Source organism: Stomoxys calcitrans, chromosome 5, assembly GCF_963082655.1.
Source record: "Stomoxys calcitrans chromosome 5, idStoCalc2.1, whole genome shotgun sequence".
Classification (NCBI taxonomy): domain Eukaryota; kingdom Metazoa; phylum Arthropoda; class Insecta; order Diptera; family Muscidae; genus Stomoxys; species Stomoxys calcitrans.
This window is the reverse complement of record NC_081556.1, coordinates 86,705,908-86,994,265: the sequence shown is the minus strand read 5'-3', so window position 1 is coordinate 86,994,265 and position 288,358 is coordinate 86,705,908. Positions and strand designations below refer to the sequence as shown.

The 288,358-nt window shown below is 40.1% G+C and overlaps 2 protein-coding genes across 9 annotated transcripts; both read right to left on the bottom strand.

Annotated features, from left to right (window-relative positions):
• Nucleotides 1-24,568: 24,568 nt before the first annotated feature.
• Nucleotides 24,569-25,657, bottom strand: LOC106085264 (glutathione S-transferase 1). Of its 2 annotated transcripts, none has more exons than XM_013249423.2 (3): nt 25,624-25,657; nt 25,318-25,444; nt 24,569-25,205 (listed from the first exon to the last, which is right to left on the bottom strand). In XM_013249423.2, exons 2-3 carry the CDS (start codon nt 25,413-25,415, stop codon nt 24,620-24,622), a joined length of 684 nt encoding a protein of 227 aa, XP_013104877.1. In that variant the 5' UTR covers nt 25,416-25,444; nt 25,624-25,657; the 3' UTR covers nt 24,569-24,619. The 2 variants fall into 2 exon arrangements, with proteins under 2 accessions (XP_013104877.1, XP_013104878.1); XM_013249424.2 differs by lacking the exon at nt 25,624-25,657 and adding an exon at nt 25,510-25,594.
• Nucleotides 25,658-89,545: 63,888 nt separating this feature from the next.
• LOC106085266 (protein FAM13A) lies at nt 89,546-276,087 on the bottom strand. Of its 7 annotated transcripts, XM_013249431.2 has the most exons (7): nt 275,724-275,998; nt 255,295-255,334; nt 232,154-232,463; nt 229,709-230,305; nt 228,208-229,189; nt 119,093-121,087; nt 89,546-91,027 (listed from the first exon to the last, which is right to left on the bottom strand). In XM_013249431.2, the coding sequence occupies exons 6-7, from the start codon at nt 121,079-121,081 to the stop codon at nt 90,344-90,346; spliced, it is 2,673 nt and encodes an 890-aa protein (XP_013104885.2). In that variant the 5' UTR covers nt 121,082-121,087; nt 228,208-229,189; nt 229,709-230,305; nt 232,154-232,463; nt 255,295-255,334; nt 275,724-275,998; the 3' UTR covers nt 89,546-90,343. The 7 variants fall into 7 exon arrangements, 6 of the variants coding, with proteins under 6 accessions (XP_013104885.2, XP_013104884.2, XP_013104886.2 ...); XM_013249430.2 differs by lacking the exons at nt 229,709-230,305; nt 232,154-232,463; nt 255,295-255,334; nt 275,724-275,998 and adding an exon at nt 229,585-229,627; XR_009398532.1 differs by lacking the exons at nt 89,546-91,027; nt 119,093-121,087; nt 228,208-229,189 and having other exon boundaries at nt 229,717-231,030; nt 231,995-232,463; nt 275,724-276,087.
• Nucleotides 276,088-288,358: the final 12,271 nt, after the last annotated feature.

Below are 288,358 nucleotides of genomic sequence, written 5' to 3'. Positions count from 1 at the left end.
ACGCTTTCAAGTACTCTGGGAAGACCAAGCCAGCTTTTCCGCAATGAAGACTCCAGATAGTGTTCTGCGGAGGGAGATAACGTCGCAACAGATACGAAGGAAGCGCGCACGGCCCCTGAATCTTTATGGAGGACTGTGACCTCCAAAAGGATGACAAAGCCATCACGGAAGGCGAAGACGGTCGCTGAAAAAGGTAAGAAGCCACCCTCTTACATATGGAGTTATCAATATCGGACAGTGCATCCGTTATGATTCCACCAGATCATCGGTCTCAAGTGGAGGATCTGGTTAACGAGCAGATTTTCGTGGGATGGGGCAGCAAATTAGCGACGGAACGCATGATGGAAGTCTTAAACAAGCGAAACCAAGAGTTGGCCGTGGAGAAATGGGAGGTCTTCCACAGGGACGAAAAGGAGGAAGGAATTCTCCTGGTGGTGGGCATTGATCAAGTCTGCGCTTTGCGTCAGCAGAATGTATTGGTGCCGTCAAGAAGCTCGTCGGTAGTATCCACACTCCCTGGGGCGCATAGCTTGACCTGATGAGAAAGATGGACATCCCCCAAGCTCACAAAGGCAACGGTCTTCATCAAGGGATGGGGCAGCAAATTAGCGACAAAACGTATGATGGAAGTCTTAAACAAGGAAAACCAAGAGTTGGCCGTGGAGAAATGGGAGGTCTTTCATAGGGACGAAAAGGAGGAAGGAACTCTCCTTGTAGTTGGCATTGGTCCGAGGGTGTCTTTTTCAAGATTGGGAAGACTAGGATAAGAAAAAAACTTTATATTGAGACATCACGCGGTGCAGTGGCAGCTGACTGACAGAGGGCTGGCGACAAGATCATCGTCAACTGTCCCAATAATGGCAAGACAAGGACGATTGTAGATCGTAATATTAAAACACCAGGCAGTGAAGGGGCGAGAGACTAAACACAGCCTAACGAACAGGGGCCCAACGTTGGAACCATCACCGACTTTCTCAAGATTCCGAAGACAAGGATAGGCAATGATCCTAATATTGAAACATTAGGAAGTCCAGTAATAGGAACCTCAATGCAACGAACAGAGAGCCGATGACCATCACCATCACCTACTCCCAAGAAGCCTATTTACTTAAGCTATGGAAGACTAGTATGGGCAAAGATCATAAAATCGAAATATCAGCCAGAGCAGCGACGGATATCTCAATGCAGCCACACGGACGGGGAGCCGACGGTGGAACCATCACTTACTCCCAAGAAGCCTATTTAGTTAAGAAGACTTGGAAGAGTAGAATAGCCAAAGAACCTAATATTATAACATCACGCAGTGCATTGCCGGGAGACTCAATGCAGTTTAACGAACAGGGAGTTGACGATGAGACCATCACCCACTCCCAAGAACCTCATCTAATGGAGGACCAATGATTGAGGTCATCCAGATAAACCTCCACCGAAGCGAAGCAGCTACTAACGCTCTGATGAAGAAAATCAGCAGGGGCAAGATTCATATTGCCTTAATTCAGGAGCCTTGGACGACCCCAAACATAGCTTCTGGACTGAACCATATCAACTACCAATTATTCTATGTTAACACTGGTACTCGGCCGACGACCTGCGTTATGTGTCATAAAAAATTTAAATTATATATTTTCCCCAGAGTTTTCATCGTCGGATGCTACAGTAATGAGACAGGGAGACGGTGGAGCATACCTGGCATCACTTTATCTGCCTCGACTCCCCGATACCGCCATCGTCGTCGGAGCTGCAACAGCTGGTGAGGAAGATAAAACAGACAGGAAACGAGGTACTTATAGGGTGCGATGCGAACTCTAACCTCATTTCGTGGGGTAGTACCAACATTAATAAGATGGGCCAAGCACTGGCAGAAATCTTGAATACTAACGACCAAAGAACAGTTAATATTATTGGGTTGCCCAAAAAGTAATTGCGGATTTTTCATATAGTCGGCGTTGACAAATTTTTTCACACCTTGTAACTCTGTAATTGCATTCTTTCTTCTGTCAGTTATCAGCTGTTACTTTTAGCTTGCTTTAGAAAAAAAGTATAAAAAAGGTATATTTGATTAAAGTTTATTCTAAGATTTATTAAAAATGCATTTACTTTCTTTTAAAAAATCCGCAATTACTTTTTGGGCAACCCAATAGTAGCTCCGCAACCTTTGTTACTTCTACAATATAAGGCTGAGCTAAGAAAATATAAGGGTGAGCTTAGAAAGGATCACAGCAAATCCGGGGTAGAATTCTGCAGCTCCGTGGAGGATACATCTGAGGCCTCTAGGCTAAGGAAGATTCTGTCCTCGAGACCTATTACGGTGGGGTAAATCCAGAAGTCTGTGAATGTATGGACAATGTCTAGTGAGGAAACACTAGATCTGCCCGTTGATACATATTTCCCGGGAAATTCTCCAACGGAAAACGTGGCGCCAGAAGAGGTTGTCACTGATATGCATTCGTCGAAGGCCATTAGAGAAATTGTGTCTGAGCCGAAAATTCTTTGGGCGATAAGAAGTTTCGACTCCTTTAAGTCGCCAGGCCTTGATGATGTATCACCGGCTGAATTACAAGCTGTGTCTGATAGACTGGTTCCCTGGCTTAGGGAGATATACTCTGCTTGTATCAGAATGTCATATATACCTGTGGGATGGAGGAACACGAAGGTCATTTTCATTCCGAGAGCAGGAAAACCCTACCACACGAAGGCGAAAGATTTTCGTCCTATTAGCCTGTCATCCTTTATGCTGAAGACTCTTGAGAGGTTGACAGAAACATATCTTAGGGCAAAGATCCCTGGAAATCGCCTGTCGTAGCAGCAGCATGCATATAGTAAAGGCAAATCCACTGAAACAGCCCTTCACGACCTAGTTGACTACATAGGGGGTCTCTCGCTGTCAAGAAATATGCAATGCTAGGTAGCATTTCTTGACATTGAAGGTGCTTTCTATAATGTAAAACCGACGTCAATCATGAAGGAGTTGGAGTTTCTAGACATCAACTCTTCCGTAAGAAAGTTTATTAATTAAGAAGCCCGGGCGGGCTTGGTATCTGTGGTTCTAAAAAGATGGGTCAGCAGAGGAACACCTCAAGGAGGTGTACTATCTCCTCTACTTTGGCATATAGCCATTAACAAAATATTATTGTCTCCGAAGGAAAAAAGCGTAAAAGTGGTCGTGTATGCTGATGAAGTGGCAATTGCGGTTAGGGCAAAGTTTCCCAGCACTCTAAGAGATATATTTCAGGAAGTTCTACGAGGAACAGTAAAGTGGGCTACCGAAAGTGGTCTGGGTATAAATCCGTGCAAGACAGGAGTGGTTCTTTTCAGCAGGAGATACAAGTTGCCTACAGTGGAACCTGTCTCCTTGGGTTGAGAGAATATCATTTGCAGAAAGCTCATAATACCTGGATATTTTGCTGGACAGGAAACTGAACTTCAGCATTTTGGAAAGGGCAAGAAAGGCCACTCTTGCCTTACACCTGAAATAGAGCCATTGGCAATAGTTGGGGATTTAGATCGCGTGTCATGCATTGAGTATATGCTGCAGTTGTCAGACCTGTTATGCTATATGGTGTTGTGGTCTGGTGGACGGCGCCCCAAAAATCCACCTACTGCTCAATACTTAACCGGATCCAAAGGATCCGAGATAACGGAGGACATATTGAGGCTTTTGATGAAAAAGCATTTTCTACAGGATGCGACAGGACTCACGGATACAATGGAATCTTCGGAACAATGAGGTTAGTCGAAGGCTTATCATTACAAAAATTATGACTAAGAAAACCTTGAGAAGCTTCAAACCATTTAAGTCATCCGAACCTGATGGAATATTTCCGGTGCTACTACTGAAGAAAGCGGACTCTCTGGCGCCTTATCTGGCCACTATTTTCACATCGTGCCTGGGACTTGCTTATACTCCGAAAGGCCGGCAGGAGTGGTATTCATAGCCATGCCTTGCAAGGCATGCTATGCAACACCAAAGGCCTATAGACCAGTAAGCCTTATGTCTTTTCTACTCAAAATCACGGAATGTATTGTCTATACCACCATAAAGACTAGGATACCCAGCGAACTGTTGAAGTACAAACAGCATGCCTATGTCATGGGAAAGTCGGTGGAGACTGTCTTGCACGAGTTTGTGCATAGAACGAAGAATCCTTCGATGCCAAAATGTACACATTGGCGGTTTGCATTGACATCGAGGGGGGTTTTAACAATGTGCGGAACGACAACTGATCCAATCCTAAGACCAGTATCAGGGAACCGGGTCTTTAGAGACTTGATAAATCATATGGGTAGAGACTAAGGAACAGATGGATAAATTGTGGGTACCATGACGCAAATATAAGGTATAAAGTGGAACAGGGCACGCCACAGGGGGGCAGTTTATCGCCACTCCTATGGGTGACCACCATAAATGATCTATTACGGATGCTGACCGAGGAGGGATTTGAACCCGTCTGCTACGCGGACGATGTTATAATACTTCTAATGGGTAAGCATCCGAACGAGCTACGCAGAAGGGCCGAAAGGGTCTTGCATATGGCATATGACTGGGCTGGACCCAGAGGTCTCAATGTTAACCCAGATAACTACTATGGAGAAAAAGTGCAACATAAGGACCATACAACAGGATCAAAGAACATGTTGCCTTGGCATAAGCGGAGCGATGAAGACCACTCCCATTGGGGTACTGGAGACTTTTCCAGATATCCGACCCAAAGGCATACAGATTAATTGTGAAGCATAGCACTGCGGCTATGAGACTTAAGGCGATGGGTGAATGCATTGAGGATGGGAGCAGCTCATACCGTCGCAGTATAATCGAGGATACGATAGGAATCCTGGAAGGAAGGGAAGAGTTTTCCGATCGGATACCTGAGACGATCGGAGGCCACCGTAGCGCAGAGGTTAACATGCCCGCCTATGACGCTGAATGCCTGGGGTCGAATCATGGCGGGAACATCAGAAACAATTTTCAGCGCTGGTTATCCCCTCCTAATGCTGGTGACATTTGTAAGGTACTTTGCCATGTAAAAACTTCTCTCCAAAGTAGTGTCGCTCTGCGGCACGCCGTTCGGATTCGGCTATAAAAAGGAGATTAAAATTGAATCGGACTGCACTCATTGATATGTGAGAAGTTTGCCCCTGTTCCTTAGTGGAATGTTCATGGGCAAAATTTGCAATTTGCATAACTGAGACGAGTGCGAGGCACTGATGCCACCTTCACAGTTTCAGACTGACGGAACTCTAGAATTGCCCTCTGGAAGATCATGTTAAATGGATGGATCGAAGCTAGAAGACATAGTGGGCCTGGGTGAGTACATTGAGAACTGAGATCTGTTTAAAACTGCCTGACCATAATACGGTCCTGCAGGCGGAGATCCGAGCGATTGCGGAATGCGTTAGGAGGTGTGGTTCTAACGCGAGGACATCGAGTGTGAAAACCTTTATGGACTGTTAAATGGCCATAAGGGCAATAACAACCACATGGCAGCCGGTTGTTCGTACCGGTTTGACCCGATGGATTGCTTCATCGGCAAGGGCTGCCGCCTCAGTGTACAACACTGCTACAACAACAACAACAACAACCAGGACGGTAAGGTCGCGAACAGTCTTGCTGTGTAAGAAGGAGATTAACGCTATCTCTGAGGATGGCACTATACTCATCGTTAGGGTGCCGGGCCATAACGGAGTAAGGGGAATGGAAGGGCAGGCGATTTGGGAGTGAAGGCCAGAGGACTGCCGTCAATAAACTTGGTTAACCCGAAGCCCTTCAGGTCGGCGCTGTCCGAGTTAAGGGCGTGGGTGACGAACGCTCATGTAACACTGTGGAACACTAAAACAGTCGGTAGGTTGGGGAAAATCCTATGATTCGGATCGAGAGAGGACGAGGCTATTACTGAATGGAAGTAAGGAGAAGATCAGTATAGCTTTTGGTATCATAACGGGACACATAGGACTACGAACTCACTTATGGAAAATCGGTGCGGCAAGTGTTAGCATGTGTAGGGCATGTGAGGAAGTTGAAGAGACGTTGGAGTATTTCCGATGTCATTGGCCGACTTTTGCGGCCGACAGTCACCGCTACTGAGGTGGGGACACAATACCAGACATGGACCAACTTAGGGGCGTGGCATGGAAAACAATTTAAGATTTTGTAAGTATCACGGAATTAGGTTTTTCTTTTTCGAGGTTAGTTTTTAGTGCGCACAACAAGCCGATTGCTGGCTTAGGTGTATGTCTATAGTGGCATGGGGCAGATTAATATCTGCACCCTCTTTTCAACCTAACCTAACATAGCGCTCACTTATACAGAATGGGTGCGGCAAGTGATGGCATGTGAAGGCAATGTTTGGAAGATAATGAGACGTTGGAGCATTTCCTGTGTCAGTGTTTGGCTTTCGCGGCTAACAGACAACGGCACTTAGGTCGAGACTTAAAACCAGACATGAACCGACTTAGAGGCGTTGTAGAGAGAAAAGTTAAGGATTTTGTTAACAGCACGGAATTCCTGACTTAGTTTCGTTTTCAAGGTTACTTTTTAGTATTTAGAGTGCACATCAAGCCGATTACTCGCTTAGATGTATGTCTAAAGTGGCATAGGCGGATTAATATCCGTACTCTCTTTTCAACCGAACCTAACCTAACGAAGGTCCATACTCCCCCTAAGTAGAGTGTAGCTCGGTTTTACATCAATGGAATTGAAGCCTTTCAGATGAAAGTATTGTTTTATATATCGGTGACCAATTTTTCCCTGATTTACAAATTCGCTGAGATCGTTTGCTTTCGAGTGCTCTAATAAAAACCCAGCCACATGGCGGCTTGATGTTGAAAACAGATGTTTAAGAGGGTTTCCACATTTCACGAAAGTATTTATTTTCACACAACTACCGCCACCTACATGTCACGTTGGCTACTTTTGGGATAGCTATCGAAACATTACACATTCTTATTTCGGTACACCCTAATTCCTATCATACATACAAAAGCTTAAATATATATAAGCAGACACTGAAATGATGGATGAAATTTTGTTTTTTTTCCAAAAAAAAAAACATGAGCCAAATGTATGGCCACCAAAATTTCTCATGAAATACTCCAAATGTGAGTATGAATATCAGTGTTTGAACTGCATGTGAATCCTGGTTTTCATAGGTTACTGGGCATGTTTTCTAGACTTGCTAAAAGGGATTAAAACTTGAATAAAGTTGGAAAGACCTACAAAAAAATAAAATTTGAATATAATTTAAAGTAAAAACAGGGGTTGACGTGGATCATTTTTGATTCAGGTCCCGAAGACTCTTAAACAAGTCACAGTTTCAACGAAACCAGGCAATAAATCAGCTCTTTATGGGATTAAGACCCAATATTAGAAAATTGGTCTATATGGCAGCTATTTCTAAATACAGTCTGATCTGTATCAAATTCTGCTCAGATGATGTAAAGCTTAATATAAGTCAAATTGCAAATGCAAAATTTCCCCATGAACATTCCACTAAGGAACAGGGGCAAACTTCTCATATATTAATTTATACACGAATAAGTAGAAAAGGACAAAGACAAAAGACAGGGGGAGTGGAGAAACCCGAGCGGGAGGTGAAGAACCGCCCTTCGCTACGCAAGCACGGACCTACCAACGCAGGAGCCTGTGTCACCTCCCCCCCTTCGGAACCATCCTGTTACCTCAACAAACCTCAGGGAGGTATGTTCGCAAGTTCACCCAGATCACAGAAGAAACGGCTCCCCTGATAGGAGAGCCTACGTCTCTGCAGACCCGGACAAGAATAAAGCAAGTGTTCAATAGTCTACTCATAATTCTCACCGAGGCAATTCCTTCAGAAGTCATTGCGCGGCATCTCCATGCGCTCCGCAATGTGGCCTATGGCACAGTGTCTGGTTATGACTCCTGTCAAAGTACTCATTCACTCCTTATCGAACGCCAGCAATTCCCTTGTCTTCCTCCGGTTGATAACCGGCCATAGCGCCTTCGCAGTCCTGCAACCATCCACCGTGTCCCACCTCACCATCGACGCCGCCCTGGCCATCCCCTATACTGTGTTCCGATGACTGGTCCACACGGCGCAGACGAACCCCTACTGGCGCACTCGTCCGCCCGCTGATTGCCTGGAATCCCCTCATGCCCAGGAACCCATGTCTGCGTCACATCGCGGGCCCGGAGTCTATCCAGGGATTCCAAACAGTCCGGCAAGCATTGCGACCTCACCATCCTCGACCCCAAGGCCTTGAGCGCTGCCATACTGTCCACATAAATTCTGAGTTACGAGAGCGGTAGGCCCCTTGCTAGAATTTCTCTTGCGGCTACTGCAATGGCACAGACTACTGCTTGAAAGACCGTACACTCGTCCGGCAGTCTCAGAGGCATACTGATATTGAGTGCATCAGAGTAGAACCCCCTATCCAGTCCCTGACTTCATCTTGGAGCCATCTGTGTAGATTGAGGTCTCATTCTCCTCAAGTACACCATCCGCCCTCCATTCGTTCCTCTCAAGAAAACGAATCGCGAATGCCCTCACTCCAGTTGGCACTGGTGCCAGGTAGTCGGAGACCCTCCTCAGTCTTCCCTCCGTATCCATAACACCCAGAATCGAACTGTGGCCGCAACCATCCTCCTTCAGCATGTCGAGCTCTCTCAGCCGAAGCGCGACCCTGGCGGCGCAGTTCCAAATATGGGCTCCAATGAGCTGCATATCCAGCATCGCCACCAGGCCTGCCTACGGCACGGATCTCAGCGCCGCTGTGATCCCAAAGCAGGCCAGTCTCTGGACCCTCTCGAACTCCTTCGCACGTGTCCTCTTCCCTACGGCGTCCCACCATACCAGTGCTCCATAGGCCATTACTGGTCTCATGATGGCCATGTATATCCGGATCTCAGCGCCTCTGTGATCCCGACGTTGGCTAGTCTGTGGTCCCTCTCGAACTCCTTCTCACGCACCCTCTTCCCTATGGCGTCCCTCCATAACAGTGCTCCATAGGCCAGTACTGGTCTCACGATGGCCGTATATATCCGGATCTCAGTGCCGCTGTGATCCCAACGCAGGCCAGTCTCTGGACCTTCTCGAACTCCTTCGCACGTGTCCTCTTCCCTACTGCGTCCCACCATACCAGTGCTCCATAGGCCTGTACTGGTCTCACGATGGCCGTATACATCCAAAAAATCATCTTGGGAGTCACCCCCCACTTCCTACTGAACATCCTTCTGCAGGAGTAAAAAGCGCATAGTGCCTTACGGCTCTTACCTCGGTGTTCCTCTTCCAGGACAGTTTCGAATCGAGGAGTATGCCTAGGTACTTCGTCTCCTTCAACAGCCGCAGAGTGAACCCGTCCAAGGACGGGAGTCTGAACTCCGATATCTTATAGCTACGCGTAAAGAGCACCAGCTCCGTCTTCCCTGGTTTGGTCCTTAACCCATTTCTGTTAGCCCATCGCGACATCCTCCTCAGTGACCCTTCCATTATATCGCAGATTGTTGGCAGAAACTTGCCTCGGACCAGCGGCATGGCGTCGTCCGCATAAGCGATAATCCTCGTGCCGTCCCCACCGAGATCCATCAGGAATTCATTAATCATGAGGTTCCACATTATCGGTGAGAATACTCTTCCTTGGGGCGTTGCTCTGATCACTCGCTTTCTGACCACACAATCTCCAAAGAAGGCGATCACAATGGTACACGCAAACCGGGAAGGCCAAAAGCCCGATGGAAAGATCAAGTGGTGGGATACACCTCGAATCTTGGTGTCAGAGATTATAGAAGGAGCGCAGAATATCGGGGCCCTATGCTATTCGACTAATGCGACAAATGTTCCGTCATAGCCAATTAAAGTAAAGTAGCTTGGAGGCCACCGTAGCGCAGAGGTTAGCATGTCCGCCTATGACGCTGAACGCCTGGGTTCGAATCCTGGCGAGACCATCTAAAAAAATATTTAAGCGGTGGTTTTCCCCTCCTAATGCTGGCAACATTTGTGAGGTACTATGCCAGGTAAAACTTCTCTCCAAAGAGGTGTCGCACTGCGGCACGCCGTTCGGACTCGGCTATAAAAAGGGAGGCCCCTTATCATTGAGCTTAAACTTGAATCGGATTGCACTCATTGATATGTGCGAAGTTTGTCACTGTTCCCTAGTGGAATGTTCATGGGCAAAATTTGCAATTTGCAGCTTGATAACAACAGACGGACGGACGGACAGACACCCGGTCATCATTAAATCGTCTTAGAATTTTACTACTATCTGACTAGGGTCGGAATTGAATATTTCGATGTAAAGGGTGATTTTTTTGAGGTTAGGATTTTCATGCATTAGTATTTGACAGATCACGTGGGATTTCAGACATGGTTTCAAAGAGAAAGATGCTCAGTATGCTTTGACATTTCATCATGAATAGACTTACTAACGAGCAACGCTTGCAAATCATTGAATTTTATTACCAAAATCAGTGTTCGGTTCGAAATGTGTTCAAATTTTGTTCAGCGATGAGGCTCATTTCTGGTTGAATGGCTACGTAAATAAGCAAATTTGCCGCATTTGGAGTGAAGAGCAACCAGAAGCCGTTCAAGAACTGCCCATGCATCCCGAAAAATGCACTGTTTGGTGTGGTTTGTACGCTGGTGGAATCATTGGACCGTATTTTTTCAAAGATGCTGTTGGACGCAACGTTACGGTGAATGAACACATTTCGAACCGAACACTGATTTTGGTAATAAAATTCAATGATTTGCAAGCGTTGCTCGTTAGTAAGTCTATTCATGATGAAATGTCAAAGCATACTGAGCATCTTTCTCTTTGACACCATGTCTGAAATCCCACGTGATCTGTCAAATACTAATGCATGAAAATCCTAACCTCAAAAAAATCACCCTTTATTACAAATGAAATGCCTAAATGAATATGCTCCCTCTTTTATGGTGGTGGGGGTAAAAAAAAACTTTTCATCTTTTTTCGCTTCTGTAAATGAAAACATTTGCAAAAACCACATACACTCTAAGGGTAAACACGAAATGCAACACCATCGACCCATATGCACATATTTGGTAAAAGAATACTCTGTATATATGGCGTAGAGCAACAACATCACAAAAAAAAACACAGCAACCGTATTCGCAAATACAAACTCCAGCCACCCAGACGTATGTATCCACATGCAACAGCCGCCCAGAGAGACATAACACAATGGAAGCCAACATAACGATGATGAATATTAATCATACAACATGGTAGCCAGAAACGCTGCTGCGTTTCGGTCCGATAGTTAGTGGCATAGGATAACTTTTGTTAGTGGCATAGGATAACTTTTTGTGGGAAGGTAAGGTGCGACCAGGTGCGTGGGAAATATGAATGCATATCTGTTCATAACGACGATGAGTGATAGGCTTTAATTAAACTAATCTGACAGCAAAAGCCCCGACCGATACGGGATAACTATGAGCACCACACAGGCTGGAACTTTGAGCTCCGACTTGTGTGGTGTCCATTGTTATCACGGGAAGCTTAGCTGAAAGCTACTGGGCGCGTCCAGAGGTTGCGGATGGTGGAAAGCTCCGTTTTTATGCGGAGTAGCTGCGAATGCGGTCGCGGGCAGTCGCCGATTTTCTAGAGGAGAGTCTCAGTGAGGAGTCAGGTGTCACTGGCTCTTAATTAAATACTGAGTGCCAATGATACTCGAGATGACAAGGCGAGTTATTGGCGCCTTCAAATAACCAATGGCCAACATCAGCGTCTGTTCCCAAGTTGAGGGCGGCTAGAGGCGATCGTCGGATTTTGGAGCAAGCGGCTCGCCACAACGAGGGAAACATGTGCAATCCCACAAAACCCATGCGGTTGGGTCGCTGGGCCAGTAACCCGCCCCCGGAAAACTATGAGAACTGCTATGAGAAACAAAGGGATAGTAAAATCGTACCCCCCCCCCCAACGTTGAAGACCCACGCAAACGAAAAAAGGACCATGATATACGGATCTGCACCTGGAATGTCCGCACTCTTTATAGAGAAGGTGCAGTATACGCGCTGGCGGATGTCTTAGAGAAGTACAAGACAGATATAACCGCCTTACAGGAAGTGCGATGGATGGGAATGCATCACTACAACACCAAACGGTGACAAACTATACTCTTGCTGCCATAACACGAGGCATGAATTTGGCTGTGGATTTGTGGTTAGTCGGAGACTGAAACACCTTGTCTCCAGCTTTACTCCGGTGGATGAGAGGCTAGCCACAATCCGCATAAAAGCCAAATTCTTCAACATCAACCCTATTTGTGCCCATGCCCCGACGGAAGACAAAGACAAGCAGACCAAGGACATTCCTAGAGAGAGAATATGACCGCTGCCCCGCTCATAATATTAAAATCGTTCTGGGAGATTTAATTGCGAAGATAGAGAAGGAAGACATTTTTGGTCCAACAGTCGGAAATTTAGCCTCCACGAGATAACGTCCAGTAATGGGTTAAGGCTGATAGATTTCGCCACGACAAAAAACATGGTAAAGGGTGATTTTTTTGAGGTTAGGATTTTCATGCATTAGTATTTGACAGATCACGTGGGATTTCAGACATGGTGTCAAAGAGAAAGATGCTCAGTATGCTTTGACATTTCATCATGAATAGACTTACTAACGAGCAACGCTTGCAAATCATTGAATTTTATTACCAAAATCAGTGTTCGGTTCGAAATGTGTTCAAATTTTGACAAATTTTGTTCAGCGATGAGGCTCATTTCTGGTTGAATGGCTACGTAAATAAGCAAAATTGCCGCATTTGGAGTGAAGAGCAACCAGAAGCCGTTCAAGAACTGCCCATGCATCCCGAAAAATGCACTGTTTGGTGTGGTTTGTACGCTGGTGGAATCATTGGACCGTATTTTTTTCAAAGATGCTGTTGGACGCAACGTTACGGTGAATGAACACATTTCGAACCGAACACTGATTTTGGTAATAAAATTCAATGATTTGCAAGCGTTGCTCGTTAGTAAGTCTATTCATGATGAAATGTCAAAGCATACTGAGCATCTTTCTCTTTGACACCATGTCTGAAATCCCACGTGATCTGTCAAATACCAATGCATGAAAATCCTAACCTCAAAAAAATCACCCTTTAGTTAACAGCACCAGATTTAAACATAAAAAAAATTCACCAAGCTTCATGGCTGTCACCCGATCAAAACACGAGAAACCAAATTGATCACGTTGTGATAGATGGAAGGCATTCATCCAGCGTGTTAGATATACGATCGATCCGTAGAGCGAATATAGATTCGGATCATTACCTTGTTGCAGTAAAGGTTCGCACCCGTTTGAATACAGCGAGGAAAGTACGATCTGACACTGCACGGAAGCACGGACATTGAAAAGCTGCAAACACAACAAATGGAAGCGGCATACTTCACTCGACTGACCCAATTGCTTGATGAAAGCACTCCTTGTTCCGATGATATAATGGCGCAGTGGTAAACTATTGCCCACTTCATGGAAAATGCCGCGAAATCCGTACTTGGGTATCGGAAGCCTCCTCCAAGAAACCCATGGTACGACCGACCAAGAGTGTCGAGATGCTACTGAAGCCAAGAATGCGACATATAGAGCAATCCTGCAATCAGTAGCAACGCACCAGATGAAGGAGAAGTATCGGGAGAAAGGAGAGAGAAGAAACGTCTATTCCGTAGAAAGAAAAAGGAAATGGAAAGACGTGAGTGTGAGCGAATTGAGATGTACAGGAGTCAGAAAGAAGACCGGAATTTCTACCAAAGAATTAAACATCAAACCAATGGCTTTGGTGCAGTCACATCCTCCTGCAGAGACAAAGAAGGAAATCTGGTAACTGACACAGACATTGGAGAGAACATTTTGACCCAACTGCTAGTGTCCGATGTTGGCGGCGAAGAGGATACCGCAGAACCAATCCCTGATGATGGTATAGAATGTTTACCTCCTAGTCAGAATGAGGTCCAAGTAGCAGTGACCCGACTAAAGAACAACAAGGCAGCAGGAGCCGACGGGTTACCCGCTGAACAATTTAAGACCGGAGGCGACACACTAATAAGGCGTATGCATCAGCTTATCTGGCTAGAAGAACGCATACCCAATGATTGGAACCTTAGCATACTATGTCCCGTTCACAAGAAAGGAGACAAGACTGAATGTGCCAACTACTGAGGAATAAGTCGCCCTCCCCATCGCATACAAGATACTCTCGAGCGAACTGTGTGAAAGATTAAAACCTAAAGTCAATGAGATAATTGGGCCTTATCAATGCGGCTTTAGACCAGGTAAATCCACCCTAGACCAGATATTCAAAGAAGGACAAGGATGGTAACACCTACCATCCCTTTGTTGACTACAAAGCCGCCTTCGATACTCCATTGCGTTTAAATGTATTTCAAGCCATGTCTGGGTTTGGTATCCCTGCAAAATTAAAAAGACTCTGCAGTATGACACTTGCTGATACGCGTTCCTTAGTAAGAATAAGAAAGAATCTCTCCGAACCATTTAATACCAAACGAGGTTTCAGACAAGAAGACAGCCTACCGTGTGATCTCTTTAATATCCTGCTGAAGAAGATTATACGAGATGCAGATGTGAGTAGATATGACACACTAATCACAAGAGAACACATGCTACTCGCCTATGCTGAGGACATCGATATCATAGGTCGGTCACCGGAAGTAGTAACTGCCGCCTTTGAAAGAATCGAAAGAGAGTCAGTGAAAATGGGTCTGGCAGTAAATGGAGATAAGACGAAATGGATGGTTTCAACTTCCAAAAATCCTTGCACAAACGAGCAGATAAAGAAAATGGAGAAAGTTGGGAACCACAACTTTGAGACACTCAGTAACTTTATTTACCTCGGCACCACCGTAGCCGAAATGAATGACACCAGTTTTGAGATAAAGCGAAGAATAATACTGGCAAACTGATGCTACTTTGGACTAAGTAAGCAGTTTAGATACAAGGCCACCTCTCGACAGACGAAGACTACACTGTACAAGACACTGATACTACCCGTGTTGTTATATGACTCTGAAGCATGAGTACTTGTGAAAGCAGATGAGGCAGTACTTGGAGTATTTGAGAGAAAGATTCTTCGTAAAATATATGGACCAGATACTTGGAGTATTTGAGAGAAAGATTCTTCGTAAAATATATGGACCAGATATATTTTACGAAGAATCTTTCTCTCAAATACTCCAAGCACTGCCTCATCTGCTTTCACACGGCACGGGTAGTATCAGTGTCTTGTATAGTGTAATCTTCGTCTGCCGAGAGGTGGCCTTGTTTTTAAACTGCTTACTTAGTCCAAAGTAGTATCTGTTTGCCTGTATTATTCTAAGCTTAATCTCAAAACTGGTGTCATTCGTTTCGGTTACGGCGTTAATGGAGAATATAGGCGACGTATGAACCACGAGCTGTGTGAGATGTATGACGACGATAGCATAGTTACACGCATCAAAATACAACGGCTGCGTTGGCTAGGTCATGTTGTCAGAATGGATGAAGAAGATCCAACAAAGAAGTCTTTTGAAGGCAAACACGGTGGTACACGCAAACCGGGAAGACCAAAAGCCCGATGGAATTATCAAGTTCAGTATCAAGTGGGAGACACCTCGAAACTTAGTATCAGAGATTTTAGAATGAGCGCAGAAGATCGAGGCGCTATTCTACGTTCGGCTAGTGGAACAAATATTCTGTCATAGCCATTTAAAGTAAAGTAAGACAGCAAAAGCAGGAGCAAGCCATTTCGGTTAGTATATACAAAACACTCTTAGCTGAGTATGTGCAGAATACTGAGTTGAGCAAATTTCTAGTATTGATCAATATCTTTCAATATCAATATTTTTTTAACTTCCATCTTCTTTGCAGAATTCATGAAACGCTTAGTTCTTCTGTGGTTTCACCTAAGTAATAGATACCACCGAAGGTGGAAATAAAGGTGATAGTGGTCCACCATCACCTTTATTGTCATCTTCATCATCTATGCCATTTTCATGATCTATGCCATGTTAGGTAAAACTGTGTAGCAAAATCACAAAATGGTTTAGAGATTAAAGGGGCCTTTATATATAACCTTAACCCAAGACAAGTGGATCACATTTTTTTCGATATATTAGAGTTGGTAGGAATATCAGAGTTTATAAGAATTTTTGATTGTATCTTAATGCTAACCATAATTTGTAACCATCTACGGCTCTGCTTTCAACGCTTCTGGCTTCTAAAGTTCTGATACCAATAAACATGGCCTACTCCAATACCGAATCTCTAACCTCTTATTACCCCTATTTCCACGCCAATGGTCATAGCAGAAGCTCCTTATTTACTGTTTATCTGGCTGTCTTGGATGGCAATTACACTTTCTAAGTTTTTGTATGAGTGTTTAGGTTTGTACGCATATGTTTGCGTTATTTAAGCTTAATTTGCGGATGCAAATTAATTATGAACTTGTTTATGAAGATGGAAAAGGAGCTTAGTCTGTATGCCATAGTCTGATCTAGAGTTGTATATTTTAATTGAATTTTTCCAATGATTTATTAGCTATGTTGGCAATTTTAATATTTTATTCTACCCTCCACCAAAAGATGAGGGTATACTAATTTCGTCATTCTATTTGAAACTCCTCGAAATATTCGTCTACGACCCCATAATGTGTATATATTCTTGATCGTCATGACATTTTAAGTCGAACTACCCATGTCCGTCCGTCCGTCCGTTCGTCTGTCGGTCGAAAGTACGCTAACTTTCGAAAGATTAAAGCTAGCCGCTTGAAATTTTGCACAAATTCTTCTTATTAGTGTAGATCGCTTGGGATTGTAAATGGGCTATATCGGTCCACGTTTTGATATAGCTGCCATATAAACCTATCTGGGATTTTGACTTCTTGAGCCGCTAGATGGCACAATTCTCATCTAATTTGGCTGAAATTTTGCATGAGGTGTTTTATTGTGACTTCCAACAACTGTGCTGAGTATGATTCAAATCGGTCCATAACCTGATATAGATGTCATATAAGCCGATCTGGGATTTTGACTTCTTGAGCCGCTAGATGGCACAATTCTCATCTGATTTGGCTGAAATTTTGCATGAGGTGTTTTATTATGACTTCCAATAATTGTGCTGAGTATGGCTCAAATCGGTCCATAACCTGATATAGTTGTCATATAACCTAATATATCTGTCATATAAACCTGATATATCTGTTATATAAACCGATCTGGGATCTTGACTTCTTGAGCGTCTAGAGTGCGCAATTATTATCCGATATAGCACAAATTTTGCATGAGGTGTTTTGTTATAACTTTCAACAACTGTGCTGAGTATGGTTCAAATCGGTCCATAACCTGATATATCTGTCATATAAACCGATCTGGGGTCTTGACTTCTTGAGCGTCTAGAGTGCGCAGTTTCCATCCGAATTCGCTGAAATTTTGCATGACGTGTTTTGTTATGACTTCCAACAACTGTTTTAAAAATAGATAAAATCGGTCCATAACCTGATATAGCTGTCGTTTAAACCGATCTGGGGTCTTGACTTCTTGAACCACTAGAGGGCGCAATTATTATCCGATTTAGCACAAATTTTGCATGAGGTGTTTTGTTATAACTTTCAACAACTGTGCTAAGAATAGTTCAAATCGGTCCATAACCTGATGTAGCTGCCATATAAACCGATCGGGGGTCTTGACTTCTTGAGCCTCTACAGGGAGCATTTCCTATCCGATTTGGCTGAAATATTGCATGACGTGTTTTGTTATGACATCCACCAACTGCATTAAGAATAGTTCGAGTCGGTCCATAACCTGATATTGCTGCCATATAAACCGATCTGGGGTCTTGACTTCTTGAGCCTCTAAAGGGCGCAAGTATTATCCGATTTGGCTGAAATGTTTTTCAAAGGCTTGTCTCATGACCTTTAACATACGTGCCGAATATGGCATGAATCGGTTTTTAGCCTAATACAGCTCCCCTATAAACCGATCTCCCTATTTTACTTCTTCAGCCCCTAAAGAGCGCAATTCTTACTAGATTTGGCTGAAATTTTACACATTGACTTTTACTATAATCTCTTATATTCACTTCAATTATGATCCGAAATGAACCATAACTTGATATTGTTCCATAACATATCCTTTGTTTGCCTAAAAAGAGATACCGTGGCAAGAGCTCGACATATGCGATCCATGGTGGTGGGTATATAAGATTCGGCCAGGCCGAACTTAGCACGCTTTTACTTGTTTTAATTTACAGATGGATTGTGAATTGAAGGCTAGAAGATAAAGTGAAGATGGTAAGAATATGATATGATTGTATTATACTTGGGGAAGAAATGTTTACGTCGCATAGTTCCTCGCAAATGTCGCCAGCATTAGGAGGGGAAATTTGTTTCTGATGTTCTGCATCAGATCCCCTACAAACGCTCGTGGCAACACTTTTTACAACTTGAAAATATTCAGGGTATACTTTTAGGCGATGTGGTAAAAGAGACTAAAAATAATTTATACATACACATATTATTTCCCTCCAAACATTTGGGAGTTAATTTCTCACTCCCTCTCTGAAGTGACACTTTGTAGGTACTTTTTCAAAATAGTTTGTAGAGATTTCATGATTTAAAACAACAAAATACATTACAATCGCCATTCTAAGTGAATGTATGTTTACTTAGCCTTCTGTAATCAAGTAAGGAGTGTAGCACAGAGGGAGAGCATACGCCTCGCAATCGGGAGATTGGCTGTTCAAATCCCAGTGGGGTTGAACAATTTCAAAAAAAATATTGATCTACAAGAAAAGATATAGATCTAGAAAGAAATAAAAATAAAAATGCGAATAAAAATTATCTTCGCCCTAACAGCCGAAAAAAAACTTAGAAAAAAGAGAATTTACTCTTTTATTTTTATTTTATGACGTACTTAATCGAAATTTTAACTTTTTGTAGTCCTTTTTAGTCTCTTGTTGGGATATACCGCCAAGTGGTACGTTTTCTCCCGTACCGAGACACTAATTAGAGTAAAAAGTGGTATGGCCTGAGATAGTTTTCCACTTTCTTGTGTACAGATTTAGTGACGCGTACGATAGAAAATGTTTGCAGGGTTTTACTTACATGTACAAATGCAGTTGAACCTCGATTATCAGCGCCACTATTAACCGGTTACATCTGTTAATCGGCACACTGTGCTATTGGTTTACCTATATTATCCGTGCTTCAATAATTGTTTCACCATTAACCGTGATTACCTCCTGCACTACACACATGATTTTTTATGTAAAATCGTGGAATTTCCCTTTCCTTTTGAATTAAAGTTGAGTAAATGGTTCCAACGACAAAAGAGAAAAAATGCAGGAAAATTGGAACTCAATAAAAGCGTTGACACAAAAAAAAAAAAAAAAAAAATCGACCAAAATTATTAAAAATACCTACCAAATTTCCGTCCTTGGCTAGCGCCTCATCTGAACCATATTACAGTTGGAAATAAATCGGATAGGAATTGCGCCCTCTAGAGGGTCAAGAAGTCTATTCGGGAGATCGGTTTATATGGCGGCTATATCAGGTTATGGACTGATTTAGACTATACTTGGCACAGTTGTTGGATTCATACCAGAAGGTATTATATTGCAGCTATATCAGAACATAAATCGATTTGGCCCATTTACAATCCCAACTGACTTACACTAATAAGAAATATTTGTGCAAAATTTCAAGCGCCTAGCTTTACTCCTTCGAAAGTTAGCGAGCTTTAGACAGAGAGACGGACGGACATGGCAAGATCGACTTGAAATGTCATGACGATCAAGAATATATAGACGCATATTTCGAGGTGTTACAAACGGAATGACGAAATTAGTATACCCCCCATCCTATGGTGAAGGGTATAAAAATACAGCTTTTGTGGGCTTTAGACCCTTAATCGGCAGATCGGTCTATACGGCAGCTATATCCAAATATGGTCCGATTCAAATTTCCGCTTATCTAAATATAGTCCGATCTGCACCATATTTGAGCCAGTTGTAGGGAGGCTAAACATCACTCACTTTTTCAAATTTCAGCGCAATCGGACTTATCTAAATATAGTCCGATCTGCACCATATTTGAGCCAGTTGTAGCGAGGCTAAACATCACTCACTTTTTCAAATTTCAGCGCAATCGGTACATACATAAATCTTTTATGGGCTTTGGACCATTTATCGGCAGATCTGTCCTAATGGCAGCTATATCCTAGTATGGTTCGATCTGAACAATAACTCACTGTTTAAAATTTCTGCGAAATCGGATTAAAAAATTTTGCTTTTATGGGCTTCAGACCCTTAATCGGCAGAACGGTCTATTTATTAACTGAAGTCCGACCTCAACCCTATTTGAGTCGGTTGTTGGGATACTAAAAACAACTCACTTTTTGCTAATTTCAGCGTTTTTATGGGCTTTAGACCCTTTATCGGCAAATCTGTCTATATGGCAGTTTCATCCAAATATAGTCCGATTTGGCCCGTTCAAGAACTTAACCTGGGTGCATTAAAAGACGCATATGCACCAAATTTCGGCTCAATATCTCAATTTTTGAAGGCTATAGAGTGATTACAACAGACGGACAGACAGACACAAGGACATTGTTAAATCGCCTTTGAATTTTACGACGATCCGAATTATATATACTTTGTAAGATCGGAAATGGATATTTCGATGTGTTGCAAACGAAATGACTAAATAAATATACCCCCTATCCTATAATGGAGGGTATAAAAAACAAGGTTTTGAATAGCCTTCTATGAGATTTCAAATCATGAGTTTACTTTTGGCACTAGTCGTATGCTACTTGCTCAAGCCGTTCTGCCGGTTTGTTTATGGGAACCACATGCAAGTCAGTCGCTGTGCCTCTTCAGCTCTCTAAAATGATATACTCACAAAAACTGGTTGAGGTAAGTGCATGCAGCTCCCATAATGTTAAATAATTCCAAATGAATGCAAGACTGCTTGTAATATTGTAAAAAAGAGACTTATCATAAAAAGAGGATTCACTACCATTTACTTAATGATAAACAAAAAATACAAGTAAAAACGTGCTAAGTTTGGTCGGGCCGAATCTTGGATACCCACCACCATTAATTCCGCTAAAAATTAGCTTTCATTTGAACTATTTAACAACAATCAAATCGAGAATTGGCATGGCTGAATTATTTTAAAGGTTGTCCTATTTGCACAACAACATAAAAACCATATGGTGAAATCGCCATCTTACCATCAAGTAGATCTACATTTTACCAACACAAACAAAGAAATTTGTGTACATGTGAAGAAAGTGTGCGAACGTGAGAAGAGAATATGCGAGAAAGAAGATAACAGATAACAAAGAGAATGCAAACAAAAATCTGACATTTTAATACCGTCAAATTTGACAGCTGTTCGCGTGAGACCACATTTTAAATCCAACTTGGGGAATTGGTTGCGGTTGCTGTGGTCTCAAGTATTCATATTGGGGAATCGATTTCTTAGGGGCCTATATCAGTATATAGACGGATTCGGATCATACTTGGCACGGACGCTGAAAGTTATAGCACTCGGGTGAAAATTGAGACTTTAAAATGGCGGGCTTACCAGTTTATTGACCAATTCGGATCATACCCTGAAATGTGCCAAGTTCAATCCAAATCGGATGAAAATTGAGGTCTCTAGGGTCTCGAAAGTCAAAACTGGAGATCGGTTTATGTGATGGCTATATCCAAATCTGAACCGATATGGCTTATTTGCAATCCCCAATGACTAAAGATGGGTTGCTACCGGGTAAATACCCAACGCTTGGGTATTTATTGGGTAAATACCTAATAAATACCTTTTTTGGGTATTTATTTTGGTATTAATAATTTTGCAGATATCTTGGATATAAAAACATTTTTTCAAAAATTTTCGTATTCTTTGTATATAAATCTGATCGGCCGCTATATAGACCGATCTCCAGACATAAAGTCTTGAGGCAATAAATTGGTAATTTTTCATCCGATTTCGATGAAATTTGGAACAGTGAGTTCTGGTAGACCCCTATTTATTTCTGTGAAGTGCGGTTCAGATCCCGACATAGGGTATTGAGGCCATAAAAGATCCATTTATTACCCGAATTCAATGAAATTTGGCACAGTGTGTTCTGGTGGACCCCTAACCATTCCTGAAACATGTGGTACAGATCGGACCATATTAGGATATAGCTGCCATATAGACCGATGTCCCCATATAGAGTATTAAGCTCATAAAAGGAGCATTTTTCATCCGATTTGGATGAAATTTGAAATAGTGAGTTTTGATAGACCTCTACACCTGTTTGTTGAATATCGTTCAGATTGAAACATATTTGGATATAGCTGCCATATAGACCGATGTCCCGATATAGAGTATTGGGCTCGTAAAAGGAGCATTTTTCATCCGATTTGGATGAAATTTGAAACAGTGCGACTTGATAGACCTCTACACTTGTTTGTTGAATATCGCCCAGATCGGTTCATATTTGGTTATAGCTGCCATATAGACCGATTTCCCAATATAGATTATAGTATAGAATATTGTGTAAAGTATCTGGTCCACATTCCTTATATTGCCCAATCTGGACGATATTCAATAAAATGGCAATTATAGATCAGATGAAAAATGCTCGTTTTATGGGCTCAGTACTCCATTTCGGAAGATCGGTCTATATGTCAGCTATATCCAAATCTGGTCCGATCTGGACGATATTCAACAAAAAGGTTTAGGGAGGGTTTACCGGAACTCGCATTGCAGTAGTGTTTTCTGGGAAAGGGGTAAACCTCCAGAAATTTGGTCCCGAAAGTGAGTATCAATTCTAGCTCTACCCCCCAATATCTTTCATTTAAGCTCCACACTGACATGGTCGGTAAATATGCCCGATTTAGGGCAGCTTAGGGGATTGGGGTGGTCCATCTAATCGCATTTATTTGAACCCCATATTGCCATTAGCCTCAAAATTGGATATCAAATTCGTTTTCTAATCTCATTTAAACTCCTTATTGCAAAAGTCAGCAAATATGTTCGGTTTAGGTCATGGGCCCTTAAATCTATCAATATCGAGATCCACTCCCTTTAAGACCCAAATTGTCTCGGAGAACAAATATGTCCTATTTGTGGGTTGTTATGGTGGTGGGACGTCATCAGTTGGTTCCTAATGTTGATATCAGACACGTGGTCTACTCCCAAATACCTTTAATTTGAGCCCCATTTTTCCATAGTCGGCAAACATGACCGGCTTGGGGGGTGTTTTGGAACATGGGGCACCCACTCAGTGACTTTGGCTTTGAAAATATATATCAGATTCGTATTTTACTCTAAAATACTTCTTATTACAGCTAATTATTGGAATGGTCAGCAAATACGTCTTATATGGGTGTTGTTATGGGGGTGGGGTGGCTCCATACACATTTTTTTCGATATTAATATCAGATTCGTGTTTTACTCCCAAAGACCTTTCATTTGAGCCCCATATTGCTATTGTAGTAAATTTGTACCCTTTGTGGGATCTTTTTGGTGAGAGGTGGCCCCCCAAACACTTGGTCCCATATTTGGATATCAGTTTCGTGTTCTACATTCAAATACCTTTTATTTAAGCCCCATATTCCCATGGTCAGTAAATAAGTCCTGTTTGGGGGGTGTTTTGGGATAGGGGTGGACATCCAGAAACGTGGTCCCAGTGATCCCAGATTCGTATTCTACTCGCAAATACCTTTCATTTGAGTCCCATATTGCCATGGTCGGTAAATATGTCGGATTTAGGGGTGTTTTGGGGCTTGGGGTGGTCCCCCTAGCACTTAGTCAGACAATTAAGTAGCAGATACGTTTTCTACTCTTAAATACCTTTCATTTGAGTCCCATATTGTCATGATTGTTCTATATATATATTTGGAAGGTTTTGGGGTGGGGCTGCCCCCCTAGGTACCCGATCCGAAATTTGGATACCAAATTTTTATTTTTAGGTTACTTTAAGAAAACACACAAAATTTCGTGTAAATCGAACCACACATCACCGAGATCTAGCGTTTCTGAAAATTAGGGTAAGGGGGAGGGTCCGCTCCCCCTTCAGATATCAAAAAATTTTGTATCTTATTTTCACCACAGGATAATTATGCACCATCTGTGAAAACTTCAACGAGGAGAATAGATATACCGACTGATAGGTATACCTATCGATTTAGTTTCACTTTCTAATTCTACTTAGCTTTGCCAGTCTGTCTGTTTTTCCGTCCGTCTGTCTGTCCATGTTAATGTTAAGTGCAAAGTACAGACGCAATTTTTATACTATCTTCTTAAAATTTGCCACAGACATATTTTTTGGGCCTAGAGACGAAGTCCTCTACATTGGAAGAAATAGGATATTCGATTTTTCGTAGATCGATATTTCAAGGTGTTACAAAACGGAATGACAGCATTAGTATACCTCCCATGCCATGGTAGTGGCTTCGAAAACGACATCTATAGATACCGTTATCAAATATTTAAATCTCTTGTTTTTTTTTGCAGAATTGAAGCCCCTTGCTATTTTAAGCTCTTTTGAAACGAACCGGAACTTGAATTAAAAAAAAACTACTTCGCTTCCATATGTTCGTATATACATGAATTTTATTGAGTTATTTTTCACAAAATTTATGAACTTTCCTTGGCAGTCTTGTTTTCCACCATTTTATCTTTCACAAAATTGACCAAAGTATCAACACCTTCCTGATTGTTCTTCTGGTAGTAGGGCAATTCGGATAAACGTTGCACCCAGGCTTTGACATTGGGAAATTTATCCTCTTCAATGGGAGCAAACCGCATGGCCGTGGAGACCGAAGACACACAGCACAAATCGGCAATGGTCAGATGATCACCGCATAGATACTTGTGGACAGTCAAAGCCTTTTCCAGACCATCGTAGGCTTTTTGCATATAGGACACCTTTTCCGGTGTAATTTCATGTTCTCCAAAGTAGATGATGGGTTCAACCATGATGCGTACTCGTGGGAAGAGATGACCACACTCGAAGAAGAGCCTAGCGTCGACCTGCATACGCTTAAGCTTATCCTTGGGGTACAGAGACTCATCGACCGAATATTTATCAGCCAAATATGAGCAGATGACGTGAGAGTCGGTGACAACAACACCATCATCATCCAACACCGGTATGGTGTGCAAGGGATTCAATTTCAAAAATTCAGGTGTCAAGTGATCTCCATCTTTTAAATTCATTAACCTGCAAAGAGGGAAGGAGGGCGAAATGCCATTTAAACGGTAGCCACGATTCATTTGCTTAGCCAATCCTTATCAACTATGGAAATTAATGCTTTCCCCCGCCGCATTCCTACCTCAGATCCAGATCAACACCCAAAGCGGCAGCAGTTAATAAGACAGCCCGGCATGGTGGGCTACGCGGTGTGTAGTACAAAACTGGTTTCTTTGACATATTGCTGTGATGTTGTTGTCGTAGCCAAACTGCAAAAGCAAAAACAAACAAAATTTTATACACTTTTCCACCAAAAAGCAAAAAAAAAACGCACTACATCTGTTATAGAAGAAAAAAACTAATTATTGCAATTTGTTTTTGTTTGATAAAGATGGAGTACGAAAATAAAATGCCGACAGCTTGATAAAAGTTTTAAGCGCGTACCCACCTTTTCGTTCAAAGAGCCAACTCGTTCTGATCGTATCGAAAGAGAATGACAAACGAAAAGGCGATCTCAAGTGAGAGCAGTATTGCCGGCAGTGTTGCCAGTATTCGGGATTCGGCATGTGGAATTGGGGCCTTGGTGAGGATTCGTAGCTAAAAAGGGGAATTTTTTAGTGAAGGAAATCGTCATATGTGTAACTTGTGAAAGTTAAATTCCTTCACGAATTTTTAAGCAAGTTAATGATATACGCGAAGTGCCACCAATTCAAACGCCAAATTTTTTTGGTTTAAAAACATATTTTTATACCCTCCACCATGGGATGGGGGTATACTAATTTCGTCATTCTGTTTGTAACACCTCGAAATATGCCCCTAAAGTATGCAGTGGGAGGCCACCATCCGTCCGTCCTTCCGTCCGTCCTTCCGTCCGTCCTTCCGTCCGTCCTTCCGTCCGTCCTTCCGTCCGTCCTTCCGTCCGTCCTTCCGTCCGTCCTTCCGTCCGTCCTTCCGTCCGTCCTTCCGTCCGTCCTTCCGTCCTTCCGTCCGTCCTTCCGTCCGTCCTTCCGTCCTTCCGTCCGTCCTTCCGTCCTTCCGTCCGTCCTTCCGTCCGTCCTTCCGTCCGTCCTTCCGTCCGTCCTTCCGTCCGTCCTTCCGTCCGTCCTTCCGTCCGACCTTCCGTCCGTCCTTCCGTCCGTCCTTCCGTCCGTCCTTCCGTCCGTCCTTCCGTCCGTCCTTCCGTCCGTCCTTCCGTCCGTCCTTCCGTCCGTCCTTCCGTCCGTCCTTCCGTCCGTCCTTCCGTCCGTCCTTCCGTCCGTCCTTCCGTCCGTCCTTCCGTCCGTCCTTCCGTCCGTCCTTCCGTCCGTCCTTCCGTCCGTCCTTCCGTCCGTCCTTCCGTCCTTCCGTCCGTCCTTCCGTCCGTCCTTCCGTCCGTCCTTCCGTCCGTCCTTCCGTCCGTCCTTCCGTCCGTCCTTCCGTCCGTCCTTCCGTCCGTCCTTCCGTCCGTCCTTCCGTCCTTCCGTCCGTCCTTCCGTCCGTCCTTCCGTCCGTCCTTCCGTCCGTCCTTCCGTCCGTCCTTCCGTCCGTCCTTCCGTCCGTCCTTCCGTCCGTCCTTCCGTCCGTCCTTCCGTCCTTCCGTCCGTCCTTCCGTCCGTCCTTCCGTCCGTCCTTCCGTCCGTCCTTCCGTCCGTCCTTCCGTCCGTCCTTCCGTCCGTCCTTCCGTCCGTCCTTCCGTCCGTCCTTCCGTCCGTCCTTCCGTCCGTCCTTCCGTCCGTCCTTCCGTCCGTCCTTCCGTCCGTCCTTCCGTCCGTCCTTCCGTCCGTCCTTCCGTCCGTCCTTCCGTCCGTCCTTCCGTCCGTCCTTCCGTCCGTCCTTCCGTCCGTCCTTCCGTCCGTCCTTCCGTCCGTCCTTCCGTCCGTCCTTCCGTCCGTCCTTCCGTCCGTCCTTCCGTCCGTCCTTCCGTCCGTCCTTCCGTCCGTCCTTCCGTCCGTCCTTCCGTCCGTCCTTCCGTCCGTCCTTCCGTCCGTCCTTCCGTCCGTCCTTCCGTCCGTCCTTTCGTCCGTCCTTCCGTCCGTCCTTCCGTCCGTCCTTCCGTCCGTCCTTCCGTCCGTCCTTCCGTCCGTCCTTCCGTCCGTCCTTCCGTCCGTCCTTCCGTCCGTCCTTCCGTCCGTCCTTCCGTCCGTCCTTCCGTCCTTCCGTCCGTCCTTTCGTCCGTCCTTCCGTCCGTCCTTCCGTCCGTCCTTCCGTCCGTCCTTCCGTCCGTCCTTCCGTCCGTCCTTCCGTCCGTCCTTCCGTCCGTCCTTCCGTCCGTCCTTCCGTCCGTCCTTCCGTCCGTCCTTCCGTCCGTCCTTCCGTCCGTCCTTCCGTCCGTCCTTCCGTCCGTCCTTCCGTCCGTCCTTCCGTCCGTCCTTCCGTCCGTCCTTCCGTCCGTCCTTCCGTCCGTCCTTCCGTCCGTCCTTCCGTCCGTCCTTCCGTCCTTCCGTCCGTCCTTCCGTCCGTCCTTCCGTCCTTCCGTCCGTCCTTCCGTCCTTCCGTCCGTCCTTCCGTCCGTCCTTCCGTCCGTCCTTCCGTCCGTCCTTCCGTCCGTCCTTCCGTCCGTCCTTCCGTCCGTCCTTCCGTCCGTCCTTCCGTCCGTCCTTCCGTCCGTCCTTCCGTCCGTCCTTCCGTCCGTCCTTCCGTCCGTCCTTCCGTCCGTCCTTCCGTCCGTCCTTCCGTCCTTCCGTCCGTCCTTCCGTCCTTCCGTCCGTCCTTCCGTCCGTCCTTCCGTCCGTCCTTCCGTCCGTCCTTCCGTCCGTCCTTCCGTCCGTCCTTCCGTCCGTCCTTCCGTCCGTCCTTCCGTCCGTCCTTCCGTCCGTCCTTCCGTCCGTCCTTCCGTCCGTCCTTCCGTCCGTCCTTCCGTTCGTCCTTCCGTCCGTCCTTCCGTCCGTCCGTCCGTCTGCACGCTAAGTTTCGAAGGAGTAAAGCTAGGTGCTCGAAATTTGGCACAAATACTTTTTATTTGTGTAGGTCGGTTAGGATTGTAAATGGGCCAAATGGGTCCATGTTATGAGATAGCTGCCATATAAATCGATCTTGGGTTTTGACTTCATCAGCCTCTAGAGGGCGCAATATCGTCCGATTCGACTGAAATTTTGTAAGTGATGTTTTGTTCAAATCGGTTCACAACCTGATATAGCTGCCATATAAACCTATATTGGGTATTGACTTCTTTAGCCTCTAGAGGGAGCAATTTTTATCCGATTTGGCTGCAATTCTACACGTGGTGTTTTGGTACCACTTCCAACAACTGTGCTAAATATGGTATCAAATCGTTTCATAACCTGGTATATCTGCTATATAAACCGATCTTGGATCTTGACTTCTTGAGCCGCTAGAGGGCGCAATTCTCATCCGATTTGGCTGAAATTTTGCATGAGGTGTTTTGTTATGACTTCCAACAACTGACGGACACAATGACTGAGACGTCGGTTCTAGCCAAAGACAGCAAAGTAGTAGACCTCTTCAAGTCTAGATTAGGCCACGTAGGTTTGGAATACACACCATCTATCATTCGCTGTCCTTCGGGCCTGGTCCTGAAAACTTAGCTTACATGTTGGTGAAGGGTATAAATATTATATATATTCCTTCGAATTTTTTATATCTATCTCTACTCTTAAATTACCACGCACTACCTAATTTAAAGCTATCAAGTGTTGGCAACCTTGGTAGTAAATTAAGCATATATGTAGGCATATTCTTTTTCGATAATTTTTGTTCGCCCTAAAAGTATACTAAGCTCTTTTGAAAAGATTCGGTGTTGCCACATAGAAGATTTGTTTTTCTGATCCGGAAAAATGTTTAAACCTTTGACGCCCATTCATAGAATAAGGGAGACTATAAACATGTAGAAATTGTTACTTGTAACTTCCAGCCTTGGGGAAAATATTGGAGAAGTGGTCCCTCAGCTAAACAGAAGAAAGGCGGATTGGGATAAATTTCGGCACACATTCTGCACGACTATCCCTTCTGGACCAGAAAAGGAAGTGGAAACTGCAGAGGGTATAGGCATATTAGTCAAGCAGATCACGAAGGCCCTGAATGGCTCGCTTGTGTTAGCATGTCCTAGTGTCAAGCCAAGGTGCAAACGGCGACTGAAGTGGTGGACCCCAGAACTGGTTTGTCTAAGGAAAGAGTACAAAAATTCTTCAAGAGAGCGAAAGTCACCATACGATTGGGATGTCTATAAGGCTGGGCTAAGAAAATTCAAGGGCGAGATGATGAATGCTCAGAACCAATCCTTCTTGGAATTCTGCAGCTTCGTGGAGGATACATCTGAGTCCTCTAGGCTAAGGAAGATCCCATTCTCGTGACCTATTACGGTGGGATATGATGGGATGGACAATGTCTAATGAATAAACACCAGAACTACCAGTTGATACACACATTTCCAGGGAAATCCTCCAACGAACAACGGGGCACCAGAAGAGATTGTCACTGGTATGCATTCGTCGGAGGTTATTGGGGAAATTGTGTCTGAATCGAAATCCTTTGAGCGATAAGAAGTTTCGACTCCTTTAAGTCGCCAGGCTGCGTCCGACAGACTGGCTCCTTGGCTTAGGGAGATATACTCTTCTTGTATCGGCATGTCATATAAACCTGTGGGATGGAAGGACACAAAGGTCATTTTCAATCCAAAAGCAGGAAAATCGCACCATATGAAAGCGAAATATTTTCGCCTCATAAGTCTGTCATCCTTCATGCTGAAGACACTTGAGAGGTTGAAAGAAACATATCTTAGAGCAAAGATCCTTAGAGATAGCCTCTCTCGGCAGCAGCATGCATATAGTAAGGGATAGTTCACTGAAACAGCCCTTCACGATCTAGTCATAGCCATAGAGGGTTCTCTCGCCGTCAAGGACTATACAATGGTAGCATTTTTTGACACTGAAGGTGCCTTCAAAAATGTAAAACCGACTTCAATCATGAAGCAGCTGGAGTTTCTAGGCATCAGTACTACCGTACGGAAGTTTATTAATAACTAACTTACTAAAAGATGCATTACGGCAGGCTTGGAATCTGTAGATCTAAAAAGTTGTGTCAGCAGAGGAATACCTCAAGAAGGTGTACTGTCTTCTCTACTTTGGATCAAATCCATTAAAAATATATTATTGTCTCTGGAAGAAAAAGGTGATCACATTTCCTGATGACGTGGCAATTGCGATTAGGGGAAAGTTTCCCAGCACTCTTAGAGATATACTTCAGGAAGCTATACGTGCCACAGCAAAGAGGGCTACCGAAAATGGCCTAGGCGTAAATCCCTGCAATACAGAAGTAGTTCTTTTAATCAGGTGATACAAGTTGCCTACACTGGCACCTGTCTCCTGGGGAGGAGAGCATGTTCCATTTACTGAAAGCGCGAAATACCTGGGTGTTTTGCTGGACAGGAAATTGAACATTCCAACATTTTTAAAAGGGCAAGAAAGGTAACTCTTGCCCTATACACCTACAAGAGAGCCATTGGGTTTATACAGCAGTTGCCAGACCTATAATGCTGTATGGTATTGAAGTCTGGTGGACGGCGCTTTAAAGTCCACCTACTGTTCAATACTAAACCGGATCCAAAGGATGGCTTGCTTGAGCATTACAGTCGCACTGAGGACGACACCATCCGATGCTCTGAATTTAATGCTACATCTAATGCTTGTGGACATTGTGGCTAGAAAAATTGCTGCGAACACTGCTGTGAGGCTACGGGAGCTTTCTCTTTGGTCATGTGGCGACTACGGACACTATGTTTTCCTTGATACAATGTTCGGTCTTCTAGGCAGTGTGGAACTGATTGGATCTATCATATTACCAGGGATAATAGAAGTTACAAAGACTTCTAAATGGATGGTTCCAAACTAGACGACCAGGTGGGCTTTTGGGGTGCACTCTGAAAAACAAGATGTGGTTATATCGAGAATTTTACACGACCACTGCAGTATGTATCAAGCGGAGATCCTTGCAATTAAAGAAGTGGTGGGATGGCTAAGATATAATGCCATAACGACAACTGGCATAAATGTCATCTCAGGCAGCCAGCAGCCAATAAATCCCTGGAGAACATTCTGAACACAGATCTCTCAACGAGATAGCTGAACAGTTCAAAATTCCCCTGGCACCTAGAGCCAGGCCATAGAGATATCTCAGGGAATTGTACGAGACTAGGAACTACCCTACACATTCTAGGGGAACTGAAATCTGTGGGTATGCCTTTAGCGACATGTTAGCAAAATCTTCAGCATCAGACCCGAAGGGCAACGAATGATACATGGTCAAATAGACAGATGGGGGCTGTGAGCATTCCAAAATTATATGGCCTAATCAAGACTTGAATAGGTCTACCGCTCTGCTGTCACTAGCTAGAACAGGAAGGAAGAAGTTGTGGGCTTAGGCCGGTACAGGATTGGGCATTCTTTTGTTTTGCGATGCGGTTTGGCGCCAAGCTATATGCGTACTGACTGAATACTTCCTTCAAAGAGTCCGTCTTTTTTTGGCTTTCCCGGGACCTTCTAAATATAGAAATAGCTCTTAATTGGAAGGGGCACCAAGACTGGAACTTTCATGGAATTCCTTGGAAATCATATTGGATTCTGGCTTCTTCTAACTATGGAAAATGATGTCTGCTCTCGAATTGGGGATTGGGGATTGCAAATGGGTCCTTTCGGTTTAGATTTAGATATAGCTGCCATATAAATCTATCTCCCGATTTGATGTCTAGAGCCCCTGGAAGTCGTTATTTTTGTCCGATTTGGGTAAAATTTTGCCTGACCGTTATGACTTTCAGCAACTGTGCTAAGTACGGTCCAAATCGGTCTATAACCTGATATAGCTCCTAATGTTTATTCGATTTGGCTAAAATGCTGCATATAGTGTTCTGTTATGACTACCAACAACTGTGCCAAGTATGGTCCATATAAGTCTATAACCTGGTATAGCTCCCATATAAACCGATATCCCGATTTGCTTTCTCCAAAACATGCATTCTAAACGCACCAACCGCTTCCTCAGGTTCATGAATAAAAAGAAGTCATTCGGTGTCATCAGTCATCAAATCGTTGATTTGAGTGCTCAAAAAGTGTTTCGTATTTTTGGAGCATTTCTTTGGACAGCAGCCTTTTTCGGGACGATTGACAAGTTGTATGGAATTCAACGCAAACGAATTTTTTTGACGGTCAAATATTCATGCAATATTGAATGTATGCTGGTCCCACTAATGCCTACGGTTGTCCCAATTTCACGATAGGTCCACATGACAATCTCGCAATATCAGTTGTCGCACAGTATCAATGGTTTTTGGAACAACAACTGATTTTGTACGACCTTCATGAAATTCGTCTTGGAGTGAACTACGACCTCGGTTGAATTCACCATACCATCGATAAACACTTATCCTTGATGGACCTTCATCGCAAAAATTGAATTAAGTTCATCGATGCACTGTTGTTGAGTTAAACCACGTCGAAAGTTGTAAAAAATAATCGCACGAAAATGTTGACGATTTAATTCCATTTTTTAGGTGAGATGAAGTTCCTTTAAGTTACTGTAAACAGCACAAATAGCGCTCGTATGTCAAAACGTTCTGAATACGTATAGTCTCAAAAATGTCAAGCTTTACGATATAGCTGTCAGTTGGCAGATTGCAACACAAGGGTTGTCCAATTCCGAAATATAAAAGGCAAGCCTCGTATGCCCCCATCCTATGGTGGAGTGTATGAAAACCGGAAATTATCCAGTTGAAATAAATTTACTATTAATCTCATCTCTAATTGAAATGCTTTCATTTGTAAACTTCTTTGTATGTTTTGATCAATTATATTGCATTTTCTTTTAAACTCTGGTATAGTTGCATTCTTTCCTCAACCCATTTTTCCTACGCAGTCTGCACAAAGTTCATAAAAATCCATCGATGGTAAACTTTATTATTCGGATTACATCATTAATCCTTTGTGATGGCAGGTTGGTCGAGTACATCCTAAAAGTCATTATTATGCGGAATTTTGTACTTGAGGTTTTTGTCATTCAAGTTGGAGCAAGAGTCTTGATGGGTCATAGAAAGGACGGTATCATTTTCAAGGTGAGGTTTTTTTTTGGTTGGCTCTTTGTTTGCATTACTTGCAAACCCAAAAGCCATAACCAGCATTACTCTCTCAGGTCACCTTCTACTTCTTCTTTATTCAGATGATGTATCCCTAGTGACTACGTGCAGACGACTAGCACTTATAGGGGGCGATATTATCCTGCTCGTAGATGCCGCAAACACACGTACACATCCCTGCGGCAAATATCACCAAAAACCCCTAAAGGATGAAGTGGCAACATTTTTGTTTACATTGCCCAAAACCATTTGCAAGGGGACAGACACCAAAGTGTGGGAACGAAAGCAGCGGGTGAATTTTTAGCAACATTAGATTGTGCTACAAGCAGGAAGCCCAATGACGACCATAATACCAAGTGTTTGAGTTGTGGTGACATGTTTTGCATTTCTAATGAGAGCAACAAAAGTTCCGCAATTGTGTCCCCCCTATGCTGGAGATGCAAACTGGAAAAATGTACAACTATGCATAGCTCTTCAACAATTGTAGCCAAAAACGTTTTGTTAAATGAAAAATTTTAAACCTATTCAAATAAATGTGGAACAAGCTTAGAATTCTTAAGCGAAAATTCAGGGGTTCTGCCAAAGCGTGCATCGATTGTCACAAAATCCAAACTTTGACGCAACTCCACAAAGCAGGGTTCACCATAGGAATGTAATTCAAATTATTGCTTCAATTACGAAGAGAGATTTAATGTGCCGAGACTAGAGAAACGACTATCATTTTTAATTTACTGATGCCATTGAATGTTTTTATTCAATGATTTGGCCATCACCAAATGATTCGAATAATGTCGTTTTTAATTGTTAATGAAGTTTGTTATTCTTTTAGACCCTGGTTAAGTTTAGGTGGTAGAGCTTTGGCTAATGTTTAGCCATTGAGTAGAGCAGACATGTTGTTAGTTCCGGAAGAATTATTTGGTGGTTAATTTGAGGGACAAATTTTAAGTCATTCAAAAATAGCTACGATATTTTTGTCCTGTAGGCAGTTGATGATCTGCGTCTGCTTCCAGTGGAGTGGCAAATCTAGAGCCTGGGAGTAGGCTTAGCAAGGACTCCAAATAATCAACAGCAGCAGTGGTGGTATCAGGCCGTAGCATGTTGCATGCTACTGAGACCTCAATTGGAGGAGTGCCTGCGCCAGGCTGCATTAGACGACAAACGACTGGACTGCGGAGACTTTTGACGAAGACATTTGGTTCGAGTTTTAAGGACTAGGCTGAACCCTTTTTATACCCACCACCATAGGATGGGGGTATACTAATCTAGTCATTCCGTTTGTAGCACCTCGAAATTTTGATCTAGGACCCCATAAAGTATATATATTCTTGATAGTCTCGAAATTCTGATTCGAACTAGCCATGTCCGTCCATCCGTCCGTCTGTCGAAATCAGGATAGCGGTCGAACGCGTTGAGCTATCCGCTTGAAATTTGGCACAAATGCTTTACATTGATGTAGGTCGTTGGGGATTGCACATGGGCCATATCGGTTCAGATTTGAATATAGCTCCCATTTAAATCAATCTCCCGCTTTGACTTCTTGAGCCGGAAACGGAATTTAACAGTAGAGTACGATGCTCATAGTTTTTCTGGGCTAAGTGCGTGGGTAAGGGGCTTAAATCTGATATGTTTTATGACCAAGTGTTTTAGGGGCTACTCATCTCATAAACTCCCCCTGAACCACACATATATAACGACTATAGCAAAATGTACCTCAAATGTGGTTTTTGGGAGAAGAGTATGAGTCTGATATCCACTTTCGGGGCTAAGGGTTTCGCTACTCCAATCCACCACCGAAATCAAGAGAGAGAGGTAGATCTAACATCAAAACTTTAATGGGCGGACCCTCCCCTTGCCCTATTTTCAAAAACGCCAGTACTCGAAGTTGGGTGGGGCGACTTAAGCGAAATTTAGTTTGTTTATAATAAGCCAGCGTAGCTCAAAGGTTAGCATGTGCGCCTATGACTCTGAACGTCTGGGTTCGAATCCTAGCGAGACCATCAAAAAAAAAATTTCGACGGTGGTTTTCCCCTCCTAATGCTGGCAACATTTGTGAGGTACTATGCCATGTAAAACTTCTCTCCAAAGGGGTGTCGCACTGCGGCACGCCGTTCGGACTTGGCTATAAAAAGGAGGTCCCCTGTCATTGAGCTTAAACTTGAACCGAACTGCATTCATTGATATATGAGAAGTTTGCCTCTGTTCCTTAGTGGAATGTTCATGGACAAAATTTGTATTTTTAATGAATCAAAAAACAGAAATTTGGTATTCTTATTTAGGGTGGGATATCTAGGGGGACCGCCCCACCTCCAAAGCCCGCCAAATGGAAATTTAAATCAATAATGATAATATTGGGTTCAAATGAAAGGTATTTGAGACTAGAGCACGAATCAGATACATACCGGACATATTAACGGACCAAAGCACATAAGGAACACCAATACGATACCCACATTAGGGCGAAATATCTGAAAGGCCGTACTAGCACCCCCAAACAGGACTTTTTTCTTGACCGTGGCAGCATAGGGCTCAGATTAAATAAGAGAGAGAGAAAGAAGGCGCATCGGAGGGGGCCTTGTCCAGCTAGTAAAACTACAAAAGCAAGTTCTGGCTATAAAAGCTATAAAAGCAGGCTCTGGCCTTAAGCGAAGGAATGTCGGTCTAAATATTACACTTTGTGGATTGCAGATATAACAATTTTGAATTGATAAAAAATTAATTTCAAAAATACATATCTTCTTAAGATTGTTGTTGTGTAGGTTGCTCATTTTTATACCCACCATCGAAGGATGGGGGTATATTCATTTTGTCATTCCGTTTGCAACACATCAAAATAACCATTTCCGACCGTATAAAGTATATATATTCTTGATCAGCGTAAAAATCTAAGACGATCTAGCCATGTCCGTCCGTCTGTCTGTTGAAATCACGCTACAGTCTTTAAAAATAGAGATATTCAGCTGAAAATTTCCACAGATTCTTTTTTTGTCCATAAGCAGGTTAAAATTAGTACAGATTTGGATATAGCTACCATATAGACCGATCCGCTGATTTAGGGTCTTAGGCCCATAAAAGCCACATTTATTATCCGATTTTAGTGAAATTTGGGACAGTGAGTTGTGTTAGACCCTTTGACATCTTCTTTTAATTTGGCCTAGATCGGTCCAGATTTGGATATAGCTGCCGATCGGTCTATGTGATCCGCTGATTTAAGGTCTTAGGGCCATAAAAGCCACATTTATTATCCGATTTTGCTGAAATTTGGGACAGTGAATTGTGTTGGGCCCATAAAAGGCGCATTTATTGTCGGATTTCGCCAAAATTTGGGACAGTGAGTTAAGTTAAGTCCCTCGACATACTTATGCAATATGGCACAGATCGGTAAAGATTTCGATATAGCTTCCATATTGACCGATCTCTCGATTTAAGGTTTTGGGCCCATAAAAGGCGCATTTATTGTCCGATTTCGCCGAAATTTGGGACAGTGAGTTGTGTTAGGCCCTTCGACATTCTTCTTTAATTTGGCTCAGGTCGGGCCAGAGTTGGATATAGCTGCCATATAGACCGATCTCTCGGTTTAAGGTTTTGGGGCCATAAAAGGCGTCTTTATTGTCCGATTTCGCCGAAATTTGGGACAGGGAGTTGTGTAAGGCCCTTCGACATCCTTCGTCAATTTGGCCCTGATCGGTCCTGATTTGGATATAGTTGCCATATAGACCAATCTTTCGATTTGAGGTTTTGGGCCCATAAAAGGCGCATTTATTATCCGATTTTGCTGAAATTTGGGACAGTGAGTTGTGTTAGGCCATTCGACATCCTTCGTCAGTTTGGCTCAGATCGGTCCAGATTTGGATATAGCTGCCATGGAGACCGATATATCGATTTGAGGTTTTGGGCCCATAAAAGGCTCATTTATTGTCGGATTTCGCCGAAATTTGGGACAGTGAGTTGAGTTAAGTCCCTCGATATACTTCTGCAATATGGCACAGATCGGTCCAAATTTGGATATAGCTGCCATATAGACCGATCTTTCGATTTGAGGTTTTGGGCCCATAAAAGGCGCATTTATTGTCCGATGTCGCCGAAATTTGGGACAGTGAGTTGTGTTAGGCCCTTCGACATTCTTCTTCAATTTGGCTCAGGTCGGGCCAGAGTTGGATATGGCTGCCATATAGACCGATCTTTCGTTTTAAGGTTTTGGGGCTATAAAAGGCGTCTTTATTGTCCGATTTCGCCGAAATTTGGGAAAGGGAGTTGTGTAAGGCCCTTCGACATCCTTCGTCAATTTGGCCCTGATCGGTCCTGATTTGGATATAGTTGCCATATAGACCGATCTCTCGGTTTAAGATTTTGGGCCCATAAAAGGCGCATTTATTATCCGATTTTGCTAAAATTTGGGACAGTGAGTTGTGTTAGGCCCTTCGACATCCTTCGTCAATTTGGCTCAGATCGGTCCAGATTTGGATATAGCTGCCATGGAGACCGATATATCGATTTTAAGTCTTGGCCCCATAAAAGGCGCATTTATAATCTGTTTTCACTGAAATTTGACACAGTGACTTATGTAAGGAACATATTTCGATATAGCTGCTATTGGGCATAAGGTATGCATTTTTGACGAAAGGTGGTTTACATGTATACCCGAGGTGGTGGGTATCCAAACGCCTTTTTACTTGTTAAAAATGTTCTTTCTTTAATTTAAATCATTCAATTCAATCATTATTGGATACATTGTTTTTTTTTAATATTTCATGTCATAAAGGAATAGGTTTCGCATCTTGCAGAGAATATATTTCATTGACCAACATTCTGTTGATACTTGATACCACTCCAAACCCATTCAATGTCAAAGTAGGTCATAATTTGTTTATGCGCGAATATATGAGTGCAAATATATCGATAAAACAGAAATGTAAACAGTGTTGATATCAACTGCAGTTTATGTTCAAAATGATAATCGGATATTTGCATTTTGCTGTCATATCCTTTTCCAGGAAATGCATTCAATTCAATTTCACCAGGGCAAGGGTAACGAAAGTAGTGAACAGTTAGAGAAGGGAAGGCAGACGAAGGTCGTGGTATTTGCCAACTTTTCAGTTTCTGTGTAGAAGGACTCGAGTGCATAAGAACTCTGAATAAAATACCAACACAAACACAAACTCAAACACAAGCAAAAAATGTAAGTAAACCAAAAACACTTAAATCGTTAAGTGATGCACAAACAGAAATGTCAGTCAACACAAATATCATTTTAATTGCCAATCATCAACAGTGCCACCACAGACATTAGCATCCTGGTCGTATATATTACCATTAAATGTAACAGAAATCAAGCCGGTAGGCAAGCATTTGAATTTAAGTGTGGTTTCGAAATGATTTCTCCAAATATATGCAATTTCAATATGCCCGAAGTATTGTATAATAATTTATTTTTAATTGATCCCAAAGAGCTGAAATTGATTATCTTACTACAACAAAAGGGCCAATTTCAGATGCTGACCGCAAACATAAACGCAAAGAATTGTTGCATTTATCAACTATCCATTGGTTAACAATTTTCTCAATTTACCACAAAGCTCAATTTTGTTGAAAATCAAAAACTTTTGTAGTTTAATTAGGCAAGAATTTTTAAGGAAAAACTAGTAAGGAAGAACAAAAGTCGGGCGGTGCCGACTGTATAATACCCTACACCTACCCTATAAGTACAATGTGGGACCTACATCCAATTCTGAACCAATTTTGATGGACCTCGGCGAGCAAATATGTTCAAACTGTAAAAACTACGGTTGACAAATGACAACATTATGGCAAATTACCCAAAATCTGACGAACATATATATGGGAGCTATATCTAAATCTGAACCGATTTCGAGCAAACTTCTCAGATAATGCGGTAGTCGTCGAGGAAAGCGTTGTGCAAAATTTTGGCAAGATTGATGCAACAATGCGCCTGCAGTGGCTCTACAAGTGAAAATCTGGCGATATACATATATAACAGCTATATCTAAATCTGGGCCGATTTTTATGAAATTCACCAGCAATATTGAGAGTCATAGGAAAATCCTTCCTGCAAAATTTCGACAAAATCGGTTAACAAATGAGCACTTTTTTGCAAAATTTCTCAAAATCGGACGAACATATATATGAGAGCTATACCGTAATCTGAACCGATTTCGAGCAAACTCCTGAGATACTGTGGCAGTCGTCGAGGAAAGCGTTTTACAAAATTTTGGCAAGATGGGTCAATAAATTCGTTTGCTTTGGCTCTAGAAGTTAAAATCGGGCGATATATATATGGGAGCTATATCTAAATCTGAACCGATTTTGACCAAACTCTATGTATATTGTGGTAGTCGACGAGAAAAGCGTTGTGCAATATTTTGGCAAGATTGGTCAATAAATGTGCATGCAGTGGCTCTGGGAATGAAAATCGGGCGATATATACATATGAGAGCTATATCTAAATTTGAACCGATTTCCATGAAATTCGCAAGTTTCCAAGGAACGGCCCCGCCGAACACATTTTTATACCCACCACCGACGGATGGGGGTATATATTTATTTTGTCATTCCGTTTGCAACACATCGAAATATCCATTTCCGACCCTATAAAGTTTATATATTCTTGATCAGCATAAAAATCTAAGACGATCTAGACATGTCCGTCCGTCTGTCTGTTGAAATCACGCTACAGTCTTCAAAAATAGAGATATTGAGCTGAAACTTTGCACAGACTCTTTTTTTTGTCCATAAGCAGGTTAAGTTCGAAGATGGGCTATATCGGACTATATCTTGATATAGCCCCCATATAGACCGATCCGCCGATTTAGGGTCTTAGGCCAATAAAAGCCACATTTATTATCTGATTTTGCTGAAATTTGGGACAGTGAGTTGTGTTAGGCCCTTCGACATCCTCCAACAATTTGGTTCAGATCGGTCCAGATTTGGATATAGCTGCCATATAGACCGATCCTCCGATTTAGGGTCTTAGGCCCATAAAAGCCACATTTATTATCCGATTTTGCTGAAATTCGGGACAGTGAGTTGTGTTAGGCCCTTCGACATCCTCCGTCAATTTGGCTTAGATCGGTTCAGATTTGGATATAGTTGCCATGTAGATCGATCCTCCGATTTAGGGTCATAGGACCATAAAAGCTACATTTATTACCCGGTTTTGCTGAAATTTGGGACAGTAAGTTGTGTTAGGCCTTTCGACATCCTTCGTTAATTTGGCCCAGATCGGTTCAGATTTGGATATAGCTGCCATATAGACCGATCCTCCGATTTAGGGTCATAGGCACATAAAAGCCACATTTATTATCCCATTTTGCTGAAATTTGGGACAGTGAGTTGTGTTAGGCCCTTCGACATCCTCCGTCAATATGGCTCAGATCGGTTCAGATTTGGATATAGCTGCCATATAGACCGATTCTCCAATTCAGGGTTTTAGGCCCATAAAAGCCACATTTATTATCCGATTTTGCGAAAATTTGGGACAGTGAGTTGTATTAGGCCCTTCTACATCTTTCGTCAATTTGGCTCAGATCGGTCCAGATTTGGATATAGCTGCCATATAGACCGATCTCTCGGTTTTAGGTTTTGGGCCTATAAAAAGCGCATTTATTGTCCGATGTTGCCGAAATTTAGGACAAAGAGTTAAGTTAAGCCCCTCCACATATTTCTGCAATTTGGTCTAAATCGATTAAGATTTGCACATAGCTGCCATAAAAACCGATCTCTCGATTTAAAGCCTTGGCCCCACAAAAGGCGCATTTTTAATCCGATTGCACTGAAATTTGACACACTGACTTATGTTAGGCTTTTCGACATACGTGTCGTATATAGTTCAGATCGGTTAATTTTAAGATATAGCTACGAAAAAGACCAATATTTTGTTATATACAATTGAACAATAACTATTACATTTTAGTATCTGGTCCAAATTGGAACATATATTGGTAAAGCTGCTATGGGGCATAAGGTATGAATTTTGCACCGGACTTTGAGGAAAGGTGGTTCACATTTATATCCGAGGTGGTGGGTATCCAAAGTTCGGCCCGGCCAAACTTAACGCCTTTTTACTTGTAACTTTTTCTAAGCTCATGCTGTTCTTAACCCTTTTGGGTCTCTTTAACTTAATAATTTCAAATTTCCCGTTTAAATCGTAAACGTCGTAATTGCAAAGGATGGCGATGACATTGCATGCACTACTCATACTCAACATCTAGGGAAAAAGTCTTCCGTTTGGAGGATTTGCGCAATTGCATTTTCATATGAATTCTTAATGAAGCAACAGCAGCAATAAGGATAAGCAGATAAAATACATGAAAATGCTTTTAGAGTTGACATGGGGATATCACTACTGTAGACTATAAGGACAATAAGGATGGATGACACAGATGGTAAATGAGTGCGAAGGCTGAAAATATGCAACAAAATGTAGAAAAATGAGGTTGAACTGTAAAAAATTTACAACATAAGTTGTCTATAATCCAGACGCAACAAATCATAGTAAAAAATTGAAAAATACGAAGTTCTTTGCTTAGGCAAGTCCTTCAAGAAATAACAACAAAAAGTGGAACTCCTATTTGTTACTGCAAGAAAGGAAACAATAGAACATCTGCTAATGTTCTATTGTTTCCTCTTCTTCCACGTTCTTACAGCTTCTGCAGGAATCGTTACTTGCAACCTTTGGTCTATCAGTATATTTTCTAATTAGACAGTGTCCTGTCATGACGAACACGATGAATGAGATTCCTGTTCTAGCCAACGTCAGCAAACGAGCAGTCCTCTGCATGTTTAGATTAGGCTACATAATCCTGGAGTATCACAGATTCGATCAATGCAGGCTGACATATTATCGATAATCTCAACATTCGATATGTCTTATAATAAATATCGATAGTGTTGATACTATCGTTAATTTCATATCACCTATATTTAAAACAAAAATGAGAAGTAAAAGTCAGGAGATCGATTTATAGAGAAGTAAACCAGATTTAATAAAGTCAGTTGGAAGTTGGAAACGGATGAAAATGGCGCCCTCTATAGGCGCAATCTATGTTAAAGGTTACATTCAGCGTCGAATCGCTTATTATACCCACCACCGTTGGATAGGGGGTATACTCATTTAGTCATTCCGTTTGCAACACATCGAAATATCAATTTCCGACCCTACAAAGTAGATATATTTTGGATCGTCGTAGAATTCTAAAACGATTTAACAATGCCCGTGTGTCCGTCCGTCTGTTCATCCGTCTGTTATGATCACTCTACAGCCTTCAAAAATTGAGATATTGTGCTGAAATTTGGCACAGATACGTCTTTTTGATGCACGCCGTTTAAGTTCTTGAACGGGCCAAATCAGACCATATTTGGATATAGCTGCTATATAGACCGATCTGGCGATAAAGGGTCTAATGCCCATAAAAGCTTTACTTTTTAATCGATTTCTCTGAAATTTGAAATAGTGAATAGCTTTAGGCCTCCCAACATAGGGCCCAAATATGGTTGATGTCGGACTATATTTAAATATAGCTGTCATATAGACCGATCTGCCGATAAAGGGTCCGGAGCGCATAAAAGCTTTATTTATTACCCGATTTCGTTGAAATTTGAAACAATGTGTAGTTTTAGGCCACCCAACATCGGACCCAAAATATGGTCCAGAATGGGCTATATTTAGATATAGCTGTCATATAGACCGATCTGACGATAATGCCCATAAATGTTTTATTTTTTAACCGATTTCGCTGAAATTTGAAACAGTGAATAACTTTAGGTCTCCCAACATAGTACCCAAATATGGTTGATGTCGGACTATATTTAGATATAGCTGCCATATAGACCGATCTGCCGATAAAGGGTCTAATGCCCATAAAAGCTTTACTTTTCAACCGATTTCGCTGAAATTTGAAACAGTGTGTAGCTTCAGGCCTCCCAGCATAATACCCAAACATGGTTCAGATCGGACTATATTAAGATATAGCTGCCATATAGACGGATCTGCCGATAAAGGGTCTGGAGCCCATAAAAGCTTTATTTATTACCCGATTTCGCTGAAATTTGAAACAAAGAGTAGTTTTAGGCCACCCAACATCGGGCCCCAATATGGTTGAGATCGGAATATATTTAGATATAGCTGCCATATAGACGGATCTGCCGATAAAGGGTCTGAAGCCCATAAAAGCTTTACTGATTAACCAATTTCGCTGATATTTTAAATAGTGTGTAGCCTTGGGCCTCCCAACATAATATTCAAATATGATTTATATCGGACTATATTTAGATATAGCTGCCATATAGACCGATCTGCCGATAAAGGGTGTAATGTCCATAAAAGCTTTATTTTTTAACGAATTTCGCTGAAATTTGAAACAGTGAATAGCATTAAGCCTCCCAACATAGGACCCAAATATGGTCCAGATCGGACTGTATTTAGATATAGCTGTCATATATACCGATCGGCCGATAAAGGGTCTGTAGCCCATGAAAGCTTTATTTTTTAACCGATTTCGCTGAAATTTGAAACAGTGAATAGCATTAGGCCTCTCAATATAGAACCCAAATATGGTCCAGATCGGACTATATTTAGATATAGCTGCCATATAGACCGATCTCCCGATAAAGGGTCTGGAGCCCATAAAAGCTTTATTTATTACTCGATATCGCTGAAATTTGAAACAGTTTATAGCTTTAGGCCTCCCAACAACGGACCCAAACATGGTTGAGATCGGACTATATTTAGATATAGCTGCCATATAGACGGATCTGCCGATAAAGGGTCTGAAGCCCATAAAAGCTTTACTTTTTAACCGATTTCGCTGAAATTTTAAACAGTGAGTAGCTTTGGGCCTCCCAACTTAATATCCAAATATGATCCATATCGGACTATATTTAGATATAGCTGCCATATAGACCGATCTGCCGATAAAGGGTCTAATGCCCATAAAAGCTTTACTTTTTTACCGATTTCGCTGAAATTTGAAACAGTTTATAGCTTTAGGCCTTCCAACATAGGACCCAAATATGGCTGAGGTTGGACTATATTTAGATATAGCTGCTATATAGACCGATCGGCCGATAAAGGGTCTGTAGCCCATTAGAGCTTTATTTTTTACCCGATTTCGCTGAAATTTGAAGCAGTGAGTTGATTTAAGCCTTCCAGCATAATAACCAAATATGGTTCAGATCGGACTATACTTAGATATAGCTATCATATAGACCGATATGCCGATTAAGGGTCTGAAGCTCATAAAAGCTGCATTTATTATCCGATTTTGTTGAAATTTGAAGTGAAAATTCCAACAGTGACTTATATTTATTAGACCACTCAATGTCCGTGCCGAATTTGGGTGCATAAGATGTGCAATTTTCACCGGATTGTGCGAAAGGGTGTTTTCATATATGCTCGAGGTGGTGGGTATCCATAGTTCGGCCCGGCCGTACTTAATGCCTTTTTACTTGTTTTTGTTAAATTTTGCAAAAAATTTAACTTTGCCTATAAAACATCGTTGCCATGATAATTTTTTAATTAAAATTTTTGTTTTCGTTCTTCTATGAATAAGAAACAAACTAAAACCACTTGCGTGATCAATACTTGAACTGCCACAAGTGCCCAATTGACATTGAAACACTCAACTATATGTATAGAACTTTACGCACATAGTTAGGATACTTAATTGCAAAGTGAAGAACTCTCAATTGCAACATTCAAACTACGTATCCATTTCATTTTTTCCTTTTTGAAAGGAGTCGTGGCATTGCGGGAAAGCAAAATGTCCCACATGAATAATAGCAGACATCATTTCACATTCTCCTCTTCCTACTACTTATGAACTCCACTTATTAAAGTTTATTATACCCTCCTTCATAGGATGGGGGGTATAATAATTTCGTCATTCCGTTTGTAATACCTCGAAATATGCGTCTTAGAACCCATAAAGTATATATACTCTCGATCGTCATGATAGTTTACGTCAATCTAGCCATGTCCGTCCGTCTGTCCTTCCGTCCGTCTGTCGGAAGCTCACTAACTTTCGAAGGAGTAAAGCTAGATGCTTGAAATTTTGCACAAATACTTCTTATTAGTGTCGGTCGGTTGGGATTGTAAATGGGCCAAATCGGTCCATGTTTTGATATAGCTGCCATATAAACCGATCTTGGGTCTTGACTTCTTGAGTATCTAGAGGGCGCAATGTTTATCCGATTTGGCTGAAATTTTGCACGTGGTGTTTTGGTATCACTTCCAACAACTGTACTGAGTATTGCTCAAATCGGTTTATAACCTGATATAGCTACTATATAAACCGATCTTGGGTCTTGACTTCTTGAGCCACTAGAGGGCGCAATTCTCATTCGATTTCGCTGAAATTTTGGGTGAAGTTGTTTGTTATGACTTTCAACAACTGTGAATGGTTCAAATCGGTTCATAACTTGATATAGCTGCCATATAAACCGATCGTGGCTCCTGACTTCTTAAGCCACTAGAGGGCGCAATTTTTATCCGATTTGGCTGAAATTTTATTATGGCTTCTATCAACTGCGATAAAAATGGTTCAAATCGGTACATAACCTGATATAGCTGCCATATAGACCGATCTGCCGTTTTAGGGTCTTACGCCCATCAATGCCGCATTTATTAACCGATTTCGCTGAAATTTGAAATAGTGAGTTGATTAAAGCCTCCCGTTATCCGACTCAAATATGGTTCACACCGGTCCCTTTTCAGATGTAGCTGCCATATAGACCGTTCAGCCGATTAAGGGTTTTAAGCCCATAAAAGGTGCATTGATTACCCGATTTCGCTGGAATTGAACACAGAGTCTTGTAAATAGCCTCCCGCCATCTGAGCAGCATATGGTCCAGATCAGATTATATTTAGATATAGAAATCATATAAACAGATCTTCCAATTAAGGGTATTAAAGCCATAAAAAGTGGATTGTTGCCCGAATGAAATTTGATCCATACCTGCCTCCATTTGCATATTATTATGAATATGGTAGTGGAGTTGTTATAAAAGAGTATGGTTAATTTATCCATGGTAGTGGGTACCCAAAGTTCGGCACGGCCAAACTTAGCACGATTTTACCTTTTTTTTGTTTAATTTTCTGAAAAGTGGCTAAAAACTAAGGGTCTGCAGCCATTCTCTGAGCAAAGTGTTAGCTTAACTTCGGTTTGTTATGGAAAAGTGCCTTAATGGGAAAATTTAAGTAGCGTCACCATAAAAAATTGCAACACTTAAATTATCAACAAGCCGCTGCAAAGAAATGGAAAATTGTCGAGAAAGCACATACGCCAAAGGGGAAGGAAAAGTTTTGCACGCCTCATCGTCCGACATCCTTTTAGTTGAACGTTGATGTTTTGCACTAAAGCATGGCCATAAAATTCCGCTGTTAAGTTTTGCGTTTTTTGTTTGGTTTCATTTTTGCTTAAAGTTTAGTAATTTTTAAGAAAAATAAAAAGTTTTCTTTTAATGTCCGAGGAAACAATGATGATAGCCATTTTATGGAAAGTGTGACAACAAGTGAGTGTGACAAAATACCACAGAAGACTATGACTAAGGAAAGTGAAGCTTTTGTGCAGAAAAAAATTATACGGCAAATGGCTATGCAAGCATTTTCTGTGTTGATAATGAGACAAAACGGTATTGTTATAAATTAAATATCTAGGAAAATAAAATAATAAAACAAGTATCATGATGCATTATGTTCGGCGGATCCGAACTTGGAGACCCACCACCTTCAGTATATTTCAGATATATACATAAAAAACGTTTCGTTAAATTCCGGTGGAATGTTTTTTGTGTATTTTTGTGCCCCATGATAGCTCAATAATAAAAATATGACCTTTTCTGAACCAAACTCGCCACAATTAACTGCTTCAAATTCCAGTGAAATTGGGTAATAGAAAGGGTTCATGGGAGATCGATATATATGACAACTATATCCAAATATATACAGTGGCTCAGATAAGTCTAGATACCTTTTCTCAAATGGCAGCTTCGTAACGAGACACTTATGTAATGAGGATATGATATAACATAAAAAATGTGAACTAATTATAACACTGGTGAACATGGTCAAAAATTTTAACAATATTCGATTTTTGACGGAAAAGCTTTTAAAAATATCTTTTTGTTAAACTCTATTTTTGAGTGGAGTACGTAGACTTTTCGGTGTCTCTGTATATATGAGAGTCCACCGTAGTGCAGAGGTTAGCATGTCTGCTTATGACGCTGAAAGTCTGCGCTCGAATCTTGGCGAGAACATCACTATGCCATGTAAAAACTTCTCCCCAAAGAGGCGTTGCTATAAAAAGGAGGCCCCTTATCTTTGAGCTTAAACTTGAATCGGACAGCACTCATTGATATGGGAGAAGTTTGCCCCTGTTTCTTAATGGAATGTTCATGGTCAAATTTGCATTTGCATATCCAAATATAATGCAATCTGCGCGATATTCGGAAAGAATTTGTAGGGTTTTAACACAGCTCACTGTACTAAATATCAGTAAAATCGGTTAATAAAGTACCAGTTATGGGAGAAACACCTTCAACACCTTCGGGAGATAGATCCCTATGGGGGATATATTCAAAGAGATCTGATCTAAACCATATTGGCAAAACACAGCACACTATGTCGAATTTCAGAGCAATCGGAAAATAAATGCGATTTTTATGGGCCTAAAGCCTTAAAACTGGAGGTTGTTTATATGAGGATTTTATTTAGATATATTGTAGTTCGACGCGCGACTTTTATGGGTCTAAGAGCTAAAGTCGGAAAATCGGTTTATATGAGGGCTTTATTTAATGATAATCCAACTGTCAACCAATTAAAAAAAAACAAGTAAGAAGGCGTTAAGTTCGGCCGGGCCGAACTTTGGATACCCACCGCCTCGGGTATATATGTGAACCACATTTCGTCAAACTCTAGTGAAAAATGCATACCTAATGCCCCATAGCAGCTCTATAGATATCATCCGATTTAGACCAAATGCTTATAAGTACAAGTCATTGTTCAACCGAGAGATCGGTCTATATAGCAGCTACATCCAAATCTGGACCGATCTGAGCCACATTGAAGACAAATATCGAAGGGCCCAACACAAGTCATTGTCCCAAATTTCGGCGACATCGGACAATAAATGCGCTTTTTATGGCCCCATTACCTTAAATCGAGAGATCGGTCTATATGGCAACTATATCCAAATCTGAACCGATCAGGGCCAAATAGAAGAAAGATGTCGAAGGGCCTAAGGCAAACCACTGTCCCAAATTTCAGCAAAATCGGATAATAAATGTGGCTTTTATGGGCCTAAGAACATAAATCGGAGGATCGGTCTATATGGCAGCTATATCCAAATTTGAAGCGATCTGGGCCAAATTGACGAAGTATGTCGAAGGGCTCAACGCAACTCACTGTCCCAAATTTCAGCAAAAATCGGATAATAAATGTGGCTTTTATGGGCCTAAGGCCATAAATCGGAGGATCGGTCTATATGGCAGCTATATCCAAATTTGGACCGATCTGGACCAAATTGACGAAGGATGTCGAAGGGCTCAACACAACTCACTGTCCCAAATTTCAACAAAATCGGATGATAAATGTGGCTTTTATGGGCCTAAGACCCTAAATCGGAGGATCGGTCTATATGGCAGCTATATCCAAATTTGAACCGATCTAGGCCAAATTGACGAAGGATGTCGAAGGGCTCAACGCAACTCACTGTCCCAAATTTCAGCAAAATCGGATAATAAATGTGGCTTTTATGGGCCTAAGACCTTAAATCGGCGGATCGGTCTATATGGGAGCTATATCAAGATATAGTCCGATATAGCCCATCTTCGAACTTAACCTGATTATGGACAAAAAAAGAATCTGTGCAAAATTTTAGCTCAATATCTCAATTTTTAAAGACTGTAGCGTGATTTCAACAGACAGACGGACAGACGGACGGACATGTCTAGATCGTCTTAGATTTTTACGCTGATCAAGAATATATATACTTTATAGGGTCGGAAATGGATATTTCGATGTGTTGCAAACGGAATGACAAAATGAATATACCCCCATCCTTCGGTGGTGGGTATAAAAACACAGATCTCAGGATCATCCTAATTGTCCTAAAGACTCACAAAGACCTAGGGAGGGCATCAAAATTGGACCCAAGATTCCAGGATGGCCTCCCTGATGACCACTTATCCCTAATCACCCTGAATCATTTTGGTAAGTTTCTATTTGAAAGATTTTTATACCCTCCACCATAGGATGGGGGGTATACTAATTTCGTCATTCTGTTTGTAACTACTCGAAATATTCGTCTGAGACCCCAAAAAGTATATATATTCTTGATCGTCATGACATTTTATGTCGATCTAGCCATGTCCGTCTGTCTGTCCGTCCGTCTGTCTGTCTGTCGAAAGCACGCTTACTTCCGAAGGAGTAAAGCTAGCCGCTTGAAATTTTGCACAAATACTTCTTATTAGTGTAGGTCAGTTGGTATTGTAAATGGGCCATATCGGTCCATGTTTTGATATAGCTGCCATATAAACCGATCTTGGGTCTTGACTTCTTAAGTCTCTAGAGGTCGCAATTCTTATCCGATTGGAATGAAATTTTGCACGACGTGTTTTGTTATGATATCCAACAACTGTGCCAAATATGGTCCAAATCGGTCCATAACCTGATATAGCTGTCATATAAACCGATCTTGGGTCTTGACTTCTTGAGCCTCTAGATTGCGCAATTCTTATCCGATTGGATTGAAATTTTGAACGACGTGTTTTCTTATGATATCCAAAAACCATGCCAAGTACCGATTTGAAATCGGTCCATAACCTGATGTAGCTGCCATATAAACCGATCTTGGGTCTTGACTTCTTGAGCCTCTAGAATGCGCAATTCTTATCCGATTGGAATGAAATTTTGCACGACGTGTTTTGCTATGACTTCCAACAACTCTGCTAAATTAGGTTCAAATCGGTCCATAATCTGATATAGCTGCCATATAATCCGATCTGGGATCTTGGCTTCTTGAGCCTCTAGAGGTCGCAATTATTATCCGATTTGCCTGATTTGTACGACGGATCCTGTCATGACCATCAACATACGTGTTTATTACGGTCTGAATCGGTCTATTGCCTGATACAGCTCCCATATAAATCGATCTCTCTATTTACTTCTTGAGCTTCCAAAGGGCTCAATTCTTGTTCGAATTGGCTGACATTTTACACAGGTCTCCAATATCTTGATACCGCTCTAATAGCAGAGCAAATCTTTTCTGTTATCCTTTTTTTTTTACCTAAGAAAAGATGACGGGAAAAGAAAACGACAAGTGCGATCCATGGTGGAGGGTATATAAGTTTCGGCCCGGCCGAACTTAGCACGTTTTTACTTGTTTGTTGTTTGTGTGTGTGTTATGGTTCTGAACTATAATACGCACAAACAACCAAAACTCGTTGACAGATAGTGCACTTCGCGAGAAAAAATTTTACTCAGCAGTTTACGGTACACTACCTGTTAATTAAGTTATGGCATAGACCATAGACTTGACGTAGCTCCACAGGAAATAGTCTAACGGCGTCAAATCGCACGACCGAGTCGGCCAATCGTCAAGATCATTTCGTGAGAAAACACGTTCTCTAAACTTGGTTTCCAACAAATTGATTGTGACATTCGCTGTGTGGATTGTGGTGCAATCCTGTTGGAACCACATGTCCTCCAAGTCCATATTATCCAATTGTGACCAAAAATTTTCTGTTATCATTGAACCGTAGTGATTTCCACTTACTGAAAAGAGCCGGTCTTGATCATCACCGAAGAAGTTCGGCCCAGTGACAAACAACTCAAACAACTCATGTGCTTAATTTCAGTGAAATCGGGTAATAAATGCAGCTTGTATGGGCCTTAAACCTTAAATCGGGAGACCGGCTTAAATGACAGCTATATCCAAATATAGTCCGATTTAGAATATATTCGGTTCGAGTATCGAAGGGTATAATGTGTTAAATTTTAGCAGAATAGGGTTATAAACGTGGCTTTTATGGGTCTAGGACACTAAATCGGGAGATAGGTCTGGAGGCTATATTTAGATATAGTCCTAAATCCCCTTTCTCGAACCACCGGAATCTTGGAATAATGAGGTTGATCGCAGGCTTATCTTCACAGAATTTATGTTAAAGGAAGCCTTAAGGAGCTTTAAACCATTTAAGACTATCTGGCGCCCCACCTGGCCAATATTTTCACAGCGTGCCATGAACCTAAAGCATTGGCATAGGCAGAACGATGAGGACCACTTTGCACAGATTCTTTTTTTGTTCATAAGCAGGTTAAGTTCGAAGATGGGCTATATCGGACTATATCTTCATATAGCCCCCATAAGGTCCGATCCGCCGATTTAGGGTCTTAGGCCCATAAAAGCCACATTTATTATCGGATTTTGCTGAAATTTGGGACAGCGAGTTGTTTTAGGCCCTTCGACATCCTTCGTCAATTTGACCCAGATCGGTCCAGATTTGGATATAGCTGCCATATAGACCGATCCTCCGAATTAGGGCCTTAGGCCAATAAAAGCCACATTTGTTATCCGATTTTGCTGAAATTTGGGACAGTGAGTTGTGCTAGGCCCCTCGAAATCTTTTTTCAATTTGGTCCAGATAGGTCGAGATTTGGATACAGCTGCCATATAGACCGATCTCTCGATTTAAGGCTTTGGGTCCATAAAAGGCGCATTTATTGTTCGATGTCGCCGAAATTTGGGACAGTGAGTTGTGTTAGGCCCTTCGACATCCATCTTTAATTTAACCCAGATCGGTCCAGATTTGAATATAGCTGCCACATAGACCGATCTCTTGATTTTAGGCTTTGGGTTCATAAAAGGCGCATTTATTGTCCGATGTTGCCGAATTTCGGGACAGTGAGTTATCTTAGGCCCTTAGACATACTTCTGCAATATGGCCCAGATCGGTCCAGATTTGGATACAGCTGCCATATAGACCGATCTCTCGATTTAAGGCTTTGGGTCCATACAAGGCGCATTTATTGTCCGATTTCGCCCAAATTTGGGACAGTGTGTTGTGTTAGGCCTTCGACTTTTTTTTGCAACTTGGCTAAAATCGGTCCAGATTTGGACATAGCTACCATATGGACCGATATCTCGATCTCTCAATTCAAAACCTTGATCCCATAAAAAGCGCATTTATAATCCGATTTCACTGAAATTTGACACAGTGACTTATGTTAGGCTTTTCGACATCCGTGTCGTTTATGGTTCAGATCGGTTTATTTTTTGATATAGCTACTAAAAAGATCATTGTTTTTTTTTTACACAATAGAACAACGACTTGTACTTATTGGTCCAAATCGGAACATGTTTCGATATAGCTGCTATGGGGCATAAGGTATGCATTTTTCACTGGTTTTTGACGAAAGGTGGTTTACATATATACCCGAGGTGGTGGGTATCCAAAGTTCGGCCTGCCGAATTTAACGCCTTTTTACTTGTTTTTACCAAATATGTTAGAATAATATTTTTTCCATACGAAAGCCTTTTCAAATCCCTTAGTTCATTATAGGTAGATTAAAAAATTTTTTTTACATCTCAAAAAAAAAATCTCAGTTTTTAATAGAAAAAAACGTAAAATTGTAGCGTTCGTCACACAGGACTCACCAATATGACAACATCAGGGCGATCCCAGTTTTGTTAACATTTTTAACAGAGATTTAGGGTAAGTTACACTAATTTCATATTAACCAACAACTACAAAAATTTGCTTAGCTCATATCGAAAATAGCTATTTCTCAATTTCATTGACAACATGGAATTTGCATTAACAACCTCAATTGCTATGTTCGTAGTCGTGACAACAAGTTGAACAAGTTTGTCGACACATCATTTGCCATTTACCTTTGACTTCCAGCATCAGGTTCGACACTCTCCTGGGACATAACACATTTTGCACATTTGACCCAAAGATATCACTTGACAAGACATTGCATTAATTCTCATCAGAAGTGAATTTGATATTCGGATCATCAACTCCATGGTGCAAGTGTTGATACTTAAGTGGGAGGAATGTCATGAACTCATTGCTCATATCTATGGCAAACATTCATTTGGAAAATGTCATAATGAAAGTGTATGCACTTTGTGTTTAAGTGACACTGCAAATGTGCTCCGTCACATGTTCGGCAGCATATGCCACCAGCCATATACACAAACCGACATATTAATGGGCCAAAATCTAACAGGGTGTATATGGCCAGGAGTGGCTAAATACATTAACAGTTAAGTTTGTGCACTAAATGCTTTTAAGGACTACTGCCTTATTCGGAGAACGATATTAAGTTTAAGGGATTATCTTTTCAAAGCATGTCTCAAGGAATATACAGGATATGCTTCTTAACGTTTTATAGAATACAATACCCCAAATTTAAAACGACTATCATTTCACGGGATGTAATTCCGAAATCATTTCAAAATTCGAAAATTAAGTCTTTCAGTTTTTACAGACATGAAAAAAAAAATCTGATCAATAGGTTCCTTCTCAAGGCTTCAAAATATCTGCAATTATCATGGACAGACAAACGATCGTTACAATAGTCCACAGAGTACCGGGACAATCTCCAATTCTTTTCACTAATAGCTGAAAGCCATTGTGCTGTGCTATTTATTGTACCCTTCAAATCAGTCAATAGGTAAATTTGTTTGGCATACAATTTAGGTTACATTTGGCTAGGTAAAAGAAGAAGTTACGGATTTTAAACCACCCCATGTAACTATGGAGGCCACCGTAGCGCAGAGGTTAGCATGTCCGCCTATGACGCTGAACGCCTGGGTTCGAATTCTGGCGAGACAATCAGAAAAAAATTTCAACGGTGGTTTTCCCCTCCTAATGCAACATTTGTGAGGTAATATGCCATGTAAAACTTCTCTCCAAAGAAGTGTCGCACTGCAGCACGCCGTTCGGACTGGGCTATAAAAAAGGAGGTCCCTTATCATTGAGCTTAAAAACTTAAATCGGACTGCACTCATTGATATGTGAGAAGTTTGCCCTTGTTCCTTAGTGGAATGTTCATGGACAAAATTTGCAATTTGCATGTAACTATGGACGTACTGTAACGTCGTGTTTCCTGCCTGAGCTGGGATACAGCTCGCGGGGGAGGGGTTCGTCACAAAAATGTATAATTTCAGAGATAGTGGAAGAGAAAGACGGTATGGGTTGCTCCGAGTTTCATCGGTTTATTAAAAAAACTTCAGTTTACACAGAGGCATGGACTTTCTAGGGGTCTACCATTGGTAATCAAAGCCTCCTGTACCGGGGAGACCTGGCTAAGTACTCCGATAATGAATCGGGATATAATCACGGGTAGCGACCTGGTAAGTACTCCTGTTTCAGTCTTGTAATTATCAGGGGCAAAGGCTTGTGGGGATTTCTGGCTACGGATTTAGAAATCTTCGGGGAGGTATGCCACGGGGAGACTTGGCAAAGTACTACTGCAACAGATCTGGTGCTCCTCAAAGGAATGGTGCCTGGGGAGACCTGGCAAAGTACTTTGGCTATAGAGCTGTTGATCCTCAGGAAGGAAACCGTCTGCGGAGACCTGGCAAACTACTCTGGTTAGCGATATACGATCCTTGGAGAGGGGGGCACACGTAGAGTCCTACGCAACTACTTCGGTTATTGAGGGTTCGTTTGCTGTCTCGATGCCGAGGCCTGATCAGAAAGTTGGTGGCCTGCGTAAGCGTACCGTGGGATGGCAAAATGGTGGGTTCACGAACGTTAATAGCCTGCATGACACACTGCTTGAATGGACGGGTCACGTTACGTAGAACGCGAGGACTGGTAGCCTGCGTTAGAAAAACGCGTCGCACAAGATGGTTGAGCCACGAACATGATTGGCCTGAGTAAGCATACTGCGGAATAGATTGGGCTGTGTAAAACACGAAAACTGGTGGCCTACGTGAACAGACCGCAGACTAGTGTGTTTCAAGATTGCGGAGTTACGACGTGAGGGCCCCGCATAGGCACACTATGGGATTGCACAGGCCAAGTAACGTACCGCGGGGCTTACACGTTTCACAAGATGGCGGAGTAACGAGCGTGAGTGGATTGGGTAAGCACATCGCGGTATAACATAGATCACGAAGTGTTGTATAAGAGGACTGTTGGCCTGCATAAGCACACTACGGGTTTGTACGAGTAACGACATGTTTTCACGAGGGTTGGTGGCCTACTTAAGAACAGCGCGTGATTATGCGCGTCGTACATGGAGCCAACTAACTTTACTGGTATTGGTGGCCTGCGTAGGTTAGGTTAGGTTGGAAAGAGGTTGCGGATATTAATCCGCCGCATGCCACTGAGGACATACACCTAAGCCAATAATTGGCTTGTTGTGCGCTCTGAATACTAAAAAGTAATCTCGAAAAAGAAAATCTTAGCCTGGAATTCAGTGCTCCTTACAAAATCCCTAATTGTTTTCCATACCACGTATCTATGTTCCCGAACCCAGCCCAGCTTTCTGGGGTGGGGGGACTAAAACCCTTTAAATTCTGGGGCGGTGGCTAATACATTTCTGGGGGTGCTTAGCCCACTCCCCAGATGCCTATCTACGCTTATGTAGTGTCCAGTGTCTGTTCGTCGCGTAAGCCGGGCAATGACATATGAAATGCTCCAACGTCTCATCATCTTCTACATGCCCTTACAGCACCTATTCTGCATAAATGAGTCCTATTTGTCCCGTTATGATACCTTAAGTTATTATACTGACATCCTTTTTATTTTCTTTCAGTTTCGTGTTCTCCCGATCCGCATCTGCTCATAGGGTTTTCGTCATCCCCTCGACCGTTACGCTGTCCCACAGTGTTAGATGCGCGTTCGTCGCCCACGGCCTTATCTCGGACTGAGTCGACCCGAAAGATTTCGGGTTAACCACGTTTATTGACGGAACTCCTCTTGCCTTCACTGCCAAATCGTCTGCTGATCCATTCCGTCTTACTCCGCTCTGGTTCGGCACTCAAAAGATGCTGATCTCCTTCTTACACCCCAAGACCGTTCATAACCTAACCGTCCTGGTTGTTATTGCGCTGATTGCCAATTTACTATCCGTAAAGATGTTCACACTCGATGTCCTCGTGTTAATATCACACCACCTCACCGCAGAACCGTACTATGGTCAGACAGCCGAAAACAGATCTCTGGGTTTCCAATGTAGATCCCCAGGATATTTAACGTCTTTCCAACCGCAAAATGCTATATGTATATATATGCGTTCGTCACCGACTCCTATAACTCGGACTGCGTCGCCCCGAAGATCTTCACCTTCATCAAATTTATCGAGGGCAGTCCTCTGGTCCTTACACCTAAGTCGTCCGTTTTCTAGTTCCCCCTTGCTCAGCTTTGGCCCAATACCCAGACGTTGCGCGTCGTTTCATCTTCAGAAAGGCCTAAATATGCTTCCTAGACTCGATGATGGTCCTTGACCTTACCGTGCTGGTTGTTATAGCCCTAAAGACCGATTTATTAGCCGTAAATATGTTCACGAACGAGACAAAGCAGTGCGAGCCAAACAAAGAAAACAAAAACACCACCACCCGAAGCAAAGCACATGCGTTGGCTGGTTAGATGGTTCTTTGTCTTGCTTATGGATATTTGATTGTTATTCTTATATGTAGGCTTGCAAAGAGTGCTTTTCAACAACAAACTTGTACTTTGGGTCGTTGAGATTCATAATAAATTGTTGCAGGAAAATTAACAACTTTCGTAGTTGTTTTTTCGACCAAAGTTGTTGTTTTTCAAAATTATTTTTATCTGTGTACCAAATTGGATTTCTGTCACTCAGGATTCGTTGTCAACATCTGCAGCATACAAGTTCAACTACCGTCAAGGTTCGTAGTAGACCATTTATGGTGATCACACAGAGGAGCCCTTCCTTGTCGTGCCTTGTGTCACCCTGTGTATATGGCATATCCGATCTTTATGGATATCGACTGGTGTCAATGTACACTGCTAGCGTTGCATCTTGATATCAAAGGACTTTTCTGTCGCAAGCCCAACCTCATGCAGAGAGGCCTACACCGAACGCATTTTCTTGAAGGATGACGCTTGTATCGGATAAATTTTTTTTTTTTTTTTTTTTTTTTTGTAATTTTTATTAATGCGATCTATCTAACATTGATATTTAACATTATTCTGGTGTTTTAAATTTCTTTTAGATGGTATTAACCCAGTGGTCAATCCATTTAACATATACATACATAAATTTCAGTTTGAGGAACAATATTTATACAAAGATTTTATTTATGCGATTAGATCTTGTGGTGCTTTTCGTTTTAGCCTTGTAAAAGTTTCCCGATTTGACATTAAGTTGGCCGCTAGGGGGTTTGGATGGTCGTCAATTCTTAATTTATATGACATTAATTGCGATGAAATCTCTTCCTTTACTGTTTTTATGTTTAGATCCTTATGTAGGCGTTCGTTGGTAACGTATGTTGTGGCATTTGTAATTATTCTTAGTACTTTAGATTGAAACTGTTGCAGTAATTTTATATTGGTATTTGAGGCGGTCCCCCATAATTGGATGCCATATGTCCAGATTGGTTTTAATATGCATTTGTATATGAGGATTTTGTTTTCCAAAGAGAGTTTCGAGCGGTATCCAATTAGGTATTTCATTTTTCTCAGTTGAATATCGAGAGCCTTTCTTTTAGTTTGGATGTGTTTCTTCCATTTAAGTTTTCTATCTAGATAAATTCCAAGATATAGGGCTTCATCTTTCTGTGGGATCTCAATTTGGTTCAATTGAACAGGGGGACATGTGGCATGTTTCAATGTATATGTAACTTGGGTAGATTTTGACTCATTGGCTTTTATACGCCATTCACGTAGCCATACCGATAACGTGTTTAAGTACTTTTGGAGGGCATTACTCGCTTTTTGTGCATCTTTACTGACAGCTAATACCGCTGTATCATCAGCGAAAGTCCCGATCACAGCATTCTGTGATCGTGGAAGGTCAGCTGTAAATAAGAGATATAGCAGTGGACCAAGTACACTACCTTGTGGTACACCGGCACGAATATTCTTGATGGTACTTGCTTCACCGGCTTCTTGAACATAAAAATGCCGATCGTTAATATACGATTTAATAAACAGATAAAAATTGATTGGTAACAGCTTTTTTATTTTGTAAAGTAAGCCCTCGTGCCATACCTTATCAAATGCTTGCGATATATCCAGGAATGCAGCTGTACAAAATTCTTTGGATTCAAACGCGTTGTGTATTGTTTCAACCAGACGATGGATTTGTTCTATTGTGCCGTGATTTTTCCTGAACCCAAATTGATGGTCAGGGATAAGTTCTTTTTGATTTACAATTGGCGTTAATCGCTTTAAAAATAGAATTTCAAGAACTTTGGAAAGTACAGACAGCAGACTAATTGGACGATAAGACTTTACTTGGTCTGTGGGTTTGCCAGGTTTTTGAATCATTGTTATTTGCGCAACCTTCCATTGCGGGGGTACAAAGCATCGAGTCAAGCATGCGTTGTATATGTAGGTCAATAAATTTAAAGCATTTGCAGGAAGTTCTTTTAAGATAGTTGGTGTAATCAAATCATAACCAGGTGCTTTATTTGCTTTAAGGGTGTTGATAACTTTAATAACTTCAGCCTTCGAAAATTTTTTAATGGGCAGATCAAGTTGGTGGGTTTCATCTAGGATTTTTTTAATATTTTCTGGTACAACTTCATTTGTATTTGGGGTAAATACATCAAATAAGTGGTTTGCAAATGTAGTTGCTTTTTCTAAGTTACTCTTTGTCCAAGAACTATCGGGTTTTCTTATTGGGTGATTTATTTTTGGGTATCTCTTGATAGATTTGGTCACTTTCCACAGGGAATAATCTGTAGACTTGTTTGGACCAAGACCCTGAATATTTTTTTCAAAATTTTCATTTTGTATATTCTGTAGAAGAAGTTTGAGTTCGGCTGTTGCTTTGTTTAGTTTCCTCTTATCATCAGGAGATCGCGTTCTTTGCCACGTTTTCTTCGCTTTCCGTTTAATGAAAAGTTTTTTCAAGACGTTTGTTGGAGTAGTGTGATTTATGGAGAAACTTTTCTGAGGTGTTGCATTCCATGACGCTAGTTGAATATTGCGGACTAGATGTTCCACTGCATCTACTAAATCTTCGTCTGTTTTAAGAGGAATGTTCTCACTTAGATTCGTACTTAAAAGATACCGAAAATAGTGCCAATTGGTTTTCTTATTGTGTAATGTACATTTTTGGTCCTGTATTATATATTTGCAATGCACGGTAAGGAGAACCGGTGAATGGTCGGAAGAGAGTTCACAGATCGATGTGCAATTTTGTGATCCTTCGGGGATACCCTTTGAGACACAAAAATCAATTAGATCTGGGGTTTTATTTACATCAGTGGGCCAATATGTTGGGGTACCAGAGGATTTAACGTTCAAGTTCAGTTCTTTGATGGCGTAAAACAGTTGTTTTCCCTTTGGAGATGTAAGTCGGGAGCCCCATAGAGGATGTTTAGCATTGTAGTCACCACAAGCTAAGAATTTGTTTCCAAGTGATCTGAAGAAACTAATGTATAAATCTTTTTTAATGTTATGTTTCGGTGGGCAGTAAATTGAGGAGATGGTTAATGGTCCAAGCCAGTCTTCTACTATAATGTTAGTTGCTTGTATCTCTTGCGCGCAATAATGTGTTCCTTGGTGATGTTTTATGGTTTTTCTTATTAGGATCCCCGATCCTCCTCTTGCTTTGCTGTCAGGGTGATTTACATGATAAAAATCATATTGTGGAATTAAAAGATGAGATTTTTGTGTAAAGTGTGTCTCACAAATTAGCATTACATCTATCTGTCTTGTTCTTAGGAATTCCTTTACTTCTAATATATGGTTTGACAAGCCATTTGCATTCCAGAAAACTATGTTGAGTTGACTCATATGGTAATCTGTGAAAGTTGAGCAGTAACATTCAAAATAAGGCTGGTCATTTGCTGCATTAGAGCATTGAGGCTGGTAAGCATTTCCTTAATGTTGGAGACATTAGGGTTACATATAGGTTGTTGTTGTAGTGTTGGCTGGCTTTGTGGGTGTTGGGAGTGAGATTGAAGAGTAGGGTTCTGGTTTATAATATTTTGGACGTTTGTGGAGTTGGTGACAGCATTGGAGTATGAAGCTGGAGCTGTTAGATTTGATTGTTCTGTGATTGCTTGGGAAGTTATGGCTTGTCTTTCTCTATTTGTTCTTTGAGTTGGAAAGTGTTTTTGAAAAAGTTGTTTATAAATGTTGCAACCTTTATAGTTTGCTGGGTGGTTTCCTTCACATAGGGCACATTTCACTTCGCTAGCCCAATTTTTACGTACACAAGACTTTGAGTCATGACTACCAGCACATTTGATACAAACAGATTTTTTTCTGCAATAAGTTTTAGTATGGCCATATTGTTGACAGTTTGCGCATTGTGGTATGGTTTTCTTTGGACGAGGTGCTTCAAATTTAACAATAGTATTCATAAGTCTTGTGACAGAAAAAATATTTTTATTGTTTGGTTTCGTGGATAACGTTATTTCGAATAATGGTAGTGGTTTTTTAGAATATCTATTCTTAATATTCCATACATTGGTGGCTTCGTGACCTTCTTTCAGAAGCTCATCCTTCAGTTCTTCCACATCTACAGTTGGATGAATATTTTTGAGAATCACTTTGAACCCTCTTTCATTTTTCGGTTTGTAGGTATGGAATTCTGTATCCTTTTTTTGAAGTTCTTCAACAATTACTTTATATGTTTCATGGGTCTTTGACATTATTTTTATCTGATCATTACGAAGAGACTTGATTTCGTATTGATTTGGTACGCATTGGGAAAGAAGCGACATCAATGGCTGAATATTTCCAACCTTATCCACAAAGATTGGTGGTGGTTTGGAATGTTCAAGTAAATTTGAATTAGCACCAGTTTGTAAATTTGAACTCATTGCCTGGCTATCCAGAATTGCAAATTGATTTTCAGAAGCTGGATTACTTTTTCCAAGCCAGTATTCGTTTACTGTAGCTTGCTTTTTGTTGGCATTAGATTGGTTTGGACTTTCTCTATGTCGTTTATTCTTTTGGACTGTTTGCCATTCACCTGTTGGATTTGGGGTTGTTACAATGCTTTCGGCAATATTTTGTTGGTGGTTCTCAAAACGGCCAACTTCATTTGCAAGTTCTTCTTCGTCTGTTTGAAACGACTCAGAACATTGGTTTTGATTAATTTGCCCTTTCAGGGTTTCGACATCTTTTTGAAGTTGAAAGCACAATCTTTCATATTTTTGGCTTCTCGCTGACAGCTCGGCGTTTGCCTTTTCTAATTGCTGGAGCTTGCTTACTCTCAGCGAACCAATACTGTTTCTTGGGGTTATGTCCTCGCTCATATTCATAGTTAACGGCTATCAGTGGGTATTTAGTGTCGATAATGCAGTATATGCGCTTTGTGTAAACACGCCATATACGCGCGACATTACCAACAGCTGATATCGTCAGACTACTTTTTTTATGCGACCAAGCTATGTAAAGGTAGTAGGCAACCCACAATCACTATTTGGCAGAAACGACCAGCTGGTGTTGTTAAATTTGTAAAAAGTGATTTAACAACACACAAACAAGCTGTCTCTGTCGTTTATTCCAGTCAAAAATTATTGTTTCGATGGAGTTTGTTGAAAAATTCAATTTAATTTAATCGATTTTAAAACTCACTCAGAGTCCGAGACGTTTTTCTTCCTATGGCAAGATGTTCCGGATGAAGATATCTCCTACCCAACACCCTACCAGCATCCAAAAAGCGCCTAGATTAGGAGGATTGGTTTGTATTTCTGCAGCAGACAAAAAACGCGACCGTATCATGGAATGACTCTTCTTGACAAGTCAAGGAAGCTGGACTTCGTGAGAGAAGTGGTGCTGAACCCTGGAGAGGGTACACCCATGCAAATCATGAGTTGCGAGTACATGAAAATGTGTATGCTATGAAAGCTGGACTTGATGAGAGAGAAAAGAATATTGCCTTTCTTATAACGGCGGTGGTCTTCATCATAGATTCTATTCAACAGAAAAGCAGGATTGTAGGACTTGTGTAAGGAACAGATTCTGCAATTTATCCGATACAAGCGTCATCCTTTATGAAAATGCGGTCGGTGTAGATCTCTCTCCAGGGTTCGGCACCTGTTCCAGTATCTGTTCATTACACATAAATTCCACTAAAGACAGCTTTTCTAGTGGAAGTCTCCCCTATTCATTGCGGATATCGATGGCTGCAAATATCAGCTTGTCTCTGTTCTGCCTCCTTGCTACTTTGGCCCGTTTATTAGCGGTCATCTTTTTCTTCTGAGGTGGCGGTGGAGTCCTTTTGGAAGTCACATACCTCCATAAAGACTCAGGGGATAACTATGAGCACCACACAGGCTGGACCTTTGAGCTCCGATCTGTGTGGTGTCCATTGTTATCACGAGAAGCTTAGCTGCGAGCTACCTGGCGCATCCACAAGCTGCTGATAGTGGAATGCTCTATATGGAGTAGATGCAATTGCAGTCTTGGACAATCAGCGGTATGTAGAGTCTTAGTGAGATGCCGGGTGGCACCGGCTTTTGCACAAAGCGAGTTATTGGCGCCTTTAAATAACCAATGGCCATCATGTTCCCTTGGCGTTCGATCCTTTTGACCGGAACGAGCTTGCTCACCTATTGCAACTAGACGAGTATCACCTCCCCCACATTTAGACATGTGGCTACAACAACAACAACAAAACTCAGGGGCCACGCCCACCTTCTTTAATCCAGTTCCAATTTTGTGTCCTTCCATAGGAAAGTGACTGGTGTCTTCATTGCGGAGAAACTGAATCTATCTACCCAGAGCACCTGAAAGTAGGGAGCTAATTTTCTTTCCCGACGGTTTCGCATTGTCCTGTCTTCCGAAGATATGATACTCTTTCCAGCTTTAACAGATGTGGTTGGAATATCACTCGTATCCCCTCGGAATATCCAGTATTTCTAAATCGCATCAGGAAGTGATTCTGAATCGATTGGTAAACTAAAGTAGCTCATTCCAATCAATAACACCCAAACTTGCTCAGATCTGGCGATGGATCGCTATCCACAATAATGTGTAGGTTTAGGTTTGGGTAAAAGTGGCAGTCTTTTACAGACTCCCTTCGACAATTTTAGTCCATTGTCATACCACAGTAACGACAGACCAAGGGCTCTCGTGGGAGTTGAACCCATGACCCCGCACTGGCAATCCGAGCACGCTACCAACTCGGCTACTAGTCGCCCCTACAATAATATGATTTAGTTTTGAAGGCAGCATCTCTTAATCGAGTGACTAATATAGGGAAGCCAGTATGAAACTGTAATTGTTATAATTGTACCCCTTTCTAATTTGTGTTTGCATAAAAGCATTTTCTGAAAATCCTGAGATAGCTAAGCGCAAAAGCTCCCGAAGCTACTCCCATGCACTGACATTGTGTATAAAAAGCTTTTACTTAAGCCTTTAAATAGCTAAACAAAATCTGATCAGATCTTCACATATTTTTGTGCTAACAGTCGCAAAGCCCTTAAGAGGATTATATTTGCTTTAAAAGAAAAGAAAAACAAAGTGTCTGTGGCTTTTCACCTTAACTAGCAAGTATGTATTAAACATTATACTGTTGTTATTAAAACTTGGTAGTTCGTTGAACAACAGCTTAAATGGCTTGATCTCTGCGAGAAAGTGGAGAAAAAAGACTTGTGTAAGCTGACGACGTGTCTATTACATTGAGGGGAAACATTCCTGGTATTATTAGAGACATCGGAGAGGAAGAATCTCTCCGAATAATAGTGAAGTGGGCGGCCGAATGTACTTTAAGGCTGCTATATATTCTTCATCGTTATACAGAAAAAATAAAAAACATGGTTCAATTAAGAAATTTGTACATTCAATTAAAAAATTCGCTGAAATCGGACCTATAAACGAATTTGTATTATTTATTAACGATTTTGAAATTTGGATTTATAATAAGCTCGAAAATCCAATTAAAGTAGTTATTGACTCAATAAACCAATTTATTTCAAAGTTGTCCCTTCTCTCAAATAACATGTTTATCAATATTATTAAAGAAAATAATTGATATTTTTGCCTTAAAAAAAGAATTTAAATTTTATTGGATTAAATTGCTGATAAAACATGGAATATATTGCCTTAGGTTAGGTAAGGTTAGGTAAAAAAGAGGATTAATCCGCCCCATGCCACTTTGAACATACAACTAAGTCAGTAATAGGCGTGTGCTCTTAAAACTAAAATGTAAACCATGAAAAAGAAAATTTTAAGTAAGGAATTCCATGCTACTTACAAAATCTTTAATTGTTTTTCATATCACTCCCCTAAGTTGTTTGATGTCTGGTATCGTATTCCCACCTATCGAGCCGCAAAAGCCGGGCAATGACATAGGAACTACTCCAACGTTTCATCATCTTCCCCACATGCCCGACACATGATATCACTTGCCGCACCGATTTTGTATAAGTGAGCTCGTAGTCCTATGTGTCCCGTTATGACACCAAAAGCTATACTGACCCCATTCTTACCTCCTTTCAATAAGCGCCTCGTCCTTTCACGATCCGGATCACCCCATTGGATTTTCGTCGTACTACCGACTATTTCGCTGTTCCGCAGTGTTACCGCACCGATTTTGCATAAGTGAGCTCGTAGTCCTATATGTCCCTTTATGACACCAAAAGCTGTACGGACCTCATTCTTACTTTCTTTCAATAAAAGCCTCGTCGGTTCACGATCCGGATCATCCTATAGGATTTTCGTCGTCCCACCGACTATTTCGCATTTGAAGCCCACGCCTTTGGACTGCGTCGACCCGAAAGGTTTCGGGTTAACCTAGTTTATCGATGGCAGATTGTGCCATCCTCAAAGAAGGCGTTAATCTCCTTCTTACACTGCAAGACTTTTCATGACTTTACCCTCCTGGTTGTTATTGCCCTTATAGCCATTTTACTGAACGTAAAGTTGTCCACGCTCGACGTACTCGCGTTAGTACCACACCACTTCATGCATTCCGTAATCGCCGCGATCTTCGTCTGCAGGACCGTATTATGGTCAGGCAGTCTTGAACAGATCTCAGTTCCTGGGTTCTCAATGGAGACCCCCAGGCCCATTTTGTCCCTTAAGGCTGGTACTATATTCGTTTTTCCCGAGTTTTTTTTTTGCCCATTACTTTTTCTAGATATTAGATTTTAAAGCATAAAAACTTGCTGATTTCATTCTGTAGGACATTCCCTCAATACTTATGGTAAAATTTTAATAAAATTGTTATTTCCCTAATATTTCAAAAAAAGTAATCGCGGAAAAAAGGGTTTTCTTCGGTGAAGAACGAATATAGTACCAGCCATTAGCTTTGATCCATCCGTGTAACATGATCTTCCAGACGGCAATACTAGGGTTTCGTCAGTTCGTGACGGCAACAGAGCCTTGCACTCTACCTCAAGTGTCGTCTCAGGTATCCCAACGGAACCACTTCCCTTCAATCCAGGTTTCTAAACGACGCCTCGATTATACCGCGATGGTATGAGCTGCTCCCACCCTCAATCCATTCTCCCATCGCCTTAAGTCTCATAGCCGCAGTGGCTGCCTCACACTTAATCGCTTAATCCCTCCGCCTATGCCAAGACAACATGTTCCCCGAACCTGTTGTATGTTCCTTATGTTGCACTTTTTCTCCATAGCAGTCCACCACACTACTGAGGCGTAAGTAAGTATTGGTCTAATCACGCTTCTGTAGAGCCAGTGGACTATCCTCGTATTCAGGCCCCATTTCGAACCTACGGTCCGTCTTAGTCATAGTCCCCAGCATCTGTGAGCCTTCTCAATACGCTCCTGAATTTGACACTTCCAATTAAGTTTTCTATTCAAGATCACTCCTAAGTATTTGACCTTGTCAGATATCAAAATCGTTTTATTAAGGAAACGTGGTGCATCAGGCATATTTCAGTCTTCTCTGGGTTAACATTGAGACCTCTGGGTCTAGGACCAGTCATATGCCATATGCAAGACCCTTTCGTCCCTTCTGAATAGCTCGATTGGATCCTTACCTCTTAGAAGTATTGTAACATTGTCTGCGCAGCATACGGGTTCAAATCGCATCTGTCAGCATGGTTGGTGGTATACTCCTATGGTGGTTACTCCTATAGGTAACCACCATTAATGGTGGTTACCTATAGGAGTGGCAATAAAATGCCCCCCTGTGGCATGCCTTGTGCTACTTTCTCCCTTATATTTATGCCATGGGACACACAGTTTATCCACCTGTTCCTTAGCATATGGTTTAATCAGTCTCTAAGGACCGGGTCCACCCGATACTGGTCTAAGGATTGGATCAATGTGTCGGTCCGCACAATGCATACCGCCAGGGTGTACATTCTTCTATTTTATGCACAACCTTGTGCAGGGCAATTTCCAACGTGCTTTTGACATAGGCATGCTGTTTGTATTTAAGCAGTTCGCTGGATGTCCTACTCTGTATCATGGTGTCCACAATACGTTTGAGAAGAAAGAAAGAAGATTTTGAGAAGAAAGAACATAAGGCTTATGGGTCTGTAGACATTTGGTGACGCATAACTTGTTTTGCCGGTCTTGGGTATAAACACCACCCTTGCCTCCTGCCAGACTTTCGGAGTATATGCAAGTCCTAGGCACGCTGTGAAAATATTGGCCAGATGAGGCTCCAGATAGTCCGCCTCTTTATGTTTGAAGCTCCTCAAGGATTCCTTCACCATAATTTCCGTAATTATAAACCTTCGGAGGCCACCGTAGCGCAGAAGTTTGCATGTCCGCCTATGACGCTGAACGCCAGGGTTCGAATCCTGGCGAGACCATCAGAAAAAAATTTTCAGCGGTGTTTTTCCCCTCCTAATGCTGGCAACATTTGTGAGGTACTATGCCATGTAAAACTCTTCTCTCTAAAGAGGTGTTGCACTGCGGCACGCCGTTCGGACTCGGCTATAAAAAGGAAGCCCCTTATCATTGAGCTTAAACTTGAATCGAACTGCACTCATTGATATGTGAGAAGTATGGCTCTGTTCCTTAGTGGAATGTTCATGGGCAAAATTTGCATTACTGTGTCAAAATACCTGATAGAGCCGATTGCAAGTGCAATAACCCTGGTAACAGTAGATGACTATGTGGGCTTTGTGGTACACTCTGTAAAACTAGGTCTGAGCATATTGTGAATATTATCGGATCACTGAAGTGTGTATCAAGCGGAGATCCTTGAAATAAAAGAATTGGCGATACGGCTCAAAGTTTGAAAATATTTTTTTTTTACTTTTTATAAAAATGCTATAATCCCATATGATGCATTGCCACTGTGTCAGAATATTTTTTAGCTTCTTACGTTGTAATACTTTGTATGATGTACAAGGTACATGATTTTAATACCGAAGGTTCCACACTAGATGACTATGGGGACATTGGGATACAGTCTGAAGAACTACAACTAGGCATATAGAGAAGGTTCACACTCTGTAGCGTGTATCAAGTGAATGTCCTTGCAATAGCAGAAATGGCGATATGGCTATGGCTACTCATTGTTTGAAAATAATTTTTTTTTTTCACAAAAAACCTCTAATTAATCATCCCATTAAACATCCTTGTTTTAAGTTTCAAACATAAAACAAATGCTAATGATTGCGGTTTAAATATTTTGTGCTATCATACATATGTATGTGGCTTGCTTTAACATTGCCACATAAGCAGAAAAAAAAACTGAAATGGAGCATAATTAAATTGTGGTGACAGTGCAATGTGAGTCCGGACCCCATGACCCCACCTCAAAGTGTAGTGTATGCGGTAGTAGTAGCTGGCGGGTATAAATTAAATTAAATTTTAGATTTCACTTTGCAACGAGCCACATGGAATGAATATCCAACACATGTTTCATGTACTCACGCAAGGGTATCACCGTGTGTATTCACAAGAGCCTTCGCATGTACCTCGTACATCATACAGCGGAGTGGCATGGAAAAAACATTTTCACAAAATGATACAACGTTGGGAGCTTAAATACACTCTGACATAGTGGTAATGCATCATTTGGGATACATGTCACACAGACACGCATATATGTGCACATAGATATGTACAGAGATGCTACTCCATATCCTTATTTACAAACATTTCATACAAATTGTATATTGCAACCTATACGAACAGTGGTGAACAACGACGTTTTTATAGCTACCACACTTAACTTTTGGAAGCCAATTTTTAATATTGGGTTGCCTAAAAAGTAATTGCGGATTTGTCATATAGTCGGCGTTGACAAATTTTTTCAACGGCTTGTGACTCTGTAACTGCATTCTTTCTTCTGTCAGTTATCAGCTGTTACTTTAAGCTTGTTTTAGAAAAAAAGTGCGCGAAATTTTGTTTACATTTGTTTGTTTGACGTCAATTTTAATATTGGAGCCCACAAAGGAGCATTTTCGTCATATTTTACTTTATTATTTCCGTAAAGGAAAAAACGCGGAGCAGGTTGCTAAAAAGTTACGAGATGTGCATGGTGATAAAGCCTTAAAAGGAAGACAGTGTCAAAATTGGTTTCGGAAATTCCGTTCTGGAGATTTTTCACTTAAAGATGAGCCACGTTCAGGTCGGCCAAATGCAGTTGATGATGACCAAATCAAAGCATTAATCGAATTGGATCGTCATATAACTGAGCGTGAGATAGGAGAGAAGTTAAATATACCAAAATCAACCGTTCATTATCACATAAAAAGTCTTGGACTGGTGAAAAAGCTTGATATTTGGGTACCACATGTATTGAAAGAAATTCATTTAACAAACCGAATCAACGCTTGTGATATGCACCTTAAACGCAATGAATTCGATCCGTTTTTAAAACGAATCATAACTGGAGATGAAAAATGGATTGTTTACAACAACGTTAGTCGAAAACGATAATGGTCCAAGCATGGTGAACCAGCTCAAACCACTTCAAAGACTGATATCCACCAAAAGAAGGTTATGCTGTCTGTTTGGTGGGATTGGAAGGGTGTGGTATATTTTGAGCTGCTTCCAAGGAACCAAACGATTAATTCGGATGTTTACAGTCAACAATTGGACAAATTGAATACAGCCATCAAGGAGAAGCGACCAGAATTGGTCAATCGTAAAGGTGTCATATTCCACCAGGACAACGCTAGACCGCACACATCTTTGGTCACTCGCCAAAAACTGAGTGAGCTTGGCTGGGAACTTTTGATGCATCCACCATATAGCCCTGACCTTGCACCATCAGACTACCATTTATTTCGATCTTTGCAGAACTCCTTAAATGGTAAAACTTTCGGCAATGATGAGGCTATAAAATCGCACTTGGTTCGGTTTTTTGCAGATAAAGGCCAGAAGTTTTATGAGCGTGGAATTTGTAATTTATTTATTTACACCCGCACAACAAGAATATAAAATTCTTATAATTAAAGTGCGGGTAATATCTCCAACAATTGTACATAGTAAAAACCTAAAACTAAGAATCTATAGCTATACAATACATCACAGATTTTGAATGAATAACTTACGGAAAAAACTAACAATTGTGGCTTTGTAGATTTGAATTTTAAAGAAAAAAAAAAAAACAAAAGTGAATTTATCAATTAAAGAGGAATTAGTAGACTTAGTTGATCCGAAAAAAAAGAATTTAAGGTAAGTATAGAAGAATAAAAATAAATATATAAATGAGTCTTAACATTCATCAACTTAATGCAGTAAAATGTTTCCAAAGTCTGGTTTTAAATGTTGCCGAGTTACTGAGTAATTGCAGATCGTTAGGAAGAGAATTCCAGAGACGTACAGCGAATATGAACATATGCCATTCAGAAACAAGCCTCCGATACATTTTGGGAATGATTTTTTTACCTCTAGTAGATCTGGCGAAATCAATAAATCCATACAGATATTGTGGGGCCTGTGTGTAGATCAGTTTACTAGTAGATCAGAATACTAAATTTGCCAGGAAGATGGCAAAAGGTTATCGAACAAAATGGCAATTATATATTTGATTAAAGTTCATTCCAAGTTTTATTAAAAATGCATTTACTTTCTTTTAAAAATCCGCAATTACTTTTTAGGCAACCCAATATATTGTAATAACCATATGCCACCCATAGAGTACGTCCTAAACATTATGCTTACTTTACTTTAATTGGCTATGACAGAATAACCTAACCTAGAATAGCGTTCCAAGCGCCTCGATCTTCTGCGCTCATTCTAAAATCTCTGACACCAAGTTTCGAGGTGTCTCCCACAACTTGATCTTTCCATCGGGCTTTTGGTCTTCCCGGTTTGCGTGTACCACCGTGTTTGCCTTCAAAAGACTTCTTTGCTGGAGCTTCTTCATCAATTCTGACAACATGACGTAGCCAACGCAGCCGTTGTACTTTGATGCGTGTAACTATGCTATCGTCGTCATACAGCTCGTGGTTCATACGTCGCCTATAGTCTCCGTTAACGCAAACTGGTCCATATATTTTACGAAGGATCTTTCTCTCAAATACTCCAAGCACTGCCTCATCTGCTTTCACAAGTACCCATGCTTCAGAACCATATAACAGCACGGGTAGTATCAGTGTCTTGTAAAGTGTAGTTTTCGTCTGTCGAGAGGTGGCCTTGTTTCTAAACTGCTTACATAGTCCAAAGTAGCATCTGTTTGCCAGTATTATTCTTCGCTTTATCTCAAAACTTGTGTCATCCGTTTCGGTTACGGCGGTGCAGAGGTAGATAAAGTTACTGACTATCTCAAAGTTGTGGTTCCCAACTTTTTCCATGTTCTTTATCTGCTCGGTTGTACAAGGCTTTTTGGGAGTGCAAACCATCCATTTCGTCTTATCTCCATTTACTGCCAGACCCATTTTCACTGACTCTCTTTCGATTCTTTCAAAGGCTGCAGTTACTACTTCCGGTGACCTGCCTATGATATCGATATCTTCGGCATAGGCGAGTAGCATGTGCTCTCTTGTGATTAGTGTGCCATATCTATTCACATCTGCATCTCGTATAATCTTCTCCAGCAGGATATTAAAGAGATCACACGATAGGCTGTCTCCTTGTCTGAAACCTCGTTTGGTAAAAAATGGTTCGGAGAGATTCTTTCCTATTCTTACTGGGGAACGCGTATCAGCAAGTGTCATCCTGCAGAGTCTTATTAATTTTGCAGGGATACCAAACTCAGACATGGCTTGAAATACCATTGAACGTAAAGGAGGATCGAAGGTGGCTTTTTAGTCAACAAAGAGATGGTAGGTGTTAATTTGTTCTTCTGTGAATATCTGGTCTAGGGTGGATTTACCTGGTCTAAAGCCGCATTGATAGGGCCCAATTATCTCATTGACTTTAGGTTTTAATCTTTCACACAGTTCGCTCGAGAGTATCTTGTATGCGATGGGGAGGGCGACTTATTCCTCTGTAGTTGGCACATTCCGTCTTGTCTCCTTTCTTGTGTACGGGACATAGTATGCTGAGGGTTCAATCATCGGCTATGCGTTCTTCTAGCCAGATTGCGCAGATAAGCTGATGCATATGCCTTATCACCGTGTCGTCTCCGGTCTTAAATAGTTCAGCGGGTAACCCGTCGGCGTCTGCTGACTTGTTGTTCTTTAGTCGGGTTACTGCTACTTGGACCTCATTCTGACTAGGAGGTAAGCATTCTATACCATCACCAGGGATTGGTTCTGCGGTATCCTCTACGCCGCCAACATCGGACACTAGCAGTTGGGTAAAATGTTCTTTCCATATCCTCAGCATGTTGTCTGTGTCAGTTACCAGATTTCGTTCTTTGTCTCTGCAGGAGGATGTGCCTGCACCAAAGCCATCGGTTTGGTGTTTAATTCTTTGGTAGAATTTCTGGACTTCATTCTGACTCCTGTACATCTCAATTCAGTTGCACTCACGTCTTTCCATTTCCTTTTTCTTTCTGCGGAATAGACGTTTCTCCTCTCTCCTTTTCTCCCGATACCTCTCCTTCATTTGGCGCGTTGCTACTGATTGCAGGGTTGCTCTATATGCCGCATTCTTGGCTTCAGTAGCGAAGCATCTCGACACTCTTGGTCGAACCATGGGTTTCTTGGAGGAGGCTTCCGGTACCCAAGTACACATTTCGCGGCATTTTCCATCGAATGGGCAATAGTTTGCCACTGCGCCATTATATCATCGGAACAAGGAGTGCTTTCATGAAGCAGTTGGGTCAGTCGAGTGGAGTATGCCGCTGCCATTTGTTGTGTTTGCAGCTTTTCAATGTCCAGCTTCCGTGCAGTGTCAGATCGTACTTTCCTCGCTATGTTCAAACGGGTGCGAACCTTTGCTGTAACAAGGTAATGATCCGAATCTATTGGGTTGCCCAAAAAGTAATTGCGGATTTTTTAAAAGAAAGTAAAAGCATTTTTAATAAAACTTAGAATGAACTTTAATCAAATATACTTTTTTTACACTTTTTTTCTAAAGCAAGCTAAAAGTAACAACTGATAACTGACGGAAGAAAGAATGCAATTACAGAGTCATAAGCTGTGAAAAAATTTGTCAACGCCGACTATATGAAAAATCCGCAATTACTTTTTGGGCAACCCAATATATTCGCTCCACGGATCGATCGTACATCTGATACGCTGGATGAATGCCTTGCATCTATCACAACATGATCAATTTGGTTTCTCGTGTTTTGCTCGGGTGACAGCCATGTGGCTTTGTGAATATTTTTATGTTGAAATCTGGTGCTACTAACTACCATGTTTTTTGCCGCGGCGAAATCTATCAGCCTCAACCCATTACTGGACGTTATCTCGTGGAGGCTAAACTCTCCGACTGTTGGACCAAAAATGTCTTCCTTCCCTATTTTCGCATGAAAATCTCCCAGAACGAATATCATGGGCGGGGCAGTGGTCATATTCTCTCTCTAGGCGCTTGTAAAAAATATCCTTGGTCTGCTCGTCTTTGTCTTCCGTCGGGGCATGGGCCCAAATAAGGCTGATGTTGAAGAATTTGGCTTTTATGCGGATTGTGGGTAGCCTCTCATCCACCGGAGTAAAGCTGGAGACAAGGTGTTTCAGTCTCCGACTAACCACAAATCCACAGCCAAATTCATGCCTCGTGTTATGGCAGCTTTAGTATAGTTCGTCACCGTTTGGTGTTGTAGTGACGCCATTCCCAGTCCATCGCACTTCCGGTAAGGCGGTTATATCTGCCTTGTACTTCTCTAATACATCCGCCAGCGCGTATACTGCACCTTCTCTATAAAGAGTGCGGACATTCCAGGTGCAGATCCGCAAATCCTTCTCGGTGCTGCAAGTGATAGCATGTGTAGGGCATGCGGGGAAGAAGATGAGACCTTGGAGCCTTTCCTTTGTCATTGCCCGGCTTTCGCGGCTAAAAGACATCTGCACTTAGATGGAGACACAATAGCAGACATGAACCAACTCAGGGGAGTGGTATTGAAAACAATTAAGGATTTTGTAAGTAGCACGGAATTCCTAACTTTTCTTTTTAGAGGTTACTTTATAGTTTTTAGAGCGCACAACAAGCCGATTACTGGCTTAGGTATCTCTTTTCAACCTAACCTAGCCCTAACCTAAAAATACGACATCGTCCACATAGTTTCGAAGTTTCGAATTATCTTCTTGGTTTGGTCGGCCGAATCTTATATATCCTGCAACATGGATAGCATTAGTCAAAGTTTTTGGACGATTTTTGCATAGGTACATTGTAGCAGATATTGGAACTCATCATTCAAAATTGTAGAGTAATCGAATAATAATTGCACCCTCTAGGGGAGCAATTGGTCCATTTACAGTCACAACCAATTTCGCCCAATTTCAATCCCATCCAGTCATTCCACAGACAGACGGACGGACAGTGCTTAAACTTACAAGTTAAGGCAATCCAGAATATTTATGCTTTATAGTATCTTAGACCAACATTTCGACACGGTTTAGTACATTTAGTATATCCCCATGTTAAGATGAAAGATACAATGAATAGTTATACTTGACCTCTCAGACCCAATCAAATCTAATGTGGGCCAAACCAGATTATTTGTGAGTAAATATGTCATGTGGACCATTTTCCCGTTTGAACATCTTTACCAAACCTGAATAGACAACCTGTATTAAACCACTGTTGTGGACATGGAATAAGTATTTCTATGTTATATGGGACATCAAAACTGCGAAAGCGATCATATGACAAGCTGTGTCTACCGTGTCTACTGGAACCGAATAATTAAAATGCAAAACAAAACCCTTAAACACTCAACATGAGAGTTTAGTGTGTCTGTGGATATTCCATTTTTTGCATATGTTCATGTAAAAAAACCTAAACGTGACAAGGATAACAGCCTGCAAACAAAATATAACGTACAACACTAGGATCGAGTGAGTGAGTAGGTTCGCATATGATTTGCCGGCAAGGGTGTAGGAGTGCGTATGTGCATACGTGTTAGTGGGGATGGGTGTTTTTACGGGTACAAGCATAGAATGCATAAATGTGCGTTCGGAATGACACTCAAGGTAAAATGAGCAACCAATAGCTGATTGTCAGTGTGTGAGTGAGAATACCAAACACATTAAGCACGAATCCCTAGATACGAGTACGACGACTATGTATGCATTTGTTGTCAGGTCACAAGTCATTGCTAAGGATGGTCCTTTAGCCAGTCACTGTGTTCCAGAAACCAAACAATGGCAACAAATTAGAATTGCATGAAGAATTCAACATTTACCCAGTGGGGCTATTTGGAAATATTGTTCCATTCATTTCTTGTTGCCTAGAGGTAAGTGATGCCGTATTAACCTTCATTAAGGTTATTGAGGCACTTATAGGGACATCTTCTTTTTCTTATTTATAGAAATCAATTTGTGTTTGTATGTTTGTCTGTTCCGTATAGACTCAAAAACGGCTGAACCGATTTACATGAAATTTTCACAGATGGTAGAGTTTGGGCCCCTGGTGAAAAAAAGGGCACTATATTTTTTGATATCCGAAGGGGGGCGGAACCTCCCTATAGGGACGATAGATTTCGGAAATGCGTGCATTGATTTAATCTAAATTTTGTACGTCACCTTATGGTACCCTAAAAACACGATATTGAAAAAAAAAATTGGGATCAAACAATCGGGGGGACGCCCGATCCCAAAACCCACCCGAACGGACATATGCACTAATTGGGACAATATGGGTATCAAATGAAAGGTATTCAAGAGAAGAGTACGAATTTGGTATACAAATTTCACTCTGGGGGTCCCTCACCCCCAAAAAAGCCCCAAGAGGCACTTTCACCGCTTTGGGCAATATGGGTATTTGAGAGTAGAGTACGAACTTGGAGGAGCCGGGGGTCCCCCACCCCTAAAAACACCACCCAACAGAAAACTTTAACCGCAATATGGGTATCAAATAAAAGGTATTTAAAAGTAGAATACAAATCTTATTTTTTGGTGTTTGAGGGCCGTCCTCACCATCCAAAACTCCCCAGCAGGACAAATTTACCGATTGGGAGAATATGTGTATCAAGTGAAAGCTATTTAAAGGTAGAGCCAATGCTGATATAAAAATTTATTCGTTGGTGTCCAACAAAAACCCCTCAACAGGACAAATTTGCCGATTGGCAAAATATGTGTTTCAAATGAAATCTATTGGGTTGCCCAAAAAGTAATTGCGGATTTTTCATATAGTCGGCGTTCACAAATTTATTAACAGCTTGTGACTCTGTAATTGCATTCTTTCTTCTGTCAGTTATCAACTGTTACTTTTAGCTTGCTTTAGAAAAAAAGTATATTTGATTAAAGTTCATTCTAAATGCATTTACTTTCTTTTAAAAAATCCGCAATTACTTTTTGGGCAACCCAATATTTAAAGGTAGAGTCCAATGCTGATATAGAAATGTATTCCTTGGTCAACAGAACATCTTTACCGACTGGGACAATATGGGTATCAAACGAAAGAGATTTGAAAGCTGCGTACACATCTGTTATAAGAATTTGGTCCAAGGTATCTAGGGGGCTTCCCCAATTCAAAAAAAAAAAAACCCAAAACAGGCATAAATATCCAACGTCACAAAATGGGTATCGAATGAAAGGTCTTTGGGACTTGACTACGAATCTGGCATGCAGAATTAGGACAGAGTCGGGGACCGGCCCACACACTAAATACCCTTCAATAGGACGTGTAGTTCGATCGGGATAATATGTCAATTAAAAGAAAGGTCAATGACAGTATATTTCGAATCGAATGTTGGTATAAGGATTCAAGTATCTGGATCACGTCCTACCATTCCACAGGACAGTAGATCGTGACAATAAAAGACTCAAATAAATTGTGGTTTGGTCTATAGCGTGGGGGGAGCGATCCTCTCCTCCCAATAAATGCTACGCCAAACTGTCATGTAGGATGACGGAGAATATATTGTAAATGAAAGGACGTGTCAGAGGGCAATCCCCCTCCCCCTATCCTACCCAAAAAATGGAATTAAGAATAATATATGAATAATATGAAATAATATATGAAGGCCGATCAAGATAGAATAGAACAGAAATAAAAGGTCTTTGGTAGTAGAGTACACTTTTTACCCTCAAATTGGGATGGACACAGGAGGACCTGTGGATCTTTAAGATGCCACGCCGCTCGCACTCGGCTATAAAAAGAGGCCCCTTATCATTGAGCTTAAAACTTGAATTCGACCGCACTAATTGATATGTGAGAAGTTTGCCCCTTTTCCTTAGTGGAATGTTCATGGGTAAAATTTGATGTTTGTTTATAAGTATGTGGGTGGCCGCCCCACCCTGCATACCCCGCAAACCGGACATATTTGTGGATTATGGCAAAAAGGGTCTCAAATCTGTATATATTTCATGGCCAAGTGTTTCAGGGACACCTCAGCTCATAAACTCCCCCTTAACCACACATATATACCGACTATATGTAGCTCCAGTATTTGATTTTCGGTAGTGGAGTATGAATCTGATATCCATTTTTGGGGTAAAGAGATTGGCTACTCCAATCCACCACCAAATCCAAGAGAATAAAGTAGATCTACCCTATTTCCAAAAACCACCAAAGCCACCAGCCAAATGGAATATAAACCAATAGTTACAATATGGGACTCAAATGAAAGGTATTTGAGACCAGAGAACGAATCTGATATAAGGGAATCCGCCTCACTCTCAAACACTCCCCCATACCGGACTTACTTCCCGACCTTGGCAATAAGTAAAAGGTATTCGGGAGAAGAGCACCAGTATAATATCCACATTGGCGCAAAATAGCTGAAAGGCCGTACCAGCACCCCCAAACAGGACTGATTTCCTGACTTGGCCGTATAGGACTCAGATAAAATTATAGAGTGAAAGAAGGCGCCGCAGAGCGGGCCCTGTCCAGCTAGTCTTATATATAAAATTTATTTTTTGTTTGTTTGTTTATTACCTAGAAATTTTCATAGATTTTGTAGGTTGGTCTGGAAGGAAACATAGGCTATATAATTTTTTGATATCGGAGGGGGGGCGGACCCTCCCCCTTACTACAAAAGTACTACCCGAAAATAAATGTAGACCGATCAGGACAATATGAATTCAAATGAAATGTATCTAAGAGAAGAGTACGAATTTCATAAAACAAGTTGGGTCCAAGTACCTGAGGGGGCCGCCCTGGCCTCAAAACTCCTTAAAATAGGTTTATTTGACAATCGTGACAATATGGGACTAAAAGGTATTCGGGAGTAGATTACGAATATGGTCAGGAAGTAGGAATAGGCTTTATAATTTATTGATAATGGAAGGGGCGGACCCTCCACCGTTACCCCAAAAACACCACCCAAAATCAAAAGTGGAGCGATAAGGACAATATGGGTATCAAATGAAAAGTATGCGGGAGTAGATAACGAATCTGGCATACAAATTCATGTCGAAGTATAGGGGGTCACCCCACCCCCACAAAAACGTCAAAAATGGGCACATTAGCCAATCAAGGATATATGGGACTCTGTTTGTTTGTTCCGTATAGACTGAAAAACAGCAGAACCGATTTTCTCGAAATTTTCGCATATTGTGTAGTTTGGTCTGGAAGGAAACATAGGCTATATAATTTTTGGGTATCGGAAGGGGAACGGACCCTCCCCCTTGAGTCTAAGTACCCATCGGGCCGCCCAACCCCAAAATTCCCCCAAACATACACATTGGACGTTCTTTCAATATGGGGCTCAAATGAAAGGTATTCGGGAGTAGATTTCGACATCCAAAATCAGATCGAAGTATAGGTGGTCACGCCACCCCTCAAAACGCCATTAGACCCATTATGACTATGTGATACTTGGCTGAACCGATTTTCTTAAAATGTTCATAGATTGTGTACGTTTGTCTGGAAGGAAACATAGGCTATATAATTTTTAGATATGGGGTGGAGGAGGACGCCACCTATATCCGAAAGTGGTCCGACCAGAAAACGAATATGATATTTAAATTTGGGTCCAAGTACCCAGCGGGCCCCCCACAACCCCAAAACTACTCTGAAAAGATAAATTCGAAATTCATGTCAATATGGGACTCAAATGAAAAGTATTAGCCAGTCGATTACAAATATGGCATAAAACATTAGGTCCAAGTAATGGAAGGTCGCCCACCCCCAAATACCCCCAAATGGGCATATAAGCCGACCATGGCTACATGGGACTCAAATAAAAGGTATTAGGGAGTAGATTACGAATCAAGTTTAGGTGGCGCTTTTCCTCCTAAAGTTACATCAAATGGGTTATTTGACCCATTATGACAATATGGGACTCAAATGAAAGGTGTTTGAGAGTAGAAAACGAATTTGATATCCAATTTTGATGTAAATATTATTTTACCAAAGTTTGTAGTGCGAAACCTTTGTAAAGTAACCAATTACTAAAAATTTTATTAACCAACTAAATTTTAACCTTACACTCTATGGGGTTAGTTAAAATAATTTTCTTAAATTATATTATGCAAGTTCTAATATGTATTCGTATATTTGCATAGTCAAGTGCACAACGAATTTTAGCAACCACCATCATTGCATGCCAATTGGTTTATTTCTAAGTGCATTGGGTATCCCCCATTATGATGTCTCTCTTGTTTGAAGGGCATCTGGTCAAAGAGGACAGCAAGTCAATATAAACGACAGCCAATGTTCCGGCCAAAAAGGACGTTGTTAGAGTATTTGCATTGTGGTTTGGTCAGACTGTCTGTCTGTTGGCCGGTAAGTCTATGGTTGTACGAGTAGAATTTTGTGCATTTGTTTCTTTAGATTACATTGAACTGTCCATAGACACCAACCATAACAGGATGTCTGAAATGCAAAAAGAACTAACATTTAATTATTGTAAAATGTTCAAAACCTGTTTAGGTGCTTAAAATCAAGGGATTATACATTTAGACATTTAAAACCAGGATATTATATATCAGTAGTGTGTTATCTGTGCTAAATCTAATACAATACAACTATTACAACATTTTTATACCCTCTACCATAAGATGGGGGGTATACTAATTTCGTCATTCTGTTGGTAACTACTCGAAATATTCGTCTGAGACCCCATAAAGTATATATATTCTTGATCGTCGCGATATTTTATGTCGATCTAGCCATGTCCGTCCGTCCGTCTGTCGAAAGCCGCTAACTTCCGAAGGAGTAAAGCTAGCCGCTTGAAATTTTGCACAAATACTTCTTATTAGTGTAGGTCGGTTGGTCGCAAGGGAGCTGGAGAACGCAGTGAGCTGGAAGACACAAGGGAGCTGAAGGCCGCAGTTGGTCTTGTCACGGGGTGCCTGAAAGATACCTTTTTGAAGACATGTTCCGAACGAGTACCGCCGCATAAAATCAACCAGTCATGGTGACCACCAGAACTGAAGTTAATCAGGAGGGAGTGCAGGAGGCTTTTTAATAAGGTCATGAGAGAAAGCGGCAGAGGGCTGGGACGAATATCGTAAGGCCCTTGGCGGGTTCAAAAAGGAGACGCGGAGGCCAAAAATGGAAAAATTTAGTAAGGCAACTAGATTGCGCAAAGTGCTTTAGAAGGGTCGTAGCGCACCTACACTCATAGAAAAAAGTTTGCTGGTTAAGAGCAGATACTGTCTGTTATAGCGAAATGTTAGGAATTTCAGATCAGCAGGCTACCTAAAAAACAATAACAAAAACAATAACAAACAAAAAAATAAAACAAATTAAAATAAAATAAAATGATACAAATCTCCTGAGTTGGAATACTGGCGAGAACACAAAAAAAAAAATTTTTTTCAGCGGTCGCATCCTAATCCTGGGGACATTTATGAGCTACTTTGCCGTGTAAAAACTTCTCCCCAAGGTGATGTTGCTACGCGGCACGCCGTTCGAACTCGGTTATAAAAAGGAGGTCCCTTATCATTAAGCTTAAACTTGAATCGGACAGCACTCTTTGCTATCATAGCAAATTTTTTGCCTGTTCAACGTTAATACGTGTTCAATATTTTAGCCGATTTTGATAGTTGAAATAGCAAACGAAAATGTTTGTCTAAACACCAGGCCTTTATTTGTCGAAACAGCAGTCATGTCTGCTTTCCCATATGTTTTATCAAAAAAAAATTGCCATTTTGAATAACAAATTTCGTTGAGTGTAGTTCTCTGAGAAGGAAGAAAAGGACGTACATCGAAAGCGATCAGGAGACGTTGTTTAGGCTCCGGGTAAACGATGTGATAGGGGTTACCGGGCATGAAGGGATTCTGGGGAATTAAGGGGCAGGCGCCAGGTCTTGCCTACGTGCCATTTGTCGAACTACTGAACATCGTAGAGGAGATGGCCAGATCGGTGTCGGTGGTAAGATGAGACTTAGCGTATGGCTGGCGAACAGCTAAGGCGCTCCGGCCTGTCATCGACAGGAGGAGGACGAAGGAGTTACAGGCGTTCGATAAGAGGTCGCTGAGGACATTGACAGAGGTCATAACCGGACACTGTGCTATAGGCCGCATGAAAATAACTGTACTTTTAATTCATGTATAACGTCTATTGTCCGATATTGTCCGAGATCTTAAATTTTATTTCGGTTCTCTTTCTATCTATGGTATTACAATGGACCAAACTGGCCTCCCTATGGGTAACCCATTCTATCTAACCTAACAATCGAAACGGATGGGTCATCGAAACGGATGGGTCATCCGGTTGGATTGGGCTCAAGATGTGCCAGCGCGGAAAGAACGAAATGTAAAAGGTACAGCAGCAACTAGTGAAGCATCTAAGGAGTAATTGTCCACACCGCAAGTGTTCAGTGTGCTGAGGAAGAGTGGTTCCACTGCTTTCTCAACTGCGCCTGGATGCGCAAGGAAACTCATCATGACAAGATCGAACGAACTCCTGGTGGGCTGGTTGGTCTAAGAAAGGGCTGCAGAAAACTCTTAAGCTGGGCGAAAGATACAAGGGCACCACCATTTAACTGCGACGTCTATAAGGCTGAGCTAAGAAAATACAAGGGCAAGCTGAAAAAGGCTAAGAACAAATCCTGGGCGGAATTCTGCAGCTTCATAGAGGAAACATGTGAGGCCTATAGGCTAAGGATCCCATCCTCGAGGTCTATTACGGTGGGAGACATTCAAAATTCAGAGAATGTATGGACAATGTCTAGTGAGGAATCACTAGAACTACTCCTTCCCGGGGAAACTCTCCAACGGACAAAGTGGCGCCAGAAGAGGTTGTCACTGGTATGCATTTGTCGGAGGTTAATGGAGTTGTGTCTGTGTCGAAAACCTTTCGGGTAAGAAAAAGTTTCGACTTTCGAAGTCGCCAGGTCCTGACCATATATCACCGGTTCCTTGGCTTAGGATGTTATGCTTTGCTTGTATCGGCCTGTCGTATATACCTATGGGATGGAGGGACACAAAGGACATTTTCATTCCAAAAGTAAGAAAACTTTACCACACGAAGGCGAAATATTTTCGTCCTGTTAGTCTGTCATCTTTTATGCTGAAGACGTAAGAGAGATTGATAGAAAAATATCTTATGGCAAAGATTCGGCCTTCACTACCTAGTCACCTACATAGAGGGTTCTCTCGCTACCAAGGAATATACAATGATTGAATTTCTTGACAATAACTTTCTTACTACCGTAAGAAAGTTTATTAATAACTTACTTACTAAAAAGATGCATTGCGGAAGGCTTGGGGTCTGTAGACCTACAAACATGAGTTGGCAGGGGAAACCTTAAGGAGGTATACTGTCTCCTCTACTTTGGAATATATCCATTAACAGTATTTTATTGTCTCTTGAAGAAAAAGGTATTAAAGTGCTCATCAGCGTATGCTGATGACTTTGCTATCGCGGTTAGGGGAAAGTTTCCCAGCAATCTTAGAGATATACTTCAGGAAGCTGTACCTGCGACAGCGAAGTGGGCTACCGAAAGTGGTCCAGGCGCAAATCCGTCTAAGACGGAAATTGATCTTTACAGCAGGAGTTATCCCCAGTGGCACCTATCTCTCTTCATTTGCAAAAGTTGGGCCTTAAACTGCTTGTTATGCATTGGGTATATGGTATTGTGCTCTGGTGGACGACGCTTCAAAAGTCCAACCACTGTTTAATTCTCAGTCGTATCGAGAGATTGGCTGGTTTGTGCATCACAGCCACACTGAGGACGACACCATCTGAGGCAAATGCAAATTTTGCCCATGAACATTCCACTAAGGAACAGGGGCAAACTTCCCACACATCAACGAGGGCACTCCGATTCAAGTTTAAGCTCAATGATAAGGGGCCTCCTTTTTATAGCCGAGTCCGAACGGCGTGCCGCAGTGCGACACCTCTTTGGGGAGAAGTTTTACATAGCATAGTACCTCATAAATGTTGCCAGCATTAGGAGGGGACAATCACCACTGAAAAATGTTTTTCTGATGGTCGAACCCAGGCGTTCAGAGTCATAGGCGGACATGCTAACCTCTGCGCCACGGTGGCCTCCATTTTAGGCATTGTATCGAATTCTACACTTAGTGCCTCTGAACATTGTGGCTAGGCAAATTGCAGTGACCACTGCCGTGAGGTTAAGGGAGCTTTCTGATTGGTCATCTGGCGGCTGCGGACACTGTGTTCCAGGCAGTGTGGATTACACCCTATCTAAGCCGCTTTTTGATAAAAATTACTGTACCACTATTCCTGATAGAACCGATTGGAACTACGATATCCCTGGTAACAGAAGTTACATAGACTTCTATACGGATGGTTCCAAACTAGATGACCAGGTGGGCTTTGGGGTGTACTCTAAAGATCTAGAACTGGTCATATCGAAAAGGTTACCCGACCATTGCAGTGTGTATCATGCGGAGATCTTTGTAATTAAGGAAGTGGTGGAATGGCTAAGTTATAATGTCATAACGACTAAATACCTTTTCAGACAGCCAGGCAGCCATTAAAACGCTGGAGAACGTATTACTGAACACAAAAATCGTCCTCGACTGTCGTAGATCTCTCAACGAGATGGCTGAAAGTTTAAGATTCACCTGTTATGGGTGCCAGGCTACAGATATATGCCTGGGAGTTGTAAAGCGGACGAGCTTGCGAAGCTAGGAACTATCTTACACATTCCAAGAAGAGACTATAGAACACCTGCTGTGTGTGTATCCCACACTGAAAGTTGGAAGGAGTTCCACTTTAGGTTCTCATTTCTTCGAGAACATGTCTGATTTAGCATTGCTGAGCTTTTTAAAGCGAGCTGGATGGTTCAATGGAAGGAACTAGAAGACATCTTCCGGTCGAACTTAACGCGCTTTAACTTGTCCTTTTAACATTTGCCCATTTTTATAGATATAAAGTTTTGTATGCTATTGCGTGAGCTTTTTTCCTGCTTGAAAAAAAGATTTTTTTTTGAGATATGTTTTTTTGTAAATTGCCTACAGATGTCTAACTGCAATTATATGGCGTTTGTCTACATCCGAAATAGAACCCTCTACCAAAACAAACAGCAAAATATGTATTGCTCTTCAACCCTTCGAAGTAGTGTGGTGTATGCTTTTCCACAACGGCCATTGGAATCTTTCACATTCCAACATATTTTATATTTGTTGGAATAAACTCATTGGCAATTATATTTGAAGTGGCCATCTCAAAGGCAATCAACGACAATAGTGCTTTGGACTAGAATAATTCAGAGATTAGAAATGAATGCATCCGAAATATAAAAGATAACTTATTTTCCCTTTAACTACTTCAGCTTCTGCTAGGAACAAAACCACGTTGAGGATAGTGATGCTAATGTACATTACCACTTGTGGGTCAAGATTTAAATTAAAGTAGCAGGGTACTTATTAAATATATTTATACGAACTGAGGAAGGAATAAATGAGTGAATTGGTCGTAACTACTCTAAACTACCAACTTTTTATTAGCTTATTTTCATTGACTATGAAGTTAGGATGAAAAAAGGGTGCGATTATAAATCCGCCCCATGCCACTAAGGACAATGTCCATTGGACATACACTAACGCCAGCTTGTTGTGCGCTTTAAATACTCACAAGTAATCTCGAATAAGAAAAACTAAGTCAGGTATTCCGTCCTACTTACAAAATTCCTAAATGATTTCCATATCACGCACCCTTAGGTTCATGTCTGGTATTGTGTCCAAAGTTCCCGTGTTTATTAGCGCGAAAGCCGAGAAATGGCATAGGAAATTTTCCAACGTCTCATAATCTTCCGCACATACCCTACACATGCTATCACTTGCCGCACCTATTCTGCATAAGTGAGCTCGCAGTCCTATGTGTCCCGCTATGACACCAAAAGCTATACTGACCTTCTGTTTACTTCCTTTCAGTAATAGCCTCATCTACTTACGATCCAGTTCTCTCCGTAGGATTTTTGTCGTCCTACTGACCGTTTCTCTGTTCCATTGTGTTACATGCGGTTTCGTCGCCCAAACCCTAAACTCGGACTGCGTCGACCCGAAAGGCTTTGGGTTAACCAAATTTATTGGTGGCAGTCCTTCACTGCCAATGGTCTACTTTCTCATTCCCAGTTACTCCGCTATGGCTCGGCAACCAAACGATGCAGATCGTGCTATCCTCAGAGAAGTTGTAAATCTCCTTCTTACATTCCAAGACTATTCGTCTTGGTTATTATTACATTTTACAACCCGTAAAGATGTTCATACTCGACGACCTCGCGTTAGCATCAAACCACCTAACGCATTCTGTGATCGCCCGGATCTCCGCCTGCCGAACCGTATTATGGCCAATCAGTCGAAAACACATCTCATCTCCTGAATCCTGAATGTAGGCCCCCAGGCGCTCTGTGTTCTCTAGCTTTGATCCATTCGTGTAACATGATATTGCAGATGGCAATACAAGGGGGCGTCAATCCGCTGGCAGCAGTGACTCGACCTCAAGTGTCGTCTCAGGTATCCGATCGGAAACCTCTTCTAATCCATCCGGGTTTCCTATTGTCGCCTCGATTATACCACAATGGTATGGCCTGGTCCTTTCCTCTATCCATTCTCCCATCGCCTAAAGTCGTATAGCCGCAGTTGCTGCATCACACATAGTCTGTACGTCTATGAGTCAGATATCAAAAATTAATCTCCAGTACCCTAGTGGACGTGGTCCTCATCGCTCCGCCTATGTCAAGACAACATATCCTCTGAACCTGTTGTTTTATCCTTACGTTGCATTTTTTCTCCATCGCAGTCCACTTTATTACTGAGACGTAAATAGTATTGGTCTAATGATGATCCTATAGAGCTAATAGACTACCCTCGGATTCAACTCCGTTATGAGCCTACAGCCCATCTACATAGTGGCCAACAACAGTGAACCTTCTTGGTACGCTCATGAATGTGACACTTCCAATTCAGTTTCCTGTCCTAGATCACTCCCAAATATTTGATCTTTTCAGATGTCGAAATCATCTTCAATATCTGACATTTTTCGTTTTCCTCATGAACAGGCAGATTACAGTCTTCTGTTGGTTGACATTGAGACCCCTAGGTCTAGTCCAGTCATTTCCAAGACCCTTTAGGCCTCTCTGCATAGCTGATTCGGATCTTTACCCCTTAGAAGTAATATAACATCGTCCGCGATGCAGATGGTTTCAAATTCCTCTTCAGTAAGCATCCGTAATAGATTATTAATGGTAGTCACGCATAGGAGTGGCGATAAAATGCCCCCTGTGGCGTGCTCTGTGCCACCTTCTCGCTTATATTAATGTCATGGAATCCACAATTTATCCATCGATTCCTTAGATTATCCAGCCTCTAAGGATTGGATCAGTGTGTCGGTCCGTACATTGTTAAAAGAACCCTCGATGTCAATGAACACAGTCAATGAGTACGCCTTGGCATAGAAGGATTCTTCTGTTATATACATAACTCCGTACAGGGTAGTCTCCACTGACCTTCCCTTGAGCAGTTCGCTGAATGTCCTACTCTTTATCATGGCATCCACAGTACGTTCCATGGTTTTGAGTAGAGTAGAGTAGTTTTAAGAAAGGATGTAAGACGAATAGGACTGTGGGCATTTGGTATCGCATAACTTGTCTTGTAGGGATTGTGTATAAATACAACCCTTGGCCCCTACCCGGCTTTCGTAGTATAAGCAAGTCCTAGGCACTCTGTGAAAATAGTGGCCAGATGGGGCGCCTGATAATCGGTTTCGTTCTGTAGTAACGTCGGAAATATTCCGTAATGTCCGGGTGACTTAAATGGCTGGTAGCTTCTCAGGGTTTCCTTAACCATAAATTCTGTAATGATAAGCCTTTGGTCAACCTAATTATTCCCAGATTCCGGTGTCTCCGTGAGTACCCTGTGGAGTATGCGTTTTCATCAAAACCCTCAAAATGCCTTCCAATGTTTCTGCTCTCAAAGTCATAGCTAAACTTTACATGCAAATTTCATCCAAATCGGATGGTATTTACGCCTTCTAGGGGCTTAAGAAGTCAAATCTGAAAATCGGTTTTTATTTATGGGAGCTATAAACATGAACCGATTTGAACCATTCTTGGTACAGTTGATGAAAGTCAAACCAAAACACCTCAAACTAAATATCAGCCATGTCGGTAAAGAATTGCGCCCTCTATAAGGCCAAGAAAACAAGATCCAAGATCGGTTTATACGGCAGCTATATAAAAATATACACCGATATGGCCGATTTACAATTCAAACTTACACTAGAACACATAGTCCGACGGCGAGGACGCAGAAGGCGACACTTTTAACCCACTGCTGGCTATCCAACATATTCAGTATGACAATACTCCCGTAGCGATGTAAGGCCAGAGCAAGATTGGCAAACCAAACAGAACCAGGGTCCGGGATTCTTTTCATTGGTATTACGGTCAGGCAGTCTAAAACAGATCTCAGTCCCCGGGTTCTAAATGTAAAGCCCCAGACCCACCCTGTCCTCTAGCTTTGATCCATCCGTGTAACATGATCTTCCAGATGGCAATACTGGGGTTCCATCAACCCAAGACTGTGCCGATGGCAGCAGTGCCTAGCACTCGACTTCAAGGTTCATCTCAGGTACCCGATCGGGAACCTCTTTCCTTCCTTCCAGGTTTCCTATCGTTGCCTCGATTATACCGCGATGATATGCGATGGCCCCATGAAAGCGCATTTATAATCAGATTTCGCTGAAATTTGACACAGTGACTTATGTTAGGCTTTACGATATCCGTGTCGTATATGGTTCAGATCGGTCCATATTTGGGTATAGCTACCAAAAAGACAAATATTTTACTCTACAAAATTGATCATTGGCGAATTTGGTCCAAATCGGTATATATTTCGATATCGCTCCTATGGGGACATAAGTTATGCATTTTTCACCGGATCATAACGAAAGGTGGTTTACATATATACCCGAGGTGGTGGGTATCCAAACTTAACGCCTTTTTACTTGTTGCTTTTGGAAGGATGCCACCGTAGCGCAGAGGTTAGCATGTCCGCCTATGACGCTGAACGCCTGGGTTCGAATCCTGGCGAGACAGTCAGAAAAAATTTTCAGCGGTGGCTTTCCCCTCCTAATGCTGGCAACATTTGTATGCCATGCAAAACTTCTCTGCAAAGAGGTGTCGCACTGCGGCACGCCGTTCGGACTCTTCTATTAAAAGAAGGCCCCTTATCATTGAGCATAAACTTGAATCGGACTGCACTCATTGATAGGTGAGAAGTTTGCCCCTGTTCCTTATTGGAATGTTCATGGGCAAAATTTGTAATTTGCTTTTGGAAAGAAATTACCATTGTATCCCTCCAACCCGAAATTATTTATAACATGCTAATAGATGCCAAGTGCATATAACTCTCTAAAATATAGAACACAGCTGATAGTTGCAGCTGTGATAAATTATCTGGTCGCGTCGATTCAAAGTATTCGAAACCACAAGAATCCCCAACTCAGACAAAATTTCTTCGAAAATCCCTGACAAAACATTTCAGTGAGTTCTTTTCTTAGTTCGAAGCGTGTGTTTCAATTTGAATGACAAAGTGAATACAGACTCTTAGCTATGATGGGGAATACAAAAACAATTGGGGACATGGTTTAAAACTGTATAGGACTTAGTCATTCTGTTTTTATTGTCAAATTTTTAAATTTTCCCATATACAAGCGGCACGTATTCAAATGGGGAATTCCATTTTTGTTGAATACAATTTGCCACTGAACGAACGTACGAAGTGGAGGTGTCTCCCATAAGCCCGCAAATAGAAAGCCAAACAATAATGACAAACAAGTGTTTTGGTTTAGATAAGTATATCAAATATTTATTTATAATAGTTCTTTGTTATACTCTTATATTGTTTTTGTTTTTTTATTTTTTTTTTGTTTTGGTTTTTTTTTCTTTATATTTCTCATTTGTTTTTTTTTTTTTTGTCTTCAAATATTTGCTTTGCTGCTTTAGTTACTGCTCCTTTTAAATAATTTTTACAAATACATAATATATATTTCTGTTTACTTTTCAATAAGTTTTTTGTTTTTTAATAATTTATTATTGTTTGCATACTCGTAGATAGAATACATAATATAATGATATTTATATATATATAAAAAAAATGTGAAACAAAAAGTGGACACAAAAAATAAACAAAATGGTTATTCAATATGGCATTTCTCCAAAAAAAAGAAAACATATAAAAACGCAAGAAGTACATAAACGTGTATAAAAAAGTTAAAAACAAAAAACATTCAAATAAATTAAAGACAATAACAATTAAATCAGGAGGGGGGGTTATATAGATAATCGTATATTTTTTTATAATTTTTGCTTTTTGTTGCTCTTTCTTCTTCTTCTTCTTCTTTGTTTTTTTTTGTTTTCATTTATATCTCTTATAGAATATTTAATAATCTTAAGTAATATTCATAGAAAATACAAGGAGCCAAGTCTCATCAAAATCAAATTTTCAAAATTTTCCTTAGAGTCCCTTGCTCCTTTAACAGAGAAAAAATCGTCTAAACTGTTACATATATAACAAAACAAATGTCGGGTTTGTAACCAAACTTGTATTCCTTTTCAAATTCTTTGTAACGCTTTAGAAACGTTTCAAAGAAAGAGAATTTAAAAAAAAATAAACAGAGAGCTTTAGGTCTCTACATAACGTAACGTGATAACGTAACGGAGCAACAAACAAAAGCTCTGCCAGTTCGTGGAGGTGTGATTGGGTTTGGGTGTAGGTTTGTGTGTGTGTGTGTGCCACTTTGGGTGGCCGACTGTGTGTGTGTGTGTCAGTGTGTTTTCAGTGTTTTGTGTAAAGCTTTGTCTGTTGTACCGACCCAACAAAAATATGGGTGGGATTTTCCTGTAAGGTTTGTAACCATACTAAAGAAAGTCTTATTTCCATAAGCTTTCGCTGCTGCTATGCCCATTCACTGAAAGCTGTTATACTAAAAGCTTTCTGCCAAAACTATAACTGTGCTACACTCACCCAACCTACCACCAATCACACTTGCTGGCATCATCAAGCAGCCCAGAATGTGCCTGTGTGGGTGTGTGTGTGTATTGCTGAGAGCAATCACCAATTTGTGGTAGTGTTGGTCAGGGTGGTGTTCATTCTACTAATTTTTTAAACGCGCTACTTTTCTTAACTTTCAACGCGATATTTGTTTCTTAATCAAAGCCTGCAAAAGACGAGTCTTGGCTTTCTTCTCCTTATATTGAGCATAAGTCTCTTCGATAGTTTTACGATCGCTTTTAAGCATTTTGCGACCATTCTCCTCCTCGAAACAAGTCTCAAATTCGCGTATGACTCGCTTTAGCTGTTTCTTCTCCTCCCTTGTCTTGTCCAATTGTTCCCATAGCTTTTCAATGCTCAAACAGCTAATGTTTTCAGTTTGCTCCTGTGCCTGCTGCTGCTGCTGCTGTTGCGAGGATTGCGCTGTTGTGGTAGTGGTCGACTCATCCGAACTGTTGGTGGGCACTACCGAATCGGTTGGTGAGTTGGTAGTTTCAGTGCTGTTATTGGAAGAATATTGTAGATGTGTTGATTCAAAGACCATAGCCTCGTGTTCCAGTATGGTGGGCAATTCGGGTATGCCCACCGACATGGACCCACTTAGGGTGACACTGCGTGAGACCATGCGCTTTAGCTGACGATAGCGATCGTATAGAGGTCGCGCAGCATCACGTTCATCTTTGGTGGATGGCCGTCCATAGAGAGATTCAAAATAGAGCAAACCATGCTGCACTGTGGTTTTCTCTTGCACCAATTGATCGGCTGTTAGCTCATCCAAAACTTCAGAGCGCTTGCTGCCTTTGCGTTTCTCAGCCAAACTCTGCAAGAAAAGGAGAAAAATAAGAGTTAGGTTAGATTTTTCGATCAATGATAAATCCGTCTGAGAGGAAAATGAAAACTGTTTAGTGAAGCAGATAAAACACGTTCGGCTGGGACGAATGTTATACCATCGCATTTATAAAGTTATTTAAACGGTTTCTTTCTACAGGCAGAAAGGATAATGGGAAGTCACAACAACAAATACCCATACATTTTTTAAATGCTTGGATAAGAATTGCGCCCTCTAGAGGCTCAAAAATAATATTCGAGAGATCATTTTATATGGGAGCTTTATCAGGATTTGAACCGCTTAGAATCATACTTGCGTGCCATAGCGGCTATATGAGTTAAAGCGATGGGAGAGTTGGTAGAAGATAGAAAGGTCATTCCATTGTGTGATAATCGCGGCCGTGTTAAGAAACCTAACTGAATTGAAAGACCTTTCAAATCGAATGCCTCTTGAGGTCGAGTGCGTATGTCTCAAAGATAAAGGGGAGAATGAATCTGGGCATCTACATTGAGACTTAGTTCTGTTTCCGACTGCGTGCCAAAGCGCGATCCTGGAGGCGAAAAACCGGGCGATCATAGGATTCGTGAGGTGGAACGTTGTAAACGCTTGAATGCAAAGTGTACATATCCTAGTGGATAGTAAGTTGGCCCTTAAGGCTATAACAACCACACCGGTAAGATCGCTTACAGTCTTCGAGTGTTAGCAGAAGATTCATGCCTTTTCTGAGGATGATACCGTCCGCTGGACCATAGCAGAGTAAGGGGGAATGAGAAGACAGTAGAGCTGACAAAATATCGATGACACTATCGATATGTTATATTTTGTTTGAATATCGATTGATAGTTTAATTTTTGCAAAATTTAACAAAAATAAGCGATTGGACACTGAATGTATACCCTAAGATACATTGCGCCTATAGAGGGCGCAACTTTCATCCAATTAGGCTAACATTACGTACAAGGACTTCTCTCATGATATCCGACTGACTTGATCAAATTTGGTTTTATTCGATCTGTGCATTGATATTGCTTCTAGATAAATGATGATTCTGATCCTGATTTTCACATCTCATTTACGCTCGAAATATAGGTGATGGAAAATTAACGATAGTATCGATACTATCGATATTTATTATTAGAAATATCGAAAATATCGAATGTTGCGATTAACGATAGTTTTTCAGCTGTAGAAGACAGACGACATATTAATTGGGAGTGCAGCATTTTGAAACAGAACAGGTCGACAAAAATGGGCATGTGATGGAAAATTAACGATAGTATCGATACTATCGATATTTATTATTAGAAATATCGAATGTTGCGATTATCAATAGTTTTTCAGTTGGGAATGCAGCATTTTGAAACAGTGCAGGTCGACCAAAATGGGCATGTGATGGAAAATTAACGATAGTATCGATATTATCGATATTTATTATTAGAAATATCGAAAATATCGAATGTTGCGATTATCGATAGGTTTTCAGCTGTAGAAGACAAACGACATATCAGTTGGGAATGCCGCATTGTGAAACAGTACAGGTCGAGAAAAATGGGCATGTGGAAGAGATAAAGAGACATTGGAGCATATCCTATGTCAATGTCCGGCTTTCGCGTCCAACAGACTCCGGCACATATGTAGGTGACGGTACGACTCCAGACATGAACCAACTTAGAGACATAGAATGGAGAACGATTAGAGATTTTGTGAGTAGCACGAAATTCCAAACAAGGAAAAATATGCTACGTTCGGCCAGACCGAATCTGGGAAACTTACACCAGGGATTTTGGTACAGTTATATTTTTTGGCAATCTTGTTGGCGTTTAGAATTGGGGGTTATAAAGTGGTGCTCAGCTCTCGTCGTTCGAACTTGACTTAAAATAGAGCTAAAACTTGCATGGGAAAGCAAGAAGACTTACAGAAAAGACCTCTCGCTATTCATTAATGGTATGTTTGGGGAAAAATTCATATTTGCATTGAAGATTTCACTAATGACAGCTGTAATTTTCCATAAAAACAAAAAGGGCTTTATATCAATCACATGACAAATAATGTTTTATTTTTTTCGATTTTTTATGCCAAGAATATGTCGCACTCGTGCGGCCCACTTTGACACATTTCCCATACATGCAAGAGTTCTTTTTTCCTATTTTTAAAATCCTTCTAATCGTTTGCTCTTAAAATCCTATATATACCATTATGACTGTCTGCTTATTTTAAACACTCAAACTTTTCCTCTATTTTGTTTTTTTTTTTTACCTCGAGCATAGTGGGCGGCAAACCTTACAAACAAATTCGCATTCATAGCCACGCAGCATCTGTGCTCGTCTGTTTCATACAAAATGGAGCACGTGACTCAATCCACCTCACTTACGTAGTTCGTTGTACATATTTTCGCAGTCTGTTTGTTTTTTTTTTTCTTGTATTTTTGCAATTTTATTTCTTTTATTATTTCCTTAAAAATAGATTGCTGAGAAATATTGGATATATTTGTTCTTTTTTCGTTCATTTTATGATGATTAACAATGAATTGTTATGCGGTACCGGTCATAAAATTGTTTTGAGATCATTTCGAGATGTGCGAATTCAAAGTCGGTCAAGATCGTAAATACTTGGGCAAAGTTACCTAGCATCTTAAGTGATATGATCTTAGAAGGTTGTTCCACTTAAATGGTTATTTGATACATGTTATTTGAATGGGGGCAGCAAAAAGATGTTCACTTTTGTTCTTACATAAACTATAACGAAACGAAAAACAAGTAAAACGCTTTAAATTCGACCGTGGCGAATATTATATACCCTACATCATGGATCTCATTAGTAAATTCGGCCATGAACATGCCATTACGGAACAGCGGGTATAGTTCTCATATCAATTAATGTTGTCCGATGCAAGTTTAAGCTCAATATTAAAGGGACCTCCTATGTTTAGGCGAGACCGAACGGCGTAATGCAGAGCGACAGAAGTTATAGAGGGCTGAATACCTTACAAATGTGGCCAGCATTAGTGGGGGATAACTACCGCTGAAACTTTTTTCTGATTATCTCGCCAGGATGCGAACCAAGGTGCAAAGCGTCAAAGATGGCATTGCCAACCGCTGAGCCACATTGGCTCCCACGCATTTATCGCGTGATAGTCGTTGTATTACTTTTGCACTCATCACCATAGAATAGGGGTATACTAGTCTAGTAAGTCCGCCTATGACGCTGAACGCCTTGCTTCGAATCCTGGCGGGACCAACAGAAAAAATTTTCAGTGGTGGTTTTCCCCTCCTAATCCTGGCAACATTTGTGAGGTACTATGCCATGTAAAACTTCTCTCCAAAGAGGTGTTGCACTGCGACAAGCCGTTCGGACTCGGCTGTAAAAGGGAGGCCCCTTATCATTGAGCTTAAACTTGAATCGGACTGCACTCATTGATATGTGAGAAGTTTGCCCCTGTTCCTGAGTGGATCTAGTAATTCAGTGTGTAACACCTCGAAGTATTGATCTATGAGCCCATAAAGTGTATATATTCTTGACCGTCTCGACATTCTGAGTCGATGTAGCCATGCCCGTCCGTCCGTCTATCGAAATCACGATAGTAGAGCTGGAAAACTATCGAAATTTTCGATATTTTTAATAATAAATATCGAAAGTATCGATACTATCGTTAATTTACCATCACCTATATTTCAAACGAAAATGAGGAGCAAAAATCAACAGATCCATTTATATAGAAGCAATATCAATGCACAGATCGAATAAAACAAAATTTTGAATGAAAACTGACTTTATGTCAGTTGGAAATCATGAGAAAAATCATTTTACAAAATTTAAGCTCATCGGTTGAAAATAGCGCCCTCTATAGGCGCAATGTGTCTTATAGGATACATTCAGTGTCGTAGCGCTTTTTTTTGTTAAATTTTGTAAAAAAAATCATTTTGCCGATAGTATCGTTAGGCAAAATATCAATCGATATTCAGACAAAACATAAAATATCGATTGTATAGATATTGCCATCGATATTTTGCCAGCTCTACACGATAGCAGTCGAACGCGTAAAGCATGCCGCTTGAAATTTTGCACATGTACTTAACATTGACGTAAATCATTGGGGATTGCAAATGGGCTATATCGGTTCAGATTTGGATATAGCCCCCATATAAACCAATCACCCGATTTGACTTCTTGATCCCTTACAAGCCACAATTTTTGTTCGATTTGGATCAAATTATACAGATAGTGATCCATTATGACTTCCAACAAATGTGCCGAGTACGGTCCAAATCGGTCTATAACCAGATATAGCTCCCATATAAACCGATCTACCGATGTGACTTCTTGAGCCCCTACAAGCCGCAATTTTTGTTCGATTTGTGGTGTTTTGCGTTTTGTTAAGACTTTCAACAACTGTGCCAAGTGCGGTCCATATCGGTCTCTAATCTGATATAGCTCCCATATAAGCCGATCTACCGATTTGACTTCGTGAGCCCTTACAGGCCGCAATTTTTATCCAATTTAGCTGACAGTGGTGCAATGACTTTTTTCATAACTTAAAACATATGTGCCAAATATGATCTGAATTGGTCTATAATCGGATATAGCTCCCTTATAAATCGATATCTAGATTTTATTTTTTGAGCCTCTAGAGGGCTATATCTTACCCGATTAGGCTGAAATTTTGTACAGTCACGGTTTTTTGACCTCTAACATATTTACCAAATATGATCTGAATCGATGCATAACCTGAAGTAAGATCTTCCGATTTTACTTCTTGAGACTCTAGAGGGCGCAATTGGTATTCAATTCGTTGACTGTGACACAGTGACTTTTTTATAATCTTAAACAAACGTGTCAAATATGGTCCGAATCGGTTCATAACCTGATATAGCTCCTATATAACGCAATCTTCCGATTATACTTCTTGAGCTTCTAGAGGGCGCTATTGATATCCGATTTGGCTGAAATTTAGAAAAGTGAATTTTTCTATGGCCTCATACATACTTGCCAAATATGATCTGAATTGGTCTATAACCTGATATAGCTCCCTTATAAACCGATCTCCAGATTTTATTTTTTGAGCACCTAGGGGGCGCAATTGATATCAGATTTGGCTGGAATTTTGCACAATCACTGTTTTTATGTCCTCTAACATACGTGCTAAATAGGGCCTGAGTAGGTGCATAACCTGATATAGCTTCCTTATGTACTGATTTGCCGATGATTCCTCTTGAGCCCCTAGAGGGCGCCATTGTGCAAAATTTCAACCAAATCGTATAAGAACGATTTGGTTGAAATTTTTCACAAAGGCATCTTCATTAGTCTTCAATATCCAAGCTAAGTTAGGGCAGAGTAGGTTCATAACCTGATATAGCTCCAATAGCATAGCAATTCTTATTCATTATCCTTTGCTTGCTTCTTAAGAGATGCTGGGCAAAGAACTTGATAAATGCCAACCATGGTGGAGGGTATATAAGATTCGGCCCGGCTGAACTTATCACTCTTTTGTTTGTTCAATTTGGCTGATATTTTGAATGTGGTGGTTTGGTATGTCTTCTAATATCCATGCCAAGTAAGATAGGTGTGGTTTTTTCTCAACTTTTCTTTATCAACTTTCGTATTAAGCCGCAGACTTTACCCAAAAAAACTTGGAACACACAGTTGCATTGTTTCTATCAAAGCCCTTATAAGACCACAAAATAACATCAAAATGAGTAATTTTCTAACACAACTTTAAGATATGAAAAATATAAAGTTATTTAAATTAGATATATCATTTTCGCAAAATTTTCAATGGTGGTTTTTCCCCTTCTAATGCTGGCAACATTTGTGAGGTACTATGCCATGTAAAACTTCTCTCCAAAGAGGTGTCGCACTGCGGCACGCCGTTCGGACTCGGCTATAGAAACGAGGCCCCTTATCATTGAGCTTTAAACTTGAATCGGATATATCATTGATATGTGAGAAGTTTGCCCCTGTTCCCTAGTGGAATGTTCATGGGCAAAATTTGCATTTGCTTATCATTTTCACATGCAAATGCAAATTTGCCCATGAACATTCCATTAAGGAAAAGGGTCAAACTTATCTGTCCGATTTGAGTTTTAAGCTCATTGACAAGGGGTCTCCTTTTAATAGCCGAGTCCGAACGGCGTGCCGCAGTGCGACACCTCTTTGTGGAGAAGTTTTTACATGGCTGCGATACCAAATGGTACGGTACCTCCCAAATGTCGCCAGCATTAGGAGGGGATAACCACCGCTAAAAATTTTCAAGATGATCTCGCCAGGATTCAAATCCAGGCGTTCAGCGTCATAGGCGGACATGTTAACCTCTGCGCTACGATGGCCTCCATTCATTTTTCGCACGGTTAATTTAAAAACTTATCTAATTAATTTTTATTATTTTTAGCTTCTTTTCATTTAAACTACACCCTACACAATGGCATGAGTCATGTGGTCACATAAAGCCCATCAATTTCCTTTATAATTTTCCAACCGACAGGTATGTTGACATTTACCTGGCACTTTGTTGTCTTTATAATTAATTAGAAGACAAAAACAAAAAAATATATATATTTCACAATTATTTTCAAACACATTTGCCACATAAACAAACAAAAATATAAAATATTTTATTTCGATAAAAACAGTTTTGTTTTTCCTTTGGTAAAATTAGCTTTTGATAAAATGTGTACGTGCCATTAACATGTGTGCATGTGATTTTTAAAATTCATATACACACACATGAAATACATACACGTAAGAGGTATGGCATTTAATTTTTGTTATTTTTTTTTTTAATAAATTTTATATTTCTCTGATCGGCAGTGTTTGGTATAAATTGAATTAAATTGTTGGCAACGATTCAATTTATGTTTCATCATATAGATATATATATGCATGTATATATGGACAAAAGATAGCCGCTAAACAATGAAAAAAAGACAATAATAAAGCGAAAATATTTAAATTTTGTTTATCTGCACACAAATATTTTTTTTAATGTTGTATATACACAATATTAGGGTATACGCAAATAAAAAAACATAAATGTAATAACCAAAGATAATTATAATAAAATGGTAAATACAATACACAAAAGCCCATTTGCCAAGCAACTTTCTACTTTCTTTCAATCTTTAAATTACTTTAAGTCTGCAAAGCTTTTTTTTCAGTTGCGAAGCATTTAATGCTTCCTTAAGGTATGCAACCATGAAGCAGAGGATAGCATGTCCGCCTATTACCCTGAAAGCCAGGGTTCCAATTCCGGGGTGAACATCAACAAAATTTCAACGGTGGTTATCCCCTTACTAATGCTGGCTACATTACAAACTTCTCTACCAAGTGGTGTCGCTCTGCGGCACGCCTTTCGAACCCAGCATAAAAAAGAGAGAAGTATCACCTGTTCCTTCATGAAATATTCATTGGAAATTTAATAGTAGAAGTAGTAAGGCATGCAAAATTCATTTCTTTGGAGCATTTGAAAACTCCACCCTTAAAGTATGCAGCATTAAATATAACAAGTAAGACAGTGCTAAGTTTAGCCGGGCCAAATCTTATATACCCTCCACCATGAATAGCATTTGCCGAGTTCTTTGCGCGGAATCTCTTTTTAGGCAAACAAAGAACTAAGGATAAGCATCATTATGCTATTGGAGCTGTATAAAGTGCAATTCGGACCATAAAATTGAATGCTGAAAATTCAGATAAGAATTGCGCCTGGTAGGGGCTCAAGAAGCAAAATCGGGAGATCGGTTTATATGGGAGCTGTATCAAGCTATAGATCGATTCAAACCATATTATACATGTATGTTGAAGGTCAAGGGAGAAACCGTTGTACAAAATTTCTGCCAAATCGGATGAGAAATGCGCCCTCTAGAGGCTCAAGAAGTCAAGTTCCCAGATTGGTGTATATGGCAGCTATATCAGATTATAAACCGATGTGAACCATATTTGGCACAGTTGTTGGAAGTCATTACAAAACACCTCATGCAAAAATTCAGCCAAATCGGACGAGAAATGCGCCCTCTAGCGGCTCAAGAAGTCAAGATCCCAGATCGGTTTATATGGCAGCTATATTAGATTATATACCGATTTGAACATACATACATACCGATTTGGACATGTATGTTGAAGGTCATGGGAGAAGCCGTTGTACAAAATTTCTGCCAAATCGGAGGAGATATGCGCCCTCTAGCGGCTCAAGAAGTAAAGATCCCAGATCGGTTTATATGGCAGCTATATCAGGTTATAGACCGATTTAAACCATATTTGGCACAGTTGTTGGAAGTCATAACAAAACACCTCATGCAAAATTGTAGCCAAATCGAAAGCGAATTGCGCCCTCTAGAGGCTCAAGAAGTCAAGATCGCAGATCGGTTTATATGGCAGCTAAATCAGATTATACACCGATTTGCACCATACTAAGCACAGTTGTTGGAAGTCATAACAAAACACTTCATGCAAAATTGTAGCGGCACGTCGTTCGAACTCGGCTATAAAAAGGAGGCCCCTTATCATTGAGCTTAAAATTGAATCGGGCTACACTCATTGATATGTGTTAAGTTTGTCCTGTTCCTTAGTAGAATGTTCATGGGCAAAATTTGCATTTACAATCATTTGCACTGTAGTTTATTGAAAATCCATTATGGCAATTGCCATTCGCATGAGCAAAAACCGTGATAGGAGTTAATTAACGGTGATTGATTTAGTCCTCAAATGTTTGAGTGTTATTTTTCTCCCTATAATACCTGAGTAGACAAAATTCATACAGTGAGTCTTTATAACTGCTAGCCCAGCCTCACTTGCTCTCACAGACACAAGCATCATCTTAGAGTACAACTTCTGTCTATAACCAAGAACAATATATTTCAGTACAACCTGCTAAAAAGCTTCTGTATCTTGTTGACATATGTAATAATGCTTATGTCAGTACAGATTCACAGACTCATAGACTTTCTAAAAGTGTTTTAATTTTATTTGAACTTTGTATTTACTTTGGTAAATCACATTTAATTGTAATCCCATGCCTAGTACATCACTTTGCCTATGACATCGAGAGTGAATGACATGGTCATATAAATGTCAGCGCCAAGTCAAAGTAGTAGAAATAACATCAACAACATTTATTTTTATTTATTTTCTTCATTTAAACATTTTTTGTATGTATATTTGCTTTAAATATTTTGGCTTGGAAAAGTTAGCATCTCATTGGATTATAATGAGAGCATTGTATGAATGTAATGAATCGCAGCCATTTGTAGACATCGCAAGGAGACAGAAGTCAAACAAAATTCTTGTCACTCAAAAATATTTGTTCTTTGAATGTGGCTTTTCAAAATTCACAGTGCCGCACAAATGACAAATAAAAACAAGAAGTCAAGTCTCAACCTATCAATTTTGGGTGATTTATTTTGATTTCACAGGTATCACTACCTATTGAAATATGAAAATACTTAAAAAAAAATGTTAAATGTTTTCAAAGTCATTTGAAAGTCAGTCAGATAGGTTCTAGTGGCAGTCTGTAATCAGACATATTCCGATATTTTAGTCAATTGTGATACCACAGGAACTGGAGAAGAAAGGCGCCTATTCATGCATACCGTTGATCCAACCAGATCGTTAGAGAAAGCCCAATAACTTGCGACACACAGTGGGCCAAATGGCAAAAAAATTGGAAATAAGTCTACAACTTTTTATCTGTTGATTTTAGCCATACAAAATGTTCTAGACATTTGTAGAGGAGGACATAGGCTTTCAGAAAAGTGCTGTTGTTGGTCCATATCTTTAATACAGGGTGAGCTACAGGGTGTCAAAGTTGACCACTTTTGACTTCTCCAAGCTTCTGGGGGCCATAACTTTTGATCTACTCAACCGATTTACATGATTTAGGACTCTAGAGAAAGAGCTTGACAAGATCTAAAAAACTTATGCATAAAGTACCATGCCATCGTGTACTGTTAAGGAGTTATGAATTGTTTAATTTTAAAATATGAAAATTTGGCCTTGGTTTTTTTCAGTGTTTTTTAAATAACTCCGTCAATTTTAAAGCTATAAACTTCATACTTCACACAAATTATGCCAGCATATGTGTGCATAAAATACAAGAGGAATCACGTGAATATCTTTGGCGGTTTAAAAATGGCATCGTTTTCAATATGAAAAATATTTTTTTTGTCAAAAAATTGCAAAATTTTTCAAAAAAGATACTCCCATTTCCTTTAAGTTTTCGCAAACTTTGGCCGTCAAAGCATTATCATTTCTTTCCATTTTCACAAAGTCGAGGTATTAAGAAAAGTTTTAAGTGCTAATTTGGCTAATTTCGATATCAAACAACACCGTTATCTTAAGACCAAAATGGCCAATTTTTTTACTAAACTTCAAAAGTTTCTCACTGGAAAAAAAGTTCCACGGGGATTTTTTCGCTTTTTTTGAACTTAAATGAAACAACATTTTAAGGTATGTCTCGCCATATCCTAGCCATAAATGAGATCGTAGCGATCAAAATACTGAAAAAAGTCAATTTTCAAGTAGTGCTATATTCATTGCTAAAAAACAAGTATTACGTCACATTTTATTGCAAAGATGTTAAATAAACTTTTATTTGGTAACACTTCTTCTACAAAACACAAAAAGAATCATGGAAATATCTCTATTCTATTCCATTTTATGGAACCGGCAATAAAAAAGTCAATTTTTCAAAAAAGTCGAATTTCCCAAATTTTGTTTTTGTTGTCCTAATTGCACATGACACACTATAGCCATATTTACGCAACATACCTTATCGTAAAGGAAATTTTCATACCTTTCCAACGATGTATAAAACATTTCTCAACTCGGATTCTATCTACTCTAAAATTCATTTACACTTCATTAAACTCTATATAAAAATGTCTATTTGTGAAATGGAACCTTATATGGGGCCTACACTAAAACATTGATAGATTTGCCCAGGGTTTACAATACAAATGTGTTAGAATAAAAAAAGGTCTCCTGCCAAAGTTTAAAAAAATTGGAATAAAAATATGTGTTTTAGAGCGAAAACACTTCGCATCGGCGTGCGTTTGTATAGTACCTACATCTATTTTTAATGTAAGCTGATGATTTTTGAATAAAAAGTAACCTAGAAATATACCTGCATATATATATATATTTGTGTTAAGATTTGATGCAGACAAATGTTACCTGTTTCGCTATGTCGAATTCCCAGGAAATCCACCGTATCAATGAATGTGAAAAAACCTACCCATAAAAAATTCATTGTCATTTTTTTTAACCAAATTCGAGTCCAGGTAAATAATTATAGAAGAGTAAGTAAAAAGAGGCACTTTGGACCCCTTTTTACGATTGCGTCTGATACCTGAAATGGGTCATTAATTGTGAATATATTGCATAAATATTTGAACAAAATCCAAATTTTCTTCATTATATTTTGTAGAGGCGTAAAGGACATTTATAAGTTATGGAAGTCATACTGAAGTATTCCACTCTTTCGAAAATTGTATGGGACATCAAAAATGATTCCAAATCATACACGGAGTCATTTAAGGAACTTGTTTACACTTTGGACCACATATATGGAATAAGGCTAAATAAAGACGCTTTAGACAAACTTGAAAAATTCTACAAATCATTTGAGAGAAGGTTGCCAGAATGTTCATTCGCAAAAATCAAGTTTTTCAAAATGTATGAGAAGTGGCTGAAATCGGATCTACTTATTGAAATTAAACCGCTGATTCCCGGCCGGCCTAGCAAAGCATACGACGAAGTTACGGAGAAAACCAAAAAGAAAAAACAAGAGGAACTATTGGCGGCACATCCGCCAAATTTAATAAAAGATACGTTCAAAACAGCATTGTTAAAAACACAACCAAAAAATGTTGGACGAATTGTCGATGTTTTACCATTAGCATCTCCGAAAAGGGTAAAGAGAATGGTAGAAAGTATTCCAACTCCAAAATCGACTACAGAATTCACGGAGGAAGATGCACTGGCCCTGATTTTGAACCTAGGCCTCTCAAGAAACAAATACTCAACAATGAGGAAGGCTCTTCGTGAAAAAGGATGGGGTTGTTTACCCTCAAAACATAAATTGTACAACACCAGGACGAAAATGGTGCCATCAAATATATACGTGGACGAATTAAAAGCAAGAGTGAAACTTGCTGATCTTGTTGAAAATACAGCTGTTAGAATTATTTCTAATTTTACTGAAGAACAGTTGAACACATGTAATAATTCCGAAGTGGTTTTGATCAGCAAATGGGGTTGTGATGGATCATCTGGATTTTCCGAATATAAGCAACAAACAGAAATAGATACCAACTTCGCATCAATTTTCATGGCATCATTAGTACCATTGAGAATGAGATTGTACAAGGACCAATCTTCATCATCGAAAGAAAATGCATTTCAAGATATATGGATAAATAGAACACCTGGGTCAAAATATTTATGTCGCCCAATTCGGTTTGAGTATACAAAGGAAGACCGGAACACAACACGATCTTTGGTGAACGAAATAAAGGAAGAAATTGCTGCATTACCCATGATTGTTATAAACCAATTGGGAAGAAATATAAAAGTTTCGTTTCAACTACAACTCACTATGATCGATGGAAAGGTGGCAAACGCATTAACTGGCGTTATGTCCAATTGGAGATGCAATATTTGTGGCAAGAAGAATGGGCAATTCGAGGACAAGTCTGATGAAAATTTAGTAAACGAAAATGCGCTCAATTTCGGTATTTCGCCCCTGCACTGTAGAATTCGATTCATGGAGTATTGTTTGCATTTATCGTATGACCTTAAATATCGGACTAGCCCTGGAAACCGCGATGTCTCTGCTAGAAACAACCAAGATCTTCACAAAATGAGGCAGGAAGAGAAGAATCGAATCCAGTTGGAGTTTAAACAAAAGGGACTTATAATAGATAAACCTCTTTACGGATACGGAAGCACAAATGATGGCAACTCGGCAAGGCGGTTTTTTGAGGACCCCGTATCGACATCTAAAATAACCGGTCTTGATGAACACTTGCTAAGACGATTCAAAGTGATTTTGGCTGTAATCAATAGCAAAAAGATGATAAATTCAACCAAATTTGAAGCTTATAGTAATGACACAAAAAACATTTTATCTGATTTATATTCGTGGAAAGCTTTAACACCGACAGTACATAAAGTCTTACATCATGGCAAGGAAATTGTGGAATACAACATACTTCCGTTAGGAGAACTTACAGAAGAAGCTCAGGAATCCCGTAATAGAGATGTTAAACAGTTCCGGCTTTTCAATACCCGAAAGAGCACCAAATTTAACCAAAATTATGATTTACTTCAATATTTATTGTTATCGTCTGATCCGGTACTATACAGCATCAGAACTAAATGGCTACCAAAAATATGTGACGATATAGATAAGGACGATCCCGATGCCATTCAAATTAAAGAGCTTTTAAATTTTGATACCTTAGATTATTTGGTAGAGAATAAAATCAAATAATACAAAACTAAAATGCTTTTTTATTTTGGGAGTAGCTAATATACATATAAACGCACGCCGATGCGAAGTGTTTTCGCTCTAAAACACATATTTTTATTCCAATTTTTTTAAACTTTGGCAGGAGACCTTTTTTTATTCTAACACATTTGTATTGTAAACCCTGGGCAAATCTATCAATGTTTTAGTGTAGGCCCCATATAAGGTTCCATTTCACAAATAGACATTTTTATATAGAGTTTAATGAAGTGTAAATGAATTTTAGAGTAGATAGAATCCGAGTTGAGAAATGTTTTATACATTGTTGGAAAGGTATGAAAATTTCCTTTACGATAAGGTATGTTGCGTAAATATGGCTATAGTGTGTCATGTGCAATTAGGACAACAAAAACAAAATTTGGGAAATTCGACTTTTTTGAAAAATTGACTTTTTTATTGCCGGTTCCATAAAATGGAATAGAATAGAGATATTTCCATGATTCTTTTTGTGTTTTGTAGAAGAAGTGTTACCAAATAAAAGTTTATTTAACATCTTTGCAATAAAATGTGACGTAATACTTGTTTTTTAGCAATGAATATAGCACTACTTGAAAATTGACTTTTTTCAGTATTTTGATCGCTACGATCTCATTTATGGCTAGGATATGGCGAGACATACCTTAAAATGTTGGGAACATTTTAAGCTTTCATTTAAGTTCAAAAAAAGCGAAAAAATCCCCGTGGAACTTTTTTTCCAGTGAGAAACTTTTGAAGTTTAGTAAAAAAATTGGCCATTTTGGTCTTAAGATAACGGTGTTGTTTGATATCGAAATTAGCCAAATTAGCACTTAAAACTTTTCTTAATACCTCGACTTTGTGAAAATGGAAAGAAATGATAATGCTTTGACGGCCAAAGTTTGCGAAAACTTAAAGGAAATGGGAGTATCTTTTTTGAAAATTTTTGCAATTTTTTGACAAAAAAAATATTTTTCATATTGAAAACGATGCCATTTTTAAACCGCCAAAGATATTCACGTGATTCCTTTTGTATTTTATGCACACATATGCTGGCATAATTTGTGTGAAGTATGAAGTTTATAGCTTTAAAATTGACGGAGTTATTTAAAAAACACTGAAAAAAACCAAGGCCAAATTTTCATATTTTAAAATTAAACAATTCATAACTCCTTAACAGTACACGATGGCATGGTACTTTATGCATAAGTTTTTTAGATCTTGTCAAGCTCTTTCTCTAGAGTCCTAAATCATGTAAATCGGTTGAGTAGATCAAAAGTTATGGCCCCCAGAAGCTTGGAGAAGTCAAAAGTGGTCAACTTTGACACCCTGTAGCTCACCCTGTATTAAAGATATGGACCAACAACAGCACTTTTCTGAAAGCCTATGTCCTCCTCTACAAATGTCTAGAACATTTTGTATGGCTAAAATCAACAGATAAAAAGTTGTAGACTTATTTCCAATTTTTTTGCCATTTGGCCCACTGTGCGACACATCGGTCACATTGAGACAAGTCTTTTTATATATAGGATTCAAAAGTGAAACTTCTTCTTCTTGCCAGTGCAGGACACACATACATCAGATATTGAGGAATTGCTATTAACAACCCATAGGTAAGTTTAGATAAGAGTGGTAGTCCTTTACAGACTCACTTAGACAATGTTAAATCCCTTGTGATACCACAGTTGCAACAGATCAAGACCGGTATCGAACCCACAACCCTCGCTCTGGCAATGCGAGCACGCCACCAACCCAGCTACCGGGGCGCATACTAACAACGCTTAGTATATCAGAATCTTTTGCAATCACACTGTGACATGTCATGGCGGGGACAATGACTGAGACTTCTGTTCTAATCAGCGACAGCAAGTGGTAGAATTTTAAAACGTTCACAACCCCCAATTCGTGATCATCTGTCATCCAAATAACGTCCCAGTTCCTGGAATCATCCAGTTAGGTAGCTTGCAGTCTCGCAAGCTTGGTACTGATGTTATAAGTCATAAGAAAGGTTTTTGGACCAAATTTCAGCCAAATCAGGTGAAAATGTTGGCTTCTAATGGCTGAAGAGGTCAAATCCAGGGGTCGGTTTACATGGGGCTATGGAGATAAATCGGATGAAAATTGAGGTTTCTAGGGGCTAAAGAAGTAAAATTGGGGGATGGGATTATATGGGGCTATATCAGTTTATTAACCTGATTCGGATCATGCTTGGCATGGATGTTGGCAGTCAAAACTCAAGACTTTGTTCCAAATTTCAGCCAAATTAGATGAAAATTGAGGCTTAAAAGCGCTCAAGAAGCCAAATCCGGGGGTCGGTTTATATGGGGACTATAAGTGCATATAAACTGATTCGGATCATACTTGGCATGGATATTGGAAGTCATAACTCAAGTCTTCGTTCCAAATTTCACCCAACTCGGATGAAAATTGAGGCTTCTAAAGCCGGAAGATCCGTCTATATAGGGGCTATATCTGTTTTTACACCGATTTGTATCATACTTGGCATGGATGTTGGAAGTCATAACTCAAGTGATTGCTACAAAATTCAGCCAAATCGGGTGAAAATTGAGGCTTCCATGGGCTGAATAAGGCATATCGGGGGATCGGCTTTTATGGGGGCTATATCCAAATCTGAAGCCTCTGAGGGCACAATTTTTATCCGATTTGGCTGAAATTTTTCATGAAATATTTTGTTTTGATTTCTTACAACTGTGTCAAGTATGATTCAAATAGGTTCATAACCTGTTATAGCTCCCTTATAAACCGATCTCTCGATTATACTTCTTCAAACCCTAGAGAGCGCATTTCTTATCCGATGGCTGAGATTTTGTACAATGAAGTTTTCTATGACATTCAAAAGATGTGCCAAGTATGTTTTGAATCGGTCCAAAGCCTGATATAGCTCCCATATAAACCGATCGCCCGTTTTGATTTCTTGCGCATCTAGAGAGCGCATTTCTTACCAGATTTGGTTGAGATTTTGTGCTATGACTGCCTACAATGACTGCCAACATACGTGGTAAGAATGGTCTGAATCGCTCTAAAATCGAATACAGCTTCCAAATAAACCGATCTTCCGATTGCATTTCTTTAATCTTTAGAGGACGCAGTTCTTGTCTGATTTGGCAGAAATTTTGCACAACAACTACCCTTATGACCTTCAAAATATGTGCAAAATAATGTTTCAATCAGTCCCATATAAATTGATCTCCCCATTTTACTACTTGAGCCCCTTAAAGTTGCACTTCTTATCCGAAATTTTGTACAATGGCTTGTACCATGGCCTTCAGCATCGAAACCAGGCATGGCCCGTATCAGACCATAACCTTAGATCCATGGCATAGCAATTCTTATCCATTATCCTTTGTTTTCCTACAAAGGGATACTGGGCAAAAAAAACTTCACAAATGCGATCCATGGTGGAGGGTATATAAGTTTCAGCCCCGCCAAACTTAGCTCGCTCTTTTAGACCATCTTAGAGGGCAAAGTAAGGACTAAGTTAAAAAATAATAACTTGCTAAATTCGGCCGGTCGAAATCTTGAACACCCATCACCATGAATTTTGCTTAAAAATTTACCCTTTTTAACTCAGTTTGTTTATAATTATTTTGTAACAAACAAATCGGATATTGATTAAGGTCTCAAGAGGTCATATTTGGGGTAGCGGTTTTTAAAGGGCCTATAACTATTTATGGGTAGGATTCGGTGTGAGTATTGGAGGTGTCCTCACATATCAAATTTCACCCAAATCGGGAAACACTAAGACTACAAGGAGCTTAAGAAGTCAAATCCGGGAATCTGTTTATATGGGGGCTATATCAATTTTATTTATGGAGTCGGATCATACTTGACACGGCCGTTGGAAGCTTTAAGGGAAGTATTTGCGCCAAATTTCAGCCCAATCGGAGGCTTCCAGGGGCTCAAGATATCAAATCAGGGGATCGGTTTATATGGGTTTATAAATCTAGGCTTCTAGGGGCTCAAGTTATCAAAACCGGTAATGGGTGGATATATGGCTTATATCAGTTTATGAACCGATTCAGATCATACTTGGCACGGATGTTTGAAGTTAAAACGGAAGCTTTTGTGCCATATTTCAGCCAAATCGGATGAAAATTAAGACCTGTAGCGCCTCAAGAAGTCAAATCCATAGGATCCCAGATCATCATTTCGAGCTGTTTCAAAGGGAATAATTAGGTGAGTATACCCCCTTGATTTGGGGATGGGTATAAAAATATGTCAGTATGGAAGTTCTGAAGAAAGCCATTGTAAGGGAATGGGTCAAAATACCGACAGATTACATTAATTCAGCTAGCAGCTCGTTTTTGGATCGGCTTTTACCAATAGTCAAGGCAAACCTGTTCATATGAGCAAAGGTGAATGTATTATGAAATTTAGATAAGAAACAAATTGTAAAGTGGTAACATTTCGTGTCAGCTACCCTGTACAACCCCCATAAAATCATTCGATTTCTCAAATTTTGCTATCTAATAATATGGTTCATTAAAATTTGCATTTTATCATGTTGTTATACTCAAGGTTGGCCCCATCCAAATTTAACGCATTTCCACTTGTCTATACTACCAATGGGACATTTTTTCCCAAGGTTAAAAGCAACAATGATGTGACATATGAATAAATACTAGCAATCACGAGCTTCTACAAATTTTTATATAAGACACAATAAAGCAAAAGAATTTAAAAAATATGTGTTTTCGTCTGGGCACTAAATACCGTCGTCAATGGTAGTTTCCTAAGGGCATTTCTAATTTGGCAATTATGGCGGTGACATGTTGCAAAAAAAAATTAAAGCCCATTAGTTATGCGATGATTAATAGTGCTGTTTACAATCTCCCGGCATGAGAAATTTTATGCCAAATTATTTAATTATTATTGTTGCTTTACAAAACTAATAAGCCATAAATGAAGAAAAAAGAAATAATCGGCGTCCATATTAACAACAAAAAATATTTATCAATTGTTTTTAGAAATGTCTAATGAAATATGCCAAATTGGTTAGGAAAACCAAGACGTAAAAATAAACCCATTAATTTTTTTTCTTTTATTCGTTTCTCTTCCTCTTGAGCCAGACAAAATCTAATGATGCAATTGCTTGTTATTCTAAAACTATTGATGAATGAAATTTCTCGCTAAAATTTTGGTGTAGGTCTTTCCGATAAACAAGCAACAGTTTTGAAAATTTTCTTATTTGCCGTTCAGCTAAAGGGTAAAAAAAAGTTCATGATTGGTGTGTCTATTCTAGCTATTACTCGGATTTTTTTGTTTATAATAAATTTGCAAATTTTATGAAATATTATTTCGACATTTTGCCTTGTTTATTTAATTTTGCACAATACACAAATGCTTGTCAATGTGCTCTTATTTTTTTTTTCTTTTTCGCTAGACTTATTTGCCGGATAATATCTCGTTTCGGCGAAACAGAGAACAACGCAAATGTATAAATTTTATGTGATTGCAGATTTTTTATTTCCGGTTGCATATTAAACTTGAAAAAAATAATACAAAAGATAATTCTATAATTTGCCATGTTGCTACTCTCTGTCTAGGCTTGAAACAAAAAGAAAAAAACAAAAACAAAAAATATTATAATGTAATAAAATAAAAAATGTTTCCTATAATTAAACGGGGAAAATCAACACGATCGTACTTTTCAAAAATTCTTGATGTAGGATAATATTTTCTGCGAAATATATGGGGAAGGCCACAACGACCGCGATTTCGGTCTTTAGAAGAGGCCTCATCAGGTTGTTATGTCATTAAAAGGATACGTGCTTTTCACCTACTCACTAATTAGTGAGCAGTTCAATGGTAGAAGCATGCCTTTCGAAGGAAATTTTGGGTCTTTTCAGTAAATTTTTCTTATAGCGCAGTAAGAAAAGATTAAAATCTAACAGCCAACAATCTCAAAAAGACATCTAACATCAGCAACACACACAATGCCAAAAACTTGTTATCCAGTTAAAATAACCTTTTAATATGAGCATATTGCAGCTACATATATATTTTTCTCCTGTATTCATTTGTCTTTGTGCTTCTTTTATTTGGTCAGTTTGTGGTTTTTATAGTCTGTGGGGGAAAAATGGTGAAAAAGTGAACGCATTTCTATTTCATGTTTTACTCAATGAAAATGTAATTCACTGAATTCATGTGTACGCAAATACGACGTAACATTCCCTCTTCCCAATGGTCATAATCACATGACATAAAATGTTTATGTCGATTATGGCGATGGGGAAAAACAGCATCATCCTACCGTTGTAGAAGTATCGAGTGGTTAAACAATGCCAAACAAATGGCAAGAAAGCTGTTTAACTTTATAAAATAAATATTATTGACATTTGAAATAGAATACGGCGTAAAAGCATTAAACTTATTTCGCAACAATAATAGAGGAAAATTGTTATTCAAAATACTTAAGGTGGGATCAAAAATAGAGTAAAAAATTAAATGGATAAAAAACATTATTTGAAGCAAATATAAATCAATGTTGCCAGTCAAAGGCGATGGGTTAGCCTGCCCGGCATGTAATGGTCTTGCCGGCATATAAAACCGCTCATCTCAGCCAAGCGGCGTTTGGGGTTTCACGTCGATTGAAACTGAAACTGAAACAGAAATATCAGTTTAAACAAGTAAAAGCGTGCTAAGTTCGACCCGGTCGAATCTTGGGAAACCACCACTATGGATTCTGCTAAAATATGGGAGCTATATCTGGTTATAGACCGAACGGAACACTATGGGCAAAATTTCAGCAAAATCAGCAAAATGAACCAAATTTCATTCAAATCGGATTAAAATTGAGTCTTCCAGGGTCTCAAGAAGTCAAATCGGGAGATCGGTTTATATGGGAGCTATATCATTTTCTTTGCCGATTTGGATCGTATTTAGCACAGTTGTTGGAAGTCATAGCAAAACACCATGTACAAAATTTCAGCCAAATCGGATGAAAATTAAGGCTACCAGGCGCGCAAGAAATCAAATCAGTAGATCGGTTTATATGGGAGCTATATCAGGTTATACACCGATTTAGACCGTACTTGGCACAGTTACTAGGAGTCATAACAGAACACCACATGCAAAATGTCAGCCAAATCGGACAAAAATTGCTGTCTCTAGGGGCTCAAGAAGTCAAATCGGGAGATCGGTTTATATGGGAGCTATATCCAAATTTGAACCGATATGGCCCATTTGCAATCCCCAAGGACCTACATCAATATAAAGTATCTGTGCAAAATTTCAAACGGCTAGCTCTACGCGTTCGACCCCTATGGTGATTTTGACAGACGGACGGATGGACGGACATGGCTAGTTCAACTCAGAATGTCGAGACGATTATGGGGTCTCAGACGAATATTCGAGGTGTTACAAACGGAATGACTAGAATAGTATACTCCCATCCTATGTTGGTGGTTATTAAAATTAACTAATTTTGTTATAGTATTCACTTTTGTTGCTCAGCGGTTAGCATGCCCGCTTTTGATGCTGAACGTCTGCCCCCAAATACAATGTTCATGGGCAAATTTATAATTTCCTTCAGTTGAAATTCAAATACCTAGCGCCCTAATAGGATCAACCAATCCAACCAAACCCTCTCCCTAACCTTAGTTAAGAGTATACAACAGCCTACACACCCACCCACGCTATCTAGTATGTCAAACGAGTACATAAAGCTGCCATATAACTGAATGAGAATAAATTGATGAACTCTTGCCAAAAATGCAATTATTTGCCTTAACCAAAGTGACTTATTGATTGATTGATTACCGCCAGAGGAACAAAAAGAAAAAACAACTGAAAACATATGGGGATGATATTATGGCTCAAGATGGTAAGACGCAAATATCGGCATAAATTTCACTTTGGTATTTTTGTATTTTCGTGATACAGACAATGTAGACGTACATACATCACCTGCCAGCTATTGATAGAAATAAAAAAATTTGGGCAAAAGAGAGGTTTGCAGGTACATTTGCATCATCGCAGCGAAATAAACAACAACAAATTGTTTAAGAATTGTTATTTAAATATTATTTAAGTTTAAATGAATTCAAATGAACTATTTTGTACGAGGATAATATAGAAGATGTGGTCAGATGTTAGGAGGTAATGAAAAAATTTAGACAATTCATTTAATATTGGAGTCCTAAGGTCAAGTGCTGAAGTGCTTCAAACAACACCAACAAAACACCTCATGCAAAATTTCAGTCAAATCGGACGAGAATTGCGCTCTCTAGAGGCTCAAGCAGTCAAGATCCCAGATTGGTTTATATGGCAGCTATATCAGGTTATGGACCGATTTCAACCATACTTGGCCCATTTGTTGGAAATCGTAACAAAACACCTCATGCAAAATTTCAGCAAAATCGGATAAGAATTGCGTCCTCTAGTGGCTCAAGAACTCAAAGATTGAAGATCGGTTTATATGTCAGCTATATCAGTTTATGGACCGATTTGAACTATACTTGGCACAGTTGTTGGTCATGTCATGACGAAACACGTTGTGCAAAATTTCAGCCAAATCGGATAGGAATTGGGCCCTCAAAAGGCTCAAGAAGTTAAGACCCCAGATTGGCAGCTATATCTGGTTATAGACCGATTTCAACCATACTTAGCACAGTTGTTGGAAGTCATAATAAAACACCTCATGCAAAAGTTCAGCCAATTAGGAAAAAAATTACGCCCTGTAGTGGCTCAAGAAGTCAAGATCCAAGTTCGGTTTATATGGCAGCTATATCAAAACATGGACCGATATGGTCCATTTACAATCCCAACCGACCTACACCTATGAGAAGCATTTGTGCAAAATTTCAAGCCGCTAGCTTTACTCCTTCGAAAGTTAGCGTGCTTTCGACAGGCAGACGGACGGACGGACAAGGCTAGATCGACTTAAAATGACATGACGATCAATAATGGGGTCTGAGACGATTATTTCCAGGAGTTACAAACAGAATGACGAAATTAGTATACCCCCATCTTATGGTGGAGGATATAAAAAATATTCCAAAATTAAATGCCAGCATATTTGCAATGCTTATTGATTTACGCAACCAGCCACCTGTTGAGAAATTCTAAAGATTTTGATTAATGATGACTACAGCAGACTGCATGGAACAGACCTCGTATATATAGTGTGCTATATGTGTAAATTTGTCATATGCTATGTGGTCATAGTAAACAAACAGAGACCACTCATACATACACATACTCATATCGTGTGTGAGTGTGTGTGTGTGTGTCTTATACCTATGAAAAACATTTAAATAAATGTATAAATAATTGTTGTTGTCGCTTTTTTGGTATTTTGTTTTGATTTAGAATTGTTTTCTACTTGTGTAAGCCTACATACATTTATATATACTATACATATATATATATATATATATATATATATAAACTACACATAAATAAATGTAGAATAACACATGCCCTGCCATGGGGTTGGGGTCAGGGGCAATTGCTTGGGGGGTTGGGCTTGCAGCCAAATTATTTACGCGGCAGACAAATATTTTGAAATGTTGGTGAAGAGGGCTCGTTTTTTTTTTTTTGGTGGATTTGCAAAAAAATCAAAACAAAACAACAATTCTCGTGGTATAACGACTTTTTGTGTACAGATATTTTTAAGTGTGCTACATTTTTTCATATGCCGAAGAAGAACATATTGATTTGTAACGTTTGGGGTTTTTCAATCAATTATGATTGACATTGGCATTTTGAGTAAAGCAGAGCCAGTGAGGTTAGGTTTTAGTGACAGTCTGCAATCAAACTTATTTAGATATAAAGTTCATTGTGATATAATTTTTATTTAAAAAGCCTAATAACTGGCGAATGGTACCACTTCCACTCCAATCCACTTCTTGAGAGTGAACTTTATTTTAATTTAACTTGAAGTGCCTCATTCAGGGCACTGGAGGCTACCGTAGCGCAGAGGTTAGCATGTCCGCCTATGACGTTGAATGCCTGGGTTCGAATCCTGGCGAGACCATCAGAAACAATTTTTCAGCGGTGGTTTACCCCTCCTAATGCTGGCAACATTTGTGAGGTACTATGCCATGTAAAACTTCTCTCCAAAGAGGTGTCGCACTGTGGCAAGCCGTCCGAAATCGCCTATAACAAGTAAAATTGTGTTAGGTTTGGCCGGGCCGAATCTTATATTCCCTGCACCATGGATCGCATTTGTCGAGTTCTATGCGCGGTATCTCTATTTAGGCAAACAAATACTATTAAATAAGAACTGATATGCTATTGGAGCTATATCAAGTTATAGTCCGATTCGGACCATAAATGAATGCTGAATATTGTAATAATATGCGCGATATTTTAGTTCATTCGGATAAGAATTGCGCCTTATAGGGGTTCAAGAAGCTAAATCGGGAGATAGGTTTATATAGGAGCTGTATCAAGCTATTGAACGATTCAGACCATATTAGACTCGTATGTTGAAGGTAATGAGAGAAGCCGTTGTAGAAAATTTCAGCCAAATCGAATGAGAATTGCGCCCTCTAGAGGCTCAAGAAGTCAAGATCCCAGATCGGTTTATATGACAGCTATATAAGGTTCTATACCGATTTGCGCCATACTTAGCAATGTTATTGGAGCTCATAACAAAACATCTCATGCAAAATTTCAACCCTATCGGATGAGAATCGCGCGCTCTATTGGCTCAAGAAGTCAAGATCCAAGATTGGTTTATATGACAGCTATACCAGATTATGAACCGATTTGAAAAACACTTAACACAGTTGTTGGAAGGGATACCAAAACACTACGTGCAAAATTTTAGTTAAATTGGAGAAGAATTGCCTCCTCTAGAGGCTCAAGAAGTCAAGACCCTAGATAGGTTCATATGTCAGCTTTATCAAAACATCGACCGATTTGAACCGTACTTAGCACAGTTGTTGGAAGGGATACCAAAACACTACCTGCTAAATTTCAGCCAAATCGGATGAGAATTGCGCCCTCTAGAGGCTCAAGAAGTCAAGAACCAAGATCGGTTTGTATGGCAGCTGTATCAAAACATGGACCGATAAGGCCCATTCACAACCCCAACCAACCTACACTAATAAAAAGTATTTGTGCAAAATTTCAAGCGGCTAGCTTTACTCTTTCGAAAGTTAGCGTGCTTCGACAGACAGACGGACGGACGGACAGACGGGCGGACATGGCTGGATCGGCTTAAAATGATATGACGATTAAGATTATATTGTATATACTTTATGGGGTCTGAGATGCATATTTCGAGGTGTTACAAACAGAATGACGAAATTAGTATACCCCATCCTATGGTTGAGGGTATAAAAAAGAGACCCCTTATCATTGAGCTGCAATTTGAATCAGACTGCCCTCATTGATATGTGAGAAGTTTACCCCTGTTCCTTAGTGGAATGTTCATGAGCAAAATTCGCAATTTGCATTTGCCACATTCAGGAGCATACTGAGAAGGCCTACAAATGTTGGGCAATATATAGACGTGGACTCAAGAACGGCCTGAATCCAAAGATAATCCGCTAGCTCTACAAAATGGTGATTAGACCAATGCTAACTTACTAAGTCAGTAGTTTGGTTGACGGCTATGATGAAAAGTGCGGTAATAGGACATTATAACAGATTCAGGGAGCATGTTTTCTTCACATAGGCGAGACGATGAGGACCACGCTCATTAAGGCATTCCGTGTTATTTACAAAATCCTTAAATGTTTTCCATACCACTTCCTTAAGTTGGTTCAGGTCTGGTAACGTGCCCGCACCTAAGTACCGGTGTCTGTTAGCCCCGAAAGCTGGGCAATGACATAGGAAATGCTCCAACGTCTCGTCATCTTCCCCACGTGCCCTACATTTGCTATCACTTGGCGCACCGATTTTGTATTAGTGAGCTCATAGTCCTATGTGTCCCGTTATGATGGTTAAAATACAAGTTTTACCAGGGGCTTTCTTGAAGGTTAATAAGGGCAATGGAAGCTTTTCTTGCACTTTCCAAAATTATGGATTAAAAGTTAAATTTTGTAATATTTTGGGCTCATAGTGAATGGAACTTTCTCTTCTCTTAAGGAGACAGGTTTCAAGGTGGGTACTAACTACCTCCTGCTATAGAGAAGAACTTCTATCTTAGAGTCTAAGCCCTATCAAAGAGTCAAGAGTCAAGCATTTCTTATGTGACTCTTATACAACTTGCAATCTGACGCTAGCATCAGCAGTTTTTTTTGTTTCCTGTTTGAAATGTTTGCATACAAATTGAAGCTGACTCTTGACTCTTTAATTGAGTTTAGACTCTTAGACGCACAAACCCCCAGACAACTTTCGGCCGTCCACTATGCTGCGCCTATACAAACTTAAATGTTGGCCTAAATATCCTTTCTCCTTCGAGACGAGCTTAATGATCGACGAATTAATTTTTTTTGCATTGGAAAACTAAAGCCAGATGATGACGCATTTCGACTCTTGGTTAAGGAAGTCACTTTGGATAATTTAAGGTATGAAGGCTTCAAGGGCCGTCCTTTGGTAGGTTGCACTTATATTGAATTCATTGCGAAAACTTTTTTGTAATATATGTACAACACTAACCACGCTCGACACCTTGTCTGCTAGCTGTTCTTTTTCCAATGCATGTGTTTGTGTGTTGTAGTGATAGATTTTTGGTTCGTTGGCTTTTTCCTTTTTTCCCTCTTTCTCTCTCTCTCTCATTCTCTCCCTCTCTCTAATCTAATGCTTCGAACATAAATGATTTGTACAGACCTCAGACTACGGAATATTTAGGTTAGGTTAGGTTTAAGTGGCAGTCTGCCACTTAGACGTTTTCATCCATTGTGATATCACAGGAACAGAAGAAGGTAGATGCCTTCTACTTCCTACCGTTGAACCATCCCGATCGCTTTTAAAATTCCAAAAACTTGCGAAAGAAATGAGAACCTGAAGTGTACGGAATAGTTAAAAGGATGGAATTTTTGCAACAAAATTGAAAGGAAATGAGAAGATACTATTTTGCTTCGGATACACCAACTTGATGGGGCATTTCAAGTCCAATAGTAGGCTGCATCACAAAGAGTAAATTCTTGATATCTCATCTTTCATTTTACTATTTGTTACCATATCCATATTCTCATTTAGAATACTGAACATGTGTCATATCTCTTCTGAAGAAATTTTATATCTACTACCCATGTTGTCCAGTTGGCGTATCATTGATTGGTAATTGCTTTTGTTTTTCCCCTTCTTCCTCATAAATTTTCTGTTAAATTGTCTTATCACCAAACATTTATTTTTTCGATAAGCATAGGCGGTCTCTCAAGTACGTTTCCAAGTACACTACGTTGTTGCTGTTGTTGCTCACAGTTGACATAGTTCCAATATCTACATATGTAACAAGCTCTTAAGAGGTTTCCAAAAACAAGTACGTAATGTAAAACCAAACAAAAAAATATGTGCTAGTCTATTTCAAAGTCGAGTGGCCTTGGTTAGCTGGCTGGATAGTCGGTGAAGGTAGGTATTCATGCCCATAAAGATTGCATAATGTTTCTGACTCAAATTGAGCATTTGGTATTAGTTGTCAAAGGCAAACAAATAGCTGAAGAAAAGAAACGTAGACAAAAAATATGAGAAAAACCGATCTGCCAATTTGACAACTTTAGCCCATAGAGGGCGCTATTCTACCATACTTTTTGTTTAATTTGACGCAAAGGCTGTTGTTATGACTTTCATCATGCATACCGAGTATGATTCGGCCCCTAATCTGATGTAGCTGCCATATGAACAAATCTCGTGACTATACTCCATTGGCAACTAGAGGTTGTAATTCTAACCCGATTTGGTTAAAATTTTGCACCATGTTTTCTGCTCCTACGATTTGGTTTCTTGAGCACCAACTGGAATTTATTCACACCCAAACATATAAAAAATGTAGGAATTATAGTTTCGGACTCCATTATCTTTGTTTTTTTTTAATTTTTGCCAATAAAAGATGCAATGAGCTTGACATATGCGATCCATGGTGGAGGGCATACAAGACTCAGCTGAGCTGAACCTATCACGCTTTAATTTGTGGCAGTATAATACAAATGTAGACCCAATCGCACTAGTCAAACTGTACTTGCGGTACCCCTTTGTTTGTGGGATAGAAAGTAAAATCGCCTTTCACGATTTCACTGTTCAAATATTTCTGTTCAAGATTATCTTATTACAAATCTCACTATAACTTCCCTTTTTTTCCTTATGCATATTTGCCCATGTACATCCCATTAAGGAACAGAGGGCATACTTCTCACATATCAATGGGAGCTGTCCGATTCAAGTTTAAGCTCAATGATAAGGGGCCTCTTTTTTATAGCCAAGTCCGAACCAGGTGCCGCTGTATGACACCTCCTTAGCGAGAAGTTGTTACGTGGCAAAGTACCTCACAAATGTGGCCACCATAAGGAGCGGATAAACATCGCTGATTTTTTTTTTTTTTTTGAAGAGCCAGGTTTCGAACCCATGGGTTCAGCATTATAGCCGGACATGTTAACCTCTGCGCTACGATGGCCTCCTTTAAAAAACCCCTTTTTCCTTATAACAAAAATTGAAATTCTCAAACTTACCTCTTCAATTTCCATTAGAGTCGATTTCATTTTCTGCAATTTCTGCTCAGCATTCATGCTGCCGCCGCTAACTTTCAAGCCCAAAGCTGCCATGGGATCTGTTTTAAGTTCATGCCTTTCCTTGCGCAATTTACTCAATTCCGACAGGATGTTCTTCATATACTTGTCATTCAGACGATCCGCCTGTGAAGGTTTATAGCCAAAACGTTGCTCATACGAGTCCTCCAGTTGGCCGAGTTTCTTTTTCAATGCGGTTACCCGCTTATTGATCTGTCGCATACGTTCCTCGGGCGATTGGAAAGACATTACACTGGGCAAGACCTGTTGCATGATTTCCCTAGTCTTGATGTTCTCCAGCGTGGTAAATGCACGGAAGGTATTGATTGTGGGATCCATGACATCATCGTCATCCAGATCATTGGCCAGCAATTGGGCTGCCGTGGGATTTTGCTTATGGAACGATTGGGGGAAAGGTTTAACTTTCGACAATTTGGCCGCTGTGTCAATGCTATCGACGAGATGGGGCCTGACGGCGGCATAACGTCTGCTCAATACAGGAGTTTGGTCTTCGGGTACCGAACGATCCCATGGCAGTGCTTCCTGTGCTGAGATGGTAATGGGAACCTTGTGTAGACTACTCTGACTGTTGCTCTTGCTGCTGTTGGCCGAGGACTTTTGCATGGCCAACTGGTGTTGGTTGGCCGAGCCCGAGGCATTGATGTGCACATCATCCGTGGAGCCATTGGATGAGGCCGTGGGCGATGATAGACTCTTTGCCATAGAGGTTTTTGTTGCGGTGTTATTGAAGTCAATCAGATTATTGTCATTCAGATCGTTGGTATTGTGACTCTTGTCGGTGGTGTTGTTCGATGACTTCTTCGAGACAAAACCACGCCTTTCGTATTTCAGTGCTGACAAATCGTATTTATAGACATTCTCATCGTTCAACTTGGCTGGCAAATATTTCATGGCATTCGTGGAACTGGTCGATTTCTTGGTGACCCCCGAGGCCTTGCGGCCTGGCGGGGCACGCGACTTGCAAAAGCGTTCGCTGCTGCGGCGACGCTCATGCTCGCATTCACTGTCATCGCTGTCACGATGTTTGCCGCTATTGCCATTGCTGCTGAAACACACCCTGATGGGTGAGTGTCGTTGCGAACGAGCCGGACTTGTCTCGTAACGCGATCTCCGGGTCATATCCTTGATGGGTACACCCACCGTCCACGACTGAAGGTTGCTGGCCGCCTGACGATTGGCCAAACTGCCATCGTTTTCATCGCACAACTTGGCCGGCGGTGCTGTGGCACTCTCACGGTCACAGTCGCCCTTCAACTCCTGTTCGTAGACTTCGTAGGGCGTACGCTTAAAATCTTCGGATGAGACACGCCTAATATTCTCTACATTCTTGTAGTTCGATTTAAGGGCATTCACGCCCAAATCGGCCGGTGTAGAAGCCACATTGTTGTTGTTTTGCAATTTTCCATCTTGTGGCAATAACTCCTCACTATTCGAGCGTTGCAATTTACGATCCTGGGTGCTGGAGGAAGTGCTGTCCAGACGCTCCTTACGCTTACGCGATTTTTGCCATTCCAAAGGGTTTATGATCTCCGGTAGATAGGTGGAGCTAAAGTGTGAGTGGTGTTCATGATATTGTTGAGTGTTTTTGTTGTTCTCCAATTGTTCAGCTGGTATGGGGGAGACATTTTGGTGCTGATGCTGATGATGGTGATGGTGGTGATGATGCTGGTGGTGCTTGGAAGGAGAATGATGTTCCTGATGCTTCTTATTGATATGTTTGCATTCCTCGGGGGTATTAGCACCGGACGATGAAGCCGATGATGACGACGACGACGAAGACGACGATGAAGAGGACGAGGAAGAAGAGGATGATGTATTACAATTATTACTACGACAAGATGCTGACGAAGATGATGAACCAGTTAGACGACTTAGGTCATCTTCGCTTAGTCCAGTGTTAGGATGGCGCATGCCGCACTGCAAAGAGAAGAGGAACAAGAAGAGAAAAGCACACAAATTATTAGATAATACAATATTTAGGCTTAAGGAATTAAACGTTATTAAAACTTATGCTTAAAGTTAGTTATACGCCAGGGTGTATAAGTGTTAAAGCCAATTAAGAATAATCATACGCTTAGGGGTCTGTTAGTATTAATAATAGTCATACGCTCCAAGGTACCCAAATCATAGCTCATTAAACGAAAATTGAATGCAAAAGTGTTTGCTGGTTGAAAAACAAGGACTGGAAGGATAATGGGAAACTGGGCCAACGAAACCAAATTTAATATTGGCTGGAAATTTCTCAAAAGGAAAGTTTAAGGCTATTTTTTCCACTGAAAGAAACGTTAGTAGGCTTAAAACCTGGCTAACAAAGCCAAAGTGAATTCAAGAGGAAAACGAATAGATTATTGCATGAACATCTGTGAATCTATAGAAGGCGTTAGTGATACCGACTCTTTTTCTTTTTACTACCAACGACATATCACATAACAAATAGAATTCCTAAAATACAAGTAAAGCAGTTACCAACCAATATTATCTGTATTATCTCCATTTAACGTTAACCGGTTATTATTTTTCCCTCAGTCACTGTATTACGAAAAACCATTCCATTCTTTACATTTTTTGTAATCAACCCCCATTGAAATGCAATCTTATTTCATTACAGCACACATCGTATATATGCCATAATTATATATGGATAATATTTAGACAGAAAAAAAGTCACGTCTGAGACATGTTAGATTAATAGCAAAAAAAAATTTTTCCATAATAACGGAATGTATTGTAAATTGCATCCACCCACCACACCGGACAAGTTGCCTCATCATCGTCATTGTGATCCTCAAACTCATTATCGTTAACACGAGTTGAGTGAATCGCTCAATATTTGCATTTAAAACAAATAGCAATAGCAAATGGTCAAGTGATAATAAGAAAACAACCCCAACGAATATCTAACAAAACTATTGCCTGCGACTAAAAACGCAAAAAAACGTAATCTTTACAAAAGTTTGCTCTTGTATTTAAGCCCCATTATAAGACCATTGTGACAAAGTGCAATTATTTATCAATGGCCAGTGTGAATTTAGTCATAGGTGCTCACAAATGTTCTCGAAAAAAACACAAAAATATATTTATAACGATTTTCTGGCATATGTTGAGAATTTCGCTAAAAATAGCAACACTCATAAATCACAGAGTATTCTTAAAAATTGAATCCAACGAAAAACAAAATGGTTCAATTAAATTATTTTATACTAATTAAAATTAAGATTAGATTACGAACTCTGTTCCGCATTTTCAATGTGGTCTGTACTGAAATAGGATAGGAGAAGAAATATAAAGCACACCATACCATATTTTAATTAATTTATGGCATTTTTCACATTAGTCACCACGATGGGCGGCAGTAGACTTAAGTAGATGATGGCAGTTTATACACTGAGAAAAATGAAAATGAATTTATCACAGAAAAAATTAAAACGAAAATAAATAGCCAAACGATTTAAGCAAATTTCTCTAACCCAACACTAATCCAATATTCAAATTTGGGGTTTAGCAACTGAGGGGAACCCCTCATCCCAGAATCGCCAAAAATGGACCTAAAGTCCGATCTAGATAAAAAAAGGATTTAAACAAAAGGTGCTTAGGAGTTCAGTTAGAAAAAAACTACCATTCGGAGATATTGGACGATCTAATATGTAGTGGATTGCATTGGAAAGGATACTTAAGGATAGGAAGGCGGATGAGGAGTGGAGTATGTTGTATTTCTGTAAAAATTGGAGCCGAAAGAAAAAGTAAAAAAAGGCAAAATCGGACAAAAAATGCGTCTTTTATTGGCCCAAAACCTTAAATCTAGAGATCGGTCTATATGGCAGATATATCCAAATCTGAACCCATCTTAGCCAAATTGAAAAAGAATGTCGAAGGTCCCAACACAACACACTGTCCCAAATTTCGGCAAAATCGGACAATAAATGCGCCTTTTATGGCCCCAAAACCTTAAATCGAGAGATCGGTCTATATGTCAGCTATATCCAAATCTGGACCGATCTAAGCCAAATTGAAGAAAAATGTCGAAGGGTCCAACACAACCCACTGTTGCGAATTTCAGCAAAAATCGGATAATAAATGTGGCTTTTATGTGTCTAAGACCCTAAATCGGTGGATAGGTCTATATGGCAGCTATATCCGAATCTGGACCGATCTAAGCCAAATTGAAGAAGAATGTCGAAAGGTCCAATACAACTCACTGTCCCAAATTTCAGCAAAATCGGATAGTAAATGTGGCTTTTATGGGCGCAAAACCTTAAATCGAGAGATCGGTCTATATGGCAGCTATATTCAAATCTGGACCGATCTAAGCCAAATTGAAGAGGAATGTCGAAGGGTCCAACACAACTCACTGTTGCAAATTTCAGCAAAAATCGGATAATAAATGTGGCTTTTATGTGCCTAAGACCCTAAATCAGCGGATCGGTCTATATGGCAGCTATATCCGAATCTGGACCGATCTAAGCCAAATTGAAGAAGAATGTCGAAAGGTCCAACACAACTCACTGTCCCAAATTTGGCGAAATCGGACAATAAATGCGCCATTTATGGCCCCAAAACCTTAAATCGAGAGATCGATCTATATGGCAGCTATATCCAAATCTGGACCGATCTAAGCCAAATTGAAAAAGAATGTCGAAGGGTCCAACACAACTCCTGTTGCAAATTTCAGCAAAAATCGGATAATAAATGTGGCTTTTATGTGCCTAAGACCCTAAATCTGAGGATCGGCCTTTATGGCAGGTATTTCCAAATCTGGACCGATCTGAGCCAAATTGAAGAAGGATGTCGAAGGGCCTAACACAGCTCACTGTCGCTAATTTCAGCAAAATCGGAAAATAAATGTGGCTTTTATGGGCCTAAGACCCTAAATCGGCGGATCGGTCTATATGGGGGGCTATATGAAGATATAGTTCGACATAGCCCATCTTCAACCTTAACCTGTTTATGGACAAAATAAAAGAGTCTGTGCAAAATTTCAGCTCAATATCTTTATTTTTAAGGACTGTAGGGTGATTTCAACAGACAGACGGAGAGACGGACGGGCATGGCTAGATCGTCTTGGATTTTTACGCCGAATCGTCAAATGCAGCAAATGGGAAAATATGCGACTGAAATGAAAGGTATTTTTAAGCAGAGCACAAATCCAATACCAAAATTTTGAAAAATTCCTGATTTCGGAGATAGCTGGTGAGATTAAAACACATTTTATTTGCACTCCTTTTAGTATTTAGAGCGCACAACAAGCCGATTACTAGCATAGGTGTATGCCCATAGTGGCATAGGGCGGATTAAAATCTACACCCTCTTTTCAACCTAACCTAATCTACATTAACCTTAAAAAAGGATTTGGAATCCAATCCAAACCCCCACAACGTGCCGACGTGTTATATGAACCAATCATGGCAATATTTGACTCAAATGAAAAGTATTTGAGAATAGAAAATGAATGCCAACTTTGGTGGCAGCCCCACTCCCCAAAAAAATCCCAAACCGGAAAAATTTGCCGACCATGACAATATTGGTCTCAATCAAATCATGAAAGGTATTTGAGAATAGAGCAGGAGTCCATTATCTATTTTCAGGCCCAAAATGGGTTGGTAGCCACCCTACCCCCAAAACACCATCAAACATGACATATTGGGTTGCCCAAAAAGTAATTGCGGATTTTTCATATAGTCGGCGTTGACAAATTTTTTCACAGCTTGTGACTCAGTAATTGCATCCTTTCTTCTGTCAGTTATCAGCTGTTACTTTTAGATTGCTTTAGAAAAAAAGTATATTTGATATAAGTTCATTCTAAGTTTTATTAAAAATGCATTTACTTTCTTTTAAAAAATCCGCAATTACTTTTTGGGCAACCCAATATTTACCTATCATGGCAACATGGGGTTCAAAAGGTATTTGGAAGTAGATCATGAATCGGGCACACAAAACACTCTCAAATAGGACTTCTCCCCAAAGAGGTATCGCACTGCGGCACGCTGTTCGGACTCGGCTATAAAATGGAGGCCCCTGATGTAAGAAGTTTGCCGCAGTACCTTAGTGGAATGTTCATGGGCAAATTTTCTATAAAGACAGAATTTCTTTAAAAATTGTTTAAAACCCACAAACTCCTATGTAAATTACTGTAGTTTTAACAGACGTACGGACACGCAGACATGGCTATATCAACTTAGAGTGCCATGACGTAGAAGACTATTTATACTATCATACCTTAGGGTCTTGGCTCAATATTTGTAGGTATTACACATGTAATGACGCAGTTTGGATACCCTCCATTCAATTTAATGATTCTCAACAAATTAACACTTTTTTTCCCTGGTTTCTTTAAGTGTGCCAGAGAATTAAAATACCAAAATCATGAATTGTAAACAATTTTGTGTTAATTTGTTAAACATATTTTGTAAACAGTTTAGAATATACTATGGGACAAACACAGTTGTTTCATAGTCCCATGCCCCTTTACAATTCATTCACTTGTCCCACCCAAGCAGGTAGTTAGGTGATGGTGATGGTTGAAAGCGATTGGTTTAATTGGCATGCCGCGAAAAATTGTGGAAAACTGTCTATCAAAATTTGTTACACAATCATTTGAGGCTTGTAATGCAACTAATTCACTGCTCGTCACCATTAATAACCATTAATTATTGAAATGACAATTGTGGTGGGCCAAAAGGAAAATAGAGAAAATTGTTTGCTTTATGGAATTACAAGTCACAGTGCCTTTTCATGTTATTAATAGAAAGTCTTAGGAAATCGAAAATGGAAATTCATTTTAAAAATAAGTATTTTTCAAGGCGTATGATTAATATAAACAGCAGCTGTGCAAAATGAAAAATATTTTGTATACAATATGAAATCTTATATATTATAAAGCAACAAATTTGAGAAAATGATGGGTAAATTTTTGTCCAAGTCATATATCCTATGAACGACAGCAATTCAATTGAAGCAAATATTGGGAAAGAATGTCAATTAGTTTAAAATATGAATAATTCAAATCACTTGGCTGATTTGAACAAAATCAAAGAAATTAAGGGGCAAACTGAAACCGGCTTGATGGACCACATAACTGGATGACCTAAGGGGGGGGGGGGGGGGGGGGTTGTCGAAGAACGAAAAGCGAAAGTCACTAGGGCACCATAGGGGTGAGACATCTATAGGGTGAATAAAGCTCCGAACAGATAAAAGATGGAACACCGCAGAACATTTTTTTTGTTGGTCTCGCCTGGATTTGAACCCAGGCGTTCAGCGTCATAGGCGGACATGCTAACCTTTGCGCTACGGCGGCCTCCAACTAAACACCAACCAAAGTAACGAAATATCAAAATTGGATTAGGTTAGGTTAGGTTGAAAAGAGGGTGCAGATATTAATCCGCCTCATGCCACTATGGACATACCCATAAACCAGTAATCGGCTTGTTGTGCATTCTAAAAACTATAAAGTAACCTCTAAAAAAAAACTCTTACTCAGAAATTCTGTGCTACTAACAATATTCCCAAACTGTTCTCCATACCACGCCTTAGTCGATTCATGTCTGGTATTGTGTCCCCACCTAAGTACCGGTGTCTTTTAGCTGCGAAAGTCAGGAAATGACATAGGAAATGCTCCAATGTCTCAGCATATTTTCCACATACCCTACACATGTTATCACTTGCCGCATGTTTCCGTTATGATACCAATAGTTATACTGACCTCCTTCTTGCTTCCTTTCAGTAATAGCCTCGTTTTCTCACGATCTGGATCCCCCCATTGGATTTTCGCCTTCCTACCGACCGCTCGCACTCCCTTATCGCGGACTGCGTCGACCCGAAAGGCTTCGGGATAACCAAATTTATTGACGGCAGTCCTCTGGCCAAATCTTCTGCCCTTTCATTTCCCCTTACTCCATTATGGTCCGGCACCCAAACGATGAGGATTTTTCCATTCTCAGAGAAGGCATCAATATCCTTTTAACTGCAAAACTGTTGGTGACCTTACCGTCGTGGTTGTTATTGCCCTTATGGCAATTTTTCTGTGGGTAAAGATGTTCACACACGACGTCATCGCGTTAGCAACACGCTTTACGCATTCCGTGATCGCGCAGATCTCCGCCTGCTGGACCGTATTATTGTCAGGCAGTCTAAGACAGATCTCAGTCCCTGGGTTCGCAATGTTAACCCCCAGGCACACTCTGTCCTCTAGCTTTGATCCATCCGTGTACCATGATCTTCCAGATGGCAATACTAGGGTTCCGTCAATCCAAGACTTTGCCGTTGGCAGCAGTGCCTCGCACTCGACTTCAAGGTTCTCAATGTAAACCCCCAGTCCCACTCTGTCCTCTAGCTTTGATCCATCCGTGTAAAATGATCTTCCAGATGGCAATACTAGGGTTCCGTCAATCCAAGACTGTGCCGATGGCAGCAGTGCCACGCACTCGACTTCAAGGTTCATCTCAGGTATCCGATCGGAAACCTCTTCCCTTCCTTCCAGGTATCCGATCGGAAACCTCTTCCCTTCCTTCCAGGTTTCCTATCGTCGCCTCGATTATACCGCGATGGTATGACATGCTCCCATCCTCAATCCATTCTCCTATCGTGTCATAGCCGCAGTGGCTGTCTCACACTTAATCTGTATGTCAATGGGTTGGATATCTAGAATAGTCTCCAGTGCCCTAGTGGGCGTGGTCCTCAGTACAGCTAAATCAGGTTATGGACCGATTTATACCATATTTGGCACAGTTGTTGAAAGTCGAAACAAAACATCAGTGCAAACTTTCAACCAAATTGGATAAGATTTGCGCCCTCTAGAGGCTCAAGAAGTCAAGATCCGAGATCGGTTTATATGGCAGCTATATCAATCTATAAACCGATTTAGACCATTCTTTGCACAGTTATTGGATATGAAAATAAAACGCCTCATGTCAAATTTCAGCCAAATGGGATAATAATGGCGGGTTCTATATGCTCAAGAAGTCAAGATCCGAGATTGGTTTATATGGCAGCTATATCAAGTTATTGATCGATTTCGACCATTCTTCACACATTTATTGGAAGTAAAGATGAAACACCTCATGCAAATTTTCAGCCAAATTGGATAAGAATTGCGGTCGTGATCGGTTTATAAGGCAGCTTTATCAGGTTACTAACCGATTTAAACCATTTTGGACATTGTTATAGGAAGTCAAAGTAAAACTTTCAACCAAATCGGATAAGAATTACGGCTTCTAAAAGCTCAAGAAATCAAGCTCCGAGATCGGTTTATATAGCAGCTATGAACCAATGTGGACTACTCTTGGTATAGTTATTGGATGTCAAACCAAAACACCATATGCAAAATTTTCGATAAATCTGATAAGAATTTCGCTTTCTAGAGGCTCAAGAAGTCAAGATCCGAGAGCGGTTTATATGGCAGCCAACCGACCTATCCTTATAGGAAATTTTTGTGCAAAATTTCAAGCGCCTAGTTGTACTCCTTCAAAAGTTAGAATGCTATCGCCAGTTGGGCAGAGGGACGGACATGGCAAATCGGCTTGGAATTCAAGAGGAGTTGCCAGATTAATATAAATGTGTTACAAATGAATGAAATTTGTATATCCCCATCCTATGGTGGAGAGTATAAAAAAAGCTATTCCTGATGGAATTCAAGTGCAATACTGTGATTGCTTCATATTTTGCTGGAAAATTGCAATCAGCTTTTGTTGGCGGACACGAACATCTCAAAGTGGACATAATGTTTGTGTATCGCAATCTTAAATCGTTAAATAAAACTGGTAGCGTTGCAAAAAGCCATAGAAATGATGAAAAAACTTGATAGTATTAGAAAATCAATTTATATGAGAGCTATATCCGAATATGAGCTGATTTTGCTCTTTTAGAATCCCAATCAAACTACAATACAACAATTAAAAAAATTAAAAACGTGTTAAGTTCAGCCGTGCCGATCTTTGGATACCGCCGTGCCGAACTTTGGATTCCACCACCATCGATATATTAACCACCCTATTTTATTAAAACTCCACTCCCATATCCATAGTTATATCCAAATAGGGGCTGATCTGAATCATATTTGATTCAGGTCCCGAGAACTCTTATACAAGTCATAGTTTCAGCGAAATTGGGCAATAAATGCGCTTTCTATGGGATTAAGACCATAAATTGAAGGTAATAGTCTGATATGGACCATATTCTGGTCGAATGGCGGAAGGTTTTGCACAAGTCACTGTGTCAAATTTTAGCGAAATCGCATAAATAGTGCGTCTTTTACGAGATTTAGACACTATGTCGGCAGATTAGTCTATCTGACAGTTGTATTTAAATATGGTCCTATCTTGACCATATTGGTGTGGGATGATGGGAGGCTTAAGACAACTCACTGTCTCAACTTCCAGGCAAATTGGATAATAAATGGAGCTTTTAAGGCCTTAAGACCTTTAATCGGTAGATCGGATGAGTCGTATGCCGCGAGGAATAAAACAACTGGCTATTAAAAATTTCAGAGGGAATTGGGATAATAATTTTATGGGCTTGAAACCCTAAATCAGCAGGTCGGTCTATATGACAGCTATATCTAAATATGTTCCGATATGTCCCATTCAACAACTTAGCCGTATTCAACAACTTAGACGTATCTGTGCCAAATTTCAACTCATAATCTCTGTTTTTGGAGTGATTAAAACAGACGGACACACGGACATCGTGAAATTGCCTTAGGATTTCACTACGATCAAAAATACAATAATATACAGAGTCGGAATGCATATATCGAGTGTTGCAAACGGAATGACTACATGAATACACCCCCTTTCCTATGGTGATGGGTATAAAAATGGTTGTGCAAAATATTTGCTTTTCGGCCAAAGGATACTCGTGAATGCCCGCATCGGCTTAGAATGTCATTGTACTGTGAATGATTGAAGTTATTTGGTTCGCCGGTATTAGATTCACCGGTCCAACGAAAATAATGCTACTTTTTTCACTTATTATGGTCAATTTCGGCATAATTGCATTTGTGGATATTAGAAGAGAACAATGGGAATGTCTGAACATGACTTAATTCTAGTTTGTGGAAATTTGATTTGGAAAAAACTTATCTTATAAATAAATATTAAAAAATTATAAAATAACCATCATGCATACCAACAAATAACTTATAATCCTTGGTGCCATAGTTGTTAGTGAGTGTTGGGGAATGAGTGGGTAAATTATTATGTAAATTATAAAAACCGTATTCCTTGGTAACAAATTTAACTTGTTTTAAAATTATTTTTAAATCACACTTTTATCACAGCAACACTTGTCTTTGATTTTCTTTACAAAAAAAAAAAATCCAAATTAAAATCACAAATTTTTAATTATTATTCGTTTGTTTGTTTTTTTTTATTTCTGCTTCTTTTTCTTTAAAATAACTTTAGATTTCTTCGCTGTCTGTATCAAAGTGCAAACATGTATGCTTCTGTTGTGTTTTTTCATTGAGCAACGTACATGTTGTCAACGCTTTGGTGGTGCTCATTCAACTGTTGATTGAATTTAATTAAATTCAATTAAGAATATCAACGAACTGATGATGTTTGAAACTTATATAAACTGCATTTTACAATGCGATCAAAAAGTAAAGCATGCTGATTTTTTTTTTTACAAAACAGAAAAAAACACTTTTGATTAAAAAAACTTAGTTTTTGTTAGTAATTTTATTTTTTTTTTTTTCATAAGGTTAAACTTTTTCTCTCCAATATTTTAATGGGCATTTACCATTAGCATCATTTTGTTTGTTAAAGATTTTTTTACGTTTTGAAATTCTTTAGTTTTTAATTTTATTTAAATAATTTTCAACGTTTTATTTTTCTTAAAATTCTGATTTTGTTGTTTTTGCTTTTCCAACTTGCTGCAGTGCTCACTGTGCAAAATCTAAAACACAAATAATTGTATTTTCTCTCAGTCAAGGCAAAATATATGCAAAAAGATCGCCGATATCGTATGAGCTTCCCTTACGGCCGGCCTCCTACAATGCCGCTTGCCAACGACAAATGATCGACATGAGATAAGGCGACAAAAAAGAAGAAACAGCACACGCATACTAAGCAAAACGCGAGCAAAGAGGGTGCCAGAGTGCAAAGAAAACTTCTCCATATTTCATATAGAGAACCATGTGTGCGTTGGTATGTGTGTTGTTTGTTCCCGTACAACCGCCAACAACACAAACACACGCACACATATCCAATGAATTTTCTCCAATGTTCTCAAAGAGCCTCTGGATTTCTCACTGGTTGGCTCTGTATCTCATTTTCTTTCTCTCTTTCTCTCTTTCTCTCACTCTTTCACTATACGCTGCCCGTTGAGTGTTCGTTGTGGTGCTACCTGTTCTGAAGAGATCGTAAAAAGAGATTTCCAACATGCCAATCTTCGGCATGTTCTTCGTTTATTTACACCCGGTAGCAGTTTGTAAACAAACATATTGTTCGCTATTGTTGTTCTTATACAGTTGTATTATGATGTCGCACTTTACCCTCCCCCCCAGGACGGGGTGTTAGGTGGTTGTGTATGCGCTAGCATAATTAATGGGATCTTTGGGATTGTTAAGGTCTCTTCACACAGTGGCATACATTTAATGAAGTGTGCTACAGGCAAACATTTAGACGATTTAAATAACCCACAACACCAAGTGACAATGTGTAGGGCGAACTTTGTAGCAGGTAAACAAGAGTTTAGTGGAAAATTTCCATTGACTAAACAAGTTCCATTCACCAAAAATTTTCCATTGCTAGAGGTATTGGGAAAATAAAAAATCATAAGGGAAAAGAAATTTTCCAAAAATAAACTCCTAAATAAAGTTGTGGGGAAAAACATATTCGGAAAATTTTCCAACTGACTACCATATAAATTAACATATACATGGTACCAGCGGTGAACATGTGTTTTGATACACAACACCGAAGGACGGACAGGGGTATATTCATTTGGTCATTGCGTTGGTAACACAGTAGTTTGGTAGACTGCTATGGAGAAAAATTGCAACCACAAGCAAGCACAATGCAGTAGATTTCGAGAACATGTTGTTATAGCATAGCCAGGGCGATTAGAACAATGCTTACCAGGGAACAGGAGATATCCGACAATTAGACATAGATATTATGTATGAGGCAGACACTGCGGTTATGAGACTTAAGTGTAAGGGATAGAAGAAAGGATCAGGTCTTGTTATCGCCGAATAAGCGGCTCAACGATAACAAACCTGGAAGGATTGGAAGAGACTTCAATTTGGATATCTGAAACGAAAATTGAGGCAGAATACTGGACTCTGCGGCACGGTCTCGGATTGACAGTACTTTGGTATTGTAGTTATTGGTTCTGGTAGTTCATGCTACACGGATGTATCATAGCTAGAAGATTGAGATCTGTTTCCGAATGCGTGACCATAATACGGTCCTGCTGGCCGAGATCCGGCCGTTCAAGGAATACGTGAGGTTGTATGGAGCTAACGCGAGGACGTCGAATGTGAACATTATTGTGCGCAGTAAGATGGCCATGGAGGCCACCGTAGCGTAGAGGTTAGCAGGTCCGCCTAAGACACTAAGCGCCTGGCTTTGAATCCTGGCAACATCATCGAAACAATTTTTCAGCGGTGGGTATCCTCTACTAATGCTTTCCCAACAATAGCAAACCTGGATGGATTGGAAGAGGTTTCGGTTTGGATATCTGAAACGATAATTGAGACCGAATGCTGGACTCTGCTGCCGTCGGCAAGGTCTCGGATTGACAGAACTTTAGTATTATCAACATGTAGTTCATGCTACTCGGATGTATCAAAGCTAGAAGATTGAGATCTATTTCCGAATGCCTGAACATAATTCGGTCCAGCTGGCAGAAATCCGGGCGCTCAAGGAATACGTGAGGTGGTATGGTGTTAACGCGAGGACATCGGAAGTGAAAATTATTATGCGCAGTAAGATGGTCATGGAGGCCACCGCAGTGCAGAGGTTAACATGTCCGTCTATGATACTGAAAGCCTGGGTTTGAATCCTGTCAAGAACATCGGAAAAAATTTCTAGCAGTGGGTATCTTCTCTTAATGCTCTAACGATAGCAAACTTGGATGGATTGGAAGAGATTTTAGATTGAATGTCTGAAACGACAATTGAAACCGATTACTAGACTCTACTGCCGGCGGCACGGTCTCGGATTGACAGAACTTTGGTATTATCATCTGGTAGTGCATGCTACATGGATGTATCATAGCCAGATGACGGAGTGAGTAGGGGAGTCTCCCAGAGATTGGGATCTATTTCCGAATGCCTAACCATAATACTTTCCTGCTGGCCGAGATCCAGGCGCTCAAGGAATATGTGAGGTGGTATGGTGATTCAGACCATACTTGTCACGATTATTTAAAGTCATAACAGAGCAGATACTTGCAAAATTATAGCCCAATCAGAAAACATATGCGGCTTCTTGGGGCTTAAGATGTCAGATCGTGTGATCGTTTTATACGGGAGCGATATCATGTTACCCACCGATTTGGGCCATATGAACGCTACGTGCCAATTTGAGCACACTCGGATAATAATTGCAGGCTCTAGGAGCTCAAGAAATCAAGTCGAAGTACCACTTTATATGGAAGATATAAACAATTGTGAACCGATATGGCCCATTTCCTTTTCCCAGCGCCCTAAATCATTAAGAATTACCTGTGCAAAATTTCGAGTGGCTTCCTTCAAGCGTTCGACCGCTTTCGTGATTTCCACAGACGGACGATCAGACGGGCGTAAATGGCTAGATCGATTTCGAATGCCAAGACCATTAAGAATATATATGCATCATGGGGTCGTAGAAGAATATATATATACTTCATGGGGTCGTACATCAATATTTCGAGGTGCTAAAAACGGAATAACTAAATTAGTATGACTCCCATCCTATGGTGGCGGGTGTAAAAAAGAAAAATTCTTGCGATTTTGGAAGAAGGAAAAGTGCTACTGTTTTAGCAAACATTTCGTACTGCTGTTTCAACTAACAAAATCTGCTGTTTTATACACAAAAAACTGCTGAAATATTGAATATTAATAGAGGTATATTCATTTAGTCGTTCCGTTTGCAACACATCGAAATATCAATTTCCGACCTTACAAAGTATATATATTTCGGATCGTCGTAAAATTCTAAGACGATTTAACGATGTCCGTGTGTCTGTTCGTCTATTCGTCTGTCCGTCCGTCTGTTGTAATCACTCTAGATCCTTCAAAAATTGAGATATTGAGCTGAAATTCGGCACAGATACGTCTTTTTGATGCACGCTGGTTAAGTTCTTGAACGGGACAAATCGGACCATATTTGAATATAGCTGCTATATAGACCGATTTTCCGATAAGGGGTCGAATGCCCATAAAAACTTTACTTTTCATCCGATTTTGCTGAAATTTGAAACAGTGAGTAGTTTAAGGCTTTCCGACAACAGACCTAAATATGGTTCAGATCGGACTATATTTAGGTATAGCTACCATATAGACCGATCTTCCGATAAAGGGTCTGAAGCTCTTAAAAAGCTTTATTTACTACCCGATTTCGCTAATATTTAAAACAGTGGGTTATCTTAAATCTCTCAACATTCTACCCAAATATGGTATAGATCGGACTATCTTTGGATATAGCTGCCATATAGACCGATCTGCCGATAAAGGGTCTGAAGCCCATAAAAGCTTTAGTTTTTAACCGATTTTGCTAAAATTTTAAACAGTGAGTTATTTTCAGCCTCCAGACACCCGACCTTAATATGGTTCAGATCGGACTATATTTAGATATAGCTGCCCTATAGACCTGTAGCCCATAAAAGCTTTATTTATTACCCGATTTCACTGAAATTTGATACAGCGAGTAGGTTAAGACCTCCCAACATCCGCCCTAAATATGGTTCTGATCGGACTATATTTAGATATAGCTGCCATATAGACCGATCTGCCGATAAGAGGACTGAAGCCCATAAAAGCTTAATTTATTACCCGATTTCGCTAAAATTTGAAACAGCGAGTAGGTTAAGACCTCCCAACATCCGACCTTAATATGGTTCTAATCGGACCGATAAGGGGACGAAAGCCCATAAAAGCTTTATTTACTACCCGATTTTGCTGGAATTTGAAACAGGGAGTTTTTCTGAGCTTCACAATATCCGACCTTAATATGGTTCAGATCGGTTTATATTTGGATATATCTGCCAAAAAGACCAATATTTTGTTCTACAAAATGTAATAGTGGCATATGTATATATATATATATATATATATATATATATATATATATATATATATATATATATATATATATATATATATATATATATATATATATATAATATATTACACCACCCAATGTCCGTACCGCATTTGGGTAATTAAGTTATTCAATTTTCACCAGATTTTGACGAAATGGGGTTTATATATATACCCGAGGTGGTGGGTATCCAAAGTAATGCCTGTTTAATTGTTTTTTTTTTACTTTTTATACCCTCCACCATAGGATGGGGGGTATACTAATTTCGTCATTCTGTTTGTAACTACTCGAAATATTCGTCTGAGACATAAAGTATAAATATTCTTGATCGTCGCGACATTTTATGTCAATCTAGCCATGTCCGTCCGTCTGTCCGTCCGTCCGTCTTTCTGTCGAAAGTACGCTAACTTCCGAAGGAGTAAAGCTAGCCGCTTGAAATTTTGCACAAATACTTGTTATTAGTGTAGGTCGGTTAGTATTGTAAATAGGCTATATCGGTCCATGTTTTGATATAGCTGCCATATAAACCGATCTTGGGTCTTGACTTCTTGAGCCTCAACAGTGCGGAATTCTTATCCGATTGGAATTAAATTTTGCACGACGTGTTTTGTTATGACATTCAACAACTGTGCCGAGTATGGCTCAAATCGGTCCTTAACCTGATATAGCTGCCATATAAACCGATCTAGGGTCTTGACTTCTTGAGCCTCTAGAGTGCGCAATTCTTATCCGATTGGAATGCAATTTTGCACGACGTGTTTTGTTATGACATTCAACAAATGTGCCGAGTATGGTTCAAATCGGTTTATAACCTGATATAGCTGCCATATAAACCGATCATGGGTCTTGACTTCTTGAGCTTCTAAAGGGCGCAATTCGTATCCGATTTGAATGAATTGAAGTATTTTATTATATCCAACAACTCTGCCAAGTATGGTTCAAATCGGTTTATAACCTGATATAGCTGCCATATAAACCGATCTGGGATCTTGACTTCTTGAGCTTCTAGAGGTCGCAATTATTATCCGATTTGCCTGAAATTTTGTACGACGGATCCTCTCATGACCATCAACATACGTGTTTATTATGGTCTGAATCGGTCTATAGCCTGATACAGCTCCCATATGAATCGATCTCTCTATTTAATTTCTTGAGCCCCCAAAGGGCGCAATTCTTATTCGAATTAGCTTTTACACAGATCTCCAACATATAATTTAATTGTGGTCCAAGCCGGACCATATCTTGATATCGCTCTAAAAGCAGAGAAAATCTTTTCTTATATCCTTTTTTGCCTAAGAAGAGATGGCGGTAAAAGAACTCGACAAATGCGATTCATGGTGGAGGGTATATAAGATTCGGCTCGGCCGAACTCGTCATTTTATTTTCAATGGATGTCAAGCTAATGACCATAGCAAATTATGCTGGAGGGATGATTTGAATTTTTGGAATATTACTGAAAGGAAATTACCTGATCATCGGGATCATTGTACACATAGACATTATGGTGAAAAATCCTCCGTCAATTTTATTGCTCTGCTAATGTCCACACTGTTGTGGCTACTGACTTTGTAGCTCATTTCTACTTATATTGATATTTAATAAAAATTCCTAAGGAATGTAAACAGCAACTGAGACACACATCTGCATTTGCCTACGGGTTAATATCCCAATCAAGACTTTTCTAAATGTAGTTGTGCTAACATTTCTTTGGTCTACCTACGGTAGACACACATCTTCATTTCCCTTCTGGTTAATATTTCATTCAAAAAACTTCCATAAATCTGTGTGTGACAACATTTTTTTTTACTACCTACGTAGTGTCCCTTCTTACTCTCCGTTTCTGCGAGGAAACCTATATGTTTGGTTTTTTTAATATTCTGCCTTCTAACACAACAACAATAACCCATCTCTCGTGTTCGGTTAAGTAGAACAACAACAGTGCAAAGTTATTTTAAACAGGAAAATGCCGCATAAGTGCTTCATACCCATTTTATAAAGAAGGTGTGCTGTGTATTGTTCACAGAAACGATGTCACTTTGTTACTATGTCATAAAACGCAGCGAACATGGCCCTGTACTCAAAACTCCCAAAAATCGTGTGCGACACAACAACGACAACAAAAGGAAACATCAGTGTGGGTATGTGACCAAAACCATTTTTCTCATTTTCTTTCCAAAAAACGTATCTTTAATTTTATTTCTTCTGACAAACCCATCATAATTAAATAGCCGTCATTTTTCACCAGCAAGTCTTCTGTTTTGATATAGCAGAACTATTCCTGTAATAGCAGCAAAATTAACTCCTAATAGTCAGCAAACAGTGTTTGCCATTTCTAGCAGGCTTTTTTCAATGAGTGTAAGTAGCGATTATTTAACCTCAGTTAAGGCTTTTTGACGTTTTTTACGTTACCTTGTGAATAGGGAAAGCTCTCTCTATAAAGAATATATACCTTAAACTTCAAACAGATGAACTACCACTTAGTAATAGGGTATAAACAGTTTAGTTATGGTGATAAAACCTTTCCTTAGTACCTTTACACAAAATATTTCCCTTTTTCGAAATTTCAATGTCATATGCCATATGTTTTCAATCCACTGTGCAAAGTGGATAAGACATTTTTATACCCCCATCTCAATGTGTTCTTTGAGAATAACAAAGTCAATAAGAATAGTATCAGCTAAGCCAAAGAGTACATCAACGTTACTAGAGAGAGCAAGAGATTGAGTAAAGAGGCAAAGATTGGGAGAATTAAAATCCAGACTTATCTACATTAGTCTGCCCGTATGTCTCGCATAGGCGGGTTACCAACACATGAGAAGCCACAGGCATAGGTAAAACAAATGAAAATAAAACAAACGTAGGTCTTTCATATTTTTAAATGCTTAAAGAGAATAGTCATTAATTCGCCGGTTGTTGTTGTTGTTCGGATTAACAAGTTTTGTTTACTTACACAAATTTTCCTACGCATAAACATACAATGTAGCAGTTTACATGCATGTTTCACATGCTCAAACAAATTTAAAGCAATGGCCTTTCGGCCAAATGGCTTATAATCATTTGTATTCTAATTCGAAACACTTAATTTTATTACACTGCGATAGACGTCATTCTATGCACTCAAGTCACATCATCCATTCATATGATCTTCACACACATTGTGTTAATCAATGACACACTGGTGTTTACGATTCCGACACTCGCAGCTAACGCTACTCTAAGGTTATGTTAACATCGCCTCAGTGAATGTTTATGGCGGCCCTAATTAGTCAAATGACGGAATAACGTCTGGTGTAAGGTTCACGCATTTTGTTTTACGCTTTATTGCTTTGATTTTCCGTACAGGTATAAAGGTTTATCCATTCATTGCACCCACCACGTTGCTAATTATTAGCAAATTGCCTCTAATGAAAATGTTTTCCTTTTGTATACTACCAAATTCTGAGTATTTAGCGTTTGGGTGCAATACGGAATAAGGAAAATTAATACAAGGCACAAACTTTACATTGTTGGTGGACCTGAATAAAATAAAAGAATTCGGCAGAATAACCTAATGGTAAATGTAGGGCATAGACATGTCACATTTGACCATAGTAACAAAATATTGGGTTGCCCAAAAAGTAATTGCGGATTTTTTAAAAGAAAGTAAATGCTTTTTTAATAAAACTTAGAATGAACTTTAATCAGATATACTTTTTTTACACTTTTTTTTAAAGCAAGCTAAAAGTAACAGCTGATAACTGACAGAAGAAAGAATCCAATTACAGAGTCACAAGCTGTGAAAAAATTTGTCAACGCCGACTATATGAAAAATCCGCAATTCCTTTTTGGGCAACCCAATAGGTTTAGATTTGCCCCTACAGAGCAAATGGTTAACAAGCATCTTGTAATGAAGAGTATGACACGAAGTGTTACCAATTTTGTACTGGTATTTCTGTCAAACTTCAAATGACATCAGGATTCACTAATAGAAGGTTAGGTCACATGCAAAACACAAAGTGGATAGGCCCCATAAACATCATTAAGGATGTCAAATCTGACGATTGAAAATGTCATCATATAGGAGAAAACGTAAACAAAGAATGAATGTAAAAAGAGAACAAGTTGCCATCCTCAATGCCAAGTACTGCCAAATATTAAAAAAAAAGTATATCGGCTGATCGCTTGGCTTAACCTTATTCAGTGAATCCTGAAATGACATCTACATGATATTAGTTTTATTGACAGCTCATTATAATGTTTACAAGCCACCGAATGCATTTGCTTCTGATTTTTTTAAAGCAAGTTATTCGTGATGGAGTTCAGTGTGGAGTGTGATTGCATTATATTTGGATGGAAAATCAAACCACAAAATTATTGGCGAACTCAAACACCCCAAACTGAACAAAATGTTTGTGTATCGCACCATAAGTCGTTGTAATGGGAGTGGTAGCATTGCCAAACGGTATGTCGATGGCCAAAAATACCTGAAATGGTTCGGCGAATGAAGGCTCGAGTTCTACGAAGCGGCTAGTCGTAGTGGCTATCAAATGGCTAAAGATCTGAAAATATCCATTGTGACAATGCAACATAGATATTGAGAAACGAGTTCACTGTAAAGTCATACAAGTTCCAAAAGGCACACGAACTTACGATCTAAAGCCAAAACAGAATGAGAGCGTTGAGCTTTGCATTGAAAAGTGCAATTCTGCAAAAAAAATCCCACAAAGCAACACGCAAAATTTTAACCATTTTTAACTTGGACGCCCAAAAAACTACATTCAGTGTTGGCATACTTGAAGTATGACATTCAAACTCAGTCGTCAAAGTTAAAAATTCTTAAACTTTTGCGAGTTGCGATTGTGAGATTTGGGATCACATTGAGCCAAGGTGAATGGATTTTGAAATTGTAAATACTTCAAATATTTGTTTCATTTGAATCAATAAAAAATATTTTCTCACAAAAAACATATGTGGTTGTTTGGTAAAACATCGTGTCAGCTACTCTTTTTGGATCTTTATTTTCCGATTGGAGGTTTATTTGCAATGATACCGCCGGCGCAAGTTTTCAAAATAACAATGTTATCTTTAAATTTATGCCGCCACATACTAAGAAATTTCGATTCCTTACCGAATTTCAATAAACTTCACAAAAGATCTCTTTATTTTTTATACGAAAAATCATATTTTTATACCCACCATCAGAGCATAGGTGTATATTAATATCGTCATTCCGTTTGCAACACATCGAAATATCCATTTGCGGCCTTACAAACCATATATGTATACTGGATCCTCGTAAAATTTTACGTCGATTTTACGATGTCCGTATGTCTGTCCGTCCATCCTGATGTAATCATTATACAGCCTTTAAATATTGAGCTAAAATTTTGCATAGATCGGTATTTCTTTGAACGGTCCAAATCGGATCACACTTGGATATAGCTGTCATATAGACCGATGTTCCGATTCTTGGTATTGTGTCCATCCAGGCGCATTTGGAACTATGAGTTGGACTGGACCTCCCGTTCCGAACCGAATATGAATGTGCCGATTCAGGCTCTTAAACCCATAAAAAGCGCTTTTATTACCGGGAATTCGGGTACGGTGAGTTGAGGTAGGACTCCAAATATCTGAACGAAGTATGGCCCAGATCGAACCATATTTAAATATAGCTGCAATATACCGATCTGCCGATTAAGGGTCTTAAGAGCATGAAAGTTAAATTTTTTATGCGATTTCTCTGAAATTAAGAACAGTAAATTGGACTAGGCCTCCTGTTGTCCGAATATGGTCAATATCAGACCATATTTTGATATATTGGGTTGCCCAAAAAGTAATTGCGGATTTTTTAAAAGAAAGTAAATGCATTTTTAATAAAACTTAGAATGAACTTTAATCAAGTATACTTTTTTTACACTTTTTTTCTAAAGCAAGCTAAAAGTTGCAGCTGATAACTGACAGAAGAAAGAATGCAATTACAGAGTCACAAGCTGTGAAAAAAATTTTGTCAACGCCGACTATACGACAAATCCGCAATTACTTTTTGGGCAACCCAATAGTTGTCAAAAGACATAAAACCCTAATTAATTAGCCGATTTCACTGAATCTTAAAGCAACAAGTTGCAATAGGAGCCCCAATATATAATCCCAATATAGTCAAGATCGGACCATATTTGGATATAGTTAATGTATTGACCGATCTTTCACTTTAAGGAAGAGGCCATAGAGGGCGCATCTTTTTCCAATTTTCCTGAAAGTTGGCACGCTGAGTTTTAAAAGATTCCTCGTTACCCTCGTCGAGTTTGAATTTAGATTGCATTTAGACCAATCTCCCTACTAAATGTAAAAGCCCATGATATATGCATGTGAGAAGTTTGCACATTTTCCTTCATTAAATGTTCATGGGAAAATCTGCATTTGCATGTACCCGATTTCGCTGGAATTTGGAACAGTTAGTCCTACTAGAAGTCTTGATAAACGTGCCGAGTATCGTCTAGATCGGATCATATTGGGATGTAGGTGGACTATGGACCTTTTTAGGCCCAATAAGGCCATGGTGAATATTCTAATTCAACATCCTTTTTTGCCTAGTTTGTTTCTCTTTCAAGGCGAGCTCAATAATCTGAGATTTTTTGTAATAGAGATCACAACACACCATCCACTTTGGGACGCGTTTCATCTTTGGTAAGAAGACTTTTCAAACATATTAGGTGTGGAGGCTTCAAGGTTCATAAATTGTGGTAGGTCGTACTTATATCGAATATACCGCGAAACCTTGTCTGCGATAAAAGCACGACGGTAGCACAAGTTTGGCACCTTTCACACTAGCTGTTCTCTTTCATCGCATGTGTTTTTATACTCCCCACCATACGATGGGGGTATACTAATTTCGTCATTCCGTTTGTAACAGCTCGAAATATTCGTCTGAGACCCCATAAAGTATATATATATTCATGATCGTCATGACATTTTAAGTCAATCTAGCCATGTCCGTCTGTCTGTCGAAATCACGCTAACTTTCGAAGGAATAAAGTTAGGAGCTTGAAATCTTGCACAAATACTTCTTATTAGCATAGGTCGGTTGGGATTGGAAATGTGCCAAAATGCTCCATGTTTTGATACAGCTGCCATATAAACCGATCTTGGGTCTCGACTTCTTCAGCCTCCAGAGGGAGCCATCTGATTTGGTTTCCACGTAGTGTTTCAGTGTCACTTCCAACAACTGTGCTTAGTATGGTTCAAATCGGTTCATAACCTGATACAGCTGCCATATAAACCAATCTTATTATTAGACTTCTTGAGCTTCTAGAGGGTGCAATTGTTGTCCGATTTGACTGAAATTTGACTCACATCATTGAGAAATTAAAGGAAATTAAAGTATGGTCTAAATCAGTCCATAACCTGATATAGCCGTCACATAAACCGATTTCGCCATTAGACTTATTGAGACTTGATTAGACTTAGGGCGCTAGAAATTTTACATATGTCGTTTTGGTATGACTTCCATCAACTGTGCCAAGTATGGCCTAAATCGGTGGATAACATGATACAGCTGCCAGAAATTTTGGAGGTGGTATTGTTCTATGACTTCTGACAGTCATGACAAATACTTGATGTAACTCGTATATATATTGAAAAAGTCATTCCAAGCACTTAAAAAATAGGATCCATGGTGGAGAGTATATAAGATTCGGCCCGGCCCAACTTAGCACGTTTTTACAATACTTGTTTTTGTTAAACATGTTATATTAGTATTTATTTTGTGTACCTGGTATGGCTGGTCAATGAATTTATTATTTTTCCCCAAAGCGGGAAAGAGTCAAGCTAATTTGACCAAGAGAATGAACATCACAAGAAATGAAGGATTTTTTTTATTGATTACTGAAAAGAAATTACCAGACAACAGTTTGGATTTGATCACATGCACGCCAATTGTAAACTTTTCTTAGGTGGCTAGTCTAAACATCCGTACAAAAGTGATGCTCTCTATTCTCCCGTCTGACGGGCCTACAGTTCTTAATTAGTAGCCTTGAAATTAAATCAAATCTACATCCTTATTTGAAATGTGGAGACTTTAATATTGCTACCACAATCTATTCCCTTCAGTCGTTATACAACATCTTTTTATGTGTCAACATCGCCTTCTATTTCTTAGTGATTTCAAGGTAAACGGATGGCATTTTCCAGCATCAATGTGTTACGGTTCATGTACACCAACAATATTGACGACTTTTTGAAACCGCTGTTGTTGTTGTTGCTTTTCGTTTTCATTTCTCCTGTATTCTGGCTTTTGTATAGGTTTTTGTGTTCCTCGAACTATGGTACAATGCCTTTGACTGAACTATAGTATTGTCATTATCAAAGACCAACATTGTTTAATGAAGATCAAAAAATCGTTGAAGTTTGAGAATTTGACTTTGGGACAAGGACAACGTTGGACCTTATAAATGAACGCGTCTTTACAGAACAAAATTTTATAAGTCAAGATGTGAAGCACATTAATAGGATTTTTGGAAAAATAAGAAATTGCGAGTGATCTATGAAGCAAAATAAAAATCCTACAGCGATCGAAATTCAAAACGGAATTTCGGTGATCTTTGTTAAACTTAAATTTGAAGGTTAACTATGTTCTCATCTGACTATGTTCTCATCTAACTATGTTTTCTTCTAACTATGTTTTTTTTAATGTGGTATAAGTTTTTTCACTTCTTTGGCTCGAACTCAATAACAAAATCCTTCGATTCAGGAAACTATTAATTATTTTTTCTATTTATTTTTCCTTTTTTATGTAGAGCTTTATATCAAAGTGTCTAAATAGCTATTTCAACATTTGCTAATTTGCAAAAAACACCCATTTCGCCTTGAACTTTTCCCTGATGAAACACTGCTCCATACAAATCTATTACCTACTATTTCTTTTTCAATTCTTTTGCTTCCGATCACGGGGTGATAATTCATCTAAAAGACTAAATAAATAACCAATTACTGATCACTCGCTGACTGCATAGATAGAAAATTCACGGCACACATGTCCATATACAAATTAAAATTTATTTGTCATAAATTCTGTGACGCACAACAATCATTTGCTTCTATGATATTTACGATCCTTACCGCATGATGAGAATTTAAAAATTGTATGAAAATAAAGATGTAGGGATATGTATGGCATAGGGGACAAATCTAAAACATCGAATACTCATATAATAGAGAAAACAAAAGAGAACAAACGAACGAAGTATAAAATTTTTTAAATGTTTTTTAAACATTATGAAACAAAAAATAAATGGCAATAAAAATACTAGCGAAGACTTATACTATGTATGACTTAAGATAACTCAAAGTCTATAACAAAAATAAATGTATTGTAGGTTCTTTAGATTTGTTTTGACAAGTTTGATATCGCCTTATGATAAGGATTTATGTGGAACGCATTGCGCTGATGTATTGTATATGGCAGATAATGTGCAAATTTTAAGTATTCTCAACCATGCAGGCCTATTGGTGAGCCCTTAAAGTTTCTTCACCTACTATTTAAGCTAATCATTGATCCTGTGTTATCACAATGGACGAAAACGCCTATGTGAGTCTGATGGCAGACAGCCACTGAAACCTTACCCATCTATCATGCCCACCTATTCATAGAATTTCATAGCTTGAATTTTCATACTGATATATACCAGGTATACCCGGCCGATACGGGATACTATCCCCATCGCATACAAGATACTCTCGAGCGTACTGTGTGAAAGATTCAGACCTAAAGTCAATGAGATAATTGGGCCCTATCAATGCGGCTTTAGGCCTGGTAAATCCACCCTGGACCAGATATTCTCACTGCGCCAAATCCTGGAAAAGACCCGAGAAGACAAATCTACACCTACCATCTCTTTGTTGACTACAAAGCCGCCTTCGATACTCCTTTACGTTCAAAGATATTTCAAGCCATGTCTGAGTTTGGTATCGCTGCAAAATTAATAAGACTCTGTAGGATGACACTTGCTGACATGCGTTCCTTAGTAAGAATAGGAAAGAATCTCTCCGAACCATTTAATACCAAACGAGGTTTCAGACAAGGAGACAGCCTATCGTGTGATCTCTTTAATATCCTGTTGAAGAAGATTATACGAGATGCAGATGTGAATAGATATGGCACACTCAACACAAGAGAACACATGCTACTCGCCTATGCCGACGACATCGATATCATAGGTCGGTCACCGGAAGTGGTAACTGCAGCCTTTGAAAGAATCGAAAGAGAGTCAGTGAAAATGGGTCTGGCAGTAAATGGAGATAAGACGAAATGGATGGTTTCAACTCCCAAAAATCCTTGCACAAACGAGCAGATAAAGAAAATGGAGAAAGTTGGGAACCACAACTTTGAGACACTCAGTAACTTTATTTACCTCGGCACCACCGTAGCCGAAACGAATGACACCAGTTTTGAGATAAAGCGAAGAATAATACTGGCAAACTGATGCTACTTTGGACTAAGTAAGCAGTTTAGATACAAGGCCACCTCTCGACAGACGAAGACTACACTGTACAAGACACTGATACTACCCGTGTTGTTATATGACTCAGAAGCATGAGTACTTGTGAAAGCAGATGAGGCAGTACTTGAAGTATTTGAGAGAAAGATTCTTCGTAAAATATATGGACCAGATACTTGGAGTATTTGAGAGAAAGATTCTTCGTAAAATGTATGGACCAGTTTGCGTTAGTGAAGAATATAGGCGACGTATGAACCACGAGCTGTATGAGCTGCATGACGACGATAGCATAGTTACACGCATCAAAATACAACGGCTGCGTTGGCTAGGTCATGTTGTCAGAATGGATGAAGAGGATCCAGCAAAGAAGTCTTTTGAAGGCAAACACGGTGGTACACGCAAACCGGGAAGACCAAAAGCCCGATGGAAAGATCAGGTAGTGGGAGACACTTCGAAACTTGGTGTCAGAGATTTTAGAGTGAGCGCAGAAGATCGAGGCGCTTGGAACGCTATTCTACGTTCGGCTAGTGGAACAAATATTCTGTCGTAGCCAATTAAAGTAAAGTAAGTATACCAGATAAACTATAGGATAATGACAAAAATGTTCCATTTTTCTAAATTGAAATGAATTTGTTTTTATGAAACCCATTTCTAACTGCATCAACATTCTCTTATCTAAATTTGATGACTATTACAAAACGTGTCCCATGATTAAATTCTAGTTCACAATGGCTATTGCAAATGTTTCATGGAATTCTTAATCATTTTCCTTTAAAAGCTTATCGTTAATTTAATCTTTATAAGTGGTATAACATCTCAAATTATATAAATGCATGGCACACTAGGGAGCGCATCTTCTTCTTGTTGTTGTGGAATAGTTTAACTAAGCCATAAATGTCCCGTGGCTATACAGTATGATAAACGCCAACAGTAAATTAAAACAACGCTTCTCTTGGCCTAGTAACACCTTTGTTTCCTTCCATTTCTTAAATTAGCAACAGTCAGAAATAGAAATTTACGACCAAATAAAGCATGAAAAGTGTTAAATTGGACATGTTGGAGAAATCTTAAATTCCCTTCAATAACAATACCATTAAAATTGAAACCATATCGAAACTTAACAATTATACTAATGAGCTGATCAAACAAAATAGCAATATGCCAAAGTTTACCTAAAAAAAAAAAACGGTACATTTATGTAATTCCATTGCAAATCCAAGTCTCAAGTCGTATACGAATTGATACAACAACCCAAAGGAGAAGATATATCAAATATGCCACGAACATCCCATTAAGCAACAGCGGCAATTAGGGATCTCCTTTTTCTAAACGACACCTATTCATAGAGAAGTTTTACATAACTGAAGGCCTTAGGTTGCACTGAAAAATTGTTTGTCGTAATTTTAAAGTTTCGAGCCAAAGATTAGCAAACTTAATTTAAAGATGATAAATTTTGCAACTCTTCAAGGAAACATTCCCTTGAAAAATATTTTCCTTCATAGTAAGGATTTTTTTTTATTTTAAATGGCAATTTAATAAATCCTTAACTTTGCTTCTTGTTATTTAAGACCGGTATCAGTTTATAGTCAAGCAAAGGACAATGGTTACTTCATCTCCCTCGCAGTAGGTGGCAACGAAACAGCTGTGGAGAACCGCCATCTGATCGACATCACGAATCTGGATCACGTCCGTCCTTATCAACTTCATCAATAGTTTTAAATAAAATTTAAAAGTTTTTCTTTGTTCATTTTTTTAAGTTCCCCCACATCGGGGCGAGCTTAAACATAAGAGAATTTGTAATACAAAATTTCAGTTAAATCGGAAAATAATTGCGCCCTCTCTAGGCTTAAGGAATATAATCGAGAGATCAGTTTATATGGGAGATATATCAGGTAAAGAACCGATTTTGACCATACCTGGCATAGTTTTTGAAAGTCAAAATAAAAGACTTCGTGCTTAGTTTCAGCCAAATCGGATAAATAATGGGTACTGTAGAGGCACAAGAAGTCAATATCCGAGATCAGTTTATATAGCAGCAATATCAAGTTATCAACCTATTTGAACCATACTTAGCACAGTTGCTGGAAGTCGTTACAATGGTTAGGTTTATGTTTAGGCTAGGTTTGGGTTAGGTTTAAGTTAGGGTCAGGTTAGGTTCAGGTTTGGTTCAGGTTAGGTTTAGGTTAGGTTTAGTCTAAGTTTAGGTTTAGGTTAGGTAATGTTTAGGTAAGGTTTAGGCTAAGTTTAGGTTAGGTTTATGTTAGGTTAGGTTAGATTTGGCTGAGGTTTGGGTTAGGTTTAGGCTAAGTTTAGGGTAAGGTTAGCTGAGATTTGGTGAGGGGTGAGATTTGGGTTAGGTTAGGTTTAGATTAGGTTTAGTTTAGGTTAAGGTTAAGGTTTGGCTTAGGTTAGATTTAGGTTACGTTAGGCTTAGGTTGGATTAGAATTGCGCCGTCTAGAGGCTCAAGAAGTCAAGATCCAAGATCGGTTTATATGGCAACTATTGGGTTGCCCAAAAAGTAATTGTCGGTAATATAGTAGTAATATAGTCGGCGTTGACAAATTTTTTCAACGGCATGTGACTCTGTAATTGCATTCTTTCTTCTGTCAGTTATCAGCTGTTACTTTTAGCTTGCTTTAGAAAAAAAGTGCGCGAAATGTTGTTTACATTTGTTTGTTTAGCGTCAATTTGAATATGGGTACCACATGTATTGAAAGAAATTCATTTAACAAACCGAATCAACGCTTGCGATATGCACCTTAAACGCAATGAATTCGATCCGTTTTCAAAACGAATCATAACTGGAGATGAAAAATGGATTGTTTACAACAACGTAAGTCGAAAACGATCATGGTCCAAGCATGGTGAACCAGCTCAAACCACTTCAAAGGCTGATATCCACCAAAAGAAGGTTATGCTGTCTGTTTGGTGGGATTGGAAGGGTGTGGTATATTTTGAGCTGCTTCCAAGGAACCAAACGATTAATTCGGATGTTTACTGTCAACAATTGGACAAATTGAATACAGGACAAATACATCAAGGAGAAGCGACCAGAATTGGTCAATCGTAAAGGTGTCATATTCCACCATGACAACGCTAGACCGCACACATCTTTGGTCACTCGCCAAAAACTGAGTGATCTTGGATGGGAACTTTTGATGCATCCACCATATAGCCCTGACCTTGCACCATCAGACTACCATTTATTTCGATCTTTGCAGAACTCCTTAAATGGTAAAACTTTCGGCAATGATGAGGCTATAAAATCGCACTTGGTTCAGTTTTTTGCGGATAAAGGCCAGAAGTTCTATGAGCGTGGAATACTAAATTTGCCAGGAAGATGGCAAAAGGTTATCGAACAAAATGGCAATTATATATTTCATTAAAGTTCATTCTAAGTTTTATTAAAAATGCATTTACTTTCTTTTAAAAAATCCGCAATTACTTTTTGGGCAACGCAATATATCAAAACATGGAACGATATATCCGATTTACAATCCCAACAGACCTACATTAATAAGTCGAGTGCGAGGCACTGCTGCCAGCGGCACAGTCTTGGAATGATGGAACCCTAATATTGCCATTTGGAAGATCATGTTACACGGATGTATCAGAGTTAGAGGACAGAGTGGACCTGGGGATCTACATTGAGAACCCATGGACTGAGATTTGTTTTAGACAGCCTTGCCATAATACGATTCTCCAGAAAAATGTCCGAGCGATCACGGAATGCGTGAGATGGTGTGGTTTTCATGCCATAAGGGCAAGAACAGCCAGGACGGTATAGTCACGAACATTCTTGCAGTGTAAGAAGGAGATTAACGCCTTTTCTGAGGATGGCACAATCCGCATCGTTTAGGTGCCGGACCATAACGGAGTAAGGGGAAATGAAAGGGCAGACGATTTGGCAGTGAAGGCCAGAGGACTGCTCTCAATAAATTGGTTAACTCCAAGCCTTTCAGGTCGATGCAGTCCGATTTAAGGGTGTGGGCGACAAACGCGCATGTAACACTGTGGAACAGCGAAACAGTCGGTAGGACGGCAAAAATCCAATGGGGTGAGCCGGATCGTGAGAGGACGAGGCTATTACTGAAAGGAAGTAAGAAGGAGGTCAGTACAGCTCTTGGTATCTTTTGGAACAGCGAAACAGTCGGCAGGTCGCCGAAAATCCTCTGGGGTGATTCGGATCGTGGGAGGACAAGGCTATTACTGAAGGGCAGTATAGCTTTTGGAGTCATAACGGGACGCATAGGATTACGAGCTCTCTTATGCAAAATCGGTGCGGCAAGTGATAGTATGTGTAGGGCATGTGGGGAAGATGATGAAACGTTGGAGTATTTCCTATATCATTGCTCGGCTTTTGTTGGTAACAGACACCAGCACTTAGGTGGGGACATTATAATAGACATTAAACAGCTAAGGGGCATGGTATGAAAAAACAATTAAGGATTTTGTAAGCAGCACGGAATTCCTGACTTCAATTTTATTTTTCGAGGTTACTGTTTCTTTTATTTAGAGCGCACAACAAGCCGATTACTGGCTTAGGTGTATGTCCATAGTGGCATGGGGCGGATTAAAATCTGCACCCCCTTTTCAACATAACCTAACCTAGTCTAGTCTAAGTCCCCAACTCTTGCCCACTGAATTGAGCCATGAGTAAATCGCATGTAGCCCCTGTTTGACTCTCTCCTCAACGTTTCTTCTTCAGCTCAAATTCTGGTCATGAATAACACCCAGTTATTTAGCCTAACGGAAGAGCGGCAGCTCCACTCCATCAAGGAACAGTCCCCTGAAATCGCCACATCAACTACTTCATGTGAACAACACCAGCTCTGCCTCCTTGGGATTTATGAGCCCATTAGCTTTCGCTCTCGCCAGCTTTATCAGTGAACCCACAAGAATAGCTGTAACACAAGCAGTGTGGTTTTGGTAGGTTTCTACCAAAATTGGTAGGTTTATATTCTCTTGGAAGGTTGGTAGGCTGACCTCAATTTTTGGTAGGTTTTTCCTACGATGTGGATAACTTAAAATTTGTTATGCATTAAAAATGCAGAGCAATACCATGGATGACGAAGGTGAAGGGGTTTCACTGCTTAAAATTTTAGTAAAAAGGCTGTTAGTTCTGATATTGATTAACTGATTCCAATGTTAAGGAATATCTTCCAAATTTTATAAATTTTGAGTGAAATGCGTCTTTTGTGCGTTCAATGCCTTCAATCAGAAAACAGGGCTATGTGGAAGCTGCATATATATATGATCAAATCTGGTTCATGCTCAGATGTTGAGACGTCCATGCAAATCACTGTAAAATGGTTAGCAAAAGCGCATTTCTGGGTTCAACATTTAAATCGGGAGATATCTTTATCCGAACTCGACACGGTTGTTCATTGATATCGGGGCAAAAATGTGACTTTATTAACTTAAGATTATCGGGAGATCGGCATAAAGGGTGCTATATCAAGATACAGGCCTTCTTTGAACGTAAGGCTTTAGAGCGATTTCCCCAAACAGACGGACGGATATCTCTAGATCTTTTATGAATAACGACTATCCAATAATTCGACTATCGTGGTTGAAACGGAATTGCAAAATGGCCAACTGATCCTTTCGGCGGTAGGTATAAAAACAGCCCGCAATTTTGGCTTGTAGAACATTTGGTAGGTTTTGGTAGGATTTTTCTTTAATTTTGGTAGCAAATAATTTTGCTTGCGTGGCAACACTGAATACAAGCGACCGCCAATCAAAATTACCACGTCATCAGCATAGCCAACACCTTTTACTCTTTCCTTCTCGAAGAACTTGCGAGTCTAAGAGCCACAAGAGGGGGATAACCGACCATCCCCTGCGACTTTCCTTGTTCACAATCTTCCTCACCCAACCTTGAGCATAACATCAATTCAGTTCACCACAAGAGGGGGGACTCTCCTATCAATCATAGAACGACGAAAGGACCCCCAACTCCACGTTTATAAAAGCCCCTTCTATATCCTAGAAGGTCGCCAGAGTGAAGTCGCCAGTCCCAAGTTCCCCTACATGTAATCCACCACGTCGTGGAGGGCACTATAAACCGACCTACCCTTGGTGTAGGCATGCTGGTAGCCACTCACCAACGTTAGGTCAAGAAGATCCCTGATGTAAGCATCCAACAGTCTCTCAAGTGTCTTCAAGATGACAGGTAGCAAATAATTTTCTTGAGTGGCAACACTGAATACAAGCGACCGCCAATCAAAATTACGTCATCAGCATAGCCAACACCTTTTACTCTTTCCTTCTCGAAGAACCTGCGAATCTAAGAGCCACAAGAGGGGGATAACCGACCATCCCCTGTGACTTTCCTTGTTCACAATCTTCCTCACCCAACCTTGAGCATAACATCAATTCAGTTCACCACAAGAGGGTGCACTCTCCTATCAATCATAGAACGACGAAAGAACCCCAACTCCACGTTTATAAAAGCCCCTTCTATATCCTAGAAAGTCGCCAGTGTAAAGTCGCCCGTCCCAAGTTTCCCTATATGCAATCCACCACGTCGTGGAGGGCACTATAAACCGACCGACCCTTGGTGTAGGCATGGTGGTAGCCGCTCACCAACTATGGGTCAAGAAGATCCCTGATGTACGGATTCAACAGTCTCTCAAGTGTCTTCAAGATGACAGACTAATTGACCTAAAGTCCTTGGTCAGAGAGTGGCTGGTTTTCCCGCCTTAGAAATTAAAACGACCCCAAACCTCCCGCCACTCAGTAGACACAAAACGTATCAAAACGCAAGCCCTTAAAAGCCTTCCAGAAGCCTCAAGGCATACGGCCCTGCTCTTTGCAGCATGACAACTACAGGCCAATTCAAAGGACTGAGTAGAGCTTCGGGGGATCGCCATAGACATGCACTGACTTAAAATGATATTGAGAAACTACGCTCTAAGAGTCAAAATTCTCTAATATTACTGAAGCTGGAGTTCGAAGCCAACTATACTTCAAAATCAGGAAAAATTATCAAAAGTTTCTAAAAGAACTCAAAGATATGAAGAAAAGTAAAACCCAACTGGTGTACCAGTGTACGTCCCTTGAAGCCTTCACACCTTATATGGCTGTAGAGTAATTCCAAACCAAATTACGAAACGCGTCCCATAGTGGTTGGTGCGTGTTTCGATCTCTGGATTTCCCTTTTCATTTGCAAAGAAAAATCTCCGATCATTGAGCTCGCCTCGAAAGAGTAACAAATAAAAACATTATGGCTTAAGGAAATATCTCCTTCCTAATCTCAATCTCGAAGTCATTATCGATCGATCAACCATTTGAGGGTAATAAACGCAAAGAATCAAGACAATATATTGACATGACTCATTGAGGCTGAACCTAAACACCTTATGGCTTATAGCTTTCGCTAATGCCCAACGAATTAAAAATGTCACATTTCAAAACACTTAAAATTTATGGCCATTTCTAAATTTCGGCATCAATTATGGTGATCCACCCTACCGAAGTGTAGAGTGTTGTTGATAAAATGAAACAAGCAACAAGTTGTTCAAAAGTTAATGCCTTTCATTATTCACATGATAGCAGACGCAACGTCATAATTGAGCAGATACAAGTCACTTTTGGCTAGATTAAATTGGTAACATCTGGTTTTGTTCGGAAATACAGAAACGAGTTTGATCCACTGAAGTGGAGAAATAGCCACTAAAGGTGACATCGAGGGCAGGTAATTTGCTTGTTATACTATATACGAATTATACGAATACTCCTCTCGTACTCATTGAAGATAACAATGGCACAGTTAAATATAGTACACGGATACTAAATTCTAGTAAATATGACCAATAAAACAGTTATTTACTTAAGTTTCAGATGCTATGCAAAAAGGTGACTCCCAAGATGCTGATGGAGGGAGCTAGAGAAGCAGCAGGCCATGAAAGTCAGTGATAGCATAGCTGTTCAAATGTGCGTTTGAAATGGTTTACAAAAGAAAAAATAAATAAATTCAACAAGACGGTACGGCAATAAAGAAAATCTATAAACAAAGTGCTTTTAACAGTCATATGCTGATATTCATATAAACATCTTATTAATTCAATGTGGCCATTGTTTGGAGCGTGTGACCGGAGGCAAGCCACGAGGCTATTGTGTAGGTATTTTTTTTTTTCAAAATGACTTGTTAATGTTGTAAGAATGAAATGGGGGAGACATAAAACGTTTTTCGGCAAGCTGACAGGGGGCATCCTTCTCTTCATACTACCATCTCAGCTGGCTATGTTGGAAGATGTTTATGCCAAGGACTGAAGAACCAGAGGAACTGAAACGAACTAGACACTTCTTTCTGTAAAAGAGAATCATATAAAGCATGCCAACGTTTACCAATGCTGATATCACTAACCTATTATTCATATTTTAGAGGAGTTGCAGTACCTGGCTTTACTAGCCGACTGATCTGCAGAGGCTTCTAACATTTGCTTCAACCGTTGAGTGTTGGACAGTTCCAATCTCATCTTCGCATTCCTGCTATTTGCCAAGCCATCGGCCTGCTCTGACAAAAAACATAGTCCCCTTGAAGAGGTGAAAGAATTAAAGGCACCTTGTTTCAAGTTTATTAGGAGGCTTGGTGAGACTGATCCTAAGACTCTCACCAATAAGGAGATAAACTTCCTTCATTGAGAACGGAAAATAGTAGTTGGCCAGGCAACCCAGTGTAGTGCATGTTGCATTTACAACAGACATGCGAAAGACTGCGGTGACCTGGTGAACTTTCCATTCCCAGGAGAAGTAAGCCTAACAATAGAATGGTGTGAATTGTGGCTCAAGATCTTTCACTAATGTTGCTAAGGACAGTTCAGTAATAATGGCTGTTAACCAGGGGGAAGAAGAACGGTGCATACCTAGAACATGTGGAGTCTGACAGAGGATGGATCGCCATCTGTTAAGATTTTCTATATGCAGGTTTATATAAGGCAGATTCCAACTAAAGGGTGATTTTTTTGAGGTTAGGATTTTCATGCATTAGTATTTGACAGATCACGTGGGATTTCAGACATGGTGTCAAAGAGAAAGATGCTCAGTATGCTTTGACATTTCATCATGAATAGACTTACTAACGAGCAACGCTTGCAAATCATTGAATTTTATTACCAAAATCAGTGTTCGGTTCGAAATGTGTGGGTTCGAATCCAGATCATGAGAAAAAATTTTCAGCGGTGGTTTTCCCCTCCTAATGCTGGTAGAATTTGTGAGGTACTATGCCATGTAAAACTTCTCTCCAAAGAGGTGTCGCACTGCGGCACACCGTTCGGACTTGGCTATAAAGAGGAGGTCCCCTATCATTGAGCTTAAACATGAATCGAACTGCACTCAATGATATGTGAGATGTTTGCCCCTGTTCCTCAGTGGAATGTTCGTGGGCAAAATTTGCATTTGCAGGCAGATTCCAACTAAAATCTTTTGGGGATCGACGCTCAGCAAATATATATTTGGTTACGAATCTAACCTATCATTGTATTCTTGTAAAGATACAAATTAAAGTCAAATAAGTAAAAACAATTCACAAACTTCCTATCCAAGTAGGAGTGAGGAATCCTCTTTTATAAAAGTGAGTGTTATTCGATTTAATTTTGGATTGTTCACAACACGCGCTCATCTGCCATTATTTTTCCCTTTCATGTACTTATGAAGTTATAACTTAGTCAGTGCACCACTGTTTTCAACTACAATGGTCTCCACTTGATATACACTACGGTGGTCAGATAAAATTCCCCATACAATCAGTCCAAGTTGTTCAAAGTACAACCCAACGCTCACCTGTCCGTCTAGTCGGGTACCATCGGTACCTGGAATGTTTGATCCACATTATCTGGAAAATCGAGCGTTATTGCAAGGAAAACACAGGGTCCGTTCCCTTTCTTTTTTGAAAGGGTACTAAAATTGACCTTTCCTTTGTGAAAGGGTACTGCAACTTTTCCTTCCTGTGTGAAAGAGTATTGAAACTACCGTTTCCGTTGTAAAAGGGTACTAAAACTACCTTTCTTTGTGAAAGGGTACTAAAACTACCCTTTCCTTTGTGAAAGGGTACTAAAACTGGGAAAGGGTTTTAAAACAACCCCTACCTTTGGGAAAGGTTACTAAAAAAACACTTTCCTTTGGAAAAGGGTACAAAACTACCCTTTCCTTTGGGAACGGGTACTAAAATTACCCTTTCCTTTTGGAAAGAATAATAAACTACCCTTTCCTTTAAGAAAGGGTACAAAAACTAACCTTCCCGTTGGGAAAGGGTACTCTCCTTTGGGAAAGGATACTCTCCTTTGCGAAAGAATACCCTCCCTCGGAAAAGGGTACTAAAGCTACCCTTTGCTTTGGGAAAGGGTACTAAAGCTAAAGCTACCCTTTCCTTTGGGAAAGGGTTCTAAAGCTAAAGCTACCCTTTCCTTTGGGAAAGGGTACTAAAGTTACCCTTTCATTTGGGAAAGGGTACTAAAGCTACCCTTTCTTTCGGGTTACACTTTCTTAAGGTTACTAAAACTATCCTTTCACTTGGGAAATGTTATTAAAACTAACCTTTGCTTTGGGAAAAGATCCTAAAACTACTCTTTCATTTAGGGAAGGGTACAAAAATTACCCTTTCTTTTGGGAAAAGGTACTATCCTTTGGGAAAGTGTACTAAAGCTGCCCTTTCCTTTGGGAAAGGGTACTAAAGCTACCCTTTTTTCGGGAAAGGGTACTTACACTACTTTTTCTTTGGGAAAGGGTACTAAAACTACATTTTCCTTAAGAAAAAGGTACTAAAACTACCATTTTCTTTGGGAAAGGGTACTAGAGCTCCCCTTTCCTTTGGGAACACTAACCTTTTCTTTTGGAAAGGGTTACAAAAACCACCCTTTCATTTTGAAAAGGTTTCTCTTTCCTTTAAGAAAAGATACTAAAAATACCTTTTGCTTTGGGAACGGGTACAAAAACTATTCTATTCTTTGAGAAAGGTTACTAGAACTATCATTTTCTTTGGAAAAGGGAACTAAAACTACTCTTTCCTTTGGGAAAGAGTACTAAAATTACCTTTTCATTTAGGAAAGGGTACTAAAGCTATCCTTTCCGTTGGAAAATAGTAACCTTTCCTTTGGGAAAGAGTACAAAAGCTACCCTTTCCTTTAGGAACTAAAGCTATCCTTTCCGTTGGGAAAGGGTGCTAAAACTTCCCTCTGCTTTGGGAGAGGGTACTAAGACTACCTTTTCTTTGTGAAAGGCTACTAAAATTACCCTTTTCTTTGTGAAAGGCTACTAAAACTACCCTTTCCTTTGGGATACGGTACTACAACTACCCTTTGCTATGGGAAAGGGTACTAAAACTACCCGTTTCTTTGGGAAAGGGTACTATAATCTTTCCTTTTGCAAATGGTATTAGGGTAAGGTTTGATCTATATGAACCCCTCAATTTAAAACTACATTTTCCTATTTAAAAGGGTACTGGGTAAGGGTACTGGTTAATATCTATCCACCTCTAAAAATACCCTTTCCTTTGGAAAAGGGTACAAAAGCTATCCTTTCCCTTGGAAAAGGGTACAAAAGCTACAATTTCATTTGGGAAGGGATACTAAAACTACCATTTTCTTTGGGAAAGAGTACTAAAACTACCCTTTCATTTGGTAAAGGATACTAAAACTACCCTTTCCTTTGGAAAAGGGTACAAAAGCTATCCTTTCCTTTGGAAAAGGGTACAAAAGCTACCCTTTGCTTTGGGAAGGGGTATTCTCATTTGGGAAAGAGTACTAAAGCTATCCTTTCCTTTGGGAAATGGTACTAAAACTTCCCTTTCCTTTGGGGGAGGGTACTAAAACCACCCTTTCTTTGTGAAACGGTACTAAAATTACCCTTTGCTATGGGAAAGGGTACTAAAACTACCCGTTTCTTTGGGAAAGGGTACTATAACCTTTCCTTTTGAAAATGGTACTAGGGTAAGATTTGATCTCTATCAACCCCTCTATTCTTTTAAATTCTTTCCTATTTAAAAGGGTACTGGGTAAGGGTTAATATATATTCACCTCTCTAGACTTTTTCGCATAAAGCATAACAAACTTATAGGACTACGAAACGCCATGGAAACCTCCTGTACACAATAACCTCAATATGCATTAATCTTAAACATTGCGATTAATATCAGTAGTAATCACATTTCATATTAGAGCTATACAGGGTATACATATGTATACTAGAAGACAAACTACGCCGCTTATAATATAATACAAACGCCACGTAAGTCTCCTTCAATAAAATAAAAAGAAATATATGATATCTTAAGAGTTTTACGATAAATAAAGTGCAAAACAAATAAAACAACTGCTACAATTATTACGAGCCATAAAGTGGTAAACACTTCTTCCAACTTTGTAGCCGTGGCAACTGCCGCCAGTCTCATGTTTTCCCAAAACATCCAAGAGAGATAGTAAATTGAGTGCTCTTTCCATTATATAATTTATTATAAGCGATTCAGTTCGCCGAAAAGTGGCATATCCAAAATCCATATGACAATGAAATAAAATCCATGATATGTAAATAGTATTAAAAAGACAAAATACAGCAAAACTGAATGGACAAATAGCAAAATGCAGTAGTCACAGTACATCAAAGGGATTTAAAAGTCATTAGATATGTGCAGGGAGCTTAAAAATCGGTGAGCGGCCTCGTTTGAGTCAACATACAAATTAAATGAATTGGATTTTATTAATGGGGCACAAAGTCCAATTAAAGAAAATTACCCATGGAAATCTCTGCAGTTATAAAGGCTGTTCTTTTTAGGGTGGTAGCTATTGAAACAAAGTGCCTGCAACTTTAATCACAACAAGGAAAAAATTGCTCTGGGATGTGATTACTTTGAGCTTTGAAACAATTCGAAATAATAAGTCAAGTTACAGTCTTTGATCTAGTACCATAGCATGAAGTCGGACTGCAATAAACTTTGATCTACTGGCAATAAAGCTCAACAAGCAAAGTGATAAAAACCCCTTTGGCAGCCCCTTCTCATTCTTCGAAAAAGTTGTATTTTTGCTACACATTTTAATATAGCCATAGGCTTTGGTTTAATAGATAGCCCATCCCAACAGGTGAGGTCACTCGGAAGCCAGTCCGGCCCATTGTGACACCCTAGCAACAAAAGGAAGAAAATAAAAAAAAAAAGAGCTGGTGAAAAAAATTATGATGATGAAAAACACTAACCCGCGCTTCATCCCAAGGGGAGACAGGGAGACGAGAAAATGTGAGAAATGAAAAAAAGAAAACACGACGCAGCACCTTCCTATCACGTCATCACACAAGTGTTTCCCCGGAGCATAAGCCCACTCTTACTCTAGAATGTACTCGCCAAGTCCCAAGCATTAAAGCTACGCGTCTGCGCATGCATGACAGCGTATTGAAGATCTCATCGCGTCCCTAGTCGAATCAAACCCGTCTTATCCACGTACCTGAGGAAACTCTGCAGAGATCCATCTGCAAGTCCGCAAAGATCGCAGAAGAACTGCTTCTCTAGGATGGAAAGCCTATGCCCCTGTAGACCCGGACATGAGCAGAGCAGGTATTTGATCGTCTCCTCATCACCCTCATTAAGACATGGTCCACAGTAGTCGTTGTGCGGGACTCCCATGCGCGCGGCCATATGATCAATCGCACAATGTTCGGTTGTGACTCCTCTAATCGTACTGAATGACCCCTTACCGCGGACCAACAACTCCCTCGTCCTCTTGCGGTCAACAGCAGGACAGAGTATCCTAGCAATCCAATTACCATCCAAAGACTACCACATAGCCACCTCCTAAACACTGGCTACATCATCTACCATGTTCAATAGTTCGTCAAAAGAGACGTTTGCTTTTCGTTGAGGATCCCCTCCTGGCATACTTTTGCGCCTTCTCATTTCCCAGAACACCAATGTGTTCGGGAAACCAGTAAAACACAACACAATGAGCCAGGAGCCCGTTCAGGGTGACCAAAAAATCCGCCACATACTTCGCAGGCCATACTGTTCACATATATCCTGAGTTTCGAAGATGGAAGGTCCATCCTCAGAATATCCTTTACGGCCAATGTAATGGCACAGACTACTGCCAGAAAGATCATGCACTCGTCCGGCCATCCAATTACCATACCAAGGCACTCAATGTGCCTTCGAGCAAACCCCCAGTACCATTTTGGTCTCTATCCTGGAGCCATCATTGAAGACAAAGGTCTCATCTAACTCAAACACAGCATCTGTCTCTCACACCTCTCTTCTGGGAAAGCGAATTCGGAACAACCTTTCCCGAATCGGTCTAGGAGACAGGTATTCTGAGACCCTACTTAGACAACCTTCTGCATCCAGTGGCCGTGTCTGCCTTCTCTCAGCAGCACAGCCCCGAATATATACCTCAACAGGTTGTAAATTCAGCATCGCTTCCAGACTACAGCTGTCAAACTTTCGATATTCGCAACATGCGATATTGTCGATATTTTTCATAATAGATATCGATAGTATCTTCACGAATGTCGTGTTTAACGCAGATGCCTGCCATCACGGCCCAAAACCTGCGAGACTCAAGGCCCAAGGATGAATACAATGCGTCTACCAATGCCCCCACATGTGGTAATCCACACATGAGTACCTCACCATTGCCAGGGTGGAACCGAAGTTCCAAGGACTACTGACATCCGTCGTTCCAGATTAAAGTCTCCGGTCAGACTTCGTAGCCTAAACAGACTACTACCAGTTGAACGCCAAACAGTTCCGGACTGGTCACCTGGAAGAAAGAAATCGCCCTAAGCCGACCTAAAGCCAACATACGAAGATATGCACCAAGATACATCAGGGCGAAATACACAAACAGGACTAGGCAGCCCTCACGGACTACGCCACACATATCCGCTCCAACATGGAACTCACAATCAACGCGACCACACTCACGGATGACCGAAAACATCCACAAAAGCTACGGAAAACAACGACGGGCAAACATGGCAAGGCAGGTGCCAGGCCATGTCATGCGCAGCACCAAATCACTTGATCGCGCCAGTACAGCAACACCTCGTTGTGGATAACTAGCGTGTATTCCAGCCTTCATTAAGTCTTGTCCGTCTCCTAAGAAATACTTCCTGGGAAAAAGGTGGCCACCCTTGCAAAAGTCGTCTTGTCTTTAAGGGCCCTACTGAAATCCTACATCGCCTCGCTAATCCCCATCTCGCCTAAATCTCTAATGTCTGCATAGTACGGGCATTCTGTCAGTACATGCCTCCAGTCCTCAGGTCTCCCACAGTCGCACAGATCAGTCGCGGACAAGTTCCTCTGATGCCAAAATGCATTAAAGGAGCCATGTCCCATCTGTATGAAGCCCAAACTTAGGCCGAAACCAAAGTCCGGATAAATTCGTAAGTCACCCGACCATTGTCACTGTTCGTCCATCTTGTTCTCCACCTATCATCAAGACACTCCAAAACGAGTGCCTTGAGCTGCCTAACATCCCCATCTGCAAGCTCAGAAGTGGCGAGCCAATCCTCACGCACAAATGAAATTCTCTTTTTTACACTATACAGAACGGCCATGTAACTAACGAGTAAATCAAGCGGGGGCGCGCCAAGCAATACCTGTAGTGCATCTGTCGAAACAGTCCTACACACAGGCGCAACAATTCCGTGCCATTCAGGCGCTCCATAAGTTGCGCAAGCAACAAAGAAATCACCATATATGAACCGAACAGCGCGACGACTTATACCCCAATCACTTCTCAGAACACGCTTAACCATTCCGGCTTCTTCAGTCATCTTCTCCTTCACCCGATCCAAATGATATTTTACGAGCGCTACATTCCTGAAGCTAGCTTCACCAGATTAAATCGTGGGTAGACGATTCCGCGATACTATCGTTAATTTCTTATCACCTATATTTCCCTCGCATTTCTTTTCCGGGATAGTCTCGAATCGAGAAAAAGGCTTAGGTATTTCGTCTCCTTTGACAACTGCAGAGTGGTTCCGTCCAAAGACGGGAGAGTAAAATCCCGCATCTTATGTCTCTGAGTGAAGAGCACTAACTACGTTTTCCAGCCCATCTCGGTAGCCTACACAGTGATCTTTCCAAAATCTCGCTGTCGACAGAACAGAAATCGACAGAAATCTGCCTCAAATCAATAGGACGACGTCGCACAGTGGGATAGAATCGAAAAAACTAGTGAAAAACATGTCATATGAGAACGGATAAAGACAACTCTTTGAGATTGGAAATGGTTGAAGTTGAGATGTTATCGAGATCATGTGCAAATTTTCAAGGCCCTAGGTGGTCCGGGCACCTAGCGAAAAATATGCCATATGAGAATGGATAGAGATAACTCTTTAAAATTGGAAATTGTTGGAGCTGAGATGTTATCGAGATCATGTGCAAATTGTCAAAGCCCTAGGTGGTTCGGGCACCTTGTGGCAGGGCCCTAAAATATGTCAGCGCGGCATTTTGAAAAATTGTTCCGGTTGCCAATTTGTGGGCCGATTTCCAAAATTCTTTTTTTGCTGAATTCTTACAAAAAAGTCCGCTTGATCTTTACAAATTCTCCACTGATTTCGGGGATATTGGACTATTATTTTTTTAAATTGTGGAGTTTTTACAGTCTCTAACCAGCTCTAACCATTTCAAATTTTGAAGAGTTATCTATAAGCGTTCTCAAATGGGATATTATACCCTCCACCATATAAACCGATATGGGGTCTTGACTTCTTGAGCCTCCTGAGGGCACAATTCTCGTCCGATTTAACTGAAATTTTGCACGTGGTGTTTTATTATAACTTCCAACTACTGTGTTACGTATGGTTCAAATCGGTTCATAATCTGGTATAGCTGTCATATAAACCGATCTTGGATCTTAACTTCTTGAGCCAATAGAGCGCGCAATTCCCATTCGATTTGGCTGAAATTTTGCATGAGGTGTTTTTTTGTGACTTCCAATGACTGTGCTAAGTATGGTGCATATCGGTACAAAACATGATATAGCTGCCATATAAACCGATCTGGGATCTTGACTTCCTGAGCCTCTAGAGGGCGCAATTCTCGTCCGATTTGGCAGAAATTTTGTACAACGGCTTCTCTCATGACCTTCAATTTACGTGTCTAATATGGTCTGAATCGATCAATAGCTTGATACAGCTCCCGTGTCTAATATGGTCTGAATCGATCAATAGAGTGATACAGCTATCTCCCGATTTTGCTTCTTGAGCCCCCCTACAAGGCGCAATTCTTATCCGAATCAACTGAAATATAACACAATGACTTCTTCGATAATCAGCATTCATTTATGGTCCGAATCGGACTATAACTTGATATAGCTCCAATAGCATAACAGGTCTTATTCAATATTCTTTGTTTGCCTAAAAAGAGATACCGCGCATAGAACTAGACAAATGCGATCCATGGTGGAGGGTATATAAGTTTCGGCCCGGCCGAACTCTTACTTGTTTTTTACTAGTTTTTTCTTTCGACTCTATTCCACTGTGCGTCATTTGCAGATGCGATTAGTTCCCCGCCATCTCCGTTTAACCCCAGGTTCCAAAAATCGGCGAAAACACCCCTGGTTGCGGCATTCGCCATTCTCTCCTAAGTCCGCATTAATAATCCTGCCGTTATTATCCGTTCTTCGCGACAGGATTATTAATTCGGCTTGGAGGAGCCGATAGTTTGAGTGATTCACAATATTAATTTCCTTTCTTTTAAATCTCTGTCACCCTTAAAACACACACCCTATCCATATAAATGGCTAATTAATAAAAATGAGCAATAATAAAAATTATTATTATTATAGAAAAAAGGAAAGGATGAGAAAAACGTTGCTGATGAAGATTTTCAAGAACAAAACAAAGAAAACGAAAAATATCTACTCGTACATTGTTACACTACGACGTGCATGACGTCAAAATAGATTTTTTTTTATTTAAATGAGTCTGAAGGCGGCATGCCATTGGCACGCACCACGTTCATCATTTGTGGACCATTTCTAAAAATGATGTGGATGACAACAAGCACGTACGCAATGAATAAACAAAGAGAGCGCGCACATATAAGAGTTCATGCTATTTTCGAAGAGAACAAACATACAGTGTGTACATCTAATACAGAGAAATTAATAAAAATAAGACATTTATTAGGGTGTCCTAAAAAGTTGAGAAAAATTCTATAAATTTTTTTTCTTCAAAAATAATTTTTAAGATTTTTAGACTTATAAGCCCATAGGCTAGAATGTCAGCTTACCACTACTGCTCGTACCCAGGAACCCTTGGTATAAGCAGAAGTTGTCAAATGCTGCTGAAGCCAAAAACGCGGAATGCTAGCAACTCTATAGTCAGTAACACAGCAACAGCGGAAGTGTTGGTATCGGGAGAAAGAAGAGAGACCAAACATCTTTTGCATAATCCAGTACATCATTTTCCAATTTGCTTCTGTTTGATTTAGGTTATCCATCTTCACCATTTCCATGCAAAAATCATTACCGGCAGATAATAAATGGCTTTTATTTGCGGTACCAGCTTGTTATAACCCAAAAACAAACAAAAAAATTTAAAAGTTTAGGAATTATTTATTATGTCCTCTCCTACGACAAACTGGCAAATTCCCACACCCCCATCTTCTATTAATGTAGTACTCAGCAAAGCCATACGAACAGCTGGCATGCTGACAAAAACAAACAAGTAATCAACTTATTTGCCATTTCATGTTACTCCTAATCACCATGTCGCCTGATTACCTAAAGCGATGGCTTCGCTTTTGTTTTAGCTTCCGAGTATACCTTGATTTTTGTTTTTTTTTTCTTTATTTTGGGAAATACCCTTAAAATGGTGATAGAGGAAGTTACTTTTATTTATTTCAATTTGGTTTTAGCTCCCGTGCTGCCAGCCACAGCCCCAAAAATGGGTATATTTCAATTGTTGTTGTAGTAACCAGGCCATAATATTTTTTCAGCTTTGGCAAAATATTTTCATCACAGACAACAACAAAAACTAATTAATTATCAAATAACGCTTTTCTGCCAGCACAAGGCCTTGTGTAATTAAGCCAAATAAAATATTCGCACATAAGGCTCGAAACAGATAACGCGAAATGTACAAAACATTGATTATGACTGCTGTTAATACTCCTGGCAGTAAAAATTAATTTATGGGATAAATTACAAGCCAACTGTCGGTAGACGGCAGACACTGAGACAAATAACTTTAAGAAATATATGGAAACTTGAAAGAGGATTTTGCGATATCCATTTAAACTGTTGGTATCCGATATTCTAATGACGATTAAAAAACAATAAGGCAAAAGAAACCGATGGCTTGCCGTTGATTGGACCCTCAGCGTTGATTGGACAATAAGGCAAGGCAAGTGGTCCACCAGTAAAGGCATTCGATCCTATGAGCGAACATCAATTACAATAATTACCTGGTGGCGGCAAAGATTCGCAAACGCAGTAATGAGTTGCAAACACTACAAATGACAATGGTATATTCCACTCGACTGTCCCAATTGGTTGAAGAAAGCAAGACGATGAAATAGCAGCGTAATGGCAATTCGTTACCCTTTCATGGAAAAAGGCACGAAATCCCTACATGAGTACCAGAAGTCACCCCAAGGAATCCATGATACAACCAGGAATCTGGAAATACATAGCAACCCTGCAGTAAGCAGCAACTCGCCAGGCGAAGGAAAAGGAATGAGAAAGTCTGAAAAAAAAACCATTCAAACTGTTGGAATCCGAAAGTATCTTCGATGAGGTTTCCGCAGAATCGAAGCCTGATGACGATTAAAAAACAACAAGGCAAAAGGAGCCATCGGCTCCCGTACACAATAAGACAAGACAGTAAAATTGGTCCACCAGTAAATAGAGGTGGCGTCAATACTCGAAACGCGGTGCACATGTGTACTCTGTACGTATAAAATTTCTGCTTCTTGTGGCAGAAGAAGACTATTCGGGAGATCGGTATATATAGGAGACTAGCCGAACCGGGCCCGCTCCGCTGCGCCTTCTTTAACTCTCTAATATCTGTTAAGGGTGGGGACACTGCGCCCAGAATGCGGATATCGAATTCGTGCCATTGTAGCCTATGACGCTGAACGTGTTCGAATCCAGGCGAGAACATCGGACAAAGCACTTAATGTTGGCGATACTTGCGAGGTACAATGCCATGCATGGTCATTTAAAAAATCTTCCCCAAAGAGGTGTCGCACTGCGGGACGCCGTTCGGACTCGGCTACAAAAAAAAGGTCCTTTCACATTGAGTTTAAACTTGAATCGGAAAGCACTCATTGATGTGTGAGAATTGCTCCTTCTCGGTTCCTGGTGGTAATGTTCTTCCTTAGGGTAATGTTCTCAGTGTGGTCCACTGGGTACTTGGACCCATATTTTAATACCCTATTCGTTTTCTGGTCTTCAATACCTTTCATTATGCCCATCGGACCATTTTCGGATTTTGGGGTAAAGAGGAGGGTCCGCCTTCATACGATAACTAAAAATTATATAGCCTATGTTTCCTTCCAGACAAACGTACACAATCTATGAAAGTTTTAAGAAAACCGGTTCAGTCAAGTATCATATAGTCATAGTGGGTCTAATGGCGATTTTGAGGGGTCTAATGGCGTTTTGTTCGAAATCTATTCCCGAATACTTTTTATTTGAGCCCTATATTGAAATGAACGTCCAATAAGTCTGTTTGGGGGAGCTTTGGGGTTGGGGCGGCCCAATGGGTACTTCGACTCAAATTTTAATACGATATTCGTATTCTACTCTCCAATACCTTGCATTTGATACCTGAAGAGTGATTTGTTAAGAGCTTGATAACTTTTTTTTTTAAAAAAACGCATAAAATTTGCAAAATCTCATCGGTTCTTTATTTGAAACGTTAGATTGGTCCATGACATTTACTTTTTGAAGATAATTTCATTTAAATGTTGACCGCGGCTGCGTCTTAGGTGGTCCATTCGGAAAGTCCAATTTTGGGCAACTTTTTCGAGCATTTCGGCCGGAATAGCCCGAATTTCTTCGGAAATGTTGTCTTCCAAAGCTGGAATAGTTGCTGGCTTATTTCTGTAGACTTTAGACTTGACGTAGCCCCACAAAAAATAGTCTAAAGGCGTCAAATCGCATGATCTTGGTGGCCAACTTACCGGTCCATTTCTTGAGATGAATTGTTCTCCGAAGTTTTCCCTCAAAATGGCCATAGAATCGCGAGCTGTGTGGCATGTAGCGCCATCTTGTTGAAACCACATGTCAACCAAGTTCAGTTCTTCCATTTTTGGCAACAAAAAGTTTGTTAGCATCGAACGATAGCGATCGCCATTCACCGTAACGTTGCGTCCAACAGCATCTTTGAAAAAATACGGTCCAATGATTCCACCAGCGTACAAACCACACCAAACAGTGCATTTTTCGGGATGCATGGGCAGTTCTTGAACGGCTTCTGGTTGCTCTTCACTCCAAATGCGGCAATTTTGCTTATTTACGTAGCCATTCAACCAGAAATGAGCCTCATCGCTGAACAAAATTTGTCGATAAAAAAGCGGATTTTCTGCCAACTTTTCTAGGGCCCATTCACTGAAAATTCGACGTTGTGGCAGATCGTTCGGCTTCAGTTCTTGCACGAGCTGTATTTTATACGGTTTTACACCAAGATCTTTGCGTAAAATCTTCCATGTGGTCGAATAACACAAACCCAATTGCTGCGAACGGCGACGAATCGACATTTCACGGTCTTCAACAACACTCTCAGAAACAGACGCAATATTCTCTTCTGTACGCACTGTACGCATTCGTGTGGTTGGTTTAATGTCCAATAAAGTAAACTGAGTGCGAAACTTGGTCACAATCGCATTAATTGTTTGCTCACTTGGTCGATTATGTAGACCATAAATCGGACGTAAAGCGCGAAACACATTTCGAACCGAACACTGATTTTGGTAATAAAATTCAATGATTTGCAAGCGTTGCTCGTTAGTAAGTCTATTCATGATGAAATGTCAAAGCATACTGAGCATCTTTCTCTTTGACACCATGTCTGAAATCCCACGTGATCTGTCAAATACTAATGCATGAAAATCCTAACCTCAAAAAAATCACCCTTTATATTGTCCCGATCGGCCCACTATTGATTTTAGGTTGTGTTTTTGGCATAAGGGGGAGGGTCCGTCCCCCTTCCGATTTCGAAAAACAAACAGCCTATGTTTCCTTCCAGACCAATCTATACAATATGCGAAAATTTCGAGAAAATCGGTTCCGCACTTTTTCAGTCTATACGGAACAAACAAACCGAGTCCCATATATCCGTGATTGGCTAATGTGCCCATTTTGGGCGTTTTTGTGGGGGTGGGGTGACCCCCTACACATCGACATGAATTTGTATACCAGATACGTTATCTACTCCCGCATACTTTTCATTTGATACACATATATTGTCCTTATCGGTCCACTTTTGATTTTGGGTGGTGTTTTTAGGGTAACGGTGGAGGGTCCGCCCCCCCTTCTGTTATCAAAAAATTATAAAGGTTATTTCTACTTCCTGACCATATTCGTAATCTACTCCCGAATGCCTTTCGTCATTCTGTTTGTAACTACTCGAAATATTCGTCTGAGATCCCATAAAGTATATATATTCTTGATCGTCGCGACATTTTATGTCGATCTAGCCATGTCCGTCCGTCCGTCTGTCTGTCGAAAGCACGCTAACTTCTGAAGGAGTAAAGCTAGCTTCTTGAAATTTTGCACAAATACTTCTTATGAGTGTAGGTCGGTTGGTATTGTAAATGAGCCATATCGGTCCATGTTTTGATATAGCTGCCATATAAACCGTTCTTGGGTCTTGATTTCTTGAGCCTCTAGAGTGCGCAATTCTTATCCGATTGAAATGAAATTTTTCACGACGTGTTTTGTTGTTATATCCAACAACTGTGCCAAGTATGGTTCAAATCGGTCCATAACCTGATATAGCTGCCATATAAACCGATCTTGGGTCTTGACTTCTTGAGCCTCTAGAGGGCGCAATTCTTATCCGATTAGAATGGAATTTCGCGCGACGTGTTTTGTTATGATACGTGCTTGTTATGATATGTGCTAAGTATGGTTTAAATCGGTCTATAACCTGATATAGCTGCCATATAAACCGATCTTGGGTCTTGACTTCTTGAGCCTCTAGAGGGCACAATTCTGATCCGATTTTAATGAATTTTTGCACGAAGTATTTCGTTATGATATCCAACAACTGTGCCAAGTATGGTTGAAATCGGTCCGTAACCTAATATAGCTGTCACATAAGCAGATCTGGGGATTTGACTTCTTGAGCTTCTAGAGGGCGCAATTCCTATCCGATTTGGCTAAAATTTTGCATGACGTATTTTTTTTTTAACTTTCAACAACTGTGTCAAATAAGGTTCAAATCGGTTCATAACCTGATATAGCTGCCATATAAACCGATCTGGGATCTTAACTTCTTGAACCCTAGAGGTCGCAATTATTATCCGATATGCCTGAAATTTTGTACGATGGATCCTCTCATGACCATCAACAAACGTGTTTATTATGGTCTGAATCGGTCTATAGCCTGATACAGATCCCATATAAATCGTTCTCTCTATTTTACTTCGTGAGCCCCAATGGGCGCAATTCTTATACGAATTGGCTGAAATTTTACACAGGTCTCCAACATATAATTTAATTGTGGTCCGAACCGGACCATATCTTGATATCGTTTTAATAACAGAGCAACTCTTTTCTTATATCCTTTTTTGCCTAAGAAGAGATGCCGGGAAAAGAACTCGACAAATGCGATCCATGGTGGAGGGTATATAAGATTCAGCCCGGCCGAACTTAGCACGCTTTTACTTGTTTTAATCTCAATTTGTCCGATCGGTCCATTTTAATTTTTGGGTAATACTTTTGGGGTAAGGGGTAGGGTCCGCCCCCTACCGATATCAAAAAATTATGCAGCCTATGTTTCCTTCCAGACCAACTTACAGAATCTGTGAAAATGTCAAGGTAATCGGATTAGCCTTTTTTGAGTCTATAAGAAACAAACAAACAAACCGACAAACAAATAAACACAAATTGAATTATATATATAAGAGATATATCAGGTTGTTGGAAGTCATAACAAAACCCTTTGCGCAGAACTTTAGCCAAATTGGACAACAGCTGCGGCTTTCACGGGGTAAATATCTCAAATCCGGAAGACCATACTTGCCATGGTTATTGGAAGTCGTCGCAGAACACTATGATCAACATTGCACTCAAAGCGGGTTGCAATTGCGTCTTCCACAGGCTAAAGATCTCATGTCGGGGAATCGGTTTTTGTGGGATCTAAAAGCTGTACCAGGCCCCGTCTGCTGCGCTTTCATTAGCATACCATATGTAAGTCCCTAGTACAATTGGTTGATCCACTACAAAATACCTTATATTGAACCGCATATAGCCCTGATTGACAAATATTCACATTTTATGAGGTGTTTTGAGTGGTAGGCAAGCTCCTATCACTTGAACCCCATTTTTAATACCATATTCGTAATCTACTCCCGAATACCCCACTTGGGACGGTTTTGCTTTTGGAGCGGCGCCCTTGGATATTACACCCAAATTTTAATATTCGATAATCATATGCGTACTCTACTCTCGAATTCCTTTCATTGGAATCCTATATTGTCGGAATCGGTAAATATGTCCTGCTGGGGCGTTTTGGGGGGTGGAGAGACCCCTCACACATCAAGGAATAAATATTTATGCCAGATTTGCACCCCACTTTTAAATACCTTTCATTTGATACCCATATTGTCGCAATCGGTAAACATGTCCGTTCGGGTAGGTTTTGGGATGGGGCGTCCCCCCAGGTTATTTGGCCCCAAAATATCGATATCAAAATACCAATATCGAGTTTTTAGCGTACCCTGAGGTGACATAGAAAATTTCGCTTAAATCAGTGAACCCATCTCCGAGTTGTGGCATTTTTGAAAAAGGTGGTAAGCTTCTATTCTAGCAAAGTATAAGCCTCTCAAGTTTAGATTGTAACAAATAATCTTGGGGCGTTCACAAACCCCATGCCCTTGCATCACCCCCAAAAGGCTTACGTTGCACTTTTCTCCATCGCAGTCCACCAAACTATTGAGGCGCAAGGGAGTTTTGGTCTAATCACGCTTCCGTAGAGCCAGGGGACTATCCTCGGATTCATCTGTCAGCCTTCTCGATATGCTCCTGAATGTGACACTTTCAATTCAGACGGGCCGTAGGCCATTGGCTCTACAGGAGCGTGATTAGACCAATACTTACTTACGCCTCATTAGTTTGGTGGACTGTTATGAAGAAAAAGTGCAATATAAGGACCATACAACAGGTTCAGAGAACATGTTGTCTTGGCATAGGCGGTGCGATGAGGACCACGTCCACTAGGGCACTGAAGGATAGGAAACCTGGAAGGAAGGGAAGAGGTTTCCGATCGGATACCTGAGATGAACCTTGAAGTCGAGTGCGAGGCACTGCTACATTCTAGTCTGAACATCTTCACCAACAGTAACATTGCCATAAGGACCATAACAACCAGGACGGTAGGGTCACGTACAGTCTTGCAGTGTAAGGAGATTAACGCCTTCTCTGAAGAAGGCAAAATCCGCATCGTTTAGGTGCCGAACCATAACGGAGTAAGGGGAAATGAAAGGGCAGACGATTTGGGGGTGAAGGCCAGAGGACTGCCGTCAATTAACTTGATTAACCCGAGGCCTTTCGGGTCGACGCAGTCCTGGTTAAGGGAGTGGGCGACGAATGCGCATACAACATTGTAGAACAGCGAAACGGTCGGTAGGGCGGCGAAAATCTTAAGGGGGGATCCAGATCGTGAGAAGACGAGGCTATCACTGAAAGGAAGTTAGAAGGAGGTCAGTATAGCTATTGGTATCATAACGGGACACATAGGACTACGAGCTCACTTATTTAAACTCGGTGCTGCAAGTGATAGCATGTGTAGGGCATGCGGGGAAGATGATGAGACGTTGGAGAATTTCCTTTTTCAGTAAGACTGTGATGCAGAAAAAAAATCATTCATTGACTGCTCACTTTCGATCGTACTTTGTCGGCAAATCCCATATCAAACTGATTGACACTTAGCATCTAATTTCTGTATCAAATTCGTGTTCTACTTTGAAATATTCTTAGTTTAATTTAATTTAATTTGTGACAAATTGTACCAGTCGCCTGTATTCCCTTTTCGGGTGATAGTTTTTGGGGTGCGGCATTCCCCTATGTACTTGACCCCACATTGAAATATCGGATTTGTGTTTTGCGTTACTATCCATCTCTAACATATGTATATCGAATTTAGCGCAAAATATGGAAACTCTTTTTCTTCGGGTTAGGTTATGTTAAAGTGGCTGTCTAATTTCTAAATAGACTCACTTGGACTATTTTAGTGTTTCATTGGGGAATTTCATGGAAAATATGTATCCAAGACTTGTTTAAGTATTTCCTTCCTAGAGATTATCTGTACATTCTCTGAATGCATCCCTACCATAGAGGGTAGGACCCTGGGTGTGAGAGCAAGGACCTTCAGTAGACAAAAGGCCACGGATGTATCTTTCAATACACTGCAGAAGTACTCCTAGGATTTGTTCAAAGCCTTCTTCAGCTCGTCCTTGTCCCAGTCAATAAGTAGACCGGAGTCGAGTTTTTGAGGTCGAAGTCGGAGTCGGTCAATTGAGCCAGAGTTGGAGTTTGGTTCGGAGTTGAGCACGTTAGTCTTGACTCCGAACCGCTCTCCGACTCCGACCCGGGGTCGATTCGCGATTCGTTCAGGACGTTCGTGATTTGCTTTCATCTTTTCAATGTCCTTCAGAGGTTTCTACCTTTTTATACCCACCACCGAAGGATGGGGGTATATTCATTTTGTCATTGCGTTTGCAACACATCGAAATATCTATTTTCGACCCTTTAAAGTATATATATTCTTGATCAGCGTAAAAATCTAAGACGATCTAGCTATGTCCGTCCGCCTGTCTGTTGAAATCACGCTACAGTCTTTAAAAATAGAGATATTGAGCTGAAACTTTGCACAGATTCTATTTTTGTTCATAAGCAGGTCAAGTTCGAAGATGGGCTATTCGACATCCTTCTTCAATTTGGCTCAAATCGGTCCAGATTTGGATATAGCTGCCATATAGACCGATCTCTAGATTTAAGGTTTTGGAACCAATAAAGGCGCATTTCTTGTCCGATTTCGCCGAAATTTGGGACAGTGAGTTGTGTTAGGCTCTTCGACAGTTTTCTGAAACTTGGCCCAAATCGGTCCAGATTTGGATATAGTTGCCATGTAGACGGATATCTGGATTTAAAGTCTTGGCCCCATAAAAGGCGCATTAATAATCCGATTTCACTGAAATTTGAAACAGTGACTTAATAACAAAATGGATGAGTTTCGCGATACATTTATTAACTCCGACATCGACGCCATTTGTATATCTGAAACGTGGTTTCATCCTGAAATCGATAGCAGCATTTTTCATGTTACGGGATACAAACTGTTTAGAGCGGATCGTCATACTCATGGCGGCGGGGTAGCTATATATATCAAACATGGTATAAGCTGCTCTCTCAAATTTATGTCAAACCGCTCTTCCCGCATTGAATACTTATTTCTGGAACTTTTATCTGATGACAAGAAAAGATTACTGCTGGGTTGCGTCTACAGACCAAATTCATCAATAGATTTTGAAGAATTAATAGAAACTATTGATATAATTTCCATCGAGTACGACAATATAATCGTAGCTGGTGATTTTAATAGCAACTTGCTTGTTGAGCGCTGTCTTGCCGACTCAATGCAAACCCTAGGGCTACTTCCTGTGAATGATTCCGCACCAACTCACTTCACAAGAAGTAACGCGAGTCTGCTAGATGTGTTCTTTGTCAGCCATTTGTCCAAAATATCTCTCTACAATCAGCTAGATGCCCCCGCATTCTCCAAGCATGATTTGCTTTTCGTCACATACCACTTCGAAATTAATCCCACTGTTTGTACATCGACATATCGCGACTTCAAAAACATTGACTGGCCACTTCTGCATCAAAGTTTAGATGAAGTACCTTGGGAAGAGATTTTCTATATGGAAGGTGTTGACGAACAAGTTTCCTTCCTAAATCATAACCTTTGCTCAATTTACGACACATGCGTTCCTGTCAAAGTCATTTATACTAACAGAAAACAACAGCCATGGTTTACTCCTGAAATCAAGCACTTGATCAGCGTTCGAAATTTGGCATATAAAAGATGGAAACGTTATAGACTGCCTACACTGTATGACACGTTTAAATCCGCTAGAAGAGATGTGCTCAAAAAGACTAACGAGTCCAAAAAGCAGTACTATAAAAGGAAATTCGAAAATGCAATTGATAGTAAGCGAAAATGGAAAGAAATAAGGAACATCGGAATTGGATCGAAATCCAATACCAACACTGATTGTCTTTCTATCTCTGACCTAGATGAGATAAATGAAAACTTTTTGAAAATAAATACTGTGGACCCTGGCACAAACACTTATTCTAATATTTCTACAGCACAGATTGAAGACACATTCTCGTTTAGATGTGTTAGTCCCGAAGAAGTCTTACAAAGTTTTGCAACCATAAAGTCTGACGCAATGGGATTTGATGGCATACATCCTAGATTTGCCAAATTGGTACTGCCGAAAATACTTCCATTTGTTACACACATTTATAACAACATTCTTACAAAGTCAACGTTCCCAACAGACTGGAAATTGGCAAAAATTATACCGATACCCAAACAGAATTCAGAGTTCCGTCCGATTGCTATCCTGCCGTTTTTCTCTAAAGCTTTGGAACGTATTATAAATACTCAAATAGATGCCTTCCTGAGTTTCAGAGGTCTTTTGAATGATAGACAATCTGGTTTTCGAACAAAAAGAAACTGCTCTACTGTATTAATTGACGTTGTGGAAGAATTGAGACAAAATATGGATAATAATATGGTATCATTTCTGGTTTTACTGGACCACAGTAAAGCCTTTGACACAGTGAACCATGATATTCTTATCTCGAAGCTTGACAGACTTTTCTTTTTCTCCAAACCGGCCTGTAAACTGATTTCATCATACATTACCGGACGCCGTCAATCCGTCAATGTCGGTGATACAACATCTGCGGCACTTGATGTACCTAGAGGTGTTCCGCAGGGCTCTATCCTTGGTCCCTTACTTTTTTCTGTATACATAAATGATCTACCTGATATTCCAATGCATTGTAATGTGCAAATGTACGCTGACGATGTTCAGCTTTTCTCCAGCGCTAAACCAAATTGCGTACAATCATGTATAAATAATATTAATTGCGATCTGAATGAAATCCAGAACTGGGCGAGTAAAAATAGTCTCTGTCTAAATCCGTCAAAAACTAAACTGATGAAAATTTTAAAACGATCAACCACCCAGATTCCTCCTGTAAGAGCTACTTTGAACAACTCGGTAATAGAAACTGTTGATACATCCTGCAACCTTGGTGTAATATTCAATTCCAAACTGACTTGGACTAATCATATAAACAAAGCTGTTGGTAAAGTTCAAGGAATGCTGCGAAGTTTGTGGTCTGTGCGGACTTCTACACCTTTTCAAGTACGTATGCTTTTAGCGAAATCTTACCTTATACCTACTCTACTTTATGGATGTGAAATTTTCGCAAATTGTGATTCGAGAGACTTCAACAAACTAAAAGTAAGCTACAATAACATTGCTCGCTACATATTTAATAAGAAAAGGAGAGACCGAATTTCTCAATTCGCCCACAAAATATTCGACATTAGTTTCGAAAACCTCCTCAAAGCGAAATGCGTTATTTTACTGCAAAAAATAATCTATCTTAAGCAGCCAAAATATCTTTATGATCATCTCCATTTTGCTCGATCTGGCAGAGGACTAAAAATCATTCTACCACGCTTCCGAACCTCAAACTCTGAAAAACAATTTTTAATCAACAGTATTCGTCTTTGGAACAATTTGCCATCCAACATCCAAACCATAAGTAATGCTGCTCTTTTCAAGAAAACAATTTTCAAACACTATATTTAAAGTATAATTCCTAAAAAATTCTCTTATGATAAATTTTATAATATAATTACTTTTTTATTTATATTTTTCTTAACACATATTCGATGTAATCCATTCCTTAAACCGGCATCGTCACTTATAAGATTTTTATCTTGTGATGTCTGGTATCAATAAACAAACAAACAAACAAACAAAAAAAAACTTATGTTAGGCTTTTCGCCATCCGTGTCGTATATGGTTCAGATGGGTTTATTTTTAGATATAGCTACTTAAAAGACCAATATTTTGTTATACACAATTGAACAATGACTTGTACTTATAAGTATTTGGTTCAAATCGGAACATATTTCGATATAGCTGCTATAGCGCATAAGGTATGAATTTTTCACTGGATTTTGACGAACGGTGGTTTACATATATATCCGAGGTGGTGGGTATCCAAACTTCGGCCCGGCCGAACTAAACGCCTTTTTACTTGTTTATGTCTAAAAAGGCTAGAGCTGTATAATGTGTACTGAAACTTATCCCAATCTGCCTTCCTCCTATTTAGCGGAGGAGCCACTCCGTATAAGAAACAAGCATAGAGGCTTAATGCACAAGTCCGTAAGTCAAAGTCCATCCATCCACATTCAATAATAAGGTATTGTGGTCTCACAAGGGACGAAAACGTCTAAGTGAGTCTGGTAGCAGACTGTCACTTGAACCTAGCCTTAGAAAGAAAATTCCAAAGAAAGTTCAACGGATGGAAAAAATTCCGAAGCGTTTAGAAACATTTACCACGTGGGGAATGGGGAAAACCATAGATGTTGTCTCGATCTAAAACAAGTTGCAAAAAAAAATTTATCAATATTTTTCTTTCAGTGTATCTCTAATTTTTAGCTTCATTTGTACGAGTAAATATTTTGCACACAATTCAAAAAGACAACATACCAGTAAATTATTTGCATGGATAGATGTGTAAGTCTGTTTTAATTTAAAACAAATATAAATACACACAAATGTATATATAGGACAAATATTTTTCTATTAATTTTGTTTTTGTAATTTCAAATATTTCGAGTGCATGGCCACATTAGAATGCACTTGTACTGTTTTTCTTTTCGCTGTAAATTTTTATAGGGATATCAGAAGGTTACCTCCTAAGTACGAAACTAGCAGATCTGTTATAGTTTGCACAAAATCACGTAGATACATTTGTGGGGGCCACTTGATTTATTATTTCATGACTACTGCAATTGCTGTTATGGCGTACTCATTGACGTCATCATTAATGAAAAAGGAAACTTTTGTTTCTAATCACTCCAGCCAATAAAGATGATTCTACTTGTCTGTTGTGGTCCATGTAAGAATTGGACAGAGTCCAATGTGCGAAAACTTGGGGGGGCAAAAAACAAATGTTAGGTTAGACAAGGTTGGTTCACGTAGAGGCTGGTCTAGGTGATTGGTTGGTTCATGTGTTGGCTATAAACTAGAGCTGGCAAAATATCGATGGCACTATCGATTTTTTAGATTTCGGCTGAATATCGATTGGTATTGGGATTTGGTATTCCTATCGATACTATCGACACACGACCACTATTTGCAAAATTGAACAAAAAATTAGCCACCCGATCGTAATACAGTAATACATTTTTGAATTGTTCCTCATGTTAGGTACTTAAAGTGTCGTTCGAATCAGCCCATAACCTTATAAAACTTCTTTATTAAATCTCTCGATTTTACTTCTTGACTCTATAGATGGAGCAATTTTTTTCCGATTGAGCTAAAATTTGTACAATGATTTATTTATGCCTAGGACTGGCATATACTCCGAGAACCTGGCAGGAGGCAAGGGTGGTGTTTATTCCCAAGCCCGGCAAGGCAAGTTGTACGACACAGACCTATAAGCCTCACGTCCTTTCTACTCACAACTATGGAACGCACTGTGGATACCATGATAAAGAGTGGAGGCCACCGTAGCGCAGAGGTTAGCATGTCCGCCTATGACGCTGTACGCCTGCGTTCGAATCCTGGCGAGACCATCAGAAAAAAATTTTCATCGGTAGTTTTCCCCTCCTAATGCTGGCAACATTTGTGAGGTACTTTGCCAAGTAAAAACTTCTCCCCAAAGAGGTGTCGCTATGCGCCACGCCGTTCGGACTCGGCTATAAAAAGGAGGTCCCCCATCATTGAGCTTAAAATTGAATCGGACTGCACTCATTGATATGTGAGAAGTTTGCCCCTGTTCCTTAGTGGAATGTTCATGGGCAAAATTTGCATTTGCATGATAAAGAGTAGGACTGTTCTAATACAAAAGCGGACTGTTCTAATACAAAATACACGAGGCTGTGCATAAAATAGAAGAATCCTTCGATGCCAAAACGTACCAAATGGCGGTATGCATTGATATCGAAAGGGCGTTTAAATGAGCGGACCGACACATTGATCTAATACTTAGACCAGTAGCGGGTGGACTCGGTCCTTAGATAAACCATGTGCTAAGGAACAGGTGGATAAATTGCGGGTCCCATGGCATAAATATAAGGGAGAAAGTGGCAACAGGGCACGCCACAGGGGGGCATTTTATCGCCACTCCTTTGGTTGACCACCACAAATAACCTATCACGGATGCTGACTGAGAAGCGATTTGAACCCGTCTGCCATGCAGACGATGTTATAATACTTCTTAGAGGTAACGATCCGAACCAGCTATGCAGAAGGGCCGAAAGGGTCTTAAATATGGCATATGACTGCGCTAGACCCAGAGGTCTCAATGTTAACCCAGAGACGACTGAAATATGCCTGTTCACGAGGTAAGCGAAGGTGGGCCAACTTGATGCACCACATTTCGTCAATAAAACGAGGTCGATATCTGACAAGGTCAAATACTTAGGAGTGATCTAGGATAGGAAACTTAATTGGAAGTGTCACATTGAGCAGCGTAGTGAGAAGGCTCCCAGATGATGGGCAAGATGTAGACAAGCTGTAGGCTCGAAAAGGGGCCTGAATTCTGTAGAGCCAATGGACTATTTTCAGATTCAGGCCCCATTTCGAGCCTACGATCCGTCTACATCGTGCCCAACATCTGTGAGCCTTCTCAGGCCACTCCTTTGGGTGACCACCACAAATAACCTATCACGGATGCTGACTGTGGAGGGATTTTAACCCGTCTGCTATGCAGACGATGTTATTAAACTTCTTAGGGGTAAGGATCCGAACCAGTTATGCAGAAGGGCCGAAAGGGTCTTAAATATGGCACATGACTGGGCTAGACCCAGGGTGTTAACCCAGAGAAGACTGAAATATGCCTGTTCACGAGGTAAGCGAAGGTGGGCCAACTTGATGCACCACATTTCGTCAATAAAACGAGGTCGATATCTGACAAGGTCAAATACTTAGGAGTGATCTAGGATAGGAAACTTAATTGGAAGTGTCACATTGAGCAGCGTAGTGAGAAGGCTCCCAGATGATGGGCAAGATGTAGACGAGCTGTAGGCTCGAAAAGGGGCCTGAATTCTGTAGAGCCAATGGACTCTCTTCAGATTCAGGCCCCATTTCGAGCCTACGATCCGTCTACATCGTGCCCAACATCTGTGAGCCTTCTCAGTACGCTCCTGAATGTGATACTTCCAAATAAGTTTCCTATCCAAGATCACTCCTAAGTATTTGACCTTGTCAGATAGCGAAATCGTCTTTTTGAGGAAACGTGGTGCGTTAAATTGGCCCACCTTCGTCTTCCTCGTGAACAGGCATATTTCAGTCGTCGCTGGGTAAGAAAGTTTATTAATAACTTACTTACTAAGAGATGCATTATGGCAGGCTTGGGATCTGGGGATCTAAAACGATGGGTCAGCAGAAGAACACCTCAAGGAGGTGTACTGTCTCCCCCACTTTGGAATATGGCCATTAACAATATATTCTTGTCTCTGACGCGTATGCTAATGATGTGACAATTGCGGTTAGGGAAAAGTTTCCCAGCACTTTAAGAGATATACTTCAGCAAGCTCTACGTGCAAAGTGGGCTACCGAAAGTGTTCTAGGTATAAATCCATGTAAAACAGAAGAAGTTCTTTTCAGCGGGAGATACAAGTTGCCTGCAAAAGGAACCTGTCTCCTTGGCAGAAGAGAATGTTCAATTAACAGAAAACGCAAAATATCTGTGTGTTTTGCTGGGCAGGAAATTGAACTTCAAATCCAACATTTTGGAAAGGGCAAGAAGGCTACTCTTGTCCTATACACCTGCAAGAGAGCCATTGGTAAAAGTGGGGGTTTAGACTGCATGTCATACATTGGGTATATACTGCTGTTGTCGGACTATAATGCTATATGGTGTTTTGGTCTGGTGGACGGCGCTTCAAAAGTCCACCTACTGCTCACAAGTGGCAACAAGGCACGCCACAGGGGGGCATTTCCTGGAATCCAGCATCCAAAGGATGGCCTGTTTGTGCATCACAGCCGCACTGAGAACGACACCATCTGATGCACTGAATTTAATGCTACATCTAATGCCTTTGAACATTGTGGCTACCCAAATTGCAGCGACCACAGCCGTGAGGTTAAGGAAGCTTTCTCATTGGTTATGTGGCGGCTACGGACACTGTGTTATCCTTGATACAATATCCGATGTTCCAGGCAGTGTGGATTACACCCCACCTGAGCCGCTTTTTGATAAATAGTACTGTACCACTATTCCTGATAGAACCGATTGGAACTACGACATCCCTAGTAACAGAAGTTACATAGGCTTCTATACGGATGGTTCCGAAACTAAACGACCAGGTGAGCTTTGAGGTGTACTCTAAAGATCTAGAACTGGTCATATCGAAAAGGTTACCCTACCACTGCAGTGTGTATCAAGCGGAGATCCTTGCAATTAAGGAAGTGGTGTAATGGTTAAGATTTAATGTTATTACGACGATTGACATAAATATCTTCTCAGGCAGCCAGGAAGCCATTAAATCCCTGGAGTATGTATTTCTGAACACAAAAACCGGCCTCGACTGTCGCAGAACTCTCAACGAGATGGCTGAACAGTTCAAAATTCAACTGTTCTTGGTTGCGAGCCACAGAGATATTCCAGGGTACCATAAAGCGGACAAGCTTGCGAGACTTGTTACTACCCTACATATTCCAGGGATACAGGAATCTGTGGGTATGCCTCTAGCGACATGTAAGCTAAGTTTTCAGAACCAGGCCCGAAGGACAACGAGTGATAGATGGTCACAAAGAGGGGGCTGTGAGCATTCCAAAACTATGTGGGCTAATCTAGACTTGAATAGGTTTACCGCTTTGCTGTCATTGGCTAGAACATATGTCTCAGTAATTGTGTCCAACATGACAGGTCACTGTCTAAACGGAAAACATGCTGACAGACTAAAGGTTGCCAGCAACGACTTTTGCAGAAGCTGTGAGAACATCGAAGAATAGAACACCTTCTGTGTGTGTGTCCTGCACTAGCAGTCAGAAGGAGTTCCACTTTTGGTTTTCATTTCTTTGAGAACCTGTCCGATTTAACGTATGTGAATATTCGCAAGTTGTTGGGATTTCTTCTGTTCCTGTGGTATCACAATGGATGAAAACCATCAAAGTGAGTCTGATGGAGACTGCCACTTAAACCTAACCTAAGGGGAGATAACTATCCCTGAAAATTTATTTCAGACGTTCATAGGCGATTATGCTTACGTCTGCGCTACGGTGGCCTCCTGACCGTACTGTACTGATCATGTCGTTAAAATAGTAGGAATAGAGGATGTATTTACTCTATCGCTGGGAAAATATATCCTTTGAAAATTTTCATTTTGTAAACGGATTAATCAAAAACTGAAAGCTATTAATTTCATTCAACTTACTCCCCAAAATTGTTTATTTTATGAAAAAGGATTAAAGTGTAATCAACAAAAACGCTTTAAAAATCTATTAATTTTTTCCCTATATTTATTAGTGATTTAAGTTGACAACATTTATTTGCTGATATTTTGTTTGTGGAGCTTCAAAAATACATTCGTTTTCGGTTCTCATCATTATTCGATCAATATCAATTTAGGAATGGCAAGTGTATCACAAAAAAATTATGTGAGTTGATAAAAAAAAAAAAAACGGTTTTTCGCATTGGCAAAAATTAAATTTAACCAAAGACCAATTACTTTAAAAATGAAAAAGAATAATAAATAAAAATTTCTTAACGAATATCTGACTTTGATAAATGGTCTAATGTGACGTCAAACAAAAATTTAACCATTTAAAACCAAACAACTCACGCCATTAAGGAAAAATGTTTAAATTTCTCATAAGTCAATTCAAAAGATGAAAAAAAACTCTCTTAATGATCTCATCATTTTGGATAACAAAAATGAAATTTTTGAAATTAATTCTGCATGTCGGGGCAGTAAAAGTATTTTCGAGCATTAAAAGAATTATACATGTATCAATATTGGTCAGGCTAAAGATAAATGATAAGAAACAAGTAAAAGCGTGCTAAGTTCGGTCGGGCCGAATCTTATATACCCTCCCCCATGGATTGCATTTGTCGAGTTGTTTTCCAGGCATCTCTTCATAGGTAAAAAAGGATATAAGGAAAGATTTGCTCTGCTATTAGAGCGATATCAAGATATGGTTCGGTTTGGACCACAATTAAATTATATGTTGGAGACTTGTGTAAAATGTCAGCCAATTCGAATAAAAATTGCGCCCTTTGGGGGCTCAAGGAGTAAAATAGAGAGATCGATTTATATGGGAGCTGTATCATGGTATAGACCGATTCAGACCATAATAAACACGTATGTTGATGGTCGGATCAGAGGATCCGTCGTACAAAATTTCAGGCAAATCGGATAATAATTGCGACCTCTAGAGGCTCAAGAAGTCAAGATCCCATATTGGTTTATATGGCAGCTATATACGGTTATGAACCGATTTGAACCTTATTTGACACCGTTGTTGTAAGTAAGAATAAAATACGACATGCAAAATTTCATTCCAATCGGATAAGAATTGCTCCCTCTAGAGGCTCAAGAAGTCAAGACCCAAGATCGGTTTATATGACAGCTATATCAGGTTATGGACCGATTTGAGCCATACTTGGCACAGTTGTTGGATATCATAACAAAACAAGTCGTGCAAAATTTCATTCCAATCGGATAAGAATTCCGCCCTCTAGAGGCTCAAGAAGTCAAGACCCCAGATAGGTTTATATGACAGCTATATCAGGATAATGACCGATTTGAACCATACTTGGCACAGTTGTTGGATATCATAACAAAACAAGTCGTGCAAAATTTCATTCCAATCGGATAAGAATTGCTCCCTCTAGAGGCTCAAGAAGTCAAGACCCAAGATCGGTTTATATGACAGCTATATAAGGTTATGGACCGATTTGAATTATATTTGGCACAGTTGTTGGATATCATAACAAAACACGTCGTGCAAAATTTCATTCCAATCGGATAAGAATTGCGCACTCTAGAGGCTCAAGGAGTCAGGACCCAAGATCGGTTTATATGACAGCTATATAAGGTTATGTACCGATTTGAACCATCCTAGGCACAGTTGTTGGATATCATAACAAAACAAGTCGTACAAAATTGCATTCCAATCGGATAAGAATTGCGCACTCTAGAGGCTCAAGGAGTCAGGATCCAAGATCGGTTTATATGACAGCTATATTAAAACATGGACCGATATGGCCCATTTACAATCCCAACCGAACTACACTAATGAGAAATATTTGTGCAAAATTTCAAGCCGCTAGCTTTACTCCTTCGAAAGTTAGCGGGCTTTCGACAGATAGACGGACGGACGGACGGACAGACGGATGGACATGGCTAGATCGACATAAAATGTCACGACGATCAAGAATATATATACTTTATAGGGCCTCAGACGAATATTAGTATACCCCCAACCTATGGTGGAGGGTATAAAAACTTATTTTAGTTAGCAAGCAAATAAAAATGTTCAAAATTACTCATCTCAACAGCCTGCTCTCTTTCTTTTTGCTTAATGGGGGGACATAAGGGTAAACCTTTCCACTCGACCAACACAAGTTCCTGCACTTCAAAACCAACATTCAATTAGAAACTTGAACATTGCAAAAACTGCCAAAACAAAGTTCAAGTTGGTTACAAATTTTAAATTGCCTTCCATTTCCAAAGTGTTCTTGAAGTACTCACAACAACCTCTATAAAACCTTTTGTAATTGGAAAAATTGTACAACCAACTAGAAATAGAAAACAAAAAAACAAATATTCAATTACTTTAACTAAACATCCTGAAAGTGACTGAGGTGTATGCGTGCAGTTGAGTGAATTTGTTATTTGTGAAGCAATTTTAGAAATGCCTACATAGCATGAATGACACAATTTAAAAAAATTAACTGCACGCAACGGCCGCGTACCATTTAAGGGGTAAAAATAACTAAATCAACAAATTATCATTTCACTTCGATAAAGAGGGTCAGGCCAAAGGTTAAAAATAGCAATTGAACCTAAATAGAATGTGTGGGCAATTGCTAAAAACAAACAACAGAAAAAAAAATGATTTGACTTTGGCGTACTTGGAAATTGCTAAGGCTTATACGAGGGTTGCCATATATATTTCGGGCTTGGACCAAACCTTGTGTTGCAATCTGCCAACTAACAACTCTATCGCAAAGCTTGGCATTTTTGAGGTTATACGTACTTAGAACGTTTTGAGATATGAACGTTTTTTGTATTACTTACAGTATAAGTTACTGTAAACATTCATCTCGCCCAAAACAAAAAGGAATTAAATCGTGACCATTTTCGTGCGATTATTTTTTACAACTATCGACATGGATTAACTCAACAACAGTCCATCGATGAACTTAATTCAATTTTTGGCTATGAAGCTCCATCAAGGACCAGTGTTTATCGATTGTATGATGAATTCAATCGAGCTCGTAGTTCACTCCAAAACGACTATCGTGAAAGTTATGCAAAATCAGTTCTTGTTCCAAAAACCATTGATGCTGCGTGCCAACTGACATTTCAAGATCGTCATGTGACCTATCGTAAGATTAAGACAACCTTAGGCATTAGTGGGACCAGCATACATTCAATATTGCGTGCACATTTGACCGACGATCAAAAAAAGTCTCATGTCGATTGGTCGAAAGAAATGCTCCAAAACTACGAATCAACTGCATTTTTATACCCACCACCATAGGATGGGGGTATACTAATTTCGTCATTCTGTTTGTAACTTCTAGAAATATTCGTCTCAGACACCATAAAGTATATATATTCTTGATCGTCATGTCATTTTAAGTCGATCTAGCCATATCCGTCCGTCTGTCCATCCGTCCGTCTGTAGAAAGCACGCTAACTTTCGAAGGAATAAAGCCAGCCGCTTGAAATTTTGCACAAATGAATTTTATTAGTGTAGGTCGGTTGCGATTGTACATGGGCCAAATTAGTCCATGTTTTGATATAGCTGCCATATAAACCGATCTTGGGTCTTGATTTCTTGAGCCTCTAGAGGGCGCAATTCTTATCCGATTTTATTGAAATTTTGCACGTAGTGATTTGGTAGCACTTCCAACAACTACGCTAAGTATGGTTTAAATCGATCCATGTTTTCATATAGCTGCTATATAAACCGATCTTAGATCTTGACTTCTTGAGCCACTAGAGGGCACATTTGGCTGAAATTTTGCATGAGGTGTTTTCTAAACACTTTTAACAACTGTATTGAGTATGGTTGAAATCGCTTCATAACCTGATATAGCTGCCATATAAACAGATCTGGGATCTTGACTTCTTGAGGCTCCAGAGGGCGTTACTATTATCCTAATTGGCTGAAACTTTGTACAACGGCTTCTTCCATGACCTTCAACATACGTGTCGAATATGGTTCGAGTCGGCCTATAGCCTGATATAGCTGCCATATAAACCGATCTTTGATCTTGACTTCTTGAGCACCTAGAGGGCGCAATTCTCATCCGATTTCGCCAAAATTTTGCACGACGTGTTTCGTTATGACTTTCAACAACTGTGCAAACTGTGGTTCAAATCGGTCCATAACCTAATATAGCTGCCATAAAGACCGATCTGGGATCTTGAGTTTTGAGCCTCTAGAGGGCGCAATTATCATCCGATTTTATTGAAATTTTGCACGTAGTGTTTTGGTAGCACCTCCAACAACTACGCTCAGTATGGTTTAAATCGGTCCATGTTTCGATATAGCTGCCATATAAACCTATCTTGGGCCTTGACTTCATGAGCCACCAGAGGCCGCAATTCTAATCCGATATGGCTGAAATATCGCATGACGTATGACTTCTAACAACTGTGCCAAATATGACTCAAAGAGATGTTGACTTCTTGAGCCTCCTTTTTGGCTGAAACTTTGTACAACGGCTTCTCCCATAACCTTCAACATACGTGTCAATGGTACAACGGCTTCTCCAATGACCGTCAACATACGTGTCAAATATGGTACGAATCGGTCTATAGCCTGATCCAGCTCCCATATAAACCGATCTCACTATTTTACTTCTTTGATCCGGTGAAAAATGCATAATTTACGCCCCCATGGCAGCTATATCGAGATATGTTCCGATTTGGATCGAATTCAGCAAGGACATTGAATGGTCTAATAAGTACAAGTCATTGTTCAATTTTGTAGAACAAAATATTGGTCTTTTTGGTAGCTATATACCGACATTAACCATATGCGCCACGAATGTCGAAAAGCCTAACATATATCACTGAGTCAAATTTCAGCGAAATCAGATTATAAATGGGCCTTTTATGGGGCCAATACTTTAAATCGAGAGACTGATCTATATGGTAGCTATATCCAAATTTGAACCAATCTGGGCCAAAAGTGAAGATGGATGTCGAAAGGCCTAACGCAACTCACCCAAATTTCGGCGAAATCGGTTTATAAATGCGCACTTTATGGGTCTAAGACCTTAAATCGAGAGATCGGTCTATATCGCAGCTGTATCGAAATCTCGACCGATCTGGACCAAATTACAGAAAGATGCCGAAGAGCGTAACACAATTCGATGTCCCAAATTTCGCCAATATCGGACAATAAATGGGCCTTTAATGGGCTCAAAACCCATAAAAGGATCGATTTATATGGCAGCTATATCCACATCTGGACCGATCTGTGCCAAATTTAAGAAGAAGAATGTCGAAGGTTAGGCCCTTCACAGTCCTAAATTTCGGCGAAATCGGACAATAAATGCGCCCTCGGATCGAGAGATCTATATGGCAGCTATATCCAAATCTGGACCGATCTAGGCCAAATTGAAAAAGGATGTCGAGTGGCGTAACGCAACTCACTTCAGCAAAATCGATTTATGGGCCTACGACCCTAAATCGGCGGATCGCCTATATGGGGGCTATATCAGGATATAGTCCGATATAGTCCATCTTCGAACTTAACCTGACTATGAACAAAAAAGGAATCTGTTCAAAGTTTCAGCTCAATATCTCTATTTCGAAGGACTGTAGTGATATTGGAGGCCACCATAGCGCAGAGGTTAGCATGTCCGCTTATGACGCTGAACGCCTGGGTTCGAATCCTGGCGAGACCATCAGAAAAAATTTTCAGTGGTGGTTTTCCACTCCTAAAGCTGGCGACATTTGTGAGGTACTTTGCCAAGTAAAAACTTCTCCCCAAAGAGGTGCCGCTCTGCGACACGCCGTTCGGACTCGGCTATAAAAAGGAGGTCCCCTCTCATTGAGCTTAAAATTGAATCGGACAGCAATCATTGATTTGTGAGAAGTTTGCCCCAGTTTCTTAATGGAATGTTCCTGGGCAAATTTGGGTGATTCTAACAGACAGACGGACGAATCGTCTTAGATTTTTACGCTGATCGAGAATTTATATACTTTATAGGGTCGGAAATGGATATTTCGATGTGTTGCAAACGGAATGACAAAATGAATATATCTGCATCCTTCGGTGATGGGTATAAAAAACAGATAAACAAAAAACAGAAAAAAACGAGCAAAGCAAATATGTTCAAAAAGTGATAACTACGGTTGACAAATGACAACAAATTATCCAAAATTTGACAAATAAATACATGCGAGCTACATCTAAATCTGAATCGATTTCGAGAAAACTTTAGGGATGTTATAGAATTCGTCGAAGAAAGCATTGTACAAAATTTTGGGAAGATTGGTCAATAAATGCGCTTCCAGTGGGTCTAGGATTGAAAATCGGGTGATATATTGGGTTGCCCAAAAAGTAATTGCGGATTTTTTAAAAGAAAGTAAATGCATTTTTAATAAAACTTAGAATGAACTTTAATCAAATATACTTTTTTTACACTTTTTTTCTAAAGCAGGCTAAAAGTAACAGCTGATAACTGACAGAAGGAAGAATGCAATTACAGAGTCACAAGCTGTAAAAAATTTGTCAACGCCGACTATATGAAAAATCCGCAATTACTTTTAGGGCAACCCAATATATTTAAATCTGAAACTATTTCTATGAAATTCACCAGTAATACCGAGAGTCATAAGAAAATCCTTCCTGCCAAATTTCGAGAGAATCGGTTAACAAATGACCATTTAATTGCTGTATTACTACAAATCGGACGAACATATATATGGGAGCTATACACAAATTTGAACCGATTTTTATGAAATTCACAAGTAATATTAAGAGTCATAAGAAAATCCTTCCCTCGAAATTTCGAGAGAATCGATTAACAAATTACCATTTTATTGCTGTATTACTGCAAATCGGACGAACATATATATGGGAGCTATACCCAAATTTGAACCGATTTTTATGAAATTCACAAGTAATATTAAGAGTCATAAGAAAATCCTTCGCTCGAAATTTTGAGAGAATCGGCTAACAAATGACCATTTTATTGCTGTATTACTCCATATCGGACGAACATATGTATGGGAGCTATATCCAAATCTGAATCTATTTTTATGAAATTCACCAGTAATATTAAGAGTCATAAGAAAATCCTTCCCGCGAAATTTCGGAAGAATCGGTTAACAAATGACCACTTTATTGCATTATTACTGCAAATCGGCCGAACATATATATGGGAGCTATATCCAAATCTTTACCAATAATATTAAGAGTCATAAGAAAATTCTTCCCGCCAAATTTCGAGAGAATCGGTTCACAAATGACTATTTTATTGCATTATTACTGGAAATCGGACGAACATATATATGGAAGCTATATCCAAATCTGAACCGTTTCTTTCCAATTTCAATAGGCTTCGTCTCTAGGCCGAAAAACATGCCTATACCAAATTTTAAGACGATCGGATGAAAATTACGACCTGTACTTTGTACACAAATTAACATGGGCAGACGGAAGAACAGACAGACCGACAGACGGACAGACATACAGACAGACGGACATAGCTAAATCGAATCAGAAAGTGATTCTGAGTTGATCGGCATACTTATCAATGGGTCTATCTCTCTTCCTTTGGGGTGTTACAAACAAATGCACTAAGTTATAATACCCTGTACCACAGTAGTGGTGTAGGGTATAAATAGTATTTGATTTCCCATGTAGAGTTTTTTCATGATTTCCAAAATCCGCAGTATTTATGGTTCAAAACGGTATGTAACGTGATCGGGGAGAACTCGGTCTCCGATCTTTCGATTTGATATCTTGGGCTCCCGATCTACCCATTAGTCATCGACGGCCCTAAGAAGTTCCAATTTTTTTATGATTTGGCAAAAATTTGGTACATAAAGTAAATATGTGCCATTACACAAACTTCATTTGTGCAAATTTTCAATAGAATCCATGGTGGTGCGCCCCCAACATTCGGCCCTGCAGAGCACTTTCACACTTGTTAAAAATTTAAAACTTTTTCCTTCAAAAAAACTTTGTTAAAATATACCAATATATTAGAGATTATTTCTAGAAATCTAAAGCTCACATACCTTTCTCCGCGAAGTTTTCTTTATACAAAAATTCCTCAAATTGTTTGAATATTTTCCCCATTGATTAAAACACGTCTATTATCTTGTATTGTCCCTTTCACTCAAAACCTCAACGTATTAGATGAAAAGTGGTGCCTCAAGCAGTATTTTCTGCTTATGCGATACTTTGATTCTTTTCAACGTCTGTTTTTAATGCAAATGGGCCAAAAGTTTAGTGAACTCTTCTAGCCCAGCGCTGTCACTCAGTCTCGGTTCTCTAACGTAAAAACATTTTCATTTTGGGCAGTCATCATTTGCTGTATAATCATTTCGTGAGATCAGCAACACTCTGCTGTTGTTTTTAAAATTCCACTCTATTGGCCAACAACATTGGCCCCCAGAAAGATAAATCAAAACAGAATAGCACGATAATGCCAATGAAACTAAATATCAAAAACAACAACAACAACAACATTATGAATGTCACGAGATTTATGTGGGCGTTTTCTTTTGTTTTTTTGCATTCGGATAAAGTGGTGGGTGAGAGAATTCGCGCATGCGCTATAAGCATGAATGACCTAAATTATCATTTGTTGTATTCTAATACACAGCCTAAGTTAGAAAAAGTTAGTGACGATAGTGGTTTTGCGCTAATATGCAAGTGAAGCCTTTTTTTCAGAGCAGTAGACATAACATGAATGAACTACTGTATAGTCCTTTTATACCGCAGGGAAAGGCTAAGCCCCAATCTCCCACAATCACTATCGATTAAGACATAATCATCTGTTAGTTCGATATTTTTCAATTTGGAGCACAGACTTTCATTTCTGTCTATGCCACTGAGCACTAGGGATTGGCTCCATCTAATCATCTTTCAGTGATGGTTATTATCCTCTCCTTAACACTGGAAACTTTATGAGTATTTGAGTATGGTAAAACTTCTCTACAAAGAGATATCGCTCAGCCCAGCCCCATATCATTGAGATTAAATTTGAAAAGGACTCTATTCATTGATGCGGGTCAAGTCTTTTCGCTCTTTTTTAATGGGATGATCAAACAAGGAGGCAGGCTGTCCTGTGATCTTTTTAATATCCTGCTGGAGAAGATTATACAAGATGCAGATATGAATAGATATGGCACACTACTCACAAGACAAGAAATGCTACTCACCTATGCCGACGACACCGACATCATAGGTCGGTCACCAGGTCGGTAGTAACTGCAGCCTTTGAAAGAATCGAAAGGGAATCAGTGAAACTGAGTCTGGTAGAAAATGGAGATAAGACAAAATGGATGGTATCAACTCCCAAAATGCCCGTACAGATAAAGAAAATGAAGAAAGTTGAGAACCACTTCGTTAAGATAGTCAGCAACTTTATCTACCTCGGCACCGTAACCAAAACGAATGATACCAGTTTTGAGATAAAGAGAAGAATAATACTGACAAACAGATGCTACTTTGGACTAAGTAAGCAGTTTAGAAACAAGGCCACCCTTCGAAAGACGAAGATTACACTATACAAGACACTAATACTACCAGTGTTGTTATATGGTTATGAGGCATGGGTACTTGTGAAAGCGGACAAGGCAGTTCTTGGAGTGTTTGAGAGAAAGATTCGTCGTAAAATATATGGATCAGTGTGCGTTAATGGAGAATATAGGCGTTGTATGAACCACAGGCCGCCGTAGCGCAGAGGTTAGCTTATCCGCATAAAACGCTGAAAGCCTGGGTTCGTATCCTGGCGAGACCATCAGAAAAAAAATTTCAGCGGTGGTTTTCCCCTCCTAATGCTGGCAACATTTGTGGGGTACAATGCTATGTAAAACTTCTCTCCAAAGAGGTGTCGCGCCGCGGCACGCCGTTGACCCTGTTCCTTAGTGGAACAGGGTCAAACATGGGCAAAATTTGCATTTGCATGAACAACGAGCTGTATGATAACGTTAGCATAGTTACACGCATCAAAATACAATGGCTGCGTATGAATGAATGAAGAAGCTCCAGCAAAGAAGTCTTTTGAAGGCAAACAGGGTGGTACACGCAAACCGGGAAGACCAAAAGCCCGTTGGATCAAGTGGTGAGAGACACCTCGAAACTTGGTGTCAGAGATTTTAGAATGAGCGCATAAGATCGAGGGGCTTGGAATGCTATACTACGTTCGGCTAGTGGAACAAATGTTCTGTCATAGCCGATTAAAGTAAAATTAGGATCAAGGGAGTATTTTTCGTCTTTTGCAAAAACATGTTTAGATTTCTAATACTGAGATAGTGAATTATTTAAAGAAGTGTTAACATGGAGATTCAAGGTAGTTGCTTGTTTAATGATATTTTGGACATGCTCATAAAAATAAAATGGAACAGATAACACTACTAAAATACCTTATTGAACTCTTCATTGCATAGTGGACTGTAATTAAGGCATGTTTATTTTATTTTGTTTATTTTATATTAATTTCTTATCTCTAATGCTGCATGCAAACAACTTTCAAAAGAGTAATTAAATGTTGCCATTGCGTCTGCTTTGATGTGCCAAGACCTTAGTATTGAGGAAAAGTAAACACAAAAACACATTTTCTTTCTTCCAAATAAGCAGAAATTTTAAATTTTGTCTTCGTTTTTTGTGTATTTCATGGACTCAGTTTATCTATGACGGTGTAGCTTTTGCCCTCAAGCAAGAAAGTCGATTCCGTGTTGAGGGAGTATTTGAACGGGTTTTGTATAGCGTGCCTGCGTGCATGCCTCCACCCTGTCGCAGAGGTCAACAGGTGTAGATGACTTTTATTGAAATAACTGTTGAATTTTCTTATCTTTGTAAGATGAAAAACTTGAAAAAGGTTTAGAAAATTCTAATTAAAAAAGTGTATCTTACAGCAATTGTTGTTGAGACTTGTCTGAAGAACTATAATTTACAGTTTAGCTAATACGAAGTGTTTCCAAGCTCAAATTACAAATTTTGCCCATGAACTCTCCACTAAGGAACAGGGGCAAACTTCTCACATATCAATGAGTGCAGTCCTTTTCAAGTTTTAAGCTCAATGATAAGGGGCCTCCTTTTTATAGCCGAGTCCGAACGGCGTGCCGCAGTGCGACACCTTTTTGGAGAGAAGTTCTACATGGCATAGTACCTCTCAAATGTTGCCAGCAGAAAAACCACGGCTGAAAATTTTTTCTGATGGTCTCGCCAGGATTCGAACCCAAGCTCACACTGATATATTTGTCAAACTAGAAATGACAACTACATGATATTTGTTTTATTGACAGCTATATTTAAAAGGAATGTTTCGTATTATTCGTGTTTCAGTTCAAGCGTAAAAGTGCGATTGCATAATATTTGACTGGAAAATCACAACCGGCTATTGCGGACGAACTCAAATACCTCAAAGTGAACAAATTGTTTGTGTATCGCACTATAATACGTTATTATGATACTGCTAGTGTTGCTATCTTCACTTGCGGCACCATTTCAAAAATTTCGCAACAGTAGCAATATCATAATAACGATTTCTAGTGCGATACACAAACAATTTGTTCACTTTGAGGTATTTGAGTTCGCCAACAATAGGCGGTTGTGATTTTTCAGCCAAATATTACGTAAGTGTGATTGTTGGCGAACTTAAATAGCTCAAAGTAAATAAATTGTTGGGTATCGCACTATTAATTGTTATTATGATACTGCTAGTGTCGCCATACGTCTGAAATAGTTCCGCGAGTGAAGGATCCAATTCAAATAAATCCATGCCGTAGTGGCATTCAAATGGCTAAAGATATAAAAGTAACAAGTGAAAAGATGTAACATACATTGAAAAACAATCTCAAAGTAAAGCCTTACAAGTTTCAAAACGCCCACTATCTAACACCAAAGCAAGGGCGCCCCGGTGGCCAAGTTGGTATCGTGCTTGGATTACCAGCAAGGGGTCGTGGGTTCGATTCCCGCCAGAAGCCTTGGTCTGCCGCTGCTGTGGTATCACAATGGACTTAAAATTGTCTAAGTGAGTCTGTAAAGGACCGTCACACTTACCTAACCTAACCTACACCAAAGCAAAGCAAAAATTAGTCTCAAAATGAGATTGCACGAACTTGTTGAGTTTCCGAACATCTTGTTCTCTGAGGAGTAAACTTTCCCAATTGAGCAATACAGAAAGTCCCAAAATAATGGTGCTTACTTAACAGAGAGAGCACATACAACAATTTGAGCGTACGAATTTAGAGCCACCCGTAAGTAATTTCCATCTCAAGTAATGGTATGGCAGCCGAAAGTCGCTCTGCAATCGTTTGGATCAAGCCTGGTGTCAAAGAAAACATTTTGGAAGCTGATTTGGAGGGAGCCGTGGGCACACAAACATTTCGTTCGTAGACCAAGGATGTACCAGCAAAACTCGGCACCGTCACATAAAGCACATACAAACAAAGAATGGCTAAACAATCATGTTTCTCACTTCTTTTCGTTCATACAGTGGCTGTCCAATTCGCCAGATGCCAATCCGATGGACTTTTGTACTTGGGTTATTGTAGAGAGCAAGATAGGGACTAAACAAACAAAAAGGCATTATGTGCGATATAAAAACCATCTTATTTTGTAGATATATCTGAATAGGGATGGGTCTAAATCATATTTGATTCAAGTGCCGAGAACTCTTATACAAGTCACAACGAAATCAAGCATTTAATCCGCTATTTATGGGTTTAAGACGTCAAATTAGAAGATAGGTCTATATGGCTGCTACATTTAAATAAAGTCGAGTCGAAAACATAATTGCGTCGGAGTGGAGTGTAGACCCCCACATTGAGAATCCAAGGACTGAGATCTGTCTAAGACTACCTGACCATAAAACGACCTGGGGGTCTACTTTGAGAACCCAAGGACTGAGATATGTTTTAGACTGCCTGTCCATAATACGGAGATCTGTTTTGGACTGCCGGATCATAATACGGTCATACAGGTAAAGAAGCGGGCGTTCACGGAATGCGTAGAGTGGTGTGGTACTAACGAGAGGACGTCGAGTGTGAACATCTTTACGGACATTAAAATAGCCATAAGGGCAATAACAACCAGGACAGTAAGATCACGAACAGTCTTGGAGTGTAAGAAGGAGATTAACGCCTCTCTGAGAATGGCACGATCTGCATCGTGTGGGTGCCGGGCCATAGCGGAGTAAGGGGGAATGAAAGGGTACACGATTTGGCATAGAAGGCCAGAGAACTGTCGTCGATAAACTTGGCCAACCCGAAGACTTTCGGGCCGATGCAGTCCGATTTAAGGGCGTGGGTGACAAACGCTTATGTAACACTGGAGAATAGCGAAACAGTCGGTAGAACGGTGATCCGGATCGTGAGAGGACGAGGCTATTACTGAAAGAAGGTAAGATGCAGGTCAGTATAGTCACAACGGGGAACACATGATTACGAGCTCACTTATGTGAAATCGGTGCGGCAAGTGATAGCATGTGAAGGACATGTGGGGAGGATGATGAGACGTTAATGCATTTCCTTTGTCATTGCCCGGCTTTCGCGTCTAACAGATACCGGCACTTAGGTGGGGACACTATATCAGACATAAACCAACTTAGGGGAGTGGCATGTAAAACAATTAAGGATTTTGTAAGTAGCACGGAAATCCTAACTTAGATTTTAGTTTTCGAGGTTACTTTTTTGTATTTAGAGCGCACAACAAACCGATTACTGGCTTAGGTATATGTCCCTAGTGGCATGCGGCGAATTAATATCTGCACCCTATTTTCAACCTTACCTATTCGATTTGACCGAATATTGTTCAATTTATGCCGCTACAACTGCACATTGGGGACATCGTGGGGCAGTTCGGTCAGAAAACAAGTCAACCACTTCATATATTTTTATACCCTACACTACTACTGTAGTACAGGGTATTATAACTTAGTGCATTTGTTTGTAACACCCAAAAGGATGAGCGATAGACCCATTGATAAGTATACCCATCACTTTCTGATTCAATTTAGCCATATCCGCCAGTCTGTCTGTCTGTCCGTCTGTCCATGTTAATTTGTGAACAAACTACAGGGCGCAATTTTCATCCGATCGTCTTCAAATTTGGCACAGGTATGTATTTCGGCCTAGAGACGAAGCCTATTAAAATTTTAACAAATCGCTTTAGGTTTGGATATAGCTCCCGTATATATGTTCCTCCGATTTGCAGTAAAACTGCAATAAAATTATCATTTGTAAACCAATTCTCTCGAAATTTGGCAGGTAGGATTTTCTTATGACTCCCGACATTACGGGTGAATTTGTTAGAAATCGGTTCAGATTTGGATTTAACTCCCATACATATGCTCGTCCGATTTGCAATAATAATTCAATAAAATGGTCTTTTGTTAACCGATTCTCTTGAAATTTGTTAGGAAGGATCTTCTCTTGACTCTCGACATTGCTGGTGAATTTCACGAAAATCGGTCCAGATTTCGATATAGCTCTCATATATGCTTTATCGAAATTCACCCGTAATGTCGTCCGATTTTCACTCCTAGAGCCACTTCAAGTGCATTTATTGATCGATCTTCCCAACATTTTGCACAATGCTTTCCTGGACGACTGCCACAGTATCTGAGAAGTTTGTTCGAAATCGGTTCAGATTTAGGTATAGCTCCCATATATATGTGCCTCCGACTTTGAGAAGTATTGCAATAAAGTGCTCACTTGTTAACCGATTCTCTCGTAATTTGGCAGTAGGGTTTTCCTTATTACTCTGGACATTACTGGTTAATTTCATAAAAATCGGCCCAGATTCAGATATACCTGTCATATAGGTATCGCCCGATTGTCACTTCGAGCCAGTGCATGCGCATTTTTTGACCAATCTTTGGCACAACGCTTTTATCGACGAGTACTACATTATCTGAAAAGTTTTCTCGAAATCGGTTTATAATTAAATATAGCTCCCATATATATGTTCCTCAGACTTTGGGTAATTTGCAATAATGTTGCCATTTGTGAACCGTAGTTATTACAGTTTGAACATATTTGCTCGAATTATGATACGAATTGTTTAATAACCCATCAGAAAACATCCGGCGAGGTCTATCAAAATTGGTTCAGAATTGGACATTGCTCCTACTTTGTACCTATAGGTTAGGTGTTGGGTATTATAAAGTCGGCACCGCCCGACTTTTGCGTTTCCTTACTGGTTTGTTATGAATTTATACAGACTTCGAATCCAAATTCGGGTACATTTGCTGTACAGACATCTAACCCAAATCGGATCGTTTGGTTAACTGGGGACTTCTACAGAAGCTGTGGGGATGTCTAGAAAGAATAGAAGACTTTAGAACATATTTTATATCCCGCTCTGGGAAGCAGACGTAGTTTCACTTTAGATTCTTATTTCTTTGAGGAATTGTCTGAGTTGTTAGGGTTTTTAAAGCTGTCGAAAATTTCTTAAAGAAAATCAGCAGATATGGAAATATTTGAAGAAGTTTTTAGAGTTTTGAAGTAGTCTGTCTTGGTTTAACGGTAGTAATCAGAAGACATCATTCCTTCCCTTAACCCAATTGAATACCAATGGACCAAAATATCTAAGTGAATCTGTCTGCTGTAATATCCAAATAGTGAAAAGTGATAATGAAGATGAACTGATATTGAAGATGAACTGATACTGAAGATGAACTGATACTGATACTGACTCCTTATCCAAATACTGAATACTGATACTGAAGATGAACTGATATTGAAGATGAACTGATACTGATAATGACACCTTATGAAGCCATGAAAAATGAAGATTAACTGATATTAAAGATGAACTGATACTGAAGATGAACTGATACTGACTCCTCATCCAAATACTGAATACTGATACTGAAGATGAACTGATATTGAAGATGAACTGATACTGACACCTTAAGAAGCCATGAAATCACAAAATATACACAAATTTGTTTTACATGCCCTAGTAACCATCGCAAAGATACAATGTCCTTATTGCAATAAGGACTAAAATATTGAACCCATTCTACAAAGATGGCACATTATTCTAGCATTATTATATTATTAGTTGACAACTTTAGCAAATTTGAACAACTCATTATATACATCAGTGATTTTTCTCATATAAAAAACACATGGTGATTATAGAACAAACAATGTTAACGAGTTTTTTGTTACAGCTTTAGTTGTAATGTTCTTCTCCAAATCCTTTTTTCGTTTTTTATTAGTTCATTGGCCTTGGAGAATTGTGGTTCTCAAAACGAAAAACAAAAACATAAATATGTAAAATTTTCCTCCGGAGTGAGTTCTTTTGCTTCGTGACAGTGTTTGAAATGACATGCATATTAAAATGGAAACTTGTGTTGAAGACATTCAGTGAAATATAGCCATTAAATTGGCAAACTACTCATTTCCAAGCTATCAACAATGATAAACGCTAATAATGCGGAATGGCAAACACGTGAAACACATTTAACGAAATGACAATTTAGTTAGAGCAAAAAGTAAAACTAAGGTTGTGGGAGCAATCTTAATATCTGTAATGTTGACAAGCAACTGTTTAAGTTGATAAGCAACTGTTTCTAGTTCACAACTGTTTAAGTTGCCTCAAAAAAGTTTTGAACTTTAGTAAGCCTGTTTTCTTCATATATATATGATATATATATGAGAGCTATAAATAAATCTGAACTGATTTCCATGAAATTCACAAGTAATGTCCAGAGTCGAAAGAAAATCCTTTCTGCCAAATTTTGAGAGAATCTGTTTACAAAAGACCATTTTATTGCAATATTACTGCAAATCGGACGAACATATGTATGGGAGCTATATCTAAATATGAACTGATTTCGAGCAAATTTCTGAGATACTGTGATAGTCGTCGAGGAAAGCGTTGTACGAAGTTTGGGGAAGATCGCGCATGTGGCTCTAGGAGTGAAAATCGGACGATATATATATATGAGAGCTATATATAAATCTGAACCGATTTCCATGAAATTCGCCAGTAATGTCGAAAGTCACAAAAAAATCCTTTCTGCCAAATTTCGAGAGAATCGGTTAACAAATGAGCATTTTATTGCATTATTACTGAAAATCGGACGAACATATATATGGAAGCTATATCCAAATCTGAATCGATTTTTTCCAATTTCAATAGGCTTCGTCTCTAGGCCAAAAAACATGCTTGTACCAAAATTTAAGACGATCGGATGAAAACTGCGACCTGTACTCTGTACACAAATTAACATGGACAGACAGACGGACGGGCAGACAGACGGACATAGCTAAATCGAATCAGAAAGTGATTCTGAGTCGATCGGTATACTTATCAATGGGTCTATCTCTCTTCCTTTTGGGTGTTACAAACAAATTCACTAAGTTATAATACCCTGTACCACAGTAGTGGTGTAGGGTATAACAAGTAAACTGGCATTAAGTTTGGCCGGGCCGAACTTTAGATACCCACCACCTCGGGCATATATGTAAACCCCTTTTTGTCACAATCCGGTGAAACTTGAATAACTTAGGCACCCAAATTCGGCACGGACATTGAATGGTCTAATAATTATAAGTCACTGTTCAATTTTGTAGAACAAAATATTCGTCTTTTTGGTGGCTATATCCAAATATAAACCGATCTGACTCATATAGGACACGGGTGTCGAAAAGCATAACATAAAACACTGTGTCAAATTTCAACGATCGTTCTATATGGCACCTATAACCAAATCTGGACCGATCTGCACCAACTTAAACAAGGATATAAAAATTATCCTACTATATTCGTAGTTATATCATAATGGCGATAAAATGCCCCCTGTGGCGCACCATACACACTGGAGGTATGCGTTGACATCCAGGGGGCTTTTAACAATGTGCAGAGCGACACACTGATCCAATCCTTAGAACAGTACCGGGTGGACCCGGTCCTTAAAGACTGGATAAACCATACGCTAAGGAACAGGTGGATAAATTATGTGTCCCTTGGCATAAATATAAGGGAGAAAGTGACACAGGGCACGTCACGGGGGGGCATTTTATCGCCACTCCTATGGGTGACCACCATAAATGACCTATTAGGGACGCTGACTGAGGAGGGATTTGAACCCGTCTGCTACGCAGACGATCTTAAAATACTTCTAAGGGGTAAGGATCCGCACGAGCTATGCAGAAGGGCCAAAAAGGTCTTGCACATGGCATATGACTGGACTAGACCCAGAGGTCTCAATGTTAATCCAGAGAAGACTGAAATATGCCTGTTCACGAGGAAGACGAAGGTGGGCCAATTTAACACACCACGTTTCCTCAATAAGAAGATTTCGATATCTGACAAGGTCAAATACTTAGGTGTGATCTTGGACAGGAAACTGAATTGAAAGTGTCACATTCAGGAGCGTACTGAGAAGGCTCACAGATGTTGAGCACTACGTAGACGGGCCGTAGGCTCGAAATGGGCCTGAATTCTAGGATAGTCCACTGGCTCTACAGGAGCGTGATTAGACCAATACTTACATACGCCTCAGTTGTTAGGTGGACTGCTATGGAGAAAAAGTGCAACAACAGGTTCAATGAACATGTTGTCTTGGCATAGGCGGAGCGATGAGGACCACGCGCACTAGGGCACTGGAGACTATTTTAGATATCCGACCGTTTGACATACAGATTAAGTGATGGGAGAATGGAGGATGGGAGCAAATCATACCATCGCGGTATAATTGATAGGTAACCTGGAAGGAAGGGAACAGGTTTCCGATCGGATACCTGAGATGAACCTTGAAGTCGAGTGCGTGGCACTGCTGCCATCGGCACAGTCTTGGATTGCGGAACCCTAATATTGCCATCTAGAAGATCATGTTACACGGATGGATGAAAGCTAGTGGACAGAGTGGGCCTGGGGTCTACATTGAGAATCCAGGGGCTGAGATCTGTTTTAGACTGCCTGAGCACAATACGGTCCTGCAGGCAGAGGACATCGATACTTTACTGACAGTAAAATTGCCATAAGGGCAATAACAACCAGGACGGTAAGGTCACGAACAGTCTTGCAGTGTAATAAGGATTTTAACGTCTTCTCCGAGGATGGAAAAATCCGCATCGATTGGGTGCCGGGCCATAACGGAGTAAGGGGAAATAAAAGGGCAGACGATTTGGCGGTGAAGGCCAGAGGACTGCCGTCAATAAACTTGGTTAACCCGAAGCCTTTCGGGTCAACGCAGTCCGAGGGGGAGTTAAGGGAGTGGACGACAAATGACCATGCAACATTGTGGTCGAAACGGTCGGTAGGACATCAAAAATCCTATTGGGGATCCAGATCGTGAAAAGACGAAGCTATTACTGAAAGGAAGTAAGTAGGAGGTCAGTATAACTATTGGTATCATAACGGGAAACATAGGACTACGAGCTCGGTGCGGCAAGTGAAAGCATGTGTAGGGCATGCGGGTAAGATGATGAGACGTTGGAGCATTTCCTTTGTCATTGCCCGGTTTTCGCGTACAACATATACCGGGACTTAGGTGGAGACACAATATCAGACATGAACCAATTTAGGGGAGTGGTATTGAAAACAATTAAGAATTTTGTGAGTAGCACGGAATTCCTAATTTAAAATTTTCTTTTTAGAGGTTACTTTATAGTTTTTAGAGCGCACAACAAGCCGATTACTGGCTTAGGTGTATGTCCATAGTGACATTGGGCGGATTAATATCTGCACCCTCTTTTTAACCTAACCTAACCTTTATCATAATAGTGGCTGGTCTCTTTCATATTTTATTCAGGTCCCGAGAACTCATACACAAATAAAATTTTCAGACACTTAATCTACTTTTTATGGGATTAAGACCCTAAATTGGAAGTTCGGTCTATATGATTGTTATATCTATACAGTCTAATCTGACGCATATGTGTGTCGGATGTCGGGAGGCTTAAACCAACTCACTATTTCAGATCGGTCTATATGGCAGCTATATCTAAATAAAGTCCGGTCTGAACCAAATTTAGTTCGGATATTGGGAGGCCTAAAATTACCCACTGTTTCAAATTTCAGTGAAATCGGGTAATAATTTAAAGCTTTTATGGGCTTCAGACCCATAATCGGCAGATCGGTCTATATGGCAGCTATATCTAAATATAGTCCGATCTGAACCATATCTGGCTCCTTTGATGGAAGGTCTAAAGTTATTCACTGTTTGAAATTTCAGCGAAATCTGATAAAAAATAAAGTTTTTATGGGCTTCAGACCCTTTATAGGAAGATCGGTCTATATGATAGCTATATCTAAACATAGTCCGTACTGAACCAAATTTAGTTCGGTTATTGGGAGGCCGAAAACTACCCACTGTTCCAAATTTCAGCGAAATCGGGTAATAAATTAAGCTTTTATGGGCTTCAGACCCTAAATCGGCAAATCGGTCTATATGGCAGCTATATCTAAATATAGTCTGCCCTAAACCAAATTTGGTTCGGATATTAGGACGCCTAAAACTACATACTGTTTCAAATTTCAGCGAAATCGGGTAATAAATAAAGCTTTAATGCGCTTCAGACCCTTTATCGGCAGACTTGCCTATATGACAGCTATATCTAAATATAGTCCGATCTGAACCATATCTGGGTCCTTTGATGAGAGGTCCAAAACTACTCACTGTTTGAAATTTCAGCAAAATCGGATAAAAAATAAAGCTTTTATGGGCTTCAGACCCATTATCGGCAGATCGATCTGTATGGCAGCTATATCTAGATACAGTCCGATCTGAACCATATCTGGGTCCTTTGATGGGAGGTCTAAAACTACTCACTGTTTGAAATTTCAGCGAAATCGGATAAAAAATTAAGCTTTTATGGGCTTTAGACCCATTATCGGGAGATCGGTCTATATAGCAACTATGTCCAAATATGGTCCGATTTGACCCGTTCAAAAAGACGTATCTGTGCGTAATTTCAGCTCAATATTTGAAGGCTGTAGAGTGATTACAACAGACGGACGGACAGACGGTCAAACACGCAGCCATCGTTACATCGTCTTAGAATTTTACGACGATCCGATATATATATACTTTGTAGGCTCGGAAATTGATATTTCGATGTGTGGCAAACGGAATGACTAAATGAATATACCCCCTATTCTAAGGTGGTGGGTATAAAAATGCCCACAATTATTTCCCCGTCCTCGTAGCAAGCTTTAACAAAAACCTCAAACAAAATATAAACCAAAAATTTTGCTTATCAACAACTTAATTCCGAAATAAATTCCCATCATCCATATTTCCATAACTTATTTAGACAATTTAAAATTGTCGTGGAAAAAAAGCTATTTAATACACTTTTGCCTGGCTATTCTTGAAAAGCAATCATTATATGTGCAAATTAAAAATTAACACCTTAATGGCGAATTTAACGAATTTACCTAGTCAATCAATGCCAAGAAAAAGTAACACCCAAAAAATCGGGCAAATAAATTGAGATATCACCCAATGGAAATGACATGGGAATATTCATAAATAGCATGGCATATTTGTTTACCATAATTAATTACAAATTCAAATTATGATCATTTTTTATTATTGTGGGCCAGAGGAATATTTTTGCAATAAACATTTGTACAAGAAATAACGAAAAATGATCCACGATTGAGAGGCATTCCATGCCCATTCACATAATTAATTTGGTCGATTGCATGACACTAAGCACTCATTTATTGGCATATTTATGGTACTTTTCCGTTATAGTTCGAATCCATAAATAAATAACATAACCATGCCATTGACAACTATGATGACGATGTGATGTTAATGATTATGATGATGATGATCTATTATTGGAGCAACGTTGTTGATGAGCTAAAAATTGTAGAATTCCAAAAACCAGAAATACAAACGTGACAAATAACGAGAAATTTTACAATTCATTAACTTTACTTGGCTGCTATAGGAAAAAAACACAACCAGGCGCAGTGGTTTTGAAACCTGGTATAGGGAAACTCAGAATTGTTTTTTTTTTGTTGATGATAGAGCCGGCAGAACCTTATAGCTGACTTGAAATGTTAATAAATTCACACAGGTATACATGTCAAACTAGAAATGACAACTGTATGACATTTGTTTTATTGGCAGCTCATTATATTGATTAGCTGTCATCAAAAGCATTTGCTTTTGAGTTTCTTTGAAAATAAATTTATCCAAGAGGGAGTTCAAGCGTAGCAGTGTGATTGCTTCATATTTGTCTGGACCAGGTATTGTTGGCGAACTCAAATACCTCAAAGTAAACAAAATGTTTGTGAATCGCCGCATAAATCGTTATAGTGATACTGGTAGCTAGGCAAAAGAGCTGGTGAACTATCAATGGATAGAGATGGGTTTCTACCGGATTAAATACCCAACGCTTGAAAATTTATTGTGTAAATACCTTTTTTTGGGTATTTATAATTTTGCCGATATCTTGGACATAAAAATATTTTCCAAAAAATTTTTGATAATTTCGTATTCTTTGTATATAAACCTGATCTTCTAATCTCATAAAATCGTATTTTGTTTATATATAGCCGCTATATAGACCGATCTCCAGACTTAAAGTCTTGAGGCAATAGATTGGTAATTTTTCATCCGATTTCGATGAAATTTGACAAAGTGAGTTCTGGTAGACCCCTACCCATTTCTGTGAAGTGTGATTCAGATAGGACTATATATGGATATAGCTGCGATTTACGTTTGATGATGTACGAAAAAGGTTAATGTAGCACACGACTGTCTCTGTCTATACTGACCTTCATCAATTTTAAAGGTTCGCAAAAAGAGAGCGAGCAATAGAACCCACAAGTGTGGGATCTATGTTCAACCACAAAAGAGAGCAGTGAAAGAGGAACGAGACAAAATAAACTCAATTATGAAGGGGGCAGAAGGGAACGAGCACAGTGGAATGTACACACACTCGAGCACATATATATGTGTATAATGGCTAATGGCGTGAGGGTCCACCTTTGGCCCGCAGTGTGAACAGAGGCCATAAAAGATCCATTTTTTACCGGAATTCGAGGAAATTTGGCACAGTGTGCTCAAAACTCACTGTTTCAAATTTCATTGAAATCGGATGAAAAATGCTCCTTTTATAGGCTCACTATATCGGAAGATTGGTCTATATGGCAGCTATATCCAAAAATGGTCCGATCTAGACCACATTTGAAAGGAATGGGAAGGGGTCTACCAGAACATACTGTGCCAAATTTCACCGAATTCGGGTAAAAAATATGTCTCTTATGGCCTCAATACCATATATCGGGAGAATACCATATAGGGCAACTATATCCAAATATAGTTCGATCTGAACCACACTTCACAGAAATGGTTAGGGGCCTTATCAGAACTCACTGTGCCAAATTTCATCGAAATCGGATCCAGTTTTTACCCAAATTCGAGGAGATTTAACACAGTGTGCTCTAGTAGTCCCCTATGTCAAATGTGGTCCAGTTCGGACCATATTTGGATATAGCAGCCATATAGACCAATCTCTCGATATAGTATAATGAGCCTATAAAAGGAGCATTTTTCATCCGATTTCAATGAAATTTGAAACAGTGAGTTTTGATATTCAACTAAAAGGTTTAGAAGGGTACCAAGTTTAGAGGGATACCAGAACTTGCTGTGCCACATTTCATTGAAATTGGATGAAAAATGCTCCTTTTATAGGCTTAATACACTACATCGGGAGATCGGTCTGTATGGCAGCTATATCCAATTATGGTCCGATCAGAACACACTGTGCCATATGTCATCGAATTCGGGTAAAAAATGGATCTTTTATGGCCTCAATACCATATATCGGGAGATCGGGCGGTCGGTCTTAGGGCAACTATATCCAAATATAGTTCGATCTGAACCACACTTTACAGAAATAGGTAGGGGTCTATCAGAACTCACTGTGCCAAATTTCATCGAAATCGGACGAAAAATTACCAATTTATTGCTTCACGACTTTAAGTCTGGAGATCGGTCTATATAGAGGCTATATATAACTAAAATCCCATTTTATGAGATCAGCTGGAATTTACCCTATTTACCGGATAAATACCTTTTGGGTATTTACCCATCGTCCATCTCTATCAATGGAGTTAAGTTCTATAAGTGTGAATGCGTTCAATTTGACAACAAAATCACAACTGGTTGTTGTTGGCGAACTCAAACACTTCAAAGTGAACAAAAGCAAAATCACAACTGGTTGTTGTTGGCGAACTCAAACACTTCAAAGTGAACAAAATGTTTGTGTATCGCTCCATAACTCATTGAAATGATCTCCTATTAGAGTTAACACCATTTTTAATAAAAATTACACTTAAAACGCATCTATATTGAGTCTTCTTTACAGTACTGCAAGCTAAATTGATTGTGCTGTGTCAAGTTTTCTGTATAGAGAGGAAACAATGAAATTACCTTTTTCGCGAAAAAATTCCAAAAATTTACTTTTTTACATTTTTTGATTTGTAAATCGCCATACTTTTGACTGAATGATCGGAGCTTATCATATATCGCGACAAAAAATAGTACATTTTCTTAGCTTCTTAAAAAAATTGAAATCGATTCAGAAATGCTTTCACAAGCAACAAAATAAGAGACCAGCTTCTGCAAAAATTACAAAAAGAAAATTTTTGGTCAAATTTCTTGGACACTGTAAAAGATATTCCGCACATTTAAGCCTGTTTTTTGTAGGGCTTTTTAAGCACTTAACAGCAAAAAAGGAAATTTTGAAAATCGGACCATAAATGCGTTTTGACAGAAGATATTTCTATCCGTTCCAAAAATGACAGACTTTTTTCCACTTATTTTTTTCCCCCATCCCACTGTGCGTCGCCTTTCGAGACTTATCTCGAAGAATTAGTTCACATGTCCTTTGAACTTTGTACGATAGTTCCAAGTCTTGCAGGTTCGTCTTCTTTAGAATTCTCTGTGACATGGTACCCAGAACACATGAATTTTGAACTGTTCAGTCATATTAAATTACAATTCTGTGGCAGTCAATGCCGGCCTTTGAATTCAGAAATATAATCTAGAGATTTTAGGGTTGCCTGGTTGTATTTATCAAACATAAAAGTGCACATTCAGCGCTTTTAAAGCCCGAAACAGCTGTTTAAACATTCAAAACCCTATCTCCATCAAAGTGAAAAAGTGATTCAAACATTGACTTGAGCACGAAGAACATCAAACCATTTTCAATGACAATTGTTTTTTTAATGCGGAACCCGAAACATAAACTGATGAAATGACATTGACGCATACAGAATTCATATTCTACGTGCTTTTATTCATTTATCTATAATCATCAACCCACTGTGCAAGTGATAGTAATATCTTGAAGAAAGAAAAACTCGCATATTCAACATCTCTTCCCAGTGGAATATTTCGTTTTTTCATTGTTGATGTTTTTTTTATAACAAAAGAGTTGTGATCTACACAAATTAATGAATTTATTGACAAAACGTTAATTTAAATTTTATATTGTTCATTGAGTTTAACATTTTATCGCGCTACAATGTCTTGGCTGAAAGCAAGTGAATTTATGAAGCGGCGGAAAAAAAAACATTATACAGATAAAATAAACAAATGAAGTTGTATGAATGTAGATGGGGGTAGTGACATCACGCAAATTTTCAGTTCCGCTCGTAAATATTTTCTTGTTGTGTGGTGAGGCCGCTAGTTGGCCTTATGTCGACTTTTTTTCTCTAATGTTGCATCGCCAATCACGAGATTTTATTCAGCTAAAATTGTTTTGCAAAAAAGCAATGATCAATTTATATACCAAGTGATTTGCGTTTAGTCTTTAGAGACGGCATCATAAGACATCGCATGTTGGGCAATTATTTTCTTTGTTATTTCCATTATAAAATTAAATTGCCAAAAATGTTTGAATTAATTAACATTGTATTCAATAGTAAAAACAAACTGACTGACAGACTGACTTACTGCTTTCCAGAATTAGGGAGGAATTATTTATTGTTTTGTTGAAGAATTATGAGGCGTGTTTTTGTTATATGCTAAACAAAGCTGTCAATCATTTGAAATAGTGTATTTATAACTATATAGGAAGTTGGAAAAGTCTAAATGCGCAATTGAAGGCCACCGCAGCGCTGAGGTTAGCATGTCATCCTATGACGCTGAACGCCTCGGTTCGTACTCTGGCAAGAATATCAGAAAAAAAAATTTTTCAGCTGTGGTTATCCCCTTCTTATGCTACCAGCTTTTGTGAGGTACTATGCCACGTAAAAACCGCTCCCCTAAGGTATCACTCTACGGCACACCGTACGGACTCGGGCGCAAAAAGAAAGTCCTTTATCATTGAGCTTATCATGAAATCGGTTAATAGCTTCCATATTAACCGATTTCCCGATTCTACTTCTTGAGCCTCTATAGGGCGCAATTCTTATCCGATTTGGCTGAAATGTTTCTTCAACGTACGTGTCAAATATGGTTTGATACGGTCCATAACCTTATGTAGCACCCACATAAACCGATATCCCGATTTTACTTCTTGAGCTCCTATATAACACAATTTTATCCGTTTTGGCTGAAATTTTGCGCTATAACATCCAAAACAAGTATGGCCCGAATCGATTCACTACCTGATATAGTTCCGATACCATGGCAATTTTTATCCATTATCCTCTATTTGCCTATAAAGAAATATCAAGCAAAGAACTTGAAAAAAAACGATCCATGGTGGAGGGTATACGAGCATAAGATTTGGCCCGGCCGAACTTAGCACGCTTTTACTTGTTTCGATCTGTATTTTCGTTTTCAGAAAACAAATTAACAAATTTTGTGTGCCTGTCAAGAGGCTCCCGGAGGACTTAGAACCTTCAAATGTTGCACATGATATCATTAAAACACCTCAGCTTTTTATATTTTAAAAGAGTTATCTATACCAGTTCTCAAACGGCAGATTTTTTAAATATTTTTTTTTCGATTCCACCCCATTGTGCATTGTCGGGTAAACGATGAGACCTTAGAGGAAAAACGGTAAACAGCAGAAATTTAGAATACATACCAAAGAATGGACCGGAGGAACCTTATCGCCAATACTCGAAATAGATACTAGCTCAATCTCACTATGAGTCCCTGCACGTTGCCAGAATACATTTCTATAGCTTCTTTATACGTTGACTTCTATAGAAATGATTCCGGGCCAGGGCTTCGGGATATACTATAAAGAACTAAGACTGGAATTGCCATGAAGGTTACCCGATCACTGTAATGTGTATCCAAGGAATATCATTACAATTAACAAGAAGAAGTGGCATGGGATAGCTGTGAGCACCACACAAGCTGGAACATTAAGGTCCGATCTGTGTGGGGTTCATTTCTGTCGCGAGAAGCTAAACTGTGAGCTACCGGGCTATCGGGCTCCGGCTCATGCACAACTTCTGAGTGCCTATGATGATCGTTATGACAAGGTTAGTGATTGGCGCCTTAAAATAACCAATGGGCACCTCGTTCCAGCAGCGATCGATTCTTTGGACCGAAACGAGTTTGCTCACCAACAGGAGCTTGATGAGGATCGCCACCCCCACATGAAAATGCAGCTACAACAACCACAACTAATACTTGACACTTGGCGAGTGAATACTTGAGAGAGTGTTGGCTTACGATATCTCATCATCATGATTTTTCACAATGACGATTTAACGATGTCCGTGTGTCTGTCCTTGTATCCGTCCGTCTGTTGTTATCACTCTACAGCCTTCAAAATTGAGATATCAAGCTTAAATTTAGCACAGATATATCTTTTTGATGCACGCAGGTAAAGTTCTTGAACGGGCCAAATCGGACCATATTTGTATATAGCTGCTTTATAGATCGATCTGCCGATTAAGGGTCTGCAGTCCACAAAAGCTTTACTTTTTATCCCATTTCGAAACTGTGAGTAGTTTTAGGCCTCCAGACTTCTGACCCAAATATGGTTCAGATCGGACTATATTTAGATATATGTAGATGCCATATAAACCAATCTGACGGTAAAGGGTCTGAATCCCATAAAGCTTTATTTATTACCTGATTTCGCTGAAATTTGAAACAGTGAGTTATTTTAAGCCTCCCGATATCTGACCTGAATATAGTTCAGATCGGACTATATTTAGATACAGCTGCCATTAAAAGCTTTATTTATTACCCAATTCCATACAAAGCGAATTTCTTGCATGATTTCGCTGAAACTGTTACTTGTATATGAATTCTCGGGATCTGGATCGGGATATAACTATGGATATAGTAGTGGAGTTATAATAAAGTAGGATGATTATTATATTCTTGGTGGTGGGTATCCAAAGTTTTCACTTGTTTTCTTCTTAGGGTGTCAAAATGGGCCTCCGAGTGAATATTTTGTGGTGGGCTACCCATTCAACCTAAACCCATCGCTTTGCTGTCGTTTGCAAAAACCGAAATATCACACGACGTGTGCTTCACGACACGTTACTGTCTAAATGGAAAATTTGCTAAAAGACTAAAGGTTTTAAGCTTGGTATAATTAAGAAGGGTAAAGACATTAGTCCAACAAGAAAGAAATCAACTATACAACCCTGCGAATATGGTGGCGAAAATTCCCGCTAGGTTTCAAATTTCTGCACACTGGCAAATTGACCTTCTAGTTTTTATTTCCATTATCATGTGTAGTTTAAATATAAATTAAAACAATAAAAATATGAAATAGAAACAAAATGTGAAAGCACTTTAAAATCCAAACTAACCATATGAAGTTCTAGTGGTATTTTAATATTTCTCCGCAATTGGAAAATTCCATCAGCTGGGCTAGTGACTTTACCTTGTAATAATTTGTTTCAAGTATCGAATTCAGCAGCAGCTGTAAGGACATTGGGAAGGAGGAAATTACAGAATACCAGCTGAGTTCATGGGGAATGCTCACTGGCAAGTGGAATGAGTTAATGTTTAGCTTGTTATTTCTTTAATGGCTTGCTTACATTAGCGGATGTGAAATTCGCCAGTTATTAGGTTCTTTAATGCGATCTGGCTGGTTCAACAGTAGCAACTAGAGGGCGTCTTCCTACTCTTGTTCCTGTGGTATCACAATGAACTAAACTATCTATGCGAATCTGCAGATTGTCACTTAAACCTTACCTTACCCAACAGATGACAGTTTGCAACTACATATGATTAGAAATAGAAATGGTATACAAAGTTGGAGCATATACTACTACTCGCTATATGTGCATGCCTTAACTGTCCATATATTTTCTCTGTTCTAAAAATAGAAAAAAATAAACCGCATTTCATACTTCATCTCAAACCAAACCTGCTGTTTAAATGCTCACAAATAAAAAAAAACGAAACAAGAAATGTTCTGATTCCGATAAGGTATTAATTGTCACAATAAAACAGATGGTCAAACTTGAGTTTTATATTTAAAACAAATGAATTTTATGTGCTCGTCGCCCAAACACATTTAGAAAATTAACGGTGATGGATTATTTCCGATTGGCAATGCGAAAAAAACCCAAAATCACATATGCACGAGTAATGAATTTATTTTTATTTCCCCAATAGCCATTGTAAAAGGATGAAATCGATTGTGATCATTACAGTGTTGGGCCATGAATGAGATCATCTCTGAAAGTATGATGGTAAAAGTGATAATTTGGGAAACTTTTCTGAGCCTTTTAACTTTTGGGGGTTCCCAAACCGCAGTAAATAACCTTCTGGCTGTTACAAATAAGTGCAATACCCTATACCATATCGATTGTCTTATATATTTTGGCAGACATTTTCACCAAACAAGAGACTTTTTAGCCGTGTGGCTACCGGGGAATAAAATACAATCAGCATACAATGTTTGCTACTACTAGCACAATTTTTTTGTGAATGTTATCACTTTTAATAAATCTTATTGCAAAAGTTTGACTTAAAATAAAAATTTATACCCAGCCCACTCCGCATATTGTTGTTGTTGTTTACTGTACAAAATACTCTTAAAACTGGTAAATCATACGGCCTCGCTTGAGTTTATCAAATTTTTTTGCTATTCTTCCGAGTTGACACTCACTGTGTGTTCGAGGAGTAATGCTGTTTTCCAAATAAAATAAAAACATATGGATGTACCTATGTGTGTGCGTACGTAAGTGTACAAAAGCAAAAAACAAAAAAAAAAACATAAACTAATTTTAACTAGTTTTGGATATTTTTACGCAGTATCTTTAAAATTTCCAAAATAAACACGTTACTCCCTGTTCTTCTTCTCCTGCGGTCTCTTGATTTTAACTCTATTTTTGCAAGCACTCAATGCCACTGATGTTAAATGATGCGGCAACATGTGTTGACAGTGTTGTCAACGCTGTCGTCTAAGAAAACGCTTTTATCGAAAAATTAATGAAGCAATGGCTATGGAGTCCGTGCGTAGTGAACCAAATTTTGGATGTCAGACATTTATGTACAAATTCTGAACTATTCCGACAAGATCATAACGAAATCGTTCCGAAATCTGTTTAGTTTTCTGAGGAATTTTTTTCCGATAGTTCTGAAAGAGGTGTGAAAGATTTCTGAATGTCTTGTCGTAGGATTTTTTTTGGAATTTTTCGTCGGACAGTTCGAAAGGAATTCTGAACGATTTCTAGAGAGCTTGCATGTAGGATTTTTTTCGATAGTTCTTAAAGAATTCTGAAAGACATCTGATCTTAGTCCGACAGTTCTGATGGAATTCGAAACGAATTATTAACTCTGTGTCTTTTTTTTGGTCTTTTTTTGTGCCACATTTGTGGCACATTTTTTTTACCGGTAGAAGTTTTTACCGACAAATCGGAATGTTGTCAAATATTTTTGTCTTTTTTTTGTGCTTGCGTGTTTGATTTTAATGGAATGTTCAAGAGCATATTTGCAATTTCAACCGTAGGAAAACACATCCGAATACTACAATATAAGAATTCTTTCTGAATAAAATTTAAAGATAGAATCTCTACTTTGAAGTTTTGGTTCTCTGGCTCATTTCATTGTTAAAATTTTACGAATAAGGATTAATCTTAAATTTTTGGCCAAATTGTTTTTCAGTGTATGTACGACATGCTGATATAAGCAGAGCGGACACAGCTTGTAATTGAAGCTGTGATACATCAACAGGGCGTGGCGATTTAAAGGAGTCGAATTTTTTTATCGCCACAATTTCCCCAACAATTTCCGACGAACGTATATTCGTGACTACCTTTTCTGGGACCACGTTGTCTGTTTGAGAGTTTTCCGCAAAATATGTGTCAACAAGCAGATGTTCACCCAGGATTTGTTCTGAGCCTTCTCAGCTCGCCTTTATATTTCCTTAGCATAGCCTTATTCAACCTGTTGAAGAATTTTCTGCAGCACTTCCTTAGACCAACCAGTTCTAGGGTCCACCATGGCGGTCTCTGTTTGCCCCTTTGGTTTGGTTCTAGGACATGCTGACACAAGTAAGCCATTCAGGCCCTTCATGGTCCTCTTGACCATTATGTCGATGTCCTCGGCAGTTTCCATGGCTCTCGAACATTAACATTAAACAATACAAAAAAACAGGATCCATGCTAAACTACGAAACTCCATCACAACCTATACTGAAGACTGGCTAATAGGCCATTGTAACCTCCTTACCCACCATGATCATCTTTTCCTTCTTTTCTATCTCAATGACCCCTAACACCGCTCTAAACCACACAACTTCCCTCACCTTACTTCAAAATTCAATAAAAATTTTCTGACAACAAAATTTTATAATAAAATCCTCTTTAACGACAAAATGTCAATGCCATTTTCTCTAAAAAAATGTCAATGCCATTTTCTCTAACAAAACTTCAATGCAGTTTTCTTTAACAAAATGTTAATACCATTTTCTATAACAAGATTTTAATGAAACTTTCTCTAAAGAAACCATGGTTAAAAAAGCTTTTTTAAAAATAAAATTAAATTAAGTTTTCTCTATGGAAAGAATTGAAAGAATTTTTCCCTCAAGAGTACCTATTAATGACAAACTTTCATTTAACCACATTGCGTCTAATTTCACCAAAAGCGCTAAAATAACAGATCTACTCAAGACATAGGCAACACTGTCACAAAGAAGTTTGAATAGAAAGCGTGTGTGGATTCCCGCATAGGGGACCACTCCAATCCCAAAAAAAAGAACAAGAAAACACCAAAACAAGTAACTTGAGCAAGCCTATGGTTTGGCATGGACAGGCACACCAAGTTAGGCTACGTAATTGTACGACGTAATTCAATTCGCGAAATTCGGGAGGCAGGAAAATGAACAAAAACAAAAATGGTCCCTGTGTGGCGGACAACAAACTGGTGAAATATTTAGCATTCCATCAAGGTACGCTGGTAATCTTCTTAGTGAATTCCCACCCAATTTCTCTGTGCACAATTCCCTCTTGGTGTGTCAACATTTCCAATTTGGTTGTATTTTGTTCTCTTTTTGTGAGTGTTTATAGAAGAAATGCATGGTAAGAGATTTACGGGGTGTATCTCTTATCTCGCATAAATAAATTTGTGTGTGTGTGTGTGTGTGTGTTAGTGCATGTGTGTTGGGTTGTGCTGTTTGTTTACTCCATTTCGAAAGACTTTTTGTGGGGAAACCTACGAAATTCACCGCACACCGCTTTCCACCTCAGCAAATGTGAGTGAATGAAGCCCGCGTCATTCACAAAAGCCCAAAGAGGGTTTCGACCGTGGCATGAATTGTGTGTTTATTTGCTGCCATATTTGGTGGTGTATAACATGTATGGGTGAATGGATAGATGGATGGATGGATGAAGTGTGAATATAAACGCCAGAATCACCGTGGTTAAACACAAAAAAGTGACTTCCATTCATAATTGCACAGAAAATTTGTTTATTTACTTCATTCTCTATTCTAGAATTGTTGTTTACCCTAAAAGCCTCGAATATTTCGGTGTAGCATTGGGAATGATATGAAACTATGTTGAAATACGTACATAGGTACCTAAACTGTATGGAAGTAATCTAAATTTCAGAAACAATTCACTTTTGCTCGACATATATTCAGTTTTTGCCTTGACTATTGCCCTAAGTCGGCAAAAACACGAGTCACAAGCTGCACGAATGTAATCTGGAGGTATTTTGGCAAATTCCCGTACAATGACTCTCTTCAGCGCATCAATACTGGCATATTTTTTTAAGTCCTTACCTTGCTCGACTCGGAGGAAGACTTGGGCAAGATACTTTGAATTATCCAATCATAGAAGACATTGACGACAATGTCAATAGGATTAGGATGGAAATAGTGTGGTCTTTTGAAGATTATTGTCCTCTTCGAGAAAGAAATTCTGCCCAAGAAAACCCATGCGTGATCAGGGAGATTCGCAACACTGACCAATTTAATGGGATGTCTGATGCACACGGTCACCGTGGCGCAGAAGTTGGCATGTCCGCCTATGACGCTGAACGCCTGGTTCTGAATCCTGGCCGGAACATCAGGAACAAATTTTTTTTTCAGCGGCATTAAACCGGATCTTTAGAGGCAGGATAAACCATATGCTAAAGAAAAGGCGGATAAATTATGGATCTCATGACATAAAGATAAGGAAGAGGATGGCACCGAACTCGACAAAGGAGACATTTCATCGCAAGGGGCATTTTATTATGGCGGACCACCATAAACAACCTATTGCAGAAGGGGATTTTAACCTGTCTGCTTCGCTAGATGTTATACTTCTAGGGATCTCATCTCTTACCTCGCAAAGAAGACCAATTCGACGCACCACGTTTTCTCAGTAGACCGACATCGATATCTGATAAAGTCAAATACTTGGGAGTGATCTTGGACAGGAAATTCAATCGGAAGTGTCACATTCAGGAGCGTACAAGAAGGCTCACAGATTTTGGGCATTATGTAAATGGGCCGTAGACTCAAAAAGTGGCCTGAATCCGAGGATGGTTCACTCAGTAGTTTTGTGGACTGCGATGGAGAAAAAGTGTCTGACATGCTGCCTTGGCAATGTCGAGGCGATGAGTACCACGTCCACCAGGGCACTGGAGACTTTTCTAGATATCCGGCCCATAGAAGTGCAGATAAAGCATGATCCACCACTGCGGACTAAAGGCGATGGGAGAATGGATAGAGGAAAGATGGAAGTTACACCATCGGGGTATAGTCTAGGCGACGATAAGAATCCCGGAAGGAATGGAAGATAATTCTTAATTACCTACGGCGACAGTTGAGGTCGAGTGCGAGACACTGGTCCAGCGGCACAGTTTTGAATTGCCTGACTATAATACGATCATGCAGGCGAAGTTCCGGGCGATCACGGATTGGATGGATAGTGCGGTATTAACGTTTAATGTTAACACCTTTACGAACAGTAAACTGGCCATCAAGGCAATATCAACCAGGTCTGTGGGGTCACGAACAGTCTTGGAGTGGAAGAAGGAGATTGACGCCTTCTCTGAGGATGGCGCAATCCGCATCGTTTGGCTGCCGGGCTATAACGGAGTAAAGGGAAATGAAAAAACAGACGATTTGGTATTAAAAACCGGGCACAGTCCAAATTAAGGGCGTGGGCGACAAACGCCTGAGTAAAGCTTTGGAATATCGAACCGGACGGTAGGACGACGAAAATCCTATCGGAAGATCCGAATCGCGAGAAGATGATGCTATTACTGAAAAGAAGGAAGGAGGAGGTTGGTTTTGCATTCGATATCATAACAAGACACATAGGAATACGAGCTCACTTATGCAAAATAGGTGGGGCAAGTAATTACACGGCTTTCGGCTTACGGACACCGATACTTAGATGGGAACACAATACCAGACATAAACCGACCTAGGGGCGTGGAAAACAATTAGGAATTTTGTTAGTAATACAGAATTTCAGAAGAATGAATAAGCGCCAACTAAGAAGTCTTTTGAAGGCGATCACTGTTCTACACGCAAACCAGGATGACCAAAAGCCCAATGGAAAGATCGAGCGATGAAAGACATTTCGAAACTTAAAATGTAGAGCGCTCAACAAGCCGATTGCTGGAGAATGGCAAATTGAAAATCCTATGTATGTACGTAATGAAGGCCATCGTAGCGCAGAGGTTAACATGCCCTCCTAAGACGCTGAACGCCTGCGTTCGAATCCTGGGAGAAACATCAGAAAAAATTTTCAAAATTGGTAATATTCTCATAATGCTGGCGACATTTGTGAGTTACTTTGCAATATAAAAACTTCTGCCCACAGAGGTGTCGCAATGCGGCACGCCATTTGGATTCGGTTGTAAAAAGAATGACCCTTATCATTAGCATTGAGCTTAAACATGAATCGAGCAGCACTCATTGATATATGAGAAGTTTGCCCCTGTTCCTTAATGGAATGTTCATGATAAGGGGCCTCCTTTTAAAAGGAGGCTCCTTATAATTGAGCTTAAACTTGAGTAAGACAGCACTCATTGATATGTGAGAGTGCTGTTCCTTAATGGAATGTTCATGGGCAGATTTGCAATTTGCATTTTTGCTTAGTTTGGGGATTTCTACTCTCATTATTGATAAGAGACTAGGAATTGATCGCACAAAGCTTTCAACACATACGAAAAAACAATTAATTAATTAATATTATTTATATTGCTCAATTCTCTGCTAAATATGCTGTTAATCTTTGGCACTTGGAACACTTCAAATGTTCCATTGTAATTTTCAGCAAATATGATGTGAATTTCAATGACTCAATAAACCACCAGCCATCCCGTTCACGGGTCAAATACTCTGAAATAGATTCGCCGCCGTTATGTCAACCTATAAAGCAACAACAATAACACTGATAAGATGTGGCCAAATGGAATTTAAGCTATTTATAGCGACTGCCTACAATAAATGCTATTTACAGCAATCAAAGAACAATGTGAACAAAAATACAATTGATATCGAAAACTATTTTCTGATTTTCAAAAAAAAAGAACAAACAATATGGTGTTGTGACTCAATTAGAACGATACCAGGCGAACAATGAGCATTGCAACAATACATTACGTCAATTAAAAAAAACAAGTAAGAGCGTGCTAAGTTCGGCCGGGCCGAATCTTATATACCCTCCACCATGCACCGCATTTGTCGAGTTCTATGCGCGGTATCTCTTTTTAGGCAAACAAAGAATATTGAATAAGAACTACTATGCTATTGGAGCTATATCAAGTTGTAGTCCGATTCGGAGCATAAATTAATGCTGAACATTGTAGAAGTCATTGTGCAATATTTCAGTTCATTCGGATAAGAATTGCGCCTTATAGGGGCTCAAGAAGCAAAATCGGGAGATAAGTTTATATGGAAACTGTATCAAGCTATTGATCGATTCAGACATGTATTTTGAAGGTCATGAAAGAAGCCGTTGTACAAAATTTCAGCCAAATCGGATAAGAATTGCGCCCTCTAGAGGCTCAAGAAATCAAGATCCCAGATCGGTTTATATGGCAGCTATATCGGGTTATATACCGATTTGCGCCATACTTAGCACAGTTATTGAAAGTCATAACAAAACGCCTCATGCAAAATTTCAGCCAAATCGGATGAGAATTGCGCGCTCTATTAGCTCAAGAAGTCAAGATCCAAGATCCGTTTATATGACAGATATACCAGATTATGAACCAATTTGAAACATACTTGACACAGTTGTTGGAAGTGATACTAAAACACTACGTGCAAAATTTCAGTCAAATCGGATGAGAATTGCGCCCTCTAGAGGCTCAAGAAGTCGAGGCCCAAGATCGGTTTATATGGCAGCTATATCAAAAATTGGACCGATTTAAAATACGCTTTGCGCAGTTGTTGGAAGTGATAACAAAACACCACGTGCAAAATTACAGCCAAATCGGATAAGAACTGAGCCTTCAAAAAGCTGAAGAAGTCAAGACCCATGATCGGTTTATGTGACAGCTATATCAAAACATGAACCGATTTGGCTCATTTACAATCCCAAACGACCTACACTGATAGAAAGTGTTTGTGCAAAATTTCAAGCGGCTAGCTTTACTCCTTCGAAAGTTAGGGTGTTTTCGACAGACAGACAGACGGACAGATGGACAGACGGATGGACGGACAGACAGACAGACGGACAAAAGGACGTGACAATCAAGAATATATATACTTTATGGGGTCTCAAACGCATATTTCGAGGTGTTACAAACAGAATGACGAAATTAGTATACCCCCATCCTATGGTGTAGGGTATAAAAAACACAAAAGCCACCAAATCTATAGTCCAAAATGCAGTTTTTTCAAAGCCAAATGTGAAGTACAAGCAATGCACTTGCCAAGAGGTAATATGCATTTAATGGCAAGGATTGTGTTTTTATTTGTGGAAAAAACCAGAGGTTTATGCAAATCAGCAGACCAAATTGTTGTCATAAAAAGTAACAGCGGTTGTGGCAGGGAAACGCTTGAAGCTTCCAACTGCAAGAGTTTGTTGTAGCATTTATGGCGTTATTGTTTGGTATTTTGGTAATAAATTAACTCTGACAGAGGTCTCACCACACCACACTAAGTAAGAACGGTAAAGGGATTCATTCAATGAAGCAACATAGACACAAACTCATACTAGGCACCTGCTTAATACGACAATATAACCATAGAAGTATTATAGGCTAAATTTGTACTTAATTTACATAAAATATTAGAGGTGAGTACGACCCTGAAGATGAAGCAAACTAGGTTTATTGAAGCAATAGATAATTTAATGTCTTTTGTGTAGCTTACATTACGCCATAGGCTTATTCTAGGAAGTCATTATGAAGCAATCATTACACTGTGCAACAGATTTATGTGCTTTATTTGAAATGAGGTAGGGTAGTTAGTAGCACCACAGTGTATCACTTACATAAAGATTAGGCCACTTGGTTGTCACCCGATAAGGTTAGGTTAGGTTTAAATGGCAGCCTGCCATCAGACTCACTTAGGTTAGGTTAGGTTGAAAAGAGCGTGCAGATATTAATCCGCCCTATGCCACTATGGACATACACCTAAACCAGTAATCGGCTTGCCGTGCGCTCTAAAAACTATTGGGTTGCCCAAAAAGTAATTGCGGATTTTTCATATAGTCGGCGTTGACAAATTTTTTCACAGCTTGTGACTCTGTAATTGCATTCTTTCTTCTGTCAGTTATCAGCTGTTACTTTTAGCTTGCTTTAGAAAAAAAGTGTAAAAAAAAGTATATTTGATTAAAGTTCATTCTAAGTCTTATTAAAAATGCATTTACTTTCTTTTAAAAAATCCGCAATTACTTTTTGGGCAACCCAATATAAAGTAACATCTAAAAAAAAATTTAAGTTAGGAATTCCGTGCTACTTACAAAATCCTTAATTGTTTTCAATCTGTCCGGACAATGACAAAGGAAATGCTCCAACATCACATCATCTTCCCCGCATGCCCTACACATGCTATCACTTGCCGCACCGATTTTACATAAGTGAGCTCGTAGTCCTATGTGTCCCGTTATGATACCAATAGCTATACTGACATCCTTCTTGCTTCCTTTCAGTAATAGCCTCGTCTTCTCATGATCTGGATCCCCCCATAGGATTTTCGCCGTCCTACCGACCGTTTCGCTGTTCCACAATGTTGAATGCGCATTCGTCGCCCAAGGCCCTAACTCGGACTGAGTCGACCCGAAAGGCTTCGGGTTAACCAAGTTTATTGACGGCAGTCCTCTGGCCTTCAACGCCAAATCGTCTGCCCTTTCATTTCCCCTTACTCCGTTATGGCCGGCACCCAAACGATGCGGATTTACCCATCCGCAAAGAAGGAGTTAAAATCCTTATTACATTGCAAGAATGTTCATGACCGTCCTGGTTGTTATTGCCCTTATGGCAATTTTACTGTCGAAAAGATGTTCACACTCGAGGTCCTCGCGTTAACACCACACTAATTAACGCATTCCGTGATCGCCCGGATCTCCGCGTGCAGGACCGTATTATGGTCAGGCAGTCTAAAATAGATCTAAGTTCCTGGGTCCTCAATGTAAATCCCCAGGCCCACTCTGTCCTCTAGATTTGATCCATCCTGTGTAACATGATCTTACAGATGGCAATACTAGGACACCATGAATCCAAGACTTTGCCACTGGCAGCAGTGCCTCGCACTCGACTTCAAGGTTCATCTCAGGTATCCAATCAGAAACATCTTCCCTTCCTTCCAGGTTTTCTATCGTCGCCTCGATTATACCGCGATGGTATTAGCTGCTCCCATCCTCAATCCATTCTCCCATCGCCTTAAGTCTCATAGCCGCAGTGGCTGCCTCACACTTAATCCGTATGTCAATGGGTCCGACATCTAGAATAGTCTCCGGTGCTCTAGTGGGCGTGGTCCTCATCGCTCCGCCTATTCCAAGACAACATGTTCTCTGAACCTGTTGTATGGTCCTTATGTTGCACCTTTTCTCCATATCAGTCCACCAAACTACTGAGGCGTAAGTAGGTATTGGTCTAATCACGCTCCTGTAGAACCAGTGGTTTATCCTAGGATTCAGGCCCCGTTTCGAGCCTAAGGCCCGTCTACATAGTGCCCAAAATCTGTGAGACTTCTCAGTATGCTCCTGAATGTGACACTCCCAATTCAGTTTCCTGTCCAAGATCACACCTAATTATTTGACCTTGTCAGATATCGAAATCGTCTTATTGAGGAAACGTGGTGCGTTAAATAAGGCTCACTTAGACGTTTTCGTCCATTGTGATACCTCAAGAACAGAAGAAGGAAGATGCCTTTTAGTTCTTACCGTTGAACCACCCAGAACGCTTTAAAAAGCCCAATAACTTGCGAATGTTCACATCCGCTAAATCAGACAGGAGTTCTCAATTCTTTGAGAACCTAAAGTGGAACTCATTCTGACTGCTAGTGCGGGACACACACACACAGAAGGTGTTCTGTAGTCTCTTCTTCTTCGATGTCCTCACAGCTTCTGCAAAAGTCGTTGCTGGCAACCTTCAGTCTGTCAGCATATCTGTTCTAGCCAATGACAGCAAAGCGGAATGCTCACAGCCTCATCTCTTTGACCATCTGTCATTCGTTGTCCATCGGGTCTGGTCTTGATTCCAGTATTCCTGGAAGATTCCAGTATCCCTGGAATGTGTAGGATAGTTCCTATTCTCGCAAGCTCATCCGCTTTACAATTCCCTGGGATATCTCTGTGGCCCGGCACCCAGAACAGTTGAATTGTGAACTGTTCAGCCAACTCGTGTAGAGATCTGCGAAAGTCGAGGGCCGTTTTTGGGTTCAGAAATACGCTCTCCAGGGATTTTATGGCTGTCTGAGAAGATATTTATGCCAATCGTCGTTATGATATTATATGTTAGCCATTCCAAAACTTGCTTAATTGCAAGGATCTCTGCTTGATCTCTCTTCGATATGACCAGTTCTAGATCTTTAGAGTACACCCCAAAGCCCACCAGGTCGTTTAATTTAGAACCATCCGTATAGAAGTCGATGTAACTTCTGTTACCAGGGATATCGTAGTTCCAATCGGTTCTATCAGGAATAGTGGTGCAGTAATTTTTATCAAAAAGCGGCTCAGGTGGGGTGTAATCCACACCGCCACATGACCAAAGAGAAAGCTTCCTTAACCTCACGGCAGTGGTCGCTGCAATTTGTCTAGCCATAAAGTCCAGAGGCTTTAGATGTAGCATTAAATTCAGTGCATCAGATGGTGTCTACCTCAGTGCGGCTGTGATGCACAAACAAGCCATCCTTTGGATCCGGTTAAATATTAAGCAGTAGGTGGACTTTTGAAGCGCCGTCCACCAGACCACAACACCATATAGCATAATAGGTCTGACAACTGCAGTATATACCCAATACATGACACGCGGTCAAAATCCCAAACTTTTGCCAATGGCTCTCTTGCAAGTGTATAGGACAAGAGTTGCCTTTCTTGCCCTTTCCAAAATGTTGGATTTGAAGTTAAATTTCCTGTCCAGCAAAACACACAGGTATTTTGAGCTTTCTGTCAATATTTCAGCCTTAACAAGATATCCTCGTCCTTATACTTAACCCAGTCTTCAAAAGAACCAACTAAAATGTTGCATAGTGTTATGGTCGATAAGACAATCAAACATCTTCCATTAGATTTGCCTTAAAGACATATATCAACATTTCCTTCAAAAGAAAGACCTACGTCAAACAACAAATGTTATTCAATTCAAAGGAAATCGTGAAAATCCAATACAATGCCTAAGGACATGATAAAATTAACATTAACTTGGAAAACCAACAAAACCATTCCACCTCCTTTTTGCTTAAGGACAATCGAAAACGTATGCGAATGTTGCCTACTTTTTGGCGCCATACAACGTCACAGTTAAATAGCCTACTTTCAAGCATTCGAGTTCAATAGACTGACTGTTACATATTATACGCCTTGTCTTGCTTGCTCGTGGTGCGTGCGCCTCATATTCATTACGACCGCAAAGAATTTAGGTCAAAGCAAATGAAATATTCACTTTTTTCAACGTCATTACAACAAGTTGTAAATGAAAGCAAGAAAATACTCGTGCTCGTAAAGTACAAGCCAACAAAAGCAAAAAAAAACACAAAAATTAAAAAAAAAAAAAACCTAACAGCAGCCAGGTGTTTTTGCTGGCAATGCTACTACTGCTTTGGGGGTTTATAAATAATGCATTGATCTTTCATTATTTGCTTATAATTAAAACTTGATGAAGTGTATGGGGATATTTGTGAGTGTGTGTGCGTGTGAAATTCAACATCAATGGCATGCCATTGCGCTTTTGGCCAAGTGCAGGTAGGTAAGGCAAAGTTTGAATGTGTGTGTTGAAAGCAATTTATAAATTTGTAATGTAATTAATAACTCTTTTTATTATGACATATCATCTCTCTATTTTTATCTACTAACAATTCAATTAGTTCAAGGTAATATCAGATGTTTGGAGGCGACATGCACAAGCCAAAACAAAAGTTAATGACATGTTTGTCACTGTTGAAATGGTTGTAGTGCAAATTTTTTCTTAGCTTTGCATTACAGTTATAAAACAATTGTGTTTATCTTTGGATACATTGAAAGTCTTTCATCAGAGCCAGCTGGAATTTGTAGATTGTGATGCCAAAGCACGAAATTGCACCCAAAACGAAAATAAGCCCCAAACTATTGGGTTGCCCAAAAAGTAATTGCGGATTTTTTAAAAGAAAGTAAATGCATTTTTAATAAAACTTAGAATGAACTTTAATCAAATATACTTTTTTTACACTTTTTTTCTAAGCTAAAAGTAACACCTGATAACTGACAGAAGAAAGAATGCAATTACAGAGTCACAAGCTGTGAAAAAATTTGTCAACGCCGACTATATGAAAAATGGTGAATAATATATGGAGAACAGTAACAAAACATTGGGAACCTATTTTCGTCATTTTGGGGCATTTCTTCAAGCAGCCATTGGATCCAAGTAAGTTTTTCCTTAAGTAAATCCAAGTTTTTCAAATTTAATTTGGGGGTAAATAAAATGGGGGTTTATTTTCATTTTACTGTAGGGGCTTATTTCACTACATTTGGGCTAAAATATTCAGTTTATTACAGAAACCCCAAATTGGAGCACACCAGTGAAATGGCATTTTAAATGGTGAAAAACCAAAATTTTGCATTTTATCATAACAACATAAATATTTAAAAAAGAGCGCGGATTTGAAAATGCAACCCGCAGCCTTCAGTGCAGAAAAGCCCCTGGTCCTGATAAAATACAGGTCGAAGTCATCAAGCAGATAGCTGAAAAAAGACCGGAATTTCGTCTGAAAATGTTTAACCGGTGTCTATCGGAAGGCGGTTTCCCGCAAGTGTGGAAGAGACAACAGCTGGTGCTCATAAACAAGCCCAAATGTGATCCAACATCCCCTTTCTCATACAGACTACTATATATGCTGGATACGGCCGGCAAGCTTTTAAAGCGATTTATAAAGCCACGGATCCAGAAAGGCCATCATTGAGGGAGGTGGAACTTCAATCAGACAACATGCTTTACGGGCTGGATTGCCCACGATCGGAGCTCTCAGAGATTTGGTGGAGATAATGGAGGTGGCTAAGCAAAGGAACCACTACTCCAGGTCGATTGTCCTCTTGGCCACACTGGATGTGAAGAACGCATTCAATAGCCTCAGATGGTCTGACGTCCTCCAAGCGCTTAGATAAAAATAATGAGAAGTTACTTGCGTGACAGTGTGCTTATCTATATCTCTGGGGATGGAACGAGTGAATATGCGATCATATCAGGAGCGGCGCATGGATCCATACTCGGATCTTTGAAATGCCAGTTTTGATAGAATACTTCTAACCAACATGCCAGACGGAACCTCTCTAGTAGGACATGGTGACGACATAGTTCCTACCGTTGAACCATCCAGATCGCTTAAAAAGCCCAATAACTTGCGAATAATCACATCCGCTATATCAGACAGGTTCTCTAAGAAATGAGAACCTTCTGACTGCTAGTGCGGGATACACACAGACAAGGTGTTATATAGACTCTTCTTATTCGGTGTCCTCACAGCTTCTGCAAAATTCGTTGCTGGCAACCTTCAGTCTATCAGCGAGTTATCCCATTAGACAGTGAACTGTCATGACGGACACAATGACAGAGACGTCTCTTCTAGCCAATGACAGCAAAGCGGTAGACCTCTTAGTCTGAATTAGGCCACATAGTTTTGGAATGGTCACAGCCCACTCTTTTTGACCATCTATAATTCGTTGTCCTTCGGACTGGTCCTGAAAACTTTGCTTACATGTCGCTAGAGGCATACCCAAAGATTCCAGTATCCCTGGAATGTGTAGGGTAGTTCTTAGTCTCGCAAGCTCGCCCGCTTTACAATTCCCTGGGCTATCTCTGTGGACCAGCACCCAGAACAGGTGAATTCAGAACTGTTCAGCCATTTCGTTGAGAGATCTGCGACAGGTTAATCAACGCATCACCAGTGAAGGATTTGGTATATGGAGATTGTGGAACTGCTCAAGGAGGCCCCGCTTCTGTGGCTTTTGTTTATCAATACGATTTTAAGGTCCTTCGTGAAGCAAAATGAAGGTCGTTGCCTGCAATGATAATATCGTCATCATCGTAACTGAGATTTTAAGGTCCATCGTGAAGCAAAATGAAGGTCGTTGCCTGCATCGTCATCATCGTAACTGGCCGCTTTCGCGCTGCTATTACGGGGACGTTAAGGATGCTGTCCGGATTGGCGAAGGCCGATGGCTTGCCATATAACTCAGAGAGACTTAACTTGTACTTATCACCAGGAAGCGAATGTTGAGCGTTTCAGGTGAACTGTTCTGGATTTGCCACTCTATATGCGTTTCAAATACTTTGGCAGGATTTTTGACCAATTGGTTAACTGGAACGTGAAAAGAAACTTTGAGGGAACGAACAAAAAGAGACTGAACGCACTCAACTCACGGCGCAACTCTATGAGAAGGAGTTCGAGGATTAAACGAAGGATGTATGTCTGGGCATGTCTTGGGCAACTGTAGCCTTCGCAGGGCGATGAATGTAGAGGGTGCCACGCCTGTGCTGATCTCCGAAAAAGGATATTTATCGCATGGGGGCACCGGGGCAGGAATGTACATAAAATACCCTCTAATTAGTAAGTCTGTAGGCACAGAAGACTATGTCGATTGTCACAATCGCAATAGGCGACAAATTCTAAGAAGTTTAGCTAAAAAAACCCATGGCTCTAAAATCCAAATCGAGCCTCCGACAGACTCTGAAGTTTTCCAAATACAAAACTTTGTTGTTATAAAAGGAAGTTTTTAATGTAGACCCATGGTTTCTTGGGCAAAACATCTTTGAATTTGTCGTGGATAACGGTTTTTGACAACCGCTTGTTAAGTGTGAGCCCAGGCTCACATGGGCACTGGAGACTATTAAAAACATCCGTCCCAGTAGAAATACAAATTAAATGTGAGGAAGTCACTGCGGCTATGTGACTTAAGGCGATGGGAGGGATGGATAGATGATAAGAGCAGGTTACACCATGGCGGCATAATCGAGGCGACGATAGGAAACCTGGAAGAAATGGAAGAAGTTTCCGATCGGATTCCTAAGACGACACTTGGGGTCGAGTGCGAGGCACTGCACTCAGATTTACGGAACTCTGGCATTGCCATCATCCTACACAGACGGATCAAACCTAGAGGACAGAGAAGCCCAAAGGGTCTACATTCCGAACCCAGAGACTGATAACGGTGTTCCACTGCCCAACCACGATACGGTCCAGCTGGAGGAGATCCGAGAGATCACGGGATGGGTGAGGTGGTGTGGTGTTTATGCTAGGATTTCGAGTGTGAACATCCTTACGGACAGTAAACTGTCCATCATGACAATAACAACCAGAACGGTAAGGTCACGAATCGATTAGATTAACGCCTTCTCTGAGGATGGCGGAGTAAGCGGAAATGAAAGAGCAGACGATTTGGTAGTGAAGGCCAGAGGATTGGCGTCATTGAACATGGGTAACCCGTGGCTATTGGAGTCGACGCAGTTCGAGTTAAGGGCGTGGGCGACAAAGGTCGGTAGGACGACGAAAATCTTATGAGGAGATCCGTATCGTCAGAAGACGAGGCTATTACTGAAAGGAAGTAGGAAGGACACATAGGACTACACATAGCAAGTGATAGCATGTGCAGGGCATACGGGGAAGATGATGAGACGTTGGAGCATTACCTATGACATTGCCCGAGGTATCGCACTGCGGCACTCCGTTCGTACTCGTCTATAAAAAGGAGGTCCCTTATCACTGAGCTTAAACTTGAGCACTCATTGATATGTGAGAAGTTTGACTCTCTTCCTGAGTGGAATTTTCATCGGCAAATTTGCATTTTCAATAACTCGCCTTGTTATATCGAGTATCATAGGCATTCAGTATGAAAGCAAGAGCCGATGCCGCCCGGCCTCTCACTGAGACTATCCACTCGATATCACTGACAGTCTAAATCATTCCACTATCCGCAACCTGTGAACGTAGCTCTCAGCTGAGCCTCTCGTACGGACGACGAACACCACACAAATCGGAGCTCACGGTTCCAGTCCGTGTACCGGCACATGACTATGAGCATTGCAGGTAGTAATTTTGACGGGCATTCAGCTAGGCGCCCCGGTAGCTGAGTTGGTAGCGAGCTCGGAGTGCCAGTGCGGGGTGCGTGGGTTCGATTCCCACCATAGGCCTTGTGTGTTGCTATTGTGGTATCACAATAGACTTAAAATTTCCTAAGTGAGTCCGTAAACGACTGACACTCTTATCTACCCTAGCCGTGTAAAACTTCTCTTCACAGAGGTGTCGCTCTGTGGAATTTATCAATCAATGAGTATAAACTTGAAATGCACAGCACTCATTGAGTCACTGTTCTCTAACGGAATATTGATGAGAAAATTTTTAACAGTACATAAAATTTTAGAAAAAACGATACAAAAAAACTGATTTTTCTTAGATCTACATATCTTACTTTTAAGCTTAAAAATTAAATTGTTTAAATTGATAGATAATACTTACAACGCAAGCCTTAACAGACTTCCAAAGATTCCTTACAAAGTCTTCAATCTTGCTGCTTTTTCTGGGGACACAATATCAGAGTTGGCTTTGCCGTTCGATCAAAATCAAATAAAACAAAATTTTTCAAAGAAAAAAACTGTGGTAAATTTTTTAAAATCAAAGTCTCAACTTGGCAGTTGAGGTTGTTTCCTCGGGGAGGAACGTTACTAAGCCCCTTGGTGATGTAAGGGGTTTGCTTGGATCTCCCTTTTCTCTCTCTCTCTTTCGCTTTGTCCTCTATGTTGTTCAAAGAGCTTCTTTGTGATGAAATACTCTTTTGGGCGAAGCTTTGTGTTCGCTCGTTTATCGTCATATAATTTGTTGTATCAGCAGTTATAGTCGTTTCTTCCGTTTATCTTATTTTCTTCTTTTACTTTGGTCACAATAGCTAGCACACACGTGTGCACGCAGCACTCAAAAAAACACTCGGTTAGCAGAACGCACACGTTTTCGCACCTTTTTGTTGCAGAGATTTTGTCGTTTTCACACGTTTTTCCGTGTTTGATATTTTGAGACGAACAAATCGACTTCCTGGCTGGTTGCGTACGTAATTCGTAGGATTCGCTTAATAGTGTAGACTACTTTTAGGCGCTTTTGGTATTTTTTTACTTCTTACTTATTTCAGCTTGTGTTGATTGATGGCTTTTGATGTTGGTTGTTTGGTTTTGGGTTTTATTTGATTTTACGATATCAGTCACATTTTTTTGTTGTTGTTGTTGTGGTTGTTTTAAGTATATAACATTAATACATATATATATATATTGTGTTTTAGGCTCCTAGGTCCTTTGTTAACCTTTGAGTTTTACAAAAGGCGTCTGGTTTTATAGTCTTGGCTCACGTTGTCGGGGAGAGGCTTTATTTGATCTTGATTTTTTTCTTGACCTTGTATTGGCGATTACGCTGATCTATGGCAAAATCATATCGCGATCTCTGCACATTTTCGCTGTTTAAATTAGAATTTCGCTCGTTGAGAAATCGGAAAACTTTTAACGAATACGTTGTGGCAAAATTATAAGAACTCTTGCGTAAAAAAGCAGAACGGGCAAAATTTATGCGCGGCAATGGATGATGGGTTAGCAGTGAAACGCTAGCAGCAGTGATACTACAACAATTATCAATGGTCAAAAGCTAATTGCGAATAGTCGATTGGTGACTGGCTTCAAGGATGTTCAGTTGTATATTCTGCCTGATATACGGGTTCTAGCACAAATGGATCAAACGCCTTGTTATGATGATGCTTCGCTAATGATTTGCGTAGTAGGAATTGCTTATGGCTTTGTGACAATGATAACTGATGGCTGTAAGTTTGTTGGGTAAGACTGGGGTGGGAGAACAAACCTATAAGTAGGGCCCTCTATTTGGCTAACTCTCGCTCTCTCTCGCGTTTGTAAGCCTTAGGCTATGGCTTACTTTTTTGGGGGGGAAGGGGGAAATCACTTAAGCGATGATATTTGCCTCTTACTTGTTTCCTTTTCTCTCTCTCTCTTTCTCTCCCACTCGAAGGCAATTCGTGCCTCTCTTTCGCTTGCTCTCGCCTTACTCTTTTCACTGTGATTTCAAAAATTGCTTTCCTTTACTTTTTTCTTAGGCAGATTTACGCAATTATCTTTTTTTAAGTTTTATCATAAACTTTTAGGCGTTTTGCCAAAGTTTTGTTCTGGTGTTTTTTTTTTTTTTTTTTTGTTTTTTTCTCACATGAACCTTTGATTTTCTAGCTTTCTTTGCACTGGACTCTTGTACCAGATGCAATGAGGTGTGGTTGAAACAATTTACGGCTGTTTTAGGAAATGTGTTGACACAAGGCGATATCTTAACATGGAAATGTTGAGGTCGCGTTGGCGAAAAGTTGTTGGTCTAACGAAAAAAACTTAAAAAGTCAAAATTTTCGTTGCAAATATATTGAAAGCAGCCATTTAGATAATGATGATACTAATTTTCGTCGATACTTTATTAATTCGTAGTTTCGTAGTTTTTTTCGTATTCCTCTAAGGCTAGAGGAAATTTTTGTTTAAAAATAAAATTGCAATTATTTTATTAACAATTTGTCATTATTATTTATCTGCTTTTTAGATTAAGGCCAATTAGTAAGGGGGCGAAAACACAACACAACACAAAACACTTTTCGGAGTGGAGTGGCTTGTTTGAAACTTTTCGAAAAAGGTAAACACTTGCGAATTTTTTATTTTGCCAATTTTATTTTCTTCACTTTTTTCTGCTCCGTTTTATTTCTTTTTTTTTATTATGCCAGCACAATTTTTGTTATTCGCGTCTTTGTCATTTGTTCAGACTTGAAAAAAAACACAGCAATAGCAACAAACACACGAAGTGGTATACAAAGCTGGTGGCAAAAGAGGCGACCGAAATCAACAATCGTTGCTGTTCGTCGTCGTGTAGTGAGCAAGTGAGTGAGTGCTCTGTCGTAATGCAAAAATCAAAATCGATAAATCATAAAATTCACGTTTGCTTTACACTTATTTCAATTATTTGCTGATTGTTCAAATGCTAATTATTCTTCGTTTTGAATATGAATAAATTTTCGATTTTCCTTTTGGTTTTCTCTCCCTGCTTTCGGGAGATTTAATTATTGGCAAATATTTTTTTAATTTTTTGTTTGCTTTTTTCCATGCTCATAATGCTCTTTTTTTAACGCAATTTTTTTTTCCTTTGTTTTAATATCGACCGTCGGTATTTCTGGTGGCCTTTGGCTGGCTGGTTGTTACGCTCAAGAATCACGATTTGTATCTGAATGTAAAGTTCAGTTTAAACAGAAATTATGTGTGGCAGCTGAAAGAAAATACCCACTCTGCGTAAATGATTCTCTTCTCGTAGCAACTCACTCTCTTCGGTTGTATACATATTGAGATTTTATGGTGGGACACAATTGGGTCTCTTTGTTATAATTAATCACGTTTGGCTCACGTTTAGATTTTCGCCTTACCGCTAGCCCAGTGATGCCACCTGCGGAATTATGTGCATTTCATATACCTACTACACTACAGTGTGTAGCTCTAACACACTCTTGCCCAGTAATCTGGCATGGACGAGTGTTTATTTTACCCAGTGGCAAGACTAAATGAACTATAAGTATACAGGTTTTTGTTGTGGCAACACCACCACCTAACCACACAACTACTCTAAATGGCAGGCCCAACAACTAAAGAGAAATGCTCTTAGCATTAACACATGCGCTTTTGAATGACCTCCTAAATGACTCAGTACTTTTTCAAGAGATTTTACTTACATACGAGTGTTTGAAGCTCTCTATCTCTTTTGCACTCTATGTATGATTCTATAGGCAACTCTTTTCTTATGCACTTTTTGCCGGTTTACCTATAGATAGATAGATGGCAATGGGATGTTGGTTGGAGGGTGTTGTTGGGGGGGGGGTCTTTTAACTACATAAAATGTTATGTATGGTCTAGAACTTTCCAAAAGGCCTTGCCTTAGCCATAGTAGTATGTGATGTATGCTTTATGCTCTCTCTCTCTCTTCAATTTTTAAAAAATTATGCTTTGGTTGGCTTTAGCTGAGCACACAATATAGGGTGGGTGGTGAGTAAAGAGCTTGCAGCCGTTTAGGTTCAATGGGTGTGTTTCGCCAACAATAACAACAACAACAAACAAAATCTTTGTAGTTGTAGTTTGAATGACTTGTCATACAATGCACTCTACCTACAGTGGTGAGGTGATTTGTTGCTGTTGTTGTTTTTTTTGGCATATGTAATTTTTGCAAACTGGCTTAATCTTACACTCTTCCCTCTAGGTACCCCTTCATAAAACAAATTAAAAAATTATTCAATTTCTTATATGTATATCGTTCGTGTATTTGGTGCTGCTTTACTGTGCTGTGCTTTGCGGTGCTCTAGTCTCGCTGTCATTAATTATTCATTACAGTTCTTTAATCGTACTTTTGGGGTTTTGTAATTCGTTTCCTTCACTTCTTTTTTTTTGTTTCTTTTGGACTTATGTTGACATCGTGGTTTATTTTTTTTCACATAAGTTTGTTTTTCACTTTTATCGGGTGTTTTCGTTTCGGGTTTCGTTCGACAAATGTGATGTTTACATTTTTTGTTTGCGCTTCACTAAAAGGAATTTCGCAAGTTCGACAAATTCTATTTAAGGCTGACACCGACGCCGACGTTGCGAATTTTGTTGTTTTATTTACTTCGTTGGGATAAATGTCAACATTATAAAATTCGTTTGGTATTTCCGTTTGATCTGTAAAGAGAAAAAATTAAGAAAAAACTACATTAAAAGGGTTTCAAGAGAAACTAAAGAAGTTAAAGAAATAAAAATCTAAAAAACAAATGTTTCCTCCACAAAGAAGTAAGCCGGATTGGGGTAGGTTTCGGCGAGCTTTATACAGCGCTATCCCTTGTAGACCGGAGAAGCGGTAACTGTGGCAGCCATTAATATGATGGTCAAGTGGATCACGAATTGTTTGAAAGACTCGCTTAATTCTGTATGACATTTAACCACCATGATAGTCCACAGAACAGGATCTAAGAAAGGACCCTGATAGTCAATATGACGAAAGCCACAAGGGCATATCTGTAAGGCTGTGTTAAGAAGGTAGATCTGTTAGTGGAATATATGCATTCGAGACCCCAAGACGTAATTCTAACGAAATAGGTATGTCTCCATACATATTACGATGATGGAATGTATTCAGAAGTCAAAGAACGTTAGACAATGCCTAATGAGGAAGCACTAGAACTGCTTCTTCAGGGAAACTCTCCAACGAACATATATATGAGAGCTATATCAGTTTATACATAGATTGAGATCATACATAGCAAGGATGTTGGATATAAACGGGGATCGGTTTATATGAGAGCTATATCAGTTTATATATAGATTGAGATCATACATAGCAAGGATGTTGGAAGCCAGAACAGAAGTTTGTGTGCCCAATTTCAGTCAAATCGAATGAAAATTGAGGCCTCCAGGGGCGGAAAAAGTCAAACCCGGTGATCGGTTTATATGGGAGCAATATCGAAATCTGAAACGACATGGCCCTTTGGCTATCCCCAACGACCTTCAAAAAAAAATAATTATCTGCCCAAATTTCAAAGAGATAGCTTTACAAGTACGACCGCTATCGTGATTTTCATAGACGGACGGACATGGCTAGATCGATTTAAAATATCAAAACGATCAAGAATATATATACATACTATATTGGGACGCAGATCAATATTTCGAAGTGTTATAAATGGAATGACTGGATTAGTTTACATCCATCCTATGATGGTGCGTATATAAATTTACGGTATGAAACAAGGCCCCAATGCAATAAAGCCCAAATGCTATAAAACCCAAATAGAAAGTGAAATAAGGACCCAAACTTATATACTTAAAACAAAAACAAGGCTTTATTTCGTTTTTTCGGACTTTCTTTCATTTCATTACAAAAATTAGAGCATAATTTCATATGAAATAAGACCCCACATTTGAAAATGACCCCACATTTTAAAAAAATTTTAAAATAAAACCGAATGAGCAGCATATATCGAAATATTTGCCGGACATTAGTCTATAGCCCACTTAGTGGGCTATTATTTAATTTTTAAATTGAGACACTATTTCATATGAAATAATGCCCAAAATATTGGGCCTTATTTTAATTTGAGTTTTTTTTTTCTTTCGTTGCTGTCTTATTTCATTCTTACTTTTGGGGTTTTATTTCATTATCAAATAAGTCCCCATTTTCAGGTTGATATGTCATTTTCAGTTTGAGGCTTCAGTGCAGTGTAACCTTCTTCCATGCCCTCTTAAAATACATGGATTTATTGTTTGACCTCCCATTATCCTACAAAGAGAAACCGTGCAAAAAAACTTGCCAAATGCGGTCCATGGTTGTAACCCTTATTTTATTTCCAACTTTATTCCATGCTGTCACCAAAACAAACGGAATGACTTGCATAGTTTGTCTGCCTTAAATTACATCACTTTCGAATGCAATAGACCCTTTCGAAGAAGACTTGCGACCGTAAGTGTTACAAAGTTGATGGAGTGCCAAGCAATTCGATTCAACGTGTTCGAGACCTGGTTAAGTAGCTTACATCACCCACTTGGCTGCATTACATTCTCTAAAAGGGAAAAACCAGAAGCATTCATTAATCTGTCTGTTTTTGATGAAACATTCGCTATTAACAGAAGGTTCTCTAATTCGCCGTAGTCCAAGACAGAATAACCTTGGCTACGAACCGAAAGAATTCTCATTAATATAATGGGGTGTATTTCTGTATCTTCTTGGTGCACTATATTGAATTATGCAATTTCCAGGGAATTAAAACTGTTTTGCTTTTACTCAACAATACACCTACGCCATAGGAAACCATTCCATTCAACCTTCGATTCATCCATCAGGCATTGGAATAGAATCTCGTCATTATCGCCATTATAAATTGAAAGAAATTCGCAATAAAATTGGCAACATGAACCAGAGAAAAATTACAAACAATTCACCAGCAGTTGTGGCAGAAAACAGAAGCCATTGAATTACAAGCCCAAGCAATACCTAGGGGAAGGGTATGAAAGAAGAAAACAGTCGCAATTCGAGAAATTTCCATTTCATAATAAATTGTAATTGCCACAATCATCGAGTACTCCAACAAGCAATTAGTGAACAATCAAAGTGACCAATAAAGACACAACGAATGTATGTGTCTGGCATGAAGTTTCTAGATTAGTGTATGACCGAGATTGTGAGGGCAATGAACTTGAGAATTCTCTAGACAAAAGGAAACCAAAAATGTTTATTCCAACAGAAACAAAAGTCATATTTGGTTTAAATGTCGAACAATATGGCCTTTACCAAGAATACACACAATGCTATGTTGCAATCCCGAGACAATAAAAAAGGAGATATTAAATAGGTCAGGTTGTGATAGATGGTAAAGTCGAGTAGAAGGTACTAATGGAGGTTGAATAGCTTTTAGAGTTTACAGTCAGCAACAGCATACTCCACAGTAACTTAATTCAAAGGTTTTGCATAAGAAATGTAAACAAAATTTCGCGCACTTTTTTTCTAAAGCAAGCTAAAAGTAACAGCTGATAACTGACAGAAGAAAGAATGAAATTACAGAGTAACAAGCCGTTAAAAAAAATTGTCAACGCCAACTATATTACTACTATATTACCGACAATTACTTTTTGGGCAACCCAATAGCTTAGGTAGAAACAATTAAAAAGGCATTAAGTTCGACCGGACCGAACTTTGGATACCCACCACCTCGAGTATATATGTAAACTCCATTTCGTCACAATCCGTTAAAAATTGGATAACTTAAGCACCCAAATTCGGCACGGATATTGAGTGGTCTAATATATGTGTCACTATTCAATTTTGTAGAACAAAATATTGGTCTTTTTAGCAGATATATCCAATTATATATCGATCTAAACCATATTAAGGTCGGATATCGTGAGGCTCGGAAAAACTCACTGTTTCATATTTCAGCGAAATCAGGGAATAAATAGAGCTTTTATGGGCTTCAGTCCCCTTATCGGCAGATCGGTCTATATGGCAGCTATATCTAAATATAATCCGATCACAACCATATTTAGGTTGGATATTAGGAAGTCTTAACCTGTTCACTGTTTTAAATTTCAGCGAAATCGGGTAATAAATAAAGCTTTTAAGGGCATCAGACCCTCTATCGGGAGATCGGTCTATATGGCGGCTATATCTAAATATGGTCCGACCTGAACCATATTTACGTCAGATGTCGGGAGGCTTTAAATAACCCACTGTTTCAAATTTCAGACCCTTTACCGGGAGATCGGTCTATATGGTGGCTATATCTAAATATAGTCCGATCTGCACCATACTTGGGTCAGTTGTCGGGAGGCCTAAACCTACTCACTGTTTAAAATTTCAGCGAAATCGGTTACAAAATAAAGTTTTTATGGGCATTAGACCCTTTATCGGAAAATGGTTTATATAGCAGCTATATCTAAATATGGTCCGAATTGGCCCGTTGAAGAACTTAACCAGCGTGCATAAAAAAAACGTATCTGTGCCAAAACTCAGCTCAATTTTTGAAGCACATTGAAATTTTGCACATAATCTCGCTAATAATGTGTAAAATTTCAATGTCCGGGTGCCTTTTGGCAGGCACCTAAAGTTGGTCACCTCGGTATATCGAAATATTTTTAGGGCTGCCAAATCCTCAGCTCTAACCATTTCAAATTTCAAAGAAAAAATCTCTACCAGTTCTCACACGGCATATTTTTTGGTAGTTTTTTTTATTTTCTCCCACTGTGCGACATAGGAAATGCTTCAACGCACAGTGGGGTAGAATCGAAAAAAGCAAGTAACAATATTTTATTTGAGAACAGATGAAGATAACTATTTGAAGTGGTTAAAGCTATGGTGTTGTCGAAATCATAAGCAAAATTGTAAGGATCTAGGGAATTTGGGCGCCGCTTGGCAGCGCTCTAAAGTTGGTCATCCCGGCGTTTTGAAAAATTGCTCGGGCTGTGTCCCGTAATGATACCGATAATCTATACTGACCTCCTTTTTATTTCCTTTCAGTAATAGCCTCGTGTTCTCCTATTCGGATTACCCCATAGGATTTTCGTCGGCCTACCGAACGTTTCGCTGTTCCACAATGTTGCCAGCGCATTTGTTACCCACTCCCTTAACTCGGACTGCGTCAACCCGAAAGGCTTCGGGTTACCCAAGTTTATTGACGGCAGTCCACTGGCCTTCACCGCCAGTACAGCTTTCGACAACTGCGCTAAGTATGGTTTAAATCGATTCATAACCTGATATAGCAGTTCTATAAACCGATCTTGGATCTTGACTTCTTGAGCCGCTAGAGGGCGCAATTATTATCCGAAATGGTAGAAATTTTATAAAGGGTGATTTTTTGAGGTTAGGATTTTCATGCATTAGTATTTGACAGATCACGTGGGATTTCAGACATGGTGTCAAAGAGAAAGATGCTCAGTATGCTTTGACATTTCATCATGAATAGACTTACTAACGAGCAACGCTTGCAAATCATTGAATTTTATTACCAAAATCAGTGTTCGGTTCGAAATGTGTTCATTCACCGTAACGTTGCGTCCAACAGCATCTTTGAAAAAATACGGTCCAATGATTCCACCAGCGTACAAACCACACCAAACAGTGCATTTTTCGGGATGCATGGGCAGTTCTTGAACGGCTTCTGGTTGCTCTTCACTCCAAATGCGGCAATTTTGCTTATTTACGTAGCCATTCAACCAGAAATGAGCCTCATCGCTGAACAAAATTTGTCAAAATTTGAACACATTTCGAACCGAACACTGATTTTGGTAATAAAATTCAATGATTTGCAAGCGTTGCTCGTTAGTAAGTCTATTCATGATGAAATGTCAAAGCATACTGAGCATCTTTCTCTTTGACACCATGTCTGAAATCCCACGTGATCTGTCAAATACTAATGCATGAAAATCCTAACCTCAAAAAAATCACCCTTTATAAGGTGTTTTGTTATAGGTTCTAGCAACTGTGCCAAGCATGGTCTAAATCGATTCACAGCCTGAAACAGCTCCCATATAAACCGATCTCTCGATTAAACTTCTTGCGCCTCTAGAGGGCGCAATTGTTATGCGATTTGAAATTTATCGCAAAAACTTCTACTATGGTCTCCAATATTCAAAACATATGTGGACCGAATCGGTCCATAACCTGGTAGCACAGCAATTCTAATCCACTATCCTTTGATTGCCTAACTTAGCACGCTTTTACTTGTTTCAAATGACAAAGTTCCTCCCAACTATATCGAGCATTAGGAGGGGATAACCACCGCTGAAAATTGTATCTAATGCTTTCGCCAGGATTCGAACCTGATTCGGCACCATAGGCGGACATGCTAACCTCTGCGCTACAAAGGCTTCCAGTTAACTGTCAATAAAGATGTTCACACTCGCCTTCCTCACGTTAACACCACACCTCCTCACAAATATCGTGATCGCCCGGATCTCCACCTGCAAGACTGTATTACGGTCAGGCAGTGGGAATACGATCTCAGTCCCTGGGTTCTCAATGTAGACCTCCAGCCCCACTCTGTCCTCTAGCTTTGATCCACCTGTATAGAGTGAACTGCCAGAAGGCAATACCGGAGTTCCGTCGATCCAAGACTGTGCCGCTGGCAACAGTGGCTCGCGCACGGAAATCACTTCTATTCCATCCAGGTTTCCTATCATCGAAAGGCGGATTGGGATAAATTTCGGCACAAATTCTGCACGCCCATCCCTTCTAGACCAGAAAAGGAAGTGGAAACTACGGAGGACATAGACATAGAGGCCAGGTGGATAACGATGGCCCTGAATGACTCGCATGTGTCATCAAGTTCTACTGCCAGGCCAAGGGACAACAGGGACCGCCATGGTGAATCCCAGAGCTGGTTGGTCTAAGGAAGGACTGCAGAAAACTCTTCAACAGAGCAAAAGTCACAAGAGCACCACACGATCAGAATATCTATAAGGCTGAGCTAAGAAAATATAAGGGCGAGCTGAGCACAAATCCTGGGTGGAATTCTGCAGCTCCGTGAAGGATACATCTGAGGCCTGAGACTTAGGAAGATTCTGTCCTCGAGAACTATTACGGTGGGGTATATTCACAAGTCAGAGAATGTATGGACAATGTCTAGTGAGGAAACTACTCGTTGATACACATGTCCCGGGAAATTCTCCAACGGGCAACGTGGCGCCAGAAGAGGTTGTCACTGATATGCATTCTTTGGAGGTTATTAGGGAAATTGTGTCTGAGCCGAAAATCCTTTGGGCGATACGATGTTTCGACTCCTTTAAATCGCCAGGCCCTGATGATGTATCACCATTTGAATTACAAGCTGTGTCTGATAGACTGGTTCCCTGGCTTAGGAAGATATACTCTGTTTGTATCAGAATGTCATATATACCTGTGGGATGGAGGGACACGCAGGTCATTTTCATTCCGAGAGCAGGAAAACCTTACCCCACGATTTTTGTCCTTTCAGTCTGTCATCCTTTATACTGAAGATTCTTGAGAGGTTGATAGAAACATATCTTAGGGCAATGATTATTGGAGATCGCCTGTAGCGGCAGCTGCTGAAATAGCCCTTCACGACCTAGTCGGCTACATAGAGGGTTCTCTCGCTGTCGAGGAATATACAATGGTAGCATTTCTTGACTTTAAGGTGCTTTCGACAATGGAAACCCCACGTCAATCATAAAGGGGTTGGAGTTTCTAGGCATCAACTCTACTGAAAGAAAGTTTATTAATAACTTATTTACTAAAAGATGCATTACGGCAGGCTTGGGATCTGTGGATCTAAAAAGATGGGTCAGCAGAGGAACTCCTCAAGGAGGTGTACTGTCTCCTCTACTTTGGAATATAGCCTTTAGCAATATATTGTTGTCTCTGCAAGAAAAAGGCGTAAAAGTGGTCAAGTATGCTGATGACGTGGCAATTGCTGTTAGGGGAAAGTTTCTCAGCAATCTAAGAGATAAACTTCAGGAAGATCTACGTGCAACAGCAAAGTGGTTTGGGTATAAATCCGTGCAAGTCAGAAGTGGTTCTTTTCAGCAGAAGATACAAGTTGCCTAGAGAGGAACCTGTCTTCGTGGAAGGAGAGAATGTTCCATTTACAGAAAGCCCAAAATACATGGGTATTTTGATAAAAAGTACTGTACCACTATTTCTGATTTCCAATCGATTCTGGAAGTATGATATCCCTGGTAACAGAAGTTACATAACCTTCTATACGGATGGCTCTAAACTAAACAACCAGGTGGGCTTTGAAGTGTACTCCAAAGATCTAGAACTGGTCACATTGAAAAGGGTACCCGACCACTGCCAGTGTGTATCAAGCGGAGATCCTTGCAATTATACAAGTGGTGGAATGGCTAAGATATAATGTCGTTACGACAATTGCTATAAATATCTTCTCAGACAGCCAGGCAGCCATTGAATCCCTGGAGAACGTATTTCTGAACACAAAAACCGCCCTCGACTGTCGCAGATCTCTTAACGAAGTGGCTGAACAGTTCAAAATTCACCTGTTCTGGATGCCGTTCCACAGAGATATCCCAGAGAATTGTAAGGCGAACGAGCTTGCGAGACTAGAAACTACCCTTCACATTCCAACGATACTGAAATTGTGGGTATGCCTCTAGCGACATGTAAACCAAGTTTTCAGAACCAGGCCCGAAGGACAACGAATGATAAAGGGTCACAAAAAGGGGGCTGTGAGCATTCCAAAACTATTTGGCCTAATCTAGACTTGAAGAGATCTACTGCTTTGCTGTCATTGGCTAGAACAGACGTCTCAGTCTTTGTGTCCAACATGACAGGTCACTGTCTAATCGGAAAACATGCCGACAGACTGAAGGTTGCCAGCAACGACTTTTGCAGAAGTTGCGAGGACATCGAAGAAGAAGAGACTATAGAACACCTTCTGTGTGTGTGTCCCGCAGAAGGAGTTCCACATGAGGTTCTCATTTCTTTGAGAACCTGTTTGATTTAGCGGATGGGATCATTCTCAGGTTATTGGACTTTTTGAAGCGATCTGGATGGTTCAATGGTAGGAACTAGAAGGCATCTTCCTAATTCTGTTCCTGTGGTATCACAATGGACGAAAACGTCTAAGTGAGTCTGATGGCAGACTTCTACTAAAACCTAACCTTACCTTCCTATCATCGCACAGTGGGCAAAACGACAAAAAAATTGGAAATAAGTCTACAACTTTTTATCAGGAATGTGCTGCTGTAATGAAATGTTCATGGGAAATTTAGTAGTATTCTAGCCTTGAAGATGTCTAACATTTTGCTGTCGCTGGCTGGGACAGTCATTGTGCCTGTCATGACAGGTCACTGTCTGCTTGAAAAACATGCTGACATGCGGACGACATTTTTAAACGACAGGAACTAAAAGGATTCTTACTTTAACACAGCGTAAGATACAGGGTGTCAAAGTTTACCACTTTCAACTTCTCCAACCTTCTAGGGCCCATAACTTTTAATCTACTGATCTGCATGATTTGGTAGTCTAGAGAAAGATCTAAAAAACTACTATAAAAGTATTATACATTATTTCCTTTTTCACAAAGTAGAGGGGTACTGAGAAATGTTTTATTTGGTAATTTGACTTATTTTGATATCAAACCAATTTGTGACTTCTATTCCCATATTGAAGGCCTTTATTGATTTGATGTACAATAAAATTGTCATATTTTTCCAACAATCTACTGGCGCAATGAATGAAGTTGAATGACAAAAGAAAAAAAACAAACTATGTGCCAAACAAAGTTTATTGAAGAAAATACAAGAAAAAAAATGGGAAATGGAAATTTCCACAGTCAATGATGAAGACCACATGCCTTGAGGCTCCAACACAACGATTCACATGACAATGTGTAACGTGTCAAACCTTTTAGACATACGTAAAGGAAGTTCCATTTAAATTAAATGCTATTTGAATGTTCCAGAAATGATGTATCGAGAGTGACATCAACATCGATGAACATGGCATTGAATAGCATCAATTGTTTCCATTTTCGAGATTATTCCCTGTAGTTTCGTAGAATGTACAAAACATATACGCTGGGTGTTGTTGAGAGTGATAGGTCTTTGAATTGATATGAAGAAATTTTATAAATAACAAGTAAAAGTGTGTTAAGTTCGGTTGGGCCGAATCTTATATACCCTCCACTATGGATGGCCTTTGACATGTTCTTTGATAGACTCTTTCAAATACATAGGACATATGAACCGATATGGCCTGTACTTGTCTTGACTGTTGGAAGTCTTAAAAAAATGCTACGTTTAAAAATGCTAAATCCTCTAGAAGTCATATCGGTTAATATGAGCGCTATATCAAATTGTAGATCGATATGAATCATAATTGGCACGGCTGCTGGAAGTCATAGCAAAAACTTACGAGCAAAATTTCATTCAAATCGGGTGGTAATTAAGCCTTCTAGGGGCTGAAAAAGTCAAATCTAAAGATCGGTTTATATGACAGCTATTGGGTTGCCCAAAAAGTAATTGCGGATTTTTTAAAAGAAAGTAAATGCATTTTTAATAAAACTTAGAATGAACTTTAATCAAATATACTTTTTTACACTTTTTTTCTAAAGCAAGCTAAAAGTAACAGCTGATAACTGACAGAAGAAAGAATGCAATTACAGAGTCACAAGCTGTGAAAAAATTTGTCAACGTCGACTATATGAAAAATTACTTTTTGGGCAACCAATATATCGGAGGCCACCGTAGCGCAGAAGTTAGCATGTCCGCCTATGACGCTGAACGCCTGGTTTCGAATATTGGCGAGAGCATAAGAAAATTTTTCAGTGGTGGCTGCAGTTATTTGTGAGGTAGTGTGCCATTTGGTATGGCAGCCATGTAAAAACTTTACACAGAGTTGTCGGTCTGCGGCACGCCGTTCTGACTAGGCTATAAAAAGGAGGCCCCTTATCATTGAGCTTAAACTTTAATCATAGTGTACAGGAGAAGTATCCCCTGTTCCTTAATGAAATGTTCATGGAAAATTTCGTAGTATTCTAGCCTTGAAGAGGTCTAACGTTTTGCTATCGCTGACTGGGACAGACGTCTCAGTCATTGTGCCTGTCATGACAGGCCACCGTCTGCTTGAAAAACATGCTGACATGCGGAAGAGACTATAGAACATCTGCTGTGTGTGTGTCCCGAACTGGCAGTCAGAAGGAGTTTCACTTTAGGTTCTCATTTCTTTGGGAACCTTTCCGATTAGAGGATGTGTATGTTGTCATAAGATGTTGGTCTTTTCAAAGCTTTCTGAATTTTTCAACAACAGGAACTAGAAGGCATCTTCCTTCCCCTGTGCCTGTAGTACCACAGTAGACGAAAACGTCTAAGTGAGGTAGACTCCAATTTAAACCTAACCTAACGAAAGTATATAACTAGTGATTTTTTAACGTGCGTGAGCTGTTGCAACCAGTGTTGTCAAAAAGTTAATATGGGTGCCCAAAAAGTAATTGGGGATTTTTCATATAGTCGGCGTTGACAAATTTTTTCACAGCTTGTGACTCTGTAATTGCATTCTTTCTTCTGTCAGTTATCAGCTGTTACTTTTAGTTTGCTTTAGAAAAAAAGTATATTTGATTAAACTTCATTCTAAGTTTTATTAAAAATGCATTAAGTCTCTTTTAAAAAATCCGCAATTACTTTTTGGGCAACCCAATATTATCTTTTTGGCAACACTGGTTTAAACAGCTCACGCAATGGATACGTTAATATACAGAATTGACGATTTTGGAGTGAAGATAAGCCAGAAGCATTACAAGAGCTACCATGCATCCAGAAAAAGTCACAGTTTGATGCGGTTTATGAGCTGGTGGCATCATTGGACCGTACTTCTTCAGAGATAATGCAAATCGTAACGTAACTGAGAAGGGTGAGCGCTACCGTGGGATGATATCCAACTTGTTTTACCCAAAATGCAAGAGCTTGACTTGCATGACATGTGGTTTCAACAAGACGGCGCCACATGCCACACAGCACGCGTAACAATGGACTTATTGAGTGGCGAGTTCGGTGAACATTTTATTTCACGTTCGGGACCGGTCAATTGGCCGCCTAGATCGTGCGATTCAACGCCTTTAGACTAGTTTTTGTGGGGCTATGTTAAATCTCATGTCTACCCAGACAAGCCCGCTTCAATTGATGCACTGGAAGACAACATTTAAGCATTTATTCGAGAGATACCCCATAGACCCATTCAGACCATATTTGACATGTATGTTTCAGGTCATGGGAGAAGATGTTGTACAAAATTTCAGCCAAATCAGATGAAAACTGCATCCTCCAGAGGTGCAAGAAGTCAAGATCCAAGATCGGTTTATATGGCAGCTATATCAAAACATGATGGAACGATACGACCCATTTACAATCCGAAACGACTTGCACTAGGAGGTATTTGTGCAAAAAGTCAAGCGCGTAGCTTTACTCCTTCAAAAGTTAGTGTACTTTCGACAGACAAACAGATGGACGGACATGGCTAAATTGACTTACAATGTATAAAACAAGCAGATTACCAGAGCGCCAAATTTGCCTCCTGGAAGCTTTTGTGCGATCAGGTCGATAGCATCGATGTCCAAACTGAAACGTTAGTCGACGACATGGGAGCGTGAGCATAGGTAACGAAGGACATGTTGGGGTTTTGGATAAAAATGCATTTTCCACATGATACGATGGGACTCATAGAGATTCCAGAATCTGGGAATAATAAGTTTGATCGTGGGCTTATCATTACAGAATTTATGGAAAAGGAAGAGCTTCTAACCATTTAAGTCACCAGTACCTACCTGATAGAATATTTCCGGCGTTAGTACAGAAAGAGGCAGACTATCTGGCGCCTCGTCTGGCCAAAATTTTCACAGCGTGTCTAGGACTTGCATATACTCCGAAAGCCTGACAGGAGGCAAGGGTGGTGTCTATACCCAAGCCCGGCACGGCAAGTTATGCGACACCAAAGACCTATATAGCCATAAGCCTTACGTCCTTTCTACTCAAAACCATGGAACATATTGTGGATGATCAAGAGTAGGACATCCATCAAGCTGCTGAAGTACAAACAGCACGTCTATGTCAAGGGTACGTCGGTGGCGACTGGCCTGCACGTGGTTGTGCATCAGATAGAAGAATCCTTCGATGCCAAGCCGTACGAATTGGCGGTTTGGATTGACATCGAGGGGTTTTTAATGAAGTGCATACCGACAGACTGATTCACTCCTTAGACCAGTACCGGGTGGACCGGGTCCTTAGTGACTGGATAAACCATATGCTAAGGAACATATAGAGAAATTGTGGGTCCCATGATGCAAATATAAGGGAGAGCGGCACAGGGCACGGGGGGCACTTTGTCGCCACTCTTATGGGTGACCACCATAAAGAGTAGCTCATCCATCGAGCTGCTGAAGTACAAACAGCAAGGCTATGTCAAGGGAAGGTCGGTGGAGACTGCCCTACACGAGGTTGTGTATAAAATAGAAGAATCCTTCGATGCCAAAACGTATTTTATAGCCACTTTTGGATGACCACCATTAATAACTTATTACGGAAGCTGACTCAGAAGGGATTTGAACCCGTCTGCTATGCAGACGATGTTATAATACTTCTAAGGGGTAAAGATCCAAACGAGATATGCAGAAGGGCCGAAAGGGTCTTGCATATGGCATATGAATGGGCTAGTCCCAGATGTCTCAATCCTAACCCAGAGAAGACTGAAATATGCCTGTTTACGAGGAAGACGAAGGTGGGCCAATTTAACGCACCACGTTTCCTCAATAAGACGATTTAGATATCTGACAAGATCAAATACTTAGGAGTGATCTTGGATAGGAAACTCATAGCCTGTTTGTCGATGACGAACGGTTGCTTTTTATTCATCTGAGCTTCTTTTTCCAATCTAGATTCGTCTATATAGACGGTTTCTAGTATTTAGAAATGGGATCCAAATCCGAAGATAGTCCACTGACTCTAGGAGCGTGATTAGACCAATACTTACTTACGCTTCAGTACTTTGGTGGACTGCTACGGAGAAAGAAGTGCAACATAAGGACCAAACAGATTCAGAGAACAAGTTGTCTTGGCATAGGCGGAGCGATAAAGACCACGCCCACTAGAGCACTGGAAACAATTCTAGATACAGATGAAGTGTGAGGGAGCCATTGCGACTATGAGACTTAAGGCGATGGGAGAATAGAATGAGGATGGGAGCAGCTCATACTATCACGGTAAAGTCGAGACGACGATAGGAAACATGGAAGAGGTTTCCGATCGGATCCCTGAGACGACACTTGATGTTGAGTGCGAGGCACTTCTGCCATCGTCACAGTCTTGGATTGCCATCTGGAAAATCATGTTACACGGATGTATCAAAGCTAGAGTACAGAGTGGGCCTGGAGGTATACAATGACAACCAATGTTTTTATACCCTCCACCATAAGATGGGGGGTATACTAATTTCGTCATTCTGTTTGTAACTACTCGAAATATTCGTCTGAGACCCCATAAAGTATATATATTCTTGATCGTCGTGACATTTTATGTCGATCTAGCCATGTCCGTCCGTCTGTCCGTCCATCCGTCTGTCCGTCTGTCTGTCGAAAGCACGCTAACTTCCGACGGAGTAAAGCTAGCCGCTTGAAATTTTGCACAAATACTTCTTATTAGTGTAGGTCGGTTGGTATTGTAAATAGGCCATATCGGTCCATGTTTTGATATAGCTGCCATATAAACCGATCTTGGGTCTTGACTTCTTGAGCCTCTAGAGTGCGCAGTTCTTATCCGATTAGAATGAAATTTTGCACGACGTGTTTTGCTATGATATCCAACAACTGTGCCAAGTATGGTTCAAATCGGTTCATAACCTGATATAGCTGCCATATAAACCGATATTGGGTCTTGACTTCTTGAGCCTCTAGAGTGCGCAATTCTTATCCGATTGGAATGGAATTTCGCACGACGTGTTTTGTTATAATACCCAACAACTGTGCCAAGTATGGTTTAAATCGGTTCATAACCTGATATAGCTGCCATATAAACCGATCTTGGGTCTTGACTTCTTGAGCCTCTAGAGGGCACAATTCTAATCCAATTTGAATGAATTTTTGCACGAAGTATTTCGTTATGATATCCAACAACTGTGCCAAGTATGGTTGAAATCGGTCCGTAACCTGATATAGCTGTCATATAAACAGATCTGGGGATTTGACTTCTTGAGCTTCTAGAGGGCGCAATTCCTATCCGATTTGGCTGAAATTTTACATGACGTATTTTATTTTTACTTTCAACAACTGTGTCAAATAAGGTTCAAATCGGTTCATAACCTGATATAGCTGCCATAAAAAGCGATCTGGGATCTTGACTTCTTGACCCCTAGAGGTCGCAATTATTATCCGATATGCCTGAAATTTTGTACGATGGATCCTCTCGTGACCATCAACAAACGTGTTTATTATGGTCTGAATCGGTCTATAGCCCGATAATGATCCCATATAAATCGTTCTCTCTATTTTTCTTCGTGAGCCCCAATGGGCGCAATTCTTATACGAATTGGCTGAAATTTGACACAGGTCTCCAACATATAATTTAATTGTGGTCCGAAGCGACCATATCTTGATATCGTTTTAATAGCAGAGCAACTCTTTTCTTATATCCTTTTTTGCTTAAGAAGAGATGCCGGGAAAAGAAGTCGACAAATGCGATCCATGGTGGAGGGTATATAAGATTCGGCCCGGCCGAACTTAGCACGCTTTTACTTGTTTAGACTGTTGTAGACTGCCTGACCATAATACGGTCCTGCAGGTGGTGTGGTGCCAACGCGAGGACGTCGATTCTTAACAAACTTTACGAACAGTAAAATTGCCATAAAGGCAATAACAACCAGGACGGTAAGGTCACGAACAGTCTTGCAGTGTAAGATGGAGATTAACGCCTACTTTGAGGGTGGCACAATCCGCATCGTTTGGGTGCCGGGCCATAACGGAGTAAGGGGAAATGAAAAAGCACACGATTTGGCGGTAAAGGCCAGAGGACTGCCGTCAATAAACTTGGTTAGCCCGAAGACTTTCGGGTCGACGCAGTGGAAAGGAGACGGTCGGCAGGACGACGAAAATCCCATGGCAGCCGGTTGTATGTACCGGATTGATCCGATTAAGTCCTTCATCGCCAAGTGTACATCGCACTGCTACAACAACAGCAACAAAAATCCTATAGGAGATCCGGATTGTGAGAAGACGAGGCTATTGCTGAAAGAAGGCAAGCAGCAGGTCAGTAAAGCTATCGGTATCATAACAGAACACATAGGACTACGAGCTCACTTATGCAAAATCGATGCGGCATGTGTAGGGCATGCGGGGAAGCTGATGAGACGTTGGAGCATTTCCAACATCATTGCCCGGCTTTGGCGGCTAACAGAAACCGGCACTAAGGTGGGGACACAATAACAGGAATAAACCAACCAAGGGACGTGGTACTGAAAAAATGAGGGATTTTTTAAGCAGCACGGAAATTATCTTTTTCGTTGTTACTTTTTAGTATTTGGAGCGCACAACAAGCCGATTACTGTCTTAGGTGTATGTCCATAGTGGTATGGGCGGCTTCCAGAGGCTCAAGAATTCAAATCGGGAGACCGGTTTATATGGGAGCTATATCTAAATCTGCAATCCTCAACGACTTACATCAATAGCTAGGTGAGGTTAGGTTTAGGTGGCAGACTTAGGGATTGATATAGCTGCCATATTACAGGCATAAACCAACTAAGGGGCGTGGTACGGAAAAAATGAGGAATTTTTTAAGCAGCACGGAAATTTTCTTTTTCGAGGTTACTTTTTAGTATTTAAAGCGCACAACAAGCCGAATACGGGCTTAGGTGTATGTCCATAGTAACATGAAGCGGATAAATATCCGCCCCCTTTTTTCAAACTAACCTACAATCAGAATGACGAAATTAGTATACCTTCCATTGTATGGTGGAGGGTATAAAAATATGGCATGGATAGGCAGAAAAAAACCATTGTAAGGAAATGCACGACCAGAATACATTCGTGCAGCTTTCAACTCATTTCTTGACCGACCTAGTACAATAGTCAAGACTGAAGACTTAGTAAAAATAATGGATTTCCCAAATTTAGATTACATTTTCACAAAAAAAAAAAAAACAAACGTGATGGTTTGAATTGGTAACACTTCGTATCAGCGACACTGTTGAATGTGATACGTCAGTTGAAGTTACTCACACACTCTGTTCTGTCATTTGAAAAACACCCATATATCAAAGGGAACCTTTTTAGCCTTGATTGTAGAGCCACAACCTGGCGTTGTCATCTGTCGTTTGCATAAACTCTTGATGACAATACTTTTCACCCATTTAGAGGACATGCAGAGATAATAGGCTACCTTGATGAATTGAAATGTGAATATGGCTAAATGTGTTTTGCAGAGATTTACTAAATGACAATTCCCATTCAAATTGATTGAGAGCACCTGTTGGCATCACGGATCATCCGTTTCAACATCATGCAAGGAAGGATGTGCTTATAGGTCATCCGTCATTGTGTTAACATGACAGCCGTAGGCATCTTTTAATCAAGCTTATGAACAGAGAACGTGCATTATTGTTTAATTGCATCACTATCAGAGAATAATTTAAATTCTCTTCTGGTGAATGGCAGTTATATTTAAAATTCCCTTTAGACGCCAATTATTATTGGCATGTGCAACTAATTGCATCAGAGTTAATAGACCAGAAAAAGAAAGGTATTAAATTACCATAAAATAACAGCCAATAAATATAAAATGGATATCATCAAGGCCATGCAGATGAAATCAATTACAATAAAAAAATTAAAACTGCAAAAACTTAAATGAAATTTCTAGAAAGCAGATGGTAATCTGTCTAATCTGAGGGGGTAAATAAAGTACGAGAGAGGTTCCAAAGGTTGTCGAGCTAATGAAAACAAGTAAAAGTTCAGCCGGGCCGAACTTTGGATACCCACCACCTCCGTTATATATATAAACCACATTTCGTCAGAATCCGGTGAAAAATTCATTATTCATGCCCCCATAGCAGCTTTATCAAAATATGGTCCGATTTGGACCAAATTCTACACGGATATTGAGTGGCCTAATAAATACAAGTCGTTGTTCAATTTTCCAGAACAAAATATTGGTCTTTGGTCAAATATAGACCGATCTCAACCATATACGACACGGATGTCGAAAAGCCTAACATGATTCACTGTATCAAATTTGAGCGAAATCGGGTTATAAATGTGCCTTTAATGGGCCCAAGACTTTAAATCGTGAGATCGGTCTATATGGCAGCTTTATCCAAATCTGAACCGATCTAGGCCAAATTGAAGAAGGAGGTCGAAGGCACTAACACAAATCACTGTCCCAAATTTCGGCGAAATCGGACAATAAATGCGCCTTTTATGGGCCCAAAACCTTAAATCGAGAGATCGGCCTATATGGCAGCTATATCCAAATCTGGGGTGATCTGGACCAAAATGCAAAAAGTTGTCGAACAACTTAACAAAACTCACTGTCCCAAATTTCGGCGAAATCGGACAATAAATTCAACTTTTATGGGCCTAAGACCTTAAATCGAGAGATCGGTCTATATGGCAGCTATATCCCAATCTGGACCGATCTGACCCTAATTGGTGAATAATGTTGAAGGGCCCAACGTAACTCACTGTACTAAATTTCGGCGAAATCGGACAATATATGCGCCTTTATGGGCACAAAACCTTAAATCGAGAGATCGGTCTATTTGCACCTATATCCAAATCTGGACTGATCTGGGCCTCAAAGCAGAAAGTTGTCGAAGAGATTAACACAACTCACTCTCCCAAATTTCGGCGATATCGGACAATAAATGCGCCCTTTATGGGTCGAAAACCTTAAATCGAGAGATCGGTCTATATGGCAAGTATATCCAAATCTGGACCGATCTGAAGCAACTTGCAGAAAGATGTCGAAGGGCCTAACACAACTCATTGTCCCAAATTTGGGCCTTTCATAGGGCCAAAACCTTAAATCGAGAGATCGGTCTATATGGCACCTATATCTAAATCTGGACCGATCTGGGCCAAAATGCAGGAAGTTGTCGAGAAGCCTAACAAAACTCACTGTCCCAAATTTCGGCGAAATCGGACAATAAATGCGAATTTAATGGGCCCAAAACTTTAAATCGACTAACTATATCTAAATCTGCACCGTTCTAAGCCAAATACAAGAAGGATGTCGGAGGGCCTAACATAACTCATTTTTCCAAATTTCAGCAAAATCGCATAATAAATTTGGCTTTTATGGGCCTAAGACCCTAAATCGGCAAATCGGTCTATATGGGAGCTATATCAAGATATAGTCCGATATAGTCCATCTTCGAACTTTACCTGGTTATGGACAAAAAAGAATCGGTGGAAAGTTTCAGCTCAATATTTAAATTTTTAAAGACTATAGCGTGATTTCAACAGACAGACGGACGGACATGGCTAGATCGTCTTAGACTTTCACGCTGATCAAGAATATTTATACTTTATAGGGGTCGGAAACGGATACTTCGATGTGTTGCAAACGGTATGACAAAATGAATATACCTCACTCCTTTGGTGTTGGGTATAAAAAATGCGGCTTGTAAGGACTCAAGAAGTCAAATCGGGAAGTTATAGACCAATTTGGACCGTACTTGGCACAGTTGTTAAAAGTCATTACAAAACACTACGTGCTCAATTTCAGCCAAATCAGACAAAAATTGATATATGTAAGGGCTCAAGAAGTCAAATCGTGAGATCGGTTTATATGGGTGCTATATCATCCATATAAACCTCTTTGGACCATACTAGGCCCAGTTTTTGGAAGTGACAACAGAACATTACATGCAAAATTTTAACCAAATCGGACAAAAATTGCGGCTTCTAGAGGCTCAACAATTCAAATCGGGAGATCGGGTTATATGGGAGCTATATCAGGTTATAGACAGATTTGGACCGTATTTGGCATAGTTGTTAAAATTCATAACAAAACACTACATGCTCAATTTCAGCCAAATCGGACAAAAATTGCGGCTTGTAAGGGCTCAAGAAGTCAAATCGGGAGATCGGTTTATATGGAAGCCATATCAGGTTATACACCGATTCGCACCGTATTTGGCACAGTTGTTTAAAGTCATAACATAATACAACATGCAAAATTTCAGCCAAATCGAATAAAAATTGCGGATTGTAAGGACTCAAGAAGTCAAATCAGGAGATGGGTTTATGAGGGAGCTATATCAGGTTATAGACTGATTTAAAACCTACTTGACAAAGTTGTTGGTAGTGATAACAGAACACTACATGCTCAATTTCAGCGAAATCGAACAAAAATTGCGGATTGTAAGGACTCAAGAAGTCAAATCAGGAGATGGGTTTATGTGGGAGCTATATCAGGTTATAGACTGATTTGAAACCTACTTGACAAAGTTGTTGGTAGTGATAACAGAACACTACATGCAGAATTTCAGCAAAATCTGACAAAAATTGCAGCTTCCAGGGGCTCAAGAAGTCAAATCGGGAGATGGATTTATATAGGAGCCATATCTAAATCTGCAATCCCCAACGATTTACATCAATGGTAGGTTAGGCTAGGTTAGGTTGAAAAGAGGGTGCAGATATTAATCCGCCCCATGCCACTATGGACATACACCCAAGCCAGTAATCGGCTTATTGTGCGCTCTTAAAACTATAAAGTAACCTCTAAAAATTTTTTTTTAAGTTAGGAATTCGGTGCTACTTACAAAATCCTTGTTTTCAATACCACTCCCCCATGTTGGTTCATGTCTGGTATTGTGTCCCCACCTATGTGCCGATATCTGTTAGACACGAAAGCCGGATTTTCGCCATCCTACCGACCGTTTCGCTGTTCCACAATGTTGCATGCGCATTCGTCGCCCACTCCCTTAACTCGAACTTCGCCGACGCGAAAGCCTTCGGGTTAACCAAGTTTATTAACGGCAGTCCTCTGGCCTTCACCCCCAAATCGTCTGCCCTTTCATTCCCCCTTACTCCCTTATGGCATGGCACCCAAACGATGCAGATTTTGCCATCTCCAGAGAAGTCGTTAATCTCCTTCAAATCGTCTGCCCTTTCATTTCCCCTTACTCCGTCATGGCATGGCACCCAAACGATGCGGATTTTGCCATCCTCAGAGAAGGCGTTAATCTCCTTCTTACACTGCAAGACTGTTCGTGACCTTACCGTCCTAGTTGTTATTGCCCTTATGGCAATTTCACTGTCGGTAAAGATGTTCACTCTCAACGTTCTCGCGTTAGCACCACACTAATTAACGCATTCCGTGATCGCCCGGATTTCCGCCTGCAGAATCGTATTATGGTCAGGCAGTCTAAAATAGATCTCAGTCCTCGGGTTCTCAATGTAGATCCAGAGGCCCACTCTGTCCTCTAGCTTTGATCCATCAATCCAAGACACCTGTTTCGTTTCTCGTCTTCGTCTGTTCGTTTATGTCATATATCTCCTATCGTACCCAATCCATGATTTCGAAGTAAGCTGTTTCTAGTCCCTTGCCTGTTATTCGAGGAATGCCCCAGGGATCAATTCTGGGTCCAATTCTATTTTCTTTATACAGCAACGACCTGTCAGACCAGCTCTCATTTTGCAAGGCCCACATGTATGCGGATGATGTACAGGTCTATATAAGTAGTCCTAAGGAATATCTATTGGGTTGCCCAAAAAGTTATTGCGGATTTTTTAAAAGAAAGTAAATGCATTTTTAATAAAACTTAGAATGAACTTTAATCAAATATACTTTTTTACATTTTTTTTTCTAAAGCAAGCTAAAAGTAACAGCTGATAACTGACAGAAGAAAGAATGCCATTACAGAGTCACAAGCTGTGAAAAAATTTGTCAACGCCGACTATATGAAAAATCCGCAATTACTTTTTGGGCAACCCAATAGAAGACCATGTCGGGATGATGAACCATGACCTGCTCGGATTTATGGGGCAAATGCTAATGGTTTGTGCCTTAATCGCCTAAAGTCCAAGTGCATGGTTATTAGGAAAAGGGTTTCACGTTACACGTGCGACCCTGTGTTTGTTGTGGCTAATCAGAGATTGGAGATCGTGCGAAGAACTTGGGGGTGACATTCATTAGGAACATTTTGTTGGCCAAGGGTATTCTAAGCTTCGCTCGCTTTGAGCCACTCAACAATTTACTTCTCTTTGGATAAGAATACTGTTTGCAAAGTCATATATTATACCTAGCCTTCTCTACAGTTGTGAACTATTTGCTAACTGCGATTCTCGACGCAGCCGGTAGATCGCTATGTTCTACAACAGTGTAGTACGCTATGTAGTTGGTCTTTGTCGCCGTGACTCCACATTCAATTACCCCATATCTATTTGGCCTTTTTATATAAAATAATATATACACAAGCACCATCTCATTTATTTGAAAGAATTAGATTTGAAAGGTCGAACCGAGGAAAAAAATTGATACCAATGATACACCGTAGCTTAGTCTCTCTCTCTATTCATATTCGCCGTTCAGCTTTGGAACTCTATCCCCCATGACCTTCTAGAATATTCTCCAGTGCCTAGACAACATGTTCCCTGAACCTGTTGCATGTTCCTTATGTTTCACTTTTTCTCCAAAGCAGTCCACCAAACTACTGAGGCGTAAGTAAGTATTGGTCTAATCACGCTCCTGTAGAGCCAGTGGACTATCTTCGAATTCAGATCCCATTTGAACTATACATCAATAGTAGGTATCTGTGCAAAATTTTAAGCGGCTAGCTTTACGCGTTCAACCGCTATCATGATTTCAACAGACGGACCGACGGACATGGCTAGATCGACTCAAAATATTGAGACGATCAAGAATATATTTACTTTATGGGGTTTTAGACGAATATATCGAGGTGTTACAACCGGAATGGCTAGATTAGTATACCCCCATCCTGTGGTGAAGGATATAAAAAAACTCTGCGATCATTGAGCTCATCTCGAAGAGAAATGAAAAGAGAAAACAAAACAAATTTTGGGAACAATTGTCTGTGTCTCAACATTATTATCCGATACAATTTTTGCAGTGATTTTCAATAGCTTCAAGATTTTGCATAGATCAAATGTTAAAAAGATTAGCACACACACATCCATTATGATGAAAACCCAAAATGAGAATGTCCCTGGTTTCACAAATGAATAATTAGCATAATATTTTTATCGTAGAAAAACATTGTTTAATTGGCTTTGATGAGTGCAGGTGAATATGGCTAAGTATACACCTATCGCAAGAAAACACTTGACTTACATAGTTATGAAACAATACCCATCTACAAAATGACGAACTAGACAAATACCTAAAGATGAACCTGAAATATCTTCAAAAATGTTTAAATCACTTAACAAACTTATAATTAACGAAAATAAATACGAAAAAGACACAAAATATCCAATTAGCTGCTGGCAATGCAAAAAAAAAATTGGAAGTAAGACAAAATAAACATGGTATGACTTCTTACCTTATTAACAAAGTAGAATTCTTGGACATTTGTTTGGAATCTGAAACGAATATAATGAAAAAAATCAATAGAACGTATAAACTCAAAGAAAATTCAAATGATTGAATGTCAAGAGCAACCAAATATCAATGTCCATTTCCGGAAAAAGATTACTCTTTTCATTAGAAAAAAAAACTCACACACAAAACTTAAATGTTCAAAGCATCGTAAAGAATTTTTATAAAGTGAAGTGTTACAGAGGAACTTGCCGCTTGCTTGCTCTGTCTATAACGAAATGAATGTTGACGAAGATATTGCGCTAAATATCTTCAAGTACCCAACCAATTAACTGATTAAATTGGTAATTCTTGTTTAGAAGTTTAACTTATGGCAGATGTCATCAACATTGGGGCTTGATGTCTTTATTGTATCGTAAGAAGGTCTTAGAATAGAACATATGTAGAGGTATTACAGTGTCGTTGGAGATGTCATCCTACCTTGAGGAACTTTTGGTTTCAATTTTCTGGTCTGGGACGTCATATCTCTAAATTTTACATAGGAATGGCGACCACACAAAACGTCCCAGCTTTCAATCTCAGTTTTAGACTTTTGTCATATTTTTTATGTTTTTTATTTAAAGAATATTTGAAGAATATGTAAATATGCAAGATGATAGATTTTCTACAATAAACAAAGAAATATCAAGCCAGGAAAGGAAAATTGCTTTCACGTGTCTTGGAACTATTATTACAAAACGGACTACGCCAACATGATAAAATAGCTGCATCACGGTCAATAACCAACAGCTGAACTATGCTGGCTTATCCAATTCCAATTCAGTGGGCTCCTCGTAAATATGATGTGCGCGAATTGAAATACAGGCTTCTAAAACTTTTACGTAGTATAATTGTACCATACATAACACAGAGAAGAAATAACATGATTGCTTTTCCGAATATAACGAATAACACATTCGGTTAAAGTAACTGATTTGTTGTAGTACTAACTGAAACAGAAATTGTATGCATGTAACTGAAATCGTAGTTGAGCTAACTCTTTGTATGTGCTCCGTAAGGAATTTTCAAATAATAAGAAGTTGATGCAACAACTACTGGCAAAACAAATTTATTATTTATGCAAATGATTGGCACAACCCATAGATTGATTATGAACATCTCCATTTAATGCTTTCAAAAGTATCGTAATCATATTCACTACTGAACTAAGAAAATTGCTGATAATTAAAAATTATTTACCATTATCATCAATTTATACCTATAATCGAATTCCAACCAATGATTTCTCTGGATGTACTTGTAATGTAGGTTAGGTTTAATTGACAGTCTGCAAATCAGACTCATATAGACGTTTTCGTTCATTGTGATACCACAGGAACAGAAGAAGGGTGATGTCTTTTAGTTCCCACCGTTGAACAATTCAGATCGCTTTAAAAAGCCCAATAACTTGCGAATGTTCACATCCGCCAAATCAGACAGGTTCTCAAAGAAATGAGAACCTTAAGTGAAACTAATTCTAACTGCTAGTGCGGGACTTACACACAGAAGGTGTTCTATAGTCTCTTCTTCTTCGATGTCCTCACAGCTTCTGCATCCTTCGGTCTATCAGCATGTTTTCCGATTAGACAGTGACCTGTCATGACGAACACAATGACTGAGACGTCTGTTCTAGCCAATGACAGCAAAGCAGTAGATCTCTTCAAATCTAGATTAGGCCACATAGTTTTGGAATGCTCACAGCCTCCTCTTTATGACCATCTATCATTCGTTGTCCTTCGGGCCTGATCCTGGAAACTTAGCTTACATGTCGCTAGAGGTATACCCACAGCATCCAGTATTCCTGGAATGTGTAGGGCAATTCCTAGTCTCGCAAGCTCTTTCGTTTTAAAATTCCCTGGGATATCTTCGTGGCCCGGCACCCAGAACGTATGAATTTTGAACTGTTCAGCCATCTCGATGAGAGATCTGCGACAGTCGAGAGCGGGTTTTGTGTTTAGAAGTACGTTCTCCAAGGATGTAATGGCTAGGACTTTAAAGTTTTTGAAAAACAACCGACAATAGCAGGGCTACAAGCAACTAAAATCAAGCATAACCTGGAACAAAAATAACCATGCACCAGAAGTGACTGCCATCTTCATACACCCAAAGTATGGCTCACAAGCTTCGAGTTCAAATATATACTGCGTAAGACATCATAACTACAAGGAATGCAAATTTGCCGTTTAGAAACAGAGGGAATACTACTCTAACTTCAATGAGTGCTGTCCGGTTCAAGTTTTTAACTCGCCGTTGCCAAACGGCGTACGACAGAGCAACACGACCAAGCAGGGAAGCCTTACGTCGTTTCTACTAACAACCGAGGAACGTATTGTGGATGTCATGATAAAAAGTGGGAGCGAACTGCTCAAATACAAAAAGCATGCTTATGTCGAGAGAAGGTCGGTGGAGACTGCCCTGCTCGAGGTTGTGCATTTAATAAAAGAATCCTCCAATACCAAGACGTACAAATTGACGCTAAGCATTGATATCAAGCGGGCTTTAAACAATGTGCGGACCGACCAGTACCGGGTGGATCGAGTACGTAGAGACTGGATAAACCATATGCCATGGAACAGGTGGATAAATTGTGGGACTCTTGTTATAAAGATAAGAGAAAGTGGCACACTGCTACTCAGACGATGTTATAATACTTCTAAGACGTACGGAATCTTGGAATAATGATGTTGATCGAAGGTTTATAATTGCGGAATTTATGAAAAAGGAATCCTTAAGGAGCTTCAAACCATTTAAGTCACCCAGACCTGATGGAATATTTCCGGCGTTACTATAAAGGAGGCAGACTATCTAACGCGCCACCTGGCCAATATTTTCACAGCGTGCCTGGGACTTGTATATACTCCGAGGTCCTGGAAGGAGGCAAAGGTGGCATTTATACAATGTGCGAACCGATACGCTAATCCAATCCTTAGACCAGTACTTGGTGGACCCGGTACTTAGAGACCGGATAAATCATTGCTAAGGAACAGGTGTATAAATTTTGTGTCCCATGACACAAATGTAAGGGAGAAAGTGACACAGGGCACGCCACAGGGGAGCATTTTATCATCACTCCTATGGATGACCACCATAAATGATGACCTATTACGGATGCCGACTGAGCAGGGATTTGAACCCCTCTGCTACGCAGGCGATGTTATAATACTTTTAAGGGGTAAGGATCCGAACCAGCTATGCAGAAGGGCCGAAAGGGTCTTGCATATGGCATATGACAGGGCTAGACCCAGAGGTCTAAATGTTAACCCTGAGGAGATTGAAATATTCTTGTTCACTACAAAGACGAAGGTGGGCCAAGTTAACGCACCACGTTTTCTCAATAGAACGATTTCGATATCTGACAAGGTCAAATTCTTAAGTGGGATCTTGGACAGGAATCTGAACTGGAATTGTCACATTCAGGGACGCACTGAAATGGCTCACAGATGTTGGGCAATATGTAGACGAGTCGTAGGCTCGAAATAGGGCCTAAATCCTAGGACTGACCACTGACTCTACAGAAACGTGATTAGACCAATACTTACTTACGCCTCAGTAGTTTGGTGAACTGCGATGGAGAAAAAGTGCAACGTAAAGATAATACAACAGGTTCAGAGAACATGTTGTCTTGGCATAGGCGGAGCGATGAGGACCACGCCCACCAGGGCACTGCAGACTATTCTAGATATCCGACCAATTGACATACAGAGCGTGCGGCAGCCACTGTGGCTATGAGGCTAAAGGCGATGGGAGTATGGATAGATGATGGCAGCAGGTCATACCATAAGCGAAGTATAATCGAGGCGCCGATAGGAAACCTGGATGGATTAGAGGAGATTTCCGATCGGATACTGAGATGACACTTGAAGTCGAGTGCGGGGCACTACTGCCAGCGGCACAGTCTTGGATTGACGGAACTCTGGTATTGCCATCTAGGAGATTATGCTATACAGATGGATAAAAGCTAGAAAACAGAGTGGGACTGGTGGTTTACATTGAGAACCCAAGGACTGAGATCTGTTGTCGACTGCCTGACCATAATACGATCCTGCTGGCAGAGATCTGGGCGATAACGGAATGCGTGAGGTGGTGTGGTGTTCACGTGAGGACGCGAGGATCTTTACGGACAGAAAACTGACCATCAGGGCAATGACAACCAGAAAGGTAAAGCCATGAACAGTTTTGTAGTGTAAGAAGGAGATTAACGCCTTCTCTGAGAATGGCATAATCCGCATCGTTTGGTTGCCGGGGCATAGCTGAGTGAGGGAAAATGAGAGAGCAGTAAAGGCCAGAGGACTGCCATCAATAAATTTGGTTAATCCGAAGCCTTTCGGGTCGACGCAGTCCGAGGTTAGGCCGTGGTCGACGAACGTGAGTGTATACTGTGGAGCAGTGAAATTGTCGGATTTTCGGTAGGACGGCAGAAATCCTATGGGGTTATCCGAATCGTGAGAAAACGAGACTATTACAGAAAGGAAGTAAGAAGGAGTTCAGTAAAGCTTTCGGTATCATAACGGCACACATAGGTCTACGAGGTCACTTAAGCAAAATCGGTGCGGCAAGTTATAGCATGTGTAAGTCATGTGGGGAAGATGATGAGATGTTGGAGCATTTATTATATCATTGTCCAGCTTTCGCGCCTAACAGACATCGGTACTTAGGTGGGGACACAATTCCATACATAAACCAACGTAGGGGCGTGGTATGGAGAACAATTATGGATTTTATAAGTAGCACGGAATTCTTATCTTAGATTTTCTTTTTCCAGGTTACTATTTAGTATTTAGAGCGCACAACAAGCCGTTTACTGGCTTAGGTTTATGTCCATAGTGGCATGGGGCGGATTAATATCCGAATCCTCTTTTTCAACCTAACCTAAAGGAATAACTATATCAACGGCCTATATGGTCAAGTACCTCGGAATTTATCTTGGTCGAAGATTAAACTCGAGAAAACATATAGAATTAAAACGACATCAGCTTAATATTAAAACCAAAAAAAAAACGTTAACCGTAAACCCACCTTATTGTTAAATAATAAAACCTTGCTATATAAAGATTTTCTAAAGTCTATCTGGACATATGAAATCCATCTTTGGGGCACAGCCAGCAATTCGAACATCGAGATTTTACAAAGAGATCAATTTAAAATTCTACGACAAATCACGAACGCTTGAACAATTTTTCTATGTTCTAATCATGAATCAAATGTTTGCATTTCCTAAAATTGACTATTGATTTAGGTTCCTTCTTTTCTCATTTAAACTTGGAAAATATGGCAGATATGCTTCCAGTCCGTTTTAAGCTTCGACCATACGCCCTTGTAGTTGCTATTGTTGGCAACGTTCAAGGCAAATAGAAAACTTTACTTTTGTTAATTGTTTCTTTTGTTTTCGCCGTCAACAAAAACATTTAAAGGCAATCAAAGAGGTTGCTTTACGTTTTTCATATGCGATCTGGCTTTGATTTCACTTCAAAAGACAACTTAGACTTAGATAAAAAACACAAGTCTATGAACCTAGTTAAACATAAACTTCGTAAAAATTGATTCTTTTCAATAGCAACAAAAGGATGCAAGTTCTTGGGAAGTACGTGAGTATTAAACAAGTAAGAGCGTGCTAAGTTCGGCCGGGCCGAATCTTATATACCCTTCACCATGGATCGCATTTGTCGAGTTCTATGCAAGGTATCTCTTTTTAGGCAAACAAAGAATAATGAATGGGGACTGTTATGCTATTGGAGCTATACCAAGTTATAATCCGATTCGGACCATAAATGAATGACGAATATTGTAGAGGCCATTGTGTAATATTTCAGTTCATTCGGACAATAATTGTGCCTTGTAGGGGCTCAAGAAGCAAAATCGGGAGATAGGTTTACATGGGAGCTGTATCAAGCTATTGATCGATTCAGACCATATTGGACGCGTATGTTGAAGGTCACGAGAGTACAAAATGTCAGCCAAATCGGATGAGAATTGCGCGCTCTATTGGCTCAAGAAGTCAAGATCCAAGATCGGTTTATATGACAGCTGTATCAAAACATGGACCGATTTGAACCATACTTAGCGCAGTTGTTGGAAGTAATACCAAAACACCACGTGCAAAATTTCAGTCAAATCGGACGAGAATAGAGGCTCAAGAAGTCAAGATCAGAGATCGGTTTATATGGCAACTATATCAAAGCATGGACCGATTTGGCCCATTTACAATCCCAACCGACCTACACTAATAAAAAGCATTTGTGCAAAATTTCAAGCGGCTAGCTTTACTCCTGCGAAAGTTAGCATGCTTTTGACAGACGGACGGACGGACCGACATGGCTAGATCGACTTAAAATGACATAAAGATCAAGAATATATATATTTTATGGGGTCTCAGACGCATATTTCGAGGTGTTACAAACAGAATGACGAAATTAGTATACCCCTATCCTATGGTGGAGGGTATAAAAACTGAGAGGATACTGTAGAAACAAGACTAAACATTATTTTGTCCATTTTAAGACCACTTAACTATTGAATTTGTTAATTTATGGGTTATATTCACACTTTGATTTCCTGTTAAAAGGTGTTATAGAATAACAGAACTTTCCTTTGAATCTTATCCAGAAGAATTAGCTAGCAGTTCCCAGTTTCAGAATTTGTGAGGAAATTCCATATAATGTAGGTAAATTTCTTTAATCGGCGTTCACCAGACGATAACACCATGGGCCTTTATACAAAGGAACCTGGCAACTGAAGTACACAGCAAATTCCTACAAACATTTTTGATAACATTGAAAGAGCGTTCGTCCAAGCGATGAAAAAACAATTTTCTGGAAGATTTTTACGCAACTGTTCTTCCGTATGAGTCGTGAAACACTCTTCTACGATGTCATTGGACAATCTATTGCGTGTGCGGATGTTTTAGCAACTTTCGCCGCGATTCTCTTACAACCCATTACGTTTTAATCGTCCGTTTGAGTCGTAAAACACTCTTCTGGGTTATCGTTGGACAATCCCCTGCATGTGCAGAAGTTTTACCAACTCTTCTTAACTAATCTGTTACCACCCATTGCGTTATAATCGTCTGCATAACACGTGAAACACTCTTCGAGATTATCATTGGACAATCCATTGCGTGTGCGAAAGATTTAGCAACACTTTGCAACAATTATTGCGCAAACAATTGCGTTGTAATCGTCCAGAAGATTTGTTTATAAATCGCCTGAGTTAACTTTTCGCGATTGTTTTTGTTTTCATGACTGGTGCGTTTAGGACCTGTATTGAATTATATTATTCGATGTTTTGTTTTGAGCGGACATCTTTCACAACACCAAACAGAATTCTCACGTGGTTTATATAATGATTGGCGAATGACGAATATGACAACTAATCCCAAAAAAAAAAATTGAGTTTTTGTAGTTGTTACGTTTTTGACGAACAACCAATATTGATATGGCTTTTTAGATCTTCCAACCGAATAACGCGCAACTTTTAGAAACATGTTTAATAAATATTCAAAAACACTTATTTGTGACTCGTCTAGAGGAGTAATGTGCAACTCTTCCAGAAGAGTATTTTATAAATCTTCTGAAACACTTATATGTTACGATTCCTGTGTGAGTCTAAGATCTTCCAAGATTCTTCTGACTTACTCTTTAGTAACTCTTGTGGAAGATTCGCGAAACACTATTCCAGATTCGTCCTGAGGACACAACTCCTCACGTCTGGGGAATCGTCTATGACTCTTAGACGACCTCGTCCGCGATCATAACCTTCATCTAGAAAATTCGCGGAATATTGGTTGGCGATCAAAAATGTTTGAAGAGATAACATATCATGCGGTTTAACCCTGAAAACATGATCGCCAAATAATCGTACACACCCTAGCTGAGCCGCTTTTTGATAAAAAGTACTGTGGGATGTACTTTAAAGATCCAGAAATGGTCATATCGAAAAGGTTAACTGACCACTGCATCAATCGGAGATCCTTGCAACTAAGGAAGTGGTGGAATGACTAAGATTTAATGTTTTTACGACGATTTGCATAAATATAATCTCTCACAGCCAGGCAGCCATTAAATCCCTGGAGAACGTATTTCTGAAAACAAAAAGCGCCTGTCGCAGATCTCTCAACGAGATGGCTGAACAGTACAAAATTCACCTGTTTTGGATGCCGGGCCACAGAGATATACCAGGGATTGTAAGGCGAACGAGCTTGCGAGACTTGGAACTACCCTAAAACGAATGATAGATGGTCACAAAGAGGGGGCTGTGAGCATTCCAAAACTATGTGGCCTAATCTAGACTTGAAGAGGTCTACTGCTTTGCGGTCATTGGCTAGAACAAACGGCTCTGTCATTATGTCTGTCATGTCGGGTCACTGTCTAATCGGAAAACGTGCTGCCAGACTGAAGGTTGCCAGCAATGACTTTTGCAGAAGCTGTGAGGACATCGAAGAAGAAGAGACTATAGAAGACCTTCTATGTGTGTTTCCCCACTAGCAGTCAGAAGGAGTTCCATTTTAGGTTCTCATTTCTTGGAGAACCTGTCTGATTTAGTGGATGTGTACAATCACAAGTTATTGGACTTCTTAAAGCGATTTGGATGGTTTAACGGTAGGAACTAGAAGGCATCTTCCTTCTTCTGTTCCTGTGGTATCACAATGGACGAAAACATCTAAGTGAGTCTGAAGGTAGACTGCCAATTAAACCTAACCTAACCTAATCTTCCAAAGAGTATGTCAGAAGAGTCTCGGAAGATCTTAGAATCGCAGAAGTATCGTGTGGGGTAGTAAAAAATTAGTCTTGTGGAAGATTTATAAAATATTCATCTGGAAGATTTGCGCATTACTCGCCTGGACAAGTAACAAATAAGTGTTTTGTAATATTTACTGAATATTATTCTATAAGAGTTGCACGTTATTCGCTTGGAAGATCTAAAAATGTATAAGTTCGTTCATGAAAAACGTAACAACTTCGAAAAAAAACTTTAAAAAAATTTTATATTTACTTGTAACATTCGTCATACTAAGTACCAATCATCATATAAGCCAATTGAGAACTCTGGTTGTTGTTGTGGAAGTTGTCCGCTCAAAACAAAACATCGATTAACAAAATTCAATACAAGTCCTAAACGCACCATGTATGAAAACAAAAACAATCTCGAAAAGTTAACTCAGGTGATTTATAAACAAATCTTCTTCACGATTATAACGCAATGAGTTGCGTAACAATCGTCGCGAACAGTCGCAAAAACTTCCGAACACCCTATAGATTGTCCAATGATATCCTAGACGAATGTTTCACGACTCTTACGGACAATTATGACAAAATGAGTTTTAAGAGAATCGTTGCGAAGTGTTGCTAAAACTTCTGCACACGCAATGAATTGTTCAATGATATCCCAGAAGAGTGTTTCGCGACTCATACGCTCGGTTAAAACGCAATGAGTTATAAGAGAATCTTGGCAAAGAGTTGCTAAAACTTCCCCACACGCAATGGATTGCCTAATGTTGCCGCAGAAGAGTGTTTCGCGACTCATACGGAAGAACAATTGCGTAAAAATCTTCCAGAAGATTGTATTATTCATCGCGGGGACGAACACTCTTCCGGAATTATTAAAAATGTTTTCTGGAAAACCAACAAGGAACCTCTTTTCCTCTTGCTGGTGTATAGGGCAAAAGTTAGCTTTTCACGCTTTTAAAAAGGTCAAACACAAAATTAAATTTTCTGTCCAGCAAAACATCCAGGTATTTAGCGTTTTAAGTAAATACAACAAACTTTCCTCCAAATAAGACAGGAGCAACAAGAGATTCCGAGTATCTTCTGCTAAAAAGAACAACTTGTGTTATTTCCAGACCGTTATCATCAATCTATTTCGCTGTTGTACGTTAGACTTTTTTATGTCTACTAGAGTCCGGTTGCAAACTTTCTCTATTAACCAACCTAACATAGGACCGGACTTACATCCATTTGAGGATACATCGAAATAACCCACGCAATCTTGGATAGGAGATTAATGTTTTAGATTATGCAATGAAACATTCAATTGAATTTTTTTACTTGCTTATCAATATCCTCTTGTGTTGCTTTGTCATAAACATTCACCATTGCTGCTCAAAAGTGGCTACGGCGGCAATGCTAACGCCCAATTTTGAACCATTAAGCACTTGAATGGTTTCAGTTCAAAAACAACATACATGCATACTCGTACTATGGTTAATTTGCAATTTTCAGGCAAACAATTGACTTTAATTGGATTTAAAAAAAAAAGAAAGAAAACTAAAACCATTAGCAAATTTGCCAAGTACGGTTAAATTTAATGGTTGAAACAAGGCACAGTGGTATGACGATAAGTTCGAAAAACTTTCCTACTTTTCGGTGTAATTTTTTTAATATGACTAAAATGTTTTTTCTGGCAGCAGCAATATGTTGAAATACACAAACTGCAAACAAAGATAATTTGTCTCAGATTGAGATACGTTGGCTATTAGTTCTTATTATTATTGATTAATTAACGAGCCCAACCCATCAAACAAATTACCTAGAAGCACTAAAACTACTCCTGGTTACATATTTCCCGGGAAACTCTTCAACAGAAAACGTAGCGCTATAAGAGGTTGTCATTTATATGCATTGTTGTTGTTGATGTTGTAGCCACATTTGGAAGTGGAGGTGGCGATCCTTGTCAAGCTCCTATAGATGAGCAAATTCGTTCTGGTCCATACGACCGATCGTCGCTGGAACATGATGGACTATGATTATTTAAAAGCGCCAATAACACGCCTTATCCCATCAAGAATCATAGACACTCAATATTTACGCCAGAGCCGGTGCCGACCGACCTCTCACTGAGACTCTCCACTCGATACCGCTCCGTATGGATCATATCACTATCCGCAACCTATGGAAACTCTCGGTAACTCCCAGCTAAGCTTCTCGCGATAACGAAGAACACAATTTACCCAACAATGTAGGGCTCGCGACAACTATGAATACCACACAGGCTGAAACTTTGAGCTGCAGTCTGTGTAGTGCTCATAGTTGTCTCGAGCCGTACATTGTTGGGTAAATTGTGTCTGAGTCCATAATACTTTGGACAATAAAAAGTTTGGACTCTTCTAAGTCGACAAGGTCTAATGTTGTATTACTCACTTTACTTTAATTGGCTATGATAGAATATTTGTTCCACTAGCCGAACGTAGATTAGCGTTCCCAGCGCCTCGATCTTCTGCGCTCATTCTAAAATCTCTGACACCGAGTTTCGAGGTGTCTCCCACAACTTGATCTTTCCATCGGGCTCTTGGTCTTCCCGGTTTGCGTGTACCACCGTGTTTGCCTTCAAAAGACTTCTTTGCTGGAGCTTCTTCATCCATTCTGACAACATGACCTAGCCAACGCAGCCGTTGTATTTTGATGCGTGTAACTATGCTATCGTCGTCATACAGCTCAAACAGCTCGTGGTTCATATGTCGCCTATATTCTTCGTTAACGCAAACTGGTTTATATATTTTACGAAGAATCTTTCTCTCAAATACTCCAAGTACTGCCTCACCTGTTTTCACAAGTACCCATGCTTCAGAACCATATAACCACACGGGCAGTATTAGTGTCTTGAATAGTGTAATCTTCGTCTGTCGAGAGGTGGCCTTGTTTCTAAACTGCTTACTTAGTCCAAAGTAGCATCTGTTTGCCAGTATTATTCTTCGCTTAATCTCAAAAATGGTGTCATTCGTTTCGATTACGGCGGTGCCGAGGTAGATAAAGTTACTGACTATCTCAAAGTTGTGGTTCCCAACCTTCTCCATTTTCTTTATCTGCTCGGTTGTGCAAGGCTTTTTGGGAGTTGAAACTATCCATTTCGTCTTATCTCCATTTACTGCCAGACCCATTTTTACTGACTCTCTTTCGATTCTTTCAAAGGCTGCAGTTACTACCTCCGGTGACCGACCTATGATATCGATGTCGTCGGCATAGGCGAGTAGCATGTGTTCTCTTGTGATTAGTGTGCCATATCTATTCACAGCTGCATCTCGTATAATCTTCTCCAGCAGGATATTAAAGAGATCACACGATAGGCTGTCTCCTTGTCTGAAACCTCGTTTGGTATTAAATGGTTCGGAGAGATTCTTTCCTATTCTTACTGAGAAACGCGTATCAGCAAGTGTCATCCTGCAGAGTCTTATTAATTTTGCAGGGATACCAAACTCAGACATGGATTGAAACACCTTTGAACGTAAAGGATGGATTGAAGGCGGCTTTGTAATCAACAAAGAGATGGTAGGTGTTGATTTTTCCTTCTTGGGTCTTTTCCAGAATTTGGCGCAGTTCGGTCCAGGGTGGATTTACCAGGTCTAAAGCCGCATTGATAGGGTCTCATTATCTCATTGACTTTAGGTTTTAATCTTCACACAGTACGCTTGAGAGTATCTTGTATGCGATGGGGAGAAGACTTATTCCTCTGTAGTTGGCACATTCCGTCTTGTCTCCTTTCTTGTGTACGGGACATAGTATGCTGAGGTTCCAATCATCGGGCATGCGTTCTTCTAGCCAAATTGCACAGATAAGCTGATGCATACGCCTTATCAGCGTACTGCCTCCGGTCTTAAATGGTTCAGCGGGTAACCCGTCGGCTCCTGCTGCCTTGTTGTTCTTTAATCGGGTTACTGCTACTTGGACCTCATTCTGACTAGGAGATAAACATTCTATACCATCATCAGGGATTGGTTCTGCGGTATCCTCTTCGCCGCCAACATCGGACACAAGCAGTTGGGTAAAATGTTCTTTTCATATCCTCAGCATGTTATCTGTGTCAGATAACATGTCTCTGCAGGAGGATGTGCCTGCACCAAAGCCATCGGTTTGATGTTTAATTCTTTGGTAGAATTTCCGGACTTCATTCTGACTCCTGTACATCTCAATTCGCTCACACTCACGTCTTTCCATTTCCTTTTTCTTTCTGCGGAATAAACGTTTCTCCTCTCTGCTTTTCTCCCGATACCTCTCCTTCATCTGGCGCGTTGCTACTGATTGCAGGGTTGTTCTATATGCCGCATTCTTGGCTTCAGTAGCATCTCGACACTCTTGGTCATACCATGGGTTTCTTGGAGGAGGCTTCCGTTACCAAAGTACGGATTTCTCGGCATTTTCCATGGAGTAGGCAATAGTTTGCCACTGCGCCATTATATCATCGGAACAAGGATTGCTTTCATCAAGCAGTTGGGTCAGTCGAGTGGAGTATGCCGCTGCCATTTGTTGTGTTTGCAGCTTTTCAATGTCCAGCTTCCGTGCAGTGTTAGATGGTATTTTCCTCGCCATGTTCAAACGGGACTGGAAAACCCTTGTGTTCCAATCTGCCAACTGACAGCTCTATTGTAAAGCTTGACATTTTTGGGGTAATACGTACTCAGAACATTTTGACATACGAGCGCTATTTGTGTTGTTTACAGTAACGTAAAAGATTCATCTCGCCCAAAAATTTTAGTTAAATCATGAACGTTTTAGTGTGATTATTTTTTACGACTTTCGACGCAGATTAACTCAACAACAGTGCGTCGATGAACTTAATTCAATTTTTGGCGATGAAGCTCTATCAAGGACCAGTGTATATCGATGGTATGGTGAATTCAACCGAGGTCGTAGTTCACTCCAATACGAATTTCGTGAAGGTTGTTCAAAATCAGTTGTTGTTCCAAAAACCATTGACGATGTGCGCCAACTGATATTGCAAGATCGTCATGTGACCTATCGTGAGATTAAGACAACCTGGAACCAGCATACATTCATGATTGCATGAACATTTGATCGCCAAAAAAAAGTGTTCGGGTTGGAACCCACACCATTTGTCAATCGCTCAAAAAAAAAAACACTCGTGTCGATTGGTCGAAAGAAATGCTCAAAAAATACGATGGCGGTGCTTCGTATGAGCCCGAAAGTAAACAGCAGTCGACTCCATGGGTGTTTTTAGATGAGTCAAATCCAACAAAAGTTGCTCGCACACGAAGCATTTCCCAGCGAATGATCGCCTGTTTTTTTCGGAAAAACTTGACATGTCGCAATCGTACCACTAGAACAACGCAGAACAGTCAATTCTGAGTGGTACACAACCATTTGTTTGTCAGTTGTCTTCTAAGAGATCAGGAAAACCAACCGCCGAAGACGGATGACTCTTCACAACGACAATGCGAGCTCTCACACATCGGCTAAAACCATTGCATTTTTAAGCACACAAAACATCGATTTGATTATTATTATTTTTATTCCCGTACATAAAAAATATAATGGGAGGTCAACGTTTTTCGACACCTGAGGAGAATCGGTTGATGCGTTCAGAATCCATGTTTTGAAGATACCTCAATCAGAGTAGCAAAAGTGCTTCGACATTTGGTTCAAACGCATGGTTCAAGGGCATACGGGGAAGATGATGAGACGTTGGAGCATTTTCTTTGTCATTGCCCGGCTTTCGCGTCTAACAGATACCGGCACTTAGGTGGGGACACTAAACCAGACATGAACCAACTTAGGGGAGTGGCATGGAAAATAATTAAGGAGTAACACGGAATTCCTAACTCTGATTTTCTCTTTCAGGTTACTTTTTTTGCATTTATAGGGCACAACAAGCTGATTACTGACTTAGGTGTATGCCCATAGTGGCATGGGGCGGATTAATATCTGCACCCTCTTCCGAACCTAACCTAACCTGGTTCAAATGCATGCAAAAGTGTATAGATCTTAATGGGGAATACTCGTATTTAAAAAAAACATTAAAGCGATTTTTATGGGATCTATATGACGTTATGGACCAATTTGGACCAACTCTAATACGGTTGTTGGAAGTCTTAACAAAACGCCACGTACCAAAATTTCAGCCAAACAGGATAAGAATTGCGTCCTCTAGAGGCTTATGAAGAAAAATCGGGAAATCGGTTTTTATGTTTTTGGCCATTTACAATCCCCACCGACCTACACTGATAAGAAGTATTTGTGCAGAATTTTAAGCGCTTAGTGTTACTCCTTCGAATTTTAATGTGTTTTCGACAGACGAACGGACATGGCCTAATCAACTTGGAATGGTAGAACGATTAAGAATATATACTTTGTTAGGTCTCAGATTGAGAAACGGAATGACGAAATTAGTTTAACCTCATCCTCTGGTGGGGGGTATAAAAATAAGGTATTTAAGAAAGATATTTTTTTTTTTTTTCAAAATGGATGCTAACCACAAATGCCCTCGAAAATCGTAAAATTATTAAAGCGTGTCTCTTAGATGATTTTCTGCGAACAGGTCTATAGCGACCAGATAAACCATATGCCAAGGAACAAGTGGACAAATTGTGGGTCCCATGACATAATGATAAGGGATAAGGTGACAGAAGCCACGCCACAGATGCGTATTTTATCGGCACTCCTATAGGTGACCACCATAAATAATTGAGCTGGCGAAATATCGATGACTCTATCGATAGAATCGATATTTTATTTTTTGTCTGAATATCGATTGATATTTTTCCTATCGATACTATCGAACAAGCTAAATTGTTTAGCAAAACTTAACAAAAATAAGCGATCCGACAATGAATGTACTCTTTAAGATACATTGCGCCTATAGAAAGCGAAATTGTCATACGATTGCGCTAAAATTTTGTATAACAATTTCTCTCATGATTTCCAACTGGTTTATTAGATTTGGTTTTATTCGTGCATTATCTGTGCATTAAATCTGCTTCTACATAAATCGATCTGCCGATTTTTACTTCTAATTCTCGTTTGAAATATAGGCGATGGGAGATTAAAGATAGTAACGATACTATCGATATTTATACAGACATATCGAAAGTTGCGTACATTGATTTTTTGCCAGCTCTAATAAATAACCTAAAACGGATGCTGACTGAGCCCATTTACTACGCGGGCTATGTTTTAATACCTTTAAGCGGTAGGGGTTCTGAACCAGCTATGCAGAAGGGCCGAAAGGGTCTTGCAGATGGCCTACAACTCTGCTAGATCTAGGGGCCTCAATGTCAGCTCAGAGATGACTGAAATGTGCTTGTTCACGAAGTAGACGAAGATGAACCAATTTCACGCACACAGTTTCCTCAAGAGAACGATTTCGATATCTGACAAAGTAAAATACTAAGTAATGATCTTGAACAGGATACTGAATTGGAAGTTTCACATTTAGGAGCGTACCGAGAAGGCTCACAGATGTTGGGCACTATGTAACGAGCGTAGGCTCGAAATGGGGCCTGGCTCTATAGGAGTGTGATAAGACCAATACTTATTTACACCTCAGAAGTTTGGTGGACTGCGATGGAGAAAAAGTAAGGATAATACAACAGGATTAGAGAACATGTTCTACGGGCATAGGCGGAGCGATGAGGACCACGGCCACTAGGGAACTGTAGACTATTCTAAATACCCGACTCATAGACAAACAGATTAAATGTAAGGGTAAATGATTAAATATAAGGGATAATGGGTAAAGGATAGGAGCAGGACGCACCATCGCGGTATAGTGGAGGCGACGATAGGAAACCTGGACGAAATAGTTTGCCGATCGGATACCTAAGTTGGCACTTGAGGTCGGTTACGAGACACAGCTGCCAGAGACACAGTCTTGGACTGACGGAAATCTGGTATTGCCATCTGTAAGATTATACTACACAGATGGATTAAAGCTAGAGAACAGAGTGGGCCAGGGGTGTTTACATTGAGAACTAGGGGCTGAGATCTCTTTCCGATTACCTGACCTTAATACGGTCCTGCAGGCGGAGATCCGAGCGATCACGGAATGCGTGAGATGGTGTTCAAGCGAAGACGTCGAATGTGAACATCTAAACGGACAGTAAACTGGCCAGGAGGGAAGTAACAACCAAGACGGTGAAAAGATTCTAAGAAAGAGATTAATGCCTTCTCTGAGGATGGCACAATCCGCATAGAAATGAAAAAGTAGACGATTTAGCAGTGAAAGCCAAAGGACTAGCTTGGTAAACCCGAAGGCCAACGCGTTCCAAATAAAGGTCGTGGGCGACGAACGCGCATGTAGTACTGTTGAACAAAGAAATGGTCGATAGAACGCCAGATACCCTGTGGGGAGATTCGGATCTTAAGAAGACGCGTCTATTACTGAAAGAAAATAAAAAAAGAGTCAGTATAGTTTTCGGTATCATAACGGGATACATAGAACTACGAGATTACTTATGCTGAAGAGGTACACAAGTGATAGCGTGTGTAGGGCATGTGGGTTGATAATGACACGTTGGAGCATTTCCTATGTCATTGCCCGGCTATCGCGGCTTACAGACCATATTGCTTAAGTGGCGACACTATTCCAGACATGAACCGACTTAAAGATGGAAGACTATTAGAGATTTTGTTAGTAGCGCGGAACTCCTGACTTAGATTTTGTTTTTTGAGGTTACCTTTTACTATTTATAGCGCACAACAGGCCGATTACTGGCTTAGGTGTAAGTTCATAGTGGCAAGGGGCGGATTAATACCCGCACCATTATTTCATCCTAACCTAACCCAAATCGCAAAATACAAAGCTGGTATCGGTCAAAATTCCAAAAACGAACTAAAAATCGATTATCCCCAAAACCAGAAAAGATATTGCAAACCTTAAGTGGAGTTTTCTGGAGGGATTTTTTAGAATTATCCAACAAAAAAGTGAAGATTTCCGGCCCAAAGAAATTTTCGAAATTCCGACACTACCAACGTTAGAGCCCTACCACTATTTTTGATATAACTGATTAGAACTAAAGAGCGATTTTTTAAGAGCTATAGGAAAGTTTTTCAAAAAAAAAAAAACATAAAATTCAAAAAAAAACATGAAATCTTTATATGAATCGATAGTACAAGTCCATATAATTTAATGTTTAAAGATAATTTCATGCAAATGTTGAATGTGACTGCGCTGCAAATGGTTCATCCGCTTAGTCCAATTTTGGCATACTCTTTCCAACATTTCGGCCGGTATCTCACGAATAAATGCTTCAATGTTGTCTTCCAATGCGTCAATTGAAACGGGCTTGTCTCTATAGACATAAGCTTTAACATAACCCCACAAAAAATAGTCTAAAGGCGTTAAATCGCACGATATAGGAGGCCAATTGACCGGTCCCTAACGTGAAATAAAATCTTCACCGAACTCGCCTCTCAATCTATCTACCGCTTTGCTGTCGCTGGCTAGAACAGGCGCTTCAGTCATTGAGTCCGTCATGACAGGTCACTGCCTTGATTGGCTGAAGGTAGCAAATAACGATTTCCACAGATGCTGTGAGCCCGTCGAGTAAGAGAAGACTATATAACATCTGCTGTATGTGTGTCCCTTACGGACAAACTGAACGAGTTCAACTTTAGATTATCCTTTCTTTAAGAATTTCGTGGATGTGAACACTTGGAAATTGATGGGCTCTTTAAAGCGGTCCGAATGGTTCAGTTTTAGGAACTAGAAGGTATCTTCCTTCTTCAGTTCCTGTGCTAACCGACGATAATGTTAAAGTGAGTCTGATTGCAGACTGCCACTTAAATCTAACCTAAATTGTTTTGGGTGGTCCCTGTTCTCAAGCCTGGAAAATCTGCAGACCAAGGACAGTTTTATAAGCCAATAATTGTCTTACTCCCAGTCACAATGACGCTTGAAGCCCTACTCCTAAGTAGGGCTTACTTCATCCATATTTCCATCAGCAAGGATTATATTTAATCTTCAACACAGAAACAGCACTTCACGCTACCGTCTCACAAAGTCTGAGTAAGAAAATATATGCAACCTGTGGACGCTCCCGGTAGCTCTCAGCTGCCCCAGGCTGATAGGAGCAAAATCATCGATAGGAGGCAATAGCATCAATTAGTTGAGTGGTCAGCTAAATGTTTAACTCTAAGAGCTGGCGAAATTTATCTGAAGTCGTAACACTGTTCACTTTCAAAGTGGTCTAAATTGAGCTCAAAATCGATACACAAAGAATTTTTGCTGGAAATCACCCAAAGACGCTAGAAACCACCCTCGAAAACCTTTCGTCGTCAGCCCATGCTACTGATACATCCGATCTGTTGATAAAGGGTCTGAAGCCCATAAAAGCTTTATTTTTTATCCGATTTCACTGAAATTTGAAATAGTAAGTAGTTTTAGACCTCCCGATATCTGACTCAAATATGGTTTATATCGGACTATATTTAGATATAGCTGACATAAAGACTGGTCTGCGATTAAGGCTCTGAAGCCTATAAAAGCTTTATTTATCACCCGATTTCGCTGAAGCTTGAGTAGTTTTAGTGTTTCCGACATCCGACCCAAATATGGTTCAGATCGGACTATATTTAGATATAGGTGTCTTATAGACCGATCTCCCGACAAAGGGTCTGAAGCCCATAAAAGCTGTATTTTCTATCCGATTTCGCTGAAATTCGAAACAGGGAGTATATTTAGGTCTTCCGACATCCGACCCAAATATGAATCAGATCAGACTATACAGATATAGCTGTCATATAGACGGATCTTCTAATTTTAGATCTTAATCCCATAAAAATCGGATTTCTCGCCTGATTTCACTGAAACTGTAACTTGTACATGAGTTCTCGGGACCTAAATAAAATATGATTCAGACCAGTCCCTATTTAGATATAACTATGGATGTAGTAGTAGAGTTATAAATAATAAAATAGGATGATTATTATATTCTTGGTGGTGGGTATCCAAAGTTCGGTACGGCCGAAATTAACACGTTTTTACTTGTTTTAAATCGCATATCCTCATTTTTTCTTTTTCATCACAATACGAAATATAATGGCGACCGGTTAACGATAACTCGTGACAACACGACCTTCAAAATTGGATGTAGTACTTTCTAAGGGATTCAGTTGAGGATTTTACATAGATCCTAGAGTAAAATTCGTACACAAAATACACTTTGCTATGGCATAGGTGAAAACATGCGGTGTACATTTTGACTCAAATATTTTTCCTGATTCGGTTTAGCCATGTCTATCGTCTGCGTATTCTTTCTGAACCTTTTGTCCGTCTGTCGTTTTTTAGCAATCAAGATGGAAATCGCATTTTTCTGATCACTTTCAAAACTAACTTTTCAACAAGCCACCTTTTTATTCAAAATTTGAAGCCGCAGATATTTTTTCTTAAATTCTTGCCAAGATCGAAAATAGCGGTCAGTCCTTAGCGGCATGCTAACCTTTACATATCAGTTGCCTTCAACGAATGGCCTTTTACATATTTCAACTAAACGTTGTAGGTGAATATACGCAAACAATGTTATGGAGGAGAAAAACAGAAACTCGCTTTGGTTTGTAATTATTTTCTCTAAGCCTATTTAGGGCAACCATCAAAACTTAAGTTAAAATTCTTCATTGTCTTGTTTAGGCCATTTCTATTCTCAACGCTTGATATGGCCACATCAACACTCACATAAATGCCAAACAAAAGCCAAAAATTGTTTGCAAAACAAACACCGAATCACATAATTAAACGCACATTTCACTCGGCCAATCAACAACCGACTATGTTCGTATGAAGGAAAATAAAAAAATTCCTCGATATCGAAATGTAATGAAAAATGCGACGCTTAATTTTGAGCAGCTATCACGAACGCCAGCGTAAACAACAAAACCAATTGGCCGAGTTTTTGTTTCGATGCGTTCAGTGCTAGGCGAGAGACCACGACAAACTGAAATTAGTCAGTCAGTCCGCCCGGCATGAGTTGGGGCATCCATGAACGGAGCGCAAAAAAATACGACTTTGTTTAGAGGCCACCACACACTGAACACAAACTGACATCAACCTAAACTGGCCATAATGATGACGAATACAGCGTCGATATTGGCTAAGGAGATGACAACACGACCATTCGAACGAAGACAACAATTATGACGATAAAAGCGACGACAACCATTGGCGATAATCATCTGAGGAGAGACTATAAAACGCTCGTATAAGCCATGCAAACGGGGAGAAAATGTTTTACGCTGAACCTACAACAAAGACAAAAGCACCTTCTGCTGCTGCTGCAGCATGACTCAATGACAGGGAAACCTTGCATCAGCTTTTCTATAGACTCTGTGCAAACAAGGGCATCAGGATAATAAATAGAAATGAAAGCAAAAACAGACCGACTGGCTGGCTGACTAGCAGACTGACTGGGTGACTCTAACAGGCAGACTGCCTGAATCCAACTCACATGAGGGCAGACAGACACAAACCAGTTGCTTGTCTCTTTTTAGTTGGCTTTAATTTATTCGATTAAGGCGTTGGGGTACAGAGAGGTTCTTCATGAGTGTATACAGCTGTGTACAGCAAAGCGTATGAGTAATATTTATTATTTGTTCATACGTTATTGAAATTACTCATACGACACCTACTTCCAAACCACGAAGAAACCTTATGGGGAACTTAATTTGCGCCAATAACAGAATAAATATTTAATTTAATTGTGTGTGTGTGTGTGTGTGCGTGTGGATAAAGAGACAGCGTGCAGCATTTCTATTTACTTTGCAACAAGTTGGTATTTACAAAAAACAATTGGATATATGAAATAGCCGCAGTAATTACAAATCAATAGAATGGATTTTAACGGGGTCACCAAAACAAATGGAAAATACAGAAATATTAAGCTAACCACTTTAAACACGAGCCACTTAAATTAATTTTGTCTCTTGTCCTAATTGTGGAGAGGAGAAATATAAAAAAGATTATAACCGGATATCATCATTTTGCTTATATATGAGAGAAAAGGTTGCGCTTTTTTTTCTTCGTTTGTTCCTTATATGTAGGTGCTAAATGAATGGTCTATGAGAATAGAGTACGAAACTGAGACCCAAATTCAGAGCTATGTGTCAGGTGGACCGCACACCGACCATTCGATTGGGACAATTTGGGACTCAAATGAAAAGTGGAAAGTAGAGCACGAAACTGATAAAATATGAGATGTCATATGGATGTCATATAAAAAGCATATAGAAGTAGAGTTCACCACCTCTCGACAGACAAAGATTACACTATACAAGACACTGATACTATCCGTGTTGTTATATGATTGTGAGGCATGGGTATTTGTGAAAGCAGATGAGGCAGTGCTTGGAGTATTTGAGAGAAAGATTCTTCGTAAAATGAATGGACCAGTTTGCGATAATGAAGAATATAGGCGACGTGTGAACCACGAGCTACACGAGAAGCTCCAGCAAAGAAGTCTTTTGAAGGCAAACACGGTGGTACACGCAAACCGGGAAGATCAAAAGCCCAATAGAAAAATCAAGTGGTGGGAGACACCTCGAAACTTGGTGTCAGAGATTTCAGAATATGCGCAGAAGATCAGAGCGCTTAGAGCGCTATTCTGCGTTCGGTTGGTGGAACAATGTTCTGTCATAGCCAATTAAAGTAAAAGTAAAGTAGGTGGCAGGATGTTCCAACACCGCAAAACCTCCCAAACGTTCAAGTAGCTTGATCGGGAAAATATGTGACTCAAAGAAAAGGTCTTTGAGAGTAAAGCACGAATATAATATGGGGGATCAAGAGTCTGAGGGACCGCCCTACCCAAAAAAACGCTATAAAGTAATTTAGACCGATCAAGACAATATCTGTGGCTAATGAAAAGTAGTTAGGAGTAGAATACAAGTCTGATATCCAAATTTAAGACCAAGTGATGGCTTCACATCCGAAAAACCAAAAAAGTGATTTGTGGGTCGATCGAAACAATATGTATGGGTCTCCAAAGATCTTTTGGTGCAAAGTAAAAAATGGCATCCAAGAAGGGTAGCTGGTATTATGGTTTCAATTTCTTGTTGATATGTTGTGGGAGTTGGCGGATCTGGTGGCATAACAGATAGCTAGCCGACATTGAAGTAGAGTTCTTTACGCCGCTTATCACACTTTCAAAAACCATGAACAGAAACCTTCGCGTCCTGGAGAGGTTTTCAAAAAAAAAACAAGTAAAAGCGCGTTAAATTCGGGCTGGCCGAATCTTATATACCCTCCACCATGGATCGTATTTGACACGTTCTTTGAATGACCTTTTCAAATATATAGGAAATACATGTACGGACACAGATGGAACGTACTTATCATGGCAATTAGAAGTCATACCACGTTTAAAAATCCAGCCTAGTAAATTTCAGCCAAATCAGATTACAATTGCGCCCTCTATAGGCTCAAGTTAAGATCTGGGGGTTTATATGGAAGCTATTGTATATCAGGCTATAAACTGACTCGAACCATTGTTCACACAGTCATTGCAAGTCAAAACAAAAAACACCTCATACAAAATCTCAGCCAAATCGCATAAAAATTGCGCCCTCTAGAGGTTCAGGAGTTAAAGATACGAGTTTATATGACAGCTATATCAAAATATGGACCATTTCAAATGTGACCCATTTACAATCCCAATATTTGTGCAAATTTTCAAGCGTCTAGCTTTACTTCTTCGAAAATTAGGGTGCCAGTGGAGCAGCAGATCTAGAGCCCGGGATTAGCAATGGACTCCAAAGACCCCAGACTGTGGTGGTGGTATCAGGCCGTAGTATGTTGTCTGCCCCTGAGGCCTCGACTGGTGAAGTGGCTGCTTCAGGCTCCACTAGCCGAAAGACGACTGGTCAGCAGGGGCTTTTGACGAAGACACCTGTTTTGAGTCTAAAAGACAATGCCGAAGATATTCTGTCTTCCTTTTTTCTTACTTTAATTGGCTATGACAGAACATTTGTTCTACTAGCCGAACGTAGAAAAGCGTTCCAAGCGCCTCGATTCTGTCTTCTCATGTCTATGATTTGCCTAGACCATCGGCCTTTTCTGGCAAACCTAGGCCATCGGCCGTATTGTTCTCTCAATACGCTCTTTAACAGGCGGCTCACTCCCAGGTTTATTGAGAGACTTGGTGCGAATGATCCTAAAATTCTCACCAATAAGGAGAGACGCTCCCTTAAGGGCTCGGAGATTCGCTGCGACCCTTAAGGCTACACGTCTGATTACCCTTAAGGCTACACGTCTAGTTTCGGCCATGGCACCGCAGTGAGCCAAAAGGCTGTGGTACCTGGAGGGCATCCCATGCCCAAAAAAAAAACTAAAGTGAACAATAGTAATACGAGTCCAAGAACCTCTGCTAATGCCGCTAGGGATAGCTTGGTGATGGTAGTTGTCGACAAGGGAAAAGAACAGGGCTGCATACCTAGCAACAATTAGAGTCGGATAGTAAATGAGGAACAATAGTAATACGAGTCCAAGGACCTTTGCTAATGCCGTTAGGGATAGCTTGGTGATGGTAGTTGTCGACAAGGGAGAAGAACAGGGCTGCATACCTAGCAACAATTGGAGTCGGATAGTAAATGGTAAACAATTGTAATACGAGTCCAAGGACCTTTGCTAATGCCGCTAGGGATAGCTTGGTGATGGTAGTTGTCGACAAGGGAGAAGAACAGGGCTGCAACAATTGGAATCGGATAGTCAATGGGAGGCCACCATAGCGCAGAGGTTAGCATGTCCGTCTAGGACGCTGAACGCCTGGGTTCGAATACTGGCGAGACCATCATAAAATTTTCAGCGGTGGTTATCCCCTCCTAATGCTGGCGACATTTGTGTGATACTAAGCCGTGTAAAAACTTCTCCTCAAAAGAGGTGTCGCACTGTGGCACGCCGTTCCGACTCGACTATACAAAGGAGGCCCCTTATCATTGAGCCTAAACTTGAATCGGACTGCACTCATTGATATGTGAGAAGTTTGCCCCTGTTCCCAAATGGAATGTTCATGAGCAAATTTGCATTTGCAGTCAATGGACTGTCATCTGTATACTGCGATGTCCTAGAGGAATTGCCTGGGTCTCCTCCAGTTTGTGCCAATGCATGCTGGTATCGGGGCTGATAAAAACTATTTGCTTCTGGGGATCAACGGCCAATTAAAATGTTTCGTAGCGTCCTAAAAAAGATTGATGAGATCTGGCCAGACGCATCACTGGAATTAGGCAAGAAGGAACATATTCCTTCTCGACCAATGGCACACGCTATGATGCCAAGGATTTCCTCAGATCCTGAATCGAAACATAGGGCACTTAGGGAATGTAATCCGAAGATTGGTTGAATGAATGAGACTGATGGCTAGCGGAGACATGTAGTATTCGTACTAAACTCCGGCAGACCTCAAAAGGTCTGAAGGACTTGTATCATACGGATACAACAAGTTGAGACTAAAGGTCTATAGAAACGGTGGGGTTGAGGAATCAGAAGACAGTTGTTGGCAAATACTTGTCTGAGGAACTATCGACCACATCTCTAAGGTCTAGCAGATTGCAGGAGACTGAAAAACTACATAACACAGTCAAAACAGGATTGCAAGAGACTGGAAGTTCCCCTGCTACGACCGGAACAGGAGAGGAAGACACCCGACAAGCCCTGTGTGGGTGAGTCATACGGCAGGATTGGACTCAAGGTGTGCGCCAGCGGGGAAGGACGGAACTCAAAAGGTACTTCGACGGCAGCAGCTAGTGAAGTATCCAAGAAGGAATCGACCACACCGCAAGTATCCAGTGTCCTGAGGAAGAATGGTTCCACTGCTTGCTCAACTGCCACTGGATGCATACGGAAACTCATCATGAGACGATCAAACGAATCTTGTAACGATGAACTCCTGGCGGACTCAAATGATGAAGATAATGCAACAGTGGTGGAAATTCTGAATCCTGACAATGGTCGGGTTTCTGCGCACAAATATTCATTATTGTAAGGCCGCTTCGACGGCATTAGACGTCCTTCCGATGGCAGGATGATTTGACGTGGTTCTTATCCAGTATCTATGGGTGTTTGGAGGACTAAGAATTCCTGGGTATAGACTACTCAAGGATACGGGGAATGAAAGACACAGAGCCTGTATTCTTGCAAAGAGTTGTCTAATTTTTTTCTGTCACTAAGCATCGAAGATTCAGTAGAAGCCAGCCTTCAACTTGATAAGTCTCATTACTGGCTGACTTCCCTATATATGACACACGTTGCAGAGATGTCGCCTTCAAACCTTAAGATGATTGTTGAAGCCGCTTCTGCAGGAAAAAAGAGCCTCATTGTAGGAAGTGATGTTAATGCACATCACCAGATATTGGGAAGTTCGCATATCAACGAAAGGAATGATCTGCTTATCGAATATATTATAAGTTGCAATCTAGAGATTTGTAATAAAGGAAAAAAGCAGAACTTTGTTTTGCCAGGAATAGGCAATAGGTCCTAGATATTACCTTTGTATCGAAAGAAATGTGACTGGTAGGTGTTGGATGACCACAGCTTCTCTGCTCGTCGATACATTAGTTTTAGCCTTGGAGGAAATACTGCAGAAGTGATCTCTCGGTTAAACAGAAGAAAGACGGATTGGGATAAATTTTGGCACACATTCTGCACTACTTCTAGACCTGAAAAGGAAGTGAAAACCGCGGAGGACATAGACATAATGGTCAAGCGGATCACAAAGGCTCTGAATGACTCGCTTGTGTCAGCATGTCCTTGAGCCAAACCAAGGACCAAACAGCGACCCCCATGGTGGACCCCAGAGCTGGTTGGTCTAAGGAACGACTGCAGAAAACTCCTCAACAGAGCGAAAGCCACAAGAGCACCACACGATTGGGATACCATAAGGCTGAGCTAAGAAAATATAAAGGCCAGCTGAGAAAGGCTCAGCACAAATCCTGGGTGTAATTCTGTAGATCGGTGGAGGATACTACTGAGGCCTCTTATCGAAGGAAGATTCTGTCCTCGAGACCTATTACGGTGGAGTATATTCAGAAGTCAAAGAATGTATGGACAATGTCTAGTGAGGAAACACTATAACTATTCGTTGATACACATTTCCCGGAAAACTCTCCAACGGACAACGTGACGTCGGAAGAGGTTGTCACTCGTACACATTCGTCGGAGGTTATTGGGGAAATTGTGTCTGAGGCGAAAATAGTTGGGCGATAAAAAGTTTCAACTCCTTTAAGCCACCAGGCCCTGATGATGTATCACCTCGTTGCCTGAAGATTTATCACCTCGTTGATACACATATCCCGTGAAACTCTCCAACGGACAACGTGACGTCGGAAGAGGTTGTCACTCGTACACATTTGTCGGAGGTTATTGGGGAAATTGTGTCTGAATAGAAAATCCTTTGGGCGATAAGAAGTTTGGCCTCTTTTAAGCCACCAGGCGCTGATGATATATCACCGGTTGAATTAAAAGATTTGTCCGATAGACTAGTTCCTTGGCTTAGAGAGATATACTCCGCATGTCGTATATACCGGTGGGATGGAGGGCCCAAAAGACATTTACATTCCAAAAGCAACAAAGCCTTACCAAACGAAGGAGATCGCCTGTCTCGGCAACAGCATGCATATAGTAAGGGCAAGTCCACTAAAACACCCCTTGACGACCTAGATCCCTCTATGCAGGGTTCTCTCGCTCTTGGAATACAATGGTAGCATTTCTTGACATTGAAGGTGCTTTGAATGATGTAAAACCGATGTCAAACGCTACCCAAAGAACGTTTATTAATATCTTACTAAAGGATGCTTTACGGCAGGCTTGGGATCTGTGGATCGAAAAAGATGGGCCAGCGGAGGAACACCTCAAGCAGGTTACTTTCTCCTCTTCTTTGTAATATAGCCATTAACAATATATTATTGTCTCTGGAAGAAAAAGGTGTTAAAGTGGTTGCGTATGCTGATGACGTGGCATTTGCGGTTTGGATAAAGTTTCCAAGCACTCTTAGAAGCTCCCAGTGCAACAGCGAAGTGGGCTACCGAATGTGGTCTAGACGTAAATCCGTGCAAGACAGAAGAAGTTAATTTCAGCAGGAGCTACAAGGTACCTACAGTGACACCTGCCTGCTTGGTAAGAATGAATGTTCAATTTACTGAAAGCGTAAAATACCTAGGTGTTCTGCTGGACAGGAAATTGAACTTCAAACCAAACATTTTGGAAGGTCAAGAAAGGCAACTCCTACACCAAATGCCTGCACAAGACCATTCACTTCTGCTTCCAAGACACTTCAAGAACTGAACTCTTCGTTCAAAAAAAAAAACAAAAACAACATTGTATGAGATAATTGAGAACTGAGTAAAACAAATAACAAGACAACGAGATGAGTGAATACAAACAAGAGCCCTTCGGCAAAAAAAAGATTGATTCAGATTTCATTGAATGTACGTTGTACAATGCATGTATTCGGGTACATTTTGCTTCAGATAAAGTGGTTGATTTGACAAAGGTTTTTTAAATAAAGAAACAAACAATTTGTGTGATCAGTTAATCTTTTGAAAATGAGACGCTTCCATATGGCTCAATGTGGAGCGACAAATTTCGCATATCTCACTGTAGCGGTGATGAATCCGAGATAAAAATACTCCCACATGTTTGTTTTACTCTATCTTCAGTGCCTCGCTCTTCAGTAGTCTTGAAATACAATATCATGTGGGTTCAGTGTTCACGAGTTCCTCAAAAACAGTCACTCATGAATGGTTTTGTGCAGGCCTTTGTCTTGCACTATACACCTGCAAGAGAGCCATTAGCTTTAAACTGCAGTTGTCAGAACTATAATGCTATATGGTTGTTGTTGTTGTTACCATATTTTCATGTGGAGGTGGCGATCTTTATCAAGCTCCAGGAGGTGAGCAAGCTCTTTCCGGTCCAAAGGACCAAACGCCGCGGGAACAGGTTGGCCATTGGCCAATAACTCGCATTGTCATATCGAGCATCACAGGCACTCAGTATTTGTGCAAGAGCCGGTGCAACCCGGCGTCTCACTGAGACTCTCCGCTCGATGGAGTATGGAGCATTCCACAATCCGCAACCTGTGGGAGCGCCCGTTAGCTCGCAGCTAAGCTCCTCGTGACAGCAATGAACACCACATAGATCGGAACTCAATGTTCCAGCCTGTGTGGTGCTCACAGCTATCCGGTGCCGGGAATGCTATATAGTATTGTGGTCTGGTGGACGGCGCTTTAAAAGTCCAACTACTGTGCAATACTCAACCGGGTCCAAAGAATGGCTTGTTTGAGCATCACAGCGCACTAAGGACGACACCATCTGATGCACTGAATTCAATGCTACACCTAATGTCTCTGGACATTGTGGCTAGACAAACTGCTGCGACCACTTCTTTAAGGCTAAGCAGCTAAGCTTCTCTTGACAGCAATGAACACCACACAGATCGGACCTGAATGTTCCAGCCTGTGTGGTGCTCACAGCTATCCTGTGCCGGGAATGCTATATGGTATTGTGGTCTGGTGGACGACGTTTTAAAAGACCACTACTGTTTAATATTCAACCGGGTGCAAAGAATGGCTTGTTTGTGACCCGAATTCAATGCTACACCTAATGCCTCTGGACATTGTGGCTAGACAAATTGCTGTGACCAATTCTGTCAGGCTAAGGGAGTTTTCTCTTTGGTAATGCGGCGGAAACGGAAACTGTGTTAACCTTTATACAATGCCCGATGCTCCGGGCAGTGTGGATTACATATTGCCAGAGCGGCTTATTATAAAAAGTACTGTTCTAGTATTCCTGATAGAATCGATTGGATCTGCAATATCTCTTATAATAGAAATTACATAGACTTCTATACGGACGAATAGTTGGCATTGGAGTGAACTCTGAAGAACTGATCATACCGAGAAGGTTGCTGTGGTGTGTATCAAGCGGAGATCGTTGCAATTAAAGAAGTGGTGGAATGGCTAATATGCTAGGCAGCCATTAAGATCGGCCGGGCCGAATCTTATATACCCTCCTCCATGGCAAAAAAGGCAAAAAAAGAATAAAAGAAAAGATTTGCTTTGCTCACACAAAGCCAATTCGAATAAGAATTGCGCCCTTTAGCGGCTCAAGAAGTAAAATAGAGAGATCGATATATATGGGAGCTGTATCTGTCAATAGACCGATTGAGACTATAATAAACACCTATGTTGATGGTCATGAGAGGATCCGTCGAACAAAATTTCAGGCAAATTGGATAATAATTGCGACCTCTAGAGGCTCAAGAACAGATTTGAACCTTATTTGGCACAGTTAGTTAGATATCATAACAAAATACTTCGTGCAAAATGTCATTCCAATCGGATTAGAAATGCGCCCTCTATAGGCTCAAGAAGTCAAGACCCAAGATCCGTTTATATGGCAGCTATATCAGGTTATTGACCGATTTGAACCATACAGGGCACAGTTGTTGGAAATCATAACAAAACAAGTTGTGCAAAATTTCATTCCAATCGGATAAAAATTGCGCCCTCTAGAGGCTCAAGAAGTCAAGACCCAAGATCGGTTTATATGGCAGCTATATCAGGTTATGGACCGATTTGTCCCATACTTCGCACAGTTGTTGGGTATCATAACAAAACACTTTGTGCAAAATTTCATTCTAATCGCATAAGAATTGCGCCCTCTAGAGGCTTAAGAATTGAAGACCCAAGATCGGTTTATATGGCAGCTATATCAAAACATGGACCGATATGGCCCATTTACAATCCCATCCGACCTACACTAATAAGAAGTATTTGTGCATAATTTCAAAGGGCTAGCTTTACTCCTTCGAAAGTTAGCGTGCTTTCGATAGACGGCAGACGGACGGACATGGCTCGATCGACATAAAATGTCACGACGATCAAGAATATATATACTTTATGGGGTCTCAGACGAATATTTCGAGTAGTTACAACCTGAATGACGAATTTAGTATACCCCCATCCTATGGTGGAGGGTATAAAAACAGTCTACTGTAGCAGATATCTCAAAGAGATGGTTAAACAGTTTAAAATGTATCTGTTCTGGGTGCTGGGACACAGAGATATCATAGGCAATTGTAGAGCAGACAAGCTTGTGAGGCGAAGAACTACCTTACACATTCCAGGAGAACTGGAATATGTGGGTCTCTATGCCTTTAACGACATGAAAGCTAAGTCTTCAGCAACAGGCCCGAAGGGCAGCGAGTGTCAGATGGGCAATATAGACTTGAAGAATACGTCATGATAGGTCACTGTATAATCGGAAAACATTCTGACAACATTTGCAATGTGTGTGTGCCTCGCACTGGCAGTCAGAAGGAGTTCCACTTCAGGTTCTCATTTCTCGGAGAAATTGTCTGATTCAGAGGATAAGTAATCGCAAGTTGTTGGGATTTTTAAAGCGATCTGGATGGTTCAACAGTAGGAACTCGAAGCCATCATCCTTCCCCTGTTCCTGTGGTATTATCAGGAATGAAAACGTCTTTGTGGATCTGATGGCAGACTGCCACATGAAACTAAATAAAAAATTATATCGACTGTTAGACGGACCCACGAGCATAAGAAATTTAAGATATTTCATAAAAAAATATAAAATCTAATAAATTTTAATTTTTCCCATTCGAATATTTTTCAAATAATCAATTAGCCAAATGTTGATCCAATTATCTAACGCCTCCGCCGATGTAATATTTATAAATAAGTAATTTACTTAATGATTAAATAGAACATTTGTCATGCCTCAGTTATGGCATGGCAATAAACATTCGGGAGACTTCTTGCACTTGATGATTATTTGTGTTGGCATTTTCAAAAAGTATTTATGAAGAAGCGTTTAATTACAATTCGCCAAATAAACTCAATCGAGTGTAAATACGGATGTTTGCTTATCTTCCTATATCCAAGTGTTAAAACGCCCACCAAATTGCGCAGTTTATGAAAATGCGTTTTCAAAATTCTAAAACGTGTGAGCAAATACTAGAAATGCAATACATAAAATAAACTGCAATCTGTAAACCTTTTTGAATTATGTCAACATTTGGTGTTGAAGTAAATTTGCAGTGTTAATTAAAATAAAAGCGCTTTTTATACCCACCACCATAGGATGGGGGTATACTTAACTAGTCATTCCGTTTGTTACACCTCGAAATATTGAGCTGAGATCCAACCAAGTAAAGGGTGATTTTTTAGCTATTATCTTTTTGGCAACAATGGTTTAAACAGCTCACGCACGTTTCGTGTTTTGTTTCACTGTCAAACATCATCAGTTTGGTCTATAATTTAACCTAGGAATCGTCTTACATACGAACAATGCTTGCAAATTATTTTATTATCAAAATTCGTGGTTTGTTAAGAAAGTTCATCGCTCTCTTCTCCCATTTTACGACGAAGCTCATTTTTGGCTCACTGGGTACGTAAATAAGCAGAATTCCCGATTTTGGAGTGAAGATCAGCCAGAAGCATTGCAGGAGCTCCCAATGCATCCATAAAAAGTCATAGTTTGGTGCGGTTTATGGGCTGGTGGCATCATTGGACCGTACTTCTTCAAAGATGATACGAATTGTAACGTAACTGTGAATGGTGAGCGCTACTGTGAGATGATATCCAACTTTATTTTGCCCATAACTTAAGAGCTTGACTTGCATGACATGTGGTTTCAACAAGACAGTGCCACACACCACGCGTAACAATGGACTTATCGTGAGGAGAGTTCCGTGAAAATTTTATTTCACGCTCGGGACCGGTAAATTGGCCCCCTAGATCGTGCGATTAAACGCCTTTAGACCATTTTTTGTGGGGCTATGTTCAAGTTCATGTCTCTACAGACAAGCTCGCTTCAATTGAAGCATTGGAAGACAAAATTGAAGCGCCCCCATGCGGTTGGGGCGCTGGGCCAGTAACCCGCCCCGGAAAACTATTAGAACTACTATGAGAAACAAAGGAATAGTAAAAACGGACGTTGACGACCTACGCAAACGAAAAAAGGACCATGATTTGCGGATCTGCACCTAGAATGTCAGCACTCTTTATAGAGAAGGTTCTGTATAAGCGCTGGCGGATGTATTAGAAAAGTACAAGGCAGATATTACCGCCTTACAGGAAGTGCGATGGACTGGGAATGGCTTCACTACAACACCAGGTGACGAATTATGATATATGGGTTGCCCAAAAAGTAATTGCGGATTTTTTAAAAGAAAGTAAATGCATTTTTAACAAAACTTAGAATGAACTTTAATCAAATATACTTTATTTTACACTTTTTTTCTAAAGCAAGCTAAAAGTAACAGCTGATGACTGACAGAAGAAAGAATGCAATTACAGAGTCACAAG

Bases quoted from the DNA above. Each gene is read 5' to 3' on its own strand.
- LOC106085264 (XM_013249423.2), bottom strand. From the start codon at position 25,415: ATGTCAAAGAAACCAGTTTTGTACTACACACCGCGTAGCCCACCATGC. The intron at 25,206-25,317 runs GTAGGAATGCGG...CCCTCTTTGCAG, and splicing joins GGTGTTGATCTGGATCTGAG to GTTAATGAATTTAAAAGATG.
- LOC106085266 (XM_013249426.2), bottom strand. From the start codon at position 130,318: ATGGCACCAAGGATTATAAGTTATTTGTTG. The intron at 121,088-130,288 runs GTATGCATGATG...TTCTCTTTGCAG, and splicing joins GGATTATAAGTTATTTGTTG to TGCGGCATGCGCCATCCTAA. The intron at 91,028-119,092 runs GTAAGTTTGAGA...CTTTTCTTGCAG, and splicing joins CTCTAATGGAAATTGAAGAG to AGTTTGGCTGAGAAACGCAA.